The 235,670-nt window shown below is 45.9% G+C and overlaps 5 protein-coding genes across 5 annotated transcripts; 3 read left to right on the top strand and 2 right to left on the bottom strand.

Annotated features, from left to right (window-relative positions):
- Positions 1 to 18,954: 18,954 nt before the first annotated feature.
- LOC122901184 (ATPase PAAT-like) lies at positions 18,955 to 35,733 on the bottom strand. The gene is made up of 6 exons (XM_044240679.1): positions 35,473 to 35,733; positions 34,622 to 34,825; positions 33,414 to 33,486; positions 30,752 to 30,958; positions 25,803 to 26,257; positions 18,955 to 20,109 (listed from the first exon to the last, which is right to left on the bottom strand). Exons 1-6 carry the CDS (start codon positions 35,634 to 35,636, stop codon positions 19,908 to 19,910), a joined length of 1,305 nt encoding a protein of 434 aa, XP_044096614.1. The 5' UTR covers positions 35,637 to 35,733; the 3' UTR covers positions 18,955 to 19,907.
- A 12,037-nt stretch (positions 35,734 to 47,770) lies between these two features.
- Positions 47,771 to 49,163, top strand: LOC122901185 (protein FAM24A-like). The gene is made up of 2 exons (XM_044240680.1): positions 47,771 to 47,903; positions 48,841 to 49,163. The coding sequence occupies exons 1-2, from the start codon at positions 47,812 to 47,814 to the stop codon at positions 49,028 to 49,030; spliced, it is 282 nt and encodes a 93-aa protein (XP_044096615.1). The 5' UTR covers positions 47,771 to 47,811; the 3' UTR covers positions 49,031 to 49,163.
- Positions 49,164 to 52,634: 3,471 nt separating this feature from the next.
- Positions 52,635 to 64,750, top strand: CUZD1 (CUB and zona pellucida like domains 1). The gene is made up of 9 exons (XM_044236850.1): positions 52,635 to 52,719; positions 55,208 to 55,358; positions 57,283 to 57,497; positions 58,867 to 59,017; positions 59,551 to 59,768; positions 60,240 to 60,412; positions 61,475 to 61,866; positions 62,976 to 63,244; positions 64,481 to 64,750. The coding sequence occupies exons 1-9, from the start codon at positions 52,635 to 52,637 to the stop codon at positions 64,654 to 64,656; spliced, it is 1,830 nt and encodes a 609-aa protein (XP_044092785.1). The 3' UTR covers positions 64,657 to 64,750.
- A 4,506-nt stretch (positions 64,751 to 69,256) lies between these two features.
- On the bottom strand, positions 69,257 to 178,753 carry LOC122899300 (deleted in malignant brain tumors 1 protein-like). The gene is given in 32 exon segments (XM_044236849.1): positions 69,257 to 69,845; positions 73,691 to 74,250; positions 76,475 to 76,650; positions 78,661 to 78,972; positions 92,277 to 92,475; positions 94,048 to 94,077; positions 94,937 to 95,199; positions 98,379 to 98,690; positions 99,495 to 99,712; positions 100,582 to 100,735; positions 100,950 to 101,003; positions 103,178 to 103,489; positions 104,224 to 104,441; positions 107,283 to 107,436; positions 110,944 to 111,261; positions 112,340 to 112,557; positions 114,315 to 114,468; positions 116,065 to 116,097; positions 118,052 to 118,084; positions 118,649 to 118,952; positions 120,589 to 120,646; positions 121,189 to 121,564; positions 124,352 to 124,537; positions 128,722 to 129,099; positions 132,720 to 133,037; positions 133,171 to 133,247; positions 134,274 to 134,337; positions 145,249 to 145,566; positions 147,934 to 148,290; positions 155,709 to 156,026; positions 178,368 to 178,665; positions 178,742 to 178,753. Coding segments are annotated over 32 exon segments (7,074 nt in total). The 3' UTR covers positions 69,257 to 69,553.
- A 33,561-nt stretch (positions 178,754 to 212,314) lies between these two features.
- C2H10orf120 (chromosome 2 C10orf120 homolog) lies at positions 212,315 to 214,036 on the top strand. Its single transcript, XM_044240678.1, has 3 exons — positions 212,315 to 212,499; positions 212,702 to 212,777; positions 213,311 to 214,036. The coding sequence occupies exons 1-3, from the start codon at positions 212,315 to 212,317 to the stop codon at positions 214,034 to 214,036; spliced, it is 987 nt and encodes a 328-aa protein (XP_044096613.1).
- The last annotated feature ends 21,634 nt before the right edge of the window (positions 214,037 to 235,670 follow it).

Here is a 235,670-nt window from a genome sequence, read left to right as displayed (position 1 = left end):
GTGGCCAGGGTAAGGCCTGAAAAGGGGGCCTGGGTCTGGCTCTGGAAAACCGTGACCGCTCCACTCCCGAGACTGGCGTGGTTTAAGAGGAGAGTGACGTGATCGGCTCCGGGCCTCAGGAGGCAAACCAGAGTGGAGCTTTGCTCACCAACCCACTCGCAGAATTTCTTAGCATTCTGCTTTGCGTTGTAGCGGAATCTGGGTGCTGGGAATGCAGAGCCACGGTAACATCTGATCGCCTGACGAGTTAGGTCAGCATTTCTCATCGTCTGCTTCCTAATCTTTGTCAGAGCTATGTGGGGACCTTGTCAAAGGTGAAGGTTCTCGAGCCCCAACGCAGATCTTCTGAACCAGACCAGAGAGGGAGGCGCGGTCCCTGAATGGGGGTTTCAAGGGATCTTGGGGATATTCTGAAACGGGCCGAACTTGGAGAGTCTGCTTTGGGCTGTCCCACAGTGCGCCCCGGCGTGCAGCCCTCTGATCAGCCCCTTCCATCTGCCTCACTGGGAGGTAGTTAGAAAGGCAAAGTCATGGGCTCCATCCCAGAACCAGGGAAGCAGAGTTGCTGGGGTGGGAGGGGGAGCAGGGATCTGATTTCACAAGCTCTCCGGGTGATTCTCAAGCATGCGAGTTAGAAAACCTCTGCTTTAAAGAATGGATGTCTCTGAAGAAAGAGACCCACAATTTCAAACACCCAGGACACGTATCTGTGTAACCTAGTGTATATGGGAGATGCTTCTGGAAGTTTCTGTTTAAATGAGAACCAGGGATTCCAGAGGAGTAATGGAGCACTAAGGCACCTCTGGCTTCTTGGGAATTTCTCAACTGTGAAATGACTCGAGCGGAACATAGTTGGTTTTATTGCAGACTTTCTCTCAGCAGAGAGCTCTTGGTAGAGTTTCCATCAAACATGGTCGTGTGTTCACTTTTACATCTTCCACTGAGATCCAGCCTGCAGACAGAGCACACGTGTGGCTGGAGGTGAGCCCCAGCAGAGGGGCCAACTGCTTATGTTGGTGTCTCAGTTTACAAAGTGTGATGTGGCGGTTTCAGTTGAAACCTCTCAAAGACCAACAGCCGCCGCCACCACCACCCTTGTCAGACCACACAGCACCCACTATCTTGAAACACGCTCAGGGAGCGGAATGGCCTTGCCAACGATTATGACAAGTCATGGGGGGGAGGTAGGCCTGGAACCCACCGCTCCTGTTTTCCAGGCCTGTGTGGATTGTGGGGTGGGACCTAACTACTTAGAATCGATCCCCTCTGACATTTGAAAGCCAAAGCTGTTGAAAGGTAAAGCAGCTTTTCTTCCATGGCTCCCCTGTCTCAAGGTACAGCAAATTTGGCATCTTCTACATATTTTTCTACCGTTTTGACATTGTGGCTCTAAATGCCCTTAGAAGATGTATTTCCAAGTTGGCTTAGAGGAAAACACACAAGGATAGACAAACCCGAACTCCTTCCACCTTGTTCACGCACCTGCTGCGTTACTTTGGATGAGTGATTCTGCCTTTTTCTTGACCTCAGTTTTCTCTTCTGTAAAATGGGGGCTATCACAGCTTACCTCATGCTATGGCATGAAGCTTATGATACTCTGAGCATGACTCCTCTGATACATATAGTAGATGTTAAATGACAAATGTTAAAATTTTCTCTCCCTTTTTCTACTGTGCTGTCTTCTGAAATGGCAGGAATGACACACGTGTTTCTTTTTTTTTTTTTAAGATTTTATTTATTTATTTGACAGAGAAATCACAAGTAGATGGAGAGGCAGGCAAAGAGAGAGAGAGGGAAGCAGGCTCCCTGCTGAGCAGAGAGCCTGATGCGGGACTCGATCCCAGGACCCCGAGATCATGACCTGAGCCGAAGGCAGCGGCTTAACCCACTGAGCCACCCAGGCGCCCCACACACGTGTTTCTTAATATCATTACTATTCCGGCAATTTTTAAAGTCCCTCTTCTCTATCCTACCTTGGGTACAGGAGGGCTCACAATCATTCTGTTGAGCAGTGGTTCTCGAGTCTAGTTCAGGAACCAGCAGCAGCAGCATCTTGAAACTTACCGAAATGCAGATTCTTGGGCCCCAAATCAGACATACGGAGTCAGAAACTCAGGGTGGGGCCAGGCCTCACGTTTCCTGAAGCCCACCTGCCGACTTGGGTGCCCATTCACAGTGAGAACCATTTTTTATGTCTAAAACCACACACCCAGCAGCCAGCTTACATGAGTTCCTTCCTAAAACCCCTGTGATACACTGCAAAGATATCCTACAACCAGCAGGACGAAAATCTAGGCTTTTTACTAAAGGTTTTAAGTCCCCACAAAATTGGATCCTTGGCTCATTTTTCCAAATGGTGTCCTGCTGCCACCCCTTTGATGCATCCCACTCTAGCCCCAACAGCCTTGTTCTTATTCCTTGAGCACAACAAACCCATTGCAGCCTTAAGATTCTGTCAGTATTTGCTTTGCCTGGAATGCACCTGCTCACTTTGATCTCTCCCTTTCTCCAGTCATCTGCTCAAACGTCCCCTCCTCTGAAAGGCCTTTTTTTTTTTTACTATGATCCCTAAATTCCTCCTTTCCATCCCCATCACTTGGATCAGCTGTTTTCCCTTTATTTTTCTTTTAACCATTCTTTAAGGGTTAGAGATATTTAGAACAAATTCTTTTTCTTCATCTGAGAATGTCTCTCTCCCCCTCCATTCCTGAAGGATAGTTTTGCTGGATATAGAATTGGAGTTCTTTTCATTCAGCATTCGAGCGACGTCATGTGGTACTTCTGTCTGGCTGCTGGTGTTACAGATTAGAGGTCTGTGGTTTGAACCGGCGTCCCTCTGGTGGGTAGTGTCTTGTTTCTCTCTGGCTGCTTTCGAGTTTGTTTCTTTGTCTTTAGTTTTCAGAGTTTAATTTTAATGTGACTTGCTGTGGATTTTCTCGGGTTTATCCTGTTTGGCGTTTTCTCCACTTCTTGAATCTGTCTGTCTTGTTTCATCAGAAGCTCGCCCCATCCTGTTTCTCCTCTCCTGAGACTCTGATGACATAAATGTTGGATCTTTTGTCATAGTCCCACAGGTCCTTGAGGTTATGTTAGATTTTTGTTCAGATTGGGTGAATACCCTTGCTCTGTCCTCAGGTTCACTGATTTGGTCCTGGCGTCTCCATCTGCCATTGAGCCCATCCAGTGAGCCTCTCCCTCACCCCATTCTGTAATTTCCATTTGGCTCTTTGGTTATAACATCCATTTCTTTGTTGAGATTCCTATATTTTGATTGTTGCAAGAAGATTAGTTATTGATTGTTGAAGGTCTTTTTTTTTTTCTTTTTTAAAATGATGGCTGCTTTAAATCCTTTTTTGGGTAATTCCAACATATGATTCATCTTGCTGTTAGCATCAGTTCATGGTCTTTTCTCACTCAGATGTTATTTCTCCGGTTCTTGGTCCAATGGGTGATTTTCCACTGAATCTTGGATATTTTAGTTAAGTCCTATGTAAATCTTGAGTTGTATCATATAGTCAACTGCTTAGGTTTACCATGCAGGTCCCAGTCTATGATTGTGGGATGAGATTCTAATGACAGTTTAATGTCCAGAGGCTTTGCAGTGCTGTTCTGATCTGGTCAGTTTCTGTGGTGCCACTAGGGCTCTTAGGGCCCTGACAGTGCAGCCAGGAGGAGCAGGGGATTCTTCAGGCTAGAGCCATCTGGTACGTCTAAGTGGGAGAAGGGAATCTGGCTCATAGGGACAGAGAAGCTTCTTATGGTAGGTCCTCTTGGGGCTGTCACCTAGCCACCTCACTGTTTCCCAGCAGAGACACATCTTGGCATCAGCAAGGAAGCAGATCACTCTTCCTGGCTTTTTGCTGTCAGTGGGACTCCCACACCACACGTGTTGCCATTGTTGCTGTGCTAGTGTGGTAGTGTTGGCAGGACTTGCATTAAATCCTGGAGCAGTAAACCCACTGGTGCCACCTTCTGCTGCTAGATTTGGCCCGGGCTGCCTCTTTCTTTTGGCCCGGGCTGCCATCCAGGCTTGGGGTCTCTAAACTGTTTGTTTTCCTCTTCCCAACCTCCAGAGTATTTCTTTATTTGACTCTTGTATTTTTCCCCCAGGGATTACAGTTGTACTTTGGAGAGAGCCAGGGAGAAACAAGTCTAAGCCATGTCGCCTGCACCTGGAGTCTGCTCATCCTCATTCAGGGCTATTAGATTGGCTGGCTTGGGGCCTGTATTGTACACACCTACTCGAACAGATGTCCCGGTCAACTTTCATCTTTGTAACCCTGGTATCTTCCCGATCAAGTGTGAAAATCTTCCAATATTAACAAATCCTTGTAAATGGCATTACATTATTTCATTTGGGAGCTAAAGCATAAAGCCTATTCAGTTTTCTCTAACTAAACTTTTAAGTTAAGAGATTTTTAGCCTCTCGATATTTCTTTTTCTTTCTTTCTTTTTTTTTTTTAAAGATTTTATTTATTTATTTATTTGACAGAGATCACAAGTAGGCAGAGAGGCAGGCAGAGAGAGAGGAAGGGAAGCAGTCTCCCTACTAAGCAGAGAGCCCAATGTGGGACTCGATCCCAGGACCCCGAGATCATGACCTGAGCTGAAGGCAGCGGCTTAACCCACTGAGCCACCCAGGCGCCCCTCTTTTCTTTTTTTCATTGAAATCTTAAACCGGCTTTTGAGGAGCAGTCAAATCCTGAGAATCAATGTGAGGGAATTAAGACCTGAGCAGAGAAAAGACTTAGAGTGAAATGGTTCAACACAGCATATCTGTTTCCTGGGGGCTGAAGACCACCTACACACAGGACGGAGTTCAGAGCCCCGTGGAAGAGCTGCTTTCCGAGAGCGGATGTCACATGCATGTCACATAGAATGTGGGGCTGGACTGTGGCTGCTTCAAAAGCGAGTTCTTCAACCTGGGATCTTAATTCCTTCTAGAAAGGATGATTCCATCCTTCTTTTCCAAATTATAGGTTTCATAAAATATCCTGTTCCCTCAATTAAAAAAATTTACTTTAGTAGTTAGCCTTCATCCAGATCTGGGCGGTTTAACTCTAAATATGCTTAGCAGTTAACTTGTTTATGCTCTCTTCCTGGCTCACTGTTCCCCTAATTTCAGAGTGTTAGCTTACTAGATTCCAGACAAATTTTTCTGGGAGGATAAGGAGGAAAAATGTCAAAAGGGCCTGTGGTCTCCTGGAGAGACAGAGTGAAGGTCAAGGGCTCTTAGAATCTCCTTAAATCATAATAGGGCCTGACAGTTGTCAGTGGGAGCACAAAACATTGTTTTCCCTTAAACCGTATCACTTATAATGTGGGTTTGCAGATTCTCAGCATTGCACAGCAGGACATTTTGAAAAAAGACATTTCCTTAGTCATTCACAGAAAATACTTTAAACTTGATGAACAGCAAGGGGTCGCTCCTGACTCAGAGCCTGGATGTCAGGAGGCCCTGGTGTTTGTGAATAAAGCTACCTGTGCAAGGGCCGGCCTGTGTTTTGTAGCCGCATGCTGCTACCTGCGGAAAGGAAAAAGATTCTTCCCATGTTCTCTGATTTCCTTCTCTCTGGACTTGGCATTTCAAGTCCAGATTGGTTGCTTTCCAGCCACGAAGAAACCCCTTCCTCCCGCTCTGGCCAGCCTCGGCTCCCAGGCCTCCCCGGGAGCATTCACACACACCTACACGTGGAAGCTCTGTGGTTTGGGGCTCCTGCTTCCCCGCTGACTGAAGCCTGCCCAGGACGCGAGGTGGTCGGGTAGGGAAGGAGGCCACACTCACTGCTTCCCTGCACCTCTCTGCCCAGGTGTGCGTGACAGGCTCAACCTTAAGATTATGATGGCCATAATCTGGTGGCTTACTGATTGTCATACTTGTACTGATGGCTGTTGTCATCTGTCTTTACTACAAAATAGCCGACGTGTTGAGGTGAGTGATGTGGGTAAGAGTGACAAATCCCCCCTCGAATAGGATACCTGGGGCTCCCGGCTTGAGCAAGGTCATTGCTTGCCCTGTGGTCCCAGCCAGGGAGAGGTCAGGGACAGCAGGTGGATTTGAAAAGGTAAAGCCAGGTGAGTATAGAATGTTGGTTTTTTCCCCTTCTGGCTTAGGGCTGTGAGCTCATGAACAGAATGTTCTCGGCTGGGTGGCTCTGTGCTGCTCGGCTTCACTCCCCTCACTGAGGGGCCCCTCGGCCGGCCCGCTCAGCACACTGGCTGGGCCCTCTCTCCGCGCCGGGCACTGCAGCCTGTGGCGGAGGCTGGGAACGAGTCTGTGCCTCCGAGTCCCTCAGAGGACAGGCTGAGCCGATCTGCTCTTCGCTGGGTTGGGGGAGCTCTCCCGGTGTTCTCTCATTCACTGTGCTTGGCCGTGGGGACGTGCGGTGGGCCTGTGGGACCATGGGGAGGCCGAGCTGCGTGAAGATCCTGGGGGACACCTGCCCAGCGCGCGCAGATGAGACAAAAGATAATTAACTTCGGGGGAGAGGAACCTGCGATCCGGGAGAGATGGGTCGTTAGAAGCGGTGCTGCTCCCATCCTCGGGCCGTTAAGCCTGGGAGCTAGAAGGAGAATCCCCGAACGCGGGGGACGGTCCAGTGTGGCGCCTTCCCAGTCACGCTGTGCACTTGATGGGCCTGCAGCGATCAATGGGGGACCCTCGCTGGCAGTTCGCTCTCCCTCGTTTGCTGTGACCTGATTTTACATTTCTAGCCATCCTAGGAGAGGCAGGGATTAGATAGGGACAGGGGCAGTGAGCTCTAGTTCCAGGCTGCTCTGATGATTTGATTGGCCCGAGGCCTAAACTTCGCAGATACCCCTGATAACTGTGACCAGTGGACCGAGAAGAAAAATTCTAATGCCTTGCTTTGTGTATGTCTTTCCCCAAGACCTCCAAAGGCACCTGCTGCTCTTTTCATCGCCAGCAGTAATCAAGCCCCAGTCACTGATCTCACAGCCCCCACCGCAGGGCCCCACCCCAGCTTCCAGTGCTGTGACGATTGTAGCTCGGATGCCAGCTCTGGACTCCTGCCACCGTGCTTATGTGACGTAAGCCCGGGACTCTGGCTTGGGAGGGCACAAGGATCTTCACGCGCAGTCCTTTCTTTCCCAGTAGAGTTTATTTTTCAAGTCAAGTTCAGATCGTGCTTTTATCCTATATGCTCTGTAACATTATTGTTTATGCACTTTCGAATAAATGTGCACTACTGAAAATGTCTGCGGTATTTTTGTTGGTGCTGATGGCTACGTATTTAAATTACTTAAATTTTTGTACTACCCACTTTGAGTCTTGGGGCAGCTAGCTTGTAGTGTACTGCAGCATAAGGAGGGTTAGAGTAGAGAAGAAAAAGGGCACGTAAACAATTTCACAGGAAGGGAAACTGTGCTAGGTGCTTGGGATGGAAAACTCAAAGTCTTTGAAAACTAAGTTTAGGCTAAGCTTCACAGCAGCCCGGACCAAAAGGGAAATGGCATTTCTAAGCGACAGACCTTTTCCTGATTACTATTGGTGATTCGTTCTGCTTGGATTTTATTACTTGGCGACTCGGAAGAAAGGGACCTCCTCTTCCTTCGGGATTTACAAAGACTCAGAACCAGTTTTCAAACCTGGCATGTGCTAACACCCAAGGGCCCATTCAGTCCAGATGCTGTTTCGTCCAGGCCCTTGGGCACCAATTTGGCTCTGTGGATGCAGGATTTCTGTAAGGAGATCCCTTTCCATGGGCAAAATCGAACTCTCCTCATGGCCTGTGCCAGGGGCCCAGTGGGGTTCTTGGGGGTGCAGGAGTCTGAGGGCAAGATGAGACTCCTGGGAGCAGAGCAGGAGCAGCGAGGCCCCGGGATGGAACCCGGGCAAGTAAGGGGGGCTCCCAGGGTTACTCCCAGGAGCCTGGGATGTGAGCCCCTTTCTGGCACCGGAAACATCATTTTGCAGGTGTCAGGGGTTAGTCGCAGGGTTGGCATCTGGCAAGATAAGTGATGTGGCTGCAAGTGCCAGTGGGTGTGACTTCCAAGGAATTTGTCACGGGGAAGACACGCCCCTGTCACCTGGATCACATCACGAAGTTCAGCTCCCTAATTCCGAACACAAGCTGTTCCCCCTGCCTCTGTTACACCCCCAGACTTCATCACCGTCCACACTCCTAGATATTTTTCAACGTGCAATGCCAGGAAGGTAGTAGTTAGGAGATAAAATGGAAACAAAACAAAACACCTTCCTCTCTTTAAATTGCCTGCAGCTGAATTTCTTGGCAGACATTCCAACTCAGAGCTGGAGCGTTCTAGCTCATAGCATTGAAGGGCCAGGCCCGGGAAAGGACATTTCTGAAGGCTCACAAAGGCCAGGTGGTGGAGGGAACTGGACTTGGGTGGGGGGAGACGTGAGCGAGATCACCGAGCCAGGCGCTGGGTCCTGATCTGTCCTGACTCAGCGGAGCGCAGAAGTCACTTCTGCTCTCTGAACTTAGTGTCTGCCCTTGTCTAAAAGAGGCTTGAGCCACCGTATCTCCATTGGAACTCAAAAAAAGATACTTCAGGGGTACGTGGGTGGCTCAGTGGGTTAAAGCCTCTGCCTTCAGCTCAGGTCATGATCCCAGGGTCTTGGGATGGAGCCCCGCTTCGGGCTCCCTGCTCAGCGGGGAGCCTGCTTCTCCCTCTGCCTTTGCCCCTCACCCTTGCTCATGCTCTCTCTCTCTAATAAACAAAATCATAAAAAGTAGTAATCGAAAGAATTTAACAGAGGGTTTATTCCTGTCTTCAATTTACTGTCGTGTTTAAATTTAGAGGTTTGGGTGAGCAAAGCTATTACCGTATTGACAGAGTTCATTTTGGGGTCGTTGCCCATGATGCATAATGGGTTCCAGGCTTTCTGTTAGGCACTTACTCCAGAGGTAAGACATAGTTCCTGCTCTCAGGTGCTCATAAACACCTTGAAAAGAGAAAAGTCCACAAAGCGCCACACCCTCTAGTGCTTACCAAACAGCAGTCAAGTCACCCTGGGTCTTGAGGGGCCCGGAGATGAGCTGGTCAAGTCTGAAGAAAGTGTGTCCACAGCCTGGCTCCCTCCCAGGGACAGCGCTCATTCAGGCCACATGTCACAGCCTAGATGGGGCTTTTTCTCTCCCTCCCTGAAGCAGCCGGCTTCACAGAGTAGGGGAACGGCCTTCAAAGACTCGATGGCAACACCAGCTGGATGGCAGTACCTTGCAGATCCGGGACAAGGCTCTCCAGAAGGCTGTGTGTGTTCCAGATCTGTGTCTAGGACTCACAGTTCCAGGAATCAAGGGGAGGGAAGGGGAGGGGCAGCGCCCCCTTTATCTCTAGCAGCATTGCTCTAAGCGAAAGCTCTGTCTCCTGTTCCTGCAACGGTTTGCTCTGCCCGCGGAGCTAGAGGTCTTAGTTCTCAGGGAGGAATGCTTCTGCTAGGAGATGGGGCGAGGATTCCCGTGACCTGGAAGTTAGGACTGCCACCCAGCCACTCTGGGCCATCGGGAGTCAACAGGCCGAGAAGGGGAGTTCCAGTGCTGACAGGGGTAACTGATCCAGACTTCCAAGGAGAAACGAGATTACACAGTAGAGGTAAGGAGTAGGTTTGAAAAGCAGGATCCCCTTAGGACACCCCTTCGTAATACCATGCTTGAGGATGAGGTGAATGGAAAAGGACAACTACACAGTCCAGGCAGGACAACTCATGACCTAGACCCTTCAGGCATGAAGGTTTGGGTCATCAAACTGTTTGTGAAAACAAAAAGAATACAGGATGAGCTGGGAAAGGTAGTTATAAATCCCACCTATTGCCACGTGGCCAATTACAGAACCAAGGACTGTAATTAACATACGCATTTCCTCCTTGTTATGAAGGTCCTGGTGTGTATATACATATGCATTGTACTTATGTATACATATACATAATACACATATTATTAAGCAAATCTTTGTTTTCTTTCTTCTTTTACCCCCATATCATGTAATATAACATGTGTTGACTTTATATCAGTATTTAAGTAGTATTTAATTTTGTATCATAGTGTTTAAGTTACAGGATACCGGGAAAAGAATAAACATCACTGAACTATTTACTTCCTCTTCGGGGGAAGGAATTAGTGTGTTTTCCCTCTTCCAGTCCCCCTTGAGAGTGACCACAAAGCTCTCATACCCAGTGACAGCGGTTCAGGGAACTGGGAGGTCACATCCATAGGACACAAGGAGAGGGCTTTAGTGAGAAAGTGGGGGGTAGAATGGGGGTCTGTGGACACAGCTGAGGGTGAGCAGCCCTTAGTAATCAGAAGGGTCCCTCCCCTGTACTCCTGTTTCGGCTCTCTCTCACACCAGGACACCCAGTCCCCATCTGGTACGTGGCCAGCCGCAGAGGTCTCTGAGCTGACAGGAACTGAGTGGAGCAGTGCCAGGTACCTTGGTGAGTGTCCAAGCTTGTTGTGAGCACAGCTTCCCAATGTCACAGGTGCTGGCCTTGCCACTGTGGCACTGGTATGAGGCCAAATGTCTGATCTGGGGGCCTGACTGGGAATGGATTCCCCTCGAGTCCCAATATAGGCTTGAACCTTGAACCTCCCGCAGAACCCCAGTATCCTTAGAGCCCAGTGATGGGTTCTGGGCTGCAGGATGGTCTATCACAGAAGGGTTGAGGGCATTTCAACCTAGAATTTCAACCTAGAATATCCAGTCTGTATCTACTGCTTCCTCCTTACTCTAAGTTCCAATTGAATTTAGGATAATATCCAAATTCATCATCTGACCAAAGCTCCTTCACCATTTGCTCATTATCTGCCTCTCCTTTCCTCACCTCCCATCTCCCTTCCCTTTACTGATCCCCACCACACTGACCACACTGCCCTTATTTTACGCATGTATTGAGTAAGCTACTCACTGCTTCCTCAGGGCCTTTGTACTTGCTCTTTCTCTTGCCTTAATGCACCGCTCTAGCCCAGATCACACATGAGAGCCTGTTTGCTGAGATTTCGTCTTCAAGATGCATTCCCTTTCCACTCTACTATTGCACCCCACCCCCCACTACTGAGTCAGTCACTACCCCTTCACCCTGCTTTATTATACTGATAGACCTCTCCATATTTGAATTTTTTTAAAGATTATTTATTTATTTATTTGACAGAGATCACAAGTAGGCAGAGAGGCAGGCAGAGGCAGGAGTTGGGGGGGGGTTGTAAGCAGGCTCCCTGCTGAGCAGAGAGCCCAATGCAGGGCTTGATCCCAGGACCCTGAGACCATGACCTGAGCCTAAGGCAGAGGCTTTAACCCACTAAGCCACCCAGGCACTCCCCTATTTGAATTTTTTATTGTTGTTGTCTGTGTTTCCCACTTAAAATATGAGTTCCATGAAGGCAAGACTGTGTCTCTCGTGTTCAAGTATTCTCAAGCCCTAAAACACTGACTAATGAATATCTGTTGAGAGAAAAAAAGAAAGGGAGGCAGGGAGGGAGGAGAAAGGAGAGGGCGACACGACACAGTCATTCACTCGTTCATGTCAGATGCCAGTGTTCCTTTCTATCGTCTGCAAAACACAGCACTTAAGGGATGTTAATCCACCTGCTTCCAGGCTCTCTGGACATAAGGCTTTGAAACTCTGAATCCGGACCTGCACTTCCTCTTTCCTCCCCGCCCTGGGCCATCCCCCTCCACCATGTCAGCACCCTGGCAGGATCTCTGAGCAACCCAGTCGGATCCAGAGTTTGCCCGCGTGCCACACCGCTTTTAGATCCCAAAGCCTTTCGTCTTGAGCGGAGAGCAGTGGGAGGCTCAAGGTCTCAGTAGTGCCACCCAGTCCGTGACCTGCACAGGTAGGAGGGCCAAGTTTCGACTCCAGGTCGGGGCCAGGAAGAATTACTCGGTGCTTACTGGGCACCGCGTGTTGGAGAGCCCCTCTGAAGAGCTTTACTTGGGAACTTTCTGTTTACACTCCAGGCGTGAGCTGGGGAGAGCAAACAGTGTTAGGGGACGCGGATAAGAAATCAATCACACAGCTGCCCCATTCTCACACCAATCTGGCCCTTACCCGATCCAACAGAGGCATTCCCTGAAGGTCTCCAGAAAGCCCTGAAACCAGATTCGGAGTCCGGGGTGGGGGTGGGGGTGTATAAAAGCCTGCCCGCCCTTCAGGCTGTTCCTCCCCTGACTGTGGAGGTTGTGAGAAGCCTCGTCCTCTTGGCCCTTCTAATTGTGCCATGTTTGGCAGAGTTGAACTGGACCAAGTCTGAAGTTAAGAAAATTGAACCAGTTTTTCCCATCAACAGGGATAACAAGGGATAGTCAAGAGGCACCTGCCAGAGGTCTTTAGTTTTAACACGTTCTGCTACTCTCAATATGGAAAAAAGTACTCATATATATTTAGCAGGACATTAAGTTGGAACCAGGTTTATTCCAGATGATGTGATAATATATATAAATATATGTAAAAATATAAAAAGCACAAAGAATTCTAGCAGGTGTTTTACTTCTAAAAGTCAATTTTTAAAGAATTAATATCAATCTTTCCCAAATACTCCCAGAAAACATAAGAGGAAACAAAACTTCCAAACTCATTTCAGGAGGCCAGCATTACCCTGATACCACAGTTAGACAAGGATGTTCAAGAAGAGAGTAGGGGTAGCTTTAATTATATCAGCTAAAATAGAACTTAGGTCAAAAACCATAACAGGAGATGAGAAGGTCATTTTAATGAAAAATGAATTAGTTCTTCAAGAAGATTTAAGAATTGTAAATATATATGCACCTAATATGAAAGCACCAAACTTATAAAGCAAATATTAACAGATTTGAATAGAGAAATAGACTATGGTACAGTAATAGTAGGATAATTTAACACTTCACTTCCAACAATGGATAAATCATTCAGACAGAAACTTAATACTGAGACATTAGAACTTTAGACCAGATGGACCTTCCAAACATACGAGAGCAGCAGGATACACACTGTTCCCACCCACATGCAAAACATTCTCCAGGACATATATGCTGGGTTACAAAACAAGTCTTAAGAAACTTAAAAAGATGGGGCGCCTGGGTGGCTCAGTGGGTTAAAGCCTCTGCCTTCAGCTCTGGTCATGATCCCAGGGTCCTGGGATCGAGCCCCACAATGGGCTCTCTGCTCTGCGGGGAGCCTGCTTCCCCATCTCTCTCTGCCTGCCTCTGCCTACGTGTGATCTCTGTCAAATAAATAAATAAAATTTTAAAAAAAGAAACTTAAAAAGACTAAAGTCATATTTCTGGCCATGATGATATGAAATTAGAAATCTATAATAAAAACTGAAAAATTCACAAAAAAAGAAAATTAAATAACACACTCCCCAACAGCCCATAGGTCAAAGAAGAAATCCAAATGGCAAATAAAGTATCTTGAAATCAATAGAAATGGAAACAAAATATATCACACTTTACAGGATGCAGCGAAAGCAATCCTAATAGGGAGGTTTATAGTGATAAATGAAAAAAGAAAGTTCTCAAACAAATAGGTTAACTTTATACCTTAAGAAACTAGAAAGAGATAACCAAGCTAAACCCAAAGAGAGCAGAAGGAAGGAAATAACAATAATCAAAGAAGAAATAATAAAACAGAGATCAGAAAAAATTAATGAAACTAACCTTTGGGGTTTTCCGCAGTTTTACTGATATAATTGACACACAGCACTGTGTATATGTTTAAGATGTATAGCATGATGATTTCACTTACATATATTGTGAAATTACAATAAGATTAATATCCCTTCTCTCATATGCAAAAAAAAAGGGGGGGTTTTCTTTCCTTGTTAATGAGAACTCTTAAATTTAAGCTCTTAGTAACTTTCGTACACACCACACATCATGCAGCAGGGTTAACGAGAGTCATGTATTGAATGTTAGAGACCTAATGCTTATTATAGAACCACCAGTTTGTACCTTTGGTGACCACCTCCCTTCAGTTACGTCTCCTTCACCCCTATTACTGGTACCCACAAATCTCTTTTTTTTTTTTTTAAAGATTTTTATTTATTTGACAGAGATCACAAGTAGGTAGAGAGGCAGGCAGAGAGAGAGGAGGAAGCCGGCTCCCTGCTGAGCAGGGAGTCTGATGGAGGGCTCCATCCCAGTACCCTGAGATCATGACCTGAACTGAAGGAAGAGACTTTAACCCATTGAGCCAACCAGGTGCCCTGGTACCCACAAATCTAATCTTTTTTTTTCTAGGAGTTTGGTTTTTTCTTTTTGTTCTAGATTTCACATCTATGTGGAATTATACAGTATTTGTCTTTCCCGGTCTTATATCACTTACTATAATGGCCTCAAGGTTCATCCATGTTGTCACAAAAATCAGGATTTCATTCTTTTTATGGTTCCATAATATTCCTGTGTGTGTGTGTGTGTGTCCACATCCTTATTCATTCATTGGTGGACTCTGAGGTTTTTCCATGTCTTGGCTCCGGTAAAGGGCGCTGCTGTGAACGTGGGAGAGCAGGTATCTCTTGAACACAGCGTTTGTGCACATGTATTCCCGGAACTGCAATTGCTGGAGCATAGAGTGGTTCTGTTATTAGTTCTTTGAGGACCCTCCATACTGTTTTCCACCATGGCTGCACCAGTTTGCAAACCAGCAGTGCAGAAGGGCTCCTTTCTCTCCACATCCTCGTCAACCCTTGTTATTTCTGGTCTTTTTGATTTTAGCCCTTCTGATAGGAGCGCAGTGATCGCGCATTGTGGGGTTGATTTGCATTTCCCTGGGGATGAGTGATGCTGCCCATCTTTTCATGTTTCTGTGGGTCTCTTCATTTCTTTGAAGAAATATTTGTTCAAGTCTACTGCCCATTTTATAATGGGATTTTTCTTTTGGTCTTGAGTTGCATAAATTTGGATATATAACCCTTATCAGTATGTTTTTTTAATTTATTTTTTTATAAACATATAATGTATTTTTATCCCCAGGGGTACAGGTCTGTGAATCGCCAGGTTTACACGCTTCACAGCACTCACCATAGCACATACCCTCCCCAATGTCCATAATCCCACCCCCCTCTTCCGACCCCCCTCCCCCCAGCAACCCTCAGTTTGGGATCAGGAGGGAGACAAACCCTAAGTGACTCTTATCAGTATGTTTTTGCAAATATTTTCTCTTATTCTGTACGTTGCTTTTTAGTTTTGTTGTTTCCTTTGCTGTGCAAATATTTTTCATTTTGATGTATTCCCAATAGTTTATTTTTGCTTTTATTTCCTTTTTCTTAGAGGAGACAACCCTAGAAAATGTTGCAATGGCTGATATCAGAGAAATTACTGCTTGTGCTCTCTTCTAGGACTGTTAAGGTTTCGGGTTTCACCTTTAGGTCCTTAATCATTTTGAGTTTATTTTTCAGCCTTAAAAAGGAAATCCTCTGATGAGCACTGAGTAGTATAGAGAATTGAATCACTGTTATATTTGAAACTAATTTAATACTCTATATTAACTATATGAAATTTTGAAAAAAAGGAAAAAGGAAACCCTGCCATTTGCAGTAACACGGGTGAACCTGGATGACATTATGCAAGGTGAAACAAGCCAGAATGACAAATACTGCGTGACATCACTTACATGTGGAATCTAAAAAAGTTGAACTTATTGTAAGAGATAGTAGAGTAGAATAGTGGTTACCAGGGACCAGGTATGGGGGAAATGGGAGACGTTGGTTAAAGGGTACTAATTTTCAGTTCCAAGATGAGTAAATACTGCATTCCTAAAGCACAGCATGATAGCTACAGATGGTTATAATGTATACTCGAAATTTGCTAAGTGTGTAGATATCAAGTGTTCTCACCACAGGTACATTTAGACTGGGAACTAGTTGGGGTGAAAAGTTAATATGCTTGATTTGGGTTATCATTCCACATTACATACATATATCAAAGCATCATGGTATACAACCTTTAAACCACAGGATTTTTATTTGTCAATCACATCTCAAAAATAATACCTACAAAACAATAAGTGTTATATTTTAGTAAAAATACTAGGTTTTTTTTTTTTTAAAGATTTTATTTATTTATTTGACAGAGAGAGATCACAAGTAGGCAGAGAGGCAGGCAGAGAGAGAGGGAAGCAGGCTCCCTGCTGAGCAGAGAGCCCGATGCGGGACTCGATCCCAGGACCCTGAGATCATGACCTGAGCCGAAGGCAGCGGCTTAACCCACTGAGCCACCCAGACTGTAAAAGATTATATTTGTAAGGATATCACTCACTGGCCCAGAAAAAAATAAAGAAACGAAAAGCTTTATTTCTCTAAAAGTGGAGTATCACCCTTATGTCCTTTTAAGAAGTATGTTTTTATTTACGTTCAATCAAAGCTTTTTTCTTTTTTTTTTTTTAAAGAATTTATTTATTTGATACAGAGAGAGATCACAAGTAGGCAGAGAGGCAGGCAGAGAAAGTGGAGGAAGCAGGTTCCCCACTGAGCAGAGAGCCGATTCGGGACTGGATCCCAGGAGCCCGAGATCATGATCTGAGCCTAAGGCAGAGGCTTAACACACTCAGCCATCCAGGTGCACCAAAGCTTTTTTCTGAAGTGATTTTTCTTCAGGACTAATATACTTTTACTCTTTATGAACTCTACCTAGAGAAATCCTCAGAACTTCATGAAGGGGAAATCCATTTCTGGTATCTTACTGTGTGATGAGCGAAATACAGTTTACTCTTACCTACATGGCTGTACGGGGGTTGTAGGGGATCCCATGTAGGAGGTAAGACCCATAAAGCCCTCGTTGTGCAACTCAATCCCAAGGAGGATGGCACCTGCCCACTAGAAAGACCAGAACACAAAAGCATCAGAATCACCTTTCCTGCTTTGAGTCGAGGGTGTGGCCTTCTAAAGAGGATGGCTAAGGTCCCAGCCATATGAGGAATCTCTGTGGGAAGATGTCAGCTGTTCCCAGAGCTGTGCTAGTATCCCCAAACCCTGGTGATGGGAATGGCTGACAGTCCCTGCCCAAAGACTGTGCTCCCAGCTTCGGCTCACAGGGAGGTGGAGAACTTGTCTCAGGTGGCACAGTGAGTAGAATGACCGGCATTAGTACCAGATTCCAGGCCCTAAAACACTAAACTTGCAGTTCCAGGCTTTGCTACGCATTCTCATCAGCAGGGACCTTCCCCAAACCCAGATGTCCAGGCTGAACACCAGACAATTAGATCAGAATCCCCGGGGGTGGGAACCAGGCCATCGGGTGTTTTTTCTTTAACTTTTCATTTTGAAATCAATACCTACTCACGCCCATCTTCTCTAAGTGCCCAGGTCACGGCAGCGTGAGGCCAAGCTGAGCACAGGGCCCTGCTCTAGGAGCCTCCCTCGGGGCTCGGGGCGAACTGCCTCAGTTAAGCCTCTCAACAGCTCTCGGGGTGGATGCAATCTAATCCCCACTGGGTGCATAAGAAATCCCAGAGAAGTCACCTCATGTGCCCAAAGTCACAGATGACCACAGGCGGGAGAGGACTGGAAGCCAAGCCACCTGGCTCCAGGGCTCAAAGTCTTTCCCAATCCCCGTGGTGCCAAAGCTGGGGAGTCTCAGAGCAACTCGACGTGGGGGGGGGGGCGGGGGGGGGTGTTGCGAAAGTGCGGTTGCTGGGCCCTGGGCCCAGATTCTGGTCCAGGTGGGGGCGACTGGGGCCCGGGAAGGGGAGTGCAGAGGTCACGAGCCCAGGGGCGCTTCCTGCCACCCCTGCTGGTCAAGGCGCCACGCTGGGGGGTGCCTGCCCCTATGCCTGGGCGGGGGAGCGGGTCTCTGTGGCCCTCAGGGAAACAGAGGGGAAGGGGGACTCCCACGCTCCCTGGACTTCTAGGGCTACGGAGAATCCTCTGCATCACTCTTGGTGTGTGGAGAGGGGGGGCATGGCGGAGCGGCAGAGGGAGGGAGGGGAGATGAGCTTTTCACGCTTAGACGCTGCCTGCGGCCGGGCCTGCGCCAGGCGCTTCCCATTGAGAACACGGGAACCCCCACACCAGACGAAGACTGGGACTCCCCATTTACAGAAGAGACTGAGGAGAAGAAATAGTGAATCGCTTGTGCAAGGTTCCACGGCAAGAGAGGGGCTCGGGGTGGAGGGAGAACTGGGGTCTGTCCGCCCTCGTGTTTCCCTCTAGGGCGCCGTGGCCCTCCGTCGGGATTCTGGGGGCTTTTGGACAGACCCTGTCAGAACTGGCAGAAAACAGTCATCCTGCCCTGCCGTGCCCGACGCAGGGCCTGGGACTGTCCTTAGGAATGAGGATGTGGGGCTGTGAAGGAAGGAAGGGGCTGGGAAGAGGCTAAATCCGCTTTACCTTGAGAGGGGGCGCCGGGGAGGATGAGTTGCTCCCGGTTTCAACAGCCTTGGATGTCCAACCTCAAGGGGAATGAATTCTAAATAAGAAGCTCCCACCCCACAATTCCCACACGGGCACGAGGAATAGGCGAGACGGACGTGGAAGGCGAGGGTCTTGGGTTCCAGATCCACCTTCCCCCAACCCCTGACTTTACAGAATCGTTGGCAAATCGGTTCAGTCTGAGCCCTGCTTCTTCGGGACGGTGAAGAGATCCTGGATGCTGGGTGGTTGACAAGGGGGTAAGGACAGTAGCTGTTAAGGTTTAAGAGGTTTCGATGAAGACAGATGTTTTCCTACTTTGTAAATTGTGAGGCTAACGTGAGCCCTGGGGCACTCTTTAGGGTGAGACACATTTCTCCTGGAGAACAAAGGAAATCTGATGCTATTGTGATCTATGCTGTGAATGTCCCTTAAATTAGAAAAGACTAGAAAAGGTGAGATGCAAATCCTTGAGTGACTGTGGGTCACAGCCTGTTCCCTGGAGGGCAGGGTATCGAAATGAGCCCTTATTGTAAAGAATAAATTCACCAAAACATTACGTCAGTGTGAAATGCCCCACTTGCATAAAAATAAAGCATTTTAAGCAAAGATTCATTGAAAATAAAGCATTTCTGTTACTTAAGACAAGTAGTTTCCAAAGCAGATACGTTTATTTTTAAGTGCAAATACATCACTCTTCAACAAATACACGACAGTTCTAATTTCCGAAAATGACATCTGCTAGAGAGAAGCACAATCCTCTCGATTCCCACGCCTCCATCTTTCCATGCGCAAGCGCAGCGCATCTCAGTTTCAACACCCCAGAGGAGAGCCTGGGAGGCACCCGCCGCCGCTCATAAAAGGCGGAATTCCTTATACTTTCTGTGTTTACTGAGCTAAAACAAGAGACACTCTCCCATTTTACATCAAACACTAGATCTAAGATAATCCCAACAAGGAATAGGCCAGGTCTGATTTTGACTTTCCAACCTCCAGCTACAGTGAATTAAGACCCGTAGGAGCAGCCACAGGAGGGGCCCCGTGTCTTCGCACGTCGTTCCCACTGCTGTCTTACTCATTCTCTGAATTAAACACTACAAATAGAGTGATCCCAGTGAGAGGATTTTAAGTATCCAATTTTCCATGAAAAATCAATTTGAAGAAGAGAAATTACCCAATACTTTAAGCATTTATCATACTCCTAAGACTACAATATAAACTCCTTTATAAATAAAAATGTACTTTATCAAACACGTTATACAACAGCGATTCAAATGACCTTAAAAACCTTTAACATTTTTAAACACTTAACCCAGAAATATAGATACATTTCTGTTAAGAGTAAGCAATATTGCGAACAAAAATAACGGATGACCCTATCAGGTTAATCCTTGTGCACAGCCCTGGACTGACAGTAACAGGTACACTTAAAATGAACACTGAGGTCACTCAATGTACGTAAGATGATGCCCTCAAATGACATTAAATCCTTGCCTTGAACTCTGGGGGTTTAGGCTTTGCCATAAATACATAATAAATATCTGTAGCACATCCTACAGGTTGAGCACTTATCTCTCTCCATTAGAAAGTCTTTCTCCAGAGTCACACTGTGTCAGGGCCGTCCCGGGGGGGTGGGGAGGGGGGATTCTGCAGCAGGTCCATCAACACAGCCATCTTCCTGTCCACGTGCTCCTGGAGTTGACGTATTCGCTGATCGATGGAGTCCACAAGCTTCTTTTCCAGCAGTTCCATATTTTTAGTAAGAATCTTTTCCAAGTAGGAGCACACGGGTTGCTCTTCCGTTCTAAAAATAAATTAAAAAAACAGTGTAACAATTATCCCTGATATCCTAACAGAAAAAAGCAAACCATACGAAATGAGCCCCCAAAGTACAACGCGGAAATCTGTCTCCGCAACGCTGCCGTCTGGGTACGAGGGGTTTCCGGTGCCAAAATCCATCTACAAGGGGCAATCACAGCCCTAAGCGCTCAAAGCATGCCAGATCTCCGATTCTTTCCACATTTCAGCACAAGTGAAATGAGGGCACGACGACGAGAGGGAATGTCCCCCCTCACAGAACATGTCTCTACAAAGGGTCATGGATTTTGAGCCCCAAATCAAAACTGATCTGCCTCAATGTTTCTTAAGGTCTCCACGTAGGTCTTCCAAGAACTTCCCCAAGCAAACCCACAATTTCAAGGTTTGTTTCTTGTCACCCGCACAACCTCACTAAGCACTGGAAGGTTCTCTTCTAACCTAATATGAAAACATGTAAAAATGAAAGTAACTGGAATGGGCAGACAGAAATAACAAACTTAGAAGGGGAGCCCGGGTGGCTCAGTCTGTTAAGGGTCTGACCTCAGCTGGAGTCATGAGCTCAGGGTCCCTGCTCCAGAGGGGTGGTGCGTGGGGGAAGGGGGTCTGGCTCTCCTCTCCCCCTCTGCCATGCATGCAGTCTCAAATGAACAAATAAATTCTTAAACAACAATAACAACAGTAAAAGCAGTCCAGTTTCTCAGGTTCACAACCAATGCACACCAGGGCAGTGAACCTCAGGCCGTGGCCCACAACACCCCGGGGACCCGTGACTTGTTCAGCTTCCACCAAGTAGCAAGCATCTTACACGAAGACCAAGATGATGTCTGAACCCTTCACCCCCAGATCCTCAGGAACATACGGTGACATTTCCCAGAGGCTACACGAGGTATGATGTCACCGCTCGGGTGAGCAACAGAAGCTGTGGTCGAGTGTTCTTCAATGTCTTAGACTGTCCGAGGGTAGACAATTTAGGGTCTAAATAGTGTCTTCAGCATGAACCCCGTTTGTTCTCAGCACTTCTGGGCTCTCATCGGCTACTGAAGCCACGTGCTGGAGGGCAACACAGATGAGAACGCGAGCAGACGCTAACATCGATTCTACATGTCACCTAACACCATTCGGAGTTGTTCTTTAGAAAATACCTTCTTCATAAAAATTGTTACTAATATAATGGGTTTGTTATTTTTAAACAAATGAATCCTTTCATATACTCTACATAAAGCTTCTTCACAGTCCTCAATTACTCTTGAGTGCGCCAAGACCAAAAAGTTTGAGAACCCCACTCTAGAATTTATGAGCAGTTTTTCTAAAAACCATTATTTTTTTTCAAGTAACTCCAGCTTCACAGGAAGTTGTAAAGATACGAGAGTTCCCCAGTACACTTCCCCCAATGGTCGCAATGGTTACATCTCACCCAACTCTGGAGAACAACAGAAAACGGATGCTGGGGCAGTGTGCGCGGGCGCTGTCCTCCCACATGCACACATGTTCACGAGAACATCACAACTGAGATCACAACTATTCCTTCACCATAAACATCTCCCCATTGTCACAGCCACTCCCTAATGCCCTCCAGTCCTGACGCCTGCAGCCAGCAATAGGGTCTCCATCTCTACAACTCTATATTGGGAACATTACACAAATGCAATCTTGGTGTGTGACCTCCTGAGATTCTCCTGTCCCTCAGCATAGAATGTCCTCAGGAGCCATCCAAGTTGCTGCGTGTGTCAATGGTCCATTCCTTTTTATTTATTAGCATCCTGTGATATGAATATACCCCAGTTTGTTTAACTGTTCATCTAGTTTAAGACATTTGGTTGCTTCCAGTTTGGGACTGTTATGTAGACATAAAGCTGTATGAAGAACTGAGCATAGTTTCTTGTGTTGACAAAAGTTTTCATTTCTCTGGGATAAATGCTTAGAAGTAGGATTGCTGGATCACACGGTTAATGTTATGTTTAGTTTTCAAGAAACTGCCAACATATTTTTAGGGTGGCTGTAGCACTCTCTACTCCCCATCAGCAATGTAGAAGAAATCCAGTTTCTCCATATCTGCATCCGCATTTGGTATTACCATTTAAAAAATTTTAGCCTTGGAATAACTGTGAAGTAGTACCTTGTGGTTTTAAAATGCATTTTCCTAGTAGCCACAAAGTCAATGATGATCATCTTTTCACGTGTTATCCTTTCTACTAAAATGTCTGTTGCCCATCTTCTTCTTTTTTTTTTTAATATTTTATTTATTTATTTGACAGAGAAAGAAATCACAAGCAGGCAAAGAGGCAGGCAGAGAGAGAGAGGGGGGAAGCAGGCTCCCTGCTGAGCAGAGAGCGCGATGCGGGACTCGATCCCAGGACTCTGGGATCATGACCTGAGCCGAAGGCAGCAGCTTAACCCACTGAGCCACCCAGGTGCAGTTGCCCATCTTCTGACTGAATTTTTTTCTGAGTTCTCACAGGTATTTAAGTATAGGTCATTTGTTAAACTTGTAGTTGCAAATATTTTCTCTCAGTCTGTAATCTATATTCTAGTCCTCATAGCAGAGTCTTTTACAGGCAGTTTTAAATTTGATAGAATCCAATATATCACCATTTCCATTACTGTGATTCTGGTGTCATCAAAGCACTTTTCCGAGTCTTAGGTCCCCACAATGTTTCCTACATATTACAGAGGTTTTTTTTTTTTTTTTTTTTTTTTAAGATTTTATTTATTTCAGAGAGAGAGAGAGAGATCAGAAGTAGGCAGAGAGAGAGAGGGCAGCAGGCTCCCGGCTGAGCAGAGCCAGATGCCAGGTTCGATCCTGATGCGGGGCTCGATCTCAGGACTCTGAGATCATGACCTGAGCTGAAGGCAGAGGCTTAACCCACTGAGCCAGCCAGGTGCTCCAACATATTACAAAAGTTTTATAGCTTTATGTTTTAAGTGCTTGATGCATTTCAAGCTAATGATCCATTTCGAGGTATGTCTAGGTCACAGTTGTCACAGTTTTTGCTCTTTGGATATCCCACTGCTGGAGCATAGCATGTGTTTAAAAAAAAGACTACCCTTTCCCCGACATGCTTTTGCACCACTGTCAAAAACCAGTTGGCCATACTTGTTTGGGGTTATTTCTGTGTGCTCTATTCGACTGATCTGTGTCTCTGTCCCTCTCCCAATACCATGGTCTTAAATACTGTAGCTATGTAATAATATGCTTTGAAATGAAGTAATGATTTCTCTTACTACTCTTCTATTTCAAAATTGTTTCAGCTATTTCTAGTTCCTTTTTCTTTCCATTTCCACTTTATAGAATAATCTTGACAGAATTTATAAAAGATATTTTGAATTTTGGAGGAAATAGCATTAAACCTATGGATTAATTTTGGGAAAATGGATAGTTACTATATTGAATCTTCAAATTAATGAATGGTATGTCTCTCCATTTATTCTGGCCTTCTGATTTCTTTCCTCATCATCTTGTAATTTTCAGTCTATAGACCCTATATAAGTCTTGTTAAGTTTTTATGTTTTTGTAATTTTTTTTATGGATCCACATATTTTACATGTATTTTTATGTATCTTACTCTCTTTGGAGCGATCTAATTTTGTTTGCAGGGCATACTGGCTTCCAAAAATGAGCTGAGAAGTCTTCCCCCCTCTTCTTTTCTGTGAAGTGTTTACAAATGGTGTTCTGTGAAGATTTGGTAGAATTCTCCAGTGAAATCGCTTGGGCCTAGATATTTATTTTATGTCAGCTTGCAAATTACGAATTCAGAACTGTTAATTGTCATAGTACTCTTTTTTGCTTATTTTATCTCAGTTGAATTTGGTATTGTGTAGCTTTTGAGGAATTCTTTTCTTCCAAATTGCTAAAGTTATGAGCATAAAGTTGTTTGCAATATTCCTTTTTAAAAATAGACTTAGGATGTGTAGGGACATCTCCAGTTATATTCCTTATATTGGTGAGTTGTCTTCTCTCTGCTCATCTTTGCCAGGCATGCTAGCCAATCTTACTAAAAGTTTATCAATATCATTGAATTTCTTCACAGGTGTTCTTTACTGTTGCCTTATTTTTAATTTTGTTGATTTCCACTCTTTGTCATTTCCTTCTTTCTGCTTGATTTGGATTTATTTTGCTAGGCTTCTAAGTGACAAATTCAATTTCTTTAATGGTTACATAGGACTATTTCATCTCTGTTGTAGCTTTGCATTACTGAGCTCGCCCCTTTTCTAATGTATTAGTGCCATAAATACCCATCAACACTTGTTTACTAGCTGCCTCCCACAGTTTGATCTACTGTATTTTCAACATTTCTATTGGGAATTCCTTTTTGAACCACAGATTTAAGAATGTGTTGTTGAGGGACGCCTGGGTGGCTCAGTTGGTTGGACGACTGCCTTCGGCTCGGGGCGTGATCCTGGAGTCCCGGGATCGAGTCCCACATCAGGCTCCCAGCTCCATGGGGAGTCTGCTTTGCTCTCTGACCTTCTCCTCGCTCATGCTCTCTCTCACTGTCTCTCTCTCTCAAATAAATAAATAAATAATCTTAAAAAAAAAAAAAAAAAAGAATGTGTTGTTGAGTTTCCAAGTGTCTGGAAATTTGTTGTTATTGTGTTCGTTACTGGTTTCTAGTTGGGATTCATTTATGGTCACAGAATATACTTTGTGTGATCTCAGTGCTTGATTAGGTTACTTTATAACTTATCATCTATCCTTGTGACTCTTCCACTGGTACTTGAAAAACATGTGTTATTCTTGGTGGAGCCTTTTATAAATGTTAATCAGATCCTGATGGCTGGGATGGAATGGTTTAGTTCCAGACTAGTCATCTTCAGATGAAAACTCTAGGTTACAAGAGATTAAAACTGTGACAAAGTAGGTACACCAAAATGACGACCTGAGTCCCGAATTCTAGTCTAATAGATTATTTGGGCAAACTATATGTATGTAAAGCATAGGGAACATACTAAATTCTTAACCTTCTCTTACTCAAACACGTGCTGTTAAAGCATGATATTATAAGATCAGGAGATAAGATCCTATATAGTATAAATAATTACGATCTTAATACAGTTTTGGTTATGCCAAAACTAGCACAGGCCAAACATGATCTAAAAAGAAATTCTGTAATAATGACATGCTCGACATGTGCAGCTGAAGAACATAAATAAAAACAATGTAAAGCTAGGGTGCCTGGGTGGTTCAGGAAATTAAGCATCTGCCTTCAGCTCAGGTCATGGTCCAGGGTACTGGGATCAAGCCCCACATTGGGCTCTGTGCTCAGCAGGGAGACTGCTTCTCCCTCTCCCTCTGCCACTCTCCCTGCTTGTGTTCCCTGTCAAATAAATAGAATCTTTCAAAACAAAACAAAAAATGTAAAGCTTGAGTCCACAACTCCTCTCCACTCATAAAAATAACTTTTTTGACTCCAATGTCTACCTGATGGTCGTAAGTGGTCCACAAAATCCCTGGGAAGGGTCCAAAATCTTCACTTTTAGGTACCTCTTTCAAAGCAACCAATTCTATTCTGCATAATGGTTATTCCCTGTAAGTGAATTCCTGGTAAAATGTATAAGCTCCTAAAATTATTTCTGAAAACAGGTTTTTAGGTAGTATACATGGAGACAAGGCTGTTTCCCTTCAGTTGATTGTCACACCTACCTAATCTACAGCACGTCTGTCTCAAAACAAATACTTACGCAACACCAACAACGCCTTCCCCGGCCTTAGTGATGCCTTCCTGCCACTTGGCGCTATGTCCCACGCGGAGGTGGTTAACCTGACTACATAAATTCTGGAGAAAAGGCAGCAACTCAGAGTTAGGTATATTTGAGATGTCACTTGCTTTCTTCGGCAGGAAAGAAGAAACTGCATTTCTGAGGTCATTCTCCAGAAGGGAATGGTTTGGCGGCACAATGCTATAGTCTCTGAGGTGTGTAGTGTTTCCTCCACCCGGTGGCTGCGGACTTTTATCGACGCAAGTGTTTAAGTCTTCCGTCAGGGCTCCAGACGTCAGTCCGGTTCTGAAAGGGAAAGGCGTGGAGGGGGACTTGTCGGAGGCTCCCGAAGCAGCTGAGGACTGCAGGTCCGCCACTCGTCTGTAGCCAGTATTTCCCAAAACCGCCTGAAGCTGCTCTCCCACGGGAACACAGTTCTAGGCAAGGGAAAGAAATACATGTTACTATCAGTAGTGGTGACGGCTAACTTTTGGGGTAACTACTGTGAGTCCGGCAAGGTGCCTTCTTTCTCTGATCCTCTGAACAGCCACACGAAGTAGGCTACAAGTACCACCCCGATCTTAAGCTGAAGAGACCACAGCTGAGGTGAAGCCAAGGCTAAAGGTAACCCGGCTATGGGGATGCAACTGGTAAGTGGCAGAACTGGGACAGGAATCCAGACCACCGAACTCCAGAGTCAAGGCTTTTAATGATTTCACTGCAATTTTCCCTAAAGGAAATATTAAATATTAGCATGCTTAGTAAAACCGCATTAGCATTAATGTCTCACGACAAAAGGCCTCCTTGATTTATGGCAATAAAATATAATACTCACAACTGAGGCACAATAATTGAGAATTTTCAGAAACACCATTCACCAACTTTCCACATATGGTAAACTACATATTTTTTACTTAGGCATATCTTTTGCAATGAGTTTTTCATGGAGGCTACATAGATAGGCCCTTTAAAAGTAGATGTACTTTGGGTACATTTGTTGACACTTCCAATGACCAAAATGAGCTACCTTTTGGCTGTGTTTCTTTCAGAATTTCCAGGACACTAAGAGTTCTCATGCAGTATTAGTCCCTGAGAAGATTCTAGTTTACCTTGAAGAGAAGGCTGTAATATCAGTCTGTTATGCTCTTCAGTTTTTCCACAGGAGAAAAGCAAAACAACCTCGAGCTTAAGTAAGTGTTAAGTAGGTGTACAAGGCTCTATCCTAAAATCAAAATAACGGAATTGTACTGTGGATGTTCTAAACAACATCTGAAGTAATCTCTACAGCCAGCGTGGGGCTCAAACTCATAACCCTGCAATCCACAGTCACCGCTCCATGGATTGCCCCAGCCAGGTCTCCAGAACCTGATCGGAATGTGTCATCCCACAGCTCCTGCTCTTCAGTATGTGTGAGGGGCACCTGGCTGTCAGTTAAACATCTGACTCTCGATTCTGGCTCGGTCTTAATCTCGGGGTTGTGAGTTCAGGCCCTGTGCTGGGCTCCTGGCTGGGTGTGGAGCTGACTTAAAAATAAATAAATACATAAATAATAGTTTGTGAGAGACAAATTGAAAAGTATCATTCAAGATTAGCTAAGGAAATACAGTTCATACATTCATCTAGATATTCGAAAAAAATATTTCTGGACTGAGCTAAACCAACATGCATTCACTCAATATTTGCCAGGAATCGACTCTGCTAAACAACTGTTTCAAGCACTGGAAAAAGAACATGGCAACGAACAACACAGATTAAAATTCTGACCTCATGCAGCCTAACATGCTAAGAGCATAGGGACAGACTGAAGAAATGAAGAAAGGAAGGAAAAAAATATCCTGTAGATGGAGGTGTGATAAATACTTTAGGGAAAAATAAAGCAGAAAAGGTGAATAATGAGGACAAGGGACATGTGTGTGTGCGTGTGTGTGCGGGGGACTCTGTAATGTTAAGTCCCCACAGAAAGTCTTACACTGAACTGCACTTTGGAGGAATGCTGTTTATGGGGAAGTTTATTTTGTGATTACTTTAAAAACACATATTTTTTTTTTTTTTGAAGATTTTGTTTGTCAGAGAGAGAGAATGCACAAGCAGGCAGAGTGGCAGGCAGAGGCAGAGAGAGAAGCACGCTCCTAACTGAGCAAGGAGCCCGGTGTGGGACTCGATCCCAGGACCCTGGGACAATGACCTGAGCCGAAGGCAGCGGCCCAACTGACTGAGCCACCCAGGCATCCCTAAAAACATACTTTTAGAAAAGATTTATTTATTTGCTTTAGAGAGAGAGAGAGTGTGTGTGTGCACTCAAGAGCAGGAAGGGGGCAGATAGAGTAAGAATTTCAAGCGGATTCTCCACTAAGCATGGAGCCCAAAGAAGTGCTCAATCCTATGACCCTGAGAGATCAAAACTTGAGCTGAGACCAAGAGTTGGATGCTTAACTCACTGAGCCACCCAAGGTGCCCCTTCTTTATAGAGAAATTTCATCTATTGTCAACTGATCTTGTTCCGCTGAATGCAAGTTTTGAATAAACCTGAAATTATTCCTGAAACATGATGGATTATGCATAAGTATGTTTCCAAAATTTTGAATTAGACAACTCTCCTTTAGCTGAAAAGAGCTTTACTTAGTCATAATGGAAAACTCAAATACAAATCCTGAACAACTTAATGTTTGAGAAAATGGGGCATATCCTTTCATTCAGATAATTTTAAGCATCAGCTGTTCAGTACTTTGATACAGAATTCCTGCTCAGTTATCCCTCAATTACTAGAACAGAAACAAATCAAAGCCAGCAAACACAAAGGAACGAGGAATAACCTTAACATTACTGTGATAAAACAGAAGTTTGTACTGTCAAATAAGACCTATATGACTCAGAGTATTAACCTTTCATAAAACTTTCAAGAAAACAAGTAATCCCAAGGCAGAGGTGAAGCACGGAAAGGTCTAGGACTTGGTACCCCAAGTCCTCCCTTTCCCCTTTAGGACAGGCCCAGTCCCAATGAATGCAGGAAGGCTCTAAACAATGCGTGTGGTTAACACTTCGATGAGCAGTTCTGGTCAGGAAATATCCCATTTTATGCTCAGATAATTGAAGGGTTCTTGTGGCATTTTCCAAGAAGACATGCCGTAAGACATCTAGAGACTCTGGTCTGTTAACAATAATTAACCCTAGACAATCAGGACATGCTCCATGAATAAGGACTCTCCCTCTATGAGGGAGATCTTTCATTAGCAATGTTTCAAAGGAGACTGAACAGGATAACCTTTCTTCCCCAGGGTGTCCCCCAAATTTCCTCACATGTAAGACTTAGCACTTACTGACAGTAAGCAAGTTACAACACAGTGTCTATGGCATTAACACATGAGTGCTGGCTGGGACAGTTTATGTTTGTTTCTACAGGCACAGAATTCTAAGAAGGATACATTCCAAACTGTTATCAGTAGTTACCTCTGGGGAACTGGATGACAGCTGGGAAAATGCAATATACTTCTGCACGGATTCAAATGCATGGCAAAGAAAACGTAGCGTTTAGGAATAAAACATTAAGTTTTTTTTTTTTTAAGATTTTATTTATTTATTTGACAGACAGAGATCACAGGCAAGCAGAGAGAGAGAGGAGGAAGCAGGCTCCCTGTGGAGCAGAGAGACTGATGCGGGGCTCGATCCCAGGACCCTGGGATCATGACCTGAGCTGAAGGCAGAGGCTTTAACCCACTGAGCCACCCAGGCGCCCCAAACATTAAGTTTTAAAGACATAATCCCCCCTCCAAAATAAGTCTACCATCTTTTCTCCCCGCAATGTCAAGTTTTGGAAAGATAGGAATTAGTCAGTGACCTAGTTATATTTAATTCATTAATCTCTTATTGCTTCCAAAATCTTGCTTTTGAAAATTTCTTCCTTTTTAAAATCTTTTTTTAAAAAATTTTATTTACTTATTTGAAAGAGAGAGACCACAAGTAGGCAGAGAGGCAGGCAGAGAGAAAAGGGGGAAGCAGGCTTCCCGCCGAGCAAAGAGCCTGATGAGGGACTCGATCCCAGGACCCAGGGATCATGACCCGAGCTGAAGGCAGAGGCTTAACCCACTGAGCCACTCAGGTGCCCCTCTTTTTAAAATTTTCAACCTGTTTCTTCATAGAATCTTTGCACTGAAAAAGGTATTCTCAAACCACAGCATGCTTTTACAAAGTTAAACCTAGCATACTTATTTAAAATACTGATCCCTGGATCCCAGACAAAAATGTGGCTGGGATATCCATTTTGTAAAAACTGGAAAGGATTCTGATACAGGTGTTCTGTGGATCATACTTTAAAGATATCCTAAACTTTTTTTTTTTTTTTTTTAAAGATTTTATTTATCTGACAGAGAGAGACACAGAGAGAGAGTGAGCACAGCAGGGGGAGTGAGAGAGGGGGAAACAGGCTTCCCGCTGAGCAGGGAGCCCGATGTGGGCCTCGATCCCAGGACCCCAGGATCACGACCTGAGCTGAAGGCAGACACCTAATGACTGAGCCACCTGGGCGCCCTAAACTCTTTTAAAACAGCTTAAGTCCCAAAAGTTTGACAAATTCTTCCATTATTCCCAATATTCCTTTTCACAACCATCTTCTAATTTTCTCTTTATCTCAGCTTCTTGAGAAAACCTTCTAAAGTGCTCAAAACAGTGCCTTACTCACTGAGAAGGTACTTAATAAGTATCTGCTGAATGAACAACTGAGTGAGTAAATTCACAGAAAATTGTGAAGATCTGTAATAAGATATTTTATAGAAGAGAAAGTCTACAGAATGCTATTATACAAAAGCAAATAAAGGTAACAGTCAAATCAACAGTAAAAGTTCAAAGAAAAAACTTTCAAGTCGATACATGTCCTTAGAAAAATCTGTCATTTTGAGATTGTTAATGGTACCTGGACGGAATCCATGTCCACCTACCTGCTGCTGAAATTTAACCATATTCATCAACTGCTGAGCACCAGGTGACAACTTGGACCCCATGGCCTCCATGAGAGTTTGGACCCTCTGCAGGTCTATCCTTGATCCTAGAGCAGGAGAGCTTGTTGAAGAATTTGCTGAAACCCGCCTCAACTGTACCACAATTTTACTGATGAACACACGCTGCTTTTCACCAAAGGAGAGCAACTATCATAAAGCAAGAGTTCCAGAAAATAATGATATTAAAAACAATCAGCATTTATAGTCACTTCTTGTTATCGCTTAAGATTGAAGCATTTGAGAATCAAAAAATTAACTTTAAATACATTTTTCATTTTTAACTTTTCTCTAGCATAGTCATGGTCAGAAAAAATCCAAGTTATCATTAGGCTCAGAAGTATTTAAATAAAAAAGTCCTTTTAAACTAACAAACTACACATAAAATAGCAAATGGGGGTAAGGAACATAAAATAACATTTACTCACTTAGTTTAAGAAACTGAAAATAAACTGTACCAATCTGAGAACTTAACATACTGCAAGTTGCCATGTAAATATAAATATTTAATGAAAATAAGGCTGCGGAGAGCCCACGCTAAGTGTTTAATGAAATATTAATTATCAGTCATTTAGAAGTTAAAACTGTAAAAGAATGTCAAGATGATCTTATATAGCTTGACCGTTTACTTATTTAAAAAAAAAGACTTTAAGAGTGATTTTCTAACTTGTCAAAGGACACCAAGAAGGAAAGGTGGAGCTTTGAACCTAGTTCTTCCAGCTTTGACCCCAGTTGTTTTCCCAGTACTTTATGCTGCTTCATTTTGTCCATGTTTCTGAACCAAAGACACTTCCTGTGTGACATGGACAACAAAGTAGCAAAGTGGAAAGGGACCAGGATTTAGAATCAGACAGACCTGCATACAATGATGGCTCTGCAATGTACAGCCCATGTGACATTGGGCAAATGCCAAAACTTGAGTGAGGAGCAAAATGAGGGAGAGTGAGAACCGTGTTTCACATGGCTGTTCTGAGGACTACTTCCTAAAATTGACAGTACCGACAACTGACTGAGGGCTCAAAAATATGCAGCAGTAGCTCTTATTTTTTTTTTTCCAATTTATTTATTTTCAGAAAAACAGTATTATTTTTTCACCACACCCAGTGCTCCATGCAAGCTGTGCCCTCTATAATACCCACCACCTGGTACCCCAACCTCCCACCCCCCCCCAAATCAAACCCCTCAGATTGTTTTTCAGAGTCCATAGTCTCTCATGGTTCATCTAGTAGCTCTTATTTTTAACTTTCCTATAGTCTTGCTCCAGAAGTCTTCATAAGATCCCCCTAAATGAAACAAGACTTGGCGCTCCCACATACTTCCATAGAATCGTTACAACACATTCACCTTCACAGACACATGATCCCATATATTACACAGAGACACAGGTGGATACAGATCCATGACCTAAAAACTCAGCCTGGCACCAAACGGGACTGTCATCAACAATTAAGTAATCGTCACACTAAATTTATACATCTACATGCCAATCTCCTATGATCCCTTTCCTGCTTTTTAATTCCCAAGCATTTCTACTAAATATTATAATATAATATATAATAATATATATTATATAATATACATATATTATACACTTATATGTACATATAATATATAAATATAATAATTATATAATATAATATACAGTATAATAAATATAATATTTAGTAGATATAATATATATAGTAAATAAATATATTAATAAATATTCAGCACATACTGAATCTACATGTTCTCTGCCTTGCTCCCTAAAATATTAGCAATGTGAGGGCTCTGCTCCAATTTATTTTATTACTGCTAATTCCTAAATGCTTAGGGGAGTGAATGGAACTCTAATATTTGTTGAATGAATGAATCACTTCACTTAAATGACTTTAGATACTACTAGCATTCACTACCTAAAACAACATCAGTTCTGTGAACTTCTCTAAGTTATAACAAGCTCAGAGATAAAATATTTAGAGATGAAAATAATCCAAGGATTTATTGTCTTCAGCCTCCTAAAATAAACCTCAAGGTAGGTCCAAATGGGTGAAGAAACTTGCTCAAGGCTTTCCTGCTAGTTAGGAACAAAGCACACTTAAATCTGGGCTTACAATGTCTAGTTCGGGATTCTTTCCCTAGATTCTGATGACACCATTAAAGTTTGCTTTAATTGTAACAATTAATTAGTTAATTAATATTTAACAATAGTTTTCACGCTGAGGACACCATTCCCAAGTACTTTAACTCTGTGATGCCTTTGCCTGAAACTTCTCTGTGTTCTTTTTGGGGTATTTTGGGACAAAATCTGCTTGTGGTTTTCACCTAAGTTTTATATAAATATAAACAGGCTTAATCTCAGTTTTCAAGGCTTAAAAGTACAGTATACTACTCTAAGAACAACAGTATATGTCATGGCATTGCCATAGCTAGTAAATGTTCAAATTTTAAAAGGAGAATGTTGACAATTTTTTAGAGAATTTCTTCTTACATGTTTACTAAGTATTTCTCAGCTAAAACCGGGGACCATGTGGGACATATCGCATTACAACCATCAGACAACAAGTTTATGTAGTACAAAAACAACTGTAGTTTTCAAATTAGTTATAATTCAATGATTACTTACCTTTATTTTACAGGCATGTGTGGAGGACTCCAATTTTAGGTATTTTTTGTACAAAATAATCTTTTCATCTTCACTGAAAATAAAAAAATAATTTTTTAAAACTTCCAGATACCATCACTTTTCATAGTAACATTTAAAAATGAAGGCAAGGACAATCCATAAATACTGACACTCAGTTTTCCTGGGGAGGCATAAGGAACTGTGGCTTCATATTGAATTGCGCCGGGTAAGAAGTCTACATCTGTCACTTACTACCTATATAAGATAGTTCAGTTTGGTAACAAATGTATAATCATGTAGCACAGAGCATATTTTAAGATTTATTTATCGGAGAGAAAGAAAGACAGAGAAAAAATGAAGGCGGGTGTGGTAGGGAGGGGCAGAGGAAGAATCTTAAGCTGATTCTAGGCTGAGCATAGAGCCAGGTGAGGGGCTGGATCTCCCCACCCTGAGATCTGACCTGAGCTAAAACCAAGAGCCGGTGGTCAATGCACTGTGGCACTCAGGCGCCCCCGCAGAGCACATTTTAAAGCTCAACAAACATATCCATTATTTCCAACATACCTGGTATATAAAAGTTCATATTTTGGGCTCTATTAAAGCAAGACTAGGACAGAATCTTAAGAATTCAGGGGAAAAAAATTCGGGGTGCCTGGGGGGCCCCATCAGTTAAGTGTTGGACTCCTGATTTCTGTTCCAGTCATGATCTCAGGTGGTGGGATCCAGTTATCTGGGCCCCAGACAGCCTGTTTAAGATTCTCTCTTCCTCTGCCACTCCCCCACCCCCCAAAAAAAGAATTCAGGGGGAAAAAAAAAAACAAACCCGGAAATATAATACCAGGTTAAATGTGGTGGCATGGCACAGTCTGGGGATTCTGCATTATTCCTAATGAGCTTCCTACGAGAAAAGGTGTTCAAAGACCCAGACTGACTGAATAATTAATTTTTGGAAAACAGACTCCTCTGCGTTAAGAAGACAGATAAGAAACGTTTCTCAGAACATCCGCTCTGATCAAAGTCTTCCACGAACTAGGACGACCCTCCACGCAGCCCCCTGCCTCCCTGGGCGGGAAGCCTCCACACCGACCGCCGTGGACGAGCGGACTCGGACCGTCTCCAGGACCCTCACAGGGGAGACTCCCACCGCTCCGGGACGGCCGGCCACCCGCCAACAGCGCAGCAGCTCCGAGAGCCCCGCGCTCACAGACCTGTCACCCGGGTCGCCGCGGACGGCCTGGCCCCGGCTGGTGCCGCAGTACTCCTCTCCCACGTACACCTCCATGTTCCTGGCCGAACTCAGAAGGCCGACAGCCACGATCTCCTCGCCGCCGCCGGGCTCGCAGCTCAGGTGAAGGAAGCAGGGCTTCTCCCCGGGGCCGCTCGGGCCGCTCTTCAAAACCACCGGATCGCGGCTGCAAGGAAAAGCGTCCCGCGCGCTCCTCAGTCTGCCCGTCCGAACCCCGCTCGCGACCCTCTGGCCGGGCCGCGGGTCCTCCTGACCCACTTCGTCGACACGCAGGGCCCCGCGCCTTCCCAAGCACCGACCGACGCTCGGCACAGATTCGCCAGCAAACGGGCCCTGCGGACGGCCGGGCTTCGCCGCCCGCCGCGTCCTCCATCGCCGCCGCCACCCGCCGCACTCCCTCCTCCCGGCGGAGAACGTCCCCGGGCACCTGCGGTGCGCACCGGGGCGGGAGGCGGGAGACCCCGAGAGGCCCCGCCTATCTCCTCCCTCGGGAAGCTGACGGGGCTCTCGCCGGCCACACGTGCTAGCGCCGGCGCGGGTGGACGCGAGGCCGCGGCCGGTGCGTTTGCGCGGGGAGGGGGAGGCGGGGGCCGGTTCCCACCCCGCGGAGGTGCGGGCGCCGGGCCGCCAGCCCCGCGCCCGGCACTCACGCCCCCGGCCGCCGCTCCCCGCCCAGACCGGCCGGCCGCCCGCTCCGCTCCCGGATCCCGGGCCCACACCCGCTCCCCGCACGGCCCCCGCCTGCCCTCCCGGCCCCCCGAGGAGCGCGACCGTCCCGCAGCGGCGGCCCCACTCCCCGCCGGCCCGGCGCACCCCGCGGCAGGCGGCGTCAGCGGTTCCTCCCAGTCCAGGTCCCGGGCGCCGAGGTCAGCCCGGGTGACACGGAGGCTGTGGGCCAGGACTCCGCGGGCCGCATCCCAGGAAGAGGCCAGCATCGGGCGGCGGGTCAATCCCGCGTCCTCGGCCGGGGTCTCCATTCAGCCTCCCCCAGCCCAGGCCGAGTCCGGAACCTCTCTTTCAGGGCTTGCGTTTCCGCCAGGACAGAAGGGAGGCGAAGAAGGAGAGCGACTTCCGGCTCGGCTGGCTTCAAACCTAAGACCGGCCGCTCGTCGCCCAGTGGGGAAGAAAACCAGGTGCCGGAGACACGCATGCGCGCGCCGGTCGGCTTCGGGCACGAGCTGCCAAACCTGCGCGGTGGAATGACTCGAGGGTGGAGCATGCGCCCCGACGGCTCCCGGGCCTAGGGCTGGAAGTACGCGCAGGCGCGGCGCGGGCGCGCGGGAATCCGGCGGTTTTTGCACGTGGGCCCGCGGACATGGCAGGCCGGGGCTGTGGACGACGGTTGCCGGGCGGCCCGGGAGGGTCAGTCCAATGAGGAGAGTCAGTGGTCAGGTAGGAGTGGTGCGGTGGCCGCACGCGCCGCGGAGGACGTGCTGCAGACCGTCGGTCTGTCGGCGGTGGACGCCGCTGCCTTCCTGCCCACAGCAGCGGAGCGGGCGGTGGGTGGCTGCGGGCAGCTTGGCGGTAGCAGGCGGGGGTTGGCAGGAGCGCGCGGGAGCAGACTTCGGGGCTCTGCTGGAATAGCCTCTGAGCTGGGGCTGGAAGGACCTTTAACGTCTGGGTCCGAAAAGTGGAGCAGATGGAACTTCCTACTTGCCCCTTGGGGTAGGAAGGTAATTGGTGCCTCCCTGCTCCTTCCTGTTAACCTCATCTTGAAAAAGCCGATGGTTAGATTCAAATAAAACTCGAATGTAAGCGTTCTTCGAATTTGGGCTATCAGCCATGTGTTTATGGTGGTATTCTCTCTAGAAAATAGAAATCTCACTCTCTCCTGTTAATTTTTAGGACTTCTTTTTCAGGGTTTTTGTTTATTTGTTTGTTTCAGTGCCAAATAATTTTTATTTTGTTTTTCTTAAGGGCTTACGTGTTATGTCAGGGTAGGTACCTAGTGAGAACACAGATTTCCCTCATACCTGAAAGTAGACCGGGTGGCTCAGTTGGTTGAGTGGCTGCCTTCGGCTCAGGTCATGATCCCAGGGTCCTGGGATCGAGTCCCACATCGGGCTCCTTGCTCGGCAGGGAGCCTGCTTCTCCCTCTGCCTTTGCCTCTGCCTGCCTCTTTGTCTGCCTCTGCCTTTGCCTCTGCCTGTGCTCGCTCGCTCTCTCTCCCTCTCTCTCTGGCAAATAAATAAATAAAATCTTAAAAAAAAAAAAAAACCACAAACTTTTCTAGGCTGAAATGGCTTAAAGGGAAGAGTATCCTCTGCTTTCCAAAGGTTCCAGTATTTCGCCTTTGCTTTTTACAAAAACCTACATTAGTGCCCGTTTTGGATAACCAAACGGAAGGGGAACAGGATTTCATTTTTATGAAAATAAAAGCTTACTGTGTTAATATAGGTCTTTCATAAAAGCTAAGTGGTGTTTTGCAAAGTTTGGGAGATCAGGAGTTACTTACACAATACCTGTTTCATTGTTTTTTTAATCTGTGGAGTGGTCTTAGAAAAATTGGAATGTAGTTTTTTTTTTTTTTGTAAGTAATCTGTTATCCAGACTATGTATTAGATGGATTCACCAAGTTTGAAAGAGAAACCCCAACAAAGGATCCGATCTGTAGACTATTCAGCAAGTTAGAAAAGTTAGAAGTCCTTCATTTTACCTATCCTGGTTTTAATGTTTTCAGAGATTAGTACTGCAGACTTATTTTAAGTTGCCTGCGGCAGTGGGTTTTCTTTTTTTTTTTTTTTTCCCCCCTATGTTCGTCCTGCCTCTATAGTCATAGATCCATGTTTATGTATTGGACAGTCTCCAGAGAAAAATAGACTTTTTTTTTTTTTTTTAGAAGTACCAACCTGCAAGTTAATGAACAAGATGAATACTGTGAACTGGTTGTTGACTTCCTTACACAAAGCTGAAAGCCACTGTTTAGAAAACTTGACTGCTATAGTCTTTCGCTTTCTTTCACTCCCATATACCCAGTAAATCACCCCGTCTTGAGATATATATATATTATATATGTTATATAAAATTATATACAACTATATGTATAAATTATATGTATACACACATATATGTGTATATGTGTGTGTGTGTGTATAATTTTTTAAGGCAAAATTTCCTTTTTCCATCTCTGCCTCTTCTGTTTTCAAGCACTAACTTTCATTCAGATAGTTTCAGGAGTTTCTTCACTGGTCATTAGTTCCCATTTTCATCTTCTTTTCATTTTGTGCACTGTCCTCTGATTTTCCTGCTCCTGAGCCACCATCATCTTTGCCCAGTAGTGCAGTGTATAAAGCCTCCTGTACTTTTGCCTACATGCCACGGTCCTCTACCTTTGCATGAGTTTTCCTCTCTACCTGCAATATCTTGTCTTTTGCATAGCAGGGAAAACCCATTTATTAATGAAAACCAAGTATAGAACTTTGTTGTATTACAGAATCAATTACTACTTTTTCTGTACTACACTTAGAATTTTCAGGTACTATTAATTCCCTTGCGTTTCAGTGCTTTATAAAATAATTCTCACATATGTGTTCCCTACTATTTGAGTGATTATTGAGATTAGGAATTATTATTATTATTTTAAAAGATTTTATTTATTTGACAGAGAGATCACAGGTAGGCAGAGAGGCAGGTAGAGCGAGGAGGAAGCAGGCTCCCTGCCGCCGAGCAGAGAGCCCGAGGCGGGACTCGACCCCAGGACGAGATCATGACCTGAGCCAAAGGCAGAGACTTTAACCCACTGAGCCACCCAGGCGCCCTGAGATTAGGAATTATTTTATACCTGGTGGATGTGTTCAGAACAGGTTTGTTCAATGGAATTGATAAGGAAAGCAGTATGGGTTCCAAATTGTATTACAATGTTAAGAGGAGCAGAAAAAGGAGAAATCAGTAAATCCAATTTAAATCTGATATCTTATATCAGAGTAGTTGTGGTAGTGCAGAGGTTACTGTGATTTTAGTGTACTAAATTATTCTTATCATAAATTGAAAATGTTTCTTCTTGTCCCCCCCCCACTTTAAATAAAGAATAGAACATGTTTTTGAGAACTTCCCACCAGTATCACAATATAAGTTTTGGACTCGCCTATTTTAAAGAGCAATTTATTGTCAATCTAGAATTTACCCTGTGAATCGCGATTGATGGTATATTGTACCATGCTTAGTACATAGACACTTTTGGTCTAGGATCATTTATGCACTCGTATGTTGACTACATCAAAGAGTTTTTGTTTATGTGGGTTTATATTACTAAAGAAAAATCAACATTTGTGGCTTCAGCTCTGACATGAACAGAGTTTGGAATTTATCACAACCATCTTTACAACAACAAAAAAGCTGAACAAACTGAAAATCAATGACTTTTTAAAAATCCACCAGATAATTGATGTCACAGGGCAAACACCACTCTGACAACTGGAGAGGTGGGTGAATGCAGAAAATCCCAGTGGGGATCTGCTTACCAGGAACAGAACCCTCTGGAGGCAGTAACTGGGAGGGACACTTAAATGGTCGTTGATGAATTGCTGGAGTCTGAGTGTGGACTGGCTTGAGAGAAGGATACTCCTGGGAGCCGACTTTTAGGAGGCCCCATACTTTTATGGGTTTTACTTCAGTAGTCCCACCAGATTTACACAGGAAGATGGAGAAGAATCTCCTCAGGGTCTCTGTCCGGGGCGGGGCGGGGGCTCATTTTGAAATACAGTCCACAGTATTCTCCTTAACAAAGGTGTACTCTCAGGGGAACTGCCAGTCTTTGTGAACAAGATGCGGAGGGGGGGCGGGGGTGGTGAGCAGTTAGATTGCTTCAGCCTTCCTGCCACGTGTAGGGGGAGGGAGGCTGGAAACGAAGACAAACACTTTTGAAGATGACAGGCTAGGAACTCAGATTTAGTCTTAAGATTACAGAGTGCTTTCCTTCCCCAGTGCCTTACTGCCACATCAACAGGGCTCCGGTATAAAAACAGATTACAATGAAGAGACTAGAATGCAGACTATTTTAAAAGGAGTTTCTAGGGAAAGCAAAAGACAATAGGGGGGACAAAAGCAAGAAAACTAGAGGAAATTGAAGCCTCTGGCACCTACAGTTATAGCAGACATTAAACATAGCCTAACTCCTAACCAGATTAACATGAAATTCCACACTAAGAACGTGATTACCTCGGTTCTTATGCATATCTCCATTAACAGTATGTCTGGCTTTCAGCAAAACACTACAGTGCATGCTAAAAGGCAAGAAAAACTTATGCCAAAGAGATAAAACAAGCATTAGAACCAGTTTTAACGTATGACACAGATTTTGGAATTATCAGGGCATTTAACATAACTACCATGTACAGATTCTGTACTGTACTGTAGTATCCTATATTGCTAGAATAGGATTTCAATTTAGAAGATCCTCCCTCTTTAAGGCAAAACTAGGCTCTTCTCACGACAGTTGCCGGGACTGCAATAAAGCCCTCAGCTGAGCAGGAGTCTGAAGGTAAATACGAAAATCCCGGGAGCAGAGCAGGAGCTGTGGAAGAGGCACAGAGATGGGACTTGGGTCACGTAAGGGGGGCTCACAGCGCTACTGCCGGCGGCCTGGGATCTGGGCTACTTTCTGCCACTAGATACGCAGTTTATAGGTAGGAGGGTATTTGCAGCCCCCAGTCCCCAGGTGTTAGTCACAGGATGGGCACTTGGCAAAATAAGAGATCTGGGGGAAAGTCCTTGTGTATGTGAATCACTAAGAATTTGCCACAGGGAAGATGCCCCTGTAATCTGGATCACACTACAAAGTTCAGCTCATGGATTCTGTACACAACTGCTGCCTCCTCTCTGCTGTCTGTAACACCGGGCCCCTTCCATCACCCTCACTACGTTTGCTAATCACTACATGTGAATTGCCAATGAACACCTAGGATGAAAATATTATCAATGACCAGGCTCTTCCCTAAATGAAATGCAGCTGGATTTCTTTGCATATCTTTCTGCTGAGAGCCAAAGTCAAAGTCTCTGTATAATAGAGTTAGTGGGCACTGGGAATGGGGAGCACCACTTCATTTCAGAGGTTCGTAGAAAGGTTGAGGGGGGTGAAAGGGCACTGGACCTGGGAGGAGGGGACTGGAGGAGTAGGTCACAGAACCAGGCCTTAGTTCCTGCCCTGTAGTGACTTGCTAGAGGACCCTAGGGAATCACTTCTGCTCTCTGACCATCTGTTTTTTCTTCTGTCAAAGTCTTAGTCCTTGCATTGTCTTCTGGCCATGTTGGGAGTAATAAGATGAGTAGCTTAATGTTGTGGATTTATTTATTTATTTATTTATTTTTAAGATTTTATTTATTTATTTGACAGAGAGAGATTACAAGTAGGCAGAGAGGCAGGCAGAGAGAGAGAGGAGGAAGCAGGCTCCCTGCTGAGCAGAGAGCCCGATGCGGGACTCGATCCCAGGACCCTGAGATCATGACCTGAGCCGAAGGCAGCGGCTTAACCCACTGAGCCACCCAGGCGCCCCAATGTTGTGGATTTAAAAGAGATGAACAAAATAGTCTTATCAGTAAATGAAGTAATAATACTCTTGGTTTACTGTTATGTCTGATTTTTTAAAAATTTTATTTATTTGAGAGAGAGGGTGAATGAGAATACAAGTGAGGGGAAGGGCAGAGGCAAAGGGAGAGGGAGAAGCAGATTCCCTGCTGAGTAGGGAGTCCGGTGTGAGAGTGGATCCCAGGGCCTTGGGATCATGACCTGAGCTGAAGACAGACACTTTACTAAGCCTCCCAGGCACTGCTGTTATGTCTGAATTTGTTGTTCTGTCTGAATTTAGAGACATGGATCAAGAAAGTTTTTGTCAGATTGACAAGATTCATATTTGGGTCATCGCGCATGAAATGTGTCAGCACCTAATGGGTGCTAGGCTCTCTGTTTGATGTTGGGGATCCAGATTTCCTGCCTCATGAAACTCACCTTGAAAAAAATGGTATAGACTCATTGGACAGAGAAGTCGAGTAACTGCAAGAATAAAAGGAAATCGAGAAATGAAGCAGTCATCTTTGTAGGGAAGGACTACATAACCTGTCTTCCTTAATCATGACTAAGCTCATTCCAGGCCATGTCCCTCAGAATAGATGCTGCTTTGATGGAGGGCATAGAAAAGAAACTTGGAAAAATAAACCTTTTTGAGTGAGGTAAAAAGTAGGAAAAAACCCCACAGTTAATTCAACTCCAGAGTGTTGGCTTCGGTGAGAGTGAGCAAAACAGGTTCCTGTAGTCAAGATAAGTATCTATTCAGAGTTAGAACAAGTATCAGAGACCCTTATGACAAATGAAGTTCAAATTTTTAGAGTGGTACAAGCAAATGGCATAGATACAGAGGAAAAGCAGCAGTTAGTTAGCATGGGGGACAGATGGGAATCCGTGAAGATTTTACAGAGGAGTCGGCACTGAGTGAAGCCTTGCAGGATTAGCGTTACAGCAGCTAGAGGAGGCGAGGGGCCGAGAGAGCCGGTCAGTGCTCAGAGGCATAAAAATACATGGGGTATGGGGAGATGCAGTGGGAGATGAAGCTGGAAAGATAAATTATGTTGGCATCCTTGACAGCGCAGCCTAGGATGACACATGTGAGGTGCCTGGGACACAAAATTTAAGGAGGCATCCACTCTCAGGGTCAGTACGGTGGCTTTGATCAAGTAGAGGATTGATTTCAGAATCCCCCATATGAGGGACTTCTACTTCTGGGAAGATGGAGTAGATGTACTTTGTGTTATGCTACAAGTGCAGCTAAAAATCCTGGACATTATATAGAAAACAAATGCAGGACCCTGATAGGTGAAGGGAAGAAAACAGACAAGCCAGGAAACTTGAAATCCAAGGAACATGGTGGTGAACTCCTTGGGTTTTGTTTTGTCTCATATTTCCAGACTTGGCGATGAAGAAGCCAGTGGCATGGAAACACCAGTGGGTGCAGACAGAAAAGCTTTCGAGAAAATCTTGCTGTCTCCAGCCAAAGGACCAAGGACAAGGGAGCCTCACAAGCCAGGGAACCTGTACTCCCGTCAGATATCCCAGAAAAAAACTGTGGCTCCACCCCCAGCCCAGCCTTTCCCCCAGCCAAGACTAAGTGGAGAGCCTAGACCTTCACTCTCACCAGGCTATAAAAAAGAGTTGTCCCAAATCGCCCCTTCCTGCCAGAGTAGGATCAGAGGAGACTGGGTGATAACACCCCCACCTCCCCAGTCAGTGGAGATCCTGGGAAGTCTGAGCTTACACCTCTACCCAGTGGTAAAGCTGCACAATTCACCTAACTGTTGGGGTGGTATCAGGAGGCTAACTGGAGACTCAGGAATTTCGCCATCTCCCAGCAGCAACAGGCTCACCTCTGCGGTGGTGTCAGTGGACATCAATCTCCAATCTTCACTATAAGAACCTCATCGAGCTCCTTGAGGTAAAATTCATGAAAGTGGCTATCCCCCGACTAGAAAAACCAGGCCCCCCCAAGAATTGTTTTCTCTCATGCTGGTCCTCCTTCAGCCTCCAGCAATTTATCACTTACCAGTTAAGTATTCCTGCCAGTTGCTGGCTCCGGCAGTGGCTTCTGCTCCTGAGAAGCTGTGATTCTCCGTACTCACCTGTCTCTTCACTTTCATGGGACCTGTTTGCTCCATGACGTCAGTTCTCTGGTAGACCTAGAAAGACATGGTGATTATCAACTTGGTTCAGCTTTTTTCTTGTTTTGAGGGTGACAACTCCCAAGCTCTCTATGTGTTGTAGTGGAGCTGGAATTTCTGTGTTCATTTTTTTCATTCTTTATTCTTTTTGTTCCTCAGACTGGATAATCTTGATTGATTTATCTTCGAATTCACTGGTTATTTCTTTTGCCTGCTCAGATCTGCTGTTAAGCTCCTCTAATGAATTTTTCCAGTTATACTTTCCAACTCAAAAATTTCTATTTGACTCTTTAAAAAAATCATTTCTCTTTATTGTTGTTCTCTATTGGACACATTGTTCTCATACTTTAGTTCTTTAGACATGGATTCCTTTGAACGTATTTTAAATAGTTGATTTGAAGACTGTGTCTAGTCAGGCCAATGCCTGGGCTTCCTAGGGAAAGTTTATTAATTGCTTTCCTTTACTTTTTTATCAGTCTTACTTCTCTTTTTTTTCCTCTTTCCTTTCCTTCCCTTTCTCTTTCTCTCTCCCTTCCCTCTCTCCCTTCCTTTCTCTCCCTCCCTTTCTCTTCTTCCTTTCCCTTTCTCTTTTCTTTTCTTTCATCTTATAGTCTTTTGTTGAAAACTAGACATTTAATAGAATATGGCAACTCTGGAAATCTCGAAATCAGTTTCTCCCTGCTCTCCAAGCTTTGTTGTTAGTGACTTCTCTCGACAAATTCTGAAGTCTGTATTCTTTGTTGTATGTTGACACTTAAGTCTCTATTGATTAGCTTTGTGATCAGGTAATGATTGGACAAAGATTACCTTAAATTCCTGGAACCAGTAAGTCTCCCAGTCTTTCATGAGAGACTCCATATTGGGGCATGTCTTCAACAATTAGCCAAGCAGTTGAAAACTCTGCCATAGCCTTCACTTTTTGCTTGGGAAAAGCCTTAGGGTCAGTCAGAGGTGAATGCTTGTGTCTCTCTGAGGATACTCAACAGCCTTAGACACGCACATAGCACACATGCATGGCCTAGAGTTTCAGGAATATGTCAAGGCTTTTCAAAACTCCTATGGACAGGTGATTTACCAGCTTTCCTTTAAGCTTTTTGGCTACTCTGTGATTTGCCCCAAATGTTATCTACTACCTCAGGCAGCCAAGAAGTTAAAACAATTGTAGTTGTTTTTGCCAAAATCCCTTTAGAGGAAGACTTTTTGCACCAGGAGAACTCCAGGTTAGGTCAAATGCAGTTAGCTTTGCAAGAGAGGATTTTCAGGTGTCCAAAAGACAGGTCAAAGAATGACAGTTCTTCGGGAATGAGGCTTTGAAAGAGTTGTACCTCTATTTTCCCTTTGGTGGCTGCATTGGAGCTTGGGTTTTATTTTCAAGGTTGCCATGGAGCTGGACAGTGAATGATGGAACAATGCCACAAGCCTGCGGTTCATACTGAGAGAGTTGTTCTTTAAAATGTTTCCTGAGCTGCAGCAAGCTTTTAATTTCCAGAGTCTGAAAAAGACAAGTTTTTAAAAATTAACATATAACGTATTATTTGCCTCAGGGGTACAGGTCTGTGAACCATCAGGCTTACACATTGCACAGCACTCACCATGGCACATACCCTCCCAATGTCCATAACCCAGCCACCTTATCCTACCCCCCTCTAACCCCCAGAAACCCTCAGTTTGTTTCGTGGTTTGTCTCCCTCCCAGTCCATCTCATTTCATTTTTTCCCTCCCTACTCCCGACGGTCCCCTGCCCTGCATCTCAAATTTGTTATATCAGGGAGATCATGTGATAATTGTCTTTCTCTGACTGACTTACTTCGCTTAGCATAATACCCTTGAGTTCCATCCATGTCATTGCAAATGGCAAGATTTCATTTCTTTTGATGGCTGCATAGTGTTCTATTGTGTGTGTATATATACACCACATTTTCTTTATGCATTCGTCTGTTGATGGACTTCTAGGTTCTTTCCATAGTTTGGCTATTATGGACATTGCTGCTATAAACATTCAGGTGCACATGCCCCTTCGGATCACTACATTTGTATCTTTAGGGTAAATACCCAGTAGTGCAATTGTTGGGTCATAGGGTAGCTCTCTTTTAAACTTTTTGAGGAAGCTCCATGCTATTTTCCAGAGTGGCTTCACCAGCTTGCATTTCCACCAACAGTGTAGTCCCCCTTTCTTCCACATCCTCGCCAACACCTGTCATTTCGGAACTTGTTAATTTTAGCCATTCTGACTGGTGAGGTGATATCTCACTGTGGTTTTGATTTGTATTTCCCTGATGTTGAGTGATGTGGAGCACTTTTTCATGTGTCTGTTGGCCATTTGGATGTCTTCTTTGCTGAAATGTCTGTTCATGTCTTCTGCCCATTTCTTGATTGGATTCTTTGTTTATTGGGTGTTGAGTTTGGTAAATTCTTTATAGATTTTGGATACTAGACCTTTTTCTGATATGTCATTTGTGAATATCTTCTTGTGTTCTCTTAGTTGTCTTTTGATTTTGTTGACTGTTTCCTTTGCTGTGCAAAAACTTTTGGTCTTGATGAAGTCCCAGTAGTTCATTTTTGCCCTTGCTTCCCTTGCCTTTGGCGATGTTTCTAGGAAGAAGTTGCTGTAGCTGAGGTTGAAGAGGTTGCTGCCCGTGTTCTCCTCAAGGATTTTAATGGATTCCTGTCTCGCATTGAAGTCTCTCATCCATTTTGAGTCTGTTTTTGTGTGTGGTGTAAGGAAATGGTCCAGTTTCATTCTTCTGCATGTGGCTGTCCAGTTTTCCCAATACCATTTGTTGAAGAGACTGAAAAGACAGTATTTCTGTCAGATTTTTCATTGCTTTTATAGAGAAAAGAAATTTTCAGAGTCTTACGCCACGAGTTTTGTTGCTGAGTCCCCTGCTGTTTGTGACTTAACCCCGGGTTTAGCCAGAGCAACAAGGAGTAGCCCTTCATAGTTAAAATAATTTCCTCATTTAATTGAATCAGCTTTGCTGGGTGTGAATACCTTAAAATAGTAGAAACCTGATTTATAACAGACATTCTATTCATGCTGCTTTTTGAAATCTTTTTCTTAGCCATAAAATCTGATAATATTCTGAAGTCAGTGGACCTACATCAGGTTAACCTGAGTCTGGTTAAATGAGTATAGCTGTATATTATTCTATTGTGTTTCTACAACATAAAGTCTAGCCAGTCTTCATAGTTGAACTTTTAGATGTATGAGTGTTTTTAGATATTAGCCTCCCCACATTACTGTTCTTTTATTTTACTGAAATCAGAGATTTGCTTTTGATTAACAGACCTTAAAAGGTTCTTTGAGGGAACAAAACTGGAAAAGGTGAGACAGAGTAAATAATGTAGAGTAGTATTGGGACACTCATGTTATAGTGCTGCCGAAGCGAGCACAAAAGGTTCTTTGAGGGAACAAAACTGGAAAAGGTGAGACAGAGTAAATAATGTAGAGTAGTATTGGGACACTCATGTTAGTACTGGTCCTGAAATATATCTGAACATGGAATGGAATTCAGAACTCCATGAGAGGGAGTTGGTGTCCAGAGTGTTGATGTCACACAGCCTCTGGCCTGACAGGCACGGAAGTTGGAGCTGGACAGTGGCTGTCCACTCTGGTCACACTCTCACGGAGACGATGTCTCTCCAAGCAAGCTGTTCAGACTTAGATCTTAATCACTCCTAAGAGGGACAGTTAGAACTCTATCAAATTCAAAGTTTGAGGAATGCCTGATAAGATGTACCATTCCCTAAAGTTTATATTAATTATAATTTTTTTTAACTGCCGGCATTCATCGAGCATGCAAGAATTAGACGCTAGTAAGTATGTTTTGGCAGTGGATTGTTGTTTAGCCCTTACTCACTTTTACCCAGTTTCAGGGAGTGGGATTAAATGAATTGCTTATTCCGGAAAAACTGGATTTCCTGGGAGGATTAAGGAGGAAAATTGGCAGTTGTCAGTGGGAGAATAGAAGACTTTTCCTGAAACATGTATGATTTACAAAACGGATTTGTATATTCTCAGTGTTGTCGAACATAACATTTTAAAAAAGTCCTCCCCATAACCATCCCCATAGGAGATTGTTAAGCCTGATGTAGAGGGTGGAGTTAATTCTGATTCTGAAAATGACTGTATTTCAGGATGCCCGGGTATTTGGGAGTAAGACCATTTGTTTTAGTGAGACCTGTTTTGTTACTAATAGCTGCACATTACTGCCTGCGAAAGGAAGAAAAAAATTCTCCTTCTTTCTCTCTGGGTTTTGCATTTCATTCTCGTCTCATTCATAAATCCTTTTCCCCCCTCTCTGGGCCAGTTTAGGGTCCTGTGCCTTCTTGGGAAGACTCATTTGTATATTATACACGCAAAGATCTCTGGTTTGGGATTCAATTCTTTTTCCACTCAAGAAAGCTATTAAGGTGGCCCCGTGGCTGGGTGGGGAGGGAAGCCACACTCATTGCTAGCCTGTACTTCTCTGCCTAGACAAAGCTAAGTCTACAGTCAACACGATAATTATGTTCTGCATTGGTGGCGGTATCCTGGTGGCCATTCTTGTGCTGATGGCTGTTGTCATCTGTCTTTACTACAAAATAGCCGACGCGTTGAGGTGAGTGATGTGGGTAAGAGTGACCGATCCCCCCCCGTAGGACACCTGGGGCTCCCGGCTTGAGCAAGGTCATTGCTTGCCCTGTGGTCCCAGCCAGGGAGAGGTCAGGGACAGCAGGTGGGTTTGAAAAGGTAAAGCCAGGTGAGTATAGAATGTTGGTTTTTTCCCCTTCTGGCTTAGGGCTGTGAGCTCATGAACAGAATGTTCTCGGCTGGGTGGCTCTGTGCTGCTCGGCTTCACTCCCCTCACTGAGGGGCCCCTCGGCCGGCCCGCTCAGCACACTGGCTGGGCCCTCTCTCCGCGCCGGGCACCGCAGCCTGTGGCGGAGGCTGGGAACGAGTCTGTGCCTCCGAGTCCCTCAGAGGACAGGCTGAGCCGATCTGCTCTTCGCTGGGTTGGGGGAGCTCTCCCGGTGTTCTCTCATTCACTGTGCTTGGCCGTGGGGACGTGCGGTGGGCCTGTGGGACCATGGGGAGGCCGAGCTGCGTGAAGATCCTGGGGGACACCTGCCCAGGGCGCGCAGATGAGACGAAAGATAATTAACTTCGGGGGAGAGGAACCTGCGTTAGAAGCGGTGCTGCTCCCATCCTCGGGCCCTTAAGCCTGGGAGCTAGAAGGAGAATCCCCGAACGCGGGGGACGGCCCAGTGTGGCGCCTTCCCAGTCACGCTGTGCACTTGATGGGCCTGCAGCGATCAGCGGGGGACCCTCGCTGGCAGTTCGCTCTCCCTCGTTTGCTGTGACCCGATTTTACATTTCTAGCCATCCTAGGAGAGGAAGGGATTAGATAGGGACAGAGGCAGTGAGCTCTAGTTCCAGGCTGCTCTGATGATTTGATTGGCCCAAGGCCTCAACTTCGCAGATACCCCTGATAACTGTGACCAGTGGACCGAGAAGAAAAATTCTAATGCCTTGCTTTGTGTATGTCTTTTCCCAAGACCTCCAAAGGCACCCCTTTGTTTGGCCTTAAAGAGTAATCCAGCCCTGCTCACTCAGGACAAGGTTGCTGCAGCTGCAGCCCTCACCGCTGGGTCCTACCCCAACCTCCAGTGCTGTGACGAATGTAACTTATATGCCGACTTTGATAACCTGCCACCGTGCTTCTGTGACGTAAACGAGGGACTCTGACTTGGGTGGGCACAAATATCTTCATGTGCAGTTTTTTAGTAGAAGTATTATTCAAGTCAAATTTTATAATGTTTACCTTATGTATTATAGAACATATTTGTGTACTTTTGAATAAATGCAATATTGAAAATAATCTTCTGCCTCCAGTGTTGATGTTAGTTATAAATGTACTTAGATATGTGTACTAGCCACTTTGGGACTTGGGGCACCCATCTTACAATATTATAATATTGCAGTATGGGGGGAGAGTAGAAAATAAAAGCATTCAGTCATCTCTAACATTAGAAGAAAAATATATATATTGCTCTTAGAGCATTTCCAGTTTCAGACTCATCAAAAATTCCCAAGCTGGAATAGTTCGTTTGGCTCTTCTCCTTATGATGGCTTCATTCACTTGCCTCTAGCTGCTCTGCTGTGGAAACCTACGTTATACTGTCCTGAAGGAGAATTGTCATCTTAGGGCGAGAACAAGCAAATGGGACATCTCTGGGTTTAGTGTGACCTTATAGGATGGGGTTGAGCCCGATGGTGTCTAAAGGACATTTCAAAAAACCTGAGATTCTTCCTTCTGTCATTCCCCAAGTCTTCAGAAGCAGATTTCCTCCTTTTTCGGTCACTTTCACACGGGTTGTGCTGATTCACCTAGCTGCCAGTGCCTTGAAGTGCGGACAGGCATCTCCGGCTGAATGGCAAAGCCCAGGATTCTCTTGACCCGAGCAGTAGGCAGTAGGACTTACTCCTCTCCACGTCTGCTCATCAGCCCCCTTCTGTTCCTGATCTCCTTGCAGAGCCTTGTGGACCCTTTTTTTTTTTTTTTCTCACAGACTCCCCATCTGTAACCGCAGTTTGTACTTACCCTTGTTAACGAAACCCTTGCTTTGTGAGAGTCACGTGTTGTACTTAATATAAAGAGTTAACTAGTAACAGGTAGTTAGATAGTAGAGGGAGAAAAAGGACAGTAGGAAGGAATGAAGGAAACAGCTTTTACCTCTGGGCTGATGGGGGAGAAGAGTGATGAAATAAGCAGTTTCAGTTCTTTCAGCAGAAGGCTTGGCTGATGACGACGTCTTAGAACTTGAGTGGTGGAGAACTCTGCCAGAAGGAGTGTGGGAGCTGGAGCTGCTCTCCCAGAGCAGCCCTTGGAATGGCTGAGAAAATCCCTGGGAGCTGAGTGTCCTCTATCTCCAGAATGAGTTTCAGGAGGCAGATTCAAGGCTGCATCTTGCCTGCATCCTGTTCTGAGACCTTCCATCTAAACGTGACCTCTCTTGAGTTCCTGAAGCATTTTCTCTGCCTCTCTGCTATCTACTGCTCTGGCCTTGTCTCGGTGTTCATGTGCGCTTCGATTTTCTCCTTGCCAGCGAGCTCCCATTTCCCCCTGGACCTCTCCTGGTGGGCAGCACAGAGCCCAGGACCCTGGAGGCCCTGTGCGAGCACGTTCTGTACAGGAATTCCATGGCATCCCAAGGTCCGTGAAGGAGGCAGGATGCGACAAGGACTCAGAGGCACCCCTCTCGGAGGCAGTAGGGACAAAGTGTAACATGCGGCTTTCAGAGTCAGATACTCTTGGTTCAGATCCAGCTCCACCTTTCACTAGCTCTGTGCCATTGGGGGGAGTTTCTTAATCCCTCTGAGCCTCCTTTTTCTTGATGTAAACTGGGGACTTGCATAGGTGACCATGAGGATTAAGCAAAATAAAGTGGACTAACAGGCCCTGGGATCCTGTTATTGCATGGTCAATTGCTGGCCTGAACCGCTTGTCTCCTGATCACCAATCCAGGCTTCTCTGCCCTCTGGAAGTCCCTCCTCCCAGGAGAGTGACCACAGAGCTCTTACACCAGTGGTGGTGGCTCAGGGAGCTAGGAGGTCACATCCATAGGACACAAGGGGATGGCTTTAGTAAGGGCAGCATGGGGGTTTGTGGACACAGCTGAGGGTGAGCAGCCCTTAGTAATCAGAAGGATCCCCACCCTGTACTCCTGCCCCTTGCTCACTCTCATACCAGGACACCCAGTCCCCATCTGGTACGTGGCCAGCTGCAGAGGTCTCTGAGCTGACAGGAACTGAGTGGAGTGGTGCCAGGTACCTTGGTGAGTGTCCAAGCTTGTGAGCACAGCTTCCCAGTGTCACAGGTGCTGGCCTTGCCACTGTGGCACTGGTATGATGCCAAATGCCTGATCTGGGGGCCTGACTGGGAACAGTCCTCCTGGGTCACAGCCCTGCCTGGGAACTCATGTCCTAGAGCCAAGTAAGGGTTTCTGGGCTGCAGGACAGTCTGAACAACATGGAAATTTGAGGGCACCCAGGAAGGGTTTAAAGGTAGAAATTCAGTATATAATATTATTACCTCCACAGAGCTGCTGGGAAAGTCCTTAAAATTGGCCATCATTTTCCTGCTTAAAAAATCCCATCAAACTTCGAATAAAATCCAAATGTCTCATCTGACCTATAAATACTTCACAATTGGACAATTATTTGCCTCTCCCCACCTTACAGCCCACTTCCCTCCCCTTTACGCACTGGCCTGCCTTCCCTTACTTTGTAGACATACCCAACTGATTCCTGCCCCAGGGCCTTTGCACTGGCCCATTCTTTTGCCTAAAATGTTTCTCCTAAGTCCAGATTACAAATGAATGTCTCTTTCTGTTTGCTCAAATTTCATCTTTCTCAGTTTCATGCTAATACTGCATTCCCCCTGCAATCTAGGCCATCACCTTCTTTCCTTATATTTGTAGTACCTCTCACTATTTGTAATTTAACAGTTTGTTGCCTATCTCCTCCACCTAGTAAGTTCCATGGGGACAGGGACTGTGTTTCTCATCTTCCGTTCAAAATCCCCAGACTGTAGAACAGTAACTAACATATTTTTAAATAAATGGATGAGTGAAAAGAGGGCTGTCCCATAGGTTCTTGTGAGCATGACTTCCTGATGTCACAGGTGCTGGCCTTGCCACTACAGCCCCCGTGTCACCTTGGACACCAGGATTCCTTTCTGTCATCTGTAAAACAGAGTGCCTAGAAGACTTCAGGTCACTTGCTCCAGGCTCTCCAGGCATAATGGTTTGAATTCCTGGAAGTTGAACCTGGACTTGGACTTTCTTTTTCCTCCCTATCCTGGGCTACCTCCTTCTGTCCCTCAGTCTCAGTACCCTGGCCAGCATCAGAGTGACCTACATAGTCCCATATTTTGCCCAGGTGCCACCTCTCTCCCCAGCTGATCCTTTGACTTTCGTCTTTAGTGAAGAGCAGTGGAGGCTCAAGGTATCAGTAGTGCTACCCACTCCGTGACCTGCACAAGCAGGAGGGCCAAGGTTTGTTTCCGGGTTGGTGCTAGGAGGAATTACTTGGAGATCCCCTCTGAAGAGCTTTACTTGGGGAACTTTCTGTCATCGTTCCAGGAGTGAATCGAGGAGAGCAAACACTCAGTGTTAGGGGTTGCGGATAAGATCAATCACACAGCTGCCCCATTCTCACACCAATCTGGCCCTCACTCGGTCAAAGGGACACACACCCTGAAGTCTCCAGAAAGCCCTGAAACCAGATATAGAGCACTGGAAGGTATAAAAGCCTGCCCACCCTTCAGGCTGTTCTTCCCCTGACTACGATGGAGGCGGTGAGAAGGCGGCTCCTCCTCTTGGCCCTCTTAATTGTGCCATGTTTGGCGGAGTTGAATTGGACCAAGTCTGAAGGTAAGAAAATTGAACCTGTTGTTTCCTATCAAAATAAGGAGACCTCCTTTCCAGAGGCCTCTGCTGAAAAGTTTTTCAAGTTTTAATATCTGCTAATGGCCTTAATACAGGGAACATTTATTTGTATGCACTTGATATGATTTTGAATTAGTACTAAGGCTTTTCAGGCCTATATGACAATATACATAAAAATATAAAAGGGTAAAGAATTTTACCTAGTAATTTCACTCCTGTAAATTAAATATTTTGGAAATAATTATAAAAGTGCACACAAACACACTGCATTTACCTAATGTAAAAAGCAGTATAAATTTCCTTCATTTATTCTGTAAGTTGTAAAGGCAAACAAAGGTGTAACTTTGGCGATTTCTTAGAAATTGTAAGAAAGGTGCCCAGGATCCACCTTAAGAGAGAAGACAACTACCTGACGTTTGTACACTATGATGGTGTTTATGTTTAAAATATATACATTGGAGCATCTTTAAAAATCTAGAAGTAGACGAGGAAAGAAAAGGTTGAAGTTTCTACAACAAGGTTTTAATGGTGATTTTTTTTTTCCTCAGTGGGCGGGATTATACTTTTATCTTTTTTTTTTTTTTAAAGGTTTATTTATTTATTTATTTGACAGAGACACAGAGAGAGAGAGGGAACACAAGCGGCAGGGCGGGGGGCGGGTGGTGGGAGAGGGAGAAGAGGCTTCCTGCCGAGCAAGGAGTCTGACGGGGGCCTCCATCGCAGGACTCTGGGATCACGACTCGAGCCAAAGGCAGATGCTTAATGACTGAGCTACCCAGGGACCCTATGCTTTTATCTGTAATTGTCTTTGCTTTCTGATATTTTTTACTAGTAAACATAATAGTAATTGTTAGGGGAAAATAAATAAGAGACTGTTGTTATAAGGACATCACCCATCACTTGCTGATAAAAAGGGAAATGAAAAGCTTTTTGTTTCTAAGTGGAGTTTTTAACTGTTTGTTGGGTTTCATTAAAGTATTTAATTTTCTTGTTCATGTTCCATTATAGCCACCGCTGCTGCTCCTGCCCCTCTTCCTCCTCCTCCTTTTTCTTTAGTAATAGCTTTATTAGGATATAATATGAATTATAATGAATAATATTACATATAAATCCACTCTTCTAAAATGTAAAATTTACTGGTTTTTAGTATACACACAGAATTGTGCAACTGTCACCGTTCTTTAATTTGAGAACATTTTCATCATCCCAAAAAGAAACTCTGTACCCATTGGCAGGTACTCCCCATATTTCCCAATACTCTCAGCCCAATGCAACCACTAATCTATTTTCTGTCTCTACAGATTTCCCTAATCAGGACTTTTCGTATGCATAGAAATCCTATAATCTGCGGTCTTATGCTCAGTGTCATATTTACAAGATGCATCCGCGCCGTACCATACATTAGTACCTCATCCCTTTTCATTGCTGAATAATCCTGCATTGTACAGATAGACCCTGTTTTACGTATTCGTCAGTTGATGCCCATTTGGGTTGTTTCCACTTATTTGGTATTTTGGCTAGTGCTGCTATAAATAAACATTAGTGTACACTTCTTTGTGTGAACATATGTTTTCATTCCTTTGGAGATATGCCTAGAAGAAACTAGAAGTAGAACGGCTGGGTTATGGTAATTCCCTGTTTCATCTTCTGAGGAATTGTCAGACCATTTTCCCAGCAGCTGTCCCATTTTACCTTCCCATGAGCTTTGCAGGAGGGTTCCAATTTCTCGGCATCCTTGTCAAGACTCATTTACTTTGTGTTTTTCACTCTAGTTTTGTTTTGCATCTTTAATGGTGTGAAGTCGTATCTCACTGTGGTTTCGAATTGCATTTCCCCGATGACTAATGATGTTGAGTATTTCTTCATGTGTTTATTGGCCTTTATGTGTTCTTTAGAGAAATATCTATTTTTGTTGTTTCTCTATTTTTTATTGGGTTATCTTTTAATCGTTGAGTTATAAGAGTTCTTTATATATTGTAGATATAGCTTCTTGGTAAAACCATCTTTCCTTAAGCCCTAACATAGTATTTATTTAATTAATTTTTAAAAAAAAGATTCTGTTTTTTCATTTGACACAGACAAAGAGAGCACACAAGTAGGGGGAGTGGCAGGCAGATGGAGAGCGAGAAGCAGCCTCCCCACTGAGCAGGGAGTCCGGTGTGGGACTCAATTCCAAGACCCCGGGATCATGACCTGAGTGGAAGACAGACTTTTAACTGACTGAGCCACCCAGGCACCCCTATAGTCTTTATTTTTTATGATCCACATATAGAGAAATCATACATTTTTTCTCCCTAAGGGCTCTAAGACGGGGAAATCATTGGATGGTGGCTTACTTTGGAACGAACTAAATACCATCACAATTACGTGCATGCTTGTATGAATATTACCTATGGGGGGTAGAGTCCTAATTGCTGAAGGAGAAGGCCAGGGGCAGCTGAGTTTATTCATTGTGAACCGTGGTCTCTCCCAGGCAAATCAAGCTGCCAGGCCAGCTTGGGAGGCTCCAGCCAGTCAGATGTCCACCGGGCCCTAATCCTGCAACTCAGTCCCAACGAGGACTGCACCTGGACACTAGAAAGACCAGAAAACAAGAGCATCAGAATCATCTTTTCCTATTTCCAGTAAGTAGAGTCTGTATTTTCCAGTGAGGATGGTTGAACTCTGGCCACACTCGGAGTGTGTGTCAGAAAAAATCAGCTGGTCCTAGAGATAATGGAAACTCCCATGACGACGACGAAGACGAAGATAGTGGTTGATAGTACTGACTGATGACTGGGCCCCTGGCTTTGGTCACAGAGGTCCTGGAGGTTGGTGTGGTTATCACAGGCACTGGGAGGTTGGAGAACTTGTCTCAGGTGGCACAGTGAGTAGAATGACCGGCATTAGTACCAGATTCCAGGCCCTAAAACACTAAACTTGCAGTTCCAGGCTTTGCTACGCATTCTCATCAGCAGGGACCTTCCCCAAACCCAGATGTCCAGGCTGAACACCAGACAATTAGATCAGAATCCCCGGGGGTGGGAACCAGGCCATCGGGTGTTTTTTCTTTAACTTTTCATTTTGAAATCAATACCTACTCACGCCCATCTTCTCTAAGTGCCCAGGTCACGGCAGCGTGAGGCCAAGCTGAGCACAGGGCCCTGCTCTAGGAGCCTCCCTCGGGGCTCGGGGCGAACTGCCTCAGTTAAGCCTCTCAACAGCTCTCGGGGTGGATGCAATCTAATCCCCACTGGGTGCATAAGAAATCCCAGAGAAGTCACCTCATGTGCCCAAAGTCACAGATGACCACAGGCGGGAGAGGACTGGAAGCCAAGCCACCTGGCTCCAGGGCTCAAAGTCTTTCCCAATCCCCGTGGTGCCAAAGCTGGGGAGTCTCAGAGCAACTCGACGTGGGGGGGGGCGGAGGGGGTGTTGCGAAAGTGCGGTTGCTGGGCCCTGGGCCCAGATTCTGGTCCAGGTGGGGGCGACTGGGGCCCGGGAAGGGGAGTGCAGAGGTCACGAGCCCAGGGGCGCTTCCTGCCGCCCCCGCTGGTCAAGGCGCCACGCTGGGGGGTGCCTGCCCCTATGCCTGGGCGGGGGAGCGGGTCTCTGTGGCCCTCAGGGAAACAGAGGGGAAGGGGGACTCCCACACTCCCTGGACTTCTAGGGCTACGGAGAATCCTCTGCATCACTCTTGGTGTGTGGAGAGGGGGGGCATGGCGGAGCGGCAGAGGGAGGGAGGGGAGATGAGCTTTTCACGCTTAGACGCTGCCTGCGGCCGGGCCTGCGCCAGGCGCTTCCCATTGAGAACACGGGAACCCCCACACCAGACGAAGACTGGGACTCCCCATTTACAGAAGAGACTGAGGAGAAGAAATAGTGAATCGCTTGTGCAAGGTTCCACGGCAAGAGAGGGGCTCGGGGTGGAGGGAGAACTGGGGTCTGTCCGCCCTCGTGTTTCCCTCTAGGGCGCCGTGGCCCTCCGTCGGGATTCTGGGGGCTTTTGGACAGACCCTGTCAGAACGGGCAGAAAACAGTCATCCTGCCCTGCCGTGCCCGACGCAGGGCCTGGGACTGTCCTTAGGAATGAGGACGTGGGGCTGTGAAGGAAGGAAGGGGCTGGGAAGAGGCTAAATCCGCTTTACCTTGAGAGGGGGCGCCGGGGAGGATGAGTTGCTCCCGCTTTCATCAGCCTTGGATGTCCAACCTCAAGGGGAATGAATTCTAAATAAGAAGCTCCCACCCCACAATTCCCACACGGGCACGAGGAATAGGAGAGACGGACGTGGAAGGTGAGGGTCTTGGGTTCCAGACCCACCTTCCCCCAATCCTTGACTTTACAGAATCGTTGGCAAAGCAGTTCAGTCCCCTGAGGCATTTCTAGATTGATGGGGTGTGGTTTGATGCTGAGGGAGGTGGGGGGTGGTTGGTCTTGGGGAGTTTGATACGAAACAGACATGCCATGCAGACAGGTGTTGGCATCTGGGGTGCCGCTGCGAGCAGCTGACACCCTGACCCCCTGCCTGCTGCTGGCTCATCTCCACCCCTGGCGTGTTCTGTTCGCAGGCTTGATCCTGAGGGAAGATGTGAAAGTGAAAACATTAAAGTTTTTGATGGAAACTCTACCAAGGGCTCTCTGCTGGGGCAAGTCTGCAGTAAACATGACTACATTCCTGTTTTTGAATCATCAAATGATACATTAACGATTCAAATCCTCACTGACTCTGTAAGAATTCAAAGAAGCGTCTTCATCTTCTACTACTTCTTCTCTTTTGGCAGCTGTGAGTTTTCACTTATGCAACCTATGCACCGATCACCTACGAGCATAGAAATTACACATGCTCCTGCGTGGGGGGTCATAACCTCGAGTCTGAGTTCTCCGTTTGTGAGAGCAGAGGTTTTCTAACTCGCGTGCGTGAGAATCACCCGGAGAGCTTGTGAAATCAGATCCCTGCTCCCACTCCCACCCCAGCGACTCTGCTTCCCTGGTTCTGGGATGGAGCCCATGACTTTGCCTTTCTAACTACCTCCCAGTGAGGCAGATGGAAGGGGCTGATCAGAGGGCTGCACGCCGGGGCGCACTGTGGGACAGCCCAAAGCAGACTCTCCAAGTTCGGCCTGTTTCAGAATATCCCCAAGATCCCTTGAAACCCCCATTCAGGGACCGCGCCTCCCTCTCTGGTCTGGTTCAGAAGATCTGCGTTGGGGCTCGAGAACCTTCACCTTTGACAAGGTCCCCACATAGCTCTGACAAAGATTAGGAAGCAGACGATGAGAAATGCTGACCTAACTCGTCAGGCGATCAGATGTTACCGTGGCTCTGCATTCCCAGCACCCAGATTCCGCTACAACGCAAAGCAGAATGCTAAGAAATTCTGCGAGTGGGTTGGTGAGCAAAGCTCCATTCTGGTTTGCCTCCTGAGGCCCGGAGCCGGTCGCGTCACTCTCCTCTTAAACCACGCCAGTCTCGGGAGTGGAGCGGTCACGGTTTTCCAGAGCCAGACCCAGGCCCCCTTTTCAGGCCTTACCCTGGCCACTACCTGACGTGCCTCCTGTGCTTTAGCTGACCTCCACTGTTTTACGTCCCCCAAAAGAGAGCCTTTGGTGTGGCCTGTCTTTCTCTTGTCCAGCTGCTTGCTTCCCGACCGGGGGAGAGAGGGACCGAACGTGGGTTCGTGTCGGCTACATCTGAGCTGACTTGGAAAGAGAGTGTAGGGTAGGGAGAGGTGAGAAGCACGGGAGGAGGACTCCTGTCTGCCGAAACTGACAGTCCGAGGAGCTGCGGGAAGAAAGGACAGGCTGGCGCAGCAGGTCACGTGCAGTGTGGATGAGGCTGGAAAGCGGGGCTGGGGCCGAGTGAGGAAGAGCCTCCAATGACAGTCCTGAGAGCGTGATGTCATTTTCTTTGGCTTAGTCCATGCCATGGAGGGTCTCTAAAGCTGGGACAGATCTTACAGTGTCCCTTTACCCCGGAGCAGTGGTTAGAAAATCCAGTGATAAAGAAGGATGAAAATTTCCCAATTCGAAAGAGGATAATGGAGCAACATTTGGGTGGCGTAGGGAATTGCTTATTTAGCTCAGTGCACGGTGGGGAAACTAAATGAAGTCTCTCTTGATTTACATTCTCGGTCACCCTCACATGCCTTTCAGCTGTTCCAGACTGTGGTGGTTACTTGGACTCCTTGGAAGGCTCTTTTACCAGCCCCAATTACCCGAACTCGCATCCCCAGCTGGCTTACTGCGTGTGGCACATACAAGTGGAGAAAGGTTATAAGATACAACTAAACTTCAGAGACATTTTGTAAGTACTGTGGGTCCATTTCTGCTGTTGGTGAAATGCAGAGAGCCCACTGGCAAAGGGGGAACCTGGAGAAGAGAAATTGTGTGAGCCCCCTCACAGATGGGCACTTTTCATAGCATCGGTGTATAGAGAAAACACCAGTACTATTACAGTGAACTAGGTTGTCTATTTTTTAAAAAAGATTTTATTTATTTGAGAGAGAGAGAATGAGAGAGAGAGAGAGCATGAGAAGGGGAGGATTAGAGGGAGAAGCAGGCTCCTTGCCAAGCAGGGAGCTCCACGGGGGACTTGATCCCGGGACTCCAGGATCATGACCTGAGCTGAAGGCCAGTTGCTTAACCAACTGAGCCACCCAGGCACCCTATTTGTCTATTTTGCTGAAGATTCTGAAGTCACATCAGGGACTGGCAAAGCCCTAGGTTTTTCCTAAACCTGAGCTACCATCACAAGGAAAACTCTTTCATCACTTGACTCTGATGCTGAGGATTGAATTGGTTCGGAAAGCTTTTTCACCAGAGGCCCTATTTCTCTAGCTTAGAAGTGGATGAACACTGCAGATTTGATTTCATTGCTGTCTATGACGGTCCCTCCACCACCTCTGGCCTAATTGGACAAGTGTGTGGCCGCGTAAGGCCCACCTTTGAATCCTCATCAGACTCGTTGACCGTGGTGCTATCAACAGATTACGCCAACTCCTACCGGGGCTTCTCTGCTTCCTACACTTCCATTTATGCAGAAAATATCAACACTAGTAAGTCACATTCCTTAGCTATTTGGAGCTCTTTGAAGATTGTGTCCATAGAAACTGCTTCTTAATTCTTAGCCTACCTGTGGCTATCCCTATTTGCAAGCCTGTCATAGATCCTTTGAAATGTATACTCATAATCTGAACCTTGAGAAGTACGTTGCTTAGTATGAGAGGAAATGAATGGTTTTATTAACTTAGAAAAGATTTCTGTAAAAAATATGGGCTGTTTTCTGCAATGCCTTGCCTAAAGGCACAACCAAAAATAATAGATTTACAGAATCAAGTTGCAGACAAGGTCACAGTGAACCTTGTAGAAGGCGAACGAACTGCTCTGCTGGCTCAGGCTTCCGATTATGGTTTAAAGCAAAAAGGGTTTTGAGTTTTTATATTGTCTTCTGTATATACAGCTTTTCAAGATCCAAGTTCTAGCTGCCGTAAACATAATCAACCTTTTTTTTTTTTTTTTCTGAACAGCATCTTTAACTTGCTCCTCTGACAAGATGAGAGCTATCATAAGTAAATCCTACCTGGCGTCATTTAAATACAGAGAGAATAACTTACACCTGAATGACCCAACTTGCAGACCGAAAATCTCAAACGTGGTGGAATTTTCTTTTCCTCTTGATGGATGTGGTACGATCAAAAAGGTAAAGTGAGGCACTGAGCTGGGTTTTGTCAAATGCCAGCGGTGTGTTGGGTGATGCTGGCAATGCAGGGCTTTCTGGTGGCCCTAAAGAACATGTCCCAGAACTTCAGGGCTCAATCCATGGCAAACCCGTGGGAACATTTGCGTGCACTCACTCATTTAAACACGACTGCCAAGTCGCCACATTTATTCTCAGGGTAACTAGAGGTGGTTCTCTTTCCTGGAAGGTGAAGAACTTGGGGAAATCATTGAAGGGCGTCTGGATACCTAGATGCCACGGGTGTCACAGCCCAGCAGCAGTACTTGTGTAGAAACTGATTAGAGCTCACATTTAGCAAAGATCTAGCTGGATTGTTATGATCTCCTTCTTTCCCCTGTAAAGGGAGAAGGTAAAAACATGAGACTTGTTTGAGAGATGTAGAACACAAGTTTGTGATTTGTTTTCCATTTTCTAGAACTTTAAGATCTCAAACATTTGCAACCTGTAAGTCCCTTTAGGCTGTATACCCTAAACATGCCACTCATGTCATTAGACAACAACCTTGTCAAGAAGAATGGCAACTACTCCAGAGAATGGATAAGAATAGAAGTAAATCATCATTTTCTGCTCCAAATGAACACCTGGGCCATCCTCTGTACACCTGGAGGGAAGGCATCCTGGGGAAACCTACTGCAAGACTTCTGTCTGCACACACTTGGGAAACCGCCCAGGAAGCCACCCTAATACAAAGCTACTTATGGAAGAAGCCCTTGCATTACAGGGTCTCAAGTCTTTCTAGGGGTGGAAGTTGGTGTTCAGAATTGCTTTTAACATAACTGAAAAAAGTTCTAATTCTATCTTCAGGTCTTTCCAAGTCAAGCTCTGTCTCTCATCTCACACCTTTTCTTCCTACCCAGAATGTTTCTTAAATAAAGCACTTTGGAGCCTTAGAGTACACTGGTAGAAAAGCTGCTATCTTGTGATTTAAGGAAATTGTGTCTCTGTCTGCAGATGTTTTTCGTATCTGGGCTCTAAATGATTACCCGACTTGCCGTACAGCATTTGAATTCCATGTCACTGCAGGTGGAGGATCACTCGGTCACCTACACCAACATGATCACTCTCATCCCATCCCCCACGTCGGAAGTGATCACCCGCCAGAAGCATCTCCAGATCGTTCTCAAGTGTGAAATGGAATCGAATTCTACTGTGGAGATGATGTATGTAACGGAAGATGACGTAATACAAAATCAAAGCGCCCTGGGCAAATACAACACAAGCATGGCTCTTTTTGAATCCAGTTCATTTGAAAAGCCTATACTGGAGTCACCATATTACGTGGATTTGAACGAAACTCTTTTTGTGCAAGTCAGTCTGCGCACCTCCGATCCAAATTTGGTGGTATTTCTGGATACCTGCATTGCCTCTCCCACGCCTGACTTTGCATCTCCAACCTATGACCTGATCAGGAGTGGGTACGTACTGCAGGGTGACATGCTTTTCCGAGGATTAACAGTGATTTGAATGAAGTAGTGTTGTTTGTGCATGGATCCACGATTCATCAATTTTTTTCTAGTACTGCTACCATTGAATTTAGTAAATGTAATCATTTTATGAAATATAGTTACTGTGCACTAATTACAGATAACTTAAGTTAGAGCATTTCTACAACCACAGCCCATATCCCCTAGAATTTTAAGTCTATTTCCAAAATATTTGCTGGTAGAAACAAATTTATTTTTTGTCAAGGAGGATTTATGTTTTCATTTTTACTTTTTTTCTCCACATTTTGGTTATTTTCAACAAAATCCCAGAAGAGTATTTCACTTGTTCCAACTTCAGAACAGAAGTGTAATGAAATTTATAAAGTATCTGTGGCATTCCTTACTTAAAAATAAAACAAAATAGTGAAGGGGTGCTGGCTGTTGCAATCGGTAGAGCTTATGACTCTTAATCTCAAGGTTATGAGTTTAAGCCCCACATCGGGCGTGGAGCCTACTTTAAAAAAAAAAAAAATTTCTTAAGGTTTTTTTTTTTAAAGGAAAGTTTTCCCTTTTTTTCTATAAGCTGATGGACTTAAACTACATCCACCATATTGATATCTTCATAGCAAGTGTCTAAGGTAAGGTGTAAGAGCTCTAATATATCTGAATTGATTTTCTACCTAACTCATGTGGACTAGAAATGTTATTGCTGGAGGGAATTTTATTTTACCCAGGAATCAGGTCATAGCCTTAGCTCAATACAGTCTGAGCTAAAGACACTGACTGTCTTTTTTTTATTATTTTTTTTTCTCTCCAAATTTTTATTTAAATTCTAGTTAGTTAGAGCATATAGTGTAATATCAGTTTCAGGAGTAGAATTGAACAATTCATCACTTAACATACAATGCACCTGATCTTGTCTGATCTCAGAAGCTAAGCAGGGTCAGGCCTGGTTTGTACTTGGATGGGAGACATTGTCTTTCTGGAGAAATTTTTGACCCACAGATCAGACAGTTCAGAGAAAACTTTGTATCATCTCTTTTCAATACTGAAAAGACTGAACTGGAAACTTTCTAAATGTGCCGTAAATCCTGTTCTAGATGTATTCAAGATGACACTTGTATGATGTATCCATTATCTGGACACTATGGAAGATTCCAATTTAACGCCTTTAAATTCTTGAGAAGTCTGGGCTCTGTATATCTCCAGTGTAAGATTTTGATATGTGACAGTGGTGACCATCAGTCTCGCTGCAACCAAGGCTGTGTCTCTAGAAGGAAAAGAGACATTTCTTCGTACAAATGGAAGACTGAGTCTGTCGTAGGACCTATTCGTCTGAAAAGGGATCGAAGTGCAAGTGGAAATCCAGGTAAGAAAAAAGCTATTTCCTGAACTAAGAATACCACATGGTTCATAAAATTCTGCTCAAATATATTCCTTCTTAAGAAGGTATAGTTTAGAGATTTATAGTATTTGTAGGAAAGCCCGTAATCAGGTAAGCACACAAGATTAATTTTTCTTTCTGTTAGTGGATAAAATGAAAGCCATGTACATTGTAAGCATATGATGCACTGATAATTCACCATTATTCCCATGGCTTCTCAGTATAAATGTAATATCCTCACTTCTAAAAACAACAATTTCTCTTAGCTTTCTGACTTCTTATTATAGCCACACCATGGCAGATAACAGAATCAAAAGCAATGTATTTTCATTCCTAAATGAGTTGAATCAGATGAATCAGCATCTCACACAAATCACCTTTTTGGAAAAACAAAAAGATTTTTTTCCAAAACAGAGAAAATAGCATATTTGCAACACAGCCCTGCTTCTTTTTAAAGGTTGGAAACATGAGCCCTGCCAGGTCCCAGAACAGTGAATGCCCAAGGACAAGCCATGGCTGAATGGCTTCGATAGACCATAGTTACATGAAAAGTGTTTATGAGAATTTATCTCATATGAAAATGATCCTGGCATAAGAGAATCTTATGACCTCTGTCTTTATTATTATTTGAATGGATTCGGAAGGAGTAGGATTCTAGTTTGTAGCAAAATATTTCTATGATAAAAACAAAAGAGAACAAAAGTTAAATCCAGTAATTTTATAAATATAGTCAGTAAAAAGACAATGCATCTATGGATATTAGGCTAGATTAGTTGAAAATTTGTGAATGAAAGTTATAGAACTATCATGCACATTAGAAGAGTACCCTTTTCCTGTTGGAAGAGAAGAAATTAGTTGTGTCTCCATCGATCAAATATATTTTGGGGACTTTGGGAGATAGTGACCATCAGTAGATGGACCTGCACTTCTGTTTGATTTTGATGCTTAAATTCCACAAGTTTCTCACCTTATTTCAGGGCAACAAAGTAGCTATTTAAACAAACAAATGTAAACACATCTTGTCTTTTAAATGAAACAGAAACATACATTAATTGAAAGAGTTGTTAGCAGTTTCCTTAGGCTGTTTTGGCGTTATGTATCATAAGGTCCTTCACTGATGCCTAAGACTCGGAGGCTATGGAGAGATACCCATTCACAAAAATTTTGTAATGCCAAGTAATACTTTTCTTTAAATGATTTTTATCTGGTTTCCACTTACAGGATTTCAGGGCCAAATACACAGAGAAGAAACTCAGAGTCAATCTTCTGACAGTCTGCATCTGTTTTCATTCATGGTCCTTGCTCTGAATGTTGTGATGGTGGCTGTGATCGTAGCAAGGCATTTTGTGAATCAGAGAACAGACTATAAATATGAGAAGCTTCAGAATATTAACTGACCAGTTCAGCCTTCAGTGAGACCCATTTTTCCCAAATGCCAAAGGAAATGCCCCATGGCTACATATTATGAATAAATTGGAGAGAGCCGCATAAAAATGACGCAGTTCCTGCTGTCACTGTGGTCAGAGCTTGCTGCCTTGCAGGTGTGGTTGAAATGAACAAACATTATGTCCATGCTAAGAACGAAAGTCACCAAAATACCAGATGAATTAGAAACGTCCTTTTTCACAAGCATGGAACAGTATCCGTCAATATTAGGTGAAAAGAAGAAGGTTGTATTTACTTAAATCTTCGGCATTAAATGTATTTGTTACCTAGATGCAAATATGCTACCTTTTGAAATGTACGCGAGGGTTACAGTTTTTGAAACTAAGTGTGACAGAGAGACTGACATCTTGTTTATTCACGTGCCTCACTCTAATTCAGAGCCTCAGCATTTTACAGCTTAAACACATTTCAGAGAACAGCTCTGGAAAGAAAAAAGCTATTTCATGATGTAAGAACAGGAAAGAAGAACCTGACTATAAAAGGAGAGCCTTCTGTGTGGTTTCTAGGTTAATGAATGAAAACAATTCTCCTCCCATTTACCACCAAACACCAAAGCCAAAGGTAACCCTAAAAGGAGAAGTCCGTTCTGGCTGACACTTTCCTATCCGCAGTATAGAAGCCTCCGTGTGCACTAACTTACTCACACCACACATGTTGAATTCTTTGTCCTAGGAGGACAGTACAACTCGTCCCCACCATCCAACACCACCATGTTTTCAGGTTCTAATACACATCCAAAGAGGCAACCACATTTCTGAACACCCAGGGACACTCCTTGACTCCCAGACGCTTGGATTTGATACCGCGCGTGCCCAGGAGTACAGCACGGGTAACACAGCATTGCTACTCTTACCGCACGAGTTGTTTGGGGCCTGCTGGGTTTCCACCTCCAAATGAAAACAGATCTTCCCCATTTTCTTTTTAGTATTTCCACATGGATTTTCTAAGCCCTTGCCCCGTGTGGCCATGTGGTCTAGTCTCCTCTGTGTTCATCTGTATGACCAAAGGGAGCTACTACAAAGTTCTTTTCCAACCTAACGCGAAAGCACTTGAGAACGTAATGAGAACAGGCAAGTCAGACTCAGTCAAGGCAGTGTGGTCCCGGGCCCAGCGCTTTCTGTCAGGAACTGCGTGAAGCTGTCTGGGCGGCCAGGCACAGCAGTGTGATACCAAGAAGACCATCACATAGTGTGACTCGGGGACAGTGTAAAACTGTATCACCATGAGTCACAAACCCTTTGCAGTGGACCTACTGAGCTATGCCAGCGCATCAGAGATAGAAAATCATACACAGCAGAAAGTGTTTTTCTTCAGGAGAGATGGCAGTAAAGTAAGTAAAGGTTCCAGATCTGAAGTGGGTGGCCTGGGTTTTAGTTCTTCCCCTTACCTGGTGGGTTACCTTGGCCAGGTCACCCTCAGCCTTGATTTCCACAATTTAAAATGAGGAAGGTAGCAGCTGCCCCACCCCCACCCCAGCTTGTTGTGCTCGTGAGGGTTGAATGAGGAGATGATCTGTGCTCAGGGGCTGCCTCTGTACCACTTGCTGCTGGTGAGGAGTCCCCCCGGGCAGCCCCCGAGTCTTGCTTCTGAATTTGCTTCCTCGGACCCGCCTGGTACTGACCGTCTTGGGCTGGGTCCTGGGAGACCACCTCTGGTGGAGAGGTTTGTGTGCCGAAGGGTTTCTGGGGCATGGGCCTAGCAGCGAGCCCTGGCAGGGGAAGGGAAGCAGGCCTGGCAGGGGGCTGGTGAGTGGTGAGGCAGGGGCAGCAAAAAGCCTGGCCAACGCCCTGCATCCTGGGCTCAGCTGGCCTGTCAGAGATGTCCCCACACTGGGGCTTGGTACCCCGTCACATGAAACACCTCTATCCACCGGCCATTGGTTGAAGGCTGCAAACGTGGCCAAGGCAGCTGCCTTGAGCTGAGGGAATCCCCACAGAGTCTTGGGGCTGAGAGCCATCAGCCACCCACACTCCCGGCAGCCTGAACAATGGTTCTACTGGAGGGAGATACAGCTGTCACACCAGAGCGGCCACCACGCTCACTTCCTAGAGGAACAGGATTTTCTGAATGTCCCACAGCATTCCATTCTGACTCTATGCTATATTCAAGAGACATGCTTTTTTTTTTTTTCTAGAAGATTTTATTTATTGATTTGAGAGAGAGAACATGAGGGAGGGCAGAGGGAGAGGGACAAGCAGACTCCATGTGGAGCAGGAAGCCTGATGCGGGGCCCGATGCCAGGACCCTGAGATCATAACCTGAGCTGAAGGCAGATGGTTAACAGACTGAGCCACCCAGGCGCCCCCAAGAGATATGTTTAACAGAGCATTTCAGCAAGGCTAAAAGCAAAACATGCGATGGAATACCAGCATGTGTGGACAAGATGGGAGGGTCTCCTCATTTCTACAGGGCAGGGCGGAAGCCAGGCTACCTTCATGGCCTCTGCTGCCCCTCCCCCCAGGAAGGTGGCACCACCTTGTTACCTCTGGGTGGGGGGTAGAGGTCCTGGCTCTCTACAAGGTCCCCTCTGACACCACCCCAGAGAAGTCTGAGAGGGGTGGTCTTCCTGCCTGGTGGGGTTGGAAGCCCAGCCTCCCCACCTGGTCTCCACTTGACATGGGGGTGTTGCGAAGGCCCCAGTTACTGCGCAGAGATGATAGAACCTGCAGAGGGGAGGGAAGGTGGAAGGGATCCTGGGGGCAGGAGGAAGTCTAGGCTCCCCACTTCACCTTTGTTGGCTGGGCTGAGGTAGGGACACAGTTTTACCCATGGCTCACAATCTTGCCTGAGTACTCCTTTACCAGTCCTTGGCTAGAGAGAGCAGGCTTCTCTTGAGGCTTTTTTCTGGGTTGCAGGTTTCTCCCTGTTGAGTGCTTTTTGATCCATAAAGCATGGACTGCTCGGCAGTGACCATGGTCTTCCCACTTCTCAGAATCCGCTGGAATGCTGTTGGAGAGGGCAGCTTCCTGGCTCCCGCCTGCTGAACCACACCTGGAGAAGCTCACCGGGAGCTCACTGGACACTTATTTATTTATTTATTCTTATAAGGTCAGTCCTTTCATTCTCAACACTTTTCACAAGAGGCATTTGTTAAAAGCTATAAGATGCTAACTTTGGAAGCCGTTGGCTTCCCACTTCCTCAACGCATACGGGATAGATGCAGTTAATGGGCAGGTAAGCTTCAGAAAGGAGAAGCTCTAGCAGCTCAGAGACCCTTGGAAAACCCCTTAATTCATCTGGGGCGCTCATGTGAAATAGACGCCCGATGCTCAGATCACGTGACCGAAGATGAAGGTGCTTGGTGACGAGTGATTCCCTTTTGACTTAAAGATGCTGCCTTCACCAGACTGACCAGCAACTACATCTCATCAACTTCTACCAGGTAGAAGCAGGGAATGCCATCAAAATACCGTCAGTATCCTATTTATCAAGATGGCTACCGATAAAGGGCACATCTGGCATGAGACTGAGATGTTCCCCTCTGAAGCAATGCCCACCCTCGGGTTACATGTCAGATTTTCATCAGGACTTCAGGGTTAGCTCCCAGCCTCCCCCAAACTCTGCTCTCCCCTCTGGGAGCCTTGACCATACTGTATTCTCATCTCATACATGCTATTGAATGGCACAGATGGGAACAATTTCTTGGACTTGAGGACTCATTTTAAATGTTGCTATTGAATACTTCTTGACAAGCAAAAAACAAAACTAAATTATGTCCAAGACTCACCCTTTCTTACTTTCTTCCCCTCCCTCCCTCTCTTTCTTTTTTTTTCCCTTCCTTCCTCCCTCCCTCCCTCCCTCCCTTTTTCTTCCTACCTCCCTTCCTTCCTCCTTTATTCTTTCTTTCTTTTTCATCTTTGGAGAGAATCTTAAGCAGGCTCCATGCCCAGCACAGGGGACTTACATGACCCTGAGATGATTGACCTGAGCCAAAATCACGAGTCGGGTACTTAACCAACTGAGCCATCCAGGTGCCCCAAGACAGTTTCTTTAAAGACAGCTTTGAGGGAACTGAGTACAGCCCAGACCTCTTTCTGTTAAGATACAAAGAGAACTTGGATAAAATGGTGCTGCCTGCTTTTTCTGTGAGGGTGTGGGATATGCAGACCTTTCTTCCTGTGTTCCTCAGGTTTCCTGTGTCCTAAGGTTTCCTATAAAGCCTTGAGGATCTGGGACACAGACTGGGTGTGTGATAAAAGCAGTCACAGGTGGTTCAATTCAAGAGTCTCCAACTCTCATTTGTGGTCAATGTCAAAGCTGTCACCCAAACCCAACAAAGCTGAGGCACAGTGTATTCCCTTTGGAATGGGCAAGAAGAGCTTGTTTTGAGTAGGTGACAACGAATAAACGAGCAAATGACATATTCAATTCAACTAACCAGTTATTAGGGTTTAAAAAAAAAAGAGCAGTGACTTCCCAACACTTAAGTTTATTTTTCATAAGACTCTTAGCAAGATCTGAAAAGAAATTCTCACACCACCCGAGGGACAGAAAAAAAAAAAAATAAGATCCATCTACTAGCATCTGAACGTTAAGGAGTCAATTTAACAAAATCTTTTAATTGACAATTTGGTATATAGAGAGAACTCTCTGTTCTTTAGAACATGTGTAGTTCTTGGTAGTGAAGAATTAGAAGATGCAGCATCTCTAGCCAGCAAACAGAGTGACTGCCTTACAAGTTTAACAATCAGAGAAGGTTTATGTAGCATCGAAACTCAGAGAGAACCTCCTTAGCTGTTTCTTTTACCTGTGGCTCCATGGGCAGCTTCTGGTTTGTCAAACTTATCACTTTATTCAGGGAAATAGGCTTTTCTTTCTAATAACAGATTTGTGCGAAAAGTGAAGAAATCACACAAGGGTCTTACTCCGACCAGTCCCTCTGTGGATTTCCAGTGGCCCCACCACTTGGAAATGCTCAGTCTGTTCTTCTGGGGTCACCACACGGCCTGCATCCCTCTTACTCCGTTCTACACAGCCTTGGGAGCAGCGGGAGGAGGGGTCCCCCACTTTGCACACAGCGACCTCACACTGCAGGTAGACCACGTCATAGTTGCTCAGAAAGTTGAAGGCATTGAACTTGAACTGGGCCGTGTTCTTCTGTTGGGAGTGCAGGTTGATATAGGTATTGTCTTTGATGCACCTGATAGGAGAAAAACCCCCAGCCAGAAGGATTAATTTGAAGTGTGATGGGAATTCACCCTGACTCCAATAATCAGACCAATGAATTCCAAACAGAGTTCTGACCCCTACCCACTCTTTCTTTCATAAAGAAACTTAAAATACTACCATGAGTAGAAAAACCACTGTTCCTGAGCAGAAGTAGAAGCTAACAGTAAAATAAACATAATAAAAAACAATGTAATTAACTTCTAACTAGAGCTGTTGCCTTCCGAAGGCCCATTCTATTCTATTTTGCCCAAAGGGGAGATTAAAGGTAGTGGTTGTATTATTTGAAAGTGAAACTTAGATTATTTAAAAATGTGTTTCTTAGGATACCTGGTTGGCTCAGTCTAATAAGCATCTGCCTTCGGCTCAGGTCATGATCCTGGAATCCTGGGATCGAGCCCCACATCAGGCTCTCTGCTCAGCAGGGAGCCTGCTTTCCCCTCTCTCTCTCTCTGCCTGCCTCTCTGCCTACTTGTGATCTCTCTCTCTGCCAAATAAATAAATAAAATCTTTTTAAAAAATGTGTTTTGTCAACCCTAACACAGCTATGGAAAAAGTTCAGTAAGAAGCATAAATGATTCATCAAGAAAGGAGATAAAACAGAATAATATAAAATGCTCCATTAAAATCAGAGAAGGCAGCAAAAGGAGAGAGGGGGTAGAAACAAAGAACAAATGCAACAAGTAGAAAACAGTTACCAAGATGGCAGATTTTCATCCAACTCTATCAATAATCACTTTATTTTTTAAAAATTTATCTATTTGAGAGAGGGAGTGAGAGAATGAGAGTACGAGCTGGGGGAAGAGAGAGGGAGAGAGAGAATCTTAAGCAGGGTCCATGCTCAGTGTGGAGCCCTACGTGAGACTCAGTCTTAATGGCCCTGAGATCATGACCTGAGCTGAAATCAAGAGTTTGATGCTTAACCCACTGAGCCACCTAGATGCCCCTCAATCATCACTTTAAATGTGATTAATAAATATGCCACTTTAAAGACACAGATTGCCAGAGCAGATAAAATGAAAACAAAAACAAGAAAACCCAAGATTCAACTACTGTTCTCTATAAGACACCCACTTTAAATATAAAGACCTAGAAAAGGGATGGAGAAAGATTTACCATGCTAATACTAATCAAAAGAGAGCTGGAGTAGCTACATTAATTTGAGACAAAACAGAGTTCAAAGCCAGGACAATTATCAGGAAGGAAGAGGGGTATTGCATAACAATAACGGGATCGGCCCTCTCAAAAGATGTAACAGTAAGCTGGGAAAACTGGACAGCTATATACAGAAGAATGAAACTCGACCATTCTCTTACACCATACACAAAGATAAACCTCAAAATGATGAAAGACCTCAAGGTGAGACAGGAATCCATCTAAATCCTGGAGGAGAACATAGGGCAGTAACCTCTTTGCAATCACAGCAACTTCCTTCAAGACATGTCTCCAAACACAAGAAAACAAAAGTGAAAATGAACTTTTGATGCTTTACCAAGATAAAAAGCTTCTGCACAGCAGAGGAAACAGTCAACAAAACAAAGAGGCAGCCCATGGAATGGGAGAAGATATTTGCAAATGACAGAACAGATAAAGGGCTGATATCCAAGATCTATAAATAACTTCTCAAACCCAACACCCAAAAAACAAATAATAAAGTCAAAAAATGGTCAGAAGACATGAACAGACACTTCTCAAAAGAGGACATACAAATGGCTAACAGACAGATAAAAAAATGTTCATCATCATGGGAAATTCAAATCAAAACCACATTGAGATACTACCTTACACCAGTTAGAATGGCAAAAATTGACAAGGCAGGAAAAAACAAGTGTTGGAGAGGATATGGAGAAAGGGGAACCCTCTTACACTGCTGGTGGGAATGCAAGTTGGTATAGCCACTTTGGAAAACAGTGTGGAGATTCCTTAAAAAATTCAAAATAGAGCTACCCCATGACCCTGCAATTGCACTGCTGGGTATTTACCCCAAAGATACAGATGTAGTGAAAAGAATGGGCACATGTAGCAGCAATGTCCACAATAGCCATACTGTGGAAGGAGCTGAGATACCCTTCAACAGACGAGTGGATAAAGAAGATATAGTCCATATACACAATGGAATATTATTCAGCCATCAGAAAGGATGAATACCCAATTTTTACATCAACATGGATGGGATTGGAGGAGCTTATGCTGAGTGAAAAAAGTCAAACAGAGAAAGTCAATTATATGGTTTCACTTGTTTGTGGAACATAAGGAATAGCATGGAGGACATTTGGAGAAGGAAGGGGAAAAGGAAGGGGGGAATCTGAGGGGGAGACAAACCACGAGAGACTATGGACTCTGGGAGATAAAATGAGGGCTTCGAGGGGGGTGGGGGATGGGTTAGCCCAGTGATGGGTATTGAGGGAGCACAGATTGCAAGGAGCACTGGGTGTTAGATGCAAACAATGAATCATGGAACACTACATGAAAAGCTAATGATGTACTGTGTGGGGACTAACATTAAAAAAAAAAACACGAAAAGATATAACAATCCTTAATGTATACACATGTAACAACAGAGTGTCAAAATGTCTGAGACAAAAAGTAAGGGAACTGCAAAGAGAAATCTACAAGCCCACTGTGATGGCTGGAGGCTCCGCACCCCTCTGTCTAGAACTGACCCGTCCGGCAGAAACTCAGGAAGGATACTGATGATCTGGAAAGGACCCTGACCAGCTAGACTGACAGCTGTAGGACACTCCACCTAGCCACCGCAGAATACAATCCTTCTCAAGCCCATGTGGAACATTCCCTGGGACAGACACCTTCTGGACCGCACAGCACACAGCAAATTCGCAGAGAAGGAATCACACCAAAGACATAGTCTGATCAGAGTGGAGTTGAATTAGAACTCAGTCACAGAAGGGTTGTTGGAAAATTCTTATTTGGAAATGAAACAACACACTTCTAAATGATCCAGAGGTAAAAGAAAAAGTCTCAAGAAAAATTTACAAGCTATTTCGAACTGAGTGAAATCGAATATACAATTTCCGAGGATCAAATCAAATGCATGAATTGGAAAAGAAGAAAGATCTAAATAAAATCAATAACCTAAGACTCTAACGGAGGAAATTAGACTAAAAAAGAGTAATTTGAACCTAAAGGAGACAGAAGAATGAAGTGTTAGTTGTTACATTCTGGCACCAAACTGTGCCTCCCTCCTTGATCTCTCCGTAAGGAGAATTGAAAGAGAAGAGCTTTCTGGTTCAGGGACTCCGTGCACCTGAACGCGTCCTCTGTGCGCTTCTCACGCTCACGCCTCCTCCACACCGCGCTGGCTTGCCCCGCCCCTGGCTTTTGGAAACAGGTACCACGATGACGCATCTCCCGTGGCTCTCCCCACTTCAAAGCTACCACCAGTAGGTGATGCAATTTTGTCCTTTTGTACTAGTTGCCAATCGCCCATCCATAATAAGGCTTTTGCTCCTGTGAGAGGGCAAGGGAGCTACAGAGGCAAACAACCTCCCAAAGTCCTCATTTGGTGAATCCTTTAACTAAAGGAGCCAGAATAAATCTCATCACTCTAAGAGTTTAGGCCGAGAAAACCTGCCAACCCATCAAGGTAGACCAGATTCCCCGAGAGCCTGAACCACGAACGAATGGCGAGCTAATAAAGTCATAAAACACAAAGGGAAGGGAGGCACGGGCAAGAAGGGGTGAGACAGGACCCCAGGGTCCCAGACAACAAGGGCTCTGCCCAGCTGAGAAGCCACAGGTCCCCCAAAGGCATGCCACGTGAAGATCAGCCAGTCGTGGAAGGTTTTCCATTCTCCTTACCCTCGCCGGATCAAATCGTACTTGACGGTGGTAAAATCATGGGGATCTGGAGAAGCCACGCAGGTATCCACGAAGAGCCTCAGGGTGGGGTTGGGGCTGTGGAGGGTGGCCTGAAGGAAGACCGCTTTCTTCGGGCTGGCGTAGCGTGGCCCCGGGTTCCTCACATGCGGGGACGTGGGCAACTCGAGGAAGGATATGGACACGTCATAGCCAGCGTGCTCCCTGGGGACCTCAGCCCCAGGAGTGACTTCAGCTGCAGACGGGCCGTCCACCCTGCAGGTGAACTTGAGCTGAGGTACCCTATGCCTCACGAAGACTCGGCCGGGGTGGCCCTGGATTCGGCCTCTGACGGAGTTGGAGTAGCTGAGGGAGCCGAGCCCTTCCTGGGAGGACGAGAGGGGAGAGCTGCTGGCCAGGGCCGGACAGACGCCTTTCTGCAGGCGCAGAGGCCTCTCCCTCACAGCCCTGCTCGGCGCCAGCTGGCCGGTGAGCGGGAAGCCGGAGGCCTCGGGCCCAGTCTGAGGTCCGTCAGGCCCGGATGGGGTGACGCTGTGTCCTCGCTGCTGGGAGTTCAGAGCGCGTGCCAGCAGCCTCCCCCTTCTTCCCTCCCGTGAGGGCCAAGCTGTGCTGGTGTGAGGTGGGCAGGAGGTCCATGCTGGCTACTTGGCGCTCCCTCTGCCGAAGTCTCCCCCCGCGCCCTCCCGTCAGCCTGTGGTAGTCTCAGGCGAGCACAGACCACGGCCCCCTGGTGCCCGTCTCCTCCCTTCCCGCTCCTCCCTTCTCTTGGCTCCAGACCAGTTCTGGCTCCCTGGGAGCTGTGGGCCTGGCCCTGCTCACCTCGGGCTCAGCCTTGCTCCTTCAAATCCGGCGCGACTTGAAGGGCTAAGGGGGTGCTGACAGCCGTCGTGCAGAGGGCCGTTGTCTCTGGAAGCCGGGTCCCCACGGCCCCGTGTGCGGCCCAGAGACTCAGCCTGCCCGCGACGCCGGTTCAAGGAAGCCCCCGGGTTGTGTGACTCAGATCCTGGACGCTCTGCCTTGGAAGCTCTGAGGACGGCCCCGTCAGCTCCAGCCAGGTCTGCCTTTCTAGACCTTTGCTTTCCTTTCCTGCTCACCCCCCCTGCCCCTTCCCAGTCCCCACTATGAAATTTTAATACAATGAAGACACTCTGCGTTCTGCACGAATACCTGTGCTTTATCCAGAAAAACAGATTTTTTCTTGTTCCCCTGTAGAACCGAGTTTCTGCCTTGCCCCTTGAAGCAGGTCTTGCCCTGATGGACAGCTTAGAGGGAAAGCTCAACCCCTTGACCACACGGCCCTGCCCCTTCCGAGGGGACCCAGTGCTTCCTGGTGCGGAGGGTCTCCGGTCTCTTCCCTCCTCCTCGAGCGCCCCGAGCTTGCTGCTGCGGCCGGAGTGGGCTGCCCGCTGCAAGGCCCTCCTCCCGCTCCCCTCTCCCTAGCTGGTCTCTTCCCCAGGCCTCGGCTCCTTGGCCACCCTCGTCCAAGGGGCCTTCCTTCCCCCTGACACCATCTCCTGTTCCCTTCCTTTTGCTGTCTTCTGAGCGTCTGTAAAATGATTCTCTTATGTGCACTTGCTCAGTGCCGGTCTCCCTTTTCTCGAACGTGAGGGCTGTGGAGCAGGACCCCCGTCAGTCCCGTTTTCCACTGTGACCTCAGCACCTAGAAGGTTGCTCAGCCACTGACTGAAATCACGAGTTCTGTGGCAGTGTGCTCGCCCTGGGTGGCCCGGGACTGGCCATCACCCGGAGGGGTTCCTGACCTGCTGTGTCGTCTGGCCCCTGTGCGGTGAAAGCTGGGCCAGCCAGAGCCCCAGAGGAGAGCAGCAGGGTCCTCTCCGATGACCTAGAAATTTCTGGGGTGCCCGCCTCCCAGACACGGGGGGCTTCTGGCATGGCCCCTGGGGCAGAGACCTCTGAAGTTAAAACTAGACATTTCAGGGCAAAAAGGGTAAGAATGACCGTGATCTGCATAATCAAATAGACACAATGTGAAATTGGGAGTCAGCGTGCTCATTGGGCACCATGGAGACTGTTTGAATGAATTAACCTCCAACAGTGCCAAAGGTTTGCTGTTTTTGTGTGTGCATCTAAATATGGGAACAGAAGAAGAGAGGAACAACCTGGAGATCTTGCTGTGGAATGTGCTACATTGTTAGATACACCGAGAAGAAGATTTCATAGTTAGACATTCTTCTATATCCTTGGTCTAGTTGTTTCCTTAACTTCCATGACACTGTTCTGTGAATAAGCTGGCGGTTAAGGAACAGGAAATAAACATATACATTTCATTATCCCCTCCTGTCCTGGATAAATGCTATGTGTGGAAATACAGCTGGTTGCCTGGTTAGAACCCAGCAGTCAGATGGACAGATCATTGGTCCTCCCCCATGCACAGCACCGTGGCCTGCCCGGAGGAGGTATGCACTGAAGGTGAATAAAGAAGCATGTCATGGAAAATGCTTGGCTTTGGAGCTAAGAGAACATCGTCCGTCCATCTGTCGGATGTTTACCCATCCAGGCATCCACCAGTTCTTAGCACTTATTACAGGGTATTCCAAATTCAGCATGTGTTCCAAATTCCCAAAAGTAAGGAAAATTTCAGAAAATTACTGAGTGCTACAGGTCTCATCGAACTTGGAAACAAAGTCCTGGTGGCTGTGCCTTTCTGCCGTCCCTGCCAGGTTTTGAACAGGTGGTTGAATTTTCCAAATAGCTCTCCTTGGCCTCCGTCCTCAGAAGGGTACCACCCCCTCGGCTGTTTCTTACCTGTCTGATGGTGCCACAGCGACCGTAGGGGATGTTGAAGATCAGGTACCGCCCGGTGACTTGGGGGCGGCACAGCTCATCATTTAAGTGGAGGTCCCAAGAGGAGTAGCCCAGCCTCCGGAGATAGCCTCGGTCAATGGCGACTCGGAAGAGGTGAGGCAGGCAGGAGAGCTGGGCTGCAGGAGGAGCGTGGGAAGAAACGCACAAGGACAGTCTGGCCCAGCGGCCGCACAGGGGCATGTGGGTGTGTGCTTGCTTTACAAAGCATGGGCGGTGCCTCGGGTGGGGGCTGCTTCAGCTCTCATCACCCCCTGTCCTTGACTTGACTCTCACTGAATTTATGTCCCTCATTCTCCAAAAGTCACACCAGATCCTGGGAGTCCTACCCACGGCACGTGTCCTGCGGTCTGAGTCAGAGCCTTGTCTAACGATTTAAAGGACAACCCACTTCTCATGTTGAGGACCCTCGAGGTTGAGCACACATCTATCCGAGGCTTTGTATGAGAGGTGTTTTGGGAAAAGAGTGGCAGCAAAGTGGGAGGGAGCGTGCGTGTGAAGAGTCTTCTTCCCCAAACTCCTAAGGCCCACAAGTGGCTGGAGATGCCAGAGGTCTCAGTGGAGGCGCAGGAAAGCCCATTCTTTCTCCCCGGGACACCTGCTCTCTCTGCTCCCGCTTCCCGCAGCCTGGAGGGGAGGGCTTACCCTTGTCCTTGGGTACAGCAGAGGCAGCCGGACCTGGTGAGGGGAGATGGGTGAGAAGCCAAGGTCAGCTGTGCTGACACCCTGACCTGGAGGAGGAGGCCGTGGCCAGCGGCAGAACGGCAGTGCGGGAAATGGGCTCGTTGGATTTAGCTATGGCAGCTGGAGTACAGTGGCTTGAACATACTTCAGGTTGATGGGGAGGGAAAGAGGGCCTGGGGCCTCCTGATGGAACCCGAGGAAGGGATTTCTGTGCGGGTGCAGTGTTGACAATACTGGTGTCGTCAATGCTGACATTTGTTAGAGCAAGAGAATAGTCAATATAGGCTTTGCAGGTTCTAAACACTGTCGTTTGAAGGAATCTGGCAGATGACCCTTCCCATGCTCATGGCATGCTTGGGATCTCAGCCTGGGACATAGGCAGTCTGTGGCTCTCAAAGGCCTCTCCAGCTCAGAAGCAAGGCAGGACAGCAACCCAGGGCCAGGGCCCAGCCCAGGAAGCGTGACTGGCCACATTCACTCAACCCCTTCAGATACCGTTGGCCCCAGACCTCAGGTCCTTTGCGGCTATGCCCAGATGAAAAGGAAACCCCTTGGCGTATAATCCAAGAGTGGAAAATGAATTACTCTTTCCAGTGGGCCTGCTGACAGCAAAAGGAAAGGTTGGAACTGCAAACACACACAGTGAAAGCGAGGGCCTGGCAGATAAGGATCCCTGGGCCCCAGGCTGACTTCCTCATAAGGCTGTCTGCGGGATGGTTTGTCTCGGGGACTCTGATGATTTTTCTAGTCATGATCAATCCTATGAAGGGCAAGAGTACCTCCCCCACAAAGATAAAAGCATCGGGATTGATTCCTTTGTTTGCCTGTGAAAAACTAAGTATGAAACAGACAAAGGAGCTCGGACTTGTTCACCAAATCTTTTTGGTGAACTTTTTGAGGTTTACCTGGGTAAATTTAGGACAAATATAAGATAATACTACTCCACAGAGAAGAGGGTCGACCTCTGGAAGTCGAATGCCAAGATGGGTATCGGGTGGTAATAAGAAGTCCTCCAGGAGAGGGATAGGCCCCATCTTGGATGAAAGGGACACAAAGTCAGCCCACGGTACTGTGGGGTTCTGACTTCTGAGGGCGGGGTCAAGGGTGTCCACTTAAGATTGCACCCTTGATGACCCTGTCAGAAATTGAATAAGGGTCTTTGTGGTCTGACAGCCTCAAGTTCTGTGTCCTTAATCATTGCATACGGCCGCTTCTTCCTTTGACCTCATAATCTTGTAGCCCTATTTCAGAACAAATACAGCCCTGAATTGGAATTCGACAAAATTGATGAATAAAACCACAAGGCTGTGCCATGAAAATATTCAGCACAGCAGTCGTGTGACAAATACGCCCTTGCTACCCTAGCAGCTGGCGCCTGGCCAACACGCAGTCCCTTGACGTTCAGAGCAGGGGCAGAGGAAGAGGCACAGTCCCCCGGGACACACCTGCGCAGATCACGCCCGCGTCCTCCTGGTGCTGGCAGTTGTGCCGCGCCCAGCCAGGGTGGCCGCAGTGGTCCAGCGCGTCTTCGGTGCCCGAGCAGCGCATGTCGTCCAGCAGGATGGGCCCTGAGCCCTGGCCGAAGCGGCCGCGCCCCGGGGCTGCGAGAGCTCGGCCGCAACCCAGCAGCCGGCACACGACACGAGCGTCCCTGATGTCCCAGTGGTCGTCGCACACCGTGCCCCACACGCCCTCGTGGCGGACCTCAACCCGGCCCTCGCAGCGGCTGTGCCCATCCGCCAAGCGCAGGGGCAGGTCTGCGGGAGGAGAGAAAGCAAGTCAGGGGACAGCAGCGACAGGCTCCACAGCCAACCTCCGCTACCGCGCACCTCCGCGTGGCGCATCGTTTGCCGCAAAAGAAATGACACTGCGATGAGATCCACCACGTCTGCTGGTGCTGCTCTCTCTCCCTCTGTCTCTCTCTCTCTCTCGCCCCCCACCCCATGGCACTCCCTGTCTTATAAAAAGCCAAACCTGCATTAAGCAAAGCCCTCAAAGAACGGAGGGGATTGTCAGCCTAGTTGTCCAGATAACTAAGAATTTAATCATTAAAAATACTAGAAAGAAAGAAAACTAAACGGCAAAATCCTCCCATCTTTGGAGTAGAATTGTTGAGTCACTGGCTTGACTTAGTGAACAAAATCTATCTCATGAAATTTCTTTTACTCTTGATGAATAAAAGCCAACATTGGATCTGTAAAATGTGTCTTCTGTGAGCCAGCTTTTCCACTTCTAGGTGTTTACTGGAGATAAATGAAAACGTGCACGGAAAGAGTTGCACACAGCAGAATTCTCCACCGGAGGAAAAAAACTGGGGAGCACCGACCTGTCCACCCTCAGGAGAGGGAATAAATTGCAGAATGTCTACCCAATGGAATATTACTAAGCAACGAAAAGGAACAAAGTACCCATATAAGGAACCATCTGGGCAAATCTCAGAAACAGTTTGTTAAGTAAGAGAAGTCAGACACAAAAGAGCACTTATTATTTGATTCCATTTATATGAGATTCTAGAAACACAAAGCTAATCTACAGGGACTGAAAGCAGACCAGTGGTTGCCTGGGGGATTTACTGCAAAGGGAGGCAAAGGAGCTTTTCAGGGTGATGGGAATGCTTTGTGTCTTGATTGTGGTGGTTGCATAGGTGGATGCTTTAGAAAAATCTTATAGATGTGTGCAATTCATTATATATAAATGTACTTCAAAATGGGATTTAAAAAGTAAAAATAATTTTAAAAATCCATATTATGTTGGTGGTGTCACACCGGTAGATGTGTGTAAAATGATTCGTCTTCATATAAAGTGGTTGCTGGTGACTGTTTTCCAACCTTCCTGCTTTCTTTGGCCCACAGAAGATGTTTCGTGACAGCTAATAAATGCCACTGGTGTTGCGTTCTCTGTGGCTATGGTATCCTGGTTTAGGATAATTGTTTGTCCCTCATTTAATTTGTTGCTTGTGATTTTTGAGCAAGATAACCATGCTTGCTCGAACTATGAATAAAGGCAAACATCTTTTCTGCAAGGTCCCAGGAAGTGAATGTGGGGCTTCCGACCCCCAAAGGGGTGTGTGTGTGTGTGTGTGTACATGCACATCTGTATCTGCACATATCTACTTATTAGCTCATAAGAGTTTTCTGTAGAGAGTAGCAACTTTGAAAAAAAATACAACCCTTTATTAATAATGATTTGATAATTTAAGTGCTGAGAACAAAAGCAAATTACCAGGTAAAGGGGTCATGTCTTCGCCAATTGAAATTGTAACTGTAAGAAAGAAAGACCAAGCTTAAAAATTGCGTATCATCAAAGTCACATATTTATAGTCAAACCTGAAAAGGAGCCACACATTTTCTCAAGGTTTAGGCACTAGTCGTTTTGTTTGAGTTTCTGCATGGGTTTAGGTGCAGAAATGCTGCCCACTAAGTTTTATTTATTTATTTATTTATTTAAATATTTATTTATTTATTTGACAGATCACAAATAGGTAGAGAGGCAGGCAGAGAGAGAGAGAAGAGGAAGCAGGCTCCCCACTGACCAGAGAGCCCGATGCGGGGCTCAATCCAACGACCCTGGGATCATGACCTGAGCTGAAGGCAGAGGCTTTAACCCACTGAGCCACCCAGGTGCCCCTAAGTTTTATTTTCTTATCGAAATGTAACAAGTGGTGTGTCCTGCTATTCTACAAAAAGAAAATGATTTGATAAATGGTCAGAAAAGAAGCCTTTCAAATATACAGAATTTTTTCCCCCAATTTATTTATTTTCAGAAAAACAGTATTCATTATTTTTTCACCACACCCAGTGCTCCATGCAAGCTGTGCCTTCTATAATACCCACCACCTGGTACCCCAACCTCCTACCCCCCCATCACTTCAAACCCCTCAGATTGTTTTTCAGAGTCCATAGTCTCTCGTGGTTCACCTCCCCCTCCAATTTACCCAAAAGCACATACCCTCCCCAATGTCCATTGGTAGGGTACCCCCCTTCTCCCAACCCCCCTCCCTCCAGCAACCCACAGTTTGTTTCGTGAGATTAAGAGTCACTTATGGTTTGTCTAAATATACAGAATTTTTATAGGAAGAGTATGAAAGTGTTAGATTTTGTAGGAAAAATATTTATTGGAGTGGCCTATGTGAGTCAGGCAATATAAATGTATTTAAAAACTCTAAAGAATAAAATAATTGATCAAGACAATTAAATGAAGCAAACCAATCAGATTTCTCAGAAACATTTTTAGATAAGAGAAGGATCATATCTGAGAGGTGTACTTCCACGTGAAATACACAGAGGGAAGCAAAAAAGTGACAATGCATTTTAGGTTAGATTGTGGTTGTATAAATTACTATACAACTAAGGGTTAATCTAGCAACAGGCATATGATCTTTACCAGGGGATGGTGTCACTTTTGTTGAAATCAGATTTATGGCTGCCAAAAAAAAGAGAGAGAAAAAATTTGTTTCTAGTCCAAAGAAAGCATTAACATCGCATGTCATTGAAATTTCACACTGTACACTCCAAGTTTATGAAAAGAAGTCTGACCCATAAGCTGCGTAGAACAGAACCCACCCTGCTTATTTATCGCGTGGACATACACATCCAGGAGTAAAACGGTATATGAGAAGTTGGCACGTTGCCAGAGAAACAAACCATTCCCATTTTGAACATCCATCCTATGTCCTATAACTTCCTTCTCGAATCCCTACAGCAGCTGTTCCCCGGGAAGTACTGTCTGTATGTTAGAGACGAGGAAATCGAGACTCAGAGAGCTTGTAAACATGCCTGGGACATCTGCAGTTCTGACCTGGGACACCCCAGAACATGCACCCTTTCTACAGCATGCTGCTTTTCGGGAGCATAAAATGTGGGCATTGCAGGCCTTCTCTGCTGTCTCCTTCATCTTAGACTTTTAGTCTCCAGGACTGTGGAAAATAAATTTCTGCTGTTTAAGCCACATGGTCTGTAATACTTAGTTATGGCTGCCTGAGTTAAAACAGTGGCAAGTTTCCTCCTTCTCTGGGCCTCATTTTCCTCCAAAACAAGGGGAGTGGTTCAGCATTGTACTCCTTGAATGTGGCCCGTGACCAGCAGGATAAGCATCACCTGGGAGCCTGTGAGAAATGCAGAATCCAGCCTCCATCTGGAGCCATGAAATCCAAAACTGCATTTTACCAAGTTCTCCAGGCCATTCACTTGTACATGAACATCTGAGAATTATTGCCATGGGCCATCTCTAACGTGTCATCCAGGATTGATGCTGAATGCTATCTTATCCTACTCATCCTGTCCCTGCACTTGCCTCCACCATGTTCAGAATCTTAACTACTGTGGGTTCCAGTGGCCTGGAACCAACCAGACCTCCCTCTCCTCTCCTGACCGCTCTTGGGGAAATAAGAGTGTGCTTTCTCTGAGTGTGTCTGCTCCTGCTGGGCTATGGTTTCTCAGAAAGTCACTCACCAGGGCTACCGCAGAAAGTAGAGAACCTACCTGGTGAAGAGGCCTTTTCTCCTGGAGTGGCAGTTGTATCTGCAAACAAAGAAGACTCAAACTCAAATATCAGTGAAAAGACAATGGAGAGTTTTGGTTTGAACAACAGTGTGGTAGAAGATGGAATTGCACATGGGTAGAGCCAACACTATCACAATCTAGTTCTCTTGCATTTTGGTGTGTGGGATGGGTCAAAGCACCACCTGTAACCTAACACAGGTCACCAGGCTAGTAGAGATGGGGGGCCACTGCCCTTGCCTCCCATGAGCACATCTGATTAAGACCAGGCCAACAAGTGGAAGGAATGTCCTAGCAGAGGGACCACTTTTTTGACTATGGATGGATGAAGAGAACATGAAGCTTCATTTCTATTAAAAGGATGCTGGGACTTCTGTTTACATATCAGATCTTCTTCCACAGACAAAATATTCACTACCTATGTTCATTTGTCCAACAGAAAGAGGGAGAGTTGATCATATTTAATTTAAGAAATGTGACAGACAGAAAACATTACCAGAGGGTATGTCCACTTCTGCTGAAGTTGAAGATACATCTGTATAGGGACAGAGAAAATAGGACACTTAAAAATGGGAGAAAGGACTCTTCAGTGTGTCTTTTCATTCAGTCTACTTTGTGGTCAACATGGTCATTATGTGGCCTCGTTTTCAAAATCGAATATGGCAAGTGAGAAGCTGGTCTCATGATTTAAACCACATGACAAGAAAGCCTTTACCAGAGGGAGAGGTCACTTCTGCTGAGGATGAAGATGTATCTGTAAAAAAGAGAAGAGAAGACCTAAAAACCAGCCGAGAGGAGAGGACACTTGAGCGTTTGTTCTTACTGAGGCTGGGCTGGGGATAAGCTTTCCATGGAACAGCCTAGACTGATGAATGGGAAGTCCAAGAAGAGGCACTTACTTGGGCAGGAGACAGTGTCTTACCTGGTGTGGAGGTCACAGTGGTTGCTACTAAATCTGCAGGAGAACAAAAATAACAAAGGAACAGTAAGACAGCATATCAGGCCTACGTGTTGCTAAATACAAGAGACATAAAGGTGGCCATCCTAGATCAGTATAACTGGCTTGTCTTGTCTTCCTGCTTTCCAGACAGGGGCATCCCTAGATCCTCCACTGCCTCCAGGGCACCTCTCCAGTCCTTGGGTTTCCATTCCTCTTGGCCACCCTTTACTTCTCCCCTCGGAGAAGGTGAACATTACCTACTTAGAGGGCAACAACCATTGGTCCAAGTTTCTCCCAATATGTGTTTGTCTAACAGAGATTCTGTAATTGGAGGGATTCCTACACCTGGTCCTCCTTCCTCTCCTTGAATGGTTGGAAGGCAGTGACACGGGAAAGGGCGAGCTCTTGGACTGTCCCAAGACCCAGACTGAGGGTAAGGAGGGGATGGCAGGTCCATTTGCCTCTTGTACTAAGGGTTGCCCTCCAACCAAGCCTTCTCAGGAGTGTGGACCATATTTTGGTCTTGACTCTGGTGTCTTATTTAATTGCTTTAGCGCCTAGAGTAGGGGAGAGCACCCTCTTTATTGTCCTCCCCACAAATAAACCACTAACACTATATTGTAAAATTGTTCACCCCAAAGTCACATTAGGAACTCCTCAGATATTATTGCAACCAGCATCACCCAAGATTATCATACAAGACAAAAGTTACTTGTTACTGTGGTCAACTCTGCATCTCTCAATACCTTGGCACAGAACCTGGCACATGACCATCCTCACCAAATGCTGGACGAATGTCTGAGGAGGATCAGTCAAAGCCGTGGTTTGGCTCTCCACCATCCTGCCAACACCCATGCCATGACTGGTTTCCAGGAGGAACTCCCACCATGGGCAGTTGATGTTAGATCAACAGTCTGTCCAGTGAATGACTTATTTTTGAGTTTGGGAATTGGCCAAACTAATTTTTCCCTTGGCCCACGCATTTAGCTGTGCTTCCTGGAACTCATTCCCCATCGGGGGTGCAGAGGAGGCCTATGTGAGTCAGGTCAATAAAAGCATATTTAAAGTCTCTAAAGAATAAAATAATTTGATCAGGACAGAAACAATTGTGAAATGAGCTCCAAACATGATAATTTATAGCAAGTAAGATGGATAGAACCCACAATAACACCAAAATTACCTGTTGAGGTGGTTACAGTAATAGTAAAAGATTCTGGAAATGAGAAAAGGCAATTGATCAAAACCTGCCAAATGGCAAAAATAATTGTTTTACAGTTAACCCGTTTTCTTCTCTCTGTCCCTGGAGCATAGGAATCAAGGACTTCATTTATTTAACAATGGATTGTGATTCATCCCTTCCTTCTATGGCAGACACTGTGCTATATACTGGAGTCAAACAACAAAGAAGTCAAGACAGGGCTCCTCCTCTGTCAAAGCGCAGCTGTGACCAGTGCTATGAAGGGGAGATATGTGATGCTCTGAGAACCTGTGACAGGTGATGTCACCTGCCAGCGAGTTCCTGTCCCTATCTTCCTGAGAGGCAACACCACCACCTTGGGCCTGTCACAGGGCTTGACCCAGACTGGGCATTCTGCTCAAAGACAGTGACAACCTGACACTCCCTGCACTCCCCCCACCACCACCCCAAGTGTCCTGGTTGACATGGCACAGGCAGTCTTGCTGACCCATCTGCCTATATTTGCAGTGGGCGGAGGGCATTACCAGGTGAAGAAGTCACTTCCGCTGAAGTAGGCATTATGCCTAAACAGGAAACACAAACAGGAAAATCAATCGATCAGAAAGTTTTTATGCATTTTCCAGTTCTACACAATTCTGCCTTTCCTATGATCTCATCTACCTGGTTTTGTTGTTGGAAATATTCAAGTGTGAGGACTAGTTACTTCCCAACCTCCTGAATAAAAGTAGAGGCACCCAAAGCAAAACATGAACCATTATAAATGAAAACTTTCCTGAAATGGAGCACGTTTACCTGTCCTGTCTTTTTAAGCAGAAGACAGAGTCCAACCTGCATGACTGAGGCTCCTGGGGAAGAAATCACTGTGGCTCAGGGCTGTCATACTGGGGTACCTCAAAGGATGTTGAGGTTAGTAGGCATTTGGGGTCCATATCGTAACATTTAGAGAGTCTGGTGACATTTACTGGGTTTTGGAACACTTCTATGCCTGTCAGATGATCTGTTAGCATTTCTTGCTATTGCCACTGTGGCTGTTCTATGAGTAGCTCTTCTCCCTCCCTGTCCCCGTACCCCTCCCTGGTTTGTTATCTTTCATAATACACAGTGGGGATACCATGTGTGTGTCGGAAGTGAGAACCACAGGCTCTGTGGATACTCTCATGTGAGCTTGAATGTTGGGACCTAAACTTGGCTGTGTAGAGGCCCTCTGTGTCTGTTTCTGGATTATAGTTTGTTTTCCAAGGGATTAGCTCAGCCAAACCACCCCTGGACAAATAGTAAAAGTGTACTATCTAGGTAGAATTTCAACACAGCAATATCCCTGAAAGGCAGGAAGAGGACAAATTAGCAGAAGAATTGTTACCAGTTCCAAGGACCAAATCTGTGGCGGCAGTGGAATCAGGAACTGTCAAAGCAAGCGTAATTCAAGGAAATTTTAATTAAATACCATCCTTGTCCACCCAGTTTATTGGTAAATAGTATTTTTTAAAAAATCCTGTTTACAAATTCTGCCCCAGCTGTGTTCATATTTGATTATGCTCTGTTCCTATTTGATTTTCCTATTCTCTGTATCATTGAGCTAAGGGAAATAAATAATGAGGAAGATGGTATTTGGGTCTGGGATCCAAGAGTCTCTGCTTTTTGTGTAACCAGGTGTGTGGCTGTGGACAAGTCCTGTTGCATCTCTCAGCTTCCTCTGCTGCGTCTGAAGGGCCAGTCTGTGGACCAGCAGCCTCGCGTCACCTTGTTAGAAATGCAGAACCTCAAGACTCACCCCAGAACAATGGAATCAGAGCCTGCATTTCAAAAGATCTCCAGGCTGGGTGTCTGGGTGTCTCGGTCAGTTAAAAGGTTAAACGTTTGACTCTTGGTTTCAGCCCAGGTCATGATCTCAAGGTCATGAGATGGAGCCCTGGGTTGGGCTCTGTGCTCAGGAGGAAGTCTGCTTGAAATCCTCTCTCCCTCTCCCTCTGCCCCTCCCACTCATGTTCTCTGCTCTCTCTCTTCCTCTAAAATCAATCAATCGATCAATCTTTAAAAAAAAGTAAAAAGATCTCCAGGTGATTTATTTGAACACTGAAGTTTGGGAGGTATCAAGCATTCATGCAGAGATGCCACTAGCCCCAGAAATAATGGGTACAGGCCAGGAAGAAACCAGATAGCACTGCCCATGTAAAGGGTCCCCTGCCTGCTCAACCCTGGACAATTGGTGTCTTGACAAAATTCATTCTAGCATTTCCTATTCTGTGGGTTCTCCAAAAGAGCTTGAAATCTGGACTTTTATATGAAATCACTCATTTGTAAAATGTGGTATTAAAAGAAAATTAAACATTGATTGGCAAAACTCTTTCATCTGAATTAAAACCACCACCATATCCAAACTTATTCAATGGGCTGCCTGTTTGTGATTTTAGGTCTGACCAGTCTCTAAGGTTTCTTCCAAATCTTGAAAAAAATGTTATACGGTGATGCTGCCATATCGAACTTGACCTTGCCTGAGAGAGCTGGCAGCTGATTCTCACAAACCCAACCACAAAGACACAAATCAGTTTCATTATCTGATTTTCTTAGAGGTCAGTTTCTCCAGAGCCTGGCAGAGGGTTCTGAGATTTTGGAAACATGGACCAAGAACTACTTTCATGAGCGTTTACCGTTGGAGAAAACTTGACTTGAATTTATTTGTTTTGAGATGGCATGTCTCCAACTTACTTAGCTATATATTGATTAACTCAAGCTCTAGGATGATCCCCAAAGTCTCCAAGAGGGAAGTTCACAAAAAGACACATGTGTTGCTTAAACTAGAGAGCCAGATACTCAGCCAAGAGCAGCGCACACATCCCTTAGTAATGTGACTATCGAGCTCCCATCACCGTACGCTTGCACTGGTGTGAGCTTGCACTGGTATGTGCTTGCACTGGTGTGTGTGCCTGCACTGGTGTGTGTGCTTGCACTGGTGTCTGCCACCCAATCTCCAGGACAAGCTTCCTCTTCCTGTTCTACAGATGAAGAAAGGAGGCTCTGGGAGGTAAGGACACTTGCCCACTGTCACCCAGTTGGTAAAGGCTAGAGCCAGAACACAAGCCAAGATTCTTGAGCTCCAAATTCTGTGATGCTGTATTTCTACTCGGAAGGATTTTGAGAAACACTGGGTCAAAACAAGTATTAAAAAGATCCTTTACTGCGGGACTTGTCAGAGACGTTAATGGGCTAACAGGCAGAATCTTCAAGGGCAGGATATGGTATTCCCCTAACTTATTTAGTTATTTAAATTGTTTTTAAAAATTTGCATATGACTGGGTTGGTGTGCTGTATTGTGAAACATACACGGGAGATGTGGTACTCTATTATTTTCTGAAAATGAGGATTACAGGGATAGATTTGCCCATGATGCCCAAAGTCCTGCGTTGTTCAAAAAATGAACTCATTGAATTCCCAAATGTGTGAATCTGAAGGAGTCTTATGTCAGTATAATATGATCTCAGAGACCTGCAGTTGCACCAAGGGCCAAGGGCACACACTGGGCAAATGATGTCCTCCATACAGAAGGGATGTAAGCAGTATCTGCCCAAGTTACTAAGCATTCAATGAATATGTGAGCACCTTATATTAGTTTGATATGAGCTCAATATTTAGTTTCTGGTGATGGATAAACTTTAACCCTAACCGTATGCGGGACCATCTGGCCATCTATGATTTCTATAAAGCAAGAATGAAAATAGAATTACCAGGCCAAGTGGTCATTTCTGCAGCTGGTGCTGAAACTGTAAAGCAAAACCAAAACCAAAGTAAGAGAAAATCCAAACAAAAATCCCACCCACCAACAGAAAATTTAGAAGCTACCTTTTAACTTGAAACATTTATGTCTCAGATGTACTAAAACTAGACACAAAAATGATGTCTGAACTGTGAAATTACAAATAAGAAAAGCCTCTTGGATGAGACTGAATGGGAGCTAGGGCTACGTGAAGGTGGAGGTGAGAAGCATCTTTGGTCGTGAGGACGGTGTAATCACCCCGCATGGGTCAGGAAGGCTGTTTCTCTGATGCCGTGCAGAGCAAAGATTTCCTGGGGTTGCAGAGTATAGAAACCTTCCCAATTCTGACCTTAGGTTTCCAACACTGATTTGCTCATTTTCAGTGACCTACCTAGTTTATACCATAACACCAATGTCTGAATAGAAAAGGAGAGTGGTTCCTCAACCTAATCAAGTATGTTATGACTCTGGATTCAATGTCACTATTGTGAATGATCTACTATGGCTGACACACCTAAGGCATCCTGACCCTTCGCCCTGGTAAGGAAGCCTAATGAGGGCAGGATCGGCACCTGCGGTGCTCACTTCTGTGTCTTCCCATAGAGTTGCGCCTGGTGCAGGGAAAGAGCTCGGGAACTGTCTGTTAAGTAAATGGATGCATTCGCTGAATCCCATTATTCTTGTCTTTGCTCTACAAAATTAAGAGTAGCTGGGCAGTGGGTATTTTCATTTCATCTTTTTTTCTTTTTTAAAAGATTTTATTTATTTATTTGACAGAGAGAGATAACAAGTAGGTAGAGAGGCAGGCAGAAAGAGAGAGAGGGAAGCAGGCTCCCCGCTGAGCAGAGAGCCTGATATGGGACTCGATCCCAGGACCCTGAGATCATGACCTGAGCCGAAGGCAGTGGCTTAACCCACTGAGCCACCCAGGTGCCCTTTTCATTTCATCTTATTTGCTTTTGTAGTCATACTGGTTTGGCAGCCTGAAATAATGCATACATGGGTTGAATTGAAAAAAAAAAAAAAGAGGAAGGGAAACCATCTCAAACCAGGGGCCCCCTAGAAATAGGTGATGCTTTCACAAAGGACCCAGGTGGGAGGGACTTGGTTTTGTTCATGGAACTCCCCAAAGCAGCACTACAAAGGCAGTTTTCGGCTCAAAACATAATTTTAAGCCAAAGACTAGGAAGAGCAGTTACCCCAGTGGGTGGATAACAGGGAATCTGGTAAATCTTTGAAGAGGGCAGAGACTGAGGGCTCCAGAGTGAACCCATGAGTGTAGGTTCAAACGTTGGGTAAATCAGCAGATTAAGAGAGGCTAAGAAGGACCCAGAGGCTTCTGGGAACCAGAATGGACCATAACAGGTGTCTGGAGGACCCTGAGGGGACCTGAGCTTCCGCATATTCATTTTCACGTCCCTCTTGCCTACCTCCAGGGCTGTGGCTCCGGCAATGTCAGGAGAAAGTCAAGAGTGAGTGCCTGAACCAAGGACTCCGGCATCCATGGTGGCCGCATGGCAAGCCCAGTGCCAGCACTGGCCTACTATGACCTCATTGCCCGGCCCTGCACACTGTCCAGGAGGACGCCCCCCGCACCCTCCCTGGAGTGGCCATTCCCCAGGGCTCCGATGCCCTCCTCACAGTCTGGCTGCCAACACACGACATCGGTCGCATCGGTGGCCAGAGGCCATCCCACATGGTCACCCATGTGCCACTGTGGTGTACCTTCACAACGGCTCCTCCCATCCACCAACCTGTGGCGGGCAAGTCTGGGCAAGACTTGGGTTGTTACTGGAATGGGATTAGCTCTTCTGGCAAGTAATTCCTAATAGGACTTTTCTGCAATTTTTACCCTAGCCAACCCTGAAGTCCACTACTCTACCATCTCTTGCTTCCTTTTCCCAAGTCTCACAAGGAAAAGTTACATTATTGCCCACAAATGCAGGGACTGGTTTTTCTGGGCCAGCTCTGATTTCAGATACTTGTTCCTTTGAAATAGATTAATTGGGGGCACCTGGGTGGCTCAGTGGGTTAAGCTACTGCCTTCAGCTCGGGTCACGATCTCAGGGTCCTGGGATCGAGCCCCACATCGGGCTTTCTGCTCAGCGGGGAACCTGCTTCCTCCCTGCCTCTCTGCCTACTTGTGGTCTCTCTCTGCCAAATAAATAAATAAAATCTTAAAAAAAAAAAAGGAAATAGGATAATTGCAAGGGTAGGGATAGATACTGATTTTAGAACTGGGTCATTAAATTGCTAAGCAACAGCATAGAAATAGGTCAAAGTCAACTTTTCATGATTTTCTTTAGTCAAAACTTGTACACTGGTTCTGGTACACCAGATTCACAGTTAGATAAATTTTAGAAGCAGAGACTAGACCAAGAACCAGCCCTGCTTGCAGCCTCTTCCACAGTGTTGGGCCTGAACCCTCCAGTCATGGACATTCCTGGTTGTAGCCTCAGGGAATCCACTAGAAAGAGTCAATACTGGCAAGCCCCGAAACAAGCCGTAAAAGGATTACCGGCTGTAGGATTTGTTTCTGTTGGTTCTGGGACAGCTTCTGCAGCTGAAAGAGAAAACCCAAGGCACTTATATTAGTGCAGCGCACACTTGCAAAACGATGGCAGACACACCAGCTGAGTGGGTGTGTGAACCCACATCTGTGCCAATTGCCAGTTCAGAACGGACTGGCAGAGGCGACTGGATTTCTACCACCACCTTCCCCCCCGTTGGTGAGACCCTGGCTTATGGACACTCATCCAAAGGCTCTAGCAGAGCTTTTCCAGGGAGGAGCCATCCATAGCCACTTAGACCTGAAGCTAACACAAATAGGACACATGAGCGTCTGATGACATTCTGACTCTGAGTCTCACAGAGAGATACCAAGACGTGTTCGGAGCACCAGAGGCTCCCTCTGCGGACTAAAAGAACTACCCAATGACACAGGAGGCGAGAAGGATCCTCACCTTGTCTGCTTCTTCACCCGTCTGGGGACCTTGTCTCCCCGCACCCTCTGAGAAGGGGGTGGCTCTGGGCCATGGGGTGGGGGTCACAGATGTTTGCTGCATGTATCATTTAGTAGGAAAAGGTAACCAAACAGGGTTTTTAAGTGTTCATTCAGCTTTTTTGAAATAAAAATTGTCCCTAATGGTAAGAAAAGCCCTAGTCGGGCAACAGCAAATCAGGAGAGCGTTCCTATGGCGCTCTCTCTGAGAAATAGCTTCGTGAGAAGTTTATGGGATTGATACACATCAGAAAATCATTCCTGGAAATTAAAAACCGTCCCGAGCAGGAGTGCAACTTCCTGCTTCCCAGGCATGGTTTTGCTCCGAGGATCTCGGCTCTCCTAGGAGCAGGGGAACAGGCTGTGATACGCGACACACCTGAGTCTAGTGCCACCAGTGTCCTGGGTTAGCGGGATCTGAGGGGGTTCCCGGGACAGGGGACTTCCAGCGCTACAATTGGGAAAATTCCAGGCAGATGGGGCCAGCTGTTTTCATGACCTGGAAGCCCAAGGCTTTTGGGGTTGGCCTCCTGGCAGGTCCAGCTCTGCTGCTTAGGGGGGGAAGCCGGGCTGAGGGAGAGTTCAGGACCTGAGCAGATGGCCCCAGCCTCTTCGTGGTGTCTATAGTTATGGACCGACAGGGCGAGGTGGCGGCCCCGCCCCATGCCTGTACATTGCACAGTGTCTAGGAAGATGGGGCCCAAGCTGCCACCAAACAGTCTGCCCCTCAGGACCGCCAGGGCCGGGCTGCAGCCCAAATGCCGGCTCACCACCTGCACCGCAGACAGGCCCCAGAGGTGGTCACACACCGCCCCCCAGGGGCCATCGTAGAGGATCTCCACACCGCGGTCGCACCTGCACCACAGGAGGATCTGCAGGGGCCAAGGGCAGAGGGGCTGGAGAAGGTTCTCGCCACTCTCAATATTTGAGACAGCATTGCCAGCTAGAGAATTCTAGCCCAGCCCCAGCCCTCGGGCCACTGGTCACAGCCTGTGTCCATGGGGACACCATAGATGCAGAGGGGACCACAGGACTGCGTCTGGTTTCTGAAATTCAGCACCATCCCTACAGTGGTTCACACTCACTGGGCCACTTCCTTATGGGAACCAGGGCCACATGGTGACCTTGTAGAAGACACACGTAAGAACAACCTTCTGCTTTCTTCCTGTCTGCGGTGTCATTTGCCATGTGGTTTCTCGACAAATTCAAAACCGTTCAGCAGAAAGCTGGATGTTCACACTTCTTATTTCTTACCCAGGTCTCGAAAAATGTTATGGAGCTCTCAGAACAAAATTAATTTCACCTTACTTGAATTTTAAAAAGGTTGAAGTATTTCAACCTTGAGGGAGAAAGTTGGGGCTGGGAAACTGAGCAGAAGAGGGGGCATTGCTCCTACCAGAAAGTGACTGGGTGAAACTTGCCCCTGAACCAAAAGCAGATGAGGTTGGCTCTCATATTCTGAGCCCCAGAAGTGGATCTGGTTCCTGGGGTTCCCTTAGAGTAGGGCCCCCAAGAGCACTGTGTGGGTCAGGCTCTTCCTACAAGACGTCCAGTGATGCCACTGAGGCTGGGTGGGTGGCTGGTTCTCCTTGGAAAGGTCCCCGCGTGGGGACAACCCACCATCTCACCAGCTTTGATTCCCTACAGCCTCAGGGCCAGGAAAACTATGTTGGCTACATTTCTGTGGGCCGCCAATGCCAGCCTAGGAAAGGAAGTCACAAAATCTAAGAATGGAAAAGATTCCTGTTGGATGGAAGGCACGCAGCTGCTCCGCAGGAGCTGAAGAAGCTGCACATGGGGAAGAGAAAACATCATAAGGACACTGCAAACCATCCGTGCAACTGCCTAGTTGTCTCAACAGCCTCTCCTTCACATGCGTGGGTTTGCCTTTAAACAACCCCATCCAGTCTAATCCAATGGTTAGCATGTAAAACGTGATGGTGGCTCCTGTACATACTATTCTGGTGAGGAGTGAGACAATAAGAGAAATAAAGTGGATGTTGGGGTCGGCCCAGAGGGCTTCTCAGAACCCAGAGTTCAGCCTTAACATCCAGAGGTCCAGGTGGTGTGGTGGAGTCGGGAAAGTCTGCTGCCACCAGGACCACCTGCCCCCAGAGCCTCCTGCCTTCTCTGGCCAGTCACCCCCTCTGTGGATGAGCCCTCACGTCGGCTCAGAAGCCGGGGTCTCAGTCCTGCTGGCACGCAGATCTCCTATACGGGAAGGATGACCTCAAACTTGCCAACACCCCAAATAGCTTTTCCTCGGGGGCCAGAGGACGGTCCCATGGGAATGGGAAACAGCGCCAGACCTTCGCCATCCGGGAAAGGTCTGGAGTGAAAAGCATTGTCAAGGGGAGTGAAGGGTGGTGAGGGAGACCTAGTGTGGGAGCCCCCGGCCCTAGTGGCTCGTCACCCATCGGCGGATAAAATGGGAGTGAACTCACGGATCCCTGGACGCCCAGCAGCTGCAGAATCTGCAGAGATAAGAAAGAATGGGGGGGAGGGTTAATAATAGAAACGGGGTGAGGCACCTGGGGGTGTGGCCTGCTAAGCGTCCCACTCTGCTTTTCAGTCACGTCGGGATCTCAGGGTCGTGAGATGCAGCCCCGGGTGAGATTCTTTCTCCCTCTGCCCCCTCCCAAATAACAAAATAAAGAGATAAATAAATAAATAAAAATCTTTTAAAAAATAACAAAAGCGAAAATGAATTTTGGGGACTTCATCAAGATTAAAAAGTAATAGAAATGAGGATGGTTAGTGGTTTGGAAATCATGGTCTCGGTTCAAATACAGCCCAACAAGCCTGTGTAAACAGTTGTTCTCATCTCTTGGGCTGTTCTGCTGGGGTTTTTGCAGCCCGGCCCGAACCTCCGAGACCGTGATTCCGAGAGAATTTGCCTTAGGAACTAAAATCCCAGTGAAAGAGTTAACGTGTCGTACGTTCACCGTGTGTCTTGTGCTTGACTAAGGCTTCATGTGGGATGACTCGTTTCATCCACCGAAACTTTCTAAGTACCATTACTGATTATTTTACAGCGGATTAACCTTTGGAGTCCCTTGAGTGGCACGGGGCCCTCCCATATCTGAAGCAGCTGCAAACCCTTCCGGAGTGAGAACAGGAACCTGTCCTGGATGCGGGGTAGCTTTAAGGCATGGAGATGTTTCCAGACTTCCCCGTGCAGATTTCAGGCTCAGCCCAGGCAGCTCCATGACCGGCCCACGAGGGACCTGCCCTCCCCTGAGCAGAAGACACGAGCGTCCTGGTGGTGCCCCCGGTTGTGCGCGAGCCAGCCGCCGGGAGGACACTGTCCCAGGGAGGACTCGCTTCCCGCACAGTGGACATTGTCTGGAAGGACGCTGCCTGACCCAGGGCAGACGCTGGCCCCCGGGAGCGCGGACACAGCCGGGCCACAGCCGAGCTGTCTGCAGACCACGTGGCATTGTCTAGGGACCGGCTGTCATCACATGCCGTGTCCCGGGTGTCAGCGTGGGCCTCACACCTGCCTGACCCATTCATCCAGCCGCAGGCCTGGACCTCGGTGGACACTTCCGACGGCCACCAGAAGAGCCGGCACGTCTTGGAGAGTGTCCGCTGATCTTCGGTGACAACAGATCTACACCCCGCTTCACTTCGTCTCTCTCATTTATTCTTTCTTGCCTTGGGTATGACTGCGTTTCTGGAGGCTACAGCTGCTTGCCAGAATGTTTTGCTCCTTAGCTGGCGGCTCGGACCCGCCTCACTGTGAAGCTGCTTCATGTCTTTCCTGGTGTGGGGTGAAGTGTTGGTTTCTGGCACTCACAGGGTTTGTTGGGTTTTTCCTAAGAAGCTAACATGCACATACCACTTCGTGTGTGTGTGTGTGTGTGTGTGTGTGTGTGATATTCTCTGTGTGCCCATGCACACGCTGGTCATCTGACAACAATAGCTTTTCTCTGTGTTGTTCCCAGGGTCACTGGGACAACACAATGTGGGAACGTAGCACATTGCTGGGAACAACACAGCACATACGTGCGGAGGCTCCGGGGAGCGCACAGAGCAGTCGTTCCTGGCTGCCCCTCACGCTCGAAGGGCAGGGCTGCAGAAGGGAACAGAGGTGGGCTGTGCTCAGATCAGACAGCTTGTGGTGGGAGATGGGGGTGGGGAGATTTGGGCTGAGCGGGCCACCCTCAGCCCTCCAGACCCGTCCCCAGAAGTCTATATGTATCTCCTAGCTTCTTGCCACTCACTTGCCAACCACAGATTTTCCACGCAAACCCTGGCATCCTCAGCCCCCTCCGCTGGCAGCAGTTCCCTGCACGCCCGCCTCAGGCTGGGGGGTGCGGGGAGTGTTTCCAGTGGCAACATTTTCTCCCACGGCCATCGTGCTGGAGCATTTCTGAGCTAAAACTTGAGTCAGCGAAGGCAAGTGAGGAGAGAGGAACAGCTTACCTGCTGATGTGGGGACTTTTGTCGGCTCCGGGAAAGATGCTAAGGGCAGAGTGAAACACAAAAGAACAGGATACCACATCTTACATGTCAAACCTATTTAACTCTCAGTGAACTGTCCGTGGGCCCTCTGCCTTGTGGGTCACGTACAGTTCCTGATTCTAGATCAAGTCCCTTCCCTAGTCCTCGCTCGGTGGGGGCGCGCCCTGCCATCGCTCAGCTGGTGTATGTACCAGCAGGACAAGCAACTGAGGCTCATTCTAGAAAATCAGAGCATGGTGGTTAATACATTTTTTTTGTTTGTTTTAAGCAGAGAGATTTTAAAGAAAACATTCCTTGTTTAGCCTAACCTACTCTGGTGTTTCCTTTGAAGGTATGGGGGCATTTCTTTTTCCTAACTCCCCTGTATATTGTATTTTACTCTTGAGACTCTGCCACAAACAGGGGACTGACCTAATTTAAAATATGACAACCACTGAGCTGGTCCACAGAGTCAGGGAAAGACCAAGTTGGGTGTTCAGCTTCTTCATTCTTTGTCATTCTGTTAGGCAGAAAGTAGCACACACAGAGATGACTCCTTGCACTGCTTGGAAGGTGGCCATTGCCTCTAAATAGTGTCCCCCTCCCCCCCATGGCAGGCACTGCCCTGCCCATCCTACACAGAGAGACCGCTGTGTCCCAGAACGGCCTTAGGAGGCAAAAGCTATTCTCCTCCTCCTCATCCATATCTACAGGAGGAGGCACGAGGGGGTTCAGAGATTTATTCAAGATCCCACAGTTTGTAACTGATGAAGCCAGGATGGCAGATCCAGGGCCTTTGGCTCCCAAACCACTGCTGTACTGCCCACGGTGACTTTACCAAGATAAGTTACAGTTATCAATAAAGCATAATAGAAATTACCTGAAACTGGGTGACTTGCAGCAGCTGGTGGTGTTGAGTAAGGCAGAGAGGCTAGGAGAGACATAGATCAAAAGGTGAGCATATGTCATGTCCTTCCATTCTTCTCAAACCCGAGAGGTTGATCTACTTATTTGAAACAGAAAGGTCTGTCTCTTGTTCTGGGGAGAAATTACACCCAATCTGGGCAGGGGAGAATGGCCCTGAGTTGCCATGCTTGCAAGCACTAGATGTCCTGGGTCCCTGGGTTCATTTTTGTCGAGCTGCTGGACATCACAGTGTCTTCCTCACCCCCAAACTGGCCACAGTGCTGATTGCCTTATGTGGAGTTCCTAACTTTCCAGTTGGCTTGGTTTTGTAATTCTTCCTGGGTATGTGGATCTTGCCTCCCAGAGCAAGTGTCAGTATGCAAAATGCAGAACTAGGTTTGTGTCAAGGACACACACTGGGAGCATCGGCACCTGGAGGGAGCCAAGGAGCCGCAGAGCCAGGGTGAGCTGAACTCGGTCCGCATCACTTCCCACCCACCTCGTGTGATTCTGTCCATGGTCCTGGTTCCACACCTCCCTGCTTCTTCGGCCCCCAGCCCTGTCCTCAGATGTCATATTCAGCCATGACTTCCACTCCTGCTTTGCTTCAACACTGACTCTGCCCCTTGACGTCTCTCTTCTCCTCTCAGAAGCATCTAGTACCCCCACCCCTGCTTGCTCTTCTATCCTCTGATCATTGTGGTCAGGTCTAGCTGATAAACAACTTTGCCGCTTCCCAGCCAGACCCAGAAAGAAGCAGAGATAAATGGGGGCTTTGAAATTCATTTGCAGATACTCAACTGAGACAAAACTGAGGAATAACAGTGCTGGGCTGGGACCTGGGCTCCCAGCTCTGTGACTTTAAGAGCCATCTCTGTGTCACCTGGGCAACAAGAGGGATGAACCAAAGAGATGTTTCCCAGAGGCATGACTCATCACTGGTGGGACGTGAGATAATTTGAGATGGTGCATCTTCTATTTTAAGAGTTATATATTTATAAAGCATTATAATTTAAAATTTTAAGTTGAGTTCCATTCTGATGAAGGATATTTTCAAATATGCATGAGCATGAATTGATCAGATTAGAGAAACCATTGTTTGTTTTAATTTTTTTTAACATTTTAACATTGTTTTATTGCCACAGTGTCTATTGGTATGTATTATCTGTTTACGGTAAGTGATCCTGGCTGTCCACGTATGGGGAGAATATAGAACTTCCTTTAGAATGATTTCATGTAAGTGAAAGAAGTCCATGAGAAAGAAAGTATTGGGGAAAGTGCTGTGGGGGTGGACGGACAGAAGCCATGCAGGAGTGTCAGAATGGCAGAAGCTTGGGAAACAGTGACATTAAGATCCCTTCCTGCTCTGCGTGCAGTTGGGAACGCCATTCCGCCCACCCACCTGGGTCAGAATCAGACCCACCTGAGCAGACGACGCCGGCATCTTCGTGGTGGCCACAGTTGTGGGAGAACCAGCCACGGTGCAGGCACTGCCACAGCCTGGCTTCTGTCCCCCTACACTCCACATCGTCCAGGGCAATGGGGCCCAGGCCTTGGCGGAAATGTGCCCTGCTGGGGGCCGACACTGCCCTGCCACAGGAAAGCTGCCCACACACCACCTGGGCGTCACGCAGGTCCCAGCTGTCATCACACACTGTCCCCCAAGTGCCATTGTAGTGCAGCTCCACGCGGCCCTCGCACCGGTGGCTGCCACCGGCCAGCCTGAGGGCCAGATCTGGGAAAGAAGACACGCCTCGGTCATGCTCTGGACACCCCACCTTTGCCCCTGCCTTTGAGGAAGGGCCTGGGCATTTCCTGGGAGTTGACCAGCTTTCGAGGGCTCTCGGCTCGGACGTGGGGAGGGAGCCACTGAGGGTTAAAGTGGGCCAAGGGTACTTGGGTTTGAGCTCTCACATCTGTGTGATTTTTTAAAAAGATTTTATTTATTTTTTTGACAGAGAGAAAGAGATCACAAGTAGGCAGAGAGAGAGGGCGGGGAAAGCAGGCTCCCTGCTGAGCAGAGACCCAGGACCCTGGGACCATGACCTGAGCCAAAGGCAGAGGCTTTAACCCACTGAGCCAACCAGGTGCCCTCTGTATGATTTTCTGAAGGCTGTTTTTTAAAGCTTTTCCCTTAGACAGGATTGTCTACCTGACAGAGGCAAAAGGAGGCCCCTGAAAGGGCAGTATGGGGTGGGCAGCACCACGTGTACTGACCCTGGTTGTGGCCACTCTTGGTGGGCAGCACCGGAAGCAGGTGTAGAGACGACACATGTGTGTGGAATGAAACAGGCCCCAAGGCAGCGTCAGGTGCGAGCCCTGCCCGCTACCTCGTGCTGGGCTTTAGTATTGGAAGATGAGAGTGGATGTGTTGTTCCATAGCCCACAAGTGGGTCTTCAACTACTTCCCCCAGTCAGACCTCAGGGGTAAATGAGGGAGGGGGGGACCCCTGGCCATCCCTGGTGTCCTGTCTGAGTTGGCCACCCACCCTCGCCTTCCACCAGGCAGGGCCAGGAACAAAATGACCAAAGGACTTACCAGTATTGATCTCGTCTTGCACAATGGACTCATAGGATGCATAAAAGCCCATGTTGGTGACGATTGCATCGCTGTGGAAGACCACCGTCAAGCGATTTGAAGAGGAGGTGAATGTTGGGGTTGCACCAGAACAGAACCTCCCCAGAGAAAAAGATTCACTCTGTGGGCCGTCAAAGACTTCAATGAAGTCGTACGGACAGCCGTAGAAGTTCTCCAACCTGTGAAGGAACAACATCACTCAGAATCTGTCTGCTGGGGCTTTTCCTCCCCTAGCACTGCACAGATGGGTTCAGGAAGGGATGGTTCTGGAAGGACCAGCTGAGACCCACATCTTTTCACACAGTTCGGAGTGAAGTATGACCCTGCTGACAGGCAGTACGTATCTTCCTGTTTATAAAAACCTTCCATTTTGTAAAGTTTCCATGAAATTGCATTTCCTAAGCATGCATGATAAACACAGAGACCAGAATTTAAGTGGTATGGACAGGTGTTTGGTGAAAAGTAAAATTTCTCCCACCCCTGACTGGTCCCTCTGGCTTCATTCTGCTTCTAAGAAGCAGCTACTATAAACATTTTCCTTTTGTTTCCTCCCAGATTGAGTCTAAGTCCAGATGTCAGTCACGGCCCTGTTGTCCAAGGCTTTCTTGCAGACCATTCCATGGCCATATACCCCTAGTGTGTGGTGGACCCAAATGTGTTTAACAATCCCCTACCGATGGCAATTAGAATGTTTCCAATCTAGTGCTCCTATAAGAACATCGCCATGATTACCCTCAGCGCAGGAGACTATCAGTGGACTCATCTTCTGGAACTGGAATTGAAGCATTAAAAGACTTTTGCCTTTAAAGTTTCGATCAATGCCAACCAATGGGCCTCTAACGCCTTCCTTGCTTTGGAGAATTAACTGTGGAAGGTGGCTTTTTGCTATTTGTCTGTTCGTTTGTTTCTTGGTGGGGCTAGGGGCAGTGGGTAGGATAACTATGTTTATTTTTTATTTTATTTTATGTTTTTGTTTTATTGTGCTACGTGAGTCACCATACAATAACTGTGTTGACAAAACAGAGCAAAGTGGGAGACAGTTACTCACTTCACCACTTCAAATGTGAGCTTGATATGAACCCCGGCGTCCACGTGGATGTCCCAGGCACACACCACATTTATAGGGTATTTCTTAGGATACCAAGGGCTGGAGAAGGAGCCCGAATTATTTGTGAGCAAACCGCCACAGTGGAAGTTTTCATCTGCAAGAAACGGCGGAGAGACCCCATCAGGAGGAGGCGCTGACCCGTGCTGGTGTTTTCCGAGGGGTCAGAGGGCATGGGGAGGAGGAGCAAGGGGCGTTTACTCCAGGGCTGGTTTGCCTGATAAGAGAAAAGTGGGTTTTGGGGACCCCTCTGAGTTTCTGACGCTGTTCTCTGTCAGATAAGAGGGTTACACCAGTGCCTTTGAGCTTACAGGGCTTCGTGAGGAGGAATGACACCGCCATAGGATTGGCCGGGCTTTCTGGACCTAGATGCACAGACAGAGCTGAGTGCGTGTTTTCGTGGAAAGTCACAAGGACAACACGAACCTAAAGCATCCTTTCTCAGGGCGCGTCACTGGCTGGTTGTGTTGGAAGATGCCTTGTATATCAATCCCAGCTGACGTCAGACACCCACGTCCCATAAAACATCCCTTTTTTGGCTGAAATACGGGGTTTGGTGCGAAATTTAAATGTGTTGGAGAGGATGTGGAGAAAGGGGAACCCTCTTACACTGTTGGTGGGAATGCAGGTTGGTGCAGCCTCTTTGGAGAACAGTGTGGAGATTCCTCAAGAAATTAAAAATAGAGCTTCCCTATGACCCTGCAATTGCACTCCTGGATATTTACCCCAAAGACACAGATGTCGTGAAAAGAAGGGCCATCTGTACCCCAATGTTTATAGCAGCAATGGCCACAGTCGCCAAACTATGGAAAGAACCAAGATGCCCTTCAACTGACAAATGGTTTGAAGTGGCGGGGGGGTGGGAGTTTGGGGTACCAGGTGGTGGGTATTATAGAGGACACGGCTTGCATGGAGCACTGGGTGTGGTGAAAAAATAATGAATAATGTTTTTCTGAAAATAAATAAATTGGAAAAAAAAAAAAAAGGCTCCTTGGTGTTGCAGCTTCTCACATATAAGAGGAAGAGAGCACCATCTAGCTGCCGGAAGGGTTACACTGAAGATAAGGCACATCTAAAACCATGAGAAGGGTTTACGTAAAGCTGACGCACCTGCAGCAGGACCATCACCAGCGGAGTCTGTGAAAACACACAGAGGAAGAATGATACGTGAGCCAGGATTTTTATCCAGGATATTCCTCAAAAATACTGACACTCAAAGCTGTGGCTGCTCTGGGCAGAGGTGGCTGTCTCTTTAAGAGCTGGGCCGTCTGAACACTAAAGGTGCGGGTGGGAGAGGTTGGATACAGCTCCTTGAAGGCTGGCCTGGGGTTCCCATTTCCTTGCTCTCCTCCGCAGCATCTGTGGTGTGATCATCCCTGAGAGCAGCTAGCCCTCTATCACAGCAGCAGCCGACTCACCGCAGCCCTGGGGCCCACGTATGACATTGCTGGTGAACCTGAATGCTGACCACCAAACCCCACCCGCCCTCTCCCAGCCAGTGCCACCAATAGGTCAACATCAGTGGGCTGTGTTGCTCTGATTCCTGAGCAAAAGAAGGTTTATGCTGTCACCTGTGCCCGGATTACAGGATCAACCAGTAACCAGGGTCACAGACATCATTCGGAGACCTGGCAGCAGTTGAAATGTACACAAGATCGACTGTACCTTTTGGTCCTACTTTCGGATTCCCATCGACACCTACTCAAAGACCGAAAGAAAGAAAGAGTAAGACAGTCATGTGGTTCACAAAAGAAAATCAGGTGGTTTTTTTTTTGTTTTTTTTTTTTTTGATCAAACACATTCTTTGTGGGCAGTTGGGAATGTAGTACCAAACCCGTCAATGCTGCTTAAGGATTGGCAGCCAGGTCAGGGCCCACTGAGTGCAGGGGCACACTCTGCTTTTCAGCCTCATGATATTTCATCTAATTGCCAGAGATACTGAAACTGAAAGCAGATAAAAAATATGGTATTTCTTTCCTTTTGCTCAGTTATGGGGCTGGAGGACATTGAGTAACCAAGCCAAGCTCAGTCTTCCCTACAGTATCTTGGAGACGATACTGAGCAGAGAAGGAACCGTGTGTGACCTTACATACGCTTTTGTTGTCTTGTCAGTAAGGTGAGAATGTAATAGTCTCCTTTATTGGAGACTGGGAAGGTCAAAGGAGGGTCTGATCGCACTGGGTTCAGCGTGGAGCTTGGTACACGCTAAGCCGTCTTTGGACACCAGCTACTACTCCTACTCAGGGACAGGGGACCGTCCCCAACACTGTGGCATGTCTATCCAGGAATGGGATGTCTGATGATACAAATCCTCTATCTAATTATCACAACTTTTAAGTGGTGGTGCGGAGACCTGGAACATTTTCCCGACACACTAATTGAAAAGAAGGAAATCTAACTCTTAAAGTGACTTAGAAAGCTGGCTTGAAGTCCTAGAGTCCTTTCTGAGTAATGGCCTGCTGGCATTGAGCTCTCCCTTCCCAGAGGCTGCTGATGAGCGAGCCCCTCTCCCAGGTGTGCCGGGCCCTGCGGGTCTCACCTGAGCAGATGGCACCGGCATCCTCGTGGTGCCCACAGTTGTGGGAGAACCACCCGTTGTGTGCGCACTGCCACACCTTGGCTTCGTTCCCTGTGCACTGGACGTCGTCTAGCATGACGTGGCCAGTGCCTCCATCAAAGTAGCTCTGAGCTGGGGCTGATAAGGCCTCGCCACAGCCAAGCTGCCGGCACACCACCCTGACGTCTGTCACGTCCCAGCTGTCATCGCACAGAGTGCCCCAGGTGCCGTTGTAGAAGACCTCCACCCGGCCCTCACACCTGTGGCTGCCGTTCACCAGTCTCAGGGACACACCTGCAGGACAGCAAAACAGAGGCTTCTGAGCTGTGGTGCCGCCTCCAAACTCTAGGACCTTCTGCAGCTACAGAATGCCCAGCACCTGGGCACATGTTTCTCACCTTAGGCTATCAGATTCTAGGTAGCGTGGCCTTGTGTCCTGATTTGCCTAGAATAATCCGGATTTACAACGGTTGTAGATCAAGTAATGCCTCTTAATTATTCTAGAATCCCTTTTAAATCCTCACAAGTATCCTGATTAGAGAATAAATTGCACAGTCACCCTAAGCATAAGCCACTGAGAGCTCTAGAGTGTTTGCCAGGCCCTGCTACAGAATCCAGGAGGTTTGTTCTCGGTGGTTTTGGTATGGAATTCAGTTGGAATCAGGTGGGCTGGTAGTTGTAGTTTGATGTAGGTTTGTTGTAGAAGGACTTGCCCTACTATGTCTTCCCTTCCTTTGGAAAAGAGAGACCCTCGTTCAGGTCCTCCATCTACACACCCAGCCAACGCAAGGCATGAGACCCAGCCCTCTGTTTCTTCAGCCAGGACGTTGTGGTGGTGGAAAATGACAGCGAGTGGCAGAGCAGGGTGAGGGGTCCCTGGGGCTGTTCGTGTCAGAGTGGATGTTGCTCAGGATGTCATTAGTGACGACGGACCCTGCGGGTCAGATTTAGAAAGCATCTCCTCTCATAAAGGGAAAGGACACAAATTCGATCTAAGCTCCCTCCAAGGTCCATATCAGGATACCCACCGTTCTCCCTTTCATCCTGCTGAATGGCGTTGTACAGAGCATAAAACCCTGTGTTGGTGATCATGGCATCACTCCTGAACACCACAGTCATGATGTTTGAAGAGGAGAGGAACGAGAGCTCTGTCCCAGCACAAAATCTGCCCATGGAGAGTGAGGCAACTTGCCGTCCATCGAACACTTCCATAAAGTCATAAGGGCACCCATAGATGTCCTCTAATCTGAGGAGGTAAAGGCACAGTAAATCTCCCCAAGGAAATCTGCAGAGATGACTTAAATAAAATCATCATTTGTACCATTTGCAGTCACTGCTGCTGCCTCCTTCCAACCACATGTCCCGCTAGTGGACTTGGTCCCTTAAATATTGCTTGAATTTGTCCTTCTGTCCTTCCCTCTGGGAACTGGCTCAGGTCAGGCAGCCTTTCTCTGTCTCTCTGTCTCTATTTCCGTGGCCGCCTTCTGAGATCTTGGCTTTTGTCTTTCCCACCACCTTCCTCTCTACCCTGAGTGTATCCTGAATGACCCTGACTCTTTATTTGAACCTGCCACTCCTTGGGGTGGGGGCAGGCATCCATAGGGTCTCATCGAATAAAACACATAATGGGATCTGGAGCAGGGAGAAATGGTGCCTCCCGTCCAAACTCCCAGGGCCTGCTGAGTAGGAATCTTCCCTCCCATGCCCCAGACCATCCGCTTCCAACCTGGATGATCAGACAAGCTGTCCCTGACCATCCTACCAAACACGGTCCTCACCCCCTCTATTATCTATCCTATCTACAGGATATCTCTATCTATACCACCTCTATCTATCTGTCTATACCTATCTCTATCTATACCATATATGTTTAAACATTCTTCTTCATAGCTCATATCAACTTAACACTGATGGAACCTGTCCCCTGAGTTACTTCTGGTTTATTCAAGTACTATTTGAGTCTCCATCTATAATATATCCTCCATGAGGATAGAGACCTGTTTTGTTTGACACTAGAAGTCTGCTCCTAGGGCACCTGGGTGGCTCAGTGGGTTAAGCCGCTGCCTTCGGCTCAGGTCATGATCTCAGGGTCCTGGGATCGAGTCCCGCATCGGGCTCTCTGCTCTGCAGGGAGCCTGCTTCCTCCTCTCCCTCTCTCTGCTTGCCTGTCTGCCTGCTTGTGATCTCTGTCTGTCAAATAAATAAATAAAATCTTAAAAAAAAAAAAAGAAGTCTGCTCCTAGACCAGAGCCTGCACAGAAAGCAGGTTCAATAAATACACCGTAAAGAATATCAACTCTAAACTAACAGGATAAAAATGGGAAGTGTGCATGTTGACATGAAAACAATAGTAAGTGGCCCTTGAGGTGCATTGTAAGTGCTCGTTGTATAAGATGCACCCAGTTAAACTTGTACGTATTATAGACTCACCAAATTTGAAAACCGGTTTATTGCAGAATGCATCTGTTCCAATGAAGGAAGAGCCAAGTACCTCAAAACAACCCCTTCCCACGCTTTTTTTTGAGAGGGAGCGAGAGAGAAGGAAAGAGAGAGGGGATCACGAGCTAGTAGGGGGAACAGGCAGAGAGAGGGAGAGACAGTCGCAAGCAGACTCCCCGCGGGGCATGGAGCCCAACATAGGGCTTCATCCCAGGACTCTGAGATCACGACTGAGCCGAAATCAAGAATCAAATGCCCGACCGATGGAACCACCCAGGAGCCCCGCGACCCCCCCTTTTTTTTTTTGACCCATTTTTAAAGAAAGAAAATAAAGGATAACATTTATATGTAGGGCAACAACAGTGTGACCATAACAGGAGACACTGCAATCCGAGAAATGATTTCATGAAAACAGGACACACTTGACTTAGCAAGAATGAAATGGCATATTTTAAATATGGATATAATTTTTGCAGATCTAGTGTGAAGATAGTTCCGCATAAAAGCTGAAATAGAAAAAAAAAAACCCCAAACAATGCAAGCTTCGAGCAGGGGTTTTTAATCTCAGAGCTATCTACATTTGGGGCTGGAGATTTCTTTGCCATGGGGGACTGTCTTGGGAAATGCAGGACACTTAGCCGCGTCCCTGGCCTCTACCCACTGTGCGACTCTGGTACTCCCTGCCCCCTCCTGAACAATAAAAAAATGCCTCCAGGCATGGCCAAATGTCCCGTGGGGTCTCTCCTTGTCAGCTGAGACTCAATGGTGCAAAATAGCTAACTTTGTGTCCTTAGACGCAAAAGGCAAATATCAATAAATCTAGGCTTAAAAACATCAAAACCTGGAAGTCAGTATCTAAGTTCTGACTATAGGCAACACAGGAAGAAGCTCCTTGATTTGTAAACCCTGAAATTATAGTAGGAAATTTATGTTGGGAAAGTCACTTTGAGACCGTGGGGAGAGTGGGTCAGTACAGCTGTTTGCAGTAACCAACGTCCCGAAGTGAGAAAACGACGCTCTGAGCCCCCAAGTCATAGAACTGTGGGTTTCATAGATTTGCATCCACAGTACCAAATCTGCTCCCCTTGCTTTCACTGAATTCATGGGTGTGGAAGGAAGGAATGAAAAAGATATTTCCCTCACAATAGGCAATGCTCCCTGATACTGGTTTTTGTTCTCCTCCTTTGAAAGGAACTTTGGCCATTGGGTAAAACGGTGGGATGCATCCCTCACTCCGCTGCAGACCTATTTCCCCTTTGAGGACAGCATTTAACCATTCCGCTCCTGGATGCCTGAGGCTGACGTGCTGGGGTGGGAACAGTGGTGGAGGTCTGGCACAGACTGTGAACAACGTCAGGAAGAGGGAATGACCCAGATGGGACGCGATGTAGAAACATGAAACCAGGTTAAACATTATCAAGAAAAGCAATATTTCCATTAAAAAGTGACTCAGGTACATGCACGTGTATATGAATATGTAAATATATATGCATATAAATATGCATTAAAATGGGACATAGTCCTTTAAAGATGGGTACAGGTAGAGAAAGAAGTAGGAATGAATGAATTGAGGCTGGTTAATCTGGGAAAGAAAACTCTTAGTAGGGGCATGAGAGACATTGAAGTAGAAAAAGGCAAAGCTGCTTACTTCAGGCTTGGGATCACCAGTTCTATGTGGAACTTCTCAGCCACATGTATCACCCAGATGCACTCCACGTTAGTGGGGTAGTTCGTTGGATACCAAGGACTGGAGAAGGAGCCCAAGAGGCCTGAAATTAGTCCTCCACAAGAGTTACTTCCTCCTGTGGGCAGACAAGAGACCACTGGTTGGCTCCCATGCGTGCACCTTGTCTTTTCCCGGGGGTAGAATCCAGAATCCCATCAAGCTCAACAGGGAATCACAAAATGGGAAAGGATCATGGTGGTGTAGACATCTTTGTAGCTTGGCCGGTGTGGGGTTGTACCCCTGAGAGGGAATGAGGGGAAGAAAAGATCTGTGGCTGGTACCAGGGCAGGACCCCAAGATTGTAGGTGAGACTGGAAATGGGATGCGACAGGTCCATGGCAGGAGTGGGGTGTCCAGCTGATATATCATTAATGCTCTATATCATTAATGCCCAGATTCCTGCCGTGCAAACGGGCTCAATTCAGTGTAGACCATCCACCCTTCCCCGAGGGCTCCATCCCGCTGCTCCTTCCCCTCAGGCAGCCAGGACAGGCAGACATCTAGTTTGCTCTCATGAATTATCAAGACGATTCCATACTCGACAAGTTACACTTTCAATGAAGGAGAGTTACCTGGCGGTGGAGGCTCTTGAGGGACGGGAGCTGCAAAAACCAAGACCAAAGAAGATCAGGAAGGAGCTCAGCATCACAAAAGCGTCTTACCGTTACATACAAATGAACGCACCTGTTACTACTGAGCCCACTACACGGGGCTCCCTCATTTCTCTTTTCTCTCCTAATGGGGGACGCGGTCTCTCCCCTTCTTTCAGTGATTCACCAAGAAATCACAGACAACGTACAGCTTCGTGACTTGCTTTCTCTTCTGCCTTAGGATCCACCAAGCCCCGGGCTGTCCTGAGATCGATCCGTCACGAGGTGTCACCCACAGTAACATCACTGGGCTTACGAGTGCACACCACTGCAGAATGTGCAGAAACGCATAGGGACAAAGGACAAAAACCAGACAGCCGAGAGCCTGGGTGGGGAAAGGACAAGCCTTCTGTTGAGGTCGTCAGGCCCTGGGGGGAGTCGGGGGGGGGGCTTCCCCCTTTCTGGCGTTCTTTTGGCTTTGATTTCTGTGAAGCAAGTATTTCTGTATTCTAGATGTTTCCTTAGGCACCACTGCCTGGCAGGTCGAGGACAGGTTTTGAAAGCAGGTGCTTGTCAGAGTTTTACACCAGGGGTTAGAGGGCATGGAGTGTGAAGCCTATGGGTCAGATACATTCAAGCTTTCTTTGTCTCCATGGTCCTTCCTGGACCGCAGAGCAGTGCGGACAGCGACCCCTCTGCTGTCCTTCCTTCTCAGTCCTTCGCCAGGAAGGGTGCGGGACAGCAGCGGAGTAAATTTCTTCTGACATAAATTTGTCTCAGATGCAATTCCCTTTTGTGGTGATCTCGGGATCGTGATCTCGGGGTGGTGAGACTGAGCCCCACGTTTGGCTCCGTGTTCGGCAAGGAGGCAGCCCAAGATTCCTCCTCCCTTTCTCTCTGCATCTCCAGCCACTCATACTCTCTCTCCCTCTCTCTCTCTCAAATAAATATATAAATCTTAAAAAAAAAAAAAGAGAGGCAATTCCCTTTTGTTAAAATGTTTGAGATGCAGTGTTTCCCTGAGAGAGTTAAATGGCAAAAGCCTTATTTTGTGTGTGTCCCTGCAAACACATGATGCTTTGTGGAGAAGTGATTCACCCGTAGGTGGATAGTACTTGACATAAAGATTTCATTTCCCCCATAATGTCTTTTATTCCATGATGCCTTCTCTTACTCAGTGGGCTATGCACACCTGCCTCAGAAAAGGAATACCGTAGCAGGGAGAAAAGAGAGAAGAGCCTTCTGGGGTTTGCAACCCTGGATGGCAAGTGGGCTCGGCACAGAGCCGTCTCAGGAGCCAGCAGCTGTGTCCTCCCTCCCCCTCCTCCTCTCGGGCTCCAGACTCAGAGAGATTCTTCACTGGGAAAGAAAAGAAAAGCCAGAGGCCACCAAAGGGAGGTAGCTGCTTGTCAGTCCCTGAGAAACGGTTCTGTGGGCTCTACCTCCCGTCCCCAGCTGTTGGATGCGTTGTGGGTCCCCATGCAAAATGAAAATGTGGGGCCTCAGCTGCAGGTGGGGAAGTCAACTGCCCCTTCCTGCAGGTTCACTTCTACATCCTACATGAGGTGGGCAGTCTCCAGGGCACGGCGACCTCCACCTGGGATGCCCTTGAGATCTGTACTGGAGTAGGTAAAAGGACCCCCACCAAGTGTCCTTCCACGTGTGCCACGGTGGTGCCAGACCCTGGCAGGGAGAGGCTGCTAGCCACCTTGCCCAGCCCCCAAACCCTGCAGGGTGCACCTTAACCTTGACCTTCCCCACACCGAGGCCCCCGGTGAAGGCAGAGGGTGGAATTAGCCGCTGTGGAGGGCTGGGGAGGAGGCTGGGTGGGGCCCAGGGCGCCGGCAGGTGGGGAAGTGGGCTGCTGAGAGCCTGTCCGGGACAGACCGGCGGCTGCAGGAAGCAGCACCACACGTGCTCAGATATCGCTGGAGTCTTGAATTTAGAGGTCGCTGCCACACACTGACTCGGGAGTCGGTTACGAGAACAACGTGTACTTTTCTCTATTCCCGAGTTATCGGCGAAGTCCAAAGTCTCCCAGAGTAGCCCCAAATGGCTTCATTTCTCACGCTCAGCCTGCTCTTGACCCACTGGGAGAGTGCGGCGTAGACTCATCTGTGCTTTCTCCCAAGCTCTCATTTTCCAACTCATGTTCTTGGAAGGCAAACTTTCCTACCTTCTCTCCTCTCCATCTTGACCCTCTTCTCAGCCACAGTGATGTGGCTTCCTGTCCGTCCTTGCTCTTCTGTCCAGGTGGGAGTTTTGCATCCATCTCATTTGGGAAATGTGGCTCTTAGCTTTCTGCCCCAGCCACTGGTTCTCAACTTGCTGCATGTTGGAATCACATGGGAGGCTTTAAATACTACCGATGACCGGGTTGGTGTGAGCCCAGAGATTCTGATGTGACTGGTCTGGGCGTAGCCTGGACATCAAGGATTTCAAAGCTTCCTGGGAAATCAGTGTCTAGGTCACTGTCCAGCAGTGTCTAGCTCAAGACAGATTAGATTTCTTATTCACTTTGCAGAGATATTAGAAGTTCGAGGTATGGGACCTACCTGGAGATGTGGGGATCACATCTGGAGTTCCGGCCCCAGCATCTGCATGAATTTTTTAAAAAAAGGTAAATTTAGGAAATTTAGGAAATCTAAGTTACATTTTATGAAGACAAGTAAGTGGTGGGCTCTTAGTGTGCGGGGGTCTTAAACAGCTAAGATTCATGTTACATAAATAGGAACACGGGCATGTTAGATTCTGGAAAAGGAGCCTGGACCCGGGAGAGGTTGCAGAGAAAACGACCTGCCAACTGAACGGCTCTGGTATGCATTTCTTTAGAGGGGAGTCGGGCTCTCAGCATTTTCATCAGCCTGGGGACGCTCATCTGTGGGGCTGCCATTCTCTGCTCTCCTGGCCCTGCTCTGTGCATACCCTCCATTCATCACTTAAATTCCGCTGGTCGAAAGGTCAGAAAGAATGTGCCCTGGGAAAAGAGCTACCTGAGCAGATGACACCTGCATCCTCATGGTGGCCACAGTTGTGGTCTGACCAGCCGGAGCTGGGGCACTGGCCAAGGTGGTTCTCGCTTCCCGAACACTGGATGTTATCCAGGAGGATGTTTCCGGAGCCTGGGCCGAAGTGAGCCTTGCCAGGGGCTGCAATGGCCCGTCCGCACCCCAGCTGTCGGCACACCACCTGGGCTTCGTTCAGGTCCCAGAGGTCATCACATACGGTGCCCCAGTTCCCCTGGTGGAGGACCTCCACGCGTCCGGAGCACTGTCCAGATCCGCCCACCAGCCGCAGCTCGGGTTCATCTTCTAAATAGAGCACGGTTTTAGTTTTAAACTTGGGAAGTTTTAAGTAGGAAGGATTTCTAGCTCCTGCATTTGTGTCTCAGGTAAATAAAGGCAAGAACAAAGCCTAAGGTTCTCTTACTCATTAATAGGGCTTCCAGGCATAAGGGCGAGGCAGAAGAGGGTTTGAATTCAGCTCTCCTGCTCTCTAGTTGTGTAACCTTTGACAAGTTGTTTTATCTCCCTGGCCCTCAGTTTCCTCATCTGTAAAATGGGGACTCCAGCAGCACCCTCAGAGGGGTCATGAGTGCGTGGGAGTGCGGCTACAAAGCACAGGGCTCAGCACCCAGCACATCTTGGTTTCTGCAGGTCTTACCGTGTGGGTCTCCGACACACTCCTGGGGCCCTGGAGGAAGGGGTCCCCAACTATGTTTTTGGACATGACTTGGGTAAATGTCAATTTAATGCTTTGAAGGACGTGGGCCGCCAGCCTGTCTAGGACTTCATAAAGCCCCATGGGGATGGCGTTTTCTGGGCCGATGGTCTGTGACCAGCTGGAACAGCATGCTGTCTCCTGGAGACCTTCCCTTACCGAGTTCACAAGTTCTGCCACACTCACTGTGGTTTCTGTTTCTCCAGCATATCTTCAAGAACCTTTGTATTTGCTATTCTCTCTGCCTAGAATGCCCCCTCGTTGTCACCCATCACATGTCCCCTGAGCAAGGTCATCCGTTCCTAGTCAAGCTGCAGGAGGAGCACACTCCTCACCCAAGCATTCCCTTCTGTCCCCCCAGGCTCTACATACTTAAAGCTCCTTTCTCATCTACACATTTAAAGCTTCTTCCCCTTAGAGGCGACGGTGAGAAAGGTCTTCCCAGGTGCTACCATTACCCCCAAATCATCGTGTCATTTCAGCCTCACACCACAGCCTGATTTCAATTGCCCACATGATGCTCTTAGTGGGAAAATCTAACAGCTACACAGCAGGGTTTATGGGGCCAATTGTGGGGTGTTTTAAAAAGTGAATCCCAGGCCTCTGCGAACAGGGGAGTCTCTCAAGTTAGAAAACTGTTCTGCCCTTTAAGCACCTGAAGCTTCCTACCTGATTTTCCTTCATCCTGTGGAATTACATTGAACAGAGCATAAAAGCCAGTGTTGGTGATCATAGAATCACTTCGGAACACCACGGTCATGATGTCTGAGGAGGAGAAAAATATCACAGCCACTGAGGCACAGAACTTCCCCATGGACAGCGAGGCAATCCTGGGGCCATCGAAGATTTCAATGGAGTCGTAGGGGCATCCAAGGATATCCTCCAGGCTGGGGGTATCGAAGTGGAGGGTTAGTGGCGGGTTCAAACCTCCTAGATCTTAAAATTTAAAAAAAAGCATGACAACCATAGGATTAAATATTTGGATTCACTTTAAACTGCATATTCATATATAAAGTATCAGTAAACTGCAGATGCCTTATTACGGAAGTTTTATTTTGTCTGAGGATTGTGGGAGGCTTGTGGTGACTGTGGTGATGACTTAGGAGCAGAAATTTAAAAATCCTAATGGCTCTGGCCAGTCACCATCTCCATGGAATATTAAAAGTGCTGGTGTCCACTGCAAATGAATTCTTACCAGGCCAGTACCTCAACGATCAACATGTAACTAACATCATGGCCAGATTTTCCCACCTCTCTGTTTCACAACATTTTCCATACTCAAATTCTTGGAGAGAAAAAAACTCGATTTTAAAGTAAAAATGTCAGCATGCTGAGTATCTGCACTTTGGCAGGCACTGATGAGGGATGTGCCTGAGGCTGATTTTGAAGGAACAAATTCCCTGTAACAGAATGGACTTTGGAGGTGTGGGCTCAAGGCTCTCACTTCCTTGCGGGCTCTCTGTGTCCTTAGGGTTTGAGTCAACAAAGACAACATGTTTCTAGGATATTCTTTGGCCTAGGGCCTGCCTGACTCCACAGACCGGGCAGTAAGTCAGTGTTTGCTAAAGGTGGATTTTCATAGCATCTCATAATGTTGCATAATGTTAGCAGCTTGATGCAAGTCATATACAACAGGGAGGGCTTTGGTGTGACTCCGCCCACTGAATCACATGCTGGGGAAGAGCTGGAGCTCTGACATGGGACAGACCTAGCTGGTCAGCCTTGGGCCAGTCAGTTACCATCTCTGAGCCTCAAGTTCCTCGTCTCTCATGGAGATGACAGGGGCATATACCTTTGGGCTGTAGTGATGCTGGAATATTGCAAGGCATACAAAATACATAGTGCAGGGGCTCCTGGGTGGCTCAGGCGTTAAGTGTCTGCCTTCGGCTCACGTCGTGATCCCAGGGCCCTGGGATCGAACCCCCACATTGGGCTCCCTGCTCAGCGGGAAGCCTGTTTCTCCCTCTCCCACTCTCCGTGCTTCTGTTCCTTCTCTCACTGTGTCTCTCTCTATCAAATAAGTAAATAAAATCTAAAAAAAAAAAAAACCAACAAAACAAAATACATAGTACAGAGCCTGGATACATGGGCAACACTAAAAGAAACATCGGTTGTTATTTCATGCCATGGAGATAAAAAAAAAAAGGCAGTGCCTCAGAGAAATGTATCCGCTGGGTGTCAGAGATAAGTCCAGGCCTCCACTGCCTCCTTTCACTTGGAGGCAACATTGAGAAGATCTGGGATTTGGAGCTGGAGTAGGTGGCTCACGTGGGTGATGGGAAGCCTCCTACTGCTTGTTTAAAATTCAGAAAAAGGAAAAAGAAATTCTAAGAGCCCAAGTATTGGTACCCATTGTATAACAAGGGCAAAGCTGGTAAGGAGGACTTGCATGACATTCTTAGGAAAAAAGTCGAAAGAAAAAGCTATCCTCATGAGGTTGAGTTGAATTTGTCAGTAAAACATTTGCTCAATTTTACCAAGTAGAAGGAACTCGTTGGATAGGGCTACAAAATTAATTTGACCTTCAAATTGGGAAGAATTTCCTCCCTAAATGTTTCCCACTAAAAGAAAAATCTTTATTTTGAATTCACAAACCAATACACTTATTTAAAAAGAATCTTCTCTGAAAAAGTTGTTTTCTTACTTCAGGCTCGGAATCATGAGTTCTATGCGGAATTTTTTGTCCACGTGAATCTCCCAGACGCACTGGATGTCTGTCGGGTAGCTCTCCGGGTACAGCGGACTGGAGAAGGAGCCGGACAGACTCGACAAGACCCCTCCACAGGAGCCACTTCCTCCTGAAGCCAGAGGAAGAAGGATGTCAGCATGTGTCCCCGAGGTGGCCCCTAGGGGACCCCAGTCGTGACCTGCTCACACCTGGGTGAGTCTGGCAGTGGTCCCCCAGTGGGCACACATAGTCTGTCTGTACAGACTTTTAGCCTAAGCGTCTCTAGGGAGGGAGAGTCCATTCGATCTCATTCTGATGCGACAAGAATATGAATATATGGGAGGTCCCTGTCTTTTCCTCCCCCCTTACCCTCTGCTAAAGAAAATATTATATTTTTCAGGACTATTCACTATCCCCTCCTTCTTCTAAGGTGGAAAGATTCTTGCTTGTGGGGAGAGAGGCAGAGAGGATCTACATGGTGAGTTGGGAAGGAAGGACGAAGGGACAGACGCTGTTAAGCCTAGGTTAAGCGAGAGTTTGGGAAAGTTTGCAGAACAAGAGGCTCCAGAACAACTTTGGTATCTGATGAGCTGGGGAGAAGGGGACGTTGTGGCCTGTTGAAGGAGGCTATGACTGGCCGTCCCCTTAAGTTCTTTTTCACCCCCTTTTCTGGGTAGATTGTGTTTCCTTTAACTCAGTATCTACAGAGACTGGAACTTATGGGTCTTTGGATTTCTAAGAGTTACACAAGTGAAATCTAATTCTTCTATATTATATTATGTAAAATATATTATATATGTTTATATTATTTATATTATATACAATATATTATATTCATATAAATAGAAACAAATTATATTTGTATATATATTTGTGTATATATAAAAATTATATTTGTATATATATATTTTATGTTATATAAAATATATTCATATAAATCAATACACATGCATATGTACACACACGTGTACACACACACGCAGCATGCCACAAAAAACCCCAGAGATCTTAGAATCATCAAATTATTTTAGAGGAAATTTGAAAACACAACACAAGCTGTTGGCCTTGTCCCCTAAATTACCAAGTTGCTTCATTTTCTCCTTTCTGTTTTTGCCTGACTAACGTGTTATGCTCCCAGAATTCCCAGATTCTTGGTCTTCTCTGTGACAGATGTTGGCAAGTAGGGGTGCACCAAGTCAGCTTAGAGCTATCCTGTCAGTTGTGTTGTAGTTACAACTGGGCCAGGTCAGACAGACACGAGAACCCTGGGACTGGTTTTCTTGAAACCTCTACTCATGAGCTGACACCCATTGTGGGTGCCCTCTCCAGGACTGCACTCTTAGAAGGTGGCTGGGTATGACCACCACATTCTCTTCAGGTCCCTTGTCACCCTCCCGCCTACTCTGACCTGGGCAGATCCACATATCCCCTTCCCAGCCTGCCCCATTGGGCTAGCAAGTCAGTATTTACAGGTATTAGTCATGCGAATGCATGCCCCTTGGGGAGGCCAAGGTGGGAACAGAGGGGCTGCATTGGCTGGGATGCTGACTCCCTTGGCGTTCTCATGGAGGGGGCCATGACAGGACTGGCCTGGGAGGTAGACAAGCAGCCCCTCACTCGTGCTGTGCCTGCCTCTCTGTGTCACATCCTGGGCACTCTGCCTAGCATCTGCTGTGACGGTTCTCTTGGTGTTAGGTTACCATCACAGTTTAAAACAAGTGACTACCTGTTATATGATCCCGAGAAGCTGTGGAAAGACCTAGAAGGAAAAGAAAAAGTGAGATCATGCTGACATTCAGGGGAAAAGTACTGAGTTTCATCTACAAGTTAGTGAAATGTAAAGGGTTTTCTCTGAAATGTCAAGGTACTTAGTGCCAACCTTGAGAAAGGTCTGAAGGTGCTGAGTGAATATTTCTACTGTCCTGGGGCAGATTAAAGAAGGCCACACATTCTTGGACATGCCTTCTGTCACAAAGTTTGATTTAGGTCTCCTTGCTTGAACCTTGGTGGCCTCTGTTTTGGCCAACAGAATATGGTGGAAGTGACACTGTGGGACTGGAAGCTTCCACTTCTTGTCTCTGGAAACACTAGTTCACTTGTGCACCTGGAACCCCCTTGTAAGAATGATTAGCCTGCTGGAGAGACTGTGTGAAAAAGTCCCGAGACCACCTGGAGGGGAAGAGGGTCTTGGAGGAGCCCACACTTCCAGCTGTCTCCTCCAAGCATCAAGCATGTGCTCAACTCTCCAGACCACCATGTAGGTGAACCCCACTGAGTGACCCTGCTTGGAGCTACATGGAGCAGAAGAATCTCCTATCTGAGCCCTGCCCAAATTCCTGACCCACAACAACAAACATGTCATTAAATGACTTTGTGGTAAACTACTCTGTTTTTAGAGTAGCAACAGAGAACCAGAATGGCTCCTTTCACTCAACATGGTCTTCCTCATCTCCCCATCATCTATGTAGTCTTCAGCATAGCTGAGTTATATAAAATGAGAACTCTAGGTAGGCCTTCATTTGCCTATCCCCTGCCCTTGACCTCCTTCCATGGCCTTTGAACTTTGGACTGTCTTCCTTCCCACTCATCCCAGGAACACCCAGAACACATCAAGGTCTTCTCTAAGAAAGTGTCCAAGAGAGATGCTTCTGACAATGACTTATGACTTGTGTATGTGGAGGCAGCCACATTCATTCAAAGAGCAGATGGGGTCTGCAAAGTCCACTTCTGCTACTTTTTTCCCCTTCTCTCTCTCTCTTTCCTGAAGATTTATTTATTCATTTACTTGAGGGACAAACAGAGAGTATGCACAAGTTGGCAGTGAGGTAGAGGGAGAGGAAGGGAGAAGCTCCAGCAGACTCCCTGCTGCGCGCAGAGCCTGACATGGGTCTCGATACCACAACCCTGAGATCATGACCTGAGCTGAAATCAAGAGCTGGATGCTTAATTGACTGAGCCCCCCAGGTGCTCCCAGTTCCACGACTTTCGACCTGAGTTATCTTCGGCAGGCTTTTGGATCTCCTTAACCCTCAGCTCTGAGAATTAGATACATGAATTCATATAGAGATCATTCCTGCTCCCACTCAGGTGCTCAGAAACGTCTATTGCAATAAAACAAAATGCCTTTCCCTTTACCTCCAGTATCATTTCAGAATTTACAATGCATGTGTTGCTCTGATTTTTCTAATCTTTGGTTTTTATTACAGATGAATAAAACTCAATCCTTAAGTTTGAAAATCTTTGAAAACAGGCAGAAGTCATAGGATCCCCATGAGCATGTACTTCGTGGACAGACTGATCAGCGTCAATACTCGTTCCGCCACTAACTTGCTGAGTGATCTCAGGAAAGTTACTTACCCTTTCTGTGCCTCAAATTTCTCTTCTGTAAAGCAAAGGATCTTTTTGCAGGATTAGCAATAATCTGAGCAAAATGTCTCCCCATCTTTATGCTAATTTTACCTGATCTTTGTGGAGCCGGGGCCGATGAAAGGATATGGTCAATGAGACTGGTGGCCAAGGGTTCAAATCCACTGGCTAGCCCTGGGTACACTGCTAACTGTCTTTGCCTCAGTTTACCTATCTGGAAAAGTAATTGCCTCCACGCGTTATTGTGGGATTAAATGAGTTGTATATGTGAGGGGCTCAAAACAGTGAGTTTGATCCTATTATTATTATTGGAAAGTTGTCCAGACAAGAAAAAAATATGGACATACCTGGAGGTGTAGGAGGAGGCAGTTCTTCTGCGTCTGAATGCATAAAGAAAGGCAACAGGTCACTCTCTTTCGTGAATGGAAAGCATGGAGGGGGCGGGGTAACGAGGGTGCAAGTGGGGAATGAGGGCAGAGGACCCTGATGCCTTTCAGGGCACAGGACTCAGCCGTCCTCTGGCAAGGTCCCTGGCCTTGGGAGGGGTGGGGCACAGCACCTTGGTCATCTCTGCCCCACGGCACGCAGTGCAGGATCACCCATGGCCCGTCTTCTGCTGAGTTGCCTGGACTACTTGTGAAAATGTAGATTCCGACATCCCTGCCCAAATTAGTCAAGATTTCTGGGGCCAGAGTCCAGGACTCTGCACTGCAATGCCTCAGGCGGTGCTGGGGTATGTGAACATTTGACACCTCCCACGTGCAGCCTGGCGCTGCCCAAGGGTGTGTGTGAGCCCGGGGCCTGGCACAGAGCAGACACTCAAGGATGGTTTCATGAAACCATGAGTGAGTGGGCGGATGGGTAGATTCCATCTGGGATGCATGGTTTCAAAATGTCTTCAACAACAACGTTAGACGTAATTGCCTGAGAGAAGAGGGGGCTACCTGAGCAGATGACGCCGGCGTCCTCGTGGTGGCCACAGTTGTGCTCCGACCAGCCCGAGTGGGCACACTGGCCCAGGTAGCGCTCTACCCCGGAACACTGCAGGTTGTCCAGGAAGATGTTTCCAGAGCCCGGGCCGAAGTGGGCCTTTCCCAGGGCGGACATGGCCCGTCCGCACCCCAGCTGTCGGCACACGACCTCGGCTTCGTTCAGGTCCCAGAGGTCATCACACACGGTGCCCCAGGCCCCCAGGTGGAGGACCTCCACACGTCCTGAGCAACGTCCCGAGCCGCCCACCAGCCTCAGCTCTGGCCAGTCCCCTGCAGACAGAGGTAGGGGGAGGGCGTGAGTGCCCAGATGACCCACCTGGGTTGCACGGGTGCCAGGCCTCAGAGGCCAGCAGGACTGTGGGTTTGCAGAGGGACATGCCCGGTCATGAATCCTGGGGCCTGGTCCTCACCTTCCTGAGGCATGTTCTTGAGCTGCAGGTTGTGGGCAGGGGGCGTGGGGGAGGTCTTGAGCCAGTTTAACCTGATTTCAAAGGAATTTATTGTCTTTCCTGTTAGACATTGATGATACTGCTATAAACCAAAGAAATATGGTTCCTGCCCTTGGGGTGCCTAAAGTCCTTCAATCAAATATAGACACTGGGACAAGGTGAGATAAAAACAGGGAAGGGGAGGAACAGGTGCTGCGCCACGAACAGGCTAGAGGCGACACCTGGGAAGAATCCAGACAGTGAGGAGTGGGTGAGGGAGGAAGTGGGGCGAGGAAGGCCTTTGAGCCGGGGGGAAGAGCATATGCAGAAAGACACTGACATGCCGTTTCCTCACGCATGGATCTCCAAAAGTACGGACTCACACGTACACATGCACACACGCACGCATGCACATACACACACACACACACAGAGCCATCCCCACATGCAAAAATTTCAAGAGAAATAATTCCATCTCAGTGGTGTGAAAACCTCGGCAATTCAGACAGAGAGTGAACTTAGAGCTGGAAGAAAACAAACGGCCCAAGGAAAAGTCAGGGAGAGCTGATGCTCGAGTCCCATCACGGTGAGCGGGACCTACCTGGACTCTCCATGAGCGACTCGTCGGCCTCTGTTTGTAGAAAGAATAAATACGTCAGGATGTGTCAGAGCTCCTGCTTTCAGCGACTGACTACAAAGGTTTGAACTACATCGTTGCAAGAGTTTATTGTTCTGATCTGGGAAGAATTAGTCCCGTTAAATAACACAGGCCTGGGCGAGCCAGGTGCATCGTGGACATAAAGGAGAGCTTTTCTCTGGCTGTTGGCTGCCTCCCGCACCGAGAGGAAGCAGCCAGCCACGAAGGGCGCTTGTGGGGCCCGACTTGAACTGTTGACTTTGTGGCGGACGGGTTTCACTCTGGGGAGTCACTGGGGGCAGCTCAGATGTAGACGATCACCCTCCGGAACCGGGAAAGAGGAGTCACAGGGGGCCCGAGAGGCTGCGGCTAGGTCAGACTTGCCGCATGGAACAGGATGCCCAGAAGCAAACGGACAGATGAAGGGAGCAAAGCGCGTGTGCGTAAGTATCGTCTCAGGTTGGAGAGCGGGTACCGCTTCTCCCGGGGCAGCTCCAGATCACAAACACCACTGGGAGGGGCAGGTACTAATCTTTTAAATTGCACCAGGCGCTGGTCTGCCGAAAGGCTATTCGGGGTTGGAAGGGGTTATTAGTAGATGCTCCAGAGGTGACCACTTTGCTCCTTGCTAATTTGTGCACGTGCATGAATTCAAAGTATCTGAAAAAATTGTGACCTCATCGGGTGATTAAAGTGAGCCGTTCCAGTCCACCGATTTCCTTGGGGAATTGAGTGAGAAAGACCGCAGGAAAAATGACCGGATATGCAGCCCTTTGGTCAGGTGTCTGAAAGTGCATTACGGAAGACGGCTCAAAGCCTTTCCACACTCCTGCAAGAGAGCCATCAGTCCCCATTATTAAAGACGGGGGAATTGAGCTCTAAGAGCTTATGTGTTGCCCAAATGCAGTCTGAGTGTCGGCACCGGCTCTGGCGTCCAGACTCAAGTCTGCTCAGCTCAGCTCTGACGTCTTCTCACTGCCTCTGAATGAAAGACCTTTACATAAATTCCTTAAACATTCCTATAGTTAAATATGCTCTTCGCACATGTCAGTTTTCAGTTAAGCCCGCCTGCCTTTGGTAAATCTTACTACCAAATTAGAAAATCGGTAGGTTTTATTCTGGGAGGCTGGCAGTTAAAATATTGTATTTAAAAAAAAGATTTTATTTATTTATTTGTGAGAAAGAGCATGAGAGGAGAGAGGTCAGTGGGAGAAGCAGACTCCCTGCTGAGCAGGGAGCCCAGAGGCAGGACTCAATTTCCGGATTCCAAGATCATGATCTGAGCCGAAGGCAATCACTTAACCAACTGAGCCACCCAGGCACCCAAAATCTTGCATTTTTGACCAGGTTAGAAGAGATAAGGCAAAAATCAAATGCCATGTGTTTGAGGGCCCTGTCTTTGTCCCTGGCCATCTCTGAGTTCTAGCAGGGTGGCCTTATAGGCAGGTGGGACTGGCAATGACCAACCAAGAGGGGAGGGGCTACCTGAGCAGATGACGCCGGCGTCCTCGTGGTGGCCACAGTTGTGTTCTGACCAGCCCGAGTGGGCACACTGGCCCAGGTAGCGCTCTACCCCGGAACACTGCAGGTTGTCCAGGAAGATGTTTCCAGAGCCCGGGCCGAAGTGGGCCTTTCCCAGGGCGGACATGGCCCGTCCACACCCCAGCTGTCGGCACACGACCTCGGCTTCGTTCAGGTCCCAGAGGTCATCACACACGGTGCCCCAGGCCCCCTGATGGAGGACCTCCACACGTCCTGAGCAACGTCCTGAGCCGCCCACCAGCCTCAGCTCTGGCCAGTCCCCTGCAGACAGAGACCTGGTGATCATTGTCTTCTAGGGACACTACACGTTGTCCATGAACTGGGCACTCTCCACCCTGACACTTCTATTAGGGACGGGAACTTGATAAAAGAGCCAGCCAACTGGTCAACCTCTTACTTGGAGGTTAATATGCAATTAAGATAGTCAAAATTACATTTAGCCTAAAACATTCATTAACTGAGTATGTATTGGGCCAGAGGAATGTGCCAATCTATTTCAGCTAAGTACAGAATATTATATTATATATAATATAATATTATATATAATATTCACAGTGATTTGTGGCTTTGTGGAGTGCCTTAGTGTGGGTGGGCGTGTATGTGCTCATCTTCACCTTCGTAATAACTCAGAAGGCGGGCAGAAGAGTGCCAGCATGCCAGGTCTATCCATGAGGGACTTTAAGTCAGAGAAGTGGAACTATTCACCCAAAATCCCACATCTGGGAAGTAGCAGATCTAAAGTCAGTGCTCCTGGTTCCAAAGTTCACTATTTTTCTCTGCTATCCCATCTCACTGCCTCTGGAATAACTTCGACGGTCCACTCACTTTGAAAAAGCCCATTAGTTACACAGATACAGGTTAACCAAGAGTAAGACTGGCCAAATAAAAAAAATAGAGAGAGCCCCACTAGAAGGCACCTGGAAGCTGGTCAGGCTTTGGAGACTCTGAAAAACACACAAAAAAATGAACTTTGCTCATGATTCCAGAACCAAAGAATCCTAAGAGTTTTGGATGGTCCTAAAAACGTGCACAGAGTCAACTGGTCCATTTTTCAAATAGACGAGGTACATATAGTTGGTCCTGTTCCTGCCCACGAAGCAGGTACAGATGCAGGTTCCAAGAGGAAAGGATAGTTGGTAACACACCCCAGCTTACCAGGGCTTACCTGGTCTTGCTGTCACTGTCTTGGGTGTTGCTGTTGGGATTGCTGTGAATACAAGACGACAGCCTTCAGATAAAAAGGGTCAAGATGGCAGCATCCCTTAAACACTAAGATTCTGGTTGATTCATTCTCCCTACCATCTTTACAATAAAGGACCTCCCAAATTGCATTCTGTTTACGTTGTTCCTCAGACATGTAGGATCCAACAGAAGTAATAGTCCTTTCTGTCCAGTCACTAGAAATATGATGACACTTGAATTGTGCCATTCTGTGCCAGAGTGCAAACATGCATGGTGCCCCTCTAGGGAAAAAGCCATTTCTGCTTCTGCTTTGTTAACTTTCCCTAAGTATGCAGGGCTTGATTAGATGTGTCTCCCATTTTTGATAAAAGCAAGGAATTAAGAAATCAAATTGGCAATTACCAATTTACAGACACCCAACAGTTGGTATGTGGAACTTGGTTCTACGGCGAATGGGCTAAGTTATGCTTGTGCAAAGGGTGCACAGACAGAATGTCTCGGCTAGCTGGACCGATGCAGGAAATTAGGAAACATGGGACTATGATGCTACAAGCACCAGGAGGGGGGACAGAGGAAGACACACAAATGAAGGATGAAGATAAAGAAGCAACAGTAAATGTGACTCACTGATTAGATGTGGGGTCCTTGAACTCGCCTCTGCAACGACAAGGAAGCCTCAATAACTGCTCAATCACAGTGACAATGACACTCTCTGACCCACTTTGTGACACGGAGCGCCTCCTTCATGTTTCATAGCATACTTCCCAAGCGTGCTCACTGAGCCACCCTGTGCTCCCTAACAGGGCGGGAGACTGATCTGAACAGCACCTCAGCCAAGACAGATGATAGAACTGCTCATGGGGTCCATGAGACAGACTCTTTTCTCTCAGTGGTAAACAGTGCAGGATCCACGGTTGGATGGCCTCAGAACAATTATGGAACCTCTCTAGCCTCAGTTTCCCCAACTGTACAAGGGGAAGAACCATGGGTTCGTGTGAGGATGAAAGGCAGTAACACATGCAGAGTGCTTACAGGGTTGCCTTGCATAAAAGCGGCATTCAGTAAATGTTCGTTGCTATTTTGATCACCGTTGCTGTGATTACCCAACTTCGAGTACCTGTGCTGTGTCAGAAACCTTGGCTCAGCTTCTGTCTGCCTTTTCGCCGCATGTCCTGTACATCCCATCTCTGTACTCACGCTGCTCCTTCTCCTGCGTGCCCCCTCCCCATTTCTCAACTCACAGCTTGGACAGGCTTAAAGACCAATCTAAGGCCGTCTCTTCCTATGCTTCCTTCATGTTTTAGCCCGCACGGCTCTCTCTTTTCTAATGTCTTTGGCTGAGATGCATGTGTGTGTCAATTTAGAATATTCTAGTCTATCCCATCTGTCTGCCTTCATTTAGTCTATTCTACTTGTCCTCTAATTGCATCACACGGGTTTGTCTTAAACTGCTTCCAGATTGTACGTGAGCCCCTCTTAGGCTGGGACCACAGCTGCTTCTTCTGGAGGTCCTGAAACACCCGCCTCGTACTAGATTCAGTGTAACTCCAGAAGCGGTGTCCCAATGGGCAAACTGTACCCAATATTTATGGGGAAGCAGACTTGGGGTTGAATCGGCCAAGCACTGAGCACATGATGTACCATCGTTGTGCAAAGGCTTTACTTGTGTCATTCCAGGTAAGCCCCACAACAAGCCTAGGAAGAAGGAAGCTTCTCTAATCCCCATTACACAGGGAATGGTGTGAGGCACAGAGAGGTTGGGTCTCTTGTCTGGAGTCACAGAGTAAGTGATGGTGCTGTAACTGGCCCCACGGCAGGCAGTCTAGCTGCCACTCCAAAGCTCCTGCTTTTAACTATTGTCCATACCTTTGGGTGCAGAGTAATAATAAGCAACGAAGTTTTTCCCTATGTTGTTGAAGCTTCGGAAGTACACGAGGGTCATTGAGCTGGAGGAGGACGCGTAGGTGAGGTAGGATCCAGAGCAGGTTTTCCCCAGGGACTTTGTCGAGGATGGAGGGCCGTCCAGGATTTCAAAATATTCATTGGTGCAATCTAGGCTAGGGAAGCAAAGACCGGTGGCTGCCTCTTAGCCTCCCCATTAGCAGATCTCAGAGGGATGCTGTGAGGTAGGACCTGTCTTTTCATGACAATAGAACTGGGGACAGATTAAAGCCCGTCCGTCATTTCAACATAGTATAAAATCCTTTTATCCCACCTTTTTCTTGAGGGGATGGGATCTTAACTGGAAGAGGGAAGAGGAGGCTGGAGTACTAGGTGGGCCCCTGCTGAGGCCTGGGGCTGCAGGTACCTGGAAGCCCAGGGCCAAGGGCGGGACCAAGCAGCAGCCTGCCTGTAGGACAGGGCTTCAGGCTCCAAGCAGCCTATTTAGGAACTCCGCAGGCGACCTGCCTAGAGGGAAGTGAGCTACCAAGTCTGCCCAGCTTGCTCCGTGCAAGCCATTCCATCTGTCCGTTCTTCCTCCTGGTGAAGTTTTGTCCAGATGCCCGTAGGGTTAGAGTCAGAAGACCATCCCCAGGCCTCAGTCTCATGACCCGACCATTCCAAGTCATTTTTTGATTAAGCAAAATTCAATAACAATAGATAATTTAGGTTGCTCCTGGGACATTCATTTGTGAATGACATCAATGTTGACTATTTACAATATCAAAACCTAAAATTTCTTGTTTTATGAGGTCTGGGGGTTCCCTGGAATCTGCATCTTTAACCAGAGACTGAAACATTCTCTCTGTTTGTTTCCCTCTCTCTCTCTCTCTCTCTCTCACATAAACACACACACACACACACACACACAAGTGGATGTGGAAGATGGGAAAACAGAATAAGGTCTGTGGCTTAGCACAGTATTGCATGACTTCCTGTGTTGATATTGTCCTACAGTTATAGATGACACCACCATTGGGGGGAGCTGGAAGAAGGGTACATTGGACTCTATGTATTATTTTTGTAGCTTCCTGTGTGTCTACAACTATATCAAAATTCAAAATTAAGAAGGGCATGAAGAACTCTTCTGCTTGTGAGAATCAAGCACAGGAAAATGCTCAGACCTTTGAACTACACGGTGTACTTCAGTCATGTACTCGTGACTTACTTAAGATATGGAAATGCCAGCAGAATGTGATCAGAAGCATTGGCCTTTATTTCCCACACACAGGTTATGTTGTCATGCATTTCGTTCTGCGGGGGATTCCTAATCGCTCCAGATGAGTTGGTAATTACTCTGCCACACCTAGATTTTTCTAAAGAAGAAAAATATTTTAGGATTTCAGGGTTTGTTTTTTTTTTCATTGTTCAGTTCACTACTTTTGGAATTCACACTTTCTTTTCCATTCACACTTTCTTTCCTTTTCTTTTCCACTACTTTTGGAATTCACACTTTCTTTTCCATTCACACTTTCTTTCCTTTTCTTTTCCACTACTTTTGGAATTCACACTTTTTTTTTTCCCCAAAAAGGCCTCTTTGACATAACCTTGTGGGTATGTCTTAGGACATGTCAGAGGCATACACCAGTCTAAAAACTCTTATAAACTTAGGAAATTAGGGCATAAGAGTGTCCAGATCTTGAAACATCTCTCACTTGTTTTTAGAAATCTATCACTGACGTGACTGTGGCCTTGGCAGAGCAGTTATCCAGTATCAGCCAGAATCTTTCCTTCTGCTTATTGCTCCCCTCGTGGGTTCTGTTCTGTGGGTTGGTTCTCTGGCTTTGACTTTTGTCAGGCCACCAGAAGTAAGTAACAAGTAAATAGCTTCATTTCCCCTAGTGAAGCTGAGTCTACATGGTGTCTTTATGTATATGAAGATGTCAGTGTCCCATCTGCCATCTGTTATAATTTATTAAAATTACACTATTAAAAATCCACTACTGAGTGGAGAGGACTTCCCCTGAGTCATCTACGCCACCAACACTGACATCATTCTGTGTCTGTCTGTTTACCACATGTCCATTTGTTTTCCATCTGCTTGTCTATCCATCTGTCCAATATTCAGTGCAAAATTAAAAGTAACACCTGTAGCAATGGCTTTCTCCATCAGACTATCTGGCTGTGCAAGAATTGGACCTATACTCGATTGGTTCTGGTCATCTACCTACGGCTCTTCCATAGAAGGACCAGCTAGGCTGTCCAGGCATCGGTATTATTTTAGCCCTTTATCTCCAAGTGGTGTCAAGAAAAGTTTAGCAGAGGGGCGCCTGGGTGGCTCAGGCATTAAGCATCTGCCTTTGGCTCGGGTCATGATTCCAGAGTCCTGGGATGGAGGCCCGCATCGGGCTCCCTGCTCAGCGGGAAGCCTGCTTCTCCCTCTCCCACTCCCCCAGCTTGTGTTCCCTTTCTCGCTGTGTCTCTGTCTAATAAATAAATAAAAATCTTAAAAAACTAAAAAAGAAAAGTAAAAAAAAAAGAAAAGAAAGAAAATTTTAGTGGAGCTTCTGGAAGCCCCAGATATAGGCAAAAACAGAGGAGGGAAAATGGAAGATGCAAAGAAAGGATAAACAAGGAAGAAAGAGATTGTCAGAGAAGGGACAAGGGTGGAGAAGAAGAACATGGTCGTTATGGCGGCAGCCCTTTGCAGTGATGCTCTTGGGTAGCGCTCGGGCAACACTGCTGTTAGGAGCCACGTGCCTGCCCTTCACAGGCACTGTCCATGCTGGAGACCAAGCACGCTGGTGTTACTTGATTATTTGGACAACCTTCTGTGACTACATAGCAATGGAACTGGAACCGTAAAGCCATCTGCCTTCATTATTGGACTCTTCACTCAGAACGTGGGTTCAAAGGGGTCACCCAGACAGGGAATGGTGATTTGCTCAGCTTTCTTGGAGAACCACTTCAGGGCTTGAGCTAAAAGATGGTGGTCAGAGCAGCCAAGGACACCAAGTCTCACCTGTGGTCATTGGTCCTGCTATGACAGCCAGTGGGCGATCTGTCAAACACAGAAAGGACATGTGGCTCGTCAGCTGGCACTGAGGTCCTGACACTAGCTGCACATGATCCCCTGAGGAGCTCATAACAAATACAGTGTGGGGCCCCTCCCAGAATGGCTGAGTCCTCTCTGGGGGCAAGGCCAGAACATGCAGGGGACGTTAATGTGTAGGATGGAAAAAGCACTGATCTAGATCCTTCCCAGATTTTGATATATCATCCTCTTGTTATACACACAAATGAGATATTTTTAAAAATGGGGGTTTAAGAACACTGAAGACATGAAATTCTGCCAACTATAGCCAATTCCAGTGATGAGACTTTGAGGTAAGAATAGGAAGAGGCCCCAATTCACCCTTTCCTTTGACCTGGTGTTGCTCAGAGATGGGAGGCCAACACCCAAGGATGCTGTGGATCCTCCTTTATGCCCCCTGCATATCTCCTACCAGGGATACCTGACCCAGAAACCCCCACTGGAGACCATTCCTGTGACCAATCCATTTCCACCTGCTAGAGTTGACAACCCAGGAAGGAATGTGCCTGAGGCTTTATCAGACCTTTTCTACTCAGATTTATTCATGATTTACTCTCTGACCAAGAGCCAGCTGAGGGCAGGTCATCAGGGAACCTGGGGGTTTGATGAAGGAGAGAGGGTACTGACATGGAAAACTCTGGGTGCTCGCATTAAGACCCTGTGGGAAACCCAGTAGCAAAAGGAACTCTATGGGCACTAGGAACAAAGCAGAAGCAGGGAGAGGGTGGGAATGGTCACCTTGACTTTGGCCTGGTCCAGCCCACCTGCCATTTGCCCCTGGGTAGGAAGTATCCTATCCATATCTCATTGCCATTGCCTTGTGACCCTCAGAGCTGGCAACAAGTGCTATACACATGTCTCAGAGATTTAGAATCTACTTCCTGTGTACAGAATGGGGGAGAAGTTGAAAGTGAGGCTGGATCAAATGATTTCTAAGGTACTATCCAGTTCTCCCACTGGACAGTCAGGTGACTCCACATGTCCTAGTCACTCCATGGGCCTGGAGGATGACACATCCAACTTCCAGAAGAACTTCTTCCCCAAGGTTTTGGGAAACTGCACATGTAAATATTGCCTTCCTTACCCAGGGGTGACACGGTGGAGTATTCAGCATCTGTAAACATGAGGGGTTAAAATATCCGCTGTGAGCAAATAATGCACGGGTTCCTTTTCAACAGCTAGATTTACTTGGCCTTTTGAAAAGTGTTCTGTCAGGAAGAGCCAGGGCTGGGCTCTGCCTGGGAGGGGAGCTGAGGTTTACCTGAACAGATCACGCCGGCATCTTCTCCGTGCCCACAGTTGTGGGAAAACCAGCCGATGTGGGAGCACTCCTCCAGGCGTGGCTCGTCTCCCCTGCAGTGCACGTTGTCAAGGAGGATCTTCCCAGAACCTTCCCCAAAGTGGGCCTCACCGGGGGCTGACACGGCCCAGCCACACCCCAGCTGCCTGCAGATGATGTTTGCTTCTGGCAGGTCCCAGAGGTCATCACACACAGTCCCCCAGACTCCCTGGTAGAAGAGTTCCACACGGCCTGCGCACCTCCCATGGCCACCTACCAGCCGCACGGGGGCCCCGCCTCCTGGGAAAGAACGGTGGGTCATGGGCTGATGGTTGCTCTCTCTGCCTTTCGATGACTGGACTATCTGTTACCTAACCTAGCTTTTCTTATTTTCCATGACTTTGCTATCCACACTTTTCACGCGGTCATGTGAGCTCCCATGCCATTCTCCAGCTAAGTCTGCTCTAAGCAGCGTGTAATGTCTTCCTTATCCACACTCGTGTTTCAGACAGCTTGCCTGTGGTAGAGTGTTTACAAAAATGACCACAGTGCTTCTCTTCCTGACATCCTCACTCTCTACAGTGTGTCATTGTTGCCCTGCCGGTCAAGAGGTTAGTTTACTTTCCTACTCTTTGACTTTCAGCTGTGGTATGTGACAGCAGAATGTGGCAGAAGTAATGTATACTCCTGTGGAGTTGAGGCCTCCGGAGGCATGACAGGCTTCAGTTCATTCCGTGGGAACACTGAGGGGATCCTGTGAGGAAGCTTGAGCTAGTCTGTGGGTGACAAAGGAGTAGTATTTTGCTCAGCTTCCTTGGAGAATCACTTCAGGGCTTATGCTAAAAGATGGTGGACAGAGCAGCTGAGGACACCAAAGTGAGGTGGCCTCATCACTTCTGTCATCTCAGATAAGAGCTATGGAACATTAAGACATGTAAGGGAGTCCATCCTAGGTCAGGCAGCCTTCAGCTGACCTGTGAGCTAGACACAGATCCATGGACAAGACCAGCAGAGTCCGCCAAGACCAGCCAAGCCCATCCCAGAGGGGCAGAACTACCCAGCTGACCTTTGGACCTCAAGCAGTGACAGATGGTGGTCATTTTAAGCCACTGTGTCTTGGGATGGTTTTACACAGCAATGGCAATTTTCCACACTCCCTTTTTAGATACATTACTTTTTGTGGGGATTATCTTGCAATATATACAAATGTGGAATCCTTATGTTGTAGTCCTAAAACTAGTATTAATGTTATATGTCACTTATACCTCAATAAAAAATTGTATGCAAAGAAAAGAGCTTGGATAGATAAATAAATAATGTTAACATGAAAAACACAAAAGAGAAAGATGTGATTTCAGGTGATTGAAACTCACACAGCCAACAATAACACCTTTGGTCATTGCCATGGTTAGGAGCTATGGCCCCTGCTGGGCATTCTTCTGCCAGGGATGGTCAGGCCCCGGGGAGTGATAATGGTTCCATTCTCTCCTTCCTGAATCTTTTGACTATACAGCTAGATTAAAAGGCTCAGAGGTTCAATGTTTTACTCCTACCTTATCTGACCTCAGACTAGGCCTAATTCGTAAAAGAAAAAAAAAAAAACCTAATTCAAGGCCGAATATCCTGAAATATTACTCATCCCTGATCACAGCAGAAAACCATCTCAAACCACCAAACTGCTCACTAATTCTGTATGGTATTGGCCAGCCCTATATTCTAATTTGGAACACATGTTAATGTCTCCCACCCTGTAGCCCAAAGGCAGTCTGTCCAGTTTCCTCCTTGCCTGGCATAATTTTATTGTCCCTTCACCCTTCTGGTCTTGCCCAGACCCCTTGGCTCTAGATGGAGACCCTCTTCTGAGCACCTATGCACCTATGCACCCTGTGCTCCCCCATCAGAGCAATCACCACACTTTTTTGGTAACAGGATATTCCCTCCTTCCCCCATGAACTTAGATTACTTGAGGGTCAACTCTGTTTATTGTTCTATATAACCCCAGTGACATTATATATCCTTAGTGACATATCTTTATTCACTCATCCATTGTCGGATGAAAAAAATTATTCAGAAGACATAATATAAAAAGAAACAGCCTTACCTGGAGGTGCAGAAGAAGGTGGGTGTTGACCTGCTGATATCACCAATGATGTGGGAAGCAGGTTCTCATAGGCTATTGGTGGGTAAAAAGGAAGGACTGTCATCAGGGAACAGGCAGAACATTGGGAGAAGATACAGTTGCTTCAAGGGGGTCATCTGTCTCCTCCCAGGATTCACCAGGAATAACCATGAGACTTCTTTCTAAGGCCAATGACCTCATAGATCTTCATTTAGGACAGAACATAGTGTTATTGCCCATTGACAAATGAACATGCACCACATGGCCATCAGAAAAGCAAAACTCGTGGACGATTTGCCCCATGTGGCTTGCCATAAGAGAGGTCATCAGTTGGTCATCATCTCTCTCTAATGGCATGGAGAATGAGGGCCAGGTCATTCATCTGGAGAGAGACCAGCCAGGATCAGATTCCTCCAGCTCAGGAATCTCAGGAATCACACAACCTCTCTTAGTCGGCATTAGACCAAAAGGAGGAACTATGTGAATGTTTGTCAGGTGCTAGGTGTCTTTGGGCATTGTCATACTTAATTCTCCATCATTCAATTCTCTGTTATTCCTACTCTTGTGAAGAAAAATGAGATGAAATGGAATCAAGAGATGCTATAACTTGGCTGAGGTCCCATAACTGAGAGCGATCCTATATCATGTCTGTTCCTCCCATTAGGGTGCAGGCCCTGTGATGGGAGAGAGCTGGGGTTGGGGGGGGGGATTTTGATCATTGCTGTGGCCCCAGTGCTTATTGGCACAGAGTAGTATGCAGTGGGTACTCAGTCAGTATCCATTGAATGAACAGATGAGTGAATAAATGAAGCTGAGAATCAAACCAGGATCTGACTCTAAACCTCATGATCTTTCTTACGTCATGCCAGGTCTAGTAGATGATGCCAAACGTAACACAGGTTCTACCTGTAGGCAGAGCAGCTGTGGAGTCAGCACCTGTCAGCGTGAAGAGAGATTGTCCATGTCATCATGTCTTATTCAGTGACTGTTTATTGGGATTATCCTAGAATGAGGGAGCCGTGGGAAGCAGGGAGAGGCAGAGACTGTGCCCTTGAGGGTCTCAGTATTTTCCCTGGGGATTTGAGACACAAGACCAGGCAGCAAATGTTGAGTGTCTCAGGGGAGCTTCAGAAGGCAGTACCCACCCTCTGCCCCAGGGTTCTTAGGTGTTGAAAGGCTCAGGAAGGGCCAGGTGCAGCCTGGTAGAGCTTGTCATTTGTGGGGACATTTGCTCCAGCTGCCAGCAGGATGGAATCAGGAAAGATTCTGTGTGGCAGAGAGTCAACTAGCAGGACTCATAGATTTGGGAAGGTCACCAGGTCTAGAAGTGGAGGACCTGGAACATCAGCTGACAAATCTGGCCATCACCTAGAGGTCACAAAATCAAACTCCAAAGTTTTCAAGGGCCATGAGAATAAAACAGATAAGGGATTTGAATGATGGGGACTATGTGAACTAGAAAGCTGTTTCTTGACCAAAGGGTCAGCTCTTTCTCAGATCCAGCCAGTTGATGTAATCAAATAATTTCTTGTTTTGAGTCTGAACTTGTTTTATTTTTTTCACAAATGCAAGAATTTGGATTTTTATGCCAGATACTCTGATTTGGCTGAATTCAAGTTCAGCCCAAATTTTCAAACCATCAAGCCACTTCTGAGCCTGGATCAGCGATCGTGAACCATACTCAATAAGAGGCAAGGAGATGGTCAGGCTGATGTATAACTTTGAAAGGATGTAGACAACACCAGTTGCCTGCTTCAATCCACTGACTTTTCTGGGCTATGCTATGTTGTGTGTGTGGAAGAATAAGAAGTGAGGGGATAGGAGTAGCCTTCCTAATGAGGGTTGACAGCCAACCCCTTACCTGCGCAGATAACGCTGGCATCCTCCAGGTGCCCGCAGTTGAGCCCAGCCTCACCCCTGTGCACGCACTGCCCCAGGTGGCTCTCAGCGCCCGCACACTGCACGTTGTCCAGCAGGATCTTCCCGGAGCCTGCCCCAAAGTGGGCCCCTGTGGGGGCTGCCACAGCCCGGCCACACTGCAGCTGGCGACACACCACTGTGGCCTCATCCAGGTCCCAGAGGTCATCACATACGGTTCCCCACGTGCCCTGGATGAGAACCTCCACTCGGCCTGAGCACTTGCCTGTGCCGTTCACCAGCCTCACGGCCATCCAGTCTCCTGTGGAGGCACAGAGCAATGGGAAATTGGGAGATTGGCCTTTGTGTCAGCATATTGCCTTGATCCTGTTATCGTGCTCTGTTATGCTGCTAATGTCATAATTCCTCTGAGTTGGGCAGATAGAGACCTCTACGGTCTTGGAACATCAAGGCTAGACTTTCTTCTTCCTGGAAGTGCTGGAAGACCCCAGTAGGCAGCAGCATCTGACTTCTAGAAGGGGAAATCCAGAAGCCCTGGGTTCTCAACCTTATACATGTCCCCTCATCCCACCTATAGCAAAAGAACTGCAGGGAACCCTTGACCTTAGGGTTGCATGGATAGGGCTCTTTGAGAGCCATGCCTTGGTGGACAGTTGACTAGAGCCTTCCTATGGAAGTTGCCCAGTGTGGTGTAATCTGGAGATTATAGGGCACTCTTTTCAGTTCTAGAGACATTTCTTTGTTACCAGCATGGTTGTACTTTTAGCCACAGAATGTTCACTTAAGGTCTATTAGGATACAAAACTGGATAAAGTTCACCCCTCAGGATTTATAACCAGTGACAGGATGGAGAAGCCACACACATTGCACTATCAGGACAAATAACGAGGAACACCTCTAGGAGTCTAATAGTGTTATTGGTGATGGACACTTATCTATTTTGGGAGATCAGTTCATGAAGAAATGGCTTTGAGGGCGCCTGGGTGGCTCAGTGGGTTAAGCCGCTGCCTTCGGCTCAGGTCATGATCTCAGGGTCCTGGGATCGAGTCCCGCATCGGGCTCTCTGCTCAGCAGGGAGCCTGCTTCCTCCTCTCTCTCTCTGCCTGCCTCTCTGCCTACTTGTAATCTCTCTCTGTCAAATAAATAAATAAAATCTTTTAAAAAAAGAAATGGCTTTGAAACATGAAGTCGATTTCTGCAGGTTGATCATAAGGAAAGGGGGCTCGCTCCAGACACAGTGAAGGGAAGGGCAAGTTCACACAGGAGGGAAACCTGTGGGGTCTTCAACTGCAACATGATTTGATTAAATGAGCTCCTTGCTTCTCCTTCCCCAAGCATGAGAAAGGCATGTGAACGCTGTGATCTACAAGGACAGAGAAGACGGAAGGATAATAAGAGCTGATGGAAAGTTTCAGCACATTCTTTGTAGAAACTAGAGAGCAGACAGGGTGGGGTCAGGAGGTTGTTTGCAGGGCATTAACTTGGGCTGTAGTGGGGTAGGCGGGGGTGGCTTCCCACCAGAAGTGAGCAGACTCACCCCAGAGAAACCTTGCGGGTGATGTTTGGAGCAATAGGGTGCCAACCAATGTAGGCCTGAGATGCTGAGGAAGAAGGGGATTGTGGTCAATTGTGTTTCTGAAAGATGTCTACAAAGTATCTCCCATTCCTCAAGGCCTTCTGGACCTTGAGAGTCCCATGTGCCAAGAAGGACCTTCTGCATCATCCTTTCAAACCTGGGTGAGTTGTGACTTTCTTGACCCCCTCAGGGTGAGGGAAGTGCCACGCACTCACCTTCTGTTTCTCTAGGGACACACACCTGGGACCTGGCCACCACCCTGGGAGAAAGGCCAGGCCTCGTGCAGATGTTGACATCTGAAAGCCATTTCTCGATGTGTTTAAATTTCTCTAGGCCAGTTCTCTCACTTCAGCAAAAAGCAAACAATGATGACGACAGTTATAATAAGGCTAATGTTTATATAGACTTTCTAGTGTCCAGCACTAAGTGACTGACACCGTCAGCTCCTTTAACCTCCACCACAGTTCTCAAACCACATCTATGTATCTATATACATGTGTAGATGTGTGTATGTAAATAATAGTGTGTATACATGCATATAGACACACTCATAGATGTGTTATATACAAACATATTCTATTATTCTATTATTATTATATGTGGGTGAGGGAATTAAGGTACAAAGCAGTTGAAAAACATGCCCAAGATCACACAGTTCTGGGGAACCAGTATTTGAAATTAGGCCATTTGGTTCCACGGTCCATGCAAGAAATCTTAGTAAGATTTACTTCGTAGAAAAAAAAAACAAACGAAAACTGGAGAGCAATCTCAAAAGAATCAGATTAATATCTTATAGGTATTGAACCAAGGTAGTGGGTGAAGTTGGAGAAGGAAGGCTACATGACAGTAAGCCTGTTAGCACTGTGAAATTTTAGCACATGTGCACAGAACACCATGATGGATGGATGGATGGAAGGAAGGAAGGAAGGGGAGAGAGGAAGAAAGGAAAGAAGGAGGGAGGGAAGGGGGGAGAGAGTAATAAAGGAGCGGGGCAGGAAGGAAGGAAGGCAGGAAGTGGGGGGAGGAAGGGGGGGAAAGAATCCTGTTATACTGCAACAATTAACTAGGCCTAATTTTACAAATTTCTCTGCTGGAAAGCAATTTTTTTTTTCACCCAAATTTGTTTAGAATAATTCAGGGTAGCACATGGAGGAATTCAATAATTTAGAACTCAACCATTCACTAAAACACATTAGGCCAAATACTAGTCTTAAGAGCTGCCTCCTGAAAAATGAAACTGTACCCTGGTCAGATAATTTTGGAAAATTGTGGATACTTAACCCCTTTTGGGAATCCACAAGCTTATTCACAGAATAAAATCCTTTAGATGTCCTAAGGTAAATCTACAACAAAACCAAGAACTCATCCCATGAATGCAATAGAAACTTCTGAGATTTGGAAACGGAGCCCTGGTTTGAGTCAGTGTTACTGTCTTGCAAAATTCAGACTCCACACAACACGTTTCAGGAAACACCAACATATCCTAATAACAAAACTAAAGCAAAATTTTTCTTAGAAATAATGACTTCTGCACGGCAAAGGAGATAGTTAGCAAAACTAAGAGGGAATCCATGGAATAGGGGAAGATATTTGTAAATGACATGACAGACAAAGGGCTGGTATCCAAGATCTATAAAGAACTTGCCAAACTCAACACTCCAAAACAAATAATCAAGTCAAAAAATGGGCAGAAGACATGAACAGACTCTTCTCCAAAGAAGACATACAAGTGGCTAACAGACCATGAAAAAATGTTCAACGTCATTAGCCATCGGGGAAATTCAAATCAAAACCACATTGAGATACCACCTTACACCAGTTAGAATGGCAAAAATTAACAAGGCAAGAAACAACAAGTGTTGGAGAGGATGTGGAAAAAGGGGAGCCCTCTTACACTGTTGGTGGGAGTGCAAGTTGGTGCAGCCACTCTGGAAAACAGTGTGGAGATTCCTCAAAAAGTTAAAAATAGAAATACCCTATGACCCAGCAATGCACCACTGTGTACTTACGTCAAAGATACAGATGTACTGAAAAGAAGAGGCATACGCACCCCAGTGCTCCTAGCAGCAATGGCCACAATCAACAAACTGTGAAAGGAGCTGAAATGTCCTTCAACAGATGAATGGATAAAGAAGATGTGGTCCATGTACACAATGGAATATTACTCAGCCATTAGAAAGGATGAATACCTACCATTTGCATCAACATGGATGGAACAGAGGGGATTAAGTTAAGTGAAGTAAATCAAGCAGAGAAAGGCAATTGTCATATGGTTTCACTTGTAGGTGGAACAAAGGAATAGCACGGAGGACATTAGGGGAAGGAAGGGAAAACGGAAAGGTGGGGAATTAGAGGGAAAAATGAACCATGAAAGACTATGGACTCTGGGAAATAATCTGAGGCCTTCAGAGGGTACAGGGGAGAAGGGATAGGTTAGCCTGGCGACGGGTATTAAAGAGGGCACCTGGTGCAATGAGCACTGGGTATTATATGGAAACAATGAATCATGGAACACTGCATCAAAAACTAATGATGTACTGTATGGTGACCAAGATTACATAATAATGATAAAAAAATAATGACTAATGCTCTTTTTTCCCCCTGTTCTTGTCTTTAGTAATAAGGTGCATTTTATTTTTGAAATATTTAAATATGAAAATATATGTAGGACATAAGGTACCAAATTATATCTTAAAATTTATATTACTATACATCTGAGTATAGGCTAATTTAGAGCTAATAATTCAGTAGCTAAGGTAAAAATAGAAATACCAAGACAGCAAACAAAAAACAACTGAGTCAAAAGGAATGAAGACAATGTCTTTTACTCAAACAAAAGACACTCTTTTTTTTTTTTTTTTTGGAGGGAGCTACTGCCCATGTACATGTAATGTAGGAATTTATTAAGCAGTAATACCTTTTCATCCTACAGATTTTTTAAAAAGATTTTATTTATTTATTTATTTGACAGACAGAGATCACAAGTAGGCAGAGAGGCAGGCAGAGAGAGAGGGGGAGGCAGGTTCCCTGCTGAGCAGAGAACCCGATGCAGGACTTGAACCCAGGACCCAGGATCATGACCTGAGCTGAAGGCAGAGGATTAACTCACTGAGCCTCCCAGGCACCCCTCAGCCTACAGAATTTTTATAATAAATTTTAACTTATTAGAGATGAAGATCTATTTCTGTAGATGCAAAATATATATGCTCACATTCCTTTTATCAACATTTTCTTTCTTTTGTTTTCTGATCCTTACTGCAAGTGCGGAGTTACTCACACTTGCTCTTTTCCCTCACTGCTAACCAGAGGGATTCTAACAGCTCCTCAGTGCTGCCTGGGAGAAAGATCTCAGCAAGGTAAAAAGGAAGAAAAAGTCCTTCTTTTCGGTTAGATACAGAAAAATAGATACTATTTTGCGTTATAAAGCTGTCTTCACAGATGAAATTTTTAATAAAGGAGAAATAATCTGAATTATTTATGTCGAGGGAAAGGGTCTGCTATTCTCATGGTTGGTTTTTTGTTGTTGTTGTTGTTTTTGCCCTGGCCATGATATTGACATTCTACATTCTAGAATGTTCTAAAAAAAAAAAAAGCAAAACCCTAGTGGGTTTTTGCGTTGTCAACAGTGATCTTCAGCATGTCTCGGTTCCCTACACAGAAGAGATAAGAAGCAGAACCCACTACCTCACTGGATTTCTTAGTTAAACAAAGAGTTGAAGAGTTCTATGTCTCATTGTGTGACGTCCTCTACCTTACAAAATAGGAGTAGAAATATAATACAGTACAATATAATATAATACAACATAATGTGAATAACAGAAGTAGTAATATTACTCTAATATTTTTTTTGAGATCAGTTAGCCTATACATGCGAGTAGAATCGCAGGTGGGAATGTGCACCGTTAGTATAATCACAAGGAGATTACGCTCAGAAAAGAAGGCCAGGAAGCCTGCTGAGAGGTTGTAGGTCAAGCTTCCCCAAAGTCTCAGTTCTCCCGGGGTGTCAATATTTGCTCTGTGGACACCCTCCTCTCCACCTCATTCTGGAAAAGCGTGGAAACACCGAAGTGTGACTATTGTCTACTGTTCTTCACTTGGTCCTGCCAGGAACTGTGTGCTCTGCTTCCTAAAAGACGAACCTCTCTTTTCAACAAAGCTCCTGTGAGCAAACTTGGCCCAAGAACAGGCTGCCTTGCTATGAAGCACTGCTATTAATGGGCAGCCTGGCTTTCAGAGCCCAGCTCTGGGTCTGTGGACTTGGAATGGCTCTTACCACAACCAGTCAAATCTGCTGCCCCAGGAAGCTGTAAAATAAGTCAGAATCCCCTCTCATCCAATTTGAAATAGCTTCGTGGTGGGCAAAAGTGTCATGTCTTCCCTCTTCTCCAAACAGCCTTGGGCTGGTGGTGGGTTCAGACCCCTAGTTATTCAGAACAACCAAGAGCAGCAGACAGCTTCATCCATCGGATGTGGTGGGCCCACTGCCTGGGGCTTATGTGACTTTTAAAAGGCCCCCAAAATGTCCTATTCGCTTTTAAAATTAGAATAAAAAGATGACTACAATCTAGTCTGCTTTCCACTTTTTTAAATAATCAACACAGTCATAAAATATTATTAGATGTGTGTATATATATACATATATATGGAGAAAGGGGTCCTTGAAGACAAAAGTGCCTAAGGGCCCCAAGGATGTCAAGAAGTAGCTCAAGCCAGGGTCTGAAACATCAGAGGTCATGTGTAACTGCTGTGTGATGCTCTTTTAGGAGGAACCAGAATGACTACACACACAGCCGCCAACTTCTGCCATAGCATTTATTTTAAACACACTCGCATGATTACACTTGAAGGAAAAATCCAGTTACTGCTGATGTGTATTACTGCAGAACCAATCTTAAAGATGCCAAAATGGCACAATGGGCTTTTCCCCTTTGTAATCATAGATATGCAGGCAGGTCCACCAGGGTGAGGAAGGAAGAAACAGATTGGGGCTCATTTCCAGTACAGAGTGCTAGGGACACTCAAATGATATATTTTGCCATTTTGCCCAACTGTCACATTGGAAAACGTGAATTTGAAAGTTTTTCCTATTAGGATTTTTGTACTAAAAACAACAGAGTAAGTGAGGACCCACAGCTGAATCCCCAGTTTCCTGGCTATGGTCTTAATGAACTTCCCCCACAGCAATGAGACTTGCAAGAATGTTCTCCTCCCAGTAGTCCAGAGGTAGCTTTGGACATGCTACCCCCTGACCCAAAAGGCTAGTCATCATGTGGGTTTGGAGTCAGACTGCTAATGTGCCCAAAGCTTGACTTCATCACGTTGTGGGTGGGTGAAGCTAGAAAGTGATCCTTTCTCGTTTTGTGGAACAAAGATGCCGTAGTGGGGAGAAGAAGGCTGGAGGGCTGTTGTGAGAGCTTAACGAACTGTCCATTCTCCGAATGCACCGATTCTCTGTTTCATCACATTTTGATTGTTCCACAAACATTAGCTCCTTCCCGGGTTTTTCCCAAGGACTTACCTGCCAGGGGTGCAGGTGTGGAGAGTGGAGCTGCAGGCTCTGCCGTGTCTGTGGTTGCAAATAATCCATCACCTGTGGGTGGGGACAAACAGAAGCATCTCTAGTAATTGGGACATCCCCGAATCTCAACTTTAGAAAGACCAAGGTTCCAACACCAACCCAGCTTGAAGGTCACATTCAAACATGAACGTCATTTCCTGGCTCTGCTCCTATGCAGGCAAGGAGTCCTCCCAAGGCTGTGATCAGCACTCCGCATGGTGCCAGGTCTGGGAAGGGGACATCCCAGTGTTTGGCCCTCGGTGCCCTCCCTCTATTCCCTGTAGAAGAAATGCCAGCCGACCTGCTGGAGTCGTTGTCACAGGAAGTATAGCAGGCTCTGTGGTGGGCACGGCTGCTGTCAGTACGTCACCTGTGCGTGTAAAACAAAGAGACACTCTGTCATTGCTAGAAAACACCAGAAAGTGAATTTCTGACAAGCACATAGAGAAGACTAAGCACAAATCTGTCCTACTAGGGGTTTTAGTCATCATTCCAACCTCCTTTGTGGCCACATTCAACCAACATTGGATCTCAGACTCACTGCGGGATGAAAAAGCTCATATTGGGATGGTGGGTGGGTCATTTTGCTAAGTGCCCACAGAACCAATTATGGATTTTTCCCTCTTTTCCTTTGAGGAGCAATCCAGATGTGTTCTACCACAGGGATACACAATCGATTAATGGCTGAATGGCTGAATTCCATGTATTTGTGGTGTCTTTATCTCGGCTCTGAGTAACCTAAGCCATGCGAGGCTTCCATAGGACATTAAGGCAGCCCTGTTTTCATCTTATTAACTCATAAAACAGTAATAGAGTACTGTATTTTTTCCTTTTTAAAACAATTTTACCGAGGTATCCTTGATATCCAGAGAGCTGCACATGTTCAATGTGTATGGCTTTTTGGGTCGGAATATGTGAAAACGCTTGTGACGCTGTCACCACAGTCATGGTAACAGACACACACAGCACCTCCCAGAATTTCTCTGTGTTTTTCCCCTCTTTTTTTTTTCCGTGTGAACACTTAACATGATGTGTATCCTCTTAACAAATTTTGAAGTGCACAATACAGTACTGTGTACAACTACAGGCACTATGTTGTATGGAAGATCTCTAGCACTTACTCATCTAGTGAAACTGAAACTTATTCCCCAGTAAACTCCCTGTTTCCCCCTCCCTCAACCCTTCACAATCCCATTCTGTTCTCTGCTTCTGTGAGTTTGACTATTTTATTTTATTTTTTAAAAGATTTTATTTATTTATTTGACAGAGATCACAAGTAGGCAGAGAGGCAGGCAGAGAGAGAGAGGAGGAAGCAGGTTCCCCACCAAGCAGAAAGCCTGATGCGGGGCTCGATCCCAGGACCCCAGGACCATGACCTGAGCCGAAGGTAGAGGCTTAACCCACTGAGCCACCCAGGTGCCCCGAGTTTGACTATTTTAGATGCTTCATATAAGTGAAATCACAAAGTATTTATTCTTCTGTGGCTACTTTATTTCACTTAGTGTTATGTCCTTCAGGTTCACCTATGTTGTTACAAATGGCAGAATTTCCTTCTTTTTTAAGGCTGAATAATATTTCTTTGTATGTGTATACCACATGTTCTTTATCCAGTTATCTGTTGGTGGACGCATGGGTTGTTTTTTTTTTTATATCTTGACTATTGTGAGTGCTACCATGAACATGGTAGTACAGTAAGAATGATTTCAATTCTTTAGATATATTACCCAGAAGTGGGATTGCTAGATCATATGGTAGTTCTATTTTTAATTTTTTGAGGAATCTTTGAAATGCTTTCTATAGCAGCTGAACAATTTTACATTTCTACTAACAGTGTACAGGGCTCCAATTTCTCCACAAGCTCACCAATACTTGTTATCTCTCTTTTCTAAAAATAGTAGCCATCCTGGGATGCCTGGGTGGCTCAGTTGGTTAAGTGTCTGACTCTTGATTTCAGCTCGGGTTGTGATCTCAGGTTGCAGATCTGCTTGGGATTCTCTCTTCCCCTCCCTCTGTCCCTCACCCTCATGTGCATCACATGTGTGCAGTCTCTCTCTCTCAAAGAAATAAAACTAAAAAAATTTAGTAGCCATTCTAATAGGTGTAAAGTGATATCTTATTGTAGTTTTGATTCGCACTTTCCTAACAATTAATGATACTGAGAATCTTTTCATATACCTGTTGGACACTTTTACGTCCTCTTTGGAGAAATGTCTGTTCAAGTCTTTTGCCCATTTAAAAAAAATCTGGTTATTTGATTTTTTTAATGTAAGTTTTAGGAGCTTTATATAGATTTTGGAAATTAACCCCTTAGAAGATATATGGTTTGCAAATATTTACTCCCATTCCATTGGTTGCCTTTTAATTCTGTTGATTGTTACTTCCGCCATGTAGAAGCTTTTCAGGTTGATACAATCCCATTTACTAATTTTTGTTTTTGTTGCCTGTGTTTTGGGTGTTAGATCCAAGAAGTTATTGCTAAGACCAGTGTGAAAAAGACTTCCCTGTTTTCTTCTAGAAATTTAATATTTTCAAGAATTATGTTTAATTCTTTAATCTTTTAATTCTTTAATCTCTTTAATTCTTTAATCTATTTTGAATTAATTTTTGCATATGGTGTAAGGTAGGGGTCCAATTTCATCTTTTTGCATATGGGTATTCAGTTTTCCCAATATCATCTGTCAAAGAGACCATCCTTTTCCCACTGTGTGTTCTTGGTATCCTTGTCAAAGATCAGTTGAGTATATATGTGTGGGTTTATTTCTCTATTCTCTTCCATGGGTCTACATGCCTATTTTTGTACCAGTACTGTAGTGTAGGTTTATAACACACTTTGAAATCAGGAAACGTGATGCCTCCAGCTTTGATATTTCTCAAGACTACTTTGGCTATTCTGGGTCTTTGTAGTTTCATATGAATTTTGGTTTTTTTCTTCATATTTCTATAAAAATTGCCATTGGGTTTTTTGTGGAAATAGCTTTGAGTCTATAGATCTCTGTGGTGGTATGGACCATTTTAAAAAAATTTATTTATTTATTTGACACAGAGAAAGAGAGAGCTTAAGCAGGTGGAGTAGCAGGCAGAGGGAGAAGGAGAAGCATGCTCTGTACTGAGTAAGGAGGCTGACACAGGACTTGATCCCAGGACCCTGAGATCATGACCTGAGCTGAAGGCATCCCAGCATTGGGCTACCCAGGAGCCCCAGCATTTTATTCTTATTGATGCTATTGCAAATGGGATTGTCTTCTTAATTTCTACACTCATTGTTAGTGTAGAAAAGCACAATTGATTTCTGTATGTTGATTCTGTATCTTGTAACTTTGCTGATTTCTTTTAGTTCTAACATTTCTTTTTTTCCTCTGTGGAGTGTTTAGAGTTTTCTACAAATCGGATCATGTCATCTGGAAACAGAATTTTACTTTTTCCTTTCCCATTTCATTTCTTCTATTTATTTTTCTTGTCTAATTGCTCTGGCTAGGATTTCCAGTACTATATGGAATTGAAGTGCCAAGAGTGAGCATCCTTGTCTTTTCTTCTGATCTTTAAGGAAAGGCTGTAAAATTTTCACCACTGTGCGTGATATTGACTATAGTCTTGTCTTATATGGCCTTTATTATGTTGAGGTTCTTTCCTTCTACACCTAGTTTGTTAAGCATTTTTATCATGAAAGGGTGGTAAATTTTGTCAAATGCTTTTTCTGCCTCATGTGATTTCTTTTTTTAAAAATTATTTGTTTTTTAAAAAGGTAATTCCAGTATAGTTAACATATAGTGATATATTGGTTTCAAGTGTACAACATTGTGATTCAACAATTCTATATGTTACTCAGTGCTTATCACAATGAGTGTATTCTTAATCCCCTTCATTGATTGCACCCATTTTTGAAATCTTTAATTATGTTAATGTGGCATATCACTCTTATTGATTTGTATATGTCGAATCATCCTTACATCTCAGAGAAAAAATCCCACTTGATCACAAGGTATGACCCTTTAATTGCATTGTTGTATGGTTTTCTTTTTAAAAAGATCTCTAGCAATTAGAGCTAAAATTTAGAATTTGATAAAGCTCAGTAGTGGGTACCAAGGAGTTCATGATACTGTCCTTAACATTTGTCAGTGAGTTTGATATTTTTCATAATATTCTTTTACATATATAAACAATTGACTAGTCACTTCATTATTGTGATCTGTTTAAATAATTTATAACTAGACTATCTAGAAATTGTTAAGTCACCAAACTTGTTATTTAAAATGGGCTGGAATAGAAAAGGGAAAATACATATAACTTATTTTTTTTTAGTTGGACTGCTGGTTCGTTGTCCTTAGGATGATGTAGAATCAGTCTTAGTATGTCAAAAACACCAGAAGCTTTACTCCTAATGGTGAAGCAACTGAGACTCAGTTCCAATCAGAGGAAAGAAGGGGACTCATGAGTGTCTGGCTGATGTCAGTGAGAATTTCACCAGCAACCATTTTATGACATCCGTGTATCATGTACTTAAGGAAACAGGCTTCATTGCTCTCCTATCAAATACCTACAGAGAGAGGAACTATTCATTTTTATATGTTGTGTCTTCTTCTAACCACTTATTTTTTCCTGTATTCTCCAGATTCTTGAAATTAAAAGGATGCTATATAATGATCACACAAATATCTACTGGTATATGAATCTTTAAGCAGTTTTAAAAATATGTGTGGATCACCTTAAATAATAGTTGGTAGAAATTAACTCAAACGTAACGGAATTAATTTTAATAGACTGAGCCTCTGAACCCTTTGGAGTCAACTCAACATTCTCAACACGCAGGCTTCATTTTAGCAATGTCAGGAATTATTTAAGAGGTCTAGGTGATGAGGTGAGAAACCTGATTCGCCTTCTGCTCTGGGCCCCTCTGTATGGTGTGGTACCATGTAGAGTGGCTGATAAAAATTCCACCCTGGAGTGACTCAACCACGTGGGCTACTGAACTGCACCACCCCAGGAATTACCATTCACAAATAACACATGATGACCTCCATGGGGACAAAATTCCACAGTGCATTCTACAAGGGTGGTGCCCTTGAAGTTGTTCAGTGTGAAGACCCTCCTAACACGCCTTATGAAAGGGACATTCTAGGGAGGAAAGTCTTGAAGCAAAAGAACCTAGCAAAGAATGGACTTACCTGACAGTGTGTATGAAGAGGTGGCACTTTCAGGCTCTGTGGTTGGAGTGGGGCCTGGTGAACCATCACCACCTAATTGTCAGAAGAAAAAACACAAGCTAAGGTCTACAGTGCCATTTATAATGTTAAGTGTTATTAAAATAATCATGGAGAAATATGTGAGGGGAGAGACAAAGAAGTGATGTCATGGTAAAAAAAAATAACAACAGCTCTTTACCTGTGCAGACAACACCAGCGTCCTCCAGGTGCCCGCAGTTGAGCCCGGTCTCACCCCTGTGCACGCATTGCCCCAGGTGGCTCTCAGGGCCCGCACACTGCACGTCGTCCAGCAGGATCTTCCCGGAGCCTGCCCCAAAGTGGGCCCCTGTGGGGGCCGCCACGGCCAGCCCACACTGCAGCTGGCGGCACACCACTGTGGCCTCGGCCAGGTCCCAGAGGTCATCACACACGGTTCCCCACGTGCCCTGGATGAGAACCTCCACCCGGCCTGAGCACCTGCCTGTGCCGTTCACCAGCCTCACCGCCATCCAGGCCCCTGCAGAGGCACAAGCAAGAGAGAGACTGGAGACCTAGTTCTCTGAGGGCAGGGAGATTTCCCGTATCGGGGTAGAGCGCATGGTGAGAATTGCTTGAATTTTCAGAAATTTTGTCTCTTGGTCACAACCCCCAACACCTACAGTAAAAGAACAGATTTTGTAGCTTTCTTTATTTATCTTTTCTATTTCTTCGTATTGAGAGGACTTGTCTTCTGCCAGTGTAGCCCAGCACACCTGGAAGTCAATACCCCAGGTGATTTTGAGAAGAATTGTTTGCTGGTTACCTGGGGATGTACAGGAGATTTGGCTTATGGAAATGTTAGTTCTGCAATTGAAGGCAGGGAGGCATTAGCTCGTGTGCTAAGGAGAAGGCCTAGATTCCGCCAAGGAGACCAATGCTGCTCAGCTGCAACAGTGCAGGGAAATGGACAGTCCAAATTACTAGTGACCATTCTGTCTTTCGTCTCTTCTGTCACAGTAAAGGCTCTGCTGTAGACAGCCTATTCATGTACCTGACATGCAACATTTCCATGGACTTTTCTCAGACCACCTTGGGATGAGCAGTTAGTTCTTATTCACACCTTTCTCCGCTAATACACCCAGTCCACATCGCTCTGTGTGCCCAAGAAAAACTCTGTGAAACCACCTTGATCCCCGTAGCTGGGTGGCTCTGGGAGCTCCAGCCCTCACCACGTACGGTCGTAGGACTCTAGCATCACAGAGTGTCTTCTGTTCATGTCCTTTCTGAGCCTCTGTTGATGCATTTGTGAAGTGCTGGAGATCACACCTTCCTTTATGGTTATTGTGGTGGAACAGAATAGCAAAAGCTCGTATGTCTGTGTGTGGCACGGACTAGATGCTGAGAAAACCTGGAGCACCGCCCCAGGCAAGTCACAGGGACACATTACCTGCTGGTGTGAGTGTGGAGTGAAGGGTAGGAGGGCCCGTTATGGGTATGGTAGCTGACAGTCCATCACCTGTGAAGGGGCACAAACAGGAACATCACTTGGGACCAAGAGCCTGCTACCACCATATAGGAAAGAAGATGCTACAATGGGAATGTTCCAAAACTATGACACTGAGTCGTTCACTGGTTTGCCCCACAATGCTTGAGGCAGGGAAGCCCTCACTTTGCCCTGTCTTAACACTTAGTTCTCCAGTCTCTAGGATGAGGTTTTGCCATATTGCCCATGGCCTGTACACTCTAGCTCTCGGAATGCTCGTGAGTCCATTTCCGGTTCTCTCTGTTGCCATCTCTCTTCTTTCTCTTTTAGGAAACCACCGGCTGTGTGCAAGTGGGGACATGGCATTAGTATCATGAGGGGACGTTTTAGCTTTGCCCTAGGTGTTTGGCCAACTCACCCAGACCCTGGGTTACCTAAGCAATGTGTGATTTTCAGCAGCTCTTGTTGCCCATTTTGTCTCTACAAACACCTGTCAGATGAATTTACTGTCATAACATTTTGGGGCTAGTGAAGATGTCAAGTAGCAATTAACCAGCAGACTGGATATTTAATGCAGAGAGCAGATTTGTGTTGTCACTTCCTCCTTGGCCAAGTGGTGTTGATGGCGCCAGCCTTAACTTTCAGTAATAACCCGCAGGTGCCATCCATGGCTGCTGCCAGAGGACAGGGAGACCCAGCACTGGTCGGATGATGGAGGAACCGTGTCCACACCGGGTGCCTCAGCTTTGGGAGCTCTGTGGCCATCCCCATCCCCTACGGGCACCAGTTTGAGGAAGCTCTCCCCACTGCCCCCTTCTGATAGGTAGGCAGATGCACTGGGGGCATCATCTGCTTTTCATAATGCTTTGAGCCTCTTTGGGTCCTTTTAAGACTAACTAGATAGCAATGGATCGAACCCCTGAACCAGTGGAATACGATTTGGATTTCGCAGCCGTAAGTTCGGAGAGGCAGAAAAGGAATGTATTGAGAATTCCAGTGATGGTTAAGCACCCCATCTTGTAAAAGTCTTGCCCTTTCTCATTCTTATTTGCAGTATTTGCACCGTAAAGAAAAATTCAGTGGCTCTGCTGTCTTGACGTACCCATAGCACAGTGTTCATTGAGGAAGTGTCTTCTAGAGGGTCAACAGAAGCAAAAGCAAATGCAGCAAGCAAAGATGACCTACCTGTGAGTGTGTCCACTGAGGGAGGAGCTTCAGGCCCTGGGGTGGGGCTGGAGGCTGGTGGACCATCAGTACCTGAAGATTGAAAGGCACAGACCTGGCTTCTAATAATGAGGCTTACAATGGGGGGGGGGCTTCTTCAATACATTGTGTAATGGCTGGTGTGAGTGCAGGTGGAGAATGCCTGAACGGAAATAAAAGCAGTGACATTGTGGGCGGTGACAGCCCCTCACCCCTCACCTGCACATATGACGCTGGCGTCCTCCAGGTGCCCGCAGTTGAGCCCGGTCTCACCCCTGTGCACGCACTGCCCCAGGTGGCTCTCAGCGCCCGCACACTGCACGTCGTCCAGCAGGATCTTCCCGGAGCCTGCCCCAAAGTGGGCCCCTGTGGGGGCCGCCACGGCCAGCCCACACTGCAGCTGGTGGCACACCACTGTGGCTTCGGCCAGGTCCCAGAGGTCATCACACACGGTTCCCCACGTGCCCTGGATGAGAACCTCCACCCGGCCTGAGCACCTGCCTGTGCCGTTCACCAGCCTCACCGCCATCCAGGCCCCTGCGGAGGCACAAGGAGGTGGAACAGTGGTGATACTGGCTTTCCCATCTGGAAGGTTCCCTTTATCCTTTGTGGTCATATCCCCGCTTTTAAATATGCAAGATCACACAGTTCTCATGTATCCATAGAGTCACAGCCAGAACAGTCTTCAATTTCACATCCCTTACATGAGTCTTTACTAAATCCTCCTATCAAAATATGAAACTCTATCTTTTTTTTTTTAAAGATTATTTATTTATTTGAGAGAGAGAGAGCGCATGAAAGGAGAGAGGTTAGAGGGGGAAACAGACTCCCTGCAGAGCAGGGAGCCCGATGCGGGACTCGATCCTCGGACTCCAGGATCATGACCTGAACCGAAGGCTGTCACTTAACCAACTGAGCCACCCAGGTGCCCGTCAAAATATGAAATTCTCTTTAAGAAATTTTCAGAATTCCTAAGGTCTCCTTATCATTTTAGTTATATGTTATTCCTCTGCCATTAATAAGGGTAGAAATATGAGATGTTAATGTATTGACAAAATAGGAAACTAGACGATCCTTATGTAGGTCATTGCTAGGTAGTCCCCCTTTTTGGTCAGACTATGTTAGTCTTACAGCAAATTGGTGCCTTTGTCTCATAATCTTTCTTTATGGCTTTACTATGTAAAGGAACCTAAGACAGGAACTAACATTTGTTGTTGGTCTGTGAAGTGCCAGAGTTTTAGAAAGCCACTAACTTAAACATTTCTTTCTTAATTTTTTCAACCCCATGTGGTGGGCATGTTTTCTGTTTTATAGATGAGGAAGTTATGGCAACAGAAAAGGTGAAAAATGATGAAGAAAATTGCTCTAAATGCTATGCCTTATAAGTGGGCCATCTCCCACTTTAACTCTGCCTGTGGTTTCTCTCCAGCTTGGAGAAACGCCTATCTCTATGATTTCCATCATCCCTTAAATTCTCAGGAACTACTTCCCATACCTGTGGGCGGAGGTGTGAAGTCTTCAGGGGCTAAGATCAGTGAAGTCTCAGAAAAGCTTTCAACTAGGAGGAAGCACAAAGCTAGGTCACTATCAGTCAGTCAAGAAGGAAGAAAAAAGGCAGCACACTGCTGGAAGGATCCATTATAAGACCTTTCTGGAACTTTGTGTTTTCTCTTGATTCATCTAAGTAAGTCACCATCATCACCATCAAATAAGATTGTTTAGCTCTTTGGACATACGTTAGATATTCATGGTAAACTTATCTTTGACTCCTTGGCCCAGTGGAAATAAATTCTTAAGAAATAAGATAAACTTGAGAACATCATACTTAAGGAGACCTAAAGGCAATAAAATCAGCTTTGCAAATTAATAATGCTGTGAGCACTGGGTGTGGTGAAAAAATAATGAATACTGTTTTTCTGAAAATAAATAAATTGGAAAAAAAATAATGCTGTGAGCTACCATTTGTAACAAATACTTATTCAATACAAAGAAACTGAGACACAGTACCTGCGTTTAAAAGGCTTATATCTCATTCAGAAGCTGGGATATGTATACAAGGAACGTAATATAAGGTGGATTATGAGGGATGTTAACAAAAAAGACAGAAATATACAGGAAATGTCCTCTTGTGGGGACCAGGGAAGCTGCCTTGAGAAATGTGTGGAAGGGGAGGGTGTAGACCTATTTCAGGCAGCACAGGTATTAGAGGACAGTGACCTTGAATTCAGACATTCAGAGACATGAAGGAATAGGTACTTCTTTAAAGATTTTATTTTTAAGTAAGCTCTACATCCAATATGGGGCTCAAACTCACAACCCCAAGATCAAGAGTCACCTGCCCCACGGAATGAGTCAGCCAGGTGCCCCGCATTTTAATTTGATGAGAATAATGTGGTAGTATATGTATGCATCCCAGATACTAGGATTTTTACATTTTCCTTACTGATATTATGCAGAAAACTTCCTAAGAGATGATACATAATGAAAAGGAATTTGGGTCAAGTATATTTCATGACCATGGCCTAATATGACTTCTAGTGGGCATTTATAGGATTAACTATATATCAAAGGCTCCTAGACATCCTGTAGTAAAGAAACCTGTTTAATTTTTTTAATGCAGTGTTTCCCAAATTTATCAGACCATTGAGCCTGTGTGGTGTGCGTGTGTATGTGTGTACAATTCATCTTAACATGTTGATCTGGTAGTTCTGGGGGCATATTCTCAGAAACATCTTTATTTAACTGCCTAAAGGATTCTGGTAGGGACTGGAGACTACCAGCAATGTTTGCTATTAAACTTCTTTTTTTTTTTAATCTGTAATTTTATTTTTATTTTTTAATTTTTTTAGGTTGTTTCCATCTCTTTTTTTTTAATTTTTTCAATTTATTTATTTTCAGAAAAACAGTATTCATTATTTTTTCACCACACCCAGTGCTCCATGCAATCCGTGCCCTCTATAATACCCACCACCTGGTACCCCAACCTCCCACACCCCCGCCACTTCAAACCCCTCAGAATATTTTTTAATTTTTATTTTCTTCTTCTTTCTAGAAACACAAAATAACTTGGAAATTTGAATAAATTATAAGATAAAAGATTTCAGTATAAACTAAAAAAAGCTGCATTTTTAAGTACCTATTGGTGTTTGCTCTTCCTCAGAGGTAATGGGGGTCATTGTCATTTCAGCAACTACAATAAAAAGAAAACACGATTAGTGATGAAAAGCCCCTCATAGATGCACAACTGAAGCTGAGAAGAGGGAAAGTTACCTGGCACACCAAACCAATTTCTAGTATCTCTTGGTGAAATACAAAAGCTAGTTCTAAAGGGTTTTAGTGAATTTCCAGTCCAAAGACAGGACTGTTCTACTCTGGAACCTGATTCTTACTCTACCACATATTACAAATGAACATCTGTTTTCTGATCTGTAAAACTGGGAATCAAATCTGATAATGGATAGGAAAGAATTTTATAAACTAAGAAATGAATATATTCAAAAAATTACCATAGTATCTCCAATGATAAATACTTCCTTTTTTTGGGAAAATAATTCCCTAGCCACAAAGATAAATATCAACATAGAAAGTTTTAAAAATACGTTTTACAATAACATCCAAAACCATGAAATTATTATGGATAAGTCTGATAACTATGAGCAAAATTTGTACATAGAAAAATATATATTGAGATAAATGAAAGATCTCAATAAATGAAGAGATATGCCTTATTGATGATCAGAAACTCAGTATCATTAAGATGTCAATTTTCCCTGAATTTACATATAGACTCAGTACAATCTAAACTAAAAATTGCAGCAGATATTTTTTTAAATTTTTTTATTTTTTATAAGCATATAATATATTTTTATCCCCAGGGGTACAGGTCTGTGTGTCACCAGGTTTATACACTTCACAGCACTCACCATAGCACATACCCTCCCCAATGTCCACAACCCCACCCCCCTTCTTCCAACCCCCCTCCTCCAGCAACCCTCAGTTTGTTTTGTGAGATTAAGAGTCACTTATGGTTTGTCTCCCTCCCAATCCCATCTTGTATATACACAATGGAATACTATGCAGCCATCAAAAGAAATGAAATCTTGCCATTTGCGACGACATGGATGGAACTAGAGGGTATCATGCTTAGTGAAATAAGTCAAGCGGAGAAAGACAACTATCCTATGATCTCCCTGATATAAGCAAGTGGAGATGCAACATGGGGAGTCAAGGGGGTAGGAGAAGAATAAATGAAACAAGAAATTTTTTGTAGAGATTGACAAGTTGACTCTAAAACTTTATATGAAAGGCCAAAAACCTAGGTTAACCAAAACAGTTTTTAAAAAAGAAGAAAAAAGAATAAAGTTGAAGCATCCACACTACCTGATTTCATGACTTATTCTAAAACTGCAGGAATTGAGACAATGTGATATGTGCATGAGAGCTGTCACATAAGTCAGAGGGACAAGAGGGAGTTTGGAAATAGGCCCAAGTATTAATGATTATTTTATTTTTGACAAAAGTGCCAAATTATTTTAGTGGAATTAGGAGAGTCTTTTAGACAAATGGTATTGAAATGATTAATGATGTATATGGAAAAAGGCCTTGGAACCAAATAAAAAAATCAACAAAAATGGATCATAGAGCTAAATGTAAAATTGACAACTATGAAACCTCTAGAAGAAAACAGGAAAAAAATCTTTCAGACTTCTGGTCAAGTGAAGATTTCTTAGATGAGACACAAAAGCCTATTTGGTTAAAGAAAAAAAAATCTTGGGAAATCAGAATTCATTAAAACTGAAAAAATTCTGTCCTTCAAAAAACACTTAAGAAAATGAAAAGGCAGGTTATAGACTGAGAGAAAATATTTGCCAAACACACATCTGAGAAAATACCTGTATCTAGTATTTTAAAATGTATAATATTTGATATATAAAGACCTATCTTACAACATGATAAGATATCTCAATTAAAAAAAGATAAAAGATTTAGGGGCACCTGGGTGGCTCAGTGGGTTAAATCCTCTGCCTTTGGCTCAGGTCATGATCTCAGGTCATCACCTGGGATCCAGACTCACACTGGGCTTCCTGCTCAGCAGGGAGCCTGCTTCCCCCTCTTTCTGCCTGTCTTTCTGCCTACTTGTGATCTTTATCTGTCCAATAAATAAATAAATAAATAAAATCTTAAAAAAATAAAAGATAAAAGATTTAAACACACACTTCACCAAAGAAGAGATGCAAATAAACACATTAAAATGCACTTAGTATCACTAATCATAGGGGAAAGCAAATTAAAACCACAAAGAGATATCATTCTCATTATAGAAGAGAGACTATAATGACCAAACAAAAAGTAGAAAATCCAAGTGTCGACAAGTATGTGGAGCAATTGTAAATCTCATATATTTTAGGTGGGAATGCAAAATGGTATAGCCACCTTGGAAAATGGTTTGTAATTTGTATATGAAGGTTTTAATCAGATTAATTAGTAATAGTCAAGAATAAAAAATAAACTCAATATCCATCAAGTGGCAAATAGATACACATATTTGGCTCATCTGTAAAGTAGAATACTACTCAGCAATAAAAAAGAATGGGTGTCTAATACATGGAGCTACATGGATGATTCTCTAAAATATTATGACAACTATGAAAATGCTACATATTATCTGACTAACTTAGATACATATTATATGACTAACTTAGATGCTACATATTATCTGACTAACTTAGATAATATTCTGGAAAAGTCAAACCTATGGGGGCAGAAATAATATTGGTGGTTGCCAGGACTTAGGTGTTGAGTGAGGGAATTGACTAAAAAGAGGCATGAGGAAACTCCTTATGGTAATAGAAATGCTTTATATCTTGGTGGTGATGGTTACACAACTTTAACCTTTTATCAAAATTCTTTAAACTACATAGTGATTTTTACTGTAAATAAATTAGATTTCAATAAGTCTGACTTTTATTTTTTTAAAAAAAGATTTTGCTTATTTATTAGAGAGACAGAGAATGAGCAAGGAGAGGGAGAGGGAGAAGCAGATTCCCACTGAGCAGGGAGCCCTACATGGGACTAGATCCCAGGACCCTGATATAATGACTTGAGCAGAAGGCAGTCACTTAACTGGTTGAGCTCAGTTGTCCTCTGAACTCAGGTGTCCTCTGACTTTTACTTTTGAAAGGTAACTTTGATTGCATGTAAACAATGGACTATAATGTTGGGAGCAAGCAGGCAGGGAAGCCAGTTAAGAGAAGCCTGTGTTCATCCAGGCAGAAAGAGGTGATGAGGATTTGGATTAGGACAGTAGCAATCAGATGAAGAAGAGGCCATGAATGCAACCTCAGACTCCTAGCTATAAATAGAAAATGAATCATCCACAGAGACCTGATTTCTTACATATTCATGGATATCCAGATATTTGCAAATCTCTTAATAATTTACTCATACTCTTGTTTGGATGCTTAGCTTTGTGTACACGTAACAGTTAAAAAGCATGTAAACTAAAAACAACCAGAGATGTGATGCATAAATACAAAGTTTAACTTACCAGATAGAATACCTTTTGCTGATGGTAGTGATGGTTTTGGTAATGAGGATGTGGATAATGGCACTGAGGATGGTGACATCAATAATGGTGATGATGACAATGATGATGGCAACGACGATGATGATGCCAATGGTGATGATGACGATGCCAGCAATAATGGTGATGAGGACGGCAATGATGACAATGGCAAAGGTGATGATGGTGATGATGCCAATGGTGATGATGCTGGTGGTGACAATGATGATGACGATGATGGTGATGATGATGACAATGGTGTTGATGGTAAGGATGACGATAATGAGGATGACAATGGTGGTGATGATGATGACAATGGTGATGATGGTGGTGTTGACAATAATGATGACGATGACAATGGTGGTGATGATGATGATGGTGATGATGATGATAATGATGATGAAGATGATGGTAATTCTGCTTCTATTTATTAGGATAAGAAATGAAATATTCCTTCTTTCTTTTAAGACAGTGGTTCTCAAACTGTGATCCCCAGACCAGCCGCATAGGCATCCTGGACTTGTTGGAATTGTAAATTCTTACACCCCACCCTAGACCCGCTGAATTGGGAACTCTGGAGTTGTGGCCCAGCAGCCTGTGTATTAATAGGCCCTCTGGGTAATTATGATACACAATAAAATAAAACACCAACTGCTTTAGGATGAAAGAAAAAAAAAGATTGCAATGGCTCAGGGTTCTTCCTAATGGCAGAGGAACTCTAAAGGCACAGAAGGATAAATTTTTAACTGATGTTGTTTCTTTCTTCGCCTGTTGGAAAGGACAAGGTCCCACAGACTCCAGAAGGATTATTTTCTGATCTAATTACTCTGGAAACCTGGTAATTTCACTCTAACTTAGAAAGATTCCTACACCTGAGTGATGGGATGGTTAGCTGGTTCCTTTGCTGATACTGCTCTTCACTGTCAAGCTCTCCACCAAGTTGCACCTAAATTGTGCCCGAGATCTACCATCAAGCATTTTCCCAGAAGAAGGGTCATTCAGGTCAGGATTAGCAGGTTTCCTCAGAGAGAACCTGAGCACATGAGAGCAAGGTCAGTACCATGCCTGTGTTCTGAGTTCCCTGTGTTATGGTGGGTTGAACTATAGACTGGGAAAACCTTTTAGGTTTCAAGCTATATGGACCCATCAAAGCAACTTCTGTAAACTACTCACAGCTTGATTTAATGGGGTCATTTTCATTTCACTTCTATCACACATATAAATATTAGCTATCCAGAACTAGAGCTAAGAATGGGATATAAAAATGGCTGGAGTCAGCCTTACCTGGAGGGGAGGAGGTTGTCATCAGAGAACCTGTTAGTGTAAAGAGAGGAAGCCATTACCATTGCTGGATGGGACCACAAGCTGATTGCTCAGTTTCTGTAATAACCCATTCTTTCAGAGTCATTCAGATCACACAAAGCTTTCTTACCTGAGCAGATGGCTCCAACATCCTCCTCCTGACTGCACTTGTGAGAGAACCAGGCATCATGGACGCACAGGGCCAGGTGGCTCTCCTCACCACTGCAGTGCACATTGTCCAGGAGAATCTTTCCAGAGCGTGGACCAAAATGGGCGCCCAAGGGGGCAGACACTGCCCGGCCACACCCAAGCTGCCTGCACACGACATGTGCCTCCTTCAGATCCCAGCCATCACTGCACACGGACCCCCAGGTGCCCTGGTAGAAAACTTCCACCCGTCCAGAGCATCTCCCGGGGCCATTTACCAGCCTCAGTGTGGGCCAGTCTCCTATGGAAATGAAAATTAAGGTAAGTTTTTGAAACTTCCCTCTTGAACTTACCCCATCTGCCTTGCGTACAGATTAAGGGGAACCCTGTGATTACTCCACAAATATAAGAGCATTCTAGGAGAATATTGCTTAGTGATTACTCCACTGTGCAATGTGCTTTTTACCAGTCACTGAAAAAAGCAGATTAGATAAAATAAATAATATTTAATAAATAATAATAAAAATATATATTCCATTCCATTCCACATATGTGGAATATGTATTTATCAAGCACTGGTGTTTTAGGACTTGACATCAACAGGGAAGACATGAAAAATTAAGAAAATGCATTTCCATCAGTGGGGAAATTTAAATGGCTTATTCAAAAAATGTAACACTACAGCAGTTAAAAGCAGGGAAATATACATAAATATCTCAATATGGGTGAATATTGAAAACATAACTCTGAGTAAAGAATAAGAGGTACTGAATGACATATAGGGGATAAGGTAATTTGTGTGAAAGAAAAACACAAAATAACATATGGAGAGATCATATAATTCCCATTTGTAAAGATACTAAAGCTGGAGATACATCCAAAATTCAAGAGGGTGTTTGTCTCTGAGGAAGAAGGAGAAAACAGAGACTGGGCCTGAGGAATTGGGGGAACTTCATGTTTATCTGTGATGCTTTATTTCTTGGTAAGGCTGGAAAACCTATATAACAAAATGTAAGCATTAGTCATCTGTAGGTAAAGGGGACATGGTTATGTGATTTCTTAATCTCTGTATTTTCTGAACTTTAGAATGCTTTGCTGGGATAGCAGGAGAGTGAGAACGATCAGGTGCCAAAGTGGTGAGAGGCCCAGACCCGTCCTGGAGGTGGTGATCTTTCCTCCTCTCACTGTTGTCTTCCCTGGGTGCTTTCCAGGCCTCTGGCTGCAGCCCCCAGGCTCCTTCCCCCATTGTGGTGACCCCTTGGGTCTTCAAAGGCAATGGCAATTCCTGCAATGGTGCATCCTATGGGGAAGGCTGCTGACCTGAAGGGTTGGGCCAAGGAACATTGGCTCTGCGGCTGGAAGACAGTGAGTCAACCACAGGTAGAACTGGAACAACATGGAAACAGTGATTAGAACTGAAACTCTTAATTCCATAAAGTAAACTGAGGGTTGCCAGAGGGGTGGGGGATGGGGGGATGGGGGAACAGGTAACTGGGTGATGAGCATTAAGGGTGGGGGATGGGGGGATGGGGGAACAGGTAACTGGGTGATGAGCATTAAGGAGGGCATTTGATGTAATAAGCACTGGGTGTTAGATGCAAGTGATGAATCACTAAACTCTACTTCTGAGACTAATAATAAACTATATGTTAATTAATTGAATTTAAATTAAAAAATTATTGAATACCTACTTAAACAAACAAACAAAAAAGAACTGAAATTTCTCTTCCTGAGACAGGCACAGGACAACATGTCAGAAAAGGACTTGACTAATGACGGGTGAAGAGCCACCAGCTATGCCGCACCTTTCCAAAACATCTGGACTGGCCACACACTCAGGGAGAATGGCTTTTTAATGAGATTGCAGTCAAGTCCAGGCTGCTGATAGGAAGCTTGTAAGTGTGATCCTGCTGCCCCCAAATGTCTTGCTTTCTCTGGCCCTACATCAGCTCCAGGTTCTGCATATGCTCTTCAGTAGTAAAATAAGTCATTGCTGAATTGCACAAAAGTTTTAAAAGGATTCTATTTATCAGGATGCTGATTATCTTGGATGACTGCACAGAGGACATCACATAACCTAATGGCATGACCCATCTGTTTGTACCTCCCGTCTGGAGGACCAGGGGATGGAATCATTGTTCTACCTGATAAGATAGTTGGTAACTTTGCATTATCTGCTGAGCTTGAGAAAAAATATTTGGTAGAAGGATTTGGCTTCATGGAGGGATTTGCCTCCACTCTGGCCTCTGCACTGATGAGCAGGGTGGTTCTTAGCCAAGACTGACGTGACCCCAAGAGGGGTTAAGTTGCAGGTCCCCACGTGCACCACTTGTACATTCATTTATTGATTCGGTCAACTTTGTTGGGTGCTTACTGTGTGCCAACCACTGTGGTAGCTGCTAGAGGGACAGTGATGAGCTAGGCAGACAAAGCTGAGCATAAAATCTGGTATGGAAGCTAACACTGGCATCACATTACCCCTGGATCTCTTGGTTGTGGATTTTCCCTGGCCCTAAGGTTTAGTTCATCCTTCCTATGGGTTTGAATGCTGCAAGTAGCAAATACAAGGTATCATACCCATTTTGGGGGGCTGTAGCTCATAGCTTGTTGGCCTTCCCGATGATGTGGTTGGGCGATTAACATTTTCTGGGACGGTGGATGTTGAGAGTGCTGTTGGAGAAAAAATACAAGGAAAATGGCCCCTGATGTTTGATACCAAATAGAAAGGGAAGGACTTTTTTCATCTGCTTCATGTTTCCACGAGAAGAATTCAGTTAGCTCTATAAGAGCTCATTCACATAGAGAATTTTAAAGGGAACAGCAACATTAAAAATATCATGCCAGGCACAAAAGACCACACACTGCTTGATTCTATTCATGTGAAATATCAAGAACAGGTAAATCTGTAGAGATAGAAAGTAAGTTGGGGGTTGCCAGGTGCTGGGAGAGGAATTTGGACAAAATGGCCATGACTATAAGCAAAGAGCAGGAATGTTGTACCCTAAGTACCCAACCTAGCAGTCATGGAGCAGAAACCTTCTTCTTTGAACAGTGCTGTTCCATAGGACACACCTGAGGGCACAGAAGCCTATACTCACATCACACAGCTACACGTATCACATGGCTGCACCACACTGTCCTCCAAGTACTTTACACAAACTCATTGATACATTCCTCACAACTCCTTGTTACCTCCATTTCCAATAAGGAAACTGAGTGCAAAGAGGCAAAGAAAAACTGGTGGGGACCACACAGCTGGGAGGTAGGAGAGAGTGGCCCCAAACCCCATGGTCCAGCACTTGGCTCTGAGCATTGTACTGGCAAGTGAACGGAATATGTCACTCAGATTTCAAAAGAATCCTTAGTCACTTAGACATAAGATATAAGAATTTAATGTGTTTGATCTCTCTTTTGTTAATATTTGGAAGGAGACATAGATATGCAACCTGGGATCAGTCAGATGGGATTCATTTATCCAAGCATTTACTTATTTCTTCATTTAACAAACACGGAGTGCCCGTCAGAGAGTGAGCATTGTACTTGAGACTGTGTGGGGGAGGGGGATGCTGGAGTGGGGTTGGAGACAATGTCATGGATGAAAAACATGTGGATTGTCTGCTCCAAGAAGCTGACCATGTCATTGGAGCAAGAAGTGGATACAAAGAACAATCAGGAGAGGAATAAAAGCTCAAAGTGAGGACAGACACAGAGCTGGGAATCTAGAATGGGGAGTAATGCTGCCAGCTTGGGATGGGAAAGATTGGTCAAGGTGTGCAGGGGGGAAGACACTGGAGTCCTAGTGGACCACTGATAGGCAGTGGACATGTGGGTGTTGGAGAAATGGAAGAATAAGAAAATAAATGCAGGCCTGGCTCAGACATTAGTCCCTCTTTGGACTCTCAGCTTCCGTTGCCACAAATGGATCCTCATGCCCAGTCAGTCTTCTTTAGAAACTATTAAAAATGCTTACATTGAAGTATATTTTAAAAGATTTTGTTTATTTATTTATTTGAGAGAGACAGAGAGAGAGGGCATGAGCGGGGGAGGGGGGTGTGGATAAAGAGAGAGGGAGAAGCAGACTCCCCGCTGAGCAGGGAGCCTGATGCCTGGCTCAATCCCAGGACCCTGGGTCATGTCCTAAGCCAAGGGCAGACACTTAACCAACTGAGCCACCCAGGCTCCCAGTAGTTTAAGGATTTTAAAGCGATTTAGAGAGGATAGTTCAGAGATTAAGCTCTAGGATTCTGAAGTCAGATTGTCTCTATTAATCATTCCATTGACCTTGGGGACAGTATCTGACCTAGCTGAGCATGAGTTTCTCCCATTCAGAAAAAGGGGTGATAGAAGTTCCATCTCCAGGTATTGGGAAGGTCAAATAAGAAAATTCATGTCAGGCTGTCTGATGTGGCATAAGATGGCATGTCTACTAGAAATAAAACGTGAGCCACATATGTAATTTAAAATTTTCTGATAGCCACATTTTAAAAAGTTAAAAGAAACAGGTGAAATTCATTTCAGCAATATATATTTTTTTTGAGGGAGAGAGAGTTCACATGCCTTTGTGCATGTGTGTGTAAGCAGGATGGGGGAGGGGGAGAGGGAGAGAGAATCTCAAGCAGGCTCCACAGTCAGTGCAGAGCCTGATGCAGGGCTCGATCTCAAGACCTTGAGATCATGACCTGAGCCAAAATCAAGAGATGGATGCTTAGCTGACTGAGCCACCCATGCACCCCAACAATATGTCTTATTTAACCCAATATATCTAAAATATCATTTCAACATGTAGTCAATATAAAGATGGTAATCAGAGGAATTCTACGTTCTTTTTATCATATCATGTCTTTGAAAGACCCAGCGTGTACTGGACACGCACAGCAGGTGTCCGTTCTGTGGAGCCACATTTCAAGGAGTCAGTAGTCACATGGACAGTGCAGGTATGAGGGCTCCCTCGGGGTTGTTGTCGTCATTGGCAGAATATGGATTATTTGATGGTATAATTGAAATGTCAATAGTTACAGATGAGTCAGCATCCAGGAGCCCAATGATATAATAATCGTGACCACTACTCCTCACGACTAGGAAGGGTGTCCCTTTCACTGATACGGAAAATAACGGAGTCTTTCCAGGTTGGACACTTTCCAGACATAAGGCCAGATGCTGTCTTTCTTAAATTCAAAATGTAGAAGGTGACGCTTTTAGTACTATTACCCTCTTACTCTTTGTCTCTCTCTCTCTCACACACACACACACACCCCTACCTCTTTTCCTCTTACTCCTTACATTTGTGAAACGTGGGAAATTTGTGAAACGTGTTATGAAGATTTTTGGTTGTAAAGCCATGGGTAATAAACATAAAGTGAAGCCGAACAGCATGAAATCCCAGCTCTCTCAGGGCCCTTCTCGAGTCCTTCAGCCTCAAACAGAACATCAGCAGGGTCTACTGGTGGTGGCGGAACCCCTGACTCTCATGACAAGAGGAGCCAGAAATCCAGTAATGGCGGCAGTGGTAGTGGGTGGGGCCGGGGGGTGCCTGTGGGGTCCTACCTGGCGATGTCCGACGTGCCAGGGTCACGGGAGAGAGCTGAGCTGAGCTGGCAGTAGGTAGAACTGTAATGAAGAAACGTCTGTTAGCTGTAAGTAACCGCTCACAACGGCTTGGAGATGTGGACGACCAGGGACCTCTGTCATCTCACAAAGGGTCATTTTGCTTCAACTTTGAAGTGACCATAACATAAGTGATAGAGCCTAGGTCACCTCTCAGCTGCTGACCCTCGGTCCCGAGGATCCCCAGCTCAGTCAGCTGCATTCCCTCCCTCCCATCCTCGATGTTTAGGTGCAGGTGTTTGGTGTTTTGTGACGAGAACGACGTGTGTTGGATCTGAATATTCGCCCTGAGAGGTGGGTGGTGGTCTGGACTGTCAGGACCCCTGAATGACTTCCATTGGTTTTCTCTGCTTGTTTCCTGCCTCAGCCTATTTCGTTACTGACGTGTGGTTCTGCGGCTGTGATAGGTACTATCCCAGCATGACAACTCTCCAGAAATCCACACCACCCCACAATGTCTCCTATCTCCAGACCTGACTCTGCTCACTATGTAGCCCTGGGAATTACTACAGTATCCCTTAGGAACACTGACAGAAGAAACAACCGTGGATGACAACATTGCTTTTCTTCTTGTACTGACTCAGGTAGAAGCTACCCCTTTTTTATCGCACTCTTCTCTGCTTGCTTTCTGGGTCACCATATTTCAGTGTACATTCGGAGAGATGTGTCCACCTCTGTGCTTCTGAGCGTAGCAACTATGGAATTGTATTTAAGTGTGGGGGGGCAGCATACTGGACCCTCAAAGATGTCCACATCCTAATCCTTGGAACCTACGACTACATCCTGTTACACAGCAAGGGGAATTAAGGCTGCAGATGGAATTAAAGTTGCTAATCAGCTGTCTTAAGATAAGGGACATTATCCCGATTATCCAGGTGGGCCCCATGTAATCACAAGCATTCTTAAAAGAGGAAACAAAGGCGGAAGAAGATATTTAGAGAGAAATCTGAAAACCCTACACTGTTATCTTTGAAGATAGAGAAATGGGGCCATAAGAATCTGAACTCCTCTAGAAGCTGGAAAAAGCAAGGAAATGGATCCTCCTCTAGAGTCTTCAGAATGAACGTAACTTGGCTGACACCCTGATTTTATTTTTGTATTTTATTTTTTAAAGATTTTATTTATTTAACACACACACACACACACACACAGAGATATCACAAGTAGGCAGAGAGAGGGGGGGAAGCAGGCTCCCTGCCGAGCAGAGAGCCTGATGCAGGGCTTGATCCCAGGACCCTGAGATCATGACCTGAGCTGAAGGCAGAGGCTCAACCCACTGAGCCACCCAGGTGCCGCATGACACCCTGATTTTAATTCAGTGAAATTTATTTTGGACTTCTGACCTCTAGAACAACAAGATAATATCCTTGGGTTATTTATACCACTAAGTAACAATTTGTTATAGCAGCCATTCAAAACACCTACAATAATCAAATATTACATGTAACCAAATGATGCTTCCTCCAAAGAAAATTTGAGACATATCATTAATAAAAGTTAAAAGAGTTTGGATATTCTCAGAGCAGCTGGCCAAAATGAAATTAAAGATAATTAGAAGAACACTATGTTCAAAATGGTTTCTAGTCTTTATTCAAAAAATGGCATTGTAAATTCATTTTTAAAAAAGAAGTTAGTGAATCATTTGATGGCAACACCCTGGAAATCAGCTCCACATATACTCACAAGTAAGGGGAAGGTTATAATGAGTCACTCAGCAAAACAACTCAACAGTGACTCATTTTTTTTTCTGAATTTGATAGGGTAATCAGAAATATTCCCAGAGAAAACAGCACAAAAGTATTCTCTTACTTGATAATATGGTTGCTGAGATTCCATCTCCTATTGGTACAAATAAATGGACCTGTTTTTTATTCAATTAAATTGAACAGCTTTTACTTTACATATTTATAGATATTCAACAAATCTTCAATGTGACAGGTCCAAATATAAAAGTGTAAAATATAGTGAACTCTCAGGGGGAGGGGAGGAGCACAATGGCAGAGGAGCAGGAAACCTAATTTTCGTCTGGTTCAGGAATTCAGCTTGATAGTAATCAAACCATTCTGAACACCTACAAAATCAACAGGCGATCCAACAGAAAAGCATCAATTCTAGGAACAGAAAAGCAGCCACTTTCTTGAAGGTAGGATGTGTGGAGAAGTGAATCTGAGGTGACATAAGGAAGACAGACCGTGGGGGGAGAAGCCGGCTCCCAGCAAGTGGTAGAAGAGTGGAGCACAGAACTGGAACTTTTGGAAATCTGTTCCACTGAGGGACATTGCTCCAGAGGCTAAGCTGGAGATGGAGCCCTCATGGGGACAGTGTCGTCTCAAGACCCTGGGGGTTGCAGAAAGACCCAGGGTGCTGAGTGTGGCAGAGTTGCCAGGTATTAGGGTGGAGAAACTGACTGCAGAGACAGGGCTGAACAGTGAGCTCTCAGCTTGGGGTTACCTTAAATGTGATCTAAGGCACAGTTGGGCCACTGTTCTTCTTGAGCAGTGACCCCAGAAGTGGCAGATCTGGAGAGATCCCCCCTTCCTCCACTGGGAGGAGTAGCACAGGAGCACGTGGCAGGAGTCTGCTGGGTTTGGAGACTCCAAACGGGGTCATGTGCCAGAAACAGAAATGCTCGGTCACAGGCCAGGTGAGCTCAGAGCATAGCTAGAGACCAGGGAGCTGGAAGGGATTGATTGATTGCTTCTCTTCGAGGCCGCACTGAGGAGTGGGGTCCTGAGCTCTTGGCTCCTCTGAGCCTGGGATTGGCAGGCTGCCATTTTCATTCCTGTCCTCCAAAGCTCTATGGAAAGCGTTCAGGGAACAAAAGCTCCGAGAGTCAACCAGAGCAGATTGCTTAGCCTAGCCCCTGGCAAGGGCAGCGCAATCCCGCCTCTGGCAAAAACATTTGAGAATCATGGCAACAGGGCCCTCCCCCAGAAGATCAGCAAGAACATCCAACCAAGACCAAACTCACCAATCAATGAGAACTGCGGAACTCCAGAGCTCAGGAAAGTAACATAGAATTCATGACTTTTTTCCCATGATTCTTTAGTCTTTCAAAGTTAAATTTTTAAAATTTTCATTATTTTTTTCTTTTTCTATTTTTTTTAGTTTTTCCTCTTTCCCCTTTTAACCTATTTTCACTATTTTATCTTCTAAATACCTTTTAAAAAATCTTTTTCACAAATTTTCATTTTTATAGTCATATTCTATCCCTTCATTGTGTTTAACCTTATTTTTTGTATACATAGGTTTTTCTTTCTTTAAAATTGTGGGGTAGAGTTTTTTCTAACAGATCCAAATATACGCTAAATCTAGTGTATGGCTTTCTTCTAGTCTCCAGCCTGATCACATTCTCTCCTATTATTTTTTTTCTTTTTTCAACCAACTGCTTATCTTTTTCAACCAACTGTTTATCAATTCCTTTTTTAAAATCTTTTTAAAAAGATTTTATTTATTTATTTGACAGAGAGAGACACAGCAAGAAAGGAGTGGGAGAGGGAGAAGGAGGCTTCTGGCTGAGCAGGGAGCCTGATATGGGGCTCGATCCCAGGACCTTGAGATCATGACCTGAGCTGAAAATAGATGCTTAATGACTGAGCCACCCAGGCACCCCTAAATCTTTTTAAATTTTCATCTTTTTAGTCATCCATCCCTTCTCCATGTTTACACACACACACACACACACACACACACTTTTTTTTTTTTTTAATTTTGGGAGGCAGTTTCTTCTAACAGACCAAAATACACCTCAAATCAAGTGTGTGGCTCTGTTCTATTCACCAGCCTAATCATATATATCTGTATCTATATCTATATCTATCTATATCTATCTATCTATCTATCTATCTATATTTATTTATTCATTTTCCTTTTCTTCTCCTCCCAGATTTGGATCTCTTCTGATTTGGTTACCATATTTTTTTTAGGGTCATTATTACACTTTTAGCATTCTTTTCTCTCCTTCATCTATTCTTTTCTGACAAAATGACAAGGAAGAAAAATTCACCTCAAAAAAAAACAAAAAATAAAAAACAAAACCAAAACCAAAAAAAAAACCAAGATGCAGTACCAACTGCCAGGGACCTAATCAACATGGAAATTAGTAAGGTGTCAGAACTAGAGTTCAAAATGACGATTAAAAAGATGATAGCTTGGCTTGAAAAAAAAAAAAGCATAGAAGATACAAGAGAATCCCTTTCTGGAGAAATAGAAGAAGTAAAATCTGACCAAGTTAAAAAAAAAAAAACTGTTAGTGAGGTGCAATAAAAAATGGAGGCTCTCACTGCTAGGATAAATGAGGCAGAAGAGAGAATTAGTGATATAGAAGACTAAATGATGGAGAATAAAGAAGCTAAGAAAAAGAGGGATAAACAACTACTGGATCATTAGGGGAGAATTTGAGAGACAAGTGATAGCATAAGATGAAACAAGGTTAGAATAACTGGGAGCCCAGAAGAAGAAAAAAGAGAGAGAGGGACAGCAGGTATATTGGAGCAAATTATAGCAGAGAACTTCCCTAATTTGGGGGAGGAAACAAGAATCAAAATCCAAGAGGCACAGAGAACCCCTTTTAAAATCAATAAAAATTGGTCAACACCCCATCATTTAATAATAAAATTTACAAACCTCAGAGACAAAGACCCCATCAGAAAGGAGAATTATAGACCAATATCTTTGATGAAAATGGATGCAATAATTCTCGCCAAAATACTAGCCAAAGGATCCAACAGTACATTAAAAGGATTATTCACTATGACCAAGTGGGATTTATTCCTGGGCTGCAAGGTTGGTTCAACATCCGCAAATCAATCAATGTGATGCAACACCTTAATAAAAGAAAGAACAAGAACCATATGATACTCTCAATAGATGCTGAAAAGCATTTGACAAAGTATAGCATCCTTCCTTGGTAAAAACTCTTCAAAGTGTAGGGATAGGGGTTACATGCCTCAATATCATAAAAGCTAACTATGAAAAACAAACAGTGAATATCATTCTCAACCGGGAAAAACTGAGAGCTTTCCTCCTAAGGTCAGGAACATGGCAGGGATGTCCACTCTCACCACTGCTATTCAAGACAGTACTAGAAGTCCTAGCCTCAGCAATCAGACAAGAAGAACAAAAATAAAATAAAATAAAATAAAATGTACCCAAATCAGCAAAAAAGAAGTCAAACTCTCACTCTTTGCAGATGACATGATACTTCATGTGGAAAACCCAAAAGACTCCACTCCAAAACTGCTAGAACTCATACAGGAATTCAGTAAAGTGTCAGGATATAAAATCAATACACAGAAATCAGTTGCATTTCTATACACCAAGAGCAAGACAGAAGAAAAAGGAATTAAGGGGTCAATCCCATTTATAATTGTACCCCAAACCATAAGATACTAGGAATAAATCTAACCAAAGAGGCAAAGAATCTGTACTCAGAAAACTATAGAGTACTCATTAAAGAAATGGAGGAAGACACAAAGAAATGGAAAAACGTTCCATACTCACGGATTGGAAGAATAAATATTGTAAAAATGTCTAGGCTACCTAGAGCAGTCTACACATTTAATGCAATCCCTATCAAAATACCATCAACTTTTTTCAAAGAAATGGAACAAAAAATTCTAAAATTTATATGGAAAAAGAAAAGACCCTGAATAGCCAGAAGACTGTTGAAAAAGAAAACCAAAGTCAGCAGCATCATAATTCCAGATTTCAAGCTCTACTACAAAGCTGTAATCATCAAGACAGTATGGTACTGGCACAAAAACAGACACAGAGATCAATGGAACAGAACAGAGAGCCCAGAAATGGACCCTCAACTCTATGGTCAACTAATCTTCGACAAAGCAGGAAAGAATGTCCAGTGGAAAAAAGACAGTCTTTTCAATAAATGGTGTTGGGAACATTGGACAGGACATGCAGAAGAATGAAATTGGACCATTTCCTTACACCACACACAAAAATAGACTCAAAATGGATGAAAGACCTCAATGTGTGAGATAGGAATCCATCAAAACCCTTGTGGAGAACAGAGGCAGCACCCACTTCGACCTCAGCCACAGCAAGTTCTTCCTAGAAACATCACCAAAGGCAAGGGAAGCAAGGGCAAAAATGAACTATTGGGACTTCATCAAGATCAAAAAGCTTTTGCACAGCAAAGGAAACAGTCAACAAAACCAAAAAACAACTCACAGAATGGGAGGAGATATTTGCAAATGACATACCAGATAATGGGTTAGTACCCAAAATCTATAAAGAACTTATCAAACTCAACACCATAGAACAAATAATCCAATCAAGAAATGGGCAGAAGACATGAACAGACATTTCTACAAAGAAGACAACCAGATGGCCAACAGACACATGAAAAAGTGCTCTACATCACTTGGCATCAGGGAAATACAAATCAAAACCACAGTGAGATACCACCTCATACCAGTCAGAATGGCTAAAATTAACAAGTCAGGAAACAACAGATGTTGGCGAGTATGCAGAGAAAGGGGAACCCTCCTACACTGTTGGTGGGAATGCAAGCTGGTGCAGCCGCTCTGGAAAACAGTATGGAGGTCCTTTAAAAAGTTGAAAATAGAGCTACCCTACGACCCAGCAATCGCACTACTGGGTACCTACCCTAAAGATAGAAATGTAGTGATCTGAAGGGGCACGTGCATCCAAATGTTTACAGCAGCAATGTCTTCAATAGCCAAACTACAGAAAGAACCTAGATGTCCATCAACAGATGAATGGATAAAGAAGATGTGGTATGTAAATACACACACACACACACACACAATGGAATATTGTGCAGCCATAAAAAAACCCAAATTCTTGCCATTTACAATGACATGGATGGAACTCGAGGGTATTATGCTAAGCGAAGTAAGTCAGTCAGAGAAAGACAATTATCATATGATCTCACCAATATAAGGAATTTGAGAAATAAGACAGAGGATCATAGGGACAGGGAGGGGAAAATGAAACAAGATGAAACCAGAAAGGGAGACAAACCATAAGAAACTCTTAATGTCAGGAAACAAACTGAGGGTTGCTGGAAGGGAGGGGAGTAGGAGGGTTGGGTGGCTGGGTGATGGACATTGGGGAGGGTATGTGCTATGGTGAATGCTGTGAATCGTGTAAGACTGATGATTCACAGACCTGTACCCCTGAAACAAATAATACATTATATGTTAATAATTTAAAAAACATAGTGAACTGGCAAAATACAGTCCTTTGGACATGATAGAATCTCAGAAGTATTTGCTGATTTGATTGTTTTGAAGAGACTCTGGAGGGAATAGCTTTAATATGTGATGCTATTACATATTACATATGTAATTACATATGTAATACATACATAATTGCATATGTAATATGTACGTATGTAATATGTACCTCTTCGGGGTGCCCACACATCAAGAGCAAGGCAGGATTCCTGGAAGCTGGGGTCCCCTGCCTGTTCAGGGAAGTGGTTCCCAACAACAAGTAAGCAGGAAGGCCATGGTCTCTCTTCTTCTGACCTGCTTTCTCAGCTTATGCTTCCCACAGGAACCAGTGGCATGGTATGTTCTTCCTGGACCATTGGTTAACATTTCTATTAATCTGAGTAAATATACCTTCCCACAGATTTCCAGTGATTGAGAGTAGGACATATATATCTGCATAGCAAAACCAGAGAAATAGGAATACAAGTTTAGTGACTATGTGAACAAGAGAAATTAGCAGAAAAACAACCACCTAACTAATTCAGCCAAAAACTAACTAACAAAACTCTTAGCTAATTATTAGAACTGATTATTTGGCTAAGCTTTGATATTCCTGGAATTTGTTGTTGTTGTTTGTTTGTTTTTTGATATTCCTGGAATTTGAAGGGAGATGGAAATCATGGTGCACAATGGAGTTATTCTTTAAAAAAAAAAGATTTTATTTATTTGACAGAGAGAGATCACAAGTAGGCAGAGAGAGAGGAGGAAGCAGGCTCCCTGCTGAGCAGAGACCCTGATGTGGGGTTCGATCCCAGGACCCTGGGATCATGACCTGAGCCTTAGGTAGAGGCTTTAACCCACAGAGCCACCCAGGTGCCCCACACAATGGAATTATTCTTAATAAATAATTTGTAGGAGGCAGAATTGCCTGATAAGTGATATCTTTCTAAATGAAGTTATTGTCTTTGCTTGAGGGTTACTGAGCAGGTTAGTGACTAATACGTTGCATTCAACACCAGTTTTATAGGAAAGGCAGCATGCTAGTAAGTGTCTATTGTTTGTTTCATTTATTTAGAACCTATTACATGCCAGGAACTGTCCTTGGCTCTGGCATAAACTTGCCAAAATGCCTGCTCTCATAAAAGTCACATTATGGAAAGTGGAGTGGAAAGGGCACATGATGAGCAGGTGAACAAAAGGAAACTAAAGACAATCCCAGATGGTCTAAGTACTATGAAGAGATAAGCAAGAGGTTGATAAAACAGAGCATGACTAAGAGGGAATCTATTTTGGATTGCATATTCAGGGAGAATTCTCTTGAAGGAGTAATGTCTTAGCTGAGACCTGATTACAAGGAGTCAGCTGAGGAAAAATCTGGGAGAAGAGCATTCCAGACAGAGGGAAGAGCCAGTGCAAAGACCCTAAGATGGGTACTACCTTGTCAGTTTCAAGGGATGGTGGAAAAAAAAATCCAAAAGGGAGCACAGCACAAGATGAGGTGTTTTCTCACTGGTCAGAAACATAGACAAGGACTCGATCCTGTCTAGTCTTGCAGGTCCCTGTGAAAGATCTGGACATTTTTCCAAATATAACAGAAAGCCTTTGGAGGGCTTTGAGTTAAGAGGAATGGTCTGATTTATGATTTACCAGCCAGTTCTAGTTTCTGTGCCAGGAACAGATTCCATGTGTGATGGAGAGGAGAGAACGCAGAATACTACTTAGAAAGTCGTTGCAGTAATTTGAGATGCTGAAGTTTTGGAGAATAGTTTTAACAGCGGAGTTGGGAGATGGTAATGGGTTTAACATACATTTCGGAAGTAGAGCCTGAGAAGTTTCTGAGGCACTGGTTGTGTGGAGTGAGGGAAAGCGAACAGGTGGGATGGCCTCTGGTTCAAGAAATTAACTGAGTCGGAAGAATGTGTCTATTTTTAACATCAACCCTCCATGAAAACCAACCAAGGTATCATAATCTAACGGACCAGCAACTGTGCCTCTTGCTAACTTCTTGGCCTTGGGCGAGTTGACTAACTTCTCTATGCTCCAGTTTTCTCACCAAGATAAAGCAGGAATTATAATCATACCTACTTCATAAGGTTGTTGTGAAAATTAAGTAAGTCATGCATGCAAAGTGTTTAGAACTCATTCATTCAAACAGGAGTCAGGACACTGAAGCCTGTGGTTCAAATCCAGACCAGTGCTTATTTTGTAAGTAAATTTTTGGGGAAGGCAGGCACGCCCCCCAGCAGCTTACCAACTGTGCTGGCTGCTGCTTTCATGCAGCAGCAGCAGAGCAGAAACAGAGAAGTGAACATCCAGCCACAAAGCCTCGGAGATTTCCTGTCTGACTCTTACAGTGAAGTTTTCTTGATCCCCGAACGAGAGAATGAAACACTAACTGTGCAGGCCAGAGTCTTAGAGAAATGCCTAGGATATCCTTCGCACTCAATGAAATTTGGCTCTTGTTTTCATTCCATGTACATGACTTCATTTTAACCCAAATGGAGCTCTGTGAAGTGTTTTTATCTCCTTTTTTAAAAAAAGGGAGTGGCTTGCCCAGGGTCATACGAAGCAAGGGGCAGAGATGAACTTAAACTCAAACCTCCTCTTGTAAACCCATTGTCTTTCCCTCATCCCAGGGCCCACTGGGGCTGGTTACAGAGGCTTATCTTGAACCTTTTCCCCCTGGGGTTTACTAGTTTCAGAACTCACCAGTTTCCTAGTACACCGATAAATTCATCTTTTAGGTACAAAATATGTAATATGTTGCTCCCTTCAAGTTTGTTTCAGCAATACCAACCAAAAAACCTTCTGCTTTTAAGCCAAAAGGAAAATTTGCATGAAGAAAGGACAAATACTGCAAATTCAACATGAAAATACTTCCTACCTTGGGGTGCTGGCGGTGATTCCTCTGCATTCTCTGTAGGGAGAGGGGTTGAGAATTCAGTGGCTGTTAACGTGTGGAAGTATTCACTCCCTCCTCCAGTCATAGAAGACACACAGTGGGAAAGAACATACGCTGCAGAGTTGTACAGCTACACAAATAATTTACCAAGGTATTTCCTTAACAATGCTTTTAACTGCAATTCCACTGGGTGAAAAGATCAATACCAGAGAATACATTAAAACCCTCATGACTGAAATGAAAATCAAGCTAAATTTTGTTGAAGGAAGAAAGTGACCCAACCATATTTTCAGTTTAATGGTAGGATCATCTTAATAGCCCAGGAGTGTGCAAATGGCAAATAACGATGGTTAAAATGTGGCAATCCAAACCCTTCCACCATTGTTCCCTTTTTTTCTTTTATGATCTACGTATTGCCTTGCCAGGTACCACATAGAATGAAAAATGGCATGTCAGTAAAACAAAAGCATGCACTTACCCAAAGCAGGCTTGAAGTACTCAGTCTCTGTGAATATGGGGGAGAAGAAAGACTTATGTTGGAAAAGGGAAGTTGTTTCCAGAGATACTTCAATTCAAAATGAATTTTAACATGAAAGAATGGGATTCTTATATATTTTGATTCTCCCTGCCTTAGTTCAGATGATTTTAATGAACCATGTTTGTTAATACAGTATGTCTAACAACACATCTTCACCCAGATGTGCCTGTGCTGTTTCTGCCCTGCAGACTCTATAACACCACTAAGTAACAGGCAGACACTCATCACACACACATGAGATGGGGAGGAACCCAGTGGCTTTGTAGAATAGACTGCTTCGATGGAATTCTAAACCAAAACTCCAACTATGTAATTGAAATAAAACAAAGCCAAGTCAAGGGGGGGAAAAGAGAAATAAAAAATAGATGGAAACAAAGCAACACCCCCCCCCAATATTTTTGCTGTTTGAATTGACTTAACTTGCTAATTACCATAGTGTCATATGAATACAGTCTTTCTGGTTGGGTACAATTGAAATTTTTAGCACGTGACGAAGTTCACTGTTCTAGACTCACTAAGTTTTTTCCTTTATATCCCACTGGCATGAGCATTTATGTCTTCAGCATTGGTAGTATAATACTCATTATACTAGTCATGCATTTGGTGGAAATTATGTCTAGACCAGTTGTTCTCAATCAGAAGCAAGCCCACATGCTCCAAGGGACATTTGACCATGTCTGAAGACATTTTTGGTGGCCAACGCCGGGGGCAGCGGGGTCATTCAGTTGGTTCAGGTGAGGGATAATGCTAGTAGCTCATATACATGGGACAGCCCCTTCCACAAGGAATCATGCGTTCACAAACATCAGTAGTGCTGAGATTGAAAAAAAACTCTGGTCTGGAATGATCACGGTAATTAGTAGTTGCTTGAAGACTTGTGATTAGCAATACATGGCCTGGACTCACCATCAACAGGACAAAACTCTGTGCTATTTCTAATTTATAAACTCCCAGTTTCTTCGCTTTCCTTAGATTGCAAACTTTTAGTGGGAAAAACTACTTTTTATTCCCACAGTGTCCTGAAGAAAGGCAGATGGCTTTCAGTGAGTGATTAATGTCCCTGTTGACTTACATTGTCTTTTATCAGTCATTTTGAAATCTAGTCCTCGTAATAGAACCACTAAGATCTTCCACTATTTTCCTCTATTAAAAAAAACAAATCCATTTCAACATCTTGTGGCTGGAAATTCCCGAGCTCAAGGTGAAGCTCTTGAATTACCAGCGTCTCTTTACTCTCGGCTCATACGTGTGGTCAGAGATGGTCTGTGATTACACAGGGGTAAGCGTCACTAGGGGATTAGCAGAGATGCCACCCGCTTAATGACATGAGCACCCTCGGAGAGAGAGGCGACCATTACCTGAGCAGACGACACTGGCGTCTTCTCCAGGACCACAGTTATGGACAGACCAGTCGGAATGGGGACACTGTCCCAGGAAACTCTCTCTTCCTGTGCAGTCCACATCATCCAGCAGAAACTTGCCCTCTCCTTCGCCAAACTGAGCCTTCACAGGGGCTGCGAGGGCACGGCCACAGTTCAGCTGCCGACACACCACATCAGCTTCATTCATGTCCCAGTGGTCATCGCAAACCCTGCCCCACTGGCCGTGGTAGAAAACCTCCACACGTCCAGAACATCTGCCTGAGCCATTCACCAGTTGCAATTGTGGCCAGTCTTTCAGAGACACAAAAACACTACATGTCAGGAGAAGGAACACATTCTGCATTCGCCCATAACACATATTTGCGGAACAGGCCCCGGGTCATCCCAGGCGGCGCTGCAGATGTCACAGTTCACAGCGCACACCTGGTTTTGCTGTCACAGAGTTTGAAGTCGAATTTGCAGGAACTGGAGGAAGTAATCGCATAAATCCAAAATTAAGTTTTTAGATCTACAACTACGCTAGATGCTAAGAGGCAGAGGGGGAGATGTTTGTAGTGTTTTGAGAGTATATATGGGAGTAGGGGTTCGAGGCTATCTTTTCTAAGAAGTGATTAGGGACCCGGGTCTTGGACAAAGAGTAGGAAGGCGCTTAGTAGACAAAGAAGGGTGGGAGGAGGCAGAGGCTTCCCCAGTTCATTAGAAAATAGCAGAGGCTTATGAGTGAGGTGAACACATAGAGATTCCCCAGATGCAATCATTCTGTGTGTTAGCACATGACCCACCAAACCACATGAAATGAAGAGGTAGAAAACCTTGACTCACCACCGGGGAATGGTGTTAGGATCTCAGCATCTGAGAGACGAGAGAAGAGATGAGGTGTCATTGCCATCCCAAAGACTCCACCCAAGTTTACGGGGAGCGTCGCATGGACATGGTGGGCTCACGGGGCAGACACTGAGCTAAGGGCGACCTCATGGAGTAGATGTTGAGGTATGGGTATAACTTGGGGACTGGATTCAACAGGTTCGTTCTGATCAGTGGCACGTGAAATGTGATTGAGTATTTGGGCAGCGCAGAGTCACTCACACATTGTTCTTTTAAACTGGATCCCTTGTGGGAACATGCCTCTGCCAGAAAGACAGAAGGGTCAGGTGCTTATAGGAGTGTACGCCTCTGGCTTATAAAGAGACTTCTAAGGAAGGAAGGTGTTTTAGGGTTCAAGTTAACCAGAAACAGTGAGCTTTTCTCCATTTATTTTTGAATTTGCTGAAAATCTGAAGTTAGGTTTTTTAAAAATACAATTTCAGTTCAGCTGTAACTTTGAATGATAGTTTATTAAATTATGTTTGTATCCTTACTCCATAACTATCTGAAATACATTTAGGCAATGAGAACAAAACAGTTTGGGCAGAAAAGGCTTCTTCTATGCCATAGATAAAGCAGAGAAGCTATCTTTTCCCCCCCTTTCCTTTGTTGGGCTCTTTTGATTAAATTCATTATTTGTCTTCTGCCCTCCCCCAATTCTACATGGGTTGTATTATAAAATCAGAAGATTGGGGACATTTGGGGACGTTCCCTTAAAGATATACTGCAGTATGATTCTTACCAAAAGCTCCTGAAGTTTCATGTTCATATTCTATGAGAAAGAAAAGAAAGTTGTATAAAATGAGTCTTTTATGAAAGAGGACAAACACTGGAATGCCCTGTGCTTGCTGGATGGATCGGCTGTTCTCCCCCTGCTATGATCCTAGTGAGAGTTCAGCCTGGAATTCGTGCTCTATGTGGTTATTCCAAAAAGGAAGTTTGGAAGGAAAGACCTTTATGCTATTTTCAATATTCGTTGAAAAGCAGAACTCTGAAAAAGAGTTCAGACATCTTGGTCTGAACTCTATGCTCAGGAATAGCCCAGTACACTCAACTAAGGTTGGTTTGTTTAAGGGTCCTCCCTGACCTTGGGGGTGGGAACACCTGCAGGCCAGACAGGTACATCTTAGGTGACCACCGTTACCTTCTGTGGAGGATTTTAAACACTTGTTTTCATATTGTGATGAATATGATTGTATTGTAACTTGGAGATAAATCTCAAAGTGACTCTTGAAGATAAATGGTTTCCAAAGGAGTCTGTGCTCAGGGCAGGCTACCCTGGCTGTGATGTTTGGGGCATTTGTTTGAAGAACATGGGAGCTCATTAACACGTGGACATTCATTCCCTCGTCATATGGTCAATCGCTCATTTCCCCAGGTGACATTCAGTTTTGATGATGTTGGAAGGTGGTTCTGGAGGTTCTGGTTTAAATAAATTAGGGTGGTTCTACTCAAGGGCACACGTGCGCATGCCGGGCTTGGGGCACGTGCATGGGTGAGGGGCTTAAAATATGAGGGAAGAGCGAGGCAGAGTTGTCTCAGAGCAGCAAGACAACTTGGAACATTTGCCAGTTTTGCCTGGAGTCAGGGCGCTTTCCAGCATGCAGCGTACTTAGTGAAGGGGACATCACCAGAGGTGGAGTACAGAGGCCTGGATATTTGCCATGTGACTTTGGCCAAGGTACTTGACCTTGACTTAACCTTGTCACTGAGCCTCAGTTTACCTATTTATGAAACAAGGATCATGAAACAAGCCTGCTTGAATTGTGTGAGGATGAAATGGTGTAACAGAGGGAAGGTGCTTGGAAAACTGGAAACTGCTCCGTGCCCCGACAGGGTTCACACTTTGAGACAGCCTCTCAGGCAAACTATTAAGTGACTCAGTGTACTCAGATTTGGAATACCTTACATGCTAAGGTTATAATAAAGAGCCAATAAATCTGTCAAAATATCATATTTGAAAGAAATTAGATTTTCTTTCCCCCCAAATGATAAACTCAAACAACTTTAATCAGTAGATTAATTAGAGGAAATTAATGGAAAAAATCTGGATTGAGGTTAACGCTCGAGGAAGGAACTATTAACACCTTTGCTTTTATTAGTAAAGCAATAATTAATTCACCATCAGTTCATTATTAATACATACCTATTAAAACAAACAAAATCAACTGCACATGCTTGATTCCAGAGTAGAGTTTAAGAAACAGCACTATTGATATTTTGGGCTAGAAAATTCTTCGTGGTGGAGGGCTGACCTGTGTGTTGTAGGACGTTTAGTGTCCCTCACTTCTAAGATGCCAGTACCACCCCCTAGTGGTCACAGTCAAATGTCTCTTGACATTGACAAAAGTCCCCTGGAGAACAAAATCATCCCCAGGTGAGACCAACCGTTTAAAACTATACTTAAAAAGTGTTTTTAAAATTGCCTGAAGTCAGATTCTTTTTTAAAAAACTTTATTTATTTCTTTGATAAAGAGATAGAGAGAGAGCCAGTATGAGCAGGGGGAAGGGCAGGGGGAGAGGGAGAAGCAAACTGCCTGCTGAGCAGGGAGCCTGACTCAGGGCTCAGTCTCAGGACCTTGAGATCATGACCTGAGCCAAAGGCAAACACTTAACCAACTGAGCCACCCAGGCGTCTCCTGAAGTCAGATTCTTATGATAATTTGCTAACTAGACTGTTCTCAGACCCATCCTCCCCTCAAGGGGCCGTACCCAAGGACTTGTAGCCTAAGAGACTGGCTGAGTCCTCCTGCAACTTTCTATGCTGCCTGGAGTGCCCAGATGAGGCAAAGATGACACCCGGTCAACTCTGTGTGTCCCGGGGACTCACAGGAAGCTCACAAAGTGGGTTCTAGGGGTTCAGGAAGAGGGGCTGGGGCTGCCTTTCCCCTGCAAGGCAGGAAGAAGCCTTGGGAATGTTGATTTTATGGACTGAAATTCTCTTCTACCCATTTAACTAGCTCTCAAGACAGAGTCACCTGCAGTGGGAAAGGTCCCAGCAGGGCAGGTTCTGGTCCCCACCACCACCAAGTGAGGGGAGTCTGCTGCTCTGTGACAGAAGCTGGCACGTGGAATAGTCTAGAAGTCAATCCCATGGGACAGGGACGTTGTGTTCAATGCTGGATAGCCAAGCCTTCTGCAAATTTTCTGAATGCATGAGTGCTTGGCTCTTGGCTAGTTGATAGTGGTTTAGAATCTGTTTTCTGGCATGCCAGGTTTGGAAGGATGATCTGGGGAAGGGGGAGTGGTCTCCTCCAACTCTGCGATATTTGGCAGCTAAGGATCAAGGAGGGAGCTGCCACTGGCTCCTGACCCCTGAACTTGCCCCATCATGCAGAGATGGCTTATTAGAAACATGGTCACTTGGTCTCTAGGAGATAGAGGTCCTCAAAAAGCAGAGCTATCTGCTAGCATCATTGGCTAGGAAGTGGCATGTGAAGGATCAGAATTAATAGGTGTCTTCCCTCATAGTTGGGGGGGGTGGGAGTGGGAGGGAGGAAATCCATTGTTTGAGGTGCTTCTATTATTAATATGATTATTTCCATTGTGTTAAAGTAGAAGTAATGTGCAAAAACACAAATTAAGAGGAAGGGGAGGCATGGGGGACACATCTATTAAGGATGTTTGATGCCCCTGCTATTAATCAGGGTCCCCCACTCGGAGCTCTAATGCTCTGCTGTTGGCTGTTGCTGTCTTGAAATTCTTAAGTAATTTCTGAGAAAGGAGACCCATATTTTCATTTTGCACTGGGACCTGCAATGATGTAGTCCATCCTGTGACTGGACTAAGCCTTTTCGATTCAAACCTAGAGATTTTTTTTGTAATATGCTGACCTTGGCTTCTCAAATAGACACAAAAATTGGGGGGTTAGATTTGGGTGTCTCTGTGGGTTAAGCCTCTGCCTTCAGCTCAGGTCACAATCCCGGGGTCCTGGGATCAAGCCCCATGTCGGGTTCTCTGCTCAGTGAGGAGTCTTTTTCTCCCCTTCCCTCCGTGTGCTCTCTCTCGCTCTCAAATCAATCAATCAATCAATCATGCAATCTTTAAAAAAAAAAAAGATTAGGGTGTCTGGCTGTGTTGGGAAGATACTGAGGACATGACTGAGGGGGGGAAATGGCAGTTCAAGTCCCAGAGAAGAGAGGAAGGCATTTACCCAGGCAGGTGACACCGGCGTCTTCCCCATGCTCACAGTTGTGGATGAACCAGCCGGCGTGGGAGCACTGCCCCAGATTGGCCTCAGTCCCCGAGCACTGCACATCGTCCAGAAGGATGGGGCCTGAGCCCTGGCCATAGTGGGCCTCTCCCGGGGCGGAGACGGCTGTCCCGCAGCCCAGCTGCCGACACACCACCTGTGCTTCCTTCTTGTCCCAAAAGTCGTCACACACAGTGTGCCATATGCCTTCAAAGTATACCTCGACACGGCCCGAACACCTGCCAGAGCCTTCCACGAGCTGCACAGCAAGCCAGTCTTTGGGAGAGAGTCAGTCCCCCCACCCGAAGTGTTGGTGGAGTCACCACGTTCCTCACCAGCGACCTCATCCTGACATTGAACCTATTCATGGAGGGCCACCGGGGCTCCAGGCACCGGCTTAAGTCCTTCACAACAGACATCTTTTAGAGGCTCACAACTACCTTGTGGGGTATTATTGTCCCCATCTTACCATGGAGGAAACCGGGTACAGCTTCCTGGGTGTCCCATCAGGGAGGGCAGCAGGGGACCCCTAGCTCATTCTGACTGCTCCCCAGGGTCCTCTGTACATCTCTGAAGGGCCCTCCTGTTGGGGGGGGGGTGTCAACCATGGGAGGGCTGTGTAGCGGGACATCTGGCTTTGCTTTGGTCTTTTCAGAAGCACTTCATTCTGGATCCTCCCTTCTGGTCTGGCAAGAACATCTACATCTTAGGTAGGAACTCTCCAAGTCTGGGCTCCTTGATAGTTCAGCTTAAGAAATATCTCCTGGATGCTTGGACCGTTTTCACCGTGTCACTCTTATTGTCAGTGCCAAGTTGAGCTTGCTGGGGGAAAACAACTGTGCAAGAAGCACCCACACTGCTGGACTCCCCAGGAAGCTGCAGCCCGACCAGTGCACACCCACACTTGAACTCTCTGAGCATTTGCCAGGCATCGCTCGCTGGCATTCCCAATGCTCGGGGCGGGAAGGGCTTACTGGGACACGGAGGTGCACGGCTGCTCTGGCTTTGCTGCTGCACTGTGTATTCACTGTATACAGCTACTGTGTAGCTGTATTCACTAGCTACACAATTTGTGTAGGTCCGCCCACCTCCCATTTCTCATCTGCAAATGCTGGGGAATGTGATAAGGGCACAGGCCTCAAGGGAGATCAATGAACCAAAAGCATCTGAATTGCCCTGCGCAGAGGGAGCACCTAGGAGCTGGCAATTGTCACTTTCTACCCTCACCCACTGTCACCAGAGAGCTGAGGAGGCTGATGGGATCTCCCAGGGCTGGCTGCTGACACCTGGCCATTCCCTGCACCCCCCCCACCCCCCCGCCGCCTGCTCCTTGTGTCCCAGAGGCAGCAGAGCAGGGCTTCTCAAAGCCTGGTCTTCACACACCCTGCATTATTAGAATCTCTCGAGAGGTTTGCTTAAGATCAGACTCCTGGAGTGTACCCCATGTCTCTGAGGGAACCTGGGATTTTTCCCATTCTGCAAGCTCTGGGGGTTGATTTTGGCTTATCCCAACATTTAAGAGCACTTGAGAGAGGGACCTTTAAGTCAGTCTCTCATGTGTCAGAACCATGAAATTAGATAAAGACCCCTGTCTTGTGAAACAGAAATAGAAATGGGACTCCTTTATTTTCAGGGATGAGCTACTCATGCAACCCCAGGGCCATTCACAGCTTCTCCATGTCCCTACAACCCTGGACGGGCCACCCACCCTTGGCCCTGCTTCCTCCAAGCCAAGGGGATAGGCCAGCTCTGACTCACCATCCAGCTGCCCCGGAGGCAAGCCTTGCACGGTGCTTCTTTTAGAATGTCCTTTCCTTAGGCTTTCTGTGGGTCCTCTGATGTCCCTCCTGGAGCAACCTGAGAAATACAGCTAGGTTAGAATCTGGATGTTCAGCCCAGGGAGAGAGAAAACAGCCTCCCCAGAGGGAGACCTGACAGGGCCTAGCATCAGATAGCATCTGCCCCAGCCCCATCCCAAACTCTCGGATGCACAGGTTCAGCAGAGAGAACCTGAGAACCCAAGACTCTGAATGTTTACCAACCCAATCGGTTCTGTCGTGCTGTGGAGTTTGAGAACCTATGTTCTGGAATCACTTTTCCTTAAGCTCTTGTCTTGAGGTATACTGGGTCTTATCACTTCCTTTTAATCAGATAAGTATTTATACTGGTAATTCCAAGTTTTCGCCAGCCAGTACACATTATCAGACGTCCTCAGCTATCTGTACTTAATCTCGAAGCATTTGCTTTTCTTTTCTTTTTTAAAGATTTTATTTATTTATTTGAAAGCAGGAGAGAGAGAAAGCACAAGCGGGGGGAGGGGCAGAGGGAGAAGCAGACTCTCTGCTGTGTAGGGATCCCCAACACAGGACCCTGAGATCATGACCTGAACTGAAAGCAGATGCTTAACTGACTGAGCCACCCATGTGACCCTGCCTTTTAGTTTTAAACTGATGTTTTCTAGTATCTCCTGAGTTCATCTTTTTAAAACAATTTCCCTCCTTTTTTCTTTTCTTTTTTTTTTTTTTTTGCTTTTTACTTATTTTTCTATTTTTATTTTTCTCACTTCTTTTTCCTTTGGAAGGGTATTTAATTAATATTTATTAATTATTTTATGTGTTTGACTTTGTCTTTTAAAGTAGATTTGCTAAGGGATGAGATGTTTGGGTGCTGCTCTGCATAAACCCAGCTGTCCATTATTTCCTGGCCCCTAAGTTTTTTGGGCTGGTCATGATAACTTTAATCTAAGCATTGCCTTCGAGCAAACAAATAGGTGATATCCTCCAGAGCACCCCCTTGGGTGAATTTTGCACTGTGAGCCCTGTGCCCTTCCACTCCCCTCTTCTTTCAGCCGTTATGAAGTGACACCATGCTCGTGGACAAACCGTCCAGTGACATAGGCCATGAAGTTGTTGAGTGGATTTAAAATAGTTCATATACATCTGGGTCTGCTGGGGTGGCCCTGCTGTTCCTTGTCATTGGATAAGGCCCTGGGGACATAACAGAAAACACAGGCCTGGTACTTGTGGCTGGGAAAAAAAAAAATCCATGACCACTACACAGATTGAGCACTAGACCAGACAGAATGTAACCCAGCAAGCAGATGTGTGGTCTGGGCTGCAAGACCCAGGAGAGGTCTCCCCTCTCCGTGGGGAAGGGAGGCTTCTAGAACTCAGCTAAGTTGGTGTTGTTAATAATGATACCTGTCCTTTATTTAACCCCTGCTGTGTTCTTGTCATGAGTTTAACTGGCTTGAAAAAACCACAGTTGACTTGAGAAGTTTCTATTATTGCCTCTATGCACATTTTAACAGATCAGGAAGTCAAGGCACAAAGAAGCCAGGTACATTTCCCAGACGCCACAGCTTATAAGTGGCAGTGCTGGGATGTGGTTCCAGAGTCTAGACATTTAGTCGCTCACTCCCACTTCTTTCCTTTCATCCCACACCTCCTACATCCTCCTACCAAGTGGCTGAACCCCTTCATTTTTGATGCCACTTCAGCCCATCCTTTGCACGAGCAGCTCTGATGCTTACACCCAACTTTACACTTTTCCAAGCACGCTCACAGCTGTCAGCCCCTTAGATTATCAGAGAAGCCCCGTGATGTGTGCTGCTCAGGCCCAATAAGGTGGCCTGGGGGCTGACACGCAGAACACCTACTGAAGCCGTCCCAGACCAACTGTGACCACCTTGAACTAGGTTTGTGTGTTTTATTTCCTTTGTGTGTGGACTACCATGACCTTTTTTTTTTTTTTAAGTAGTTTTCTTAACTCAGTCTTTTCTCACTTTAGTCCACGTCACCTGTCCAGGTGACAGGCAGAGTAACCTTCCCCCAGGAACTCAACCACCTAGGTGTGAATACTTAGCTAAGGGCAAGTGGTAACTTTACCTTGACATTAGCCAGAACTCCAGGATCCTACAAATATTCTTTAACACATGAAAATCCCTTTGGAAACTTCCTTTATCTCTACAACTTGCCCCAAGATATGTTAGCAATCACCCTCCAAACATACGCCCACTGATATCCATCTGAAGGGTCTCGGAACTAAGGTTTAATAGACAGTAGTAAATGATTCTGCAAGGTCCTGGAACCCTTGCTTCCAAATTCCCTAGAGACTTACACTATGCCTAACCCCCTCCTAACTTGAAAGTATATAATCAGTCACTCCTCACAACTCCAGGGCAGCGCTTTCTGCCCCAGGTCCTATCCCCATGCTTTAATAAAACAACCCTTTTTGCACTGACAATGTCTCAAGAATTCTTTCTTGACTATTTGCTCCTGAACCCCAACACATCACGTCACTTTCCAGTTCCTCTCCTATGAGCAACTTGTTCTCCCTTTCTCAGAAGGAAGGCTCACATCCACCCATGACTCCATGAGCTTTTCTTGAAATTTCCTGAAACGTCATAACCACTTACATCAACATGGTAACCTAGCCATCCAAGAAAGACCAGTTTCCAAGTGGAAACATTGTTTTCTCTATGATTGAAAACCTGACCTCCCCAAGTTCTTATGTTCAGTCCATTAAAGTTTAACAAATATCACTGAGCACCTACTATGCTGGGCACTGGGGATCTGATGGCAAATGATAGTATCTCAATAACTCATTGAATATTTACTGGTTTGGGGCTACCTGTTCATGTCTTGTCCTCCCCCCAAGTCAGATCAGGAGATCTGAGTAAAAGGGACCATGCGCCGAGCACGGTGCCTGGAATCTGCTGGGCACTCACCAAATGACAGGAAAATGAATCAAGGGTGTGGGGTGTCAAATACACCTTGAAGAATGTGTGGGCTACATTTAGAGGAATAGGATAAATAGGAATGAACCCCTTTTACAGAGGAATCGGTAAGGGAGCCATCTGAACCACGACTCTGTGTTGGAGGGTGAGTTATAAAGATGGATCAGCAGGAAAAGATTAGTTTTTTGGGTTTTGAGTGATAGGAAGAGAAGCCTAGACTTTTCAAGCGATGGTGGAGGGGCTGTTTGGCGTTCTCGCTTGGAGAACAGACATGATGGACAGCACAAGGCAGGCGTAGCTGGAAGTGAGTCAGAATCAAATGTAGGGAGTAAACTGGGGTGCAGGCTACTCTAGGGCACAAGCCAGAAGATGCCCTGTGCTTGGTCTGCGATAGCAGCTCTGGGCCTATAGAAGGGGGAAAATAAAACGTTGGATGGTGTTTCTTAATATTGGTCTCACAGGGGAACCTGGGTGGCTCAGTCATTAAGCATTTGCCTTCGGCTCAGGTCATGACCCCAGGGTCCAGGATAGAGCCCTGTGTTGGGCCTCCTGCTCAGCGGGGAGCCTGCTTCTCCCTCTCCCACTCCCCCTGCTTGTGTTCTCTCTCTCGCTGTGTCTCTGTCAAATAAATAAATAAAATCTTAAAAAAAAAAAAAAAAAGATTGGTCTCCCAGCTGCCTTCATCAGATGGCCGGAGTGTTTGGGGGGTGGGGCCTATGTGAGATAAGAAGCCCGGATGAGGGGAAGACTTAAGACTAGAGAAAGGACATAGCAGACAGCCTTGTGAGTGACAGCAGGGCACTGGGGACAGGGAATGAGCACTGACAGGGTTAACTTTGGGCTGAAAACAAGGAGGGAAAGATGGCAGAAATGGATTGGTCCTGAGAATGTGTGTGTGCACGTGCATATGTGTGTTAGTGTTCGTGCGTGAGTGTGTGAGTTTGTGCATATGAGTGTGTGTGTGAGAGTTCATGTGCATGAGTGTGTGTGTTTGTGTGTGTGTGTGTGTGTGAGAGGATGTGTGTAAGGGTTTGTGGGCATGACAGAGTGTGAGTGTGAGAGTGTATGTGTTTATGTGAGACCGTTTATGTGGATGAGTGTGTAGGAGTGTTTTTTGGTGTGTGTGGGAATTTGTGTATACACAAAATGTGTGTGAACGAAAGTGAGCGTGTGTGAGCACGTGTATATGTGGGGGAGGGGGAGGCTGGTCCTCAGAGGGGTCAGCCTTGAGAGCATCAACAGGTGGTAGGATACCTGCTGAAGGCTTGACCAGGGGTGAATGAGACAACAGGGCAGCTGTGCAGCTGAGGGGCTCCGCTGAGATTGGACACCATGGGTTTCCCACTCACTCTGGTGCTAGGGATGAAGCTTGGGGCCCGAGGAACCGCAGAGGCAGGGCCAAGTGAAGAGGGTAGGGCTGTGGTGTGAGGGAAGGTGAGGAGATTGTGGTCAGGGTTTCAGAGCTCCAGGCAGAACAGGCCCAGTGCCACAGCTGAACCAATGGTAACTTGATCATAATGTGGTTTTAGAAACTATTTTAACTATTGAACTTGGATTGTGTTGATCAGATAAATTCAACACCAGGGAACAATCACATCTTTAGAAATACTCCTCCTTTCATCGGCGGCCGACAAATTGTCCTTTGTCCTCACATTTTCTATGTGAGTTACTTTAATATCTCCTGAGCTCCAGTGGCCTGCAAGTTCCCCAAATCCCTGCTGATGCCCATAAGACTGCACTGAACTATGGCTGCATTTCTGGGTGTGCTTCCTAGGAGGTCTCACTGGTCCCATTGTCTGCAAGACTCTTGTGCAATCAGTGTGAGGAGCCTAACAAAGCCAACAGGCCAGATCATATCACTAATCCATGGGTTCCTGGAAGCTTGGGAGCACCCCCAGAGAAAGTTTAGAGTGATGTACTCATCTTGGGGTTCAGGGGAGGTGACAGTATAAAGCCTGGACCAAAGAACTGGAGGAGGGGGCAAGGCAAAGGAGACATCAGAGAGTTAGGGAGAAAATGACCTCAGTGATAACTGATATTTGAAAATCATGTCTGTAAGATCTACTGAGCCTTTCAAATATCCTTAGATTTAAGGAATCAGGGGGAAATGACCCTATGATCCTGCTGTCTTTATTTTGAGAGGATCCAGTGAGCACTCGTTACTCAATGGTATGGTATTCCTGCTCATTGATTTTTCACTCATTTATTCAGAATTTGTTTATTTATGAAGTGTCTTTTAATGGACCAGGAACTATGCTGAGAAAATGGGTCCATGGGTGTAAGAAGGAGTGCCTTTGGTGGGCAAGTAGTGTTGGTGCTTGTCAGTAATTTTGCAAATTTCAAAGAAAGCAGGATAAGGCAGAGGAAGAAGAGAGTTGAATATTGGTGTAACTGGATAAGCCGTGCAATAAATAGCACTTATACTGACATATTTTCTTCACTGGGACTTGGTCTTTCAGTGTGATGAGAAGAGGCTTTAGGTTCAGAATTGGGGCTAATCTTTGTTCCTTGGGTCCCCAACACATACTTGCAATAACACAAGTAGTTATTACAGTATAGTCTTAGGAGAATCACTGAAATTTAGGGTGGTTTTTGTCTCAGTTCCCAGAAATCATTAAACCCACTTATCCCATCAAGTTGGTTTCCATTTTCTCCCTTCACATCTATCCTAAATTCTTTGGACACCTAATTCCAGACAGATGAAATCATAGGCCATTTCCACTTTGAAAGAGTAGCAATATACTCCAAATAAACCCTAGGGGCAGAGCTCATTAAGATTCCTTCCAGATTGTTCCAGGAATCACTTTCATTCACACTTAAACCCCATTTGCTACTGGTGGATTTCAGCACCATTAGAGTCAGGAACATCTCTGCCACTACCGAAACAAATATGACTAACTTGAATTTTGAACAATCTCAGAAATTTCCAAAAACGTTCCTTTCAGAAAACCCCATCAATTTCCCACATCAATTTGGTATAATTCATAAATCTCCAGAGTACCTGCTTGCATAATATTGATTGGCTGGAAGAAGAGAACTTCCCTGTTCACATGTTAAAACTTTTAAATCTATTTTTTGAAACCTGTTACTGAATATTGGAAAATATCTTGGTTTCCTGGGCATGGAAACATCACGGTAAGATTTTATCTGAATCTGATGACTGTTTTTTCATTTCTTCTCAGTTGAAAATACACAGTTGAGAATTTACAACATTTAAAACAACAGTTGACATTGAGTGACTATTTTCTATGCCTGAGGCACTCTTCCAAGTAAATTACAAACATTACTTCATTAAATCTCCCCAACAATCCAATTAACCCCTTTTATGTGAGAGGAAACAGCAGCATGTAGAGATTCAAACACTTGCCCAGGCCCACATGGCCAGAAAGTTAGGCCCAAACTCGTACCTCATTGGACATATAGAAGGGAGGCAAGGCACAGATCCCAAAGGATTCAAAAAGTCATTTAAGCCCTTCTTAACACCCTACTATGTTTTAATAAATATGGTTGAGTAGCTGACATAAATATATCTATACAGTTACTTGCAGAATGAAAAAAAGACCTTGGGTATAAAATTTATGATCAAACACAATTCTGTGGTGGATGACTTATGTTTTTTTTGATTGTCAATGAAAATCATTTTCAAGATATTTGTTGGTCAAGAGTAAATTCAAATTTTCATTTGTCAGTATAAGTGGGAAAGCCAAGTAACAAAGGACTTTACTAGTTTCCTCCAAAGCCATTTAGTTCCAAATTAAATTGAGATTTCCTTTAAAGGACTATACATGGAATACAGATTAAGACTAAATACTAAACTGATAAATTTTTTATAGAAATGTACAGATTTTCAAAAGACTTCACGAGTCAAGTCCCAATAACTTTATGCCATGCCAAATATTTCAGGCTAAGATGTTTGCTTTTTAAAAAGATCTATTTATTTATTTATTTATTTGAGAGACACAGGGGGAGAGAGAGAGAGAACGTGCACAAGTAAGGGGAAGGTCAGAAGGTGAGAATCTTCAAGAAGACTCCCCACTGAGCATGAAGCCCACCTCGGGCCTCAACCTTGTGAGCCATGAGATCATGACCTGAGTCGAAACCAAGAGTTGAATGCTCAATCGACTGAGCTACCCGGGCGCTCCAAGACATTCTTTTACTATACCTTTTACAACGCTGTTCAGCAATAATAAAGAAATCATGTCAGTAGATCAAACTTCTAGTGCTGCATATCAATATATGAGCCAAAGAACCTATTCCAAACTCTTACTTAATTATCCTACAGGCAAATGTTAATTCTTTTCCATCTCTTCCAGAATCCTAAAAACAGAGCCATGTTTTAAAAGATCAATAAACTGGCAAATGCCTTGTACACAGATAATAAATCTTACAGAAAATATTTGACTCAACTCCCCTAAGTCAATCACGATTATGCGACATCTCGTCAGTGGCTGGCTTGCATTAGACACCATAAAAGCTCTGTTTGTCTGGATTTAATCCTAAGCTTTCTCAAAGTGTGCCAGTGGACCATTCATCTTCCCCTCTGAAGCTTGGAACAAGGCATAAGCAAAATGGTGCTGGGCCACCAGCTGCACTACCTGTTTCACGCGGAATAGTGGTGGAGAAGACCAGGAGCCAAAGGAGGGCTGAGCAGCCCATGGTGGGAAGGCTTCAAGCTACTGGGATACAAGAGGTTCCCGCTTTATATGCTCTCCAGACTCCCCTGTGGGGGCGGGCCCTGCAATCTGATGCTTTTTTCAGGTTTGGATTGGCCGGCCTTCAGAGCAGGGGACAACTCCTTTGCTTTTGTATATATTTACAATGGGGAATATTTACAATGGGGAAAGGGTGAGTCTACTTGTCAGAAGCATCCTGTGGAATAGTTGGAAGGTGAAATCAGAGAGAATGGACAAATTGTATGCGGGCACCTGGCTAGGCAGATGGGATCCCCCAGTTCCTTAGTGGGAAAGAGAGGCCACGGGAGTCCTGGACGTCACTGAAGGCATCATTCTCCTTCGTGCGGGTACGTTCTAGAGGAAGAAGCTGCTGAAATCTACCCATCCTTCAAAACCCATACCTGCTTTCCTCCCTCCTTGAAGTTTTTCTTTGTTCCCCAACTACATTCTCTAATTCCTGCAGCACCAACTTGGTACACCTCTTATAACACCCAATATATTCTGACGTAGTTGTTACTACTAGAGTTTTAGTCTTATTTCCCCACTGACTTGACACCCTCTGTGGAAGGAAGGTCTTCTCTTGGTGTCACTTATAGTCCTGCTTATAATATTGCTTTCTTATAATATGCTTAGCATGATGCCTTGTACTTAAATATTTGCTGAGTTGAATTTGGAAGTCGATGTCTGATGTCTGATGCCCTTCAAGTGATTGTTTCTTTAATGGATAGTTTTTCTCAACTTAGGTCATTGGCTTATAGTAGCAAATTGTCCCATAATCACAAAGAATTCTCCTTTGCTCTGAGTCTTGTTCCCTCCATTGTGACTTCAGGTAATAAACTTAGCTACACTGAACTTTCGCTTCTTCATCTTTGAAACTGAAATACTACTCTCTTGCCCCACTTTGGAGGGTGATGGGGAGGATTCAGTAAAAATAGGCATATGTAAGAGATGTTTACATTTTGTGAGCAAGAATACTCTTTCTCAACAGATGTCCTCATCCCAGAGACTGAATTTTTCTGATAGTCTCAATGCCATGACTTTGTAGGAAAAATTCAGTCAAATTTAGCCAAGCAGAGAAAATACAGATATAAAAAGAGAGTGTGTTCCATAAATGAAAGCAACTGGAGTTGTACAATATTTGACAGGCCAAAGACTAGTATCTATTTGTTTTCCTATAACCCATCCTCTCTTTGGAACCCTCATTCTATCTCAGGTAGACTACAGGATTTAGGTAAAATAAGTCTGAATAAGCTCTGCCATTTCAAGTTTATTTTCAGTAAATCCAGGTTTTCAGTAAATTCAGGTTTATTTTCAGTAAATTCAGGCTTTCCCCTCTCTTCTTTCTAAGACCCTGGAGTCTTATCTCAGGTCAGACCTTCAGTGGAGCATCCCTGGTTCCTGGATGTTGGCTGTTGTCCATACTTCCATCTACTGTGTCCCTCCACAATGGTGGTAAGTCAGATGTCCATGTCCTATCTGGTCCCAGGTTGTAGGGTCCTCACTGCTCTCTTCTGCATCCCTGGTCATAACCATGACCCTGTCAGGTTGCCCAGTTCCTTTGTTCGCACGTGGTCTCTCTCCCTCCTCTAACTTCTGTAGACCTTTCAGGGATATGAACCACTTCAGGGCTACCCCAACCCTCTTTACCTTTGGCCAACCACTCAGCTCTCTCTCCTCTTGTCCTCACACTGTAAGACCTTGGGGGAACTTCAACAAGGGTCCTACAACTCAGGTTTCCAGACAGTGGGAGACACAGAAGTCTTGTTTCTCTCAGATCCCACAATCTCCAGGATTATCTGGGGAATCTCATCCTGGGCTTCTCAAGGATCCACCAACCTCCCTTTCTCTTCTGTACCCCTAACACTTCAAAGATTTTTAACTAGATGGGTCTTCTTCCAAATATTTCCTATCTTACGTCTTTCGAGCAAAAGGTCAATAACGGGTTTTACTTTCTAGTGTCATTGCCCTGGATGGAGGGCAAAGTGAGGTGTGACTGAGTACCTCCCTAATGAGCTACAACTACACCTCATTATCCAACAAAACAGACAACACTCCTTGTACTTGGAGCCCCAGGTTCTAAGGCAAGATGGACAATGCAGATCAAGTAAGATATATAGCATGTCATTGGCTAAATGCTTGGGGGAACAATGAAACGGTACAGAAGGAAATAGTGGGAGGAGAAGGAGTTACTGAAAGCAGGTGGACTGAGAAGCTATCATGTGAACAGGGACAGCTGGATGAGGCAGAGGAGTAGCCTTCTCAATGTCAGGGGAGACCATGCATTCAGGCAGATCGATTCTGGACTGCCGTGGTGCTAGTGTTCCAAAGGCACCCATGGGGCCAGGCTTAGGATGCTGCTGAACCAGCCTGGGCTCACAGATCAGGACATGACAAGGGGCAAGGAGGACTGAAGCCCCAGGAGGACTCCGCAGCCTGAAAAGACAGAGTTCTAGTGTTCTTTGCAATATTGACAACAATAGGACATACACAAAAATGACAATTTTAATGAAATGATGAAAGACTTCAATCATCTCCTTTTAGATACTGCATTATCCCAGGGAGAATATAAATTTTGGCTTTTTTCCCTTAATATTTATTTATTTGAGAGAGAAAGGGAGCGAGTGAGAGAGAGAGGAGTGCATGCCCACTAGAGCTTGTGCCAGTGGCCAGGTGGGGGAAGAGGGTCAGAGGGACAGGGAGAGAAGCAGACCCCCACTGAGTGCAGAGCCCCTTGGGGTTCCATCTCATCACCTGGAGATCAGGACCTGAGGCAAAATCAGGAGTTTGTTGCTCAACCAACTGAGCCATCTAGGAACCCCGTAAGTTTTAGCTCTAATAAGTTGTGGTAAGTACTGACATCATAGTATTCTCATAACAAGAGGACCTGGGTTCTAATCTCCTCTTCTGCTACTGATAGCCTGTGATACTGTGACCTTGAGCAGGTGACTTAATCTCACTTATTATTTACTCCTTTTGTAGAACAGGGATAATAATGTTGTACCTGCTGGATGCGGGTAGCAGTCCAACTAAAGACCCTGGAGTACCTCTCCAGGGCTAAACCTGGTCCTTGGCTTTTTTGTCAATCTGTGCACGGCTATGCAAGAACACACGGGAACTGAGTCAGGGCTGAATTCAATCAAGAGCAGATGTGCACGTTGTAACTTTCTGTTGTTAGCATAATGAAGGTAATACATGTTCTCTAAAGGAGAAGTATGTAAAGCACGTGAAAGTTTGCAGAAGAAAGCAAAATCACCACACCAAGCTGCACATGACGAGTGTGTTAGAATATTCCTCCTAAAGCTTTTTAGGGCATATAATAATAAGGGCATATAATATATTATAATTATTATAATTATATATATAATATACATTATATATAATAAGGGCATATAATATAATAATTATGGCATATAATAAGCCTTTTGTTGTGTTGTGTTTATTAATTCTCTCATCACCAATTTGGGGTTCACAATTTATATATGGTGGTATGGTTTAACTACTGCTCTAAAACGAAAAACAAAAACAAAAACAAAAAACCCAGTCCTACCATTATAACTTAAGAAATTTCTTGTTTAAGTGTTCTTTGAAAACATGATTCTGAAAAGCTATGTAATGTTTCACATAGAGAATGCCCCATAGTTTATCCTACTTGTCTTTTACTGTTGGAAACTGACATTATTTCCAGTATTTGGCTAAACTAGTTGCATTTTTAAAGCATTTGAAGCAGAAGGCTGTTTGTCTTAGGTCAGGAAGTTGTGTCCAGATAGCCCCTGCCCCATTCCCTACCCTGCACTGGACCCTGGACAGCTACCCCCTGCCCCAATCTCACTCTGGTCTCTCTCTGTACCTTGTGATTCTCCCTACCTGTCTTTCTTTCCTGGGGCCTGCAGTCCTAAGGAGTGGATTGCATTAAGTACTGACATGTGAGAGGGGGAAGGGTCACTTGGGGGAGAAGCTGCTCCTGAAAAGTGGTAAGAATTAACAGAAACTCCTATTCTTATGTGTTCACCAAGTACAGAAGCAATAAACTCCTTCACTAAAACAAAGTGCAGTCAGGTTGCACTACGGGGACATTTAAAGAAGCCAACAATTTCTGTTTTTTGTAGGTGTTCAAAGGAAAACGTTAGTTCACTGGTTCCTATCTCAGTCCAAAGTTTCATTTATCCCACTAAGTTTGTGCCCACCTTGCAAACATCACTGTAGTGTCAGGAAGTTAGAGCCAGGGAAAGGCAGAGGTCATGAATGAAATCTTGCAGGGACTGGCCGGACTTTTGTTCCTGGGTCTCAGTCCACCCGATGAGGCCAGAGTCTCCGGAGGGACTCGCCTGGAGCAGTGGACATGTGCTGAGTGCTCCCTGCATCCCCGAGCCACGCTGTGTTGCACGCATCTACCCCTGAGCCCTCCAAGCCCACTAGAAGTGGAAGATCTACACTGCCCACGTGTTAGGGATCACACTTTTGCTATTGTCTCCCTGATGCTTGGATCAGTAAGACTCACTTAAGACGTTTCTTATTTTTTTCTTGTTTCAGAGGGAGAATTTAGTGATTCTTCAGTTGCGTGTCACACCCAGCGCTCATTCCATCACGTGCCCTCCTTCATGCCCATCCCCCAGCCACCCCGTCCTGCCACCCACCTCCCCTCCAGCAGCCCTCAGTTTATTTCCTAGAGTGAAGAGTCTCTCATGGTTTACCTCTCTCTGTGTTTTTCCCTTATTTTATTTTCCCTTCCTTTCCCCTATGTTCGTGGGTTTTGTTTCTTAAATTCCACAGATGAGTGAGAGCATATGGTATTTGTCTTTCTCTGACTGACCTATTTAGCTTATAGTAATGTCCTCTAGTTCTGTGCACATCGTTGCAAATGGCAAGATCTCATTCTTTTTGATGGCCAAGTAATATTTCATTGTGTATATATACCACTATACACCACATCTTCCTTATCCATTCGTCTGTCAGTGGACATCTGGGCTTTTCCCATAATTTGACTATTGTGGACATTTGCTGCAGTATGGAGGTTCCTCTAAAAGTTAGAAATAGAGCTACCCTTCAACCCAGCGATTGCACTACTAGGTATTTGTCCGAAGGATGCAAACATAGTAACCTGAAGGGGCACGTGCACCCCAATGCTTATAATTAAGGCTTATTTAAAAAAAATACTAGTGAATTTGTAGAAGTTCACACCACTAGCTAGACATGCAGGTAAGATTTAAATTCAGGGATCCTGAATTGTTCGGCTGTATCAGCACATGCTACAGCCTGCATCTGGAAAAAAATAGACACCCCAAAGAGAGTGGTCCAGACTAACACATTTGTACACGGAGTAAACCTACCTTTCACCTGAAGTAGCTGGGGCTGGGTTTAGTATACCATTAATTTTCATGTTTGTGTCACCTCCTTCCAGGAAAAGCATTCAAGGCAGTTGTAAAAATGCATACAATCTAAAAAGATAAAATTAAAACAAACCGGGGCACCTGGGTGGCTCAGTGGGTTAAAGCCTCTGCCTTTAGCTCAGGTCATGATCTCAGGGTCCTGGGATCGAGTCCCGCATCGGGCTCTCTGCTCAGTGGAGACACTGCTTCCCCCTCTCTCTCTGCCTGCCTCTCTGCCTACTTGTCATCTCTCTCTCTGTCAAATAAATAAATAAAATCTTAAAAAAATTAAAACAAACAAGCAGAGTGAGGAAGCCAGGGTAAAATAAAAATAGGAGTAGGAAATGAGTCAAAGCCAAAAGCAGTGTTGGAAGCAGGAAAATCGACTAAAGGCATCCCACTGATTTTGTGAAGGGCATTTTCACTATGTGAATAAAGTCAGACTCTGGACTGGAACACATTCTATTGGCCTAGTCCTTATATATCGCTCTGTTTCACGTTCATTTCACTCTAATTCTTCTAGCAGTTCTGTGAGGGAATAGGACAAATCATCTTATGTCCATTTTATAGATGGGGAGACTGAGACAAGGAGAAAGGGCTCTCGTGCCCGAGGTCAGCTGGTGAGAGAATGAAGCTGCAAGAAGGGAAGTCAGGCTGCTGCTTAGGTTCTCTGTCTCTGTGTCCCTAAAACACCACACAAGACAGGTGAGTCCTCTGTCTGTGAGGTGCAGAAGGATTCTGATTCCTAGCATTTGTTTTGACTTCAGGTCTGTCACTCTAGGTGAGGGATTAGGGCTGCTCAAACGCTGGCTTCTTTTTCACTCCCTCACACTGTTCTCTCTTCAGCTCTTGGTTTCTTTTTAACTCTTGGTGTTTTCTGCTACAGTGAACAACCTCCTACAGAGGTTGATAGACAAGCACACTCTTGTCAGGATCAATCGTTTCCTTTCATTTGAGAAAGAGAGAGAAAGAGAGGGAGAGAGCACCAGCAGGGGGTGGGGGAAGGGGCCGAGGGAGAAGCAGACCCCCCGCTGAGCAGGAAGCCTGACACCGGGCTTGATCCCAGGACCCGGGATCATGACCTGAACCGAAGGTAGGCTCTTAACTAACTGCACCACCCAGGCATCCCAAAAGTTTCCTTTTAGAATGTGGGTTTTACCTGGGACCATCCTTCTTGAAGGTTTTTGACGGCATGTTATTTAGTTAGGGCTGCCCTAACTGAGCGGCATCAAGGATAGAAATGTGTTCTTTCACCGTTCTGTGGCTAGACGTCTGAGACGAAGCTGTTGGTGGGGCTGTTTCTTTCTGAAGATCTTATGGAAGAATCTATTCCACACCTCTGCCTTGGATTTGGGGGCTTTGCTGGCCATTTTTGTTGCTCCTTGGCACGTAAAACCATAACCCTGATCTCTATCTTCATCCGTACTTGGCGTTTGCCCAAGGTGTAATTCTCCAAATTTCCGCACTAGGACCATGTTCATAACAGATTAGGACCCACCCTCACAACCTCATCTTAACTCAGTGACCTCCATAAAGACCCTAACTCCAAATTAGGTCACCTTCTGAGGTCCTAGGGGTTACGACTTCAACGTGTGAATTTGGGGGAAACACAATTAAGCCCATGACCTGTGGCATTAACGGGAAGCTCAGCCACCACGGCAAGGCTGAAATCTTCCTCTCCCTCAACAAAGTCAGCGCACACATTTGCAAACTCAACATCTTCAGTTCCCGAGCGAAAGCCAACACAGGCAAGAGGGAGAGATCTGTGTCGTGCTTTCTCCCCACCGCGTCCTGATTCTTCATCCCCACGTCTGCCGCCTCGTCCCCTCGCCCCTCCTCCAGAGGCACGTTTGGCCTCCTTGGGATCATCCGGGTCTTGAGTGCATTTCACAACTGCTTCAGCATCGACCCATGTCTCTGCGTCACTGCTCTTGGTGCCCCCCTCCGTTCCCCTCCTCCTTCATGTTTCACAAGTAGTGGGCTTCCCTGGACAACCGTGTCCACTTCCTGGACACCGCATTGGACATATTGAAGCAGTGCCTCATGCCTCCATTGTCTACCCACAGGGGCTGCCGTTGGGATGTGGGACAGCAAAGACACCAGACATAACAGTGACTGCTGCTGAGGGGACCACAGCTGACGAAGGGGGTGGACCTGAGACGAGGGTGGTGGTCTCGATGTGTCCTGCCACAGGGGGACCGCACTGCGACTGAAAGTCCTGCAGTTGATTCCCCGTTGATTCAGCGGGCTCTTGCAGAACAAGAGGCAAAGCATTGCCAGCCAAGTTACACTTAGCTTGCCATTTGGAGTTTCTCAGCAACGGTAGGTAACTCGGTAACTCACGTCTGTTCCCAGGACTCTGTTCCAAGGCACGTAGTTGAAAGCACATGAAAATACACTCTCTTTGGGGTTAGATTCCAAAGAAGATATAATGTAACTTCCTCCCTCTTACCCCATGGAGTTCTAGTACCTGTAGGAAATGTTTTGCCAACTAAGGTTTTAAGATAAGATGGTTTCATGTTTGCACACATAACTCACAAGATCTTTTTATGCATGCTCAATTAGGTTCAGCCCTCGCCAAGGAGCGCAACTCCTCCCCCGGGCGAGTCCCCAGTGGGGCAGGGGACCTACAGGGGAAGTTCAGGGAGAGACCAACTCCCTACCTTATGCTCTCAAGATACGAAGAACAGCCCAAGGCCTCAAAAACAACTCTGAAATTCACCCTCCATTTGTAGAAAAGGACGGGGTTTTGCACAGATGTTTGCAAGCCCAAGAAAAGGGATGCTTCCTGATAGAGAACACATCACAACCCCAGATAGGAAGAGATCGTTGTTGGGGAGGGGTACGCCTTGCATTTTGGGATTTGAGATCCCTCCACAACACCTGGGGAAGTTTACTGAGCCACAGACGGTGATTCTGGATAGACCTGCTAGCACGGCAGGAACCAGTACGATGGCTGTAGTCGTACCATTGTAGAAGACCACAGGGCTTCCTTCCCAGTGGTCAGCGAGCCCCCCGAGTGCCCCCCTTTAAGTATGTGGGGCCTCAGCCCCTTTCCCAAGCCCAGACCTCCCAACATAAAACAGGAACACAACATCAAGTCTGATCAGCACCCCGTGATGTACCCAGTACTAGGGCTTCAGTATTTCAGATATCACCTGCCTATCACAGCAGACTACTAAGGCTGTTAACCTGGTTTGTTTCAGAAGCAGACACCTTCGAGAACTTGTATTAATATGGTTTTAAAAATATACATATATTTAAAGATATACATATACATACATATATACATTTAAAGATATACATATATTATGTATTTAAAGATATACATACATAAACAAGTTGAGGCATAGGCAGCTCATAGACCGCTGTCTACTCTAATAAATATTCAATGATTATCTGTTTTTATTATTCATTTTGGTGACAGTCTTTATTTCAGACCAAAACTGTAGCTGGAGGGTAGTAGCAGCGGGCATGGCTGAACACTGGCCTCTCGATGTTTTCCTGTGTGAATTTCCCCGGCCCCCGTATTCGGTTTCAATCTCCTTATCAGACTGATTTGCATCGTTCAGTCATCACACCATTTCCTGGAGAATCTAACCTCAGATTATGTTAAGATTGGTGGTTTTTGGTTTTGTTTTTTCTAATTATAAATAGTGTGACCTTGGGCAAATTACTGAAACTTTCCTTCCAGACACTGGCTTCTTTGTCTGCAAAACTTCCGTAAACGGACCTCCTGAGGGAGAATAAGTGGGAGTTTCCCAAAGAGACCCCTGCTTTGGCAGCAGGGGGTCCTATTGGCAAGAGCAGTCCTGACTCCACCATAGGCTCTGCTGTGACCTGCCCTACACAGGGGTTGGAGGGAGAGGCAACTTCTGCTGGGTCCTTCCCTACAACCTTCTTTTGGAGATTTACATGTGAGACCTCCTGGAAGCAAAGATCTTGTAGATGCAAAATCTCTCTTACTTGCAAGGTCTGTGTTGGGGGGTTGCAGGAATTGTCTCTTTTGGGGGGCATTCTCTCTCTGCTATAACTTGATTCTAGTACAGACTCCCCCATCATTGATTTCCTGTTGCATCTTAAGTGACCTTCTCACTTTGACCTTGGCTAAGCTCCCACAGATCAGGAATGGCTAATGTGAGACTGGAACCCAGGACAAACTCCTACACTAAGAAGCAATAGACAGATATATTTCTTCTCAAAACAAAAACAGGGGCGCCTGGGTGGCTCAGTCGGTTAAGCATCTGCCTTCAACTCAGGTCATGATCCTGGGGTTCTGGGGTCCAGTCCTGCATTGGGCTCAGGGACTCTGCTTCTCCCTCTGCCTCCATCTGCCACTCCCCCAGGTGTGCTCTCTGTATTTAAAAAAAAAAAAAGGCACCACCTGGGTGGGCTCTTTCTCTTCCTTCTTCCTTGCTGTGTGTCATTCGTATGGATCACTGTTGGTGTGACCATGGCTCTGAGCTGACTTGTTAGGGGTCTCAGTCACATCGGCAATATGGAGTTCCCACTGCTGGTATGCTCAGCGCCTGGTTAAGGGACAAAGTGTTTGTTTTTCTTATTTGCATTTAGAGTTAATCACCTTTATTTATTTTTAAAGCTGGTTTGTTTGTGTCTTTGGGTCTGGTCTGTAAAACAGGTAATCTTTTATTCTTACTTCCTGGAATACTATATTTCAATTAGACATTACAGAGAAGTGTGTATAGGTCTTGAGAATTACAAGAGTGCTTTATTCTGAAGCATAACGTGTCAAATCATGGTAGAACAGGACAAAACTCTATATCCCAATGTTTTTGTGCCAAATTACATCGGCTCACCCTCAGACTAACTTCTATCTTCGCTATTGGTGGTTTTTAAAAAATTTTTAAAATTTTTAAATTACTTTTCAGTGTACTAGAATTCATTGTTTATGCATCACACCCAATGCTCCATGCAATACGTGCCCTCCACAATACCACCACCAGGCTGGCCCAACTTCCCACCCCCCGCCCCTTCAAAACCCTCAGATTGTTTTTCAGAGTCCATAGTCTCTCATGGTTCATCTCCCCTTCCAAGTTCCCTCAACTCCCGTCTCCTCTCCATCTCCCCATATCCTCTGTGTTATGTGTTATGTCTTATGCTCCACAAATAAGTGAAACCATATGATAATTGACTCTCTCTGCTTGACTTATTTCACTCAGCATTATCTCTTCCAGTCCCATCCATGTTGATACAAAAGTTGGATATTCATCCTTTCTGATGGAGGCATAATACTCCATAGTGTATATGGACCACATCTTCCTTATCCATTCATCCGTTGAAGGGCATCTTGGTTTTTTCCACAGTTTGGCGACCGTGGCCATCATTGCTATGAACATTGGCCCTTCTTTTCACTACATCTGTATCTTTGGGGTAAATACCCAGTAATGCAATTGCAGGGTCATAGGGAAGCTCTATTTTTAATTTCTTAAGGAATCTCCACACTGTTCTCCAAACTGGCCGCACCACCTTGCATTCCCACCAATAGTGCAAGAGGGTTCCCCTTTCTCCACATCCTCTCCAACACACATTGTTTCCTGTCTTGGTTTTTTTTTTCTTTTTTTTTTTTTTGCCATTCTAACTGGTGAGGTGGTATCTCAATGTGGTTTTAATTTGAATCTCCCTGATGGCTAGTGATGGATGAACATTTTTTCATGTGTCTGATAGCTATATGTAGAAGAATGAAATGACCATTCTCTTACACCATACACAAAGATAAACTCGAAATGGATAAAAGACAGGAATCCATAAGAATCATAGAGGAGAACATAGGCAGTAACCTCTTCGGTATCAGCCACAGCAACTTCTTCTAAGATATGTCTCCAAAGGCAAAGGAAACAAAATCGAAAATGAACTTTTGGGACTTAATCAAGATCAAAAACTTCTGCACAGCAAAGTAAACAGTCAACAAAACAAAGAGGCAACCCATGGATTGGGAGAAGATATTTGCAAATGACAGTACAGACAAAAGGCTGATATCCAGTATCTATAAAGAGCTTCTCAAACTCAACATACACAAAACAGATAATCATGTCAAAAAATGAGCAGAAGACATGAACAGACATTTCTCCAATGAAGACATACAAATGGCTACCAGATGCTATTGGTGTTTTAAGTTTTATTCAAAAATCAAGAATTAGAAAGACGACTTGGAGTTGTAGAAATTTTACTGAAGAATTGCAGAATCAGATCCACTGACACTGTGGAATGAATAGGCTTCTTGATCTTCGTTTATGGCACCACAGTGTCCCCTAGGAACCAGGAAAGTGCTGTGATTAGTGCTACTTTCCTACATGTGAGACTCTGAACAAAAACTTATACATTAAACATTGCAAGTACAGCTAAAAAAGACAGAGTCAGGTAAAGCTACTGTTTAGTATTGTCACCTACCTAAAAAATCTGTATTATTCAATTTGCCTAAAATCAATATCCTTAAAACAACAACTGATCTTTCCAATATTTGGGAAGGAATTCACTGAACTTCATAAAACAAAAATTTGTACAAATTGTGAAAGTTTGGAGAACAAACTGTATATATTTCTTGGCATTTGGAGAACAAACATTCTTTTCTCTGTCCTTATCTTTTAAAATAGCTGAATGTCTTCCCCCCAATAATTGCTACATGAAGTCATCATTCAGATAAGTATATAATTATTGGAATAACTCTAAAAAAATAAACTATAAATACAAACTTCCTTAAGGGAGGAAAGTCCTGGAAATATTTTGGTGGCTCTTACATCTAAGTATGCTTATTCTATTATTTTTTTCCCTACCTCATCATCATACTGTTCGCCTAGGCTTAGGATATCTAAAAGCCACAGTCTATAGTTACAGGTATAGTTATTTTTCAATGGGTCTTCTCTAAATTATGTCTCCTCTCTCCTAAGCAAACATCATGTGTACACAGTGGTTTGCAGCAAGAGTCCAATACCTGAATGATTCCAGGGAAAGGACAAGAAAGACTTCATTGGAAGCCAGAGCTTTGGCATGTTTAACAGATGTGTGGAAAAAGTCACCCACAAGGAAATTCTTTAAAAGAAGAAGTGCCCATTTCAGGCTGAATATAGCCTGAAAGGGTGGTGATCCAAACTTAGTATGACTTGGAACATAAGAGTGAAAAGAAAGGCAGACTATGCAGTTATATAATAAGAATGACTTCAGGGGCGCCCTGGTGGCTCAGTGGGTTAAGCCACTGCCTTCGGCTCAGGTCATGATCTCAGGGTCCTGGGATCGAGCCCTGCATCGGGCTCTCTGCTCAGTGGGGAGCCTGCTTCCTCCTCTCTCTCTGCCTGCCTCTCTGCCTGCTTGTGATCGCTCTCTGTCAAATAAATAAATAAAATCTTAAAAAAAAAAAAAAAGAATGGCTTCAATGTAAATCACAGCCTAAATAAGATCATTTAATCCTGATCTATGTTGGTTTCTAATTCATCATTATTTTTAAAAAGTTGGAGAATGATTTGCACTTTGGAGGTGTCAACCCACCAGAAATCATGTCAATTTCATTGACACCAGTGTGTTGTCTAGGTGCCAACAACACAAACTTGCATGAGAGGAAAATATTCCTATCTCCTTGAAACTTACCTTCTTTAAAAGATGGAAACAGAAAATAAGACCGAGATAAAACAAAAGCAAAAATACCTAGGGAGCAGGGCACCTGGGTGGCTCAGAGGGTTAAAGCCTCTGCCTTCAGCTCAGGTCATGATCCCAGGGTCCTGGGATCGAGCCCCACATCGGGCTCTCTGCTCAGCGGGAAGCCTGCTTCCTCCTCTCTCTCTCTCTGCCTGCCTCTCTGCCTACTTGTGATCTCTGTCTGTCAAATAAATAAATAAAATATTTTTAAAAAGTACCTAGGGAGCAATAAGTGTTATAAAACAATATATGGAAATCAATCAATAAAAAGAGTAATGCATCATGACCAAATGCAGATTCTTCCAGAGAATCTGTTTGTCTAACAGTTGAAAATCATTCAGTGTGATTCATCATGTTAATAAAGTATAGAAAAAATTTAGATCATTTCAATAGACACAGGAAAAGAAAAACTTGTCAAAATTCAACACGTAGTTAACATAAAGGGAACTTCTGGTTAATAAAAGCAAAACACTAAATGCTTTTTTCCCTCTGAAATAGGGAATGAAACAAGAATGTGGCTCTTACCACTGCTCATCAACACTTTATTGGAGGTGCTAGCCAGTGCAATAAGATAAGAAAAAGAAATAAAAAGCATGTAGATTGGAAAGAAAAAATGGAAACTGCATTTTTAGATGACATGATCATATAAGGGAACCTTATGAAATCTTAAAAAAAAAAAGAGCAACATGAGGTTACTAGAGACTCAAGTAAATGCAATGTGGGATCATGGGTTGGACTAGAAAGATCAGCAGCAGGATTGATGAAACGGGAATAAGTTCCATAGATTAGTTAATAGCATGGCCCCAGTGATAATTTCCTAATTTTGACATTACTGTGATTATGTAAAATGTTAACATTAGGGGAAGCAGAGTGAAGGGCATATGGGAATTCACTGTGCTATTTTTGCCATTTTTTTTTCTGTTGGCCTAAAATTACTTCAAAATGAAATGATTTTGTAAATGGAGGGGAAAAAAGCTCATAGAATTAATAAGTAATTTATAAAAAGGTTTCAATTTTTTAAAAAACACTTGTGTATTTTTTTAAAGATTTTATTTATTTATTTGACAGATAGAGATCACAAGTAGGCAGAGAGGCAGGCAGAGAGAGAGGAGGAAGCAGGCTCCCTGCTGAGCAGACAGCCCGATGTGGGACTCCATCCCAGGACTCTGGGATCATGACCTGAGCCAAAGGCAGAGGCCTTAACATGCTGAGCCACCCAGGTGCCCCCCAATTGTGTATCTATTTACTAGTAATAATAATTGTAAAACAAAGCACGATTACCATTTAACATGACAGGTACAAGAACTACATATTAAAAACTATGAAATATTATAGAAAGAAATTGAAGATGAGCTAAATAAATGGAGAGATATGCCATGTTCACAAAATGGACAACTGAAGATTATTAAGATATCAATCCTTCCCAAAAGTGGTCTATAGTTACAGTGCAATGCATTAAAAAAAAAATCCTTGCAGGCTTTTTGTAAAATTGACAATTTGATTTTAAAGTGAATATGGAAAAGCAAAAGACCTAGAATAGCCAAAGTTTTTCTGAAAAAGAACAAAGTTGGAGGACTTACACTATCTGATTTCAAGAATTAATATAGACCTATGTAATCATGGCAGGATGGTATGGACATAAACAAGACATAGAGATCAATGGAAAAGAGCAGGGTCCCCAAAAAGATCCATGCACACACAGCCGCTGGACTTTAGACAAAGGTGCCAAGTAATTCATTGGAAAAAGACAGTCTTTTCCAAACCTGGTGCTAAAACAATCAGCATCAAAGTACAAAACAACAACAACAACAACAACAACAAAAACAGAAAAAAAAAAAAAAAACCCTCAACCCTTACCCACCACATCCAAAATTAACTTGAGGTGGATCATAGATCAAAGAGTAAGATTGAGATAGACCCAGGCAGAATTGCTTGCTCTACTTCAATGACTGTTATCTCTTTTCCTGAGTATCAAAATCTGAATTCACATAAATCATGTGCCTGATGTGTGTGTGTGTGTATTTTTTTAAAAAGCCTGTTTCTACTTGCCATTTCTCTGCACACATCACATTATTTCTGTGCTGCCTTGGAAGATACCATCTGAGTAATGTCCACATAAAGGACCCATTTTAAATACCACCCATCATCCTGAGCCCCATGGACAAAAAACACAGGACAACGTTCTTCCAGAAAGAGATGATAGAGGTGTTTGCATTCAGAGGACCTGATGGCTTGTACCACCTTCGTTGTCTAATATCCTAAGCCTGCTGGACCCTTGCCCTTGCCTTATGACAAAACCAGTTTTCAAATGTCTTTGAAGGAAACTTTCATGGGACAGTGGCAGATTTTACTTTCTTCCTCCTGTTGGCAAATCTCATTCCCGCCTTTGTTTCACTGTAGGAGGGCCGTGTATGATCAGCCCTCCCTTTCCGGTGCCTCAGTAGCCAAGCAAGGAGGCGTCCCACTTAGAACATGTCTTCAACCTGCTTCTCGTCACCCATCTCCTCTAAAGCGGCTGCCTGTGGGATCCAGTCCACGCTAAAAGTTAACAGAAAATTAAGGAGGTGGATAAACTTATAAGTTCTCTCCTCACATTCTCATACACCTCATCTCTGAACACCAATAGGTGGGCCACAGGAGAGTTTTCTGAGCCCCTGGCTGTTTGGAGTCCCTGCCTAGCATTGTCAAGAGTATCCCCCTTTCTTGCATTTGTTACAATATTCATGGTGTATACACTGACCTTCTGTATGCCTGTCTCACTGCATTGGGTCCCCCACAAGGGAGGGACCCCATCTGCTGTTCATTTCTGTAACCTCAACATCTAGCAAAGAGCTGAGGCCATGGCAGACATGCCCCCGTGGATGTATATATGAATATGTGCAGTGTTCTTCCCTACAGAGTTCTCCCTGCACTTAAGTTCACTAAAACAACCTACCCATATAACAAGCTTCCATGCTAGCAGCTTTTGCCAGCAATGTCAATTCTTGCAAAACATGCAAAGCAAATGTTTAATGGTTAGTCCATCCCATAGGGTGTGTCTGTAGATAAGAGAAAGTGAAAAGTTTGTCCACATACCAGTCAAATGCTAGTCTCATCCTGTCCCTACATCCCAACCCTAAACGTGCCAGCTTCTTGCCTCTGTGTTTGTGGCTCCACACTGCTCTGCCACCAGACCACATGACCTTGAGTGGCTCCCCTTAAGCCCTTTATCTTTAACTTTCCACAAGTGGAATAAGCCACTGGGTAAGCCCTCCATCTGGTGAGCTAGCTGGGATACACCTTCGAGAGATGGCCAACTCCCTACTTCCCACATTCTCTTTTTGGTGGTTTATTTCTCCGATGGGGCATGTAGCAACCCATATAGGGGACACGGTTGAATCAGATGTCAGTGAGGCATGGGGCACAACAAGACAAGAATGGGATCTGGGCCTTGTGTAACGCTCACCATCAGGAGAGGGCAAGTAACACCACAACCCTACTGTCTTAACTTGAGTTGGTTCCAGGGAGAACCATCTTTTCTCCTATCTTATTTGTGTTCTGATGTCACAAGGACTGATAGGCAGAAAGGAGCATTCCAAATATGGGAAGTCTGCCCACCCCCTGTCTCCTGCCTTGTCTGGCTGCAGTGGGACCGGCAGAATCACGGTTGGGTTTTCCTGGCGCCATCGTCATGCCAGGCTAACACAGGAAGTTGTTATTTAGAGATAAGGGAAACCACAGTTAACACCCTCCCTCCATAATCTGATGGAGTCTCAGAACTGCGAAGTAATTTCTGTCTTTGTCTATGGAAAATTAAGCGTTTCTCCAGCCTTACTCATCAGGGAAGCCATTAAGCCAAGCGGACTCCGCCATTGTCCCAGCTACGAGCTCAGGCACCTATAAACTTCTCGCTTCATGGGCAGGGGGCGGATTGCCTGAGCACGGACCTAGTGGTGGCTCCGCTGTGACAGAGGGACAACAAAATGCCACTCACTCCACAGCAGCGAGTCAAGGAAGAGAGGGTCATTTAAAGCTAGAAAGGAAGGAGTTGGTTTAAAATGAAAACACTTGAAGGCAATTCTGTCGAGACAGGAAGGAGACTCAAAGACTGGTAGCTGCCACAGGATTAACTGTAAATGGGCACAAGGGCTCTTTTTAGGGCAACAGAAGCGTTCCAAACTGAATTACAGAGACAGTTGCGCAACTTGGTAAAGTTACTACAAGTCATTGGATTATGTGCCTCAACAGGTGAATTTCATGGTAGGTAAAGTTTACCTGGATAAAGTTTTGTTTTTGTTTTTTTTTTTTTTAAATTAAACTGTTGGGGCTTCTGGCTGGCTCAGTCAGTGGAGTATGTGACTCTTGATTTTAGGGTCATGAGTTTAAGCCCCATGCTGGGCGTAGAGCTTATTTTATTTATTTTTTTAATTAAACTGTTGAGCATGCTACCTCCTTCAAAGGACACTGTGATGTACGTCTCACTCTCCTGCAGGAAAAGTGCCAACTCTTCAGCGTGATCCAACAGGTTCTCCTGATCTTGGCTGCCTCCTCCTCTGGCCTTTTACCCGTCACATCCCCACACTCCTGCTGCCCTGGCAAACCCGGTGTTTTCAGTTGCTTGGATTCACCAGCCTCTCCCAGATCTCTCCCCTTTTCTGTTTCCTCTGTGTGAAAACCCCTCCGGTCCACCTAATTTGTCCCTTGTGGGTTAGTGCTGATGTCGCGTCCTCTCTAGAGCAATCAGATGGACCCCCATCTTTTAGGTGGGAAGGGGCAGGACTCCCCAGGCTTAGGAATGCTGGGCCTCATGGACCTCATCTAAGCTCCATTTCTTGGGATTTATCTTCCTTTTGGGAGTGGCGTCTCACTGTTGCTGACTCCAGGGTCCTGGCCTCAGAGCACTACCCACTTTCCCTGCCCCTGTCCTTCCCCTCAACCCCAAGGTCGCCTTACGGCTAAGACCAGACTGGAGTAGTGAGAGCTTGGGCTCACTGTTCAGGGAAGCAGACACAATCAGTACGGAGCATGGAATGATGAGATGCAGCTCATCTCTGGTTGTGAACTACCCCAGGGGCTCTAGGTCTGGCTCCTGGTCCTTGACTTTGCTCCCAGCCTTCTCCGTATGGCAGAAGTCACTTTCCCTCCCCACCCACGCACCTGCAAGAAGGGCTAGACCTTCTAAGACCCAAGATGCAAGAGAGTGAGACTCAGAAAGTGGCAATAATCTCCTCTCCTGTTAAATCCTTCTTCCATAGGCCGTTTTCCTGCCTGAGGACTGGCCTCTCCCTTATGCCTTTAGGGAGACGCTTCCAATTCTACGCACAATGCGTGGCTTCACCTAAGCGATTGGATCAGTCAACCAGAACAGAAACCAGCCCTGGAGATGAATGCTGTTGGGAGCTGAGGGCTGTTTTTGCTCACCGCTCCCTCCCCCCACCTTTTACTCCCCAGCTGGCAGAGGTGGATCTTGAACCCCTGGCCCAGAGCTTCTAGTTCACTGTATAGTTAAGTTTTGGGTTGGTTTGTTTGTTTCCTTCCATAAGTATTTATTGAGTACCTTCTATGTGTCAAGGACCATGGTGGGGGCTTGGAAAATAGCAATCAGTAAGTAAAGTTCTTGGGCTCTTGGAGCTTACCTCCTAAAATGAGAGAGGGGAGGGGCTAATAACATAACTACAGACAGGCCTGCGAAGAGCCCAGCAGAAATTCTGGTGGAGAAACCTAGAAAACTCACGCAGGTGGGAATACCATCACCCTGGCCTAGATTCTCAAGTTTGATTAAATCATCCCTCTGGGACTTGAACTTCCCCCAGATAACCACTTGTTGCCCTCCAGACAGGAAAAGAAGCAGCAGCCCTGCTTCCAATACCTCCCTGTGTCCAAACCCTTTCCTAGAGGTCGAGATGTGAAACAGGCTTCCCCTCGCTTTGTATTACAGGGGGACCTTCCAAAGGAGTTCTAAAAGGGCCACAGAAGACCCCGTGCTTAAGAAACGGTTTGTACCAACTCTGCTTGAGCCGCCGTCTACCCCAATCCTTCTGCCAGAGAAAGGAAACTGGAGAAGCTGGGAGCGGGGTTTGAGAAGCAGGTTGGTATACAGCAGCGCCAGTCCTGGTCACAAGCCCCCTGGGCTGACCCTGCCACCTGATTTCCCCCCAGGGACCAACCAGCTGCCTTTTGCACTTGCCTGTGGACATCACTCACCTGAGCTACTTGTTGAAATGCAGATCAAGATTCAGCAAATCTGGAGAAAAGCCCGAGATTCTGCATTTCTAACGTGCTCCCAGGCAATAGACACCACAGCTTCCGGTCCACGGAATAGATGCCACGGCTGCTGGTCCACGGACCCCACTCGGACTAGCATCCCCTGTTGAGTGGTCCCACACTGAGTCGCCGCTTTGGTTCTCTGGGCCTAGCAGCACTGACATCACCTGGGAGCTTGCCGTAAGTGCAGATTTTTAGGTTCCACCTCAGATCTACCAAATAAGACTTGGCATCTTAAGGATATATCCAGGAGATTATTTGCGTGTTAACTTTGGAGACGTGCTGGTCTAGAAGGCCTTCCCAAGGCTCTGATCTGCCTAGAGTCAACGGTTTTGTAGAGGAAACTATGATTTTAAAGCACACAGCTTTTCATATGAAGACTGTGTCCTATGCAACGTTTAAAAGGAGCATAAATGAGGGGGCCATGTACGTAGAAAGTCTTAGGGCTGGAGAGGGGAGATGGCAGACAGGGCTTTGGAGAGACAATTTGCAATGAGCAGAAGGACCCACCAGAGGGAACCAGAGCCCAGGTGGTGACTGCAGGGTGGGCTCTGGGGAGGAGAAAAGTCCTGCTTGGGAAAAGTGTGCCCACATGCTATTCCTTGGTAACCATGTAAAATTAAGCTGGAAAGTATACTTTAAAAAAAATGGAAAATAATTGAGCATTATGGCTGAAAAACAGAATCGGAAGTTAAGAAAGTTCAAAAGAAAAAACCCAAGGTTTTAGAGACTGTAGAATATCATTATGAAGATATAAGTGACGGGGCACCTGCGTGGCTCAGTGGGTTAAAGCCTCTGCCTTTGGCTCTGGTCGTGATCCTGGGGTCCTGGGATCGAGCCTTGTGTCCGGCTCTCTGCTAGGCATCGAGCCTGCTTCTCTTTCTCTTTTTCTGCCTATTTGTGATCTCTGTGTGTCAAATAAATAAATAAAGTCTTTTTTAAAAAAAGATACATGTGACATAATCTAGGAGAGTATCGTTCCTATCTGGGGTAGGAAATGATTTCTTAAACAAGGCATGGGAAGTACTGACCCTTCAGGGAAAGACTGGTAAATTGGGAGTGCATCTGGCATAAGAGACACCTGTAAGAAAGGCGAGCGCCGGGCCAGCAGTAGGAGGAGGTGTGTGCCGTGTATGGACCGGCGAAGGGCTTCTATCAAGAGTACATAAGGACGGGACTGGAAGAGATTATGCCGAATGAAATAAGTCAACCAGAGAGAGCCAATTATCATATGGTTTCACTTATTTGTGGAGTGTAACAAATAGCATGGAGGACAAGGGGAGATGGAGAGAAGGGAGTTGAGGGAAATTGGAAGGGGAGGTGAACCACGAGAGACTATGGACTCTGAAAAACAATCTGAGGGTTTTGAAGGGGCGGGGGTGGGAGGTTGGGGGAACCAGGTTGTGGGTTTTAGAGAGGGCACAAATTGCATGGAGCACTGGGTATGGTGCAAAAACAATGAATATTGTTCTGCTGAAAAAAAAAAAAGAATACATAAGGACGGGGTGCCTGGGTGGTGCAGTCCATTGGGCATCTGCCTTTGGCTCAGGTCACGATCCTGGGGTCCCTGGATCGAGCCCCTGCACTGGGCTCCCTGCTCAGCAGGGAGTATGCTTCTCCCTCTACCCCTCATCCCACTCTATTCTCTCTTTCTCTCTCTCTCTGTGTCCCTCCCTCAAATAAATAAATAAAATCTTTAAATCAACAAGAAAACAAAAGCTTACTAGAAAAAATGCACAAAAGACTAGAACAGACATTTCACAAAGGGTCATCTCAATGGCCAACAAAAAAGCATTTGGTCTCATGTTACCCAGAAAAATGCAAATTAAAGCTACTGTGAGTTACCACAACATACCCACCAGTGTTGACAAGGGGGAATTACTGGTGGGATTGTGAACTGGTAGAAACCTTGGACTAGAGCTGAGAATTTTGTAGAAAATCGAAGACACACATACCCTAGAGCCCAGGGCCTCCACTCCTAGACCTGCACCCACGGAAAAGCACACACATAACCCAAGGAGACATGTACAAGAATGTTCCCCAACTCAGAAGCAGCAGAAGATGGATTAAGCAACCATAACATAATCATAATCATAATCATAACATAAACAGTGAAAATGAGCCAAAGTCAAGCATATCAGTAAGTCTGAAAAACATAATGTTCAGGGAGAAAAGCAGACCCAGGAAACACATGCTATATGAATCCATTACTACAAAGTTCCAAAGTGGGATAACAGCAAAAAAGCAAAAAACAAAAAACCCCAAAAAACCCTGCTGTTAAAAGACTACAACAAAACAAAACAAAACAAAAAAACCACAACATTTAAACTAATCTTTAAAAACCTAGTAAATATAAATAGGTTTGATGGTTAATTTTATGGGTCAGCTTGACTCGGCCATGGTCTGATGAATGACTCTGGATGGTTCTGTGAAGATGTTTTTGGATAAGATTAACATTTAAATCAGTGGACTTTGGATAAAGCAAACTGCCCTTCATACCATGGGTGGGCCTCACCCAATCAGCTGAAGCCCTGAACAAAAGAAAGACTGATGTACCCCAAGCTAGAAGAAATCCTGGCAGCAGGCCTGACTTGCAACAGGGGCTCTTCCCTGGGTCTCCAGCCTGCCGGTCTTCCAGTCTCACGATCACGTGAGCCACTTCCTTAAAATCTCTTCTCTGTCTCTCTGAACAACCCTGACCGATACAGTAGGTAAAAACAGATGAAATGCATACAAAAGGTAAAGGCTACAAGGCAGAGACATAACACAAACATGAAAGGAAAACCCCCCAGAATTGCAGGTAAATGTAAACATGAAAGTAAAACCCAGATGACAGGCAGTGGAAAACGAGCCAGCTCGTGAGGTAGATGGCTGTGAATAAAAATGAGCCCCAAACCAAGTAACAATCAGGAATAAAATTTGATGTAAAAATGATCCCAGAGAAATACCTAAAAACAAAACAAAACAAAAAAAGCTTGGGGATGCAAATGAGAGAGAGAGAGAAGGACGTGAGCTGGAAGCAGGTTAGTGGCTCCGTGCAGGAAGCATTGGTTTCCCCAGGGGGTGAAGACCTGTTGCCACGGTGACAGCCTCCCAGGCAGCGCAGCAGGGTGTCCCCTTTCTCACCCTCGTTCCCTGATGTCTGGAGAAGCTGGGTCCTGACCACGGCACCCTTTCCTGTCCGTACATTTTGGGATGGGACCTTAGATCCTTCCCCTAAGCATCTGGAGGTGACCAGGCTGCTGGCACACGGCTGGACGGGGAGGATTCCCAATCAGCCTCCCAGAGTAACAGGGGCCAATGTTTCCATGTATTTCCTGCTTGTCTGTTTCCCTCTAACATATTTGTGTATCGACGGCATCCAGATCCTCCTCTGTATAAATAGTTGTGTATCCTGCCGTTGTTAAAGATCACATGACATCACACATACATTATTGGAAATTTGTCAAAGACTTGCTTTTGCATTGGTACAGAATATTGCGACATAGATCGTGCCCCGGCTGTTTCACACACACGTCTGAGCACATGTAACGTGTCCAGCGTTGTGCAGCTCCTGCGAGGCCACTCTCCGATAGCAGCTAGTGTGGAGCCGATGGCTTGGTCACTGAACACAGAGCTGGAGGCATTTTCTTCACTGCTAAGAGGTGCCGTTGGCAGATTCCTGGGTTTGGAGCTGTTCAGGTGACTGGACTTGCCCATGTGCGTGGGAGGAGCCCTGTTGTGTTTTCGATGGCTCACACGAATATGAGCACCGGACCACTTCCTAAACATCCCCACTCTGAATTTCCTAGTGGGGTCAAAGGCAAATTTTAGGGTCCACACTTGTCAGAACATGGAAGTCTTCTTCTGTGAGCTGCTGTCTCCTTTTCAATTTTTTCAGTGGGTGAGACACTCAACATAGTTCTAATTTCAAGTCAGAATAATGTGTACAACAAAAGGCTCATTCCCACCACTTCCTTATCTGCGAGGTACCCACCTCCGGTAACCATTTTTATTTTATTTTATTTTTTGGTGTGTATTATTCTAGATTTTCTTTATGCAAATACAAATATATATGCTTATTTGTTCCTTTCCCACTCTAAAAGTTAGTCTACAACTTATATTCTTTTGCACCTTCCTTTGCGCATTTACTCAGGAACCATATTTAACCATATTTCTGTACAAATAATGACCTTCCTTCCTTGATCTTTATTTCTGGGGCATGGCGTCCCACTGTATGGTTGGCCGTAACTCTCTAACCAACCCTGTTCATGGACATTTGAGTTTGTCCTTAGGTTTGTCATCCCAAACAGGCTGTGTTGACTGACCTTGTGCATATTTTACTTTATACACAGAATTACTGGGTCAAGGATAAATGCATTTTGGGGCGTGTATTTATTTATTTATTTTCCTTTTCTTTTCTTTTTTTATTTTTCAGTGTAAATGCATTTGCAATGTTTGGTATCTGTTGTCACATTACTTTCTGTAGGGGTTGTGCCAACGTCCATTTGCACCAGGGACACTCTTGGTCCCACCTTTGGCCGGAGGCCCAGGATGACTGCTTATTGAGTCAGCAGGCCGAAAATCGGCTCTATGAGAAGCCCGGTGCTAGGCCACAGCCCCCCAAGAATAAGAGGCTGCTGGTACTTCCCTTTGAGCAGAGGAGAGACGGACCTATTAGATAATAAAGTCAGTTTGTGACAGAGGATGTGATGATACCAGGACTAACACAGACAAAGGGCTGATTTATTCTGCAAAGAAATCTTCAGGGGAGGCACAGGTGAGCTGGGCCCTGAGCGACAAGCAAGTTGTCAAAAGGCGGAGAGGTACCTGACACCTGGGGGCAGCATGAACATCAGCCGAGAGCCATGGATAGCCAAGAGCCGTGGATAGCTGACTTGGATGGAGCATGAGGAATTAAGATCAGAGAGGCAAGCGAAGCCCAGAGAGACTGAGCCTTCATCCTGAAGGGACTGAGCGTCTCTGGGGTTGTTCGTGGCAGTCACATGGTCAGATCGTCCCCTCAGCCACGTGCTCTGCCCACTCTGCTCCCCTGGATTCCGGCAGTGCAGGAACGTGGTAAGGCTTGTCGGTTTCACCCCGGGGCATCATGTGATGCCTAAACTCAGACCTCACAATAGCCTCCAGGGAGGTCAGTTATGATGCAAGAGAAGTTTGTGACTGTCCCTTGGGCTCCCATTGCGCTGTCCTAGAAGGCAACTGCAGGCTCTGACACCTCCCATCCTAGCCTAGCACGGCAGTATGATCAGGGAATGGGAGAGCGGCTGTCAGAAGGCGGGAAAGCAGAGGTCCCGAGAAAGGAGGGCTGCCGAGAGCACGTGGAGTAAGAACGGAACGCCGGTCAGAATATGCACCATGAACGACTCCTTTCGGGATAAAGACTCCCTGTGCTGCCAACCGGGTCTATGCTCTGCTTCGCCATTGGAGTGAGTGTAGCCTGTGCTTCTGATCCTTTCTTTCCTCCCCCCACGTCCCCACCCCCCCCCAAATGAGTCCAGGGGAGGAGCCCACCCCAGCACAGTGGTCCTAGCCTAACGCATGCAGAGTCACCCTGAGGTTTTCCACCCCAAAACTAAAGGCAGGAAGCCCCTTCCTGGAGTCCTACTTTACCTGCCTTCTGCCTTTCAGGATATGGACCAAATTCTACAAATCAGATCCACGCATTGCCCTTGGGAAATACTCCCCCTTGGAGAAAGAGATCCTAGTAAGTGTCCTAGGGGTTACTCACAGAGAGGCCCCCCCTGAAACCGGACAGTAGACGGGGGGGTGGAGGGGTCGGGGTGGGGGTATGGAGTCGGAGGTTCAAACCCTACCAGACAGGGAGACACAAGTCTCCCAGTGGCCTTGACCCAGAGGCTGCGTCTGCTAGAGGCTCCCATGCTTGCAGAGCCAATCCTCCCCTGTTTCGAAGTCCTGATCAGGAATATACCTGAGTGCTGACCGGGGACAGGACCTGCCATCTCTGCGGCCCTTCCCTTGTAGGAGCCGCTTTCATATGTAAGGCCTCGCCATTGCCCTGTCTAAGTGGGCACCATTCTTTCCAACTCACTGCAGAGGAGGAGACACAGGATCGGAACCCGGCCTATCTGACCCTACAGCTCCTCCCGGTTTCCCAGCGCACAGGGGCTCAGACACTCAGCCACGGGAGGTGGGATAGGTGCCTCGAGGCAATTCCTCCTGTGGGTGCCCCCTGCTCCTGTCCCGTTGAGACTTTAACCGTCCCCTTCACATCGTCAGCGTCTGGGTGGTGTTCACACCATAGCGGCCAAGAGACTGCTGACTCAGAAGCAAGAGGAAGAATGGAAAATGCTCAAGGAGCTCCAGTCACTGTCTTCGGACTATAAGCGGGCGATGGAGTATAGAACCCAGCACTCCCCTCCCTGTGCCACCTGTAGGCGCCTAGAAAAAATATGGACAGCAAAGGTGATCGTGCCCCCAGAGGAGTTAAGAATGCCGCAGCGCGAGAAACTCACCATCATCAAACACGTAGAACGGATGCAGCTTGCTCGAGCCCTCAGGAACCGACAGCTCTTGCCCTACATCGAGAGATTTCGGGGCTCTGCCTTTCTGTCTGGAGGGGGCATAACCCCAAAGGCCAAGGACAAGACGAGGGATGACGAGGAGGACGAGGACGCTGATTTCTGCTGCAACGCCAAGCAAGAGGAGAGAGGCGACGCAGAGAACACAGCCACCCAAAGACAAGAAATAAACATGAGCGTCATTTTCAAGTCAGAAGAGCCAAAAAAGGGTTTCTCACACCACCCAAGCGACCGGAAACCATTCTTCCCCACCAGGAAAGCGGAGCGGTCCATCACTGGCTTAACCAACCGGAATCTTCTCCACGTAGCAGAATTCCCTGGCGATCTCATGCTGATGAATCAGGATTTCATTTCACGGGGAGCCCTCCACACTGAGGCCACCAAGACCAGCTTCCTGGGGGGAGAGAGCATCTGGAAGGAGTAAAAGCACAAATCCTCTCATCAGTATTAAAGTCCTCCTTATTCCCATGGTGGCCAAGTGTCCTGGTTCTTATTACTCCCGTGGCCCTGCCCCAGAACCCGGCTCCCGCGGCCCCTCCAGGGGAGACCTACAGGCAGAGGCTTCCCGGTGCCAGGCATCCCTTGGTTCTTGGCTCTCGGCTGCCACCCTTATCCAGAGCCTGGGACTTTCCAGGATGCAGACCCCTCCTTTGCACCCAGCGCCACGGGACTTGTGTCTCTTCCCCCTGCCGGTGAGACACATCACCCTCTTAGGTCCCGGCTTAGAACAACACTCGTTAATTCAACTTGTAATTCTGGGGCTCAACAATTTTGGTGGGGTTCAGTCTGTTCCCTGCAGGTCAGTTAGGTGACTCTCCCGGGCATGGACAAGCATCACCGGGGGCCTTGGGAGGGACTGGCTGTAGAGTTCCTTGGTGCAGCAAGCTGGCTGAGGCTTGCTCACAGCCCCCATGGGACCCGGGGGGGTAAGTGGCTGTGTGCATGGCCCTTGGAGGCAAGACTCAGAACTGGCACCATCAGCCAATGCAGGACACATGGCTGGTCCAGAGTAAGGGTGGCCCCATGGACTTCATCTCTGGATGGGAAGAGTTGCAAAACCACACTACAAAGGGCATGAACACAGGGCAGCCGGTATGGTGGGGACCCTGACTGGACTCCATCTCCCACAGAGTCCCGGGAGCTAATAGCAGCCCTTAGCCCAGATGGGGGAGAGAGCACTCCTCAAGAAGGCTGCCCAACCCAAAGTCTGGACGTCAGTTCCCTGCTTCCCACAACTTGCTGAGGTCCACAATTTCTCCCTCGGAAGGTAGAGCCGACCCATTCCTGGCCTCCTCTCTTTGCTGCCCTGCTCTTAGTCTAGCCAGGGACTCACACCTTCCTATCTGGCCAAAGACTGGCACAGGGCCCGCACGGCTGCCACGTGCACAGCTCCTCCGGGCAGGTCTGGGGAGGGGGGTCCAGGGTCTCTCAGGCAGCACAGCTGCTCCCATGAAGGCCTGCTTATGCCCCAAGGCCACGGACCCTGAAGACAGCCATGGGGGCAGCACATTGGGCATCTGTGACACAGGACACATTCGTTTCTCGTCTGCATCTGAAACACAGGAAGATGCCTCAGTTCACTGCACTCTGTCCCCAGCGATCTGCACACAGTTGGAAAGACACTGAGCTTGTCCATACAGGCCCGTGGCTTCCTGGCCCAAGGCCAGCTTTCTTTCGGGCTCCTTCCTCCTGGGTGGGGAAGGGGGGGAGGGGATTCTTAGGTCAGCTCCTTCAGAACCACAGCTGCTCTCCCAGCAGATCGAGAGCCCTGGGCCCGGAGGCTCCTCCCTCCCTCATTTTCCAGGAAGACTCCACTGGCCACGGGGGCAAGTTAAGAGAAAGGAATCCCGGGTATTGTGCTGGGAGCCCCTATGGCTCACATGCCAGGGTGCCGCGAGCATGCTGGGAAGGTGCACACACACGCTGTGTCTTTTCATGATGTCAGCCTTCGTTGCTCTAAAGCAAGGTTGACATCCCAAACTCAAGGCCATTTCCCACGGCATCCACCTCGGATTCATACGTGTCTCGCAAAACGAACGCAAGTCACGCACTGGCCCGTAGGCAACAAGGGTGGGAAGTTAACACACCTGGTTAGTGGCCCTGGGTGCGTGCACTCGGTCAGCTTCCGGCCAGCTCTTGGCCTTCTCTACTTATTGTGTTCAAACAGCGGAGGGTCACTATATCCGGAGGTCGGTCGGGCAGAGCCTTGGGGGGCAGCTGCCCTTCTGATGCGGTCAGAAGTAGGGGAGTCAGTGTCCGGAGAGGCTGACAGTTTACTGCAAAAGTCCTTCTTGTTCAAAGTTTAATCTGTATTTAGTCCTTCCAGACCTCTTCTGGTTCTAGCGATTGTCAGCTCCTGGTTCTCCTGGCTATCCTGGCCTTGCCAATGACCAGTTTAGAGCCCGCACACTCTGTGTTAGCGACCTCTAGTCTCCGCTCACTGCTGTTGGTGTCTTACATCACCGCTTGACGTACCCTCTACGCTGGATCCTTGTCTCAGCCGAAATGTCACCTTCCCAGAGGCAAAGGTCACCAAGTGCTTAATGGATCTGGGCTTTATTGATAAGATCAAACAACAAGTCCTCCCTAAGCTTCCCCAGCCTTGGTGCTGGTGGTGGTGGTGGGTAGTGGGGTAGAGTAGCAAAAGATGGTTATGATGGTTTTGTCAGCACAGTACCCCCAAAGACAGAGTATCTGGTGGACTAAGCCAGTTTCCTTGTTCCCCTGCTGGGGAGATCTTTTTGACTTTGAACTAACTTGGTCATTTCTCAAGGTCTCCCAGAAAAACTCAAAAGCATTTGTTCTCTCTCTTCATAAAAAGGAAGTTATTGAACTATTTAGGTTTATTTGACATGTTAAATAACATGGAAGCGTGGTCCAATAGGAAGTGATGTCTGACCTTTTTAGGTTACGCTGGGATGGGGATATGTTGTTAAATGTAGGTTTTCTAGAAATGGTCTGGCATCCCTAGAAATCTGTCCTGGGCTAATGGTATCACGCACAATTCTAGTTATTAACATGTTGTATGTCACAGAAATAATCAAATTCCCTAGTCAATTCCATGGTGATGAACTCTCATCGGATCTTTAACCGTGGCTATTTTTGAATCTTGTCATTTAAGTCTTGTCTTTTACTGTTCTTGGTTTACTCTGATGCTTTTGCAAAAGTGATCCATTTTCAAAAAGACTCATGGAAGGGGCTCTGACAATAGAGGCTTCTGATGACGTTAAGATCACACCACTGAACTGGGTGAGAACTTCCAGAAATCTAATGGAAAACCTGGATTCATAAAATGGCTAACAAAAGGGCAAGATCAATGAGAATTAATCTCATGGGACTGCATAAAGCCATGAGGGTGATTATTATGACTTTTGTTTCAAAATATCACTAGTTTCATAATATTGTGTTTCCAGATTTAAGAAGACTTTTCTCCTCCCTCTTTTCTTAAGCTACTCATGACTTACAGTAGTTTGGTAAAATTTACCTTTGTAAAGGAAAATGAAACAATCACTTTTTCTCCCTACCTAATCCCTCCAGCATTTGGGAATTCTTAGTGAGTGTTCTTATTTTTATGGCAATATAGTTATTTGCATAAGTTCAATAAGAATCTGTTCTCCTCATAACAGGACACAATTGGAAACATTGGTACATCACCAAAGCTTTGACTGGAATGTCATATTTGAGAATATGCCTGAATGAGATACAACCAGACAGCTTTAAAAACTCAGGTTGACTTTATGGAGCCAATAAAGCCCCTTGGAAAAAAATTGGCCCAGTACCTTGCTTATAGGGTTCCTGGCAGCCTTGCCAACTGACTGAGGATGGTGACCTTCTGGCAGGCCCAGGACACTTGGGGTATCTTGGGGACCTCAAGAAGAGAGGGATTAACCCAAATCTATTTCTATCATAGACAAAATCTGATGACAAGTCCTTGGCTTGGCTTCTTAGCCTTGAGAGGCTTTAAAAATCTAATCTGAGGTTCCTCATGAGACGTTCCAGCAAAGCAGATTAAGAAGAGCTTATATGGTCACCATTATTCTTGCTGCACTTAGGTAAATAATCAGGCCACGTTTAATGAGACTAGACTTATTTTGCAAACCACATTCTGATGATCTCTGAGAGAAATTGGGGTAACTATAGAGGGAAATATTATATTTTAGTGGAAAAATCCAGCACAACTCAATGGGTGGGAGATTCTAGTCTTGTTCATTTGATATCAGGTTTTGTTAACTACCTGTACATGGTTTCCAATTATTCTCCCATCCTTCTGACTTGGAATCATTCAGAACTAAAACTGCTCTTTTCCTGAAGACATAAAAATTTCAGCTTGACGACTTGATATAAACCTCAGAGAAATGCCAGCAAGGCTCATGTTTAGACAAATTTTACATGTGTTGCTGTGTGGAGCAAATAGGCATATACACCTCTGAGAAGCCTCTGAGAAGCTCAGGGGATGACTGGGGAAGCTGGCTTTGTAAAAACTTGCCCAGGCTGCCTGGGTCTCCAAAAGTGAGGAGCTGGGGCAGGTCTGGTCAGCTTGGAGGCTCGAACAGAAAACAGCCTGGTCTTCTTTTGGCGAGATTCTCTGAAGGATGAGAGCTTGGCATTCTGGCTCCGGGGACCTGCAGGGGTGTGGGTGTTTTCAGCTGCACGTGACACACACGCCAGCTCCAACAGCCTTGCACAACAAGGACCGGTGTTGACACCTTTAGCTGGAAGAAAGTGTGAACGCCTTGGGGCTGAGGTCATGGAGATGGTGATGGAGGCATGGTGCTGCTAAATGGGGGTGAGAACGGAGTGTTTGTGTTTCGATGTCCCTGCTGGATGGCAGGCGTGAATTGGAAGAGGCCCAGATGGGCTCCTTTCCAGAATCTACAACAAAATCAGCACAGAAAACCCATGTCTCAAGCACCCATTGAAGGAAGGCCATCCCAGTGTGTTTCCCAGTTGGCTGTCTCAGGATGGTTCAGACGTAGGAGTTGTTCCCCAGGATCAGATGGCCCTGACGGAAGGGTCTCCAGGCTCTCCAAACAAGAGAAGAATGCTGCGTGCTTCAGGGAAGCCGCAGTCCCATGGGAGCGAGGACATTCCTGGGGACCACATCCTTGGTGATCCTCCGAACGTGCTGCTCGTCATATAAAATGCAACATCAATAACCCAAGTCTGATGATCCCACAGGCAACGTGGACTTTTTGTTCACCTCTTTTCAGTGCTTTTGGTAGAGACCCATACCCTCCTGCAGTGTATTTTGTTGTTGGCTTGTGGCAAACAGAAGAATTTCAACACACCCTCACCAAAATACTCTTTATTATCAACCACTTTGCCAGAGAGATCAGCAGAAGTCCCGGACAATACTTGTGTGTGATGGGCCTGTAGGTCTTCTCCTGGTGCACGAGAGACACAGCAAATAGGCAACTCTCCTGCCCAAGACAGGCCTCAGACAAATGAGACTTCATCTTGTTTTAAAGACCTTTCAGAAAAGGTCTCCATCACTCTCAGTGATGCCTCATTCATCACTGCCTAATGAGAATTTTCAAATAAAAAAACAAATCTAGTCTTCAGCAAAGGGAGACTTTAATCAAAACAATTACAGCACCAAGGAGAATGTTGTGAGCACAAGATCTGCAAGTACCTCAAAGGTCAGGAGAAAGGAATTTTCCTTTATAGGGAGGAGGACAAAGGCTAGAAGAATCAGAGATAGGGGAGGGGATGAGCAGGCGTGCTCCAGCGGATGAGCAGCACGTGTCTCCTTGTGGTCAGCTGATTCCAGAAGGGGCTTCAAGGAAGGTTGCTCTCCTTTCCCAAGATTCCTAAGCCTGGAGGTCTTGGGCGCAAGGGACCTGAGGAGAGGAGAGTAGTTTACCTCAATTAAGTAAAGTCAATTTACAGGCATTTCCTTCTGATTCGTGTGTGGGGGAAACAGTTCGGGTAATCATTGATTAGAAGAAACTGAGAATTTGGAGGGCAAGTGTCTGATTTGTTTTAGATTATATGGGTTCTATTTGTATGCACACAGATGTATAAGGGGAATATAATATACAGCTTGCAGAGTATACAGTATGCTCACTACAGATTTCGAATAAATACACTAGAAAATGCAAAGGGAATTATAAGAAGACCAGTAAGAAGGAAAATCATGTTCTGACAGATATCTGCTGTCATCAAGATGACAGGTACATTTTGCGAGATCCCTGATAGTGTCTTCCCAAGACCCAGGCATGCAGACATGCTGGGATAGAATCTGTGCATGTTTCTGGGCAGTGTCACTGGCTCCCATTGCTTCCTTCTCACCCAGTGATGATCCAGTAGCCTTGGGCTCACCCTTGTTTCAACAGTCCACAAGCATCCTCATGCCCACCGTGACACATAGCCAAGCATGGTTTGGGGAAGAAACATCAGTGCATTCCTTATCCACGTCTACTTAACATTTGGGTCACCTTCATAATATATATCAAAGGGAGAACCCCCAAAGAGAGTTTCTTTAACATATATTATCATTATAATATTGGCTGAATATCGAAAATGGAAATTTAAAGCTTCACACATGGTCCCATAATTCAAATTTCCTGGAAGTCCCTCAGTTACAGACAAAGACTCCAAATAACAGGTGGGGCTGTTGGATGGAAGGAAAGGTACACATCAGCTCTTGGGATCGCTGGCCCTCCTGCAAGCAGACTCAGCAGGGATGAGACCCCAACATGAGCTTTGCTCACCAGAGGTGCCATTCCTGATGGGGACAAGGGAAGGGATGTCATTCATTCTTCTGAACTGAGGACAGCCCCCCATGACCCTCCCAGTTCTACAAAAGAATTTCCCTGCCACCTGAGCTACCGGTGACTTCCAAATCACTTAGCAGACCTACTTGTGATCAGGATGTCAACATAGAAATTTGGGGTCAGGAGGCACTAGTCCTTGGGGCCCCAGAAGCGTCAAAATACAGCCAACATTGTGGTGTGTTTCCCTCACTGATGCTCACTGTATCAGGCCAAGGGCCCCAGACATGAGTCTGGAAACTCATGGAAACCAGGAAAACAACCTGATTTCTAGTTTTGACTCTTTGGCAGGGAGACCTAAGAGCCACAAACTGACCTCCATGAGAAGCAGAGGTGAAGGGCATCCATCTCTGTCTCCCAGGAGGCAACTCGGACTCCTGCTTATACTCCTGCTCAGTTCTCCCACCTCCATCTTCTTCTCTTCAGGATCTGATTTCCCACCCACAATCCTCACGAGACCACCAGCCTACCTCATGCAGGAGAAAGGCCAGAGTGTCTCTCGTTTATAATAAGACAAGAAGGCATACTCGACCTCTTAGCTAGTTTATCTTGGTCCGCCTGCATCCTTCCTTGGAGGCAGGAAAGTCAGATCCAAAAATCAATATTTAAAAGGATGAAAGGACAGGGCACCTGGGTGGCTCAGTCAGGTAAGCATCTCCCACCGGCTCAGACCATGAACCCGGGTCCTGGGACTGAGCCCCGAGTCAGGCTTCCTGCGCAGTACGGAGTCTGCTTGTTCCTCTCCATCTGCCCCCTCCACCCACTTCTGCTTTCTCACTCTTCTCTCAATTAAATAAAAAATTCTTTAAAAATAAATTAAATTAAATAATATAAAATAAAAATATGAAAGGACAATAAGGGGGGAAATTTTAAAATAATGTATCCCTCTGACCCTTAGAGAAATGCCTTCCTCCTTCACCCCTGGGACGTGGTTCAGGTAGGTGGTGAAATCCCAATTCTGAGGCAGCCATTTGCTAAGTTACACTTCATCCCACAGAACACATGTATAACCTAGTGGGAGTCCCAACCTCACGGCAGGTCACGAAAGGCAGGGCCCTTAGTAACACAGATTGCAGCATCTGTCTCAACCACCAAGCAGCAGCATCATACGAGGTGAGGACCCCATGCAGCGGGCACAAGAGTCTGGAAGGACTGGAAGGTGCATCCAGGCAGAGGGGATTGTGTGAGCAAACGCACGGAGGTGCTGAGTGGTCTGTCATGCCCAAACTCAGTGTGTGTGTCTCCACCCAAACAGGGGACCGAGGGCAGCAGTGGGTAGAAGGGAAGAGGGACAGCAGCACAGTGATCAGGGGACAGGTGAAAACCATGCCAGGACAGCAAACTTCACCTGAAGGCAGAGGCCATGGGAGGGTCTTCAGCCGGGATGGAGAATGCAGCCAGAACATGCTTCAGATGTGTGGCCCACGGTGCAGGGTGAACTGGAAGAACACAAGACAGACGGCTCCCCGTGAAACTGCATCAGCATCAGCAAAGGAATCTCACAGTCAGGGGACTCACTCGAGGACAGGAATTTCCAGAGAAACGCTAACCCATTGGCAATTTAATGAACCACAAACGGGAAGTGTCCCGCCAGAAAAGGTTGGAGATCTTGCCGGAGATGTTTGTGAAGGTGTCAAGACATTCAATATAATCTACAGCAGAGAAGAAGAACCTGGGTCCCTAGAGGCAGCATCAGGCCCATGAGGGGCTGGACCCAGCCATGTTGTTGACCTCAAGGATCAGCCCGACCACAGCCCAACAGGCTTGACCCAAGTGGATGACCCCCAAACAAGGTGGCTTTTTGTTACTCTCTCAGAACTTGTCAAGAACCAGGTCCATGACTAAGATTTGTTTTGGATTCCTGTAAAGATAGCATTATACATCTCTTCACCAAAGCCGTCTTCACCATCAACAGCACGGCCAGACTGGAGAGCAGACAGGCTGCCCCAACACAGCATTCGTGCCCCCCCTGAACCCCTCTTCCTGGTGTAGGCCTGGGATGGCGCTCACTGGGAACTATCCTTCCCCACAGAGACATGGGAACTTGCTCATTGTGAAGCCCTGCAGACAGGGGTTACAGGGCCTTGCCCTGGTGCCTCAGTCTCCAAATCTGTGAGTGAAAAGAAAAATGGCACCTTCCCCTGGGGTGTTAGGATCAAAGCTGTTCATGTTGGTAATCTGCTCTGCGAGTACCAGGACCTGGAAATCACTAGAAAATGAGTCCTTCAACAAGTAGCCTTCATCAGTAGGAAATGCTTCTTCCCTCTGGGCCACACCCCTCATGCTCCAGTCCTTCCCCTGCCAACCACATCTTCATTTCTGACGTGGAAGGTGGGGGAGCCCTCCCTCCAGACTCCAGGCCTCTGGAAGAGGTTCCGTTCTCCTCTGACAGGTGCTCAGAGGACAGGCAGCCCCGTCAGGAGCCTGGTGAGTCTGTGCAGAGGGAGGGCCCAGCAGGCTCCCTGCCCTGGGAGGCACATGCAGTGTCTGGGGACAGGTACCATGGAAGGAGCCTGCCAGGGCAGGGGAGGGAGAAGTTAGGGATGGAGAAGATTGAAGCAGACTAGCAAGTTCAGCCATGCCAGGGCTTCTGGACAAGAAAGTGTTCCTGAAACCAGGAGTCCAACAGTGTCATTAGGACTCCATACCAGTCTGTGTCTGTGTGAGGTGAGAAAGGGGAAAAGCACGCCATCTGCACTTACCTTCTGGCCTGGCAGCTGAATGCAGTGTGGCTGAAAGACACCAAAACAGAGAAACAGATGAAAACTGAAGGTACTGAGAGTCAAGGCTCAAGAATGGGAAATGTGGCCCTTGGAAAGAGGAGCCAGGTGCCAAGGGATGGCGCTGAGCCCAGAGAGGGGAGACTATCACCTCCTCATCCCTGGGGCAAGCCTGGTCCCACCTAGGCAAGGGCAGAGAGGAGGACAGGCATTAGCATTCAACCAGGAGCCCATTCTGAAGATTTCTGCCTGACTGGCAACTCCACTCCACTCCAGTGAGTGTTCCCACTGTGGCCACAACAGAGAAGTGGGTTCTGAGGAGGGTGACCACCTCTGCTGGCCAATCCATGAAAGTCTGGGGATCCTGAGTAGTTCAGTCGGTTAAGCATCAGTCTTCGGCTCAGGACATGAGCTCGGGGTCCTGGGACCCAGTTCTGTGACAGGCTCCCTGCTCACAGGGAAATCTAATTCTCCTTCTCCCTCTGCCCCTCGCCCCCCCCACTCTTGTTTTCTCTCTCTCTCTCTCTCTCTCTCTCTCTCCAGCTCTGTCCCTCTCTGTCTTGTTCTGTTTTAAATAGAAAAAAAATCTGAAGAAGAAAAAAAATCCACGAGATTCTGGCTTCCGGCTGAAAGCCCCTTCTCCCAAGAGCCCCTCAGTCCTGGACAAACAGCAACAGTTGGCCATCCTAGTGTGACCTGACTATTTCCTGTAAATCCTGTAATGAGACCAATGATCACTTTGATGTTGGAGTAAACCAAATGAATAATATTTTTTACTTGGCAGAACTGAACCATTTGATTGATGGAAGGTGCCCTGTATCAGGAGACTGGGTTAAGTGCTTGGATCCAGGAGACGATATCACAATCACTTGGCCTCCCACGGATGGCCTGCACTGGGGCTTGTCATCACGATGTGACATGGGGGGCCCAGCACAGCCTAGGATGCAAACAGCCTGGGTGATAGTCCTGTGGGAATAAGACTTGATGGCGTTGGGCAACATGCTTACTCTCCATCAGCCTCAGTCCACTCATCTTAAAAAAAAAATGGGGATGTCAACAAGAACTGCCTAAAAGGGTCTGGAGGATAGTCCATGCATGGCATGGCTCAGGGCCCAGCATAGCCAAGCACTCCACAAAAGTACCTCTCACTGTCAGCCTTGTATGACATTCACCGCACTTCCTAAACTCCATTTTAGTGCTGTCCTTGGTACACTGGTTATCACCACAATGCTCTAGAGTGTCTCACACACAGGACACTGTGAGTCCATCTCCAGCTGTCCCTCCTGGGTTCTAGTGCTGCATGGTCAGTGGGGGTCCTGTGTCAGGAAGTACACATGACCCCCGGGGTATCCGCTCACTCAACCTGGGAAAGATCTGAGTCATGGTTTTCCAGAAAGCAAGCCTCAAGTTCAGAACCCCAAAACCTCCCTGTCATTTTGAGTGACATCTCGGGACTGGACCACATTTCCCATGAGCTTCTCTGCTCTAGATTTGTAGGTCTTGGCCTTGCAACATGCTCCCCCTTGTTGCAATTCAGGACACGCCAACCTAACATTGCCACTTTGGCCTATTGACAGATCTGAGCTGAAGGTGCTTGAGAAACAGCCGAGGCAGGAGGGGCTCTGATCCACACTCTTCTACTTAAAGAGCATCCATGGACTTTTTCAGGAGGATGGTGGCCTCCCTGTCCCAGGGCCAGAGGCACCTGCTCCTCACCACTTGTGGTGGCCACAGATTCGGGTCTGTGTACACCTGACTGAACTCAGCTCTTACACTGTTCCCTATACAACACGGGCCCAGGACCACTAATCTCCAGGCCCTACCCACATCTTTTATCTGGTCCTTGCTTGATGAAGGTGACTTTTTAGGTCCAAACTGCATGAACATGCTGCTCTGGCCACTGCCTGGGGTCTTCATCTGTGTGGGAAGGCCCCCACGGACAGGCTCAAAGGTTTAAGAAAAATGTCTACGCTTCTCTCCCACTAAAGCCTCAGGTCGGGTGGAATCTTGGGCCAAGCCAGAGAACCTAAGAGGGTAGAGAAAATAAGTTTCTCCCCTACTCCTCAAACGTACTTAATCCATTAACACCTCTGGCTCTAAGAGGACTCATCACCAAAGTAGCTCTGTGTTTCCAGAAGGAGCTGCCTTCTACTGATAGAAGCTTTACTTGGAAAAGCCCTGCATGGTTCTGTCTCTCTTCAGGACAGTCCTGCTGAGTCTGACTCCCCTACAGCTGAAGGTCAGACGGGTTGGGCCACTCAGGCAAGGTCTCACAGCACTGCGGAGTTCCTGCCTTCAAGCTTGGACACCTGCCTCTTTTCCTGGGAGCTGCCTTTTTGTGCGCTGCTGACCCCAGGGAGACAAAAAGGCCACGTGTATCAGATCAGCCCCTCCAGCCAGATTCTTTGGTTTCTCATGATCTGCGCTTGAAGGCCCTGTGGATTGTGCTGAAGGGCAGGAACCTTACCAGTTATCTCTGTGAGGATGGAGACAGGAGCCAGGATCCCTCCCTCCAGCACCCGCCCGCTGTCACATGTCCAAGAACACCATCAGCCCAAGCCAGGTCTGATTCACTGCTGCCAAGTCCGGGGTGAGCCCACGGCTGGCCCCCCAAAAGACCCCATGGCCAGTTGGCTTCAGATAGGAAGGGACAAGGGGCCTGCACACACGCGTCAAGAGAGGGACAGAAGAGCCCAGAATTGTGCAAAAAGCAGGATGGGATCAAGCCGGGGCCATGGTCATTTCTGCTACTCTCCTCCTCCTCTAGCCGAGGCCGAGGGCTGGCGTTTTGTTGGAGGAGAGTGATGGCAGACTGTCACCCACGGGGCTTCTATGGTGGCAGGAAGCAGAGGGCCCAAAGGCTGTCAGCTGAGCAGGAGAGCGGAGAGAGCCCCAGGAGAAAGGGGCTGCTGGGCCTGGTTACCTGCACTGAGCAGCAAGACCCAAGGGAGGGCGCTGAAGAGCCTCACCTCAGCAGGCCTGGCAGCAGCCCGGGGTGGGGGTGGCTCCGAAAAGGCCCGTGGTTATGTAGACGAGGCTCCTGAAATCTGATCCCCTGCCCTCCCTCTGCTGCGAGGCCAGCAGCGCCCCGGGAGCACTTTTTTTTTTTCTTTTTTTTTTCTTTTATAAACATTTATTTGTTTTTTTCTTCTAACATCTGGAATCTGTGGATTATCTCTTTTTAAAAATATTTTATTTATTTATTTATTTTTATTAATTTCTTTTCAGCATAACAGAATTCATTGTTTATGCGCCACACCCAGTGCTCCATGCCATACGTGCCCTCCATAATACCCACCACCTGGCTCCCCCAATCTCCCACACCCCGCCCCTTCAAAACCCTAAAGGTTCTAGGGGTAAGCGTGGACACCTGTCTACCACCCCGAGTCTTCCTCAGCCAGGTGCACTGTCTTTCTCACCTAGACTGAGACGTGATGGGCAGAGTCACCTCCCTCTGTGGTCCTGGATGAGACAGCCAGGCTGGCCACAGGCCAACACCTCCTCCTGTTTGGAAAGCCGTCTCCTGCCTGGGGTTAACTCAGAGCTCCCCCACCTCTGTTCACTCGCATGAGCCTCAGTTCCCTGCCGGGGAGGCAAGCCAGCTGGCCTGGGCAGGTGAGGACCAGAGGCCATGAGATACCAGGAGACTTGGCCAAGGTCAGAGGCTGACAGTGGCAGAACAAGAAGAGGATGGACCTCCTCACTGTCCATTGTCACCGAGAGCCCTCTGTGGGTCACTTAGAGCAGAGTCATCCGAATAGCCCTGCGGCAGCTCCGGGTGTGAGTCCACACTGGTGGAGTCGGTGTGGGGCAGACCAGCCTCTGGGGGAGTGTGACCTCACGGATGACAGGTGTGCACAGGTCAGTATTTAGTAGATCTGCCCAGTACAGAGACACCCATGGTTAGTCTGGGGCAGTGTCGCTGCTGCAGACACACAGCACCGCCCCTGTGGCAGAAAGTCTGGCAGCTTCTCAGGAGGTCACACAAGGGACCACGTGGCCCAGCACCGCCACGAAGTGTACATTCCAGGAAATGAACACACGCATCCCCACCGGAAATGGCTGATGAATGTTCATGGCAGCGGTACTGTGAACCAAAAGTAGCAACAACCCCATACCCATGCCCCCAAGAATGGAGAAGAACACTAGGGTCTATCCACACAATGGCCGTCATTTGCCCCGAAGAGGCCATGGTGGCCGAACTGTCCAACAAGGAGCATTAGTGATTTACACACCAACCCAGACAACATGAGTGTCCCTTTTCCAGAAATAGGAACAAGTCCAGATTTCCCCCAGTCTCTCAACAAGTCTTGCTGGTGACATACGGGAGAACTAAGAGCCAATTTTTAAACGTGTGCATTTCTCCAGTGTCCAGTGGGGTCGGCATCTCCCTGTGTGTCCAGGCCACCTGCAGCTCTCGTGGGAAATCCGTCCCTATCTTCGGGCCATTTTTCTATTGCTGTTGGGACTGCAACCCTTTTCTTCCGGAACGCAGAAGCTCCGTGTCCTTCCAGCCCGTATCTGCTTTTCAGAGAGCCCTCGTGGCTTCACAGTGTGAAGAGCATCGTACCTCCCACGAAACAGCTAGAAACCGCTGCGATCCAGCGGGCCTCAGGCGCTCCCAGCAGAGGAAGGACGGAGGAAGCCAAGTTGCAAAGGATACGGGGCCGGTTCTCCTTCGGAGGGTCGGGCCCGGGCTCTGGCCGGTGGGAAATGCCGTAGCTCCCTGAGGTTCTCCTTCGCACTGGACTCTCCCGTCTTACTCCTTCCCGAGTACCCCGCACTCACACGCTCCCTGTGCCCGGTCTGTGGGGTGGACCATGCAGCTCCCGCGTCGGGGTAAATGTGCAGAGGGAGCAAACAGGACGACACTGGAGAGAGGCTCGTCCATCATCTTCCATCCCAGCCCAGGGTGCCTGGGTCTGGCCTGCTGTCCTCCCCCAGCAGCAGCCGAGCTTGGCAGCAAAAAAGAAGGCTCAGTTCCTTTTCCAGGGTACACTTGGGACCAAGTCTGAGGGACCTTCAGTCACACTGTCCTCTGTCGGAGATATTTAAGCTACTTAAAAACATTTAAGTTACATGTCTCTGGAGCTTTGTCTCCAAATGTTACGCCAAATTCCCCAGTGGCCCCAACAATCCCGTTTTCTGCCCTTCCTGGGGCGCTGCCTCTCCCCCAAAGATCTTTCCCTCCTTCTCCACGACACTGTAGGACTTTCTCCACCTTGTGCACAAACCCCTGGCCTCAGTGCCTTCCACCGGTCAGAGCTTCCAACTACTGTCCCGCGATAATGTCCCACAGTCATGTCATCCCCTTCCCGAAGTCCTGGCTTTTACTGTGTGGGGCCGAGCAGTGGGGTTTGGTGGGTCCTGTGGAAGTCCGGCCCCTGCAGAGACTCCGTGTTCGTCAACAGAGTGCTACAGTTTTATCCAGATTCCAATTCCTGCCCTGTGTGTCCCGTGGGCCCCGGGGAGAGACCGAGTCTAGCCCCAGCTCTGAGTCCTGGCCTCGATGGTGGGGAAGGGGGTTGTCACCAGGAGATGGCCTGGTTCCTGGGTGACCAGCATAGGGATGAGCCTGGGACCCCCCAATGGGACAGTGAGGTGAAGGGAAAGTGCGACCACAGAAGGAGGGAGCCGGCTGCTGTCCCCGCGGGGCCATGCCAAGAGGGAGGCCAACCCACCAGCAGGCAGAGCAGAGCAGGGCAGGGATGACAGCCCTGAGCCCCCGGGGGAACCTTAGCCCTGAGACCTCCCCACTCACTCCCAGCTAAAGGCGTCAACACTGGTCCTTGTTGTGCAAGTCAGTTGCAGCTGGCATGTGTGTCACACGCATCTGAAAACATCCCCATCCCTGTAGGTCCCTGGAGCCGGAAAGCCAAGCTCTCATCCTTCAGGGGGTCTTGTAAAAAGAAGACCAGGCTGTTTTCTGTTCAAGACCCCACGCTGAGCCAACCGGGCCCAGCTCCTCATGTGTGGAGACCCAGGTAACTTGGGCAAGTTTTTACAAAGCCAGCTTCCCCGGCCATCCCCTCAGCTCCTCGGAGGCCCTAAGGTGTGTACGCATGTGTCCCTCCAATCTGGAGCTTCACCAAAATCTCCAAAACCCGGGCAAAGCTGTGTGAAACTCCGGCCCACTGACTATCAAGAATAATCTGGGATTTAGGTCAAAATGTAACGGCTGGGAAACACCCATCTGGAAAGTTTACATAAAATCACCCTGAATGACTTAAATCCTATCCAGCTCTACTGACTGGACTTTCAAAGGTCCTATCAAGAACATCGTGCCTCGGATCAAATCCATGACTGCCTACGGCTGTCTGCGGCTCGAATTTCATCATTCTGTTGCCACAAAGGACCACAATACCATCGGAGTACTAGTACGGATGCATCCATGCACACTGTGGAATACGCCGTCACTGCTTTGAAAGTTTAGGTCATGGTTTTACCCTAAAAATATTTCTGTTCTCAATATTGCATACTTTTTGATAATTACCCAGGTTGATAGAAAAAGCTCTCGGTCCTTCATTTGAACGCTGTAAAATATTTCATTACACAAACCATCTAAATTTCACTTATCCACAATCTTGTTAACGAACAGTTATATTGTCACCGATTATTTGTGGATGGCAGAAGGGAAGATACTAATTTCATCAGCTCTACGTGGACGTCCAGTTGTCCTTCTGCCACTGGTCTAGCTGCCTCTCCTTGGGCAATAGCTTGGTAGGCTAATGACCATGCTGTAGAGCTCTCCTTATGAGCAGCAGGACCATTTTCCTCTTCTTCTGTTGTGTGATTTCTGTTCCTTCTCAAAATTGTCTTGGCTATTCTTGACCCTTTGTCCTTCCATATGAGCTTTGGATTATCTTGTCAAACACTAGGAAATTTGATTTTGTTTGGAAGGTATTAAGTCAGTAGATTTCTTGGAAAGATGTAGGCATGTTTATAGGATCAAAGCTTTTGAGCCATTAACATTTATGTCTCCCCATTTCATCACATTTTCTTTTACATCTTTCAACACTTCATTCCATAGAAGTCTGATATGCTCATTTATTATTATACCAGAAGCATTATTTCTTTTCACATGTGGATCCCCCAACCTTAACCTAAATATTCCTATGATTTTTTTTTTAAAGATTTTATTTATTTATTTGACAGAGCGAGATCACAAGCGGGCAGAGAGGCACAGAGAGAGAGGAGGAAGCAGGCTCCCTGCCGAGCAGAGAGCCCGATGCGGGCCTCGATCCCAGGACCCTGAGATCATGACCTGAGCCGAAGGCAGCGGCTTAACCCACTGAGCCACCCAGGCGCCCTTCCTATGATTTTTTAACATTATGACACAACAGTTCTTTACGTGTCTCAACGCTCGTCATGTTCCGTGTACTCTGAATCCCCTGTATCTATGTCCCCCACCCTCTCTGGGAACCACTGCTTTTTCTCTCCAGTTAAGAGTCTGGCTTTTTCTGTTTATCTCCTTTTCTGTTTGTCTATAGTTTGATGTAGATGATCTTATATTTTCCATGTTTACCATATTGGCTGAAAATAAGAACAGTTTCCATTCTTCTTTGTCAATTTTTCAAACCCCTTGTCTTTTTCTTGTGGAGGAAGAAAGCCTCGGTGACGACAGCCTCCAATATAAGGTTGGGTAAAGGTCATGCCGGACATTCCAACCACTCTTGATTGTAATGGAATTGCGTCCAAAGTTTCACCGGCTAATTCAACATTTGAAGGAGGTTTTTTGTAGTTGCACTTTCTGTCATTCAGATTGTTTCTATCAATGACTAATTTGTAAGAAGATTTTTTCTTTGTCATCATTCAAAGCTATTGAACATTGTTGGCTTTTCTTTCTAACCCATTCAAGTGTCAATATGAATTTTAGTTCTTTTTTAAAAAAAGATTTTATTCATTTATTTATTTATTTGACAGAGAGATCACAAGTTGGCAGAGAGGCAGGCAGAGAGAGAGGGAGGAACAGGCTCCCTGCTGAGCAGAGAGCCTGACGCGGGTCTCGATCCCAGGACCCTGAGACCATGGCCAGAGCTGAAGGCAGATGCTTAACTGACTGAGCCACCCAGGCACCCCTAAATTTTAGTTCTTAATCCTGTTAATGTGAGAAATGACATCAGTAGATGTTCTGATTCGAAATATCTTTGCATCCTTAGGATAAATCCTTAGTTTTTAAGAAGGTTTTGTACACTACTGAACTCAATTTCTGAAAATTCTCTATTTGATTTTATTTTATCCTCTGTTCCCATCTATAGTCATAAACTAGACTGCCTTAAGTTTCCTCCCCTGTACTGTTCTTGTCCTTTAGTCACATGAGATTAGAATTATATCAGATTGTTCTATATTTGTAAAATCATTTAGATAGCCTTTTCGTTTCCTTTAAGATGTTTCCAGTACAATAAAGATGATGGAACACTGTGATATTTCCTTGTAAAACTATCTGGAACTTTTGGAGCAGAAAACTTTTGCTAACTAATTCCATTTTGTTAAGGCGCTCAGGAAATATTTATTGAATCAAAAGAATTGATGCATGGATGAAAAAGGTATTTTTAAGGAAATCTTTGGCATTACTTGTGTTTTCTTAAGCGTATTTTCTTAATGTAGTTTTAGGCTTACCCCCTGCTGCTGCATGAGCAACAATCTACCCCTGGGATCACCATGACTCATCAGAAAGGTCCATGTGTCCTAAATGTTGAATCTACCCTGAAACACATAATCAGCTGGAGTCCATGGTTTACATTAGCCTTCATTCTGGGTGGCGTACATTCTATGGGTTTGGACAAAAGTATGATGACATATATCCATCATTAGAATGTCATACAGAGTATTTTCCTTGCCCTAAATATCCTCTGTGCTCTGTCCATTCATCCCTCCTTCCCAACCCCTAGCAACCACTGATCTTTACGGTCTCCATCATTTTACCCTTTCTGGAAAATCCCATAGTTGGGATCATGTAATCTGTAACCTTTTCCAATTGGCCTCTTTTACTTAGCAATGTGCACTGAGGTTTCCTCCACATTTCTTGTCATGGCTCGATAGCTCATTCCTTTGAGCGTTGAATAATATCCCATTGTCTTGACGGAGCACAGTCTGTTTATTCATTCACCTGCCCAGGACATCTTGGTTCCTTCTGAGTTTGGCCATCATGAATATAGCTACTATACCATCTGTGTGCGGGTTTTGGTGTGAACAGAAGGTTTCAACTCCTTTGAGTGAGTGTTGGTTATATTATCATGGCTTTCACTGAAACATCGTAATTCAGAAATCATGTCCACACAGCACTCCTTCATTCACTCTTGGAGCTTCCACTTCTGGAACATTCCGTGGTACAAATATTTGTCTGTGAATTGGCAAGCATGTTGGTCCTCATTTCAGAGCATGGAAGGTACAGTTTCCTGGCTACACTCAAAGGTAGGGTCCCAGAGAAATGGAAATGTCACTACAAGTAACCTCGGGCCAGAGCTGGGGCTGGGAGGCTTCCAATTTGCACCTTGACAAAGAGGGACAGGAGAGGGCCTGGGGAGCTAGGCTCAGGCATGGTGACATTTGCTGTGTGCCTCTCTGTCTGCTGTGCCACAAACCCCAGCTCCTGCCTCACTGTCCCTCACCTGTCCCAATCAGCACTTGGGCCCCTTCCCCATCTCAGGTGCCCACCCGGCCTCACTTGGGCTTCACGTGGGCCCTGCTTTCATCAGAGCCCCTGCAAACTCTGAGGGCACTCCCCACCCAGTAGCTTCAGAATGCCAAACTTTCGGAAATGCAGGTGCTTCTCCCAAGATGTCATGCTGTTAGAGGAATCTTAGCACAGAGGAGACGGCTAGAGGGTTTTCCAAGCTCCCAGAGTCCCTTTCTTGGTGAATATGGGCATGATGGGTTGGGAAATATTTAATATCCAGCAATGAGCATAGTCATGAAACATAGCCTGACACCTGTGATGTCAGACCTCCCACTCTGGCCAGTCTCCCGGATCAGCTCAGCATCACTGAACACGGGGCTGGGAAGGGACTTGTTGCCTCTCCCCGTACATACAGTTTCCACCAGATACAATCCTAGAAAGCCCCTCAGGGAAAGATAACAGCAGAATGGAGTTGAATAATTTTAAAAGTATGAATTTGAGTGTAAGTACCTTTGTTCTGGATGCAATTTATTTAACTACTAAGTACTAACGTATTAAATTCCTACCATTTAATCTTTCCTAATGGCTCTGATTAATTGAAGGTTTGCAAGATTTCTGAGAATGCAGCACCCCACCGCAGCCAGCTGCCTCGGGCGGACTTCCTCTCTCCACCTGGCGGGCAGCAAGGCAGCGGTCATGTGCACACACACGGGTACCGTATGTCCCAGCCAAACGCAGTAATCAAGAGGAAACTCGGGTCCAACCCATGGTCCCCTGGAGCAACTATGAGCTGAGGCTGTCCCTGGGTGGCACCCACAGGAAGCTGCCCTGGATCAAACCTGTCTGGAAAGGAGCTTCTATCTTGGGCAGAACCCTGTGCTGGTCATTCTGAGGGCCCTTAAGCCAGGGACAGGACTGGGGTGCAGAATCCGGTGGCTGCTGGTTAGCCTCCTTAGGCTGCCATGGGAATCAGGGCAAAACAGAACATACCCCCCACCCCCGTTGTTTGAGATCCAGACAGGATTCTGTTTTCTTACAGGTAGGGAGAGGAGGCAGAGGCAGCCCTTTTCTGGGGTTCTTTATTAGAGCAAAAAATACGAAGCGATTCCTGTAGTGGTCCAGCGCTGGCTTCCGAAGGGACCAAAGTAACAAGGTCCCTAGAAGCAAAAGGCCTTAAGGCACAGCTGTGTCACCCTCTGGCGTTCACAGGTGGAATGGCAGGAGTGTGAGCCCTGAGAGGCTGCGCCCGTGGGAGGGGCTGGAGGGCAGGCTCTGCCCCCTAGGAAGGGGAAGGAGACAACTCAGACAACTCGGGACAGGTGACATTGTCTTGCTGTTCTCCTGGCTCCTGGGGCAGAGAACTGGGGTGTCCGCATTCTGCCGAGGGTTAGTGAGAGGGCTCTGAGCAGGTCTGAGGTGCGGTCACCCCGGCACAGGGAGAGGTCACTGTGGATGGGTGTGGACCTCACAAGCATCAGAGAGCCCCTCATTTGCCACCAATTTCCTTAAGGATCATGGGTCCCACACCCCACCCAGCTGCAAACAGCCTTGTCAGGTGCAGCCAGAAGGACAAACTCTCTGTGAGTCCCGGGTCCCTGGGCTGCTGGTGCCTAGGTCTGGGGACACAGGAGGGAGGGAAACCCGGCACTTGGAGTCTGGGGCTGGCCTCCGCAGCCCCCCTGGCCTGCCCCCACCCCGTCTTGGATTCTGTGCTCTCTCACCTCTCTGAGCCTCGGTGCCCATCCCTGCCGGGCGACAGTGATAATGCCTGACCAGCGCAGCTGTCGGGGGATTGCGTTTCACTCTGTGTTTGAAGACCGCCCTGGGCAAGAGATGCTGAACTAGCGTCTCTCCACGCCATGCTTTCTCTGAGAGGATAGGCTGCGGCAACGGTGCTGGTCAAAAGGTCCCTGTGGGAAGCGCCACTTTAAGATGGTCTCTGTAGAATGAGACTGAGTAGGTTTCCAGAGGGAAAGTGCCTGGGCACTCAGGGAAGGCAAGCCTGCCTCCAGAGTCCTCAGCGACCTTGGCCTTCCTCTGCGCCCTTGCCCTCCTCTGTGCCCTCTCAGGAGCAGGGCCCCAGCTGGCCTCTTCAGAGGGACCAAAGGACGCCTCCACCAGTGGTTCTCAGTGTTGGCTGCCTAGGAACCACCTGGAGATTTTAAATCACCACAGTCAGGCCCACCTGCAGGGATCCCGATCTAACTGGTCTGGGTTCAAGTAGGCAGTTGAAGCTTGAAAGCCCTGGACTCATCTTCATGTACGGCGGGGAGTGAGCAACCCGGCCCCAAATCAGTCTTAGTGGCTGGAAATCACAGCATCCCGGGCCCTTTCCACCTGGCCCTGCTGTGGCGCAGACAGTGGGCTCCTACTGCCATGGGATTCCGCCGGCTCTGCCCCGTCCTACTATCTCTGTCCAGAGCCCTGGGCCTGGCCCCATGTCCCGCTCACCCACAGCCATACCTTCTACCTCTATCTCTATTCCTGTCTCCTGCTTCTCCCACACTTGTCTCTGCATATTTGTCATTCACTGTCTGACATCTATAAGCTGTCCCCTCCACCCATCTGTACAGCTGCCAGAAAATCTGGCTCGGCCCACCTGTTGGATGCTCTTCCCTGGAGATGCAGGGTACCCCCCCCCCCACTTGCCTGATGTGTTTTCCCCAGCATCAAGCCTGTGTTTCCAGGAAAACCAGCCTCTGTCTGGGCCACAGCTCACCGGACATCTGTGACAAGGTAAACAGAGTTAGGGCCCTGCGGGGTACCAAGCCCTGGGCTCTCCTGTCTTCTTTTCTCACATGGGTTCCAGAGAAGGTGGGGTCGGTGTTTGAGCCCGTGCGCACTGTCCCAGCTTCACATCTGAGGATTCAGAGGCCCGCCACTAGCCATGAGGGTGCTCATCCTCAAGGTGAAGGTCACCACAGCCATGAAGGGCCCAGCAGAGAT

This window comes from Neovison vison, chromosome 2, assembly GCF_020171115.1.
Source record: "Neovison vison isolate M4711 chromosome 2, ASM_NN_V1, whole genome shotgun sequence".
Taxonomy (NCBI): Eukaryota; Metazoa; Chordata; class Mammalia; order Carnivora; family Mustelidae; genus Neogale; species Neogale vison.
This window is presented reverse-complemented; position numbering and strand designations above follow the sequence as displayed.

Excerpts from the sequence above, each read along its gene's own strand:
- LOC122901184 (XM_044240679.1), bottom strand. The coding sequence starts at position 35,636 with ATGGAGACCCCGGCCGAGGACGCGGGATTGACCCGCCGCCCGATGCTG. Across the intron at positions 34,826-35,472 it reads CTGACGCCGCCTGCCGCGGG|CCGCGATCCGGTGGTTTTGA; the intron begins GTGCGCCGGGCC and ends TTTTCCTTGCAG. Across the intron at positions 30,959-33,413 it reads CACATGCCTGTAAAATAAAG|TTGCTCTCCTTTGGTGAAAA; the intron begins GTAAGTAATCAT and ends GCTTTATGATAG.
- LOC122901185 (XM_044240680.1), top strand. The coding sequence starts at position 47,812 with ATGTTCTGCATTGGTGGCGGTATCCTGGTGGCCATTCTTGTGCTGATG. Across the intron at positions 47,904-48,840 it reads AAAATAGCCGACGCGTTGAG|ACCTCCAAAGGCACCCCTTT; the intron begins GTGAGTGATGTG and ends TCTTTTCCCAAG.
- CUZD1 (XM_044236850.1), top strand. The coding sequence starts at position 52,635 with ATGGAGGCGGTGAGAAGGCGGCTCCTCCTCTTGGCCCTCTTAATTGTG. Across the intron at positions 59,018-59,550 it reads CTAAACTTCAGAGACATTTT|CTTAGAAGTGGATGAACACT; the intron begins GTAAGTACTGTG and ends CTATTTCTCTAG. Across the intron at positions 60,413-61,474 it reads GATGTGGTACGATCAAAAAG|GTGGAGGATCACTCGGTCAC; the intron begins GTAAAGTGAGGC and ends ATGTCACTGCAG.
- C2H10orf120 (XM_044240678.1), top strand. The coding sequence starts at position 212,315 with ATGATCAGGGAATGGGAGAGCGGCTGTCAGAAGGCGGGAAAGCAGAGG. Across the intron at positions 212,500-212,701 it reads TGCTCTGCTTCGCCATTGGA|GATATGGACCAAATTCTACA; the intron begins GTGAGTGTAGCC and ends TCTGCCTTTCAG. Across the intron at positions 212,778-213,310 it reads CCTTGGAGAAAGAGATCCTA|CGTCTGGGTGGTGTTCACAC; the intron begins GTAAGTGTCCTA and ends TCACATCGTCAG.